The 287,602-nt window shown below is 45.9% G+C and overlaps 1 protein-coding gene and 1 long non-coding RNA gene across 2 annotated transcripts in view; one reads left to right on the top strand and one right to left on the bottom strand.

Annotated features, from left to right (window-relative positions):
• Positions 1–51,499: 51,499 nt before the first annotated feature.
• kremen1 (kringle containing transmembrane protein 1) lies at positions 51,500–255,851 on the top strand. Its single transcript, XM_078421279.1, has 9 exons — positions 51,500–51,701; positions 110,692–110,854; positions 167,687–167,778; positions 186,732–186,856; positions 189,773–189,926; positions 199,021–199,353; positions 202,881–203,045; positions 203,128–203,212; positions 253,008–255,851. The coding sequence occupies exons 1-9, from the start codon at positions 51,620–51,622 to the stop codon at positions 253,162–253,164; spliced, it is 1,356 nt and encodes a 451-aa protein (XP_078277405.1). The 5' UTR covers positions 51,500–51,619; the 3' UTR covers positions 253,165–255,851.
• Positions 255,852–281,333: 25,482 nt separating this feature from the next.
• LOC144606023 (uncharacterized) overlaps positions 281,334–287,602 on the bottom strand; it is a 14,137-nt gene continuing 7,868 nt past the window's right edge. The window contains exons 2-3 of the long non-coding RNA XR_013548909.1: positions 282,429–282,703; positions 281,334–281,472 (exon numbers count right to left, since the gene is read on the bottom strand). This is a non-coding gene — a long non-coding RNA (uncharacterized LOC144606023). The remainder of the gene's footprint in view (positions 281,473–282,428; positions 282,704–287,602) is intronic.

Genomic DNA, 287,602 nt, shown 5'->3' with positions numbered 1-287,602 from the left:
CACCAACAGAGTCCACGGGGGAGCTCCGAGATGGACATAATGTTGGAGCTCCGAGGCGGAGACCACATGGCCTTAAAGAATTGCTTACATTAGTGCAAATTTACGTAAAGCGCCTGTCCCAGTTACACGATTTTTAAGGCGGCTGCCGGCGACTGTCGTAGCAGATCGCTGAAAGTTTCTTTTACCCTATGACAATGACCACGGCAATGCCGAGTCAGGTCGATACAACTTACCTTTTTCGTGAAACTCGCACCTGGCTAAGAGATTACACCGTCTTCGGAAACATCGCAAAATTCCCACGCTTACCTGACCGTCAAACTGTCGCCTCCAATCTACCTGTCAAATGTCCTGACGGTAAATAAATTGGTTAAGCAAAACTATCTTCTGGTATCTTCAAATGCCTTTTCTTAATTTAATATTACGTGCTACTAAACGCATCTGCGGCAAGGGTTTATCTGTGAACCTCCAGCAGAACCAATGCGTTCCAGTGGGAGACTTGGAATCTGGTTTTAGCGTGATGTTCGGGACTTTTCCGAAAGACAGCGAGAACCCGACTGCCAATACTGTTGTCCCCACTGTCTTTGTATCAGCCTCCCCGGTATCAACATCTTTTACTTATCCAGTCCCGCTGAAAATCCCACGGGCACTCTGCCTCCCACTGTTGGGAGATCCGATTCTTTGTAACCTGCTGCACTCAGGTCAAAGAAAATAGAGACTAAAAAGCTGGAGTATCTCAGCGGGACAGGCAACATCTCTGGAGAGAAATGGGTGACGTTTGGGGTCAAGGGAGAGGGCAAACAAGAGATCCCTGGATGTTGGTAATGGTCTGGCCGGACCTTGCTGTCCTTATGGTCAGGTGTCCAGACCCCTTTAACAGCATTGCAGTAACCCCGTTTGTCTTTGTGTTAGTAGTGTCTGTCTTTGTGTGAGCGTTTGCCTTTAAACGTAGTGAAATGTTTGTGTATGTGTTTGCTTCATTGATCAAAATAAATGAATGAAACGAGTTCTCATAGCGCAGTGCCTGTGTCTGCGTTTTATTTCATTGGTCAAAATGAATGAGACTAGAATCTTTGAATGAGATGCCATGATAAAGTACTTAGAAACACAATAAATTCAGACTAATTTTTTTTTAAATCACCAAAAAAAATTACTTTATTACAACAAACTATATTCCTATGAAAGATGTATAAGTTCATGCCAAAATCTTTTTTTTAAACGGACACTTCAAACGGTTACAAAATATGCCTAAATATTTCACTGGCCGGACCCTGCTGTCGGTTTGTTCAAGTGTCCACCCACCTTTGACAACATCGCAGTCTCTGCCCCCATTCTCCACCTGGCTGTTACAGCTGCACTTCTGTCAGCTGTCAAAACGGGTTTTGACAATTCCTGTCGAGACCCTTCTTCAGACTGAGGGTCAAGGGAGAGGGAAGCCAGAGATATGGTGCTGGCTCGAAGGGCTGAATGGCCTACTCCTGCACCTATTGTCTATTGTCTATTGTCTATTGTAAGGTGTAAAAACAACAGATCAAAGCAGATGCTGATAAGGAAATGTAGAATGTGTAGGAAAATAACTGCAGATGCTGGTACAAATCAAAGGTATCACAAAATGCTGGAGTAACTCAATGGGTCAGGCAGCATCTCTGGAGAGAAGGAATCCCACTCCTCTCCAGAGATGCTGCCTGATCCGCTGAGTTACTCCAGCATTTTGTGACACCTAGGAAATGTAGAATGGTTCATTGTTAGCTGAGGGGAAGGTGACAACGCAGCATACAATCAGTGATATTTAATTAGGGGGAGAGTAGAACTAGTCAGAGAACTAGGGTGGGGGAGGGACGGAGAAAAAGCAAGGAAGTTAGATAAATCGATACTGATACTGCCAGTAAGCTGCCCAAGCGAAATATGAGGAGCTGTTCCTCCAATTTGTGTTCAGCTTCACTCTGACAGTTCAGGAGGCCCAGGACAGAAAAGTCAGTATGGGAATGGGAGGGGGAGTTAAAGTGTTTAGTAACCAGGAGATCACGTAGGCAAAGGCGGACTGAGCGGAGGTATTCAGTGAAACAATTGGGAGACGTTGGGCAGCCTAGGACTTTATTCGTTGGAGCGCAGGAGGATGAAGGGTGATCTCATAGAGGTGTATAGGATCATGAGGGGAATAGATAGGGTGAATGCACAGTCTTTTATTAAGAGTAGGGTAATCCAGTAATTTTATATACTTATCAAGTGGACCCATTGGGCCCAAACCTCTCCTGTATTGGTGAGGAACCCTCTCCTCCCCCCCTCCCTCTTCTCCCCTTCCCCCCTCCTTTCCCCCTCCCTCCCCTGCCTCTCCCCCGCCCCACCACCTTCCTCCCCCACTCCATCCCCCTCAACCCCACTTATTTCATTAACACCAAAGGGACGACAGTGAGTAAGGTGGGCCTAAATTTATCGTGCTATCGTGTGCCATTTTGACTGTAGTTCAGGAACAAACAAACAAACAAACAAACAAGAGTTTTAGTATATAGATATCAAATATCCCCTTAATCTCCAACGTTCCAGAGAAAACTGTCTGATAGAAACATAGAAACATAGAAAATAGGTGCACGAGGAGGCCTTTTGGCCTTTAGAGCCAGCACCACCATTCATTATGACTATGGCTGATCATCCACAATCAGTAACCTGCGCCTGCCTTCTCCCCATATCCCTTGATTCCACTAGCCCCTCGAGCTCTATCTAACTCTCTTTTAAATTCATCAAGTGAATTGGCCTCCACTGCCTTCTGTGGCAGAGAATTCCACACATTCACAATTCTCTGGGTGAAAAAGTTTCTTCTCACCTCAGTTTTAAATGGCCTCTCCTTTATTCTTAGACTGTGTCCCCTGGTTCTGGACTCCCCCAACATTGGGGCCATTTTTCCTGCATCTAGCTTGTCCAGTCCTTTTATTATTTTATACGTCTCTATAAGATCCCCTCTCATCCTTCTAAACTCCAGTGAATACAAACCTAGTCTTTTCAATCTTTCCACATATGACAGTCCCGCCATCCCGGGGATTAACCTTGTGAACCTACGCTGCACTGCCTCAATAGCAATGATGTCCTTCCTCAAATTAGGAGACCAAAACTGCACACAGTACTCCAGATGTGGTCTTGCCAGGGCCCTGTACAACTGCAGAAGGACCTCCTTGCTCCTATACTCAAATCAAGCAGAAGGGCCTCTTTCCTGCTATACTCATGGTTAAAGAAGATCAAGGGAATGCTGGATGGATGATGTCCAGAGTGATTGTTACAGAAGAGTTTCAGATGATTCAAGCAGCCGGAGCCAATAAAACAAAGTGAACTTATTGTTGCTGATCAGCTGCCACTTTGGAATTCATCATCGCTTCAAGTTTAAAAAGAGCTCCAGTTCAAAGTGATTGAAGGAAACTAGAGCTCCTGTAACAAAGCATATTCTCCATTTGGAGTAGAGCTCTGCTCATTCCTTGGTCCTATTGTTTGGCACTGTAATACTTTATTTATGAAAACGTCTCAGTGGAAAAGAGCTAAAAGCATCAGCTGTTCAGTTTGTATTTCATTAAAGGACATGGGATAATTGGACAATTGAGACAATTACTTCTAAATTTGTTGTGTTGATGCTTATTATGCCAGGTGCCCTCCGCATGGAGATCAGGCTGTAAAGTGAAGATCCAAATAATTGAATTTGCTAATCTTAATTGGGATAATCCCTTTATTTAATATAGGCACAAAGAAGGGAAGATTGCTGGTTTACAAAGAATGACACAAAGTGCTGGAGTAACCAGGCGAGTCAGGCAGCATCTCAGAAGAAAGTAGATGGGCAACATTTCGGATCGGAACCCTTCTTCAGACTGACTGTAGTCAGGGAGAGACAGCTGGAATACAGGTGGAGGCAGGACAAATCCTGGCAAGCGATAGGCGGATATCTCCGTTCCCGCTGCGGCCTACCACCGGCCATGCACCTGGAGCTGGCAGCCTCCAGCTGGGACCACCTGGGCTCTGGTTCGCAGAGCCCGCGGCCCGGACTCACCACCTGCGGCGCTGGCTGCCTTCGGATGTTGCGGGAGCGGCTGCGACTTGTCTCCGGAGGCTTCGGCGCGGGCCGCCTGGACGTCGGAAGCCCGCAGGCCCCTGGGTGGGGGCCGACATCGGGAGCTCCGGCAGCGGCAGCGGCAGCGTCTTCGCCCGCCCCGAATCGCGAGGCTTGGGTCGGCCTGCCGCGGACCTGTTACCGTCCGGCGCGGCGCCCCAATGTCGGGAGCCCCGACCGCCCCGATGTGGCAACTCCAACAGCCTGATCGCGGGGGAAGACGGCAGGGGAAGAGATAAAGACATTCTGGCCTTCCATCATAGTGAGGAGGTGACTGGAGGAGACTCACTGTGATGGATGTTTCTTTTGTTTGGTATTGGTTTATGATTGTGTGTGTTATTGCATATTTTTATTGCTTATTTTTATTGGTCTTATTGTTGAACTGCGGGTAACCTTTCATTTCACTGCACATGTGACAAATAAATTGACTATTGACTATTGATGCAGGTAAGCAGGGTTGTGGTTGGCAGTTAGTTGGACAGAGGTGAAAAGACAAAAGGTAGTGAGGTAAGGCAATAGGAGAGAGGCGGCATGAAATGTGAAACCAGAGGAAGGAGGATAGTTGGAAGGAAAAAGGAGAAATGGGTGTGAATTCCAGATAGGGCACAGGGAAGAGAGGGAGGGGGGGATGGGGGGGGGGGGGGGAAGGGAGGGTGTTATTAGGTTAGTTGCTGAAAATTGGATAATACAATGCTGTGGCTAGTTTAGTTTTTTAGTTTAGTTTAGACATGTGGCGTGAAAACAGGCACTTCGGCCCACCAAATCTGTACTAACCAGCGATCACCTGTACACGAGTGCTATCTTATACACAAGGGACAATTTACAGAGGCCAATTAACCTACAAACCTGTACATCTTTGAAGTGTGGGAGGAAACTGGAGCACCAGAGAAAACCCACACGGTCACAGGGAGATCATACAAACTCTGTACAGACAGCACCCTTAGTCAGGATTGAACCTGGATCTCTACCGCTGTCAGGCAGCAACTCTACCACTGCACAACTGTGCCCGCCCCGTTGTGGAACTTGATACTTGAGTCTGGAAGTTTGCAACATGCCAAGACGTAACATAGAAATTCATTTCAGGTACCGACTTCCTTCTGTGTGAAAAAGTTGCCCCCAAGATCCCGCATAAAACTCTCCCCTCTAGTCTTACAGTTGGTGTCTGTCTGCCCTCCAGTTTTAGAATTGTCTACCCTGGGAAAATGACTCTGAGTGTTCACTTTATCCATGCCCTCATGATCCTGAAGACAGTAAGATTTCCCCTCGGCCTTCTTGGCTTCAATTAATAAAGTCAAGCCTACTCTAGCCGGTAACAGGCATCAAGTCTTTGCCGATCAATGCCAGCGACATGCACAACTCGAGACCAAATGTTTTATAATGAAAGTAAGCAAAAAAGCTACAGGTCAAGATGCACCAAATTGGCAACAAATGCAGGTCTGCAGAGGGGTGTGTGAAATAGAGTCATAGATAGCGTCATAGAGTCATACAGCACAGAAAAAGGTCCCTCGGCCCAACTTACCCATGCCAACCAAAATGCCCCATCTATGGAAGACCCACTTGCCCGCATTTGGCCATATCCCTTCAAACCCTTCCAATCCATGTACCTATCCAAGTGTCCTTCAAATGTTGGTTATAGAGTGAAACAGTGTGGAAACAGGCCCTTCGGCCCAACTTGCCCACACCGGCCAACAATGTCCCAGCTACACTAGTCCCACCTGCCTGCACTTGATCCATATCCCTCCAAACCTGTCCTATCAAGTACCTGTCTAACTGTTTCTTAAGCGATGGGATAGTCCCAGCCTCAACTACCTCCTCTGGCAGCTTGTTCCATACACCTACTACCCTTTGTGTGAAAAGGTTACCCTTCGGATTTCTTTTAAATCTTTTCCCCTTCACCTTCAACCTATGTCCACGATTCCCCTACCCTGGGCAAAAGACTCTGTGCATCTACCCAATCTATTCCTCTCATAATTTTTATCTCTATAAGATCACCTCTCATCCTCCTGCACTCCATGGAATAGAGACCCAGCCTACTCAACTTCTCTCTGTAGCTCACACCCTCTAATCCTGGCAACATCCTCGTAAATCCTTTCTGAATCCTGTCAAACTTGACAATATCTTTCCTACAACATTGTGCCCAGAACTGAACACTACATTCTAGATGCGGTCTCATCAATGTCTTATACAACTGCAACATGACCTCCCAACTTCTATACTCAATACTCTGACTGATGAAAGCTTTGTTGACCACCTTATCTACCTGTGACTCGACCTTCAAGGAACTATGCACCTGTACTCCTAAATCCCTCGGCTCTCCAACATTACCAAGAGGCCTACCATTTAATGTGTAGGTTCTGCCCTTGTCCGACTTCCCAAAATGCAATACCTCACACTTCTCTGTATTAAGTTCCATCAACTATTCTTCCACCCACCTGGCCAATCGATCCAGATCCTGCTGCAGTCTTTCAGAACCATCTTCACTATCTTCAAAACCACTCACTTTTGTTTCATCAGCAAACTTGCTAATCTTGCCTTGTATGCCTTGTGCCTGGAAGGTCATGTTTGACTAACCTTCTTGAATTTTTTGAAGAGGTTACCAGGGAAATTGATAAGGGCAAGGCTGTGGATGTTGTCTATATGGACTTCAGTAAGGCATTTGACAAGGTTCCACATGGAAGGTTGATTAAGAAGGTTAAATCGTTGGGTATTAATAGTGAGGTTGCAAGATGGATTCAACAATGGCTGAATGGGAGATACCAGAGGGTAACGGTTGACAATTGTATGTCAGGTTGGAGGCCAGTGTTTAGTGGAGTGCCCCAAGGATCTGTGTTGGGTCCACTGTTGTTTGTCATTTACATTAATGATCTGGATGATGGTGTGGCAAATTGGATTAGTAAATATGCAGATGATACTAAGATAGGTGGAGTAGTTGATAGTGAGGTAGATTTTCAAAGTCTACAGAGAGACTTGGGCCTTTTGGAAGGGTGGGCTGAAAGATGGCAGATGGAGTTTAATGCTGATAAGTGTGAGGTGCTGCATTTTGGTAGGACAAATCAAAATAGGACGTACAGGGTAAATGGTAGGGAATTGAGGAATGCAGTGGAACAGAGGGATCTGGGAATAACTGTGCATTGTTCCCTGAAGGTGGAATCTCATGTGGATAGGGTGGTGAAGAAGGCGTTTGGTATGCTTGCCTTTATAAATCAGAGCATCGAGTATAGAAGTTGGGATGTAATGTTGAAATTGTACAGGGCATTGGTGAGGCCGAATCTGGAGTATGGTGTGCAGTTCTGGTCGCCAAATTATAGGAAGGATGTCGACAAAATGGAGAGGGTACAGAGGAGATTTACTAGAATGTTGCCTGGGTTTCAGCACTTAGGCTACAGAGAGAGGTTGAACAGGTTGGGTCTTTATTCTTTGGAGCGTAGAAGGTTGAGGGGGGACTTGATAGAGGTTTTTAAAATTTTGAGAGGGACGGACAGAGTTGACGTGGGTAGGCTTTTCCCTTTGAGAGTGGGGAAGATTCCAACAAGGGGACATAGCTTCAGAATTGAGGGACAAAGGTTTAGGGGTAACATGAGGGGGAACTTCTTTACTCAGAGGGTTGTGGCTGTATGGAATGGTCTTCCGGTGGAAGTGGTGGAGGCTGGCTCGATTTTATTATTTAAGAGTAAATTGGATAGGTATATGGATAGGAGGGGATTGGAGGGTTATGGTCTGAGTGCAGGTAGATGAGACTAGGTCAGGGAGAATGGTCGGCGTGGACTGGTAGGGCCGGACAGGCCTGTTTCCATGCTGTAGTTGTTATATGTATATGTTATATGTTATATCATAGAGTCACATAACATTGAAACTGGCCACTCAGACCAATTTTCCCACCCCGACCAACATGCCCCGTCTACACTAGTCCCACCTGCCTGCATTTTGCCCATATCCTTCTAAAGATATCCTATCCATGTACCTGTATAAATGTTTCTTCAATGTTGCAATAGTCCCTGCCCCAATTACCTCCTCAGGCAGCTCGATCCATACATACGCCACTCTTTGTGTAAAAAGGTTGCCCCTCAATTCCTGTTAAATCTTTCCCCCCCTCACCTTAAACCCACATCCCCTGGTTCTCGATTTCCCTACTCTACCCGATTTATTCATCTCATGATTTTGTACACCTCTCCCCTCCTCCAACTGTGCTCCAAGGAATAAAGTCCTCGCCTGCACAACCTTTCCCTATAGCTCAAGCCTTTGCCCAGCCAACATACTTGTAAATCTTTTCTGCATCCTTTCCAGCTTGGCAACATCTTTCCAATGATATGGCAACCAAAACTGAACACAATACTCTAAATGTGGCCTCAGTAACATCTTTCAAAGTTTGTCTTTTCCACCAGACCCATTTCTTGTTCCTTTGATCCTGGTCCAACCAAAAGGTTGATCACCAAACTTATTTTCCTGAGCTTGGTGCTCTTTGATATTGTAAATATTTTCCTCTCCTCATGTATTGTCACACCACACCAACTCCCAAGTTGCCTTCAAAACACTTATTTAAAAAAAACATCTTATATAACTGCAACATGACCTCCCAACTTCTACACTCAATACAGACACAAAATGCTGGAGTAAGTCAGGCAGCATATCTGCAGAGAAGGAATGGGTCACATTTCAGGTTGATTTTTAGATGTAGATTTAGAGATACAGTGCAGAAACAGGCCCTTCGGCCCACCGGGTCTGTACTGCCCAGCGATCCCCGCACATTAACAGGCCCTTCGGCCCACCGGGTCTGCACTGCCCAGCGATCTCCGCACATTAACAGGCCCTTCGGCCCACCGGGTCTGCACTGCCCAGCGATCCCCGCACATTAACAGGCCCTTCGGCCCACCGGGTCTGTACTGCCCAGCGATCCCCGCACATTAACAGGCCCTTCGGCCCACCGGGTCTGTACTGCCCAGCGATCCCCGCACATTAACACTATCCTACACCCACTAGGGACAATTTTTACATTTTGCCCAGCCAATTAACCTACAAACCTGTACATCTTTGGAGTGTGGGAGGAAACCGAAGATCTCGGAGAAAACCCACGCAGGTCACGGATTACTCAATATTCTGACTGATGAAGGCCAATGTGCCAAAAGCCTTCTTGATCCCCCTATCTACCTGTGACACCATTTCCAAGGAACTATATTCCTGCACTCCTAGATCCCTCTGCTCTACAACATTCCCCATTGCCCAGGCATTCACTGTGTAGGTCCTGCCCATGTGACACTTCCTAAAATGTAACACCTCACATTCCTCTGTATTTTATTCCATCAACATTTCTCGGCCCACCTGCCCAAACGTTCAAGACCCTGCTGCATTTTTTGACAATGATCTTCACTATCTACAATACCACCCACTATTGTGCCATCTGCAAACTTGCTTATCATGCCATGTACATTCTCATCCAAATCATTGCTATAGATGACAAACAGCAATGACCCTAGCACCAAATACTGAGACACACCACTCATCACAGGCCTCCAGTCCGAGAAGCAATCTTCCACCACCCGATGCTTCCTTTTCTATCCATTGGCTAGTTCTCCTTGGATCCCATGTGGTCTTCTAACCCAGTGCTTCTTAAACTATTTCAGAGTCATTCACCCTTTAGTCCTTATCACAAAATTTCATTCACCTTCGACTACATTTTTTAATGCTTTTTGGTCATTTTCGTCTTATTCTCCCTTGCGAATAATTTTATATATAATTTATTTTGTCACATGAACAAAAAACATAAATCAACTCATTTCTTATGTGTTTATTTTATTCAACTTTTTGAACATCCTAAAATATGTAAAAAAAAGAAGTTTAATTACCACTGGAGTTGGAAAATCATTCTATTAGAATGATAAAAAAAACATTCCAATGTCTAAACACAGGGCTTCAGCCCCATCCGAACCTTTCGTGCTTTGATTGCTTGGAAAAGTAATCTTTTCTTGGAAAACTAGATCAAAAAACCATGGAGTATGTGATTTAATATATTAGTATCCAACTATTATACCTTTCTGTAACTTTCCCCGACGAAAGCCAACTTGCCATATTTGGTATACTAGTGGAGGGAAAAAACTGCAGAAGCCGGTTTAAATTGAAGGTCGACACAAAATGCTGGAGTAACTCAGTGGGTCAGGCAGCATCTCAGGAGAGAAGGAATGGGTGATGTTTCGGATCGAGAACCTTCTTCAGACTGATGTCAAGGGAGGGGGCGGGACAAAGAGAGGACGTAGTCGGAGACAGGAAGACTAGTGGGAGAACTGGGAAGGGGGAAGGGATAGAGAGGGGAAGCAGGGACTACCTGAAGTGGGGGAGAAGTCAATGTTCATACCGCTGGGGTATAAACTGCCCAAGCGAAATATGAGGTGCAGTTCCTCCAATTTGTGCTGGGCCTCACTTCTCTCCAGAAGCTGGCTCTTCCAAATCCAGATATATTTTTAAAGTGTACCGACATGTATATGCATGCTCAAAATATCATCACAACATTGTCTGTTGCTCAGTTCTGAATACTTGGGCAACAGGTATGCCCTTCCTCCCAACTAGGAGTGACAAAAAAATTAAGAACAGAAAACTAGAATTTTTCTAGTTTACATAAAGTAAAGTTAGAACTTAGAATTAGATTCTTCGAAACAATGTTTTCTTATTGTGTATGTTTACCACAAACAAATGGCAAGCAGTATACTTCTACACTTATCATCAATGACTAGGATGTTCCTGTACTCCTGTGACAAGCTTCTCAAACCGAGGTTCAATTTCCTTCTCCAAAGCAACCCACATTACCGAATCAACATACTGAAGTGAATTGCGTTTTTTGGATTTCAATTCTATCAAGGTCGAAAATCCTTGTTCAGACAGCAAAGTTGTTGTCATCATTCCTAGTGGTTGAAGGGCCTTCAAGGCAATTAATTTGTATTCAGGGAAAGCAAGTAATCCAATCCAATAGTCTCCATTGTAGGAGTACATCTCAAAAGATGACTTTTGAGTGAAGTCATAACGAAGCTCCGTCAACACTTCTGACATTTCCCCAAAATCTGCTTGCTTGATGTGACTGGTGATAAAAGGATTAACTTTCCACATCAGATTTTCCATGTCCTGCAGGAAAACATGTTTCAAAATTTTTAGACAGCAACTGCAGATGGTCGGAAATGATGTCCTTCAGTGTTTTCTCCAGATCAGGTTGCTTTTCTTCCCACTCACACTCTTTGAGGAAGCTTTCCAAATGTGGGAAATTGGAGAAATTGCCTTTACGAATGTTAATATGCCACATGGTGATCTTTATTTTCATGGCTTCTATTTTCCCAAGGACGTCGAAGATGTTACCTCCTTTACATTGACAAGTGACAAGTTGGGCCGATTCAAATGTTAAAAAATAGAAGTCATGTAACACATTTTGGCCAGCCAAAAATCAGGGTTGAAATGCAATGCTTTCACGCCACCTTGCTCAGTAAAAAATACAGACAGTTCATTCTTCAGGGACAGTACTCTTTCAAGGAATCTTCCACCTGACAACCATCGAACCTCAGAATGCAGGAGGGGAATCATGTGATCTGCAGACATATCCTTGTATCGCTCTGAAAACAGCCAACACTGTTTTGCTTGTGGGAGAATAGCATTGACAATTTTCACCACATCTTACAACAATTCTTCCAGCTCATTTTTCTGGTCATTGCAACAAGTGTTCAGTTTCTTGGCAGCCAGTGCTTCCCAATGTAAACAACAATGTAAAAAGGTGCAATTATGGGATTTTTCTTTGATGCGATCGGTGGCTCCTTTATGTTTCCCCATCATGGCTGCAGCACTGTCTGTAGTCACAGCAACACATTTGCTCCAAGATAAATTTTCATTTTCCATGAATTCGTCAAGGTTGGAGAAAATAAATTCACCTGTAGTTTGCTCTCCGACTGGCAAGCAAAAGAGATAATGCTCGACAATTTTCCCAAGCTTTGCTCCGGGAAACGACAATACACAATGAGTTGTGCATCATTTTTAATGTTCGTACTTTCATCAAACTGTAGAGCAAAAAATGGTGCTTCCAACAGTTTCGCCATCAGCTGATGCTTCAGATCTTTAACAATCATAGTAGATCGAAGTTCCCTTGTGTCATTGGACAAAGGAATTTGCACTACTTTATCCACTGCTTGCTTTCCACCATGTAATAGATTGGCAACGATTTTCAAACACGGTTTGACAACTTTCTCAGCCTCGGTGTATGGCTTTTTTTCTTTCATTTGAAGAGAGGTAAGAAGAAGAGTTTTTTAGTCGCAGTGTCATTCTTTACCATCATCGACTGGAAGAAATTCTGCTGCTTCCACAAATACTCACGAGTGTTTTTGAAAAACTGTATGGACTTGTTTTGATGATTACTATGCTTTGTTCTTAAAGGAGTCTGTAATCCTGAAGGAGCCAGGCACTGGTTGCTATATTTTACACTGCAAAACATGCACTGAGTTGAGGGAGTAGGGCTTGTTAGTTCATCTTGGGGAAGGAAAAAGTCATACTTAATATATTCTTCATTCCACTTTCTTTTCTTGAGTTTTGAGGAGAGGGTACTTTGGTCCTTTATTCACAAAATGCTGGAGTAACTCAGCAGGTCAGGCAGCATCTCAGGAGAGAAGGAATGGGTGACGTTTCGGGTCGAGACCCTTCTTCAGTCTGAAAAAGGGTCTCGACCCGAAACGTCACCCATTTCTTCTCTCCTGAGATGCTGCCTGACCTGCTGAATTACTCCAGCATTTTGTGAATAAATACCTTGGATTTGTACCAGCATCTGCAGTTATTGTCTTGTACTTTGGTCCTGGTATTTTCTCTTGAGATGAAGTTTTTCCTTGCCCATATCATTAACAGAGTCATCATCTGTAACATACATGCATTTTTACGTTTGTTATCCTCAGTTTCCTTGTGACTTGTCTCCTGAACATACCTCCTCTTGAGTCCTGTTCGTTTCAGTTTCTTTCAGAAATGAACTACTTCCTCCTGCACACTCTTTCTTGAGAGCTGGTTTCTTTAGGTATTACAACAAAGACTTAATCTGCAAATCAAACTCACAAAATACTGAAGATGCTAAAATAGAAAATGCAGAATATTACTACAAGAAAATGGCACAATCTAACTTTAGATTGCCTAAAAACGGGGCTCAAATCTCCTTAATATAGCTAGAATTCATGTTGCTTGATGCAAATAAGTGCTGGTAGATTTAACTGCAGTAAATATATATGGAATTCTAGTTCTTGCAGAAAAGTAGCTAAATTGGCAACACAAAGTAAAGTTACAGTTCAACAGTTGCCTACGGTGATCCTCCAGTGTTGCCATTTATAAATTTATGATCCCACTAGCTCGTCTGGTCTTCCCTAAAAGGTTATATTACAGTAAATTTGGGAAATATCCCGCTACTTTGAAATTAGAAAACCATAGGTAGAGAGAAAAAACATCAAATTTCCAGCTCCACTGCCATTACAACCAATAAGAGCTTACTAACCACTTTAATGGCAATGGCACTTTAATGGCAATGGCACTTTAATAGTAAGATTAAATGAGAACTTACCAGTTCGAAGTTTGATCTGTATTTTATGAGGAGTTACGATGAGGGATTACGTGAAGACCCCGTCCAGCACGCATGCGCGACATTCTTCAAAGCAGCGGTGTGGATTCACAGAAAAAACACAACGATTGAAATAAATATAGTAAAGAAAGAATAAGAACTTAATTACCAGTTGATCTGTATAATAGAGGGTGGGAGCGGAGGGCACGTAATCCCTCATCGTAACTCCTCATAAAATACAGATCAAACTTCAAACTGGTAAGTTCTCATTTAATCTTACTATTTTATTTCGGAGTCACGTGAGTGACTACGTGAAGACTTCAAAGCTCTGTGATTCCGAACCGTGTACCAGCTCATGCTTCACTCACTGTCTGAAGACCTTAGAGGGAGGAAGTATGTTATCGCAATCAAGAAACCTGTTTGTGAGCAAAAAAGGTTTATTAATGACAACAAAAAACAGAGAGCTCCCCAGGGCTCAAATTAAATATTATCTGCAGACTCTAAAATTCTGTCTGCAAATGTAGCAGGTTGCGCCAGCGGTTTATTATAAAACCTTTGGAAAGTTCTTTCCGAGGACCATCCTGCTCTGGCCAGAATATGGTCCATAGGCACGTCCATTCGACTAGCCACCGACGTAGATGCAGCCCCGGTGGAGTGAGATTTGTAAATATTAGTATTGACTCCCGCGGACTTAAGCACCTGCTTGAGCCACCTTGAAATGGTTTGGCTCGTCACCTGACCATGAGGCTTCTTGTGGCTTATCCATAAGGCTTTTTCTCCCCCTCTTAAGTTATATGTTGTGTCTATGTAATTGGCGAGATGGGTCTTGGCACACAGCCGTGGGTCAGATGAATATGCCCAGAACTCCATGGCTGGAGGCGTGGTACCTGGTCTAGTTTGTTTGACCAGTCCCTGAATATGGAATGTGAAGCAGTCCAATGACTCTGTCATGCTGTCCAGCCTCAGAAGGTGGAGGGACTGTACCCTTTGAGCTGACACTAGTGCCATGAGCATGACTGATTTCAGTGTAAGTTGTTCCAGCGTGAGTGCCCTGGGCGGTGGCCATCCCCTAAGGTACGTCAGCACAATGCTGACATCCCAGATCTGAGTGTACCTTGGTCTGGGGGAGTTAGTGTTAAAAATGCCCCTCATGATTTTGATTACTAGTGGATGGGACCCCAAAGCCAGTTGTCCTGCTGCTGGAACCAAATAAGCTGACAACGCACTCCTGGCTGTATTTATGGCGCTGTAGCTGAGTCCTTCTCGATGTAATCCAACCAGGAACTCCACAACACTGGTGGGTGTCGCTGTAGTGTAGGTAGTTCCTGTTTTGGAGCAATACCGTTCCCATTTCCTTATGTTGGTCAGGTATTGTCTCCTGGTGGACTCCCGGTGGGATGCGGTCATCATGTTGATGGCGTCCTCAGACAGTCCCAGGCCCAGTAGAGGTCTTTTTAGAATCTGCAAGCCAGGAGATTGACTCTGTCATGGCACGGGTGACTAATGCCTGACACTGGGTGGATTAATAATTCCGGACTGCTGGGGAATTCCAACGGTGTTTCGACAGCCATGTCGAGGGCCACTGGGTACCATGGCTGTGTAGGCCAGTCGGGTGTTATCAAGATTCCTGAAGCGGAATCCAATTGAATCTTGCGTAATACCCGACTGATGAGGCAGAAGGGAGGAAAAGCATAAAAGAACATTTTCCCCCAATACAGCGTGAATGCATCAACTGCTGCTGCCTCAGGGTCTGGTTCCCAAGCGACATACGTTGGTACCTGGTGATTCAGCCTGGATGCAAATAGATCGATATCTGGTGTGCCATATTGCTTTGTAATTTCGGCAAATACTTTGGGATTTAACATCCATTCGATGTTATCGTTAAATTTGCGTGACCTGGTGTCTGCCACTATATTTTGCTTACCTGGTAGGTAAGTTGCTGATAACCAAGTATGTCTTTCGACACACCATTGCCAGATTAGGTTGACCAATTTGTCACACGATATTGACTTTATACCACCCATGTGGTTGATATAAGCTACCACCGTGGTATTATCTAATTGCAACCGGACATGTGCATGATGCGTATTAGATGAATATGCTTTTAAACCATAAAACGCACCCAACATTTCTAAATAGTTGATACCCCGTGTCTGTAGGCAAGATGATTCAGAATTAGTCCATCTGCCCCCTGTGCTGGATTGCATGTTAGTTGCTCCCCAGCCCAAAGCACTGGCATCCGTTTGAATGGTTAATACTGGGTTGGTGATTATTATGGGACTGGAACTGAGCCTAATGTTCCTTGTCCACCATTGTAACTCTGTAATGGATTCAGCAGTTAAATACATAGCTCGGTCAAAGTGACCTGAGTTTTGCTTTAGTGCGTGCACTTTTGCTCTTTGTAAATTTTGGTAGTGCAAAGGCCCAAATTGTACAGCTGGAAAAGCTGCTACCATTTTACCAATAACTCTAGCTACCTGCTGTATGGTTGGCTGACGTTTATGCATTAGTTCGTGGCATGATAGTGCCAATTGTGATGCTTTTCCCTTTGGCAGAGTTACAACCATGCGAACAGTATCAATCGTAAATCCAAGATAGTCCATGGTAGTGGACGGTGTAAAATTGGATTTATCTGGATGTATGACAAACCCCAAAGTTTCAAACAAACGTTTGGTGGCTGCTACTGCCAAAATAGCTGTCTCCAAGGTTTTCCCTACTATTAAAATGTCGTCTAAGTACGCCATGACTATATGCTTTTGTTTTCTCAATAATGCCAAGGCGGGTTTTAAGATTTTAGTGAACAACCTTGGAGCGGAGGTTAGTCCATTTGGTAAGGCTTTAAATTGCCATAGCTATTTCATCCAGATAAATTTTAAGTATTTACGGTGCTCCTTGTGTATGGGTACTGAGTAGTAGGCATCTTTTAAATCAATGCCTGCTAGAAAGTACCCTGTAGAAATCAAAAGTCTGGCGGTTTCAAAAGTTTCCATCTTAAAATGTGTATACTTAACTGACTCGTTTAACGTAGTTAAGTCAATGATGATGCGACATCCACCATCTTTTTTAGTTTTAGTGAAAATATTAGACACAAATTCCAAAGGTTCATGTTTTGTTCTTTCAATGACACCTTTTGCTAGTAGCCTCACAAGTTCAGCTTGACCCTCTTGTTTCTCTTTGACTGAGAGGGTGAATACCCTTTGGGGTATATGCTGAACTGGCGGAATGTTTTCATGAACAAAGTCAATTTTATAGCCATGAATGCAGCTTAGTATGTATTTGTCATTAGTGATGGTTTCCCATGCATCCAAAAACAAGTGCAATCTCCCCCCTGATAGTATAGAGTCCCTACTGCTCATATGCCGAGAGGTACCAGACCCACCTACCTCCATGGTTACTGGTGTTAATTTTTCTTCTGCCTCTTCGCTGGATGATGAGGTGTCTGCTGGGCTGTAGAGGGCTGCTGTTGACGTTGATGTTGTTGGGGGTGGCGCATTTTCCATGGGGTCCGCTCTGGGCCCTGGCCTAAAAGAGGCTTACGGGGAATGGTTGCGGACCCCGAGCTTTCACCAGTCCCATATGGTGGTCTATGACTGGTGGACGCCGTGAGGTACTGCCGCCTGGGTTTGTTAGGTCTGCTCGGTCCCAAACCTGCCCTCACGAGACCAAAGGTCTTGGATTCTTCCTCTAGGTCTTTCACCTTTTTTGGAAGATCCTTTCCAAAAAGCAGAATTGGAGGTTCTGAACCCGGTGTTTTGCAGAGTCCCGCAAACTTAGGGTTGAGGGCAGGCTTGATGATTTCCTTCCGTAAAATATTTATCTGGTATTGAGTGGTGCACAGCAGAGCTAATGTATCTTGCTGATTTGTGGAGATGTCCACACCATCAATGGACCGAGCATATGATGTTATCCCTGCAGTCAGGAGATTAAGGATTTTCTGGAGCTTCAACTCCAGGTTCCTGATGTTCTGCCCCAAATGTCCCCAAATTTGGCTGTTTACAGCTGGTACATTTAATGATGTACAATTTTCTGGGGCTGTATATAGCTCAAGAGCCTCATTGACCACCCGTTCTTGTAGGGGTTTTGAGGACAGGTGGTCAATGCTGGCTGCAAGTTTCGGCTCTAAAGGCCGACCCCCTCGTGGAATGACCACGTAGCGGTTGACCACACCCAGCAGCTCTTCCTGATCCTGTACACTCTGCGTACTCCGGACATCTTCAGCCAACAACCCCTCTTCTTGACCAGCCCAGATCTGGTCGCCAATGCTGCCTTCAAAAGAAGGTGAGGCAATGGCCAGTGCCGTAAAGGGCACTGCGGGAGTACCTGGGCTCCCTTGGCGAGTCTGCTGCTGCTCTCTCAGCAGATCTCGCTGGAGCATTTGCTCCATAAGCCGTTCCATTCGGCTTAGGCGGCTGCCAGTGCCGCTCTGGAGCGGTGTGGCATCTTCATCCGAATCGTCGGATACTACCGCCCGGTTCTGGCTGCAGGTACCTCCAGCTCGCTGCTCAGGCTGCACTAGCGGTGCTGGGCTCGGCTCGGTAGTTGCTGCCGCCTCTTGCCCCCCCTCCAAAGAACGTTCCTCAACGGAAGACGAACGGGGGCGAGCTGCAAATTTCTTTCCTCTGGTCTTGCTCATCTTGGGACCTAAAGCAGACCACAGAGAAAATACTCACGGCCACGGTAGAACTTACCTGTCGGCCCGACTTTTTAAATTGTAGCGGGAGCACCTTGAACTCCCGTTCGTCGCGGGTGCACTGCATGAACGCTAATGTCGCGCATGCGTGCTGGACGGGGTCTTCACGTAGTCACTCACGTGACTTTAATGGCAATGGCACTTTAATGGCAATGGCACTTTAATGGCAATGCCTTTTTTAAGTATAGAAAAAATATATATAAAAATCAGAATAAATTAAGTCATTCACCCTTCATTCATCCCTTTAGTTTCATTCACCCCAAAAGTAATTTCACTCACCCTCGGGTGAACCATTCACCAGTTTAAGAAGCACTAGTCTAACCTTCCAGAACAGCCTAATATGCCTTACCTTGTTGAATGCCTTGTTGGAATCGATATATACAATATCTACAGCTCTGCCCTCATCAATATTTTTGGCCACATCTTCAAAAACAATCAGATTTGTGAGACACGACCACCCACGTATAAAACCATATTGACTATCCCTAATCAGCCCTTGGCCATCTAAATGCACGTATATCCTATCCCTCAGAATACTCTCTGGTAACTTTCCGACCACAGACATTAAGCTCACTAGCTAGTTGTTCCCAGCATTTTCCCTTCTTGAATAGAGGCACAAAATTTGTCACCCTCCAGTTGCCGGTACCTCGTTAACTCATAAATCTCCACCAGGGCTTCCGCAATTTCCTCTCTGGTTCCCCACAATGTCCTCGGATATATCTGATCAGGCCCTGGACATTTGTTATTCTTGGAATGCGTGGTGTTCATATATGGGTACATAAAATCATGAGGGGAATAGATAAGGTGAACGTACAGAGTCTTTTATCCAGAGCAGGGAAATTAACAAACCAGAGGACACTGGTTTAAGGTGAGAGGGGAATGATTTAACAGGAACCTGAGGGGAAATGTGTTCAGAGGGTGGTGGGTATATGGACGAGCTGCCAGAGGAGGTAGTTGAGGCAGGTACTATAACAACATTTACAAGACATTTGCACAAATACATTGTCAGGAAAGGTCTAGGTGGAAGATAGACACAAAAAGGTGGAGTAATTCAGCGAGTCAGAGAGCATCTCTAGAGCAAAAGCAATAGGTGACGTTTCGGGTCGAGACCCTTTCTTCAGACTGAGAGTCAGAGGAATGGGAAATGAGAGATATAGAGAGATATAGAACAAATGAATGAAAGATATGCAAAAAAAGTAGTGGTGATAAAGGAAACATGCCATTGTTAGTTCGTCTGTTTGTTTTTATGTCATGACTGTTTTTGTAAAGCATATTTGAGCACTTGGAAAATCGCTATATAAAATAAATGTTTATTATTATTATTATTATTATTATTATTATTATTATTATTATTATTATTATTATTATTATTATTATTATTATTATTATTATTATTATTATTATTATTATTATTATTATTATTATTATTATTATTATTATTATTATTATTATTATTATTATTATTATTATTATTATTATTATTATTATTATTATTATCTGTGGACTAACAATGTTAGTTGTGTAGCTAACAATGGCCTGGTTTCATCATCATTACATTTTTGCATATCTTTCATTCATTTGGTCTAAATTTCTCTAAAACAGTTTCCTCGTTTCCCTTTTACTTGACTCTCAGTTTGACGAAGGGTCTCGACCCGAAACGTCACCCATTCCTTTTCTCCAGAGATGTCTGACCCACTGAGTCACTCCAGCTTTTTATGCCTATCTTTGGTTTAAACCAGCATCTGCAGTTCCTTCCTACACAAAGGTTTCGAGGGATATGGGGCATCTGTGGGCAGATAGGGCAGAGAGCATGTTGGTTGGCATGGGCAAGTTGGGTCAAGACCTGCTACTGTGCTTTATGATGCTGTGACTTTATGTCCACTTTTATTTACTAAACATGGTTTCCTCTCTGCTGTCATAGATGGATCACTCCACCACATCTCCTCTGTGTCCTGCAGTTCAGCTCTCACTTCCCCTTCCCGCAGATGAAACAAGAATAGAGCTTTCCTGATCCTTACTTTCACCCCACCAGCCTCCACATCCAACACATTATTCTCCATTCCCACCACCTTCAGTCACTACCACCAGTCACATCTTCCCATCCTATCTTTTTCTGCTTTCCGCAGAGACCTCTGCCTCCACAACTCCTTGGTTAACCCGTCCTTTCCCACCCAAACCACCCCCTCCCCACGTGAGTTCCCCTGTAACCGCAATAGATGTAACGACTGTAATTAGACCTCCTCCCTCACATCCATCGAGTCCGTACAGGATGATGGAGATTTACATGCACCTCCTCTCACCACAACTGCTGCATTTAATGCTCTCAATATGGCTTCCTTTACATCAAATAAGACCAACCTTAGACCAGGCGACTGTTTCGCTAACCACTTTAACTTCCCTTCCCATTCCCACACTGACCATTCTGTCCTGGGCCTCTTTGTCAGAGTGAGATCAAACGCAAACTGGAGAAGCAGCACCTCATATTTCGATTGGGAAGCTTACAAGCCAGCCACACGGGAGAGGACAATGCTTGATTTACTGTAGTCTTAGGAAATTGGCAAGTGGACAAAGTGTTTGTGGATGAGCCTTTGGGACCAACGACCACTGTTCTATTAAGTATAAGATAGTTATGGAAAGAGAAATGGTGGGCCCATGAGTTCAAATTCTAAATTGGGGCAAGGCCAACTTTGAAGGTATAAGGCAGGAACTTGCTCAAGTTGATTAGAGTAGGTTGTTTGAAGGAATAGGAACGTGTGTAAAGTGGGATGTTTTTAAAAGTGTGCTGGCTGGAGTTCAGGGCATGCAGCATGCATATTCCTGTTGAAGTGAAGGGCAAGGCAGGTGGGCATAAGGAAGCTTGGATGATGAGAGAAATTGAGGCTCTGGTCAAGAGTAAGAAGACATGGGACAGGTATAGGCAACTGCGATCAAGTTTATCTTGGGAACTAAGGTGTAAGCTGATAAAGGAAATCAGAAGGGCAGAAAGGGGACAGGAGATAGCTCTGGCAGATAGCATTAAGGAAAATCCCAAGAGACTTTATTTACATAAAGGGAAAAATCGTAACCAGAGAGAGAATTGGCTCGTCATGAATCAACTCTGTGTGAAGCCACAGGAGATGGGCAAGGTCCTCAATGAGTATTTGTCCTGGTTTTACCATGGAGAAAGACATAAGGACTGGAGAACTTGAGACAGACAGACTTCAGGTAGATGCACAGAGTCTCTTGCCCAGAGTTGGGGAATCGAGAACCAGAGGACACAGGTTTTATGTGAGAGGGGAAAGATTTAATGGGAACCCGAGGGGTAACTTTTTCAAACAAAGGTTGGTGGGTGTATGGAATCAACTTCCGGAGGAGGTAGTTCTGGCTGCGACTATCTCAATGTTTAAGAAACATTTAGGCAGGTACATGGATAGGACAGGTTTAGAGGGATATGGGCAGGTGGGACAAGTGTAGATGGGGCATGTTGGCGGGTGTGGGCAAGTTGGGCTGAAGGGCCTGTTTCCACGCTGAAAGATTGTGTGACTCTATGATTATGTCCTCCATGGATGCTGCCTGACCCAATGAGTTACTTCAGCACTTTGTGTCTTCATCTGTAAACCAGCATCTGCATTCCCTTATTTCTTGACATAAAGGCCTGTCCCACTTAGGCGATTTTAAGACGCCTGCCAGCGACTAGGCTGTCGCCGAACATTGGCCGGGGTGTCACGGGCATGATCGTGAGGAGTCTTCAATGAATCGTAGCTGACCTCGGCGATTCGCGGAAAAAATTTCCAGATAGAAATGTCTCGGCGACAGCTGGCTTGTCGCCAGGTATCGTTGCTTATTGCGGGCGCTGTCGCATGCTGTCCCCAAGTTTGATAGGTTGTCGTAGATGCATTTAGAAGCAGGTAATATTAAATTTAAAAAAGACATTTAAAGATACCAGAAGATAGTTTTGTTTAACCAATTTATTTACCACCAGGACATTTGACAGGTAGATTGGAGGCGACAGTTTGACGGTCAGGTAAGCGTGGGAATTTCGCGATGTTTCCGAAGACGCTGTAATCTCTTAGCCAGGTGCTAGTTTCACAAAAAAAAGTAACTTGTATCGACCTGACTCGGCATTGCCGTGGTCATTGTCGTTGGGTAAAAGAAATTGTTGGCGATCTGCTACGACTTTGACAGTTGCCGGCAGTCGCCTTAAAAATCATGTAACTGGGACAGGCACTTTAGAGTTATAGACTCATAGAGTGATACAGTGTGGAAATAGGCCCTTAGCCCAACATGTCCACACTGGCCAATGTATCCCAGCTACACTAGTCCCATCTGCCTGCGCTTGGTCCATATCCCTCCAAACCCATCTTATTTATGTACCTGTCTAACTGTTTCTTAAACTCTGGGATAATCCCAGCCTCAACTACGTCCTCTGGCAGCTTGTTCCATACACTCATCACCCTCTGTGTGAAAGAGTTACCCCTCAGATTCCTATTAAATTTTTTCCCCTTCATCTTGAACCTTTGTTCTCTGGTCCTCGATTCCCCTAGTCTGGGCAAGAGTTTGTGTGCATCTGCCTGATCTATTCCTCTCATGATTCCTCTTACCTTTGTTCCTCCATAAGATCACCCCTCATCCTCCTGCGCTCCAAGGAATAGATAATAATAATAATAATAATAATAATAATATTCATTTATTGTCATTGCAACGAGTACAACGAAATTAAAAAATAGCCAATCCTGACGGTGCGTACAAACATATATGCAATAAATGCAAAAACAAATAAATACATAAATACAATTAAATACAATTATATTAAGTACAAGATTTTTTAACGGTGTTGCCTAGTGCAAAGGTAGTGTTCAGTTCTCGTATGGCCCTGGGGTAAAAACTGTTCTTAAGTCTGTTTGTTCGGGATTTGATCGACCTGAAACGTCGACCAGAGGGCAGATGAACAAACAGACGGTGGCCGGGGTGGGATGGATCTTTTATTATTTTGCCTGCTCTACTGAGGCAGCGTAGGCTGAACAGGTGCTCCAGGGAGGGCAGTGAGCAGCCGATGATCTTCTGGGCCGTCGTGATGACCCTCTGAAGGGCCTTCCTGTCCTTTTCTGAGCAGCTGGCATACCATGTGGTTATACAGTATGCCAGCACACTCTCGATGGAGCAGCGATAGAAGGACAACATGAGCTTCTCCTGCAGGTTGGTTTTCCTGAGGATCCTCAGGAAGTGGAGTCTCTGCTGTGCCTTCTTTACTGTGGTGATGGTGTTGGTAGACCAGGTAAGATCCTCTGCGATGTGCGTACCCAGGAACCTGAAAGCTGGTACCCTTTCCACACAGACCCCATTGATGTAGAGTGGGTCGTAGTCTACACTGGTTTTTCTAAAGTCAATTATAAGTTCCTTTGTTTTGGAGGAGTTCAGGACCAGATTGTTCACTGAACACCATGCTGCCAGCCTTTGGATTTCATCCCTATAGGCTGTCTCATCTCCTTCTGAGATGAGTCCAACCACAGTCGTGTCATCCGCGAACTTGATGATGGTGTTGGTGGGATGGGTGGGGGCGCAGTCGTGAGTGTAGAGGGAGTAAAGGATGGGGCTCAACACACAGCCCTGTGGTGAGCCGGTGCTCAGTGTAATGGTGGAGGAGAGGTGAGGGCCTATTTTGACGGTCTGGGGGCGGTTGGTCAGGAAGTCCTTGATCCATTGGCAGATGGTTTGGGAAAATCCAAGGTCGGAAAGTTTGGTGACCAGTCTGCTCGAGATGACCGTGTTAAAGGCAGAGCTGAAGTCGAGGAAGAGCATCCTCACATAGCTCCCCTGGTGTTCAAGGTGGGTCAGTGCAGTGTGAAGAGCAGTGTCGATGGCATCCCCTGTAGACCTATTTGCTCTGTAGGCAAACTGGTGTGGGTCGAAGGTGGGTGGGAGGCTGGCTTTGATGTGCTGCAGGACCAGTCTCTCGAAGCACTTTGTGATGACCGGTGTGAGTGCTACCGGACGGTAGTCGTTAAGACCGCTGATGACAGACTTTTTCGGCAGTGGGATGATTGTGGTGGACTTCAGGCAGGGAGGGATGGTGGATTTTAAAAGGGACAGGTTGAAGATTTTTGTGAAGACCTCAGATAATTGGTCTGCACATTCCCTCAGCACTCTGCCCGTCACACCATCGGGGCCTGCAGCTTTCCTGGGATTCACTGCTCTGAGCACGCGCTTAACATCATACTCCTGCACAGTGAAGGTGTTGCTGTCAGGTGCTGGAGAGGGTGTTATGTCTGCCACTGTAGCTTTCACCTCGAAACGAGCAAAGAAACAGTTAAGTTCCTCTGCCAGCGAGGCGTCGCCGTCGGCAGTCGTGCGGTATAGGAGAGACCCAGCCTGCTCAACCTCTCCTATACCTCATACCATCTAGTCCTGGCAACATCCTCATAACTTCTTTGACAAGGTGACGAAGGTGTTTGACATGGGTAGGATGGGGGATGTTGTCTGCGTGGATTTGTCTGTTGCCTGCAAGGAGTTTGATGAAGTCCCCCACGCTAGGATGATCCTGAAGATTAAGATGCACGGGATTAACAGTGACTTGGTTGATTGGATTCAGAACTGGCTTGCTGATAAAAGATAGAGAATTGTGGTGTAAGGACAATATTCAGGCTGGAGTCTGTGAGCAGTGGAGTTCCACTGGATCTGAGCTCACACCTCTGCTACTGGTGATATATATAAATGACTTGGACGTAAACATAGACGGCTTGGTTGGTAGTTAGTGAGGGTTTTTTGCATTTCCCCGTGCTCCCATTTGCAGACATTTGCATTTCCAATGCAGTTCAGTCAGTACCTTGTGCCCATATACCCACATCACAACAGTTTCTGAGCCCGTCATGATATTGTGCTCTTCTTCCATCCCCTTCAGCTCTGGGACGTTTTCTCTGGCAAGGAATCCTCGCCTCCCAATGATGACCCCCTTCACCCTCCAAAATCCCTCCTCCTTATGGACTCCTCCTGCCATCATTCTAGCCTCTCTGGATCTTTTTATTTCCAATTGCTGATGCGACGTCAACCATCCTCACCTTTTAACCACTGCACCTTTACAGACACTGAACGCGCTGCCCTTTACTCACTCAGTTACATTCCCAATATTGTTATCAAAGCTGTTGACAAAGCCGTTATCAGAACCAGTAGGAGTGCAGTACATAGTTTGCTGAAAGTAGCATCAGGTAGATTGGGTGGTCAAGAAGGCTTTTGGCACATTGCCCTTCATCAGTCAGAGTATTGATATAGAAGTTTGGAGGTTATGTTGCAGTTGTATAAGACGTTGGTGAGGCCGCATTTAAGAGTATTGGGTTCAGTTCTGTTCACCATGTTATACGAAAGATGTCATGCTGAAAATGGTGCAGAGATGATTTACAATGATGTTACCAGAACTAGAGGGTCTGAGCTATAGGGAGAGGTTAGACAGACTAGGACTTTATTCTGTGAGCATAGGATGCTATGGGATCTTATAGAGGTGTATAAAAACATGAGGGGAATAGATACTGTGAATATACAGTCTTCGAGGGGAATCAAGAACTCGAGGAAATCAGTTTATGTGAGAGGGGAAAGATGTAGGAACCTCTGGGGAAACTTTTTCACAGAGTGGTGGGTATATGGAATACACTGTCAGGGGAGGCAGTTATAGTATAACAACATTTAAAAGACTCTTGGACAAGTACGTGGGTTGAAGGAGGTGAGACTAACTTGTCTTGGCTGACATAGACAAGTTGGGTCCAATGGCCACATTCTGAGCTGTATGCCTCTATGACTATGACAGAGCTACCATTGTAGACTAGCAACTGACCTCAACCATGCTGAGGCCAGGCGTCACCCAGTCATGTTCACCAGAAATGCTGCTTAACCTGCTGAGTTACTCTTGCACTCTGTCTTTTTTTGTCAAACAGCATCTGCTGTTCCTTACTCTCTCTTGATTAATAAGTTTGCAGATGGCACCAAGATCGCTAGGGGCACAGACTGTATGAAAAGCTGTCAAAGAATGCAGGAGGATAAAGATTAGCTAGAGAAATGGACAGAGGAATGGCAGATGGAATTTAATCTGAGCAAGTGTGATGTTTAGTTTAGTTTAGATTAGAAAAAAAGCATGGAAGCAGACCCTTCAGCTTACTAAATTCATGCCAACCATTGATCCCCCATACACTAGTTCTATGTTATCCCACGGGCGGCACAGTGGCACAGCAGTAGAGCTGATGCCTCACAGTGCCAGAGACCTGGGCTCAATCCTAACTACGAGTGGTGCCTGTGCAAATTTGTACCTTCTCCCTGTGACCATAAGAGTTTTCTCTGGGTTTCTATGTCCTTTCTATGTCCTCTGGTCCTCGATTTCCCTACTCTGGGCAAAAGACTGTGCATCTACCTGATCTATTCCTCTCATGAGAGATACAATGTGGAAACAGGCCCTTCGGCCCACCGAGTCCACGACGACCAGCGATCACCCATACACTAGTTTTATTCTACACACTAGTGACGATTTACAATTTTTACAGAAGCCAATTAACTGACAAACCTATATTTGTTTGGAGTGTGGGAGAATACTGGAGGTCCCAGAGGAAACTCACGCAAGTCACGAGGAGAATGTGCACACTCCAAACAGACAGCTCCCGTAGTCAAGATTGAACCCGAGTCTCTGGCATTGTAAGGCAGCAACTATACTGCTATGCTACCATGTCGATGCGCAGTGGGATCATGAGGTCCAAGGAAATATCTCCCTGACAGTGGCAACACGTCATAGAGTCATATAGCACAGAACGGGCTCATCGGCCTAACTTGCCCATGCACCATCTACACGAGACTCACCTGCCCACATTTGGACATATCCCCCTAAACCTTTCCTATCTATGGACCTGGACCAGTAGATAAGAATGCTAATGAAAGCATATGGTATGCTTGCTTTCATAGGCTGAGGCATTGATTATAAGAGTCAGGAGACATGATACAGCTTTATTGGACAGGCAGCATTTGGAGTATTGATTGTTGTCCTGATCACCCCCATTACAGGAAGGACATAAAGGCTTTGAAAAGGTGCTGAGGTGCTTTACCAGAATTATGGCTGGATGACAGGGTAGTAGCTACAGGGAGACATTGGCCAGACTTGGATTGTTTTCTGTAGAACGCTGGAGGTTGCACGTGAGCTGTACTTCAGTAGTTAAGAGGCCGGTGAGCTGTACTTCAGTGGTTAAGAGGCAGGTGAGCTGTACTTCAGTGGTTAAGAGGCTGGTGAGCTGTACTTCAGTAGTTAAGAGGCAGGTGAGCTGTACTTCAGTAGTTAAGAGGCCGGTGAGCTGTACTTCAGTGGTTAAGATTCTAGAGTCCATTATTGAGGGTGAGGTTTCCAAGTACTTAGAAGCACATGATAAAACAGGCCAAAATCAGCATGGTTTTGTGAAGGGGAGATCCTTCCTGACAAATCTGTTGGAATTCTTTGAAGAAGTAAATAGCAAGACAGACGGAGGAGAGTCTGTGGATGTTGTTTACCTGAATTTTCAGAAGGCTTTTGATCAGGTGGTGTATGTGAGGCTGCTAAACAGGATGAGGCTTTACCATCTAAACAAGATGTTATTGGAGGAAAGATAGAAGATTGGCTGAATGGCAGAAGACAATGAGAATACAAGGGGCTTTTTCTGGATGGCTGCAGGTAACTAGTGGTGTTCCGCAGGGATCGGTGTTGGAGTCGCTACTTTTCACATTGTATATTAATGGTTTGGATGATGGAATTGAAGGCTTTGAGTCCAAGTTTGCTGATGAATATGAAGATTGGTGGAGGAACAGGTCGTGTAGAGGAAGCAGGGAGTCTTGGACAGGTTGGCAAAGAAGTGGCAGATTGAATATAGCATAGCAAAATGTGTGCGTCAAGTACTTTGGTAGTAGGAATAAAGGCGTAGACTATTTTCTAAAAGGGGAGGGAGAGAGTCAGAAATCGGAGGTATAAAGGGTATTAGAAGTGCTGGTGTAGGATTCCCAAAAGGTTCATTTTCACGTTAGTCGGTGGAAAGGAAGGCAAATGCAATGCTAGCTTTACTTTCGAAAGGGCTAGAATATAAAATCAGGAATGTACTGCCTAAGGCTTTATCGGGCACTGCTCAGACCACATTTGGAGCCTTGTGAGCAGTTTTGGTCCCTATGTCTGAGGAGGGATGTGTTAGTATTGGAGAGGGTCCAGAGGAGGTTTACGAGAATGATCCTGAGGATGATTGTGTTAACCGTTGAACCTGTACTCACTGGAGTTTACAAGGATGAGGGGGATCTAATTGAAACTTACCGAATAATGAAAGACCTGTATAGAGTGGATGCAGATGGATACATGTTTCCACTAGTAGGAACGTCTAGGACCAGAGGGCACATAATAAAAATATGTACCTTTAGAAGGAGATGGAATGTCTTTAATCAGAGGGTGGTGAATCTGTGGAATTCATTGCCACAGAGGGATGTGGAGGCCAAGCTTTGGGAATTTAAAGCAAAGATTGATAGGATCTTAATTAGTAAGTGTAACAAAGATTACGAGGAGAAGGCAGAAGAATTGGGTTAAGGGGTAAAGATGGATCAGCTATGATTGGGCTCACAGGGCCGAATAGACTAATATTGCTCGTATGTCTCATGAACTTGTGTTGTATGTTCCAGTACTCCTAATGACATTCCAAATGCAGTGGGAGCACATATAGAAACAATGGATGCAATGTCACGTTAATTAAAATGCAACTAAATGGGACCACAGCTTCTATTTGCATGAACAGCTTGAGTGATCGAGTGATAGAGTGATAGAGTGATAGAGTGATAGAGTGATAGAGTGATAGAGTGATAGAGCGATAGTCATAGTCATAGAGTCAAAGAGTGATACAGCGTGGAAACAGGCCCTTCGGCCCAACTTGCCCACACCGGCCAAGATGTCCCAGCTACACTAGTCCCACCTGCCAGAATCGGGGTGATGTGGTCCCTTTTACGGGTACCCGTCAGGAGTCTCGCTGCGGCGTTTTGGACCAATTGCAGGCGGGACAGGGATGATTGGCTGATCCCAGTGTATAGGGAGTTGCAGTAGTCTAGGCAGGAGGAAATGAATGCGTGAATGATTTTTTCAATGTCGTCATTCTGGGTAAGAGACTATGTGTATCTACCCGATCTATTCCTCTCATGATTTTATACAACTCTGTAAGATAACCCCTCATCCTGTGCTTCAAGGAATAGAGTCCCAGCCTACTCAACCTCTCACTAGTCCTCAGACCGTCTGGTCCTGGCAATATCCTCGTAAATCCTCTCTGAGCCTTTTCACCTTGACATCTTTCCTATAATATGGTGCCAAGAATTGAACACAATACAACACTCCCCAGAGCCCTACCATTTGCTGTGTAGTTCCTGCCCATGTTAGACTTCCCAAAAATACAACACCCTTTCTTTATATTAAATTCCATCAACCGTTCCTCAGCCCACCTGGCCAATTGATCAAGATGCTGCTGCAATTTTTCACAACCATCTTCACTATCTGCAAATCCACCCACTTTTGTATCATCAGTAAACTTGCTAATCTTGTTATGTTCTCATCCAAATCATCGATGTAGATGACAAACAGTAACCGGGCCCAGCAGTAGTCACAAGCCTCCAGTCTGAGAAGCAGCCTTCCAATATCACCCTCTGCTTCCTTCCATGAAGCCAATTTTGTTTTGATTCATCTATCTCTCCTTGGATCCCATATGATCTAACCTTCCATATCTAGATTCAATATCTTCACAATCTTCTTGTTTGCAAAGAGAAAGCTGGCAGTAAGTCAATGCCCAGCCTGCTAAGAAGCAATAATAAGATTCATGGGCAGGCATAGACATGTTATCTCATTATGTACCAATATCAAATTCTTGGTAGACACAAAATGCTGGAGTAGGCAGCATCTCTGGAGAGACGGAACAGGTGATGTTTCGGGTTGAGACCCTTCTTCGGACTGATGTCAGGGGAGTGGGCGGGACAGAGATAGAATGTAGTCGGAGACAGTAAGACTGGTGGGAGAACTGGGAAGGGGGAGGGGATAGAGAGTGAGGGAGAGTGAGGGAAAGCAAGGGCTATTTGAAGTTAGAGAAGTCAATGTTCATACCGCTGGGGTAAGCTACTCAAGTGAAATATGAGGTGCTGTTCCTCCAATTTGCACTGGGCCTCACTCTGAGAATGGAGGAGGTCCAGGACAGAAAGGTCAGATTGGGAATGGGAGGAGGAGTTAAAGTGCTGAGCAACCGGGAGATCAGGTAAGTTTGGGTGGACTGAGCGGAGGTGTTCAGCGAAGCGATCGCTGAGCCTGCGCTTGGTCTCGCCGATGTGCATGAATTGACACCTGGAACAGCGGAAGATGAGGTTGGAGGAGGTGCAAATGAACCTATGCCTCACCTGGAAAGACTGTTGGGGTCCTTGGATGGAGTCGAGGGGGGAGCTAATGAGACAGGTGTTGCATCTCCTGTGGATGCAGAGAAAAGTACATGGAGAGGGGGTGGTTTGGGTGGGAAGGGACAAGTTGACCAGGGAGTTGCGGAGGAAATGGTCTCTGCGGAGGAAATGGTCTCTGCGGAAAGCAGAAAGGGGTGGAGATGGGAAGATGTGGACAGTAGTGGGATCCCGTTGGAGGTGGTAGAAATGTTGGAGGATTAATCCAGGCAGCATTCAGATAACCATCCTCTGTACTTCCTCCAAAGCCTCCACACCATTCCTGTAATGGGGAGAATTGCACACAAAACTCCAAATGCAGTCTAACCAAAGTCGTAAAGACCTGCATCTTGACTTCCTGAGGCTTACATTAATTGCACCTAACAATGAAGGCAGCATACATGTGTCTTTTTACCACGCTATCTACTTGTGCTCCACCTTCAGACCTATGAACAGACTCCTCGGCACATTAATGCTGTTCAGACTCATAGAAACATAGAAACAGAGAAAAGAGGTGCAAGAGGAGGCCATTTGGACCTTTGAGCCAGCACTGCCTTTTATTGTGATCATGGCTGATCATCCACAATCAGTAACCTGTGCCTACATTTCTTCCCCATATCCCCTGATTCTACTAGCCCCTAGAGCTCTATCTAACTCTTTTAAATTCATCCAGTGAATTGGCCTCCACTGCCTTCTGTGGCAGAGAATTCCACAAATTCACAACTCTCTGGGTGAAAAAGTTTTTTCTCACCTCAGTTTTAAATGGCCTGCCCTTTATTCTTACACTGTGGCGCTTGGTTCTGAACTCCCCCAACATTTAGAACATTTTTCCTGCATCTAGCTTGTCTAGTCCTTTCATAATTTTATACATCTCAATAAGATCCCCTCTCATCATTCTAATCTCCAATGAATACAAGTCCAGTCTTTCCAATCTTTCGTCATATGACAGTCCTGCCATCCCGGGATTAACTTCCTGAACCTACACTGCACTGCCTCAATAGCAAGAACGTCCTTCCTCAAATTAGGAGACCAAAACTGCACACAATACTCCAGATATGGTCTCTCCAGGGCCCTATAGAACTGCAGAAGGACCTCTTTACTCCTATACTCAATTCCGCTTGTTATGAAGGCCAACATGCCATTAGCTTCCTTCACTGCCTGCTATACCTGCACGCTTACTTTCAGTGACTGGTGTACAAGGACACCCAGGTCTCATTGCACTTCCCCTTTACTTAATCTGACACCATTGAGATAATAATCTGCCTCCTTGTTTTTGTCGCCAAAATGGATAACCTCACATTTATCTACATTATACTTCATTTGCCATGCATCTGCCCACTCACTCAACCTTTCCAAGTCACCCTGCAACCTCCTAACATCCTCTTTGCAGTTCACACTGCCACGCAGCTTTGTGTCATCTGCAAACTTGCTAGTGTTACTTCTAATTCCATCATCGAAATCATTAATATATATTGTAAATAGTTGCAGCCCCAACACCGAGCCTTGCGGCACTCCACTCGCCACTGTCTGCCATTCTGAAAAGGACCCGTTTATTGCTACTCTTTGCTTCCTGTCTGCCAACCAATTCTCTATCCATGTCAATATCCTACCCCCAATACCATGTGCTCTAATTTTGCTCACCAACCTCCCATGTGGTACCTTATCAAAGGCTTTCTGAAAGTCCAGATACACTACATCCACTGGCTCTCCCTCATCCATTTTACTTGTTACATACCAAAAAAATTCCAGAAGATTAGTCAAGCAGGATTTCCCCTTTATAAATCCATGCTGACTTGGACCAATCCACTTACTACTATCCAAATGCACCATTATTACCTCTTTAATAATTGACTCCAACATCTTCCCCACCTCTGATGTCAGGCTAACTGGTCTATAATTTCCTGTTTTCTCTCTCGCTCCTTTCTTGAAAAGTAGGATAACATTAACTACCCTCCAATCCACAGGAACTGATATTGAATCTGTTGGTCTTGCCATTAATTGTATACTTTGCCCGTACCTTCAACCTTCCAAAGTGCAACACCTCACACTTGCTTGGGTTAAACTTCATCTGCCATTTCTCTGCACATTTCTGCAGCTGATCTCTGTATTATCCACTGTATTATCTGCCTACTTTCATAACTGTCTGCACCTCCTCCAATTTTGGTGCTGTCCGCAAATTAAATTAAGTTAATAAGATAAGACTTGCCATATTGCCAAGAGGAGTCTGCTTCTTGACCAATAATAACTGGTGTAATCCTGGAAATATTAAGATGCTTTCTCGTTCCTGCTCGCCGGACCTGGAACATCTAACTATCTCATGCCGACCATTCTACCTACCCCGGGAGTTCAGCTCGGTGATCATCACAGCCGTCTATATCCCACCGCATGCGGACACCGACATGGCACTGTCGACCCTACACGATGTGTTGTGTCAACACCAAAACAAGAACCCTGATGCGGCTGTGCTGGTGGCTGGAGACTTCAATAGGGGAAATCTCAAAAAGGTCATGCCCAACTTCTACCAACACATCACGTGTGTCACCAGGGGGGAAATAACTTTGGACCACTGCTACACGCCGTTCAGGAAAGGCTACAAGGCCGTTTCTCTCCCTCCTTTTGGAAAATCTGACCACGCTGCCATTTTCCTGCTGCCGGAGTACAAACAACTGATAGTACGGGAAGCGACAGTGACGAGGGACGTAAAGCGGTGGGATGACCATTCAGAGGCCATGCTGCAGGATGCACTGAGCGAAGTAGACTGGAACATGTTCCAAGCAAGTTCCAGAGACGTAAATGAGTTTGCAGAAGCGGTTACGGACTTCATTGTCACAATAGCCGATACCATAATCCCCACGGTAAGGGTCAGTATCTTCCCTAACCAAAAACCCTGGGTGGACAGGTCTATTCACGTGGCCTTGAATGCTCGCACCACTGCTTACAACTCCGGTCTGGCATCCGGCAACATGGACGACTACAAGGGAGAGTCCTACCGACTGCGAAGGGCAGTGAAGGATGCAAAAAGGAGGTACCGGGACAAGATGGAGTCACAGATGGAGCAGCAGGACACCAGGCGCCTTTGGCAGGGGTTACGGACTATAACTAGCTACAGGTCCAGCACCCCCTCAACCGGAAGTGCCGGCTCCTCCTTAGCTGATGACCTGAACTCTTTTTATGCACGGTTTGAGACGGGTAACACCACCAGCTCACCGTCTAAAAACAGCACCGAAGGGGCGCTGGCTAGCGAGGCTGTAGGGGGATCCACCGCCGGGGATGTGCACACATTCTCGGTGTCCGAGCATGAGGTGAGGTGGGCTCTGACGTGTTTGAACACGAGGAAAGCTGGAGGCCCAGATGGTATATCTGGGCAAGTACTAAAGTCTTGTGCTACTCAGCTTGCTCCAGTGCTCACCACAATATTCAACCTCTCCTTGGCAAAGTCCGTGGTCCCTGCATGCTTCAAAAGATCCATCATTGTACCAGTGCCAAAGAATGCCTCTCCAGCGTGTTTAAATGACTACCGACCGGTGGCCCTCACCTCGGTTGTCATGAAATGCTTTGAGAGGCTAGTCAAGAAGCACATCTGTGCCCTCCTTCCTCGCAACATGGACCCACTACAGTTCGCATACCGTCCGAACAGGTCCACGGATGATGCGGTCTCCCAGGTTCTACACACCGCTCTCTCTCATCTGGACAGCCAGGGGGGCTATGTGAGGATGCTGTTCATTGACTTTAGTTCAGCATTCAACACAATAGTCCCCAGCAGACTGGTTGAGAAGCTGCTGGAACTGGGGCTTAGCACCCCTCTGTGTGCCTGGGTCCTGGACTTTCTCACTGCCAGGCCCCAAGTGGTCAGGATGGGGGAACACACATGTAGCTCCCTCACCCTGAACATAGGATCCCCCCAGGGCTGTGTCCTCAGCCCCCTACTGTACTCCCTGTACACACATGACTGTGGGGCCAGGTTCAGCTCAAACTCCATCATCAAGTTTGCTGATGACACTGTGGTGGTGGGCCGGATCTCCAACAACGATGAGAAGGCTGATCTGGCACTCTGGTGTCAGGACAATAGCCTCCTCTTGAATGTCACTAAAACAAAGGAGCTGATTGTGGACTTCAGAAGGGCTAAACATCCAAGGACGTACACGCCACTGGAGATAAATGGGTCTATTGTGGATAGGGTGAGCAGTTTTAAATACTTGGGAGTCCGCATCACAGAGGATCTGACATGGGCAACGCACATTGCCGCACTGGTGGGTAAGGCTAAGCAGCGACTTTACCACCTTAGACAACTGAGGAAATTCAGAGTGTCTCTGAGGATCCTTCATTGCTTCTACTCTGGGGCTGTAGAGAGCATCCTGTCCGGCAACATTACAGTCTGGTTTGGGAACAGCTCTGCCCAGGACAGGATGGCCCTGCAGAGAGTAGTGCGTTCGGCAGAACGCACCATGGGAACTACACTCGTCCCCCTGCAGGACCTATACATCAGGAGGTGCAGATCCAGAGCAAGCAAGATCATGAGGGACCCCTGCCACCCCAGTAACGGACTGTTCCAGATGCTACGATCAGGCAAACGCCTCCGCTGTCACGCTGTGAAAATGGAGAGGATGAGACGGAGCTTCTTCCCACAGGCCATCAGGACTGTCAACTTTTATAACCCCAGAGACTACATTTTTGTCGACACTAATAGTAACTTATTAACTTTATTTATATGCTGTAACTGTAATTCTTTTCTGTGCACAACCCGCAGGCATTGCCCCTTTCATTTCACTGCACATCGTGTATGTGTATGTGACAAATAAATTTGACTTGACTTGACTTGACTTGATATACTAAGTCATGCGAACTGTCCGTAATTAGCCCATTCTCTTCCAAATGGGAGTAAATCCTGTCCCAAAGAATTGTTGCCAATAGCTTCCCAACCAATGAGGCTCACCAGCCTATAATTCTCTGAATTATTTCCCTTTTTTAAACAAAGGAGCGACATTGCTTACTCTCCAGTCTTCCTGGATCTCACCTGTGGCTGGAGTACTTGCAAAGGTTTTTGTCAAGGCCCCGCAATCTTGCTTCTCTTAATAGCCTGGGCAGTCACGGTGGCGCAGCGTTAGAGTTGCTGCCTTACAACGAATGCAGCGCCGGAGACCCGTCTTCGATTCCAATTACGGGCGCTGTCTGTACGGAGTGTGTACGTTCTCCCCGTGACCTGCGTGGGGTTTCTCCGAGATCTTCGGATTCCACCCACACTTCAAAAGATGTACAGGTTTGTTGGTTAATTGGCTTGGTAAATGTAAAAATTGTCCCTAGTGGGTGTAGGAAAGTGTTAATGTGTGGGGATCGCTGGTCGGCGCGGACCTGGTGGGCTGAAGGGCACGTTTCCACGCTCTATCTCTAAACTAAACTAAATTAAACCTGGGAGAGATTCTATCAGGCCTTGGGGATTTAAAAACTTAATGCTCTTCAAGAGCCTCAACACCACGACCCTCTTGATCTCAAAGTGTCCTTGCTTATTAGTCATCTATCTCACTGTCCTCCATGACCTTCTCCTTTGTGAACACAGATAAAAGTACTCAGTTAGTCTCTGCCTATAGCCTCTGACTCCAATCACAAATGCCATCCTTTATTCTTGAGCGATCCAACGTCCTCCCTGGTTACCCTCGGCACAGAAATGGCCTTTTGAGCCACCATGTCCATGGGGAACATTTTGGCCTCTTCCCCCTTTTCTTAAATAGACAATCCTGAGTTTTATGTTCATTCTCAATGCGACTATCGTATCTCTGTCCGCACTTTGGCCTAACATCAAGGAGTTGGTGGCCTTTGCTGGGGAGCGACTTCGGTTGCTCCAACCGCTGGGGCTTCGATCAGCCCGACACAGGAGCGTCGATCGCCCTGACACAAGGGCATCGATCGCCCCGACGCGGGGGCTTCGATCGTCCTGACGTGGGAGCTTTGATCGTCCTGACGCGGGGGCTTCGATCATCCTGACGCGGGAGCTTCGATCGTCCTGACGTGGGAGCGTCGATCGTCCTGACGTGGGAGCTTCGATCGTCCTGACGCGGGGGCGTCGATCGCCCTAACGTGGGGGCTTCGATCGTCCTGACGCGGGGGCTTCGATCGTCCTGACGTGGGAGCTTCGATCGCCCTGACGTGGGAGCTTCGATCGCCCTAACGTGGGAGCTTCGATCGTCCTGACGCAGGGGCTTCGATCGCCCTGACGTGGGAGCTTCGATCGCCCTGACACAGGAGCGTCAATCACCCTGACACAGGAGCGTCGATCGCCCTGACGTGGGAGCTCAATCACCCTGACCCGGGGGCTTCGATCACCCTGACGTGGGGGCTCAATCACCCTGACGCGGGGGCTTCGATCACCCTGACGTGGGGGCTTCGATCGCCCTGATGTGGGAGCTCGATCACCCCAATGCCGTGGCTTCGATTGCCCCGACTGCGGATGGTCCGGCTGACCCGAGCACGGGAGAATAAAGAGGAAGAAGTTTAGACTTTGTTGCCTTCCATCACAGTGAGGAATGTGGGGAATCTGCTGCGGTGAATGTTTATGTTAACTTTTATATAGTTGTGTGTCTTGTTGCTTTTTTTTTTAGTATGGCTGTATGGTAAATCGAATTTCACTGTCCCTTGATTGGTACATGTGACAATAAACTGACCTGGAAACCTTGAAACCTTGAGACTTTAATGGGTCCCTCCTTGAACGGCACCCCACCATCTGCATCTATACAAACATTCTACGCCATGGTTCATTTTCTTCACCACCCAAATGCAGAACTGGCATCTTGCCCTTGACAGATCCTTCCTTGTGCAGACCACAGGAACAGCACAGTCTGTGTTCAGGATAGACGAGCAGAACAAGATGCACACATGGATAGTACCAGGTCGATGCCGATATCTAAGTTCGTAAGGCAGAACCACTTCTTCCAATGTCCCGTGAACAAGGGTGCATTAACGAATGGAAGTAGAAGGATAAAAAACACTCAGAGTCCCAAACTCCAGATGCTATCAAACTGCTAACCATCTGATTTGAGAAGTACAAATCAACAGATTATGCAAATACTAGACTGAAAGCTTTTTGATTTGCATTTATAGAAAGAAAAACATTACACTGAATGCAACCGGAGGGAGATATTTGTGATGCAAGGGAAATTAAGTAAACATTTCCAAATGTCACATCTGCAGGCTGAGAAATGGCTGGATTTGTTGGAGACAAGGGAATGGTATTGTTTGATTATTTGGGAATCGTGTCATTGCAAACTTGCTGCAGCTATTGGAAGACATCAGGGAACGACGCTGTGTGGAAGATATTACGGCTCCTGACAAATTTGATGCAGAAGAGGAAATCCCTGGCACACATGGTCACATTGACCTGGGTTTACTGAATGAAGCTGGTGACAGTGCCAGCAGTTGGCAGAGTCTGCACACGTACATTTAGATGGGCAAGTTAGGATGTTGCTGATATAGACGGGTTTCTTGACTACCATTGGCATTGCACTGTGGATGAACAGAAGTTTTCTCTAACTACATTCCAGAAGCACCATAGTCTTGGATACTGTTTGTACAGAGTTTGTACATTCTCCCTGTGACCCTGTAGGTATTCGTCACATTCTCCGGTTTCCTCCCATGCTCCAAAGAAGTACAGGTTCGCAGGTTAATTGGCTTGGGTAAAAAAATATTGTAAATGTTGTTCCTGGTGTGTAGGATAGTGTTAGTGTACAGGGTGATCGCAGTCAGCGCGAACTCGGTAGGCCAAAGGCCTACTCGGTAGGCCAAAGGGGATGTTTCAATGCTCTATTTCTGAAGTCCAAAAAAATGTAAACTAAAGATTGGACCAGTGCTTTGCCTGTGTTGGAGGATTGGTGGTTTGGTGATCCACTGTGACTGGGGTTCAAACCACAGTGGAAGCAAAGTGGAGCGGCACGGTGGCGCAGCGATAGAGTTGCTGCCTTACAGCGAATGCAGCACTGGAGACCCGGGTTCGATCACAACTATGGGTGCCGTCTGTACGGAGTTTGTACGTTCTCCCCATGATCTGCGTGGGTTTTCTCCGAGACCTTCGGTTTCCTCCCACACTCCAAAGACGTACTGGTATGTAGGTTAATTGGCTTGGTAAATGTAAACATTGTCCCTAGTGGGTATAAGATAGTGTTAATGTGCAGGGATCGCTGGTCGGCGCGGACCCGGTGAGCCGAAAAGGCCTGTTTCCGCGCTGTATCTCTAAACTAAACAGAGCTGCAGTCTGAAAAGCAACCTTGTATCATCAAGTAACCTTCTACCATCAGTCAGAGCATGTCTGACAGCAGGTTAGTGTTTTACACTCCACAGCCATGGACCTGTCGAAGGTGTCACAAAATGCTGGAGTAACTCAGCAGGTCAAGCAGCATCTCAGGAGAGAAGGAATGGGTGATGTTTCGGCTCGAGACCCTTCTTCAGACTGAACATGATCAATTGTACAGAAGTGGGCCATATCCACACCTGCTTCTGTGTGACAGGCCCCCTCTGATGAACAGTCACCAGATACCCACTGGAAATTTGTAGTGCAATGACTTCAAAACATGAGATAATACCCCTGTCTGGGTCCAATGGCTGCCATGCAAATGCACAAACAAGGTACAGAAGAGCAGAAACAAACTAATAATAATATATATTTTTTAATTTGTCATATGTAGGTTGACACAGGGTCAATGGTACAATGAAATGTATTTGACAAGACAACGGGTCACCTCAGCAGTAATATTCCAAGGATAAATAAGATAAAAAGTGACATTAGTAAGATAAAAAGACAATATTAAAAATAGTTAAAAAACAATATTGAAAATAGTCAACATATATGATGTGAAATGTGTTTATGAGTTCAGAAGCCTGATGGTAGAAACTGTTCTTAAGTCTGGTGGTACGTGCAGCCATATTCCTGTATCGTCTGCCTGACGGTAACAAGGAGAACAGCCTGCGTGCTGGGTGGCTGTGGTCCTTGATGATGCTGCGTGCCTTCCGCAGGGACTGCCGGTAGAAAATGTCCTGAATGGCCGGGAGACAGTTGCCAGTGATGTGCTGTGCCGTCTTCACCACTCTCTGTAGTGATTTGTGGCTGTGGGCAGAATAGTTCCCGTACCAGACTGTAATGCAGTCCGTCAGCAGGCTCTCGATGGTGCATCTGTAGAAGTTTGTGAGGATGCTGGCGTTCATGCCAAACTTCCTCAGTCTTATCAGGAAAAAGAGCCGTTGGTGGGCCTTCTTTGTAGTTGTGTCCGTGTGCAGTGTCCAGGAAAGGTCCTCAGTGATGTGCACACCGAGGAACTTAAAGCTGCCTACCCTTTCAACCTCAGCATCACCGATGTGGATGGGGAGGTGTCCACTCCCCCACTGTCTCCTGTTGTCCACCATCATCTCTTTAGTTTTGCTGACATTGAGAGAGAGGTTATTTTCCTGGCACCAGCTGTTTAGTGCCTTTACCTCCTCTCTGCTTGGGGACGAGTTTTGAGGGAATAATAGCGTTGAATGCCGAGCTGTAGTCAATAAAGAGCATTCTCACATATGTATTTCCTTTGTCCAGGTGGGTGAGCGCAGTATGTATTGCCATGGCGATGGCATCGTTCGTGGCCCTGTTTGGTCTATATGCAAACTGAAGAGGGTCCAAGGTGTCAGGGAGAGAGGAGCAGATGTGAGTTTTGACTAGTCGCTCGAAGCACTTCATGATGACTGATGTCAGTGCGACAGGACGGTAGTAATTTAAACAGGAGGTTGCTGGTTTGGAACAGGAATGCTGATGGATGCTTTGAAGGAGGTGGGAACCACAGACTGACTCAGAGAGAGGTTGAAGATGTTGGTGAACACCTCTGCCAGTTGATCAGCACACGCTCTGTGGGCCCGCCCTGGAATACCATCCGGCCCTGGAGCTTTGCGGTCGTTGACTTTTTTGAAGGACCGCCTCACGTCTGCCATTTGTAAAGACAGTAAGGAGGAGCCAGCGCTTCCCTCGCAGCTGCAGCTTGCCTACAGTCCGTTATCTTTTGTGTTTTTTGTTGTTTTTGTCTTAATTGTAGTTTAAATATGATGTAGTGTTTGCAGTTGTGTGTTATGTGGGGGGGGGGGGGGGGGGGTGGGAACTGTAACATTGTCTCTCCCGAACGGAGACCCGACCTTTGTTTCTGTGTCATGTCTCCATTCCCGCTGCGGCCTACCACCGGCCATGCACCTGGAGCTGGCGGGCTCCGGCTGGGACCACCTGGGCTCTGGTTCGCAGAGCCCGCGGCCCGGACTCACCACCTGCGGTGCTGGCTGCCTTCAGATGTTGCGGAAGTGGCTGCGAGTCGTCTCCGGAGGCTCCGGTGCGGGCCGCCTGGACGTCGGAAGCCCGCAGGCCCCTGGGTGGGGGCCGACATCGGGAGCTCCGGCAGCGGCAGCGTCTTCGCCTGCCCCGAATCGTGGGGCATGGGTCGGCCCGCCGCGGACCTCTCACCGTCTGGCGTGGCCTGAAATAGGCCGCGGGATTTTCTCCGCCCGGCGGGGGCTTCAATGTCAGGAGCCCCGACCGCCCCGACGTGGCAACTCCAACAGCCTGACCGCGGGAGAAGACGGCAGGGGAAGAGAAAAATACATTCTGGCCTTCCATCACAGTGAGGAGGTGACTGGAGGAGACTCACTGTGATGGATGTTTCTTTTGGTTGTTGTTGGTTATGATTGTATGTGTTATTGCATTTTTATTGATTATTCTTATTGGTCTTATTGTTGAACTGCGGGTAATTTTTCATTTTATGTGTATGTGACAAATAAATTGACTATTGACTATTGAGTGTGGTAGTCCCCCAGCACACCTGTGGACTCATGGTGGGCGCTGTGCTGTCTGCATCGAACCGGGCGTAAAAGGTGTTAAGCTGGTCCGAGAGCGAGGCGGTCGGCTGAACAGTGCTCCTGTTTTTCCCTTTGTAGTCTGTGACGCAGCGTAGTCCACTCCACATGCATCTGGAGTCCGAGCTGTAGTAGTTAGATTCCACTTTGTTTCTGTAGTCTCTCTTGGCTTTCCTGATGGACTTCCAGATGTCATATCTGGCTACCTTGTAGGCGTTGAGGTCGCCTGAGTTGAAGGCAGTAGTCCGTGCTTTAAGTTTAGCGCAGATTTCCCGTCCGACCCAGGGTTTCTGATTTGGGTAAGTGCAGATGGTGGCTTTTGGAACCACATCATCGATGCACTTACTTATGTAGCCTAAGGCAGAGTCTGTGTATCGTTGATATTGCCTTCTGCTGCATCTTCAAACATCTGCCAGTCAGTTGTGTCAAAGCAGTCCTGTAAGACCTCATCAACCTCATTGTTCCATTTATATATGACCCTGGAAACCGGATTTTCCTGTTTTAGTTTCTGCCTGTATGCAGGCAGTAGTAGAATGGAACTGCCTTACCAAAAGCAGGGCGAGGGTGGATCTTATAACAGTCTCTGAATGGGGTGTAACAATGGTCCAGGGTCTGCTCTCCCCTAGTGGGAAAAGTGATGTGTTGGAAGTATTTTGGGAGAACCTTCTTCATATTGGCTCTGTTGAAGTCTCCCAGAACAATGGACGCAGCCTCAGGATGGGAGTTCTCCAGCTCATTTACAATCCCATACAGTTCGTCCAGGGCTAGAGATTTATCAGCCTGTGGGAGGAATGTAAGCAGCAGTAAGGAGGACTGAACTGAACTCTCTGGGGAGGTAGAAAGGTCTAGCTTTAATGGTCAACAGCTCCAGAACCGGGGAGCAGTGTATAGTTAAAACGCAGACATCCATGGCCCACGAAGAGTTAACCATAAATCACACTCCCCCTCCTCTCGACTTGCCTGAGTCCTTCGTTCTGTCTTGTTGGTAGACGAAAAGCTCTCCGGAGTGACGGCAGTCGGGTACGCTGATCTCCAGCCACGTCTCCATGAACGCCAGAACACAGCAGTTCTTAATGTTCCGATGGTGTTCGATCCGTGCGCGCAACTCATCTCACTTATTGTCCAGGGATTGCACATTAGCTAACAGAATGCTGGGCAGAGAGGGTTTGTTACTTCTTCGCCGGCTTCTGCACAGAGTGCCAGCACGCTTCCCTCTCTTTGCTTTCCTCCTCCGCCGTGCAGGTGGACAAAACACCCAGGGGAGGCCATCGTCTGTGTTATCAATAGCTGGCTTAAAGTCTGTGTTGGCTGACGTTCCTATCTCCAAGTGTCTGTCGATCATACTGAACATGTGATAGTACAGTATGTGCAAACAGAGCAAGCAGTAAAAAGTAAATCCACACACGTTTGCTGAGTTGCCTCGGAGCTCTCGTCAGTACGGCCATCTGCACGGCGTGCCGGAAGTATATTCTGCACGGCGCGCCGGACATATATACCGGATCTAAGCAAACTGCATAATCTTTAAACATTGTACGCTAGATTCTTGACTGAATTGCTTCTCACAGTTATCATGCTAATTGAAAAATGTGAAATTCCTGTATTAAAGGTTGATTTAAATGGTCGTAGTGGTGTGCTGTCTTAATTACATCCAAATTACTCTCTGGTACTGTCATTTCTATTTTCCAATTGTGAAACTATAACCATGTGGGTTTCTTCCACATGCTCAGGTTTCCTCTCACATCCCAAAAGCTTGATCGATGTTGATCGGCAACTGGACACCTTAATGTATGCAGGTGACAGGAGAATCAGGGGGTGGGCATGTTGATGGGCGCCTGAGAAGATGTGGGACAGGAAAACAAATGGGAGAACATGAGCACACACCTTGTGTGCAAATCATGCTACTTGGCAAATTGGATGGCATGCCAGCGTATATTCTCGAGGTGTGAATGCTAACAATGCCAGCCCTTGCATTAGTGGGCTGCAAAAATCGATCCAGGGGCATTTGTTAGACTTGTTGGGGCACGTTGCATTTTACAGCACGATGCCCCATTAACCTATACAAATGAAGGAACAGCCTCAATCACTTGTGGGTTTGTTGGAAATGGTCCAGAGCTTAGTGCATTGGAAAATGTTGGTGTACAGAAGTGAAATCCTCAAAACTCAACGGGGAAACTTCCAGAACTACCTGGATCATGCAACTGGGTCTCTGCACATCCCTCTGCAACTGGATCCTCGACTTCCTTGTCAACTGAACACAATAAGTACAAATTGTCAGCAACACCTTCTTCCACAATAACCATCAGCATAGGGCCACCTCAGGGCTGTGTGCTCAGCCCCTGCTCCATGCACTCTATACCCACGAATGTGTAACCCGACACATTTCCAGCTCCATCTTCACGAAATTCACGATTGATACCAACATTGCTGGATGAATTACAGATGATCGAGGGGAGATTGATCAGTTAACTAAATGGTGCCAGCACAACACTACTCTCAACGTCAGTAAAATCAAGATTGTTGACTTCAGGAGAGGAAGGCTGAGGATCCACAAACCTATCTTCCTCAATGGGATGGTGGTGGAGAGTGTCAGAAACTTCAAAGTCCTAGGCGTGCATATCTCTGAAAATCTGTCCTGGAACCAGCACATTGATGCAATCATGAAGCTAGCACATAAGGTCATAAGTGATAGGCCATTAGGCCCATCAAGTCTACTTCATGGCTGATCTATCTAACCCCATTCTCCTGCCATCTCACCATAACCTTGACACCCATACTAATCAAGAATCTATCTCTGCCTTAAAAATATCTACTGATAGCCAAACCAACCCTCTGTGGCAAATAATTCCACAGATTCACCACCTTTGGACTAAATAAATTTCCCCTCATCTCCTTCCTAAATTCTGAAGCAATGACCTCTAGTCTTAGACTCTCCCACCAGTGCAAACATCCTCTCCACATTAACTCTATCCAGGGCTTTCACTATTCAGTTTCAATGAGGCCCCCCCCTCATTCTTCTAAACTCCAGCGAGTACAGGCCCAGTGCTGTCAAATGCTCATCATATGTTAACCCACTTATTCCTGGGATCATTCTTGTAAACCTCCTCTGGACCCTCTCCAGAGCCAGCACATCCTTCCTAAGACATGGTGCCCAAAATTGCTCACAGTACTCTAAATGCGGCCTGACCAGTGCCTTATGGAGCCCCAGCATTACATCCCTGTTTTTGTATTTTATCCCTCGTGAAAGAAATGCTAGCATTGCGTTTGCCTTCTTTACTACCGATTTGACGATCGCTAACTTTTTGGAATTCTGCACCAGCACTCCCAAGTCTCTTTACACCTCCGATTCTCTCCCCTTTTAGAAAATAATCTACGCCTTTATTCTTACTACCAAAATGCATGACTCCACACTTTACTACACTATATTCCATCTGCCACTTCTCTGCCCTCTCCCAACCTGTCCATCTGCGGAGTCCCTGCTCTCTCTACACTACCTGCCCCTCCACCTAATTTCTCCATATCAATGCCTCTACTTCCTTAGAAGGCTGATGAGATTCGGTATGTTCTCTGAATGTTCTCTTGACATAGGTACAGTCGAGAGCATATTGACTGGTTGCATCATGGCCTAGTTCGGCAACTCGAATATCCAGGAACAAAGAAGGCTGCAAAAAGTTGTGAACACTGCCTGGTCCATCACAGGTTCTGACCTTCCCCCATTGAAGTCATCTACAGGAGTCACTGCCTCAAAAAGGCAGCCAGCATCATCAGAGACCCACACCACCCTGGCCACACACTCATCTCACCCCTGCCATCGGGAGGCAAGTACAGGAGCCTGAAAACTGTAACGTCCAGGTTCAGGAACAGCTTCTTCTCAACAACCATCAGGCCATTAAACACAATCTGCAAATAAGTTCTGAACTACATAGACTTCAGGGGCATTGTTTTTATCTTTTTATATATATACAGCATTTTTGTTGTTTATTATGGTGTTTATAGAGTACGATGTTTACATATCTGTTATGCTGCTGCAAGTAAGAATATTATTGTTCTATTTCGGGATATATGACAATGAAATGCTCTTGGCTCTCTTGACCCTAGGAAAACTATGGCTGGGGGCGAGGTCATAATGGCAGATTATATTTTTAGATGGCTTTTCCTTCTCTGGGTCAATGCAGGCCATCGTTCCTACACCTGTAATGTGATACTCACACTGGGCTGGTGAAGTGAAAGAAGCTACCTCTTCAAGGGGAGGTGAGTTCATCTCCTTCTCCTTTGGTAGAAAACATTCAGCAGCATTTGTGTGAAGCAGATTAGCTGCATTAGCATTGGCTCAAAACCTGAAACAGTACTTTGACAGCATGGTTCTCACCAATAGAAATCACTCAGAATCACAACTTTATAGAAACTGCAAGAGTTTTCACTCATAGAATTCAACAGCTTTGTGAGAAAATACAGACACATGCCAAATACCCAGACTGCTCATAACCTGCCGCTGTCTTCTATCAGTTGTGTCCAGTTTGCTGTTTGGGAACAAGGACTGATTGGTCCCTAAGCACAGGTTGCTGATTCTTCTGGGGGGTTCCATATTCAATATTAGCATTGTCTTATACAGACAAACCTGCAATATTGTTGAGTTGCAATAACAATTCTGCAACCTGGTCCCACCAGTACTCCAGTACACTAACCAGAAGGATGTGGGCAGCAAGCACAGTGAACATCATGGCTTTTAATTCATGCACTACTCTGTACATCTCAACCCTCCCATCATCACTCGGTCAAATTCCAGACAAATTTAGTTAATGAAGTTTAGTTCAGAAGTTAATGAACTTAAGGGCACAGTCACTTTCACACAAGTTACAGGATCAATTTCTGTGACCAATCCGACTGGTTGAAGGAACATATTACTGCTTGACAACTTTGCATAAATACCAAGTCTTCTGTAGAGGGCGCTGTACTGAAATGGCAACTATGTTCATGCACACTTGTTACGGTCTCGAAAATCCAGAGTTATAAACCAAACTCTAAAAAAGGAGACAAGGGTGAATGCAGCAAATAGAAAAGATTCAGCGCACTGGGTAAATATAGGAACGAACTAAGGAACAGGATGGAAACAGAAACCCCAGAGGGAGGAACCTTGAACAAAACACAAAGTGTTGGAAGAAAGCAGCAGACCGGGCAGCATCTGTGGAGGGAATGGACAGGCAACATTTCAGTTTGACATTTCAATAAAGGGTCATTGCCTGTCTATTCTGTGTTCTGCAGCTGCGGCTCACCGGCAGTCTCTCCGTTTTTTTGTTGTTGTTTTTTTTGTCATTGTCGTTGTTAAATGTACGTTTTGTTTTATTTTTAATTCTGTGTATGTAGGGGGGTGGTGGGGGGGTTGGGGGAAACCTTTTTTTTCAAATCTCCTCCTCAACGGAGATGCGACCTTTACCGTGTCGTATCTCCGTTCGCGCTACGGCCTAACATCGTGGAGTCGGCGGCCTCCAGCTGGGATCGACCTCAAAGACTCCGGTCGCAGGGCCTGGACTTACCATCTCGGAGGCTTCGGCCGTGGGCCCTGCAGACCGCAACATCGGGAGTTCGCAGGTCCCTGGCTGGCGACCGGCTTTTGGGAGCTCCAGCCGTAGCAGCTTCGACCGCCCCGAAGCGCGAGGTATGATCAACCCGCCCGCAGGCCCTTCATCGCCCTGCGTGGCTCGGCTGCAGCACTTTCCATCGCCCGGTGGGGGCTCAGGACTTTCATCGGCCTGCTCGGCTCGGCTCAGCCCTGGGACTTTCCATCGCCCGGTGGGGGCTCAGGACTTTCATCGGCCTGCTCGGTTTGGCCCTGGGACTTTACATCGCCCGGTGGGGGCTCAGGACCTTCATCGGCCTGCTCGGCTCGGCCCTGGGACTTTCCATCGCCCGGTGGGGGCTTCAAAAAGTTGGGAGCCTCGATCACCTCGTGGCACCACGGGAGAAGAATGAGGAGGAGATAAGACTTTGCCTTCCATCACAGTGAGGGTATGCCTAGAGCAATCACTGTGATGGCTGTTTTGTGTAAAAAAATTATATCTGTGTGTCTTGTGCTTTTTAATGTCTACTGCCGGACCCTGACGTGAGAGGACGCTGGCGTTGTGTATTCGCCGCTTTTCCGTCAGGATAGTTTTTTCTGTTTGTTTCTATGTTAATTGTTTTTGTAAAGCGCTTTGAGCATGTGATAAGGCGCTATATAAAATAAATGGATTATTATTATTATTATTATTCCCTCCCCAGATGTTGCCTGACCTGCTGAATGCCTCCAGCAGCTTGTGTTTTGCTTGAGAATAAAAACAGATATGGAAATAATGCTGCATGAAGAATTAGCCAGTTTTAAACGTGGAACGCCCAATCAATTAAATCAACTGGATGGCATAATGGCATAGCTGGTAGATTTGGTGCCTTACAGCTCCACAGACCCGGGTTCAATTGCGCCCTCAGGAAATGTGTGTGTGGAGTTTGCACATTCTCTCTGTGAGGCCATTGTGGACGTAGCCCAGACCATCACACAAACCAACCTCCCTTCCATTGACTCCATTTACACCACACTACCTCGACAAGGCCAGCAGAGTAATCAAGGACCAGTCTCACCCCGGTCACTCCCCTCTCCCATCAGGCAAGAGATACAGAAGTCTGAAAACGCAGATCTCTAAACTAAATCAAACCTCCAGAATGAGGGACAGTTTCTTCCCAGCTGTATCAGTCAACTGAACAGACCTCTCATCAGTTAGATGTGATCCTGACCTCATTGGAGTCTTTTGAACTTTAATTGGACTTCAATATTAAATCCTGCAATAGATGTTGAACCCTTTATCCTTCATCTGTACGTTGTACTCAGCTTGTAGTGTCATGTGTAGTCTTTTCACACAAACAAAAGCTTTTAACTGTACCTCGGTACATGTGACAAGAATAAGCTAAATTAATCTAATTGGCCTCTATAATTGCAGCTAGGGGAATGGATGAGAAAGTGGGATAATATAGAACAAGTGTGAACAGGTGATCAATGGATGGTGTGAAGGGTGGCCAAAGGCCCTGCTGCCGTGCTAGATCTCTGAACAATTGCTTGTGATGAGGTAGATTTCAGAGAAATCGATGCCATGGAGCATCTGCTGTTACAACAGTATCATGTGTTTTCGGCAGATCTGTCACAGTCTATGGTGTGAAAAGACAGGACTTGTCTCGAGGATGTAAAGTATGCTTGCCAAAATGCTAGACTAATAGGAAACCTCCATAGCAAGTCTCTCAGCACCATTAAAGTGGGAATTAATCTGATGGATTTGGCTGATCTATCTCTCCCTCTCAATCCTATTCTCCTGCCATCTCACCATAACATTGACACCTGTACTAATCAAGAATCTATCTATCTCTGCCTTAAAATAATGGGACTAGACAAGGGTTGTGTTGAGATGATGTTGATTTGATGATGTTGATTTGATGATGATATTGAGATGATGACTGCACTAAATTATGATGTTTGAGGAGGTCATTTGTGTCAAGCGTTTAAACATTCTCAGATCTGCTGAGGAGATGTTATCTTTTGCAATAGATTTTCAGAGGCTAACTTTGTGGAAAATTACAGATTGAGAAGAGGAATGAGCTGTCACGGTGCACGTGTTGGAGAGGATACAGTTAAATAGGTGGAACGGTTTGTGTAGCTGTGAGTATTGGTGTTAGAGAAGGGGTAATGAGGACATTGGTAAAGAATTGATTTGCGGTAATTTGAAGTGAGAGCAGGATATTTTTGGAAAAAAAGTGAAGGCATGACTTTATGGTGGAACGTTATCTCCATGTAGGATACTCCTGATCTGAGTAAGGACAAGCACTGGAATTTAAATGCGACCACATTTGGAGATCTTTAAATGGGTACACGCTATATGCACATACATATACATGCATGTTCTTAATGTGCTTCACTGTTAAGGTTCGGAAGAGGGTGCCATACCTCTGCATTTGAGGGAACAGATAAAGGTAAAATATACTACTTGCAGTGGTAAGTTGGCTGAGAGGAATATCAAGAAAATGTAGGATACAAAATAATAAGGCAGGCACGGGTTATTGATTGTGGATGATCAGCCATGATCACAATGAATGGCGGTGCTGGCTCAAAGGGCCAAATAGCCTCCTTCTGCACCTATTTTCTATGTTTCTATGTTTTTATGTTTCTAATAATGTTGGATAATTGGTCCAGAAGATCCAAGAGAAATGGCCATGCAGGTTTGGCCAGAATTAAAGAAAGTTGGAAGAACTGTCATAGCTCATACACATGGCTCATTCACATCGCTCATAAACATCGCTCTATACACATGGCTCTATACACACGGCTCATACACATGGCACATACACATGGCTCTATGCACATGGCTCATACACATGGCTCTATACACATGGCTTACACGTGGCACATACACACGGCTCTATACACATGGCTCTATACACAGGGCTCTATACACATGGCTCTATACACATGGCTCTATACACATGGCACATACACATGGCTCTATACACATGGCTCTATGCACATGGCTCATACACATGGCTCTATGCACATGGCTCGTACACGTGGCACATACACACGGCTCTATACACATGGCTCTATACACATGGCACATACACATGGCTCATACACATGGCTCATACACATGGCTCATACACATGGCTCTATACACATGGCACATACACATGGCTCATACACACGGCTCTATACACATGGCACATACACATGGCTCTATACACACGGCTCTATACACATGGCACATACACATGGCACATACACATGGCTCTATACACATGGCTCTATACACATGGCACATACACATGGCACATACACATGGCTCTATACACATGGCTCTATACACATGGCACATACACATGGCTCTATACACATGGCACATACACATGGCACATACACATGGCTCTATACACATGGCACATACACATGGCTCTATACACATGGCTCTATACACATGGCTCTATACACATGGCACATACACACGGCTCTATACACATGGCTCTATACACATGGCTCTATACACATGGCTCTATACACATGGCACATACACACGGCTCTATACACATGGCTCTATACACATGGCTCTATACACGTGGCTCTATACACATGGCACATACACACGGCTCTATACACATGGCTCTATACACATGGCTCAATATTCTCCAGAAAAATGAGCCTGGTTTCATTGCTACACCTCGGCCCTGGCCTCGGCTCCATTGCAGCATTTCCACTTCCGCGTTTGAATTCCACGCAAAGATAACGAGCAGAAGATCTCGTCCGATCCCATGGGTTTCTGCCAGACGTTTAACTGGGGTCCAGACTTGGATACACAATAACCCTGCCAGGCAACACCGGGAGATTTCTGCCCATCTCCCGGACAATTCTGACTGCAATTCTCATTGAGATGCTTTGTGCGATCTTGTCTTGCATTTTCTGAGTTGCTCTTCATCGGACGGCAATCCTCACACACACACACTCCTCAAGAAGGGTCTCCACCCAAAACGTCACCCATTCCTTCTCTCCAGAGACGCTGCCTGTCCCGCTGAGTTACTCCAGCACTCTGTGTCTATCCTTGCACACATGTTCTTTTCTTGCAAAGCGGCGCTAAATATTGATACTTTATTGAGGGAGTGGGGGGCGTGGAGAGTGATTTGGGCTTCATTTCCTGGGTGGGCGGTGAGAGAGTGACCGGAGTGGGGACCCTCGCTGCCAGGTGCGGACAGAGCGCAGCGCAACGCTGCTGTCGGCTCAGTCTCTCAAGCAGGTTTAAAGCCACGCTTCCTGTCACATGCTGCTAGTAATAGGATCCCTCCCTCCCTCTCTCCCTCCCTCTCTCCCCCTCCCTCTCCCCCTCCCTCTCCCCGGGCCCTCCCTCCCTCCCTCCCTCTCCCCGGGCTCTCCCTAGGTACCGCTGGAGTTAGGGATCAGAGGTGTGAGAGGTGACACCAGGCACCAACCTGCCTCGCCTGCGCCGCTACATCCACCTGCCCCCCAGTCTCCGCCTGAGCGATGCCGTCCTGGGCACAAGCGCTCGCCCTTTACATGCGACTCGGATACATAGTCACCATCGGATGGGCAGAGTTCAACACCGGTGAGTCCAGTCCATTCGCTGCCGTCAAAGCGCGATTTTCTTTTAAAATTCCACACTGGTGCAATCCTTCTTTTCCAGGAATGTTTCAGTGGCTGCTCTGGCCCCGTGGGTCAGGGGATAGGGTCCCAATTCGCTCACTGAGGGGGGGGGGGGGAGGAGAGAGAGAGGGGGGGGGGAGAGAGAGAGCGAGAGAGAGGGGGGGAGGGAGAGAGAGAGAGAGAGAGAGAGAGAGAGAGAGAGAGAGAGAGAGAGAGAGAGAGAGAGAGAGAGAGAGAGAGAGGAGGGGGGGAGAGAGAGGGGGGAGAGAGAGAGAGAGAGGGGGGAGAGAGAGAGTGGGGAGAGAGAGGGGGAGAGGGAGAGAAAGAGAGAGAGGGGGAGAGAGAGAGAGAGAGAGGGGGGGGGGGAGAGAGAGAGAGGGAGAGAGAGGAGAGAGAGAGAGAGAGAGAGGGTGGGGGAGAAAGAGAGGAGGGGGAGAGGGAGAGAGAGAGAGAGAGAGGGTACATCAACAATCCGGAGGGGGAGAGTTCGGGCTGGGTATTGACCGGTCTCAGAGTTTCAGTAGAGTTTGCTCCATCATTTGCAACTTTGATAAAGACGGTGATGTTTGTTGTAGCGATAGATAAACGTTGTCGTACACAGGTAGATACAATTTCAATGATAAAATGAGCAGTTAGATACGTCGATGAATGTACGTGTGTAAATAGTCATGTACGTGTGTAAATATGTCCCTTAATGTATAGATAAACAAGTAAGTAAATAAATATGTATAAAATGTATTAAACAGAAAAGCATATTTGACTGGGTAAATGTAAAAAAATTGTCCCTAGTGGGATAATGTTAATGTGCGAGGATCGCTGGGCGGCGCGGACTTGGTGGGCCGAAAGGGCCTGTTTCCGCGCTGTATATATATGATATGATATGATATGATATGATATGATATAGATAGGATGTGTAAGACGGAACTGCAGATGCTGGTTTAAACCGAAGATTGACCACAAAATGCTGGAGTAACTCAGCGGGACAGGCAGCATCTCCGGAGAGAAGGAATAGGTGATGTTTCGGGTCGAGAAGTGGGGTCTGAAGAAGGGTCTCGATCCGAAACGTCACCCATTCCTTCTCTCCTGAGATGCTGCCTGTCCCGCTGAGTTACTCCAGCATTTTGTGTCTATCTTAAGCATATAGATAGACAGATAACTATATGTGAAGTTAAACATGTCGGTTGGATAAGGGTTACCGAGAGATGCGGAAGACAGATAAGTGGATAGTGGGGATAGATAGTTAAATGCACGGTGGTTCCAGCAGACAGACTCTGCGTGATCCGTTTAATCTCCTGTCTGTACAGTCGGCCAGTACACCGGGAGATTAAATGTACACATGCCCGGGCACAGACAGGTCCACACATCAGGCAAAAGCTGGCAACACGCAGCTAGCCGAGGCAAGCGGTTAATGTGGACCATGCAGCTATCCGAGGCAAGCTGTTAATGTGGACCATGCAGCTATCCGAGGTTAATGTGGACCATGCAGCTATCTGAGGTTAATGTGGACCATGCAGCTATCCGAGGTTAATGTGGACCATGCAGCTATCCGAGGCAAGCTGTTAATGTGGTTCGGGTCTGGTCCATAACATGTCAGCGTTTCGCTGCCATAAAGCAATGACTGTTGCTGCCAACGCGCTCGGCGAACATGATAGCTTCCAATGTGTGGCCACAGTTGTGTTTACAGCAAGATCACGGATCAATATGTAATTGATGCGTGTATTTGACAGCGTGTGTCTGAGCTGACCACCCGAATGTGATTTCGCCCTCTCCCCTGTAAAGGAGACGTTGATAACTGGCGGTGGGCGCCCTGGAAACTCAGTTGAACATCTTGAAGTTCTTTATTGCTTTTTATGGTGAAAGGAAAGCGTGCAAATACTCAGTGCTGAAACGCTGCGTGTGTTTAACGTGGCCCAGGAAATGCAGTGCGTTTCTTGTCCTAATTAAAGACCCTCGCACTCGACAAAAGTAAAAAAAAACCTGGAGTAGTCAGACTTGGTCTCATCAAAGAAGAAAGAAAAGTTTATTTTGCTGTTAATTGTGGCGGTGGCGCTTGATTGAGAAAGCCCGCTTCCCATTGTTGTTCAGGGGGGTCTGACAGCCACTGAATGCCACATCTGCGGCTAACAGATGCAGGGTCTCCCGTGTTGCAACGTTAAAGCTGCTCTCTACACCCCCTACAAAGCCCGCTACACCCCCTGACCATGACAGCCAGCAACTGCCGCTCTCAGTGCAAAGCGAAGCGAAGCGAAGCGTGGGTGTCTGCAAATCCTTTACAATCCCCAGACCAACTCGCAGCCAGTCCCGCTCCAGGAGACAGCCTGACATGGGGACAAGTAAACTAAACTGCTGATGCTGCAAAGTCTGGTCGTCCTCGCTCATTCTGAAGAGGGGTCCAGCCCCTAGACGTAGCTTGTCCATTCTCTAACCCGCCGGCTTCCCCAAGGAAGGCCAATTCACTGGACGTTTTCAAGAGGGAGTGAGGTTTAGCTCTTAGGGCCAACGGAATCAAGGGATATGGGGGGAAAGCAGGGACGGGGTACTGATTTTGGACGATCAGCCATGATCATATTGATCATAAAATGCTGGAGGGTCTCGACCTGAAACGTCACCCATTCCTTCTCTCCTGAGATGCTGCCTGACCTGCTGAGTTACTCCAGCATTTTGTGAATAAATAACTTCGATTTGTACCAGCATCTGCAGTTATTTTCTTACACATCATATTGATCATGGTTGGTCGGGCGGTGCTTGGCTCGAAGGGCCGAGTGGCCTACTCCTGCACCTATTTTCTATGTTTCTGTTTCCAGTGCCCTGTGTCTGGGTCATTGTAGATCATCTTCGAGTCTTGGGTGGGGATAACGGGAGGTTAGTCTGAAACACGGTTTGGCGACCCTGGCCGCCCAATGTAGGTTGTGACACGGACACGGACACGGGGATTCGGCCGGTGCTGACTCCAGGTCAGAGGCACAGAGACGATGCTGGAACAAGGAAGTGGGGTCGCGCTGCAAATCTTCTCGCTATGTTATTGTTACTTCAGAGTATAGGAAGGAATTGCTGGTTTAAACCGAAGATAGACACAAAATGCTGGAGTAACTCAGCGGGACAGGCAGCATGGAGAGAAGGAATGGGTGACGTTTAGGTTCAGAAGAAGCATCTCTCCAGAGACGCTGCCTGTTCGCTGAGTTACTCCAGCTTTCTATGTCTATTGTTACTTCAGATGTGATCACACAAGAAGAACGTCCATATAAAGAACTCGGGGTAGAAGGTGACAATTTAAAAAACAAATTCCTTAACAAACTGAAAACCACGCTGGTGTAATTTTGAATGATCCACACAGTAATACTTAAAGATTTGATTCTGTTTATTAACTGCACATGTTGTCGGACGGCAATTATTTATTGAAGTGGCTACGTAACACTTGTTCATCCAGACCCAGGGTCCTTTGCTCATGTTGTACCAGTGCAGTAAACCCAGAGACTGGATTAAAAATAGAGGAAATGTTGGGTTTAAACCTTGCCTTGAGATGAGTTTTAACATAATCTCCATTGAAAGGTGATGTCAGTGAGGGGAAACTTGAATCGGGCGGAACGCAGAGCCGTTCCTGGGAAGCAGATTCTCTGTATATGGTACATAATATGTTTTACAACTGGATATCCAGCCAAACGACTTGTCACTTGATTCCCACGTTCAAGGAGGTCCCCCAGTAACATTTCGAAGGAAATAGAATTGAACAGTAAATGCTGGTGTCAAATATTTTTTGATGTGAACAATGTATTTCTGTGATTCAACGTGCTTTCATTGCATTAGCCGCTGGCTGGCACTAGATACAACTATTGTTGAGTGGAAACAACGACAAACTAAGGGGGGGGGGGGGGGGGGGGGGGGAGAAGAGAGAGAGAGGGAGAGGGAGAAAAAACGCCATCACCTGCAGTGATTTCAAAGCAGGAATGTAATCTTGTGGCTTCAGACCAGATTATAAACTATTCAAGTTTTGCTCAGGAAATCTGTCATGTTAGCACCCTTCAATTAGACCAGAGCCTTGTAATTGTTGCCAGATAGCCATTATTGACTACACACCACACACATAAATAAGAAAAAAACAGTCTCTTTTTATTTAACCCTCTGTTGCCAGTGACCCGATGAAAACTCTGGGTCAATGGCATAATAACATTCGATATCTTTACTTATATCGCAAACAATTTGGATCCAGGAAGGGGAATGCTGGGATATTAGCCAAGCACGGATGCCAGTTGCAATCAAAGCAATTGTATGTCTGTGGTAATATTATTTATTTAATGTTTCCATTCTGTTAAAACAGTGGATCCAAACCAATTGTTCGTACTGGGTGATCATTCCTTCTCAACAGAGCCCACATCATTGTTGGCTGGGGGGGGGGTGGGGGGGGGGGATATCCAAGGAACCAGTAAAATGCCATGAGATCTTCAGTGTTCTCTTGAGTAGGCAGTGTTGAACAGAGTTGAGCAGTTCCTTCATCTGCACCACCTCTCACTGTGGAGGCTTCCTGTTATCGTAGATTGGGTGTGGAGTTCACACCCCAAGTGTATGAACACAATTGAGATTACTAGCAACAGAATTAGGTCTACAGTGATAAGCATATTCAAGCATATAACACACACTCCACATGTAGACAGCATTAATAGAGTCATAGAGTGATACAGTGTGGAAACAGGCCCTTCGGCACAACTTGCCCAATCCGGCTAACATGTCGCAGTCCCACCTGCTGCGCTTGGTCCATATCCCTCCAAACCTGTCCTATCCATGTACCCGTCCAACTGTTTGTTAAATGTTGGGATAGTCCCAGTCTCAACTACCTCCTCTGGCAGCTTGTTCCATACACCCACCACTACCGGGCGGCACGGTGGCGCCGTCTGTATGGAGTTTGTACGTTCTCCCCGTGACCTGCGTGGGTTTTCTCCGAGATCTTCGGTTTCCTCCCACACTCCAAAGACGTAGAGGTATGTAGGTTAATTGACTGGGCAATATGTAAAAATTGTCCCTAGTGTGTGTAGGATAGTGTTAATGTGCGGGGATCGCTGGGCGGCACGGCCTCGGTGGGCAGAAGGGCCTGTTTCTGCACTGTATCTCTAAATCTAAAAAAGAAAATCTACCGTTAAGAAAACCCCAGCCATCTATTGTTCCATATTTAATACATATTTAGTTGCCACATAACATGATAAAACAGAAGTTGTTTAAAACATGATGTAACTAATGTATGATTCATAAAGTTATCTGAAATACGGCACTTAGGCCCAACACATCCATGCTGACCATGAAGCCCCCATCAATCTAGTCCCATTTGCCCACACACTGCCCATATCCCTCTCAACCTTTAGCATCCATATACTTGTCCAGATATATTCTGCCCTTCGAGCCAGCACCACCATGGCTGATCATCAAAAATCAGTACGCCATTCCTGTTTTTCCCCCATATCCCTTGATTTCTTTAGTCCTAAGAGCTAAATCTAACTCTCTTGAAAACATCCAGTGAATTGGCCTCCACTGCCTTCTGTGACAGAGAATTCCACACATTCACGGTGAAACGTTTCTCCTCATCTCAGCCCTAAATGGCCTACCCCTTATTCTTAAACTCTGACCCCTGGTTCTGGACTCCCCCATCATCGGGAACAGTTTTTTTAATATGTTTCCATAAGATCTTCTCTCTTCCTTCTAAATTCCAGTGAAGCAAAGCCCAGTCGACCCATTCTTTCATCATATGTCAGTCCCACCATCCCGGGAATTAACCTGGTGAACCTACGCTGCACTCCCTCAATAGCAATAATGTCCTTCCTCAAGTCAGGAGACTAAAATTGCACACAATACTCCAGGTGCGGTCTCACCAGAGCCCTGTACAACTGCAATAGGACCTCCTTACTCCTAAACTCAAATCCTCTCGCAATGAAGGTCAACATGCCATTAGCTTTCTTCACTGCCTGCTGTACCTGTATGCTTACTTTCAGTGACTGGTGTACAAGGACACCCATGTCTCGTTGCACCACCCTTTTCCTAACCTGACACCATTCAGATAATAATCTGCCTTCCAGTTCTTGACACCAAAGTGGTTAACCTCACATTTATACGCCATGCATCTGCCCACTCACCCAACCTGTCCAAGTCACTCTGCAGCCTCATAGGCAATAGGCAATAGACAATAGACAATAGGTGCAGGAGTAGGCCATTCGGCCCTTCGAGCCAGCACCGCCATTCAATGTGATCATGGCTGATCATTCACAATCAGTACCCCATTCCTGCCTTCTCCCCATACCCCCTGACTCCGCTATCTTTAAGAGCTCTATCCAGCTCTCTCTTGAAAGCATCCAGAGAATTGGCCTCCACTGCCTTCTGAGGCAGAGAATTCCACAGATTTACAAATCTGAGTGAAAAAGATTTTCTTCATCCCCGTTCTAAATGGCCCACCCCATATTCTTAAACTGTGAACACTGGTTCGGAATCCCCCAACATTGGGAACATGTTTCCTGCCTCTAACATGTCCAATCCCTTAATAATCTTATATGTTTCGATAAGATCCCCTCTCATCCTTCTAAATTCCAGTGTATACAAGCCCAGTCGCTCCAGTCTTTCAACATATAACAGTCCCGCCATTACGGGAATTAACCTAGTGAACCTACACTGCACGCCCTCAATAGCAAAACAAAATTAGAAACAGTTTTAAAACAGTATAAAGTTCAAGTAGGTCTGTGCCGGTTCACTGTGCGATGTGGCCATCCAGCTCAGCAGGACTGGTTCATAGCAGCTATGGCCCTGGGGATGAAGCTGTTCCTGAGTCTGGAGGTGCGGGCGTAGAAGGCCTTGTTGCGTCTGCCCGATGGTAGAATTTCGAACAGACTATTGCAGGGGTGTGAGGAGTCTTTGTGAATTCTGGTGGCTTTTCTGAGGCATTGTGTGTTGTAGATGCCCTCCAATGCTGGTAGCTATGTTCACGATAGTCTTCTGAGCTCTATGAGCTCTAACCTTTTTTACACAAAGGGCAGTAGGTGTATGGAAAGTACTGCTGGAGGGGGTAGTTGAGGCAGGTACTAGCACAACATTTAGGAAACATTTAGACAGGTACATGAATTGAATAGGTTTGGTGGGATATGGGTCAAATGCAGGCAGGTGGGATTAGTGTAGTTGGGGCATGTTGGTCGGCATGGGCAAGTTGGGCCATTAGGCCTGTTGTATGACACCATGACTCTTCTACCTAATAGCAAATTATGGAACATTTGCAAATTCAGACTGCACAGGACTTGGAGAGTTCAAATTAAATTGAGAAATTATGAGAAATTATTATCTCTAAACATGCTTGAGAAGGTGGTGGTGAAGCTCCTTGAACTGTCTCTCTTGTAAAGGTCCTATTGGGGAAGGTTTGCCCTTGGATTAGAAGCTGAAATAATGAAGAAACAGCAACTTATTTCCAAGCAGAATCATTTGGCAGAGCACCTGCAGGTAGTGGTAGAACATAGAATAGTAAAGCACAAGAACAGGCCCTTCGGCCCACAATGTCAATGCTGAACATGATGCCAAGACTAGCACTGACCTCCCTGCACATACCCCACATCCCTGCATTCCCCGAGTATCCATATGCCTACTTCTTAAATGCCCTGAACGTATCTGTTTCAACCACCCTTTGAAGCACATCCCTCTGGAAGGCAACTCCGGACTGTCAAAGCCGCCACAGACAGACATAAAAACATCTTTTTTCCACGAGCAGTAGCTCTACTCAATAACCAAAAGTCTGTAGCCTCTTTTTGCTCTGGTATTTTATTTCATTCTTCACATGTTTAAATTCTAATGTTTTATTTTTAATTGTCTACTGTGTATCATGTTGTTACTTGCGAGCAAAGCACCAAGGCAAATTCCTTGTATGTATACATACTTGGCTAATAAAATCTATTCAATTCAATTCAATTCACCCCTGACTTTGCATTCCAGGCACTCACCGCCCTCCGTTAACTTTGCCCTTCTCACCTTTAAGCTATGCCCTCTAGGCGTTGATTTTTCCCTGAGGAAAAAACATTCTGACTGTCTCACCTCTCTGTGCCACTCATAATTTTATATACTTCTATCAGGTCTCCCCACAACCGCAGGCATTCCAGACAAAACAATCCAAATCTGCCCAAACTCTCCCTATCGCTAGTACCCCCTAATCCAGGTATAATTCTGGTAAACCTCCTCTGCACCCTTTCCAAACCTCCTTATCCTTCCTTTATTGAGGCAACCACAACGGAAGACCATACTCCAAACGCAGTCCTATATAGCTGCATCATGACTTCCTGACTCTTATATGGTAGTATGGTGGTAGAGCCACTGCCTGACAACGTCAGAGACCCGGGTTCGATCCTGACTACAGGTGCTGCGTGGCCTGCGTGAGTTTTCTCCGAGATCTTTGGTTTCCTCCCACACTCTAAAGATGTACAGGTTTGTAGGTTAATTGGCTTGGCATACCTGTAAAAATTGTCCCTGGTGTGTGTAGGATGGCGTTAGTGTGCAGGGATCGCTGGTCGGTGCGGACTCGGTGGGCCGAAGGGCCTGTTTCCGTGTTGGATCTCTAAAACTAAAACATCTCCTCATATGAAAGCAGGCATACCACACACCTCCTTTATCACTCAATCTACTTGTGTTGCCACTTGCAGGGAGTTTTGGATTTAGTCCCCAGGATCTCTCTGTACATCAATGCTGCTGAGGAACCTGCCATTATCTGTACATTTTCCCCTTACCTGACCTCTCAAAGTGCAACACCTCACAATTGCTCAGTTTTAAAATCCATCTGCCATATTTCCGCCCATTTCTGTTGCTGATCTAGATACCGCTGTATGCTTTGACAGCCTTCCTCATAATCTGCACCCCAGCAATCTTGGTGTCACCTGCAAACTTACTAACCAACCCATCTCGGTTTACGTCCAAATCATTTATATTTATCGCAAACAAATGCAGGTCCAGCACAGATCCCTGGATTACAGACCACCAGCCCAAATATTGTCCTTCCATCACAGCATTTGGCAGAGTACCTGCAGGTAGTGGTAGAACATAGAACATGCCCAACTAGCCCATGCCAACCAACTTGAACTTATGCTGCCTGACCCACTGAGTTACTCCAGCATTTTGTGTCTATCATGGGATACATAACCTCTAATAGCATTCAGATGTCATCAGGATATCCAATGGGAATACTCTTCACTTACTGGATGGGTGCAGCATAGTATTGGTTTTGACATTGGCACTGGTTCATTATCACACGTACCAAGATATAGTGAAAAAAATTGTTTGGCATTCTATCCAGATAAAAACATCCAGACATGATTACAATCAGAAAACATACAAAAGTGGTTCAAAGAGAAAGGATACATAGTGCAAAATATAGTGTTAAAGTTACAGAGAAAGTGCAGATTTAAAAATGGTGCAAGGTTCGAGAAGAGCAACAACTATGGAAATGCTTGACACAATCATGGGTAAAGCAGTCAGTTTGACTGGTACTCTAACAAATATCCTAAAGACTTATTCCACTTCACTGCTGAGCAAGGGTCGAGAGGGCTATGGGCCAAATTGAGGCATATGGGCTGAGCCCAGTGTTCCGTCTTGGATGGGACATGTTTCTGTGCGATATGGCTCTATGACTGACAGTGGCTGCTTAGTGCAGCAGACATAAAGCCCACTGTGGGAATTTGCCGACACTGGTCCAACAGCACTTCTCATAAACTCTACCACCACGAGAGACAAAGACAGTAGAATCATAGGAACTCCACCAGGTGACAGATATGGAAGACAGTGAGATCAAGTGTGGAGAATACTAATATCCAGAGTCAGTTTGAGATTAAAGAGGAGGAGGTGGGGTTCTTGAAGAGCATTAAGGTGGATAACTTTCCCAGGACCTGATGGAATTTAAGCCAGGTTATTGAGAGAGGCAAGAGAGATTGCCTTCATGGCGATCTTTGCGTCTTCTCTAGCCACAAGCAAAGTTCTGGAGAACTGGAGAGTAGCTAGTGTTGTTCCTTTATGTAAGAAGAGAAGTAGAGAGTATCAGGTGAGTTATAGGCCAGTGAGCCTCATGATACTGATAGGGACACCATTGGAGAGGATTCTTCAGGATAGGATTTACTCCCATTTGCGAGAATGGATTAATTAGGGACAATCAGCATGGGTTTGTAAACAGCTGGCCATGTTTTAATAACTCAATCGAGTTTGTTGAGGAGGTGACGAGGGTGATCAACGAGGAGCAGAATTAGGCCATTTGGCCCATGAAGTCCAATCCGCCATTCAATCATGACTGATCAATCTTTCCCTCTCAACCCCATTCTCCTGCCTTCTCCCCATAACCTCTGACATCCGCACTAATGAAGGATCTATCTATCTCTGCCTTAAAAATATCCATTGACGGCCTCCACAGCCGTCTGTGGCAAGGAATTCCGCACATTCACCACCCTCTAACTAAAGACATTCCTCCTAATCTCCTTCCTGAAGGAACGTCCCTTAATTCTGAGGCTATAGCCTCTGGTCCTACACTCTCCCACTAGTGGAAACATCCTCTCCACATTCATTCCATCCAAGCCCTTCACTATTTGACAAATAGTGAATCTCTTGAGAAAAGGAATAGGTGACCTTTAATGAAGGGTCTCAACCCAAATTGTCACCTATTCCTTTTCTCCAGAGATCCTGCCTGATCCACTGTGTTAATCTAGCATTCTGTGTCTGTCTTTGGTGTAAAGCAGCGTCACCAGTTCCTTCTTACATGTTATGTATCCAATGTTATCCATTGTAAATTTCCCCGGTGTGGGACGAATAAAGGAATATATTATGATTATTATTATTATTATTATGTTGTAGGCATCAGATTCTCGATTGGTATTGAGATACCCCATGTTAAATGAGATTCTACTGTCTGTTACTGCATTCAAAATGGACAGTTAAACTGTCATCCAGTGCACTCTGCATTAAATGGATGCCCAAATCCTCATTGCCATTACTCATTTAGTATCATCACATTACCATCATACATCCTTGTGAACCTCAAAAAACAAGTGAGGTTTTTTTGTTGTAGATAACTTTCCCTTAGCCAGGGACAGAACTTAAATTGTGCTCACAGATTTTAGAATCGGGCTTTTACCCTCACTTTCTGACTTCAAAGGAAGAGTGCAGCTATTTGAGTTAAGCCAATGACAGAGCATTAAGAATGGCTATTATTCCTCATTATCACAAACAGGCTCATACTTTGCAAAGCACACCTTTCACTGTTTTATATCAGATGCTAGTTTTATAGCTGTTGAAAACCTGAAAATGACAGAAATGCACCGTAGATCTGGCACATTTTATGAAGCTGAACAAAGTGGCCATTTCACAACTCTGGCCTATCATTGGAGCAGAACATATCTCTGCTTTACTAATTGTTTGAAAGTGAAAAGGGAACATAAGTGTAAGGCTGGATCAATGTTCCAGGACAATGATTGACCTCTGACATGTATCAGAACTTAAGACAGACTACAAAATGCTGGAGTAACTCAGCGGGACGGGCAGCATCTCTGGAGAGGAGGAACGGGCGAGATCCTCCTTCAGACTCTTGAGTAACTGCTGAGTTACTCCAGCACTTTGTGTCTATCTTTGGTTTAAACTAGCATCTGCAGTTCCTTCCTACACATGTATCAGAACTTGTTAATTTCTGAAATAATTCAATCAAGTGACGATGGCAAAATATCTAAATGTATGATTTATTTCCAAAATGCAGTTATATTAATCCACAGGCCTATTTCATTAGGGCAAGCTTGTCAGGGCAATTACTGTATTCAATTGTTCCGTTTTGTTTCTCTGTATGTATATTAACCACATGAAAAACAATAACCACAATCACTGCACATACCAGGAACTTGTGCTAAACCCTTTAAGTTTCCTTTTTGGCGACTGGCACTGGAAATTTGTTCCATATGTTGCTCACCCTTCCTCAGACCTGTATATTTATGTCAGATTCCATTATTTACAATGTATGCTGCTGTTCTACAAAGCTTCAGAAGAACTGAGCTGCAAGCATGCTGAATCAGTTCATAACTATGAATGAATCTAATCAATTCATGCCTTCCACTTCTCAACAAGGCGGGTGCAATGAAACAAATTGAAGCGTGCCTAAAATCCAGCATGACTTATTACCATTCATTTGCTAATTACAGTCAAATAGATTACCACGTTGGTGGATGTGGAAATGAGAGCTGTGGAATTCTCTGCCACAGAAGGCAGTAGAGTCCAATTCACTGGATGAATTTTAAAGAGAGTTAGATAGAGCTCTGGGGCCTAGTGGAATCATGGGATATGGGGAGAAGGCAGGCACGGGTTACTGATTGTGGATGATCAGCCATGATCACAATGAATGGCGGTGCTGGCTTGAAGGGCCAAATGGCCTCCTCCTGCACCTATTTTCTATAAAAAAAGAATGTGAAAAGTTTCAGGATCAAAGTTTGTTGTAAGGATGGCATTTGTTGGACATAGGGCAGGTTGCCTTTACATGAAACCTCTCCCAAGACTGACTAAGGAATGGATGAGAGATATGAGTGAATGAGAGATATCCAACCCACGTTAATTTCTTTCAAGTAATGGCCACTGAAACTTGGCGATTGTATAGGATATTGACATTGGTGATGAGCCCAACAGGTATTGCCCTTCCCTTACTTCCCTTCAATAGATGGTGTGGAACTGATCTCCCTGTTGCAGTCCATGTGGTCTGTAACATAAAAGGACAAAATGATTCCAGAGCCACCACCAGAGTTTGCGGTTTAGATGAAATATATAAAGTGCATAATCATTGCTCTCGTTGTTAATGATGCCATTTGTAAGATTGCAGCCTTGGAATTGATCCCAGCGATCCATTACACTCAATGAACTGAAATACTTCACCAGTAGATTAGGCAATATTGTAATGAAGGAAGATTTAATGAGCCAAATGCTTCAAAAGGCAACCATGCCACAAGTTGGCCTCTCTTAGCTTTCATGATAACGTCCATTGATTAGCACAGTATCTACTATTGATTGCAGTTGTTGAGTATTGCTATCTGTACAGAGGGATCTTGGGCTCCAAGTCCATAACTCCCTGAAAGTGGCAACACAAACACATAGAGTGATAAAGAATGCATGTGGTACGCTTGCCTTCATTGGTTGAGTCATTGAGCACAAGAGTCAGAAAGTCATAATTCAGCTTTGTAAGATTTTGGTTTGACCGCATTTGGAGTATTGTGAGCTGTTCTGTTCACCCAATTACAGGTGGCTTGGATTGGAGGGTAATAGCTACAAGGAGAGGTTAGACAGACTTGGATTGGTTTCTCTGGAACGCTGGAGATTGAAGGGAGACCTGATAGAAGTTTATAAATTGAGAGATACAGACATGGGAGGCAGCAGAACCCTTATCCCAGGATGAAAATATCAAATATTGGAGGGCCTAGCTTTAAGGTAAGAGGGGCAAAGTTTAACAGAGATGTGTGGACCAAGCCTTTGTACCCAGAGGGGATGGGTGCGTGTAACACACTGCTCGTGGTGGTAGTGGAGATAGATACAATAGTGGTGTTGAAGAGGAGTATGGATATGCAGGGAATGGAGGGATATGGATTATGTGCAGGCAGAAAGGAGTTTGTCTTGGCATCATGTAGTATAAGAAAATAACTGCAGATGCTGGTACAAATCGATTTATTCACAAAATGCTGGAGTAACTCAGCAGGTCAGGCAGCATCTCGGGAGAGAAGGAATGGGTGACGTTTCGGTCCCAAGGAAGCAGATGTCTTGGCATCATGTTTGGCACAGACTTTATGCATCAAAGGACCGGTTCCTGAGTTGGACTGTTCTCTGTTCTATGAACAGCGAACATTAATTGTGGAAAGTAAAATGAGATTAGCGTAGGATTAGTGTAAAATGGAGGCTTGATGGTTGGCCCAGCCTTTGTGGGGCAAGGGGCTATTTCTACACTGTATGACTCTGCTGTATTCCTCCAATCACTTTGTGAGCACGTGCAGTGGGCGAAGGGTGCGTGTTTTCTGTTGCTCCTGGAGATTCCTGCTCATCAGAAGTCCCTGACCTGCAGCATCCCTGAGTAGCTGCAGAACACTGATGGTTCTGCACTGCACTCTCGTCTGCACCAGCTTCCTCTGCTCAACTCTCTGTCTTCCTGGATCCAGTCATGGTTGATTATCCAAGCTGCTGTAATATAGGCCTGGATCCACTGCTTTGCAAATGTTTATTTTTCTAGACATCTGAAGACCCTGTGAGACAAATAGCTTGAATTGGAGCTGCCAAGGTAAGGATGCTTCAAGGTGGCATGATGCACATGATCATTAATCATTTGGTGTTGAGTTGGTTTGTGTGCTTAAACATTGTATTCAGCATATCTGAATGGCACTGGGTCCATCACCAGGTAACAGTGAGGTCGTGACTACATTTCTCATGAGCATGTACTTATTGCCACAGCCTGTAAGTACGTGAGGTGATATATATGGATGAACATCTCTGATTCGCTCTCATCATGAGTCAAGAGCCAAATGTTTTATTGTAATGTCCCAGATAGAACAATGAAATTCTTACTTGTTGCAGCACAACAGAATATGTAAACACAGTACACTGTAAATAATATGATAAACGAGAGAGAAAAAAAGATCAGTGTGTGTATATATATGCATACTCACAAGTACACACACACACACATATATATATATCCATATACATATATGTACATATATATATGCACACACACACACACACACACACACACACACACACACATATATATATGTTATATGTATATACACACACATACTCGAAAAATAAACAATAGTAGGGATATTGTCTATTTCTATTGTCTATTGTCTAATAATAATAATAATAATAATAATAATAATAATAATAATAATAATAATAATAATAATAATAATAATAATAATAATAATAATAATATAATGATAATAACAATAATAATAGTCTATTGTAGTTCAGAGCTTATTTGAGGTTGTGGTGTTTAATAGCCTGATGGCTGTAGGGAAGAAGCTGTTCCTGAACCTGGACGTTACAGTTTTCAGGCTCCTGTACCTTCTTCCTGATGGCAGGGGTGAAATGAGTGCGTGGCCAGGGTGGTGTGGGTCTCTGATGATGCAGGCTGCCTTTTTGAGGCAGCGACTCCGATAAATCCCTTCGATGGTGGGGAGGTCAGAGCTGATGATGGACTGGGCAGTGTTCACAACCTTTTGCAGTCTTTTCCGCTCCTGGGCATTCAAGTTGCTGAACCAGGCCATGATGCAACCAGTCAATATGCACTCTACCCTACATATCATTCTTTTATCTGCAAATAACAAAGAACTGCAGATGCTGATTGATACACAAAACAACACAAAGTGCAGCAGTAACTGAGCAGGTCATGCCGCTGCATGTTCTCCAGAGATGCAGCCTGACCTGCTGAGTTACTCCAGCACTTTGTGTCCTAACTTGGCATCATGTTTGGCACAAGTATTGTGGGCCGAAGGTCCCATTCCTGTGCTGTACTGTTCTGTGTTCTCTGTTCTATGTTCTATGTAATGAAAATGTAATAAGAAGAAAATAAGAGCAGACACAGGCTCATGACCTCTCAATCCTGTGCCCGCTTCAATATGTGGTCTCAGTGGCGCAACGGTAGAGTTGCTGCCTTACAGCAAATGCAGCGCCAGAGATTCGAGTTCGATCCCGACTACGGGTGCTGTCTGCATGGAGTTTGTACATTCTCCCCATGACCTGCATGGGTTTTCTCCGAGATCTTTAGTTTCCTCCCACACTCGAAAGAAGTACAAGTTTGTAGGTTAATTGGCTTGGTAGATGTAAAAATTGTCTCTGGTGAGTGCAGGATAGTGTTGGCACTGACGCTGTTGGCACTAGTGTTGGGCTGAAGGGCCTGTTTCTGCGCTGTATCTCTAAACTAAACTAAAAATACGATCATGGCCTCAACTCCTCCTCTCTGCTGTTTCTCCATGGCCTTCAATGTCCAGGTCTTTCAATATCATCCACTCTTTAAATACCCCCAATGATCTAAATCCACAATTCTGGAGATTCACCACCCCCTGTGAAAGGGCGTTCCTATGCACTGTTCCCCTGCCCCTCAATCTTATAACCACGTGGTCTCATTTGAGACTGTTCCACTCTTGAAAACGTCTAAACATTTGCCATCCCATTCAGACTATTAGATGTTTCATTAAATAATTTTTCCAGTCATCAAAGATCTAATTTTCTTTGGTGCTCATGTAGAACGCCCCTCTCATGCTTGATATTCACCTTGTGAATCTGCCTCCAAGGCCCATATATACTTTCTCAAAGTTGTGTACATTGTTCCAGGCGTGGCCTCCTTTATCTGCTCTTTTAAAACATCTCCAGTACACCACTCCTCACGTCTCCAGTACACCAGGTCCATCTCCAGTACACCAGGTCCATCTCCAGTACACCAGGTCCATCTCCAGTACACCACTCCTCACGTCTCCAGTACACCAGGTCCATCTCCAGTACACCAGGTCCATCTCCAGTACACCAGGTCCATCTCCAGTACACCAGGTCCATCTCCAGTACACCAGGTCCATCTCCAGTACACCAGGTCCATCTCCAGTACACCAGGTCCATCTCCAGTACACCAGGTCCATCTCCAGTACACCAGGTCCATCTCCAGTACACCAGGTCCATCTCCAGTACACCAGGTCAATCTCCAATACACCAGGTCAATCTCCAATACACCAGGTCCATCTCCAGTACACCAGGTCCATCTCCAGTACACCAGGTCCATCTCCAGTACACCAGGTCCATCTCCAGTACACCAGGTCCATCTCCAATACACCAGGTCCATCTCCAGTACACCAGGTCCATCTCCAGTACACCAGGTCCATCTCCAGTACACCAGGTCCATCTCCAGTACACCACTCCTCACGGATGACTGCAGGTCCATACATCTCACAATCACTTTCTCTTCGCCCTGTAAAATTGTAACAACTCTAATCTATTAATAAGTTCCAACTGCTTGTAATAAAGGCCAATATATCCTTTATCTTCCTCGCCTGCCTGTTAAATGTTTAGCAATTTGTGCAGAAGGGTGGCCCGATCCACCTTGTATTTTGCTAAGCTGCAACTGTTCTCCATTCGTAATATTCTGCATTTAGCTTGCACTTACCAAAGTGCATGACTGCACACCTTCACAAATATTGTGTTAAAAGTGTTTCCAGTGCGGAATGCAAACCCTGCCGACCGTGCTGCCACCCCTTCACCATTCTGGCCTCCTGTCAGCAAGGAAGATGATGTCCCTGTGGCCCTTGCCGATGCCAAAGGTGGTCAAAAGTGGAATCAATAACCAGGAGGCTTTGTGCACTGTCATTGATCTCTGGCTGCTCTGTAACCAGTTTTAATATCCACCCAATGTTACAGTCGCAGTAAATCATGAGGCTGATATTGAGCCAACCCATTCTCATCAATCATCATCAAAAAACTGGTCAGAAAGCCAAGCAGTAATATGAAAAACACTATAACAGTTTTGAAAAGCCAGTATCAAGTGCTCACCAGAGACCTGCAGGTTCCCCGCAACGCTAACCTCACCCTCCATTGTTGCACCTCCCCCTCAATGACCTCATCCTCCACTGTTGTAGGTTCCCCTCAATGACCTCACCCTCCACTGTTGTACCTCCCCCTCAATGACCTCACCCTCCACTGTTGCACCTCCCCCTCAACACTGACCTCACCCTCACCTGTTGCACCTCCCCTCAATGACCTCACCCTCCACTGTATCACAAAATGCTGGAGTAACTCAGCAGGTCAGGCAGCATCTTGGAGAGAAGGAATTGGTGAAGTTTCGGGTCGAGACCCTTCTTCATTCTCACCCTCCACTGTTGCAGGTTGGAACATTAAAATTCAGCCCTCAGAATGACAACCAGCTGTGATCTGTTTTTCAGTGTTAATAGCATTTTATCTATGTTATCATTAAGATATTGTCACAGAAATCAACAAAACAAGTATTATGAAAATTAATGCTATATTTTCCTCTCTTGACTTAGAATACAACTCTAATTAATATAACGTGGGTGTACTAATGTTCTAGTCTTGTGGGTAGTTAATGGAGCAGTGCAAATTGTAGCATTAGTGGAATGAAGTGGTTAAGGTCTCTCAAGGGAATTTTGAGTTCTAACAGTCAGTATTTTAATGATAACAAACTGATTCTGTGGACCTATGAGAACAAGGTGGATCATCAGTGTTAGGGGATCGCTGGTCAGTGCAGACTCGGTCGGCTGAAGGGTCTGTTTCCGCACTGTATCTCTAAAGTAAACTAAACTAAAATAAATCAGGCCTCGGCCTATCTTTTTCTTGCCCCAGGCATTAGTCCTGTGTGATGACCTGCTCATTCCCTCCACACTGACTCTGTCCCTCAGTCTCTGTCTCATTGACACACGGTCACAGATTCATTCAAAGATTCAGCCCACTGAGTTTGCTCTGAACAAAAACATACATTTTTACAATTATCTTAACCTAACCCACTTTATTCTCCCCTCAAATCCATCAACTAAATTCCACCACTCAACTACACACTGATTAATCCACCAATCTGTACGTTTTGGAGATGTGGGAGGAATCTGGAGCATCTGGAGGAAACCCTTGCAGCCAAAGGAAAACACATGCAAACTCCACACAGGCAGGAGATCAGTAATCAACCTGGGTTTCCTGAGCTTTGAAGTAGCAGCTCTATTAGTTGTGTCACATTGATACCCGGTCCAGAGAGAAGAAAGAAAGAGCGAAGCAATTGCTGCAGGTAGCTCAGGATCAGTGACCATCAGAGAGTGGCTCAGTGTCAATGACGGTCACAGAGTGGCTCAGGGTCAGTTTAACCTGAGCAAGTGTGAGTGGTTGCACTTTGTGAGGTTGAATGTATGGGGAACGTAAACAGTTAATGGCAAGACCCTTAACAGCAGGACCCTTAACAACATAACACCCTTATGCAGAGAGACCTTGGAATCTAAGTCCATCGCTCACTAAATGTGGCAGAACAAGTAGTTTTGGGCAGTTTAGTTTAGTTTAGTATAGAGATAGTCATAGAGTCATAGAGTGATATAACATAGAAATAGGCCCTTCGGCCATCGAGTCCATGCTGACCAGTAATCACCCGTATACTAATTCTACCCTACACACTAGGGACAATTTACAGAAGCCAAATAACCTACAAACTTGCGCTTCTTTGGAATGTGGGGAAAACAGAACTCCCAGAGAAAACCCACTTGGTCACAGGGAGATTACAAACTGTACAGACAGCCCCCATAATCAGGATCAAACCTGGGTCTCTGGCACTAAAAGTAGCAACTCTACTGCTGTACCACTCTACCACCCTAAGATAAGGTAATAACGTAGGTGTATGGTATGCTTTCCTTAATTGCTAAGAGTCAGTAAGTCATGATGCACCTCCGCAGGACTTTGGTTAGGCTGCAGTTGGTGCATTGTGTGTAGTTCTGGTCATCCCATTCCAGGAAAGATGTACAGGAGGCGTAGGACTGGGTGCAGAGGAGTTTATCAGAATGCTGCCTGGATTGGAGGGTTTCAGCTACAGGGAAAGGTTATATAGACCAGTGTTCTTTGGAGCCTCAGAGGTTGCGGTGAGATTTGATAGAAGCACATAAAATGACGAGAGACATAGATAGGGTACACCGTCAGAACCTTTTTCCAAAGGGGAAATGTCCATCACTAGAGATCATGTCTACAAGGTGAGAGGGGGAATGTTTAGTGTAGGTGTGTGGGGAGCGAGTGGTGGGGGTCTGGAACACATTGCCTGGGGTGGTGGTGGAGGCAGATACGATAGTGGAGTTTAGGAGACTTTTAGATAGGCATATGGAAGTCCAGGGGATGGAGGTATGTGGATCATGTATGTGGATCATGTATGTGGATCATGTATGTGGATCATGTATGTGGATCATGTATGTGGATCATGTATGTGGATCATGTATGTGGATCATGTATGTGGATCATGTATGTGGATCATGTATGTGGATCATGTATGTGGATCATGTATGTGGATCATGTATGTGGATCATGTATGTGGATCATGTATGTGGATCATGTATGTGGATCATGTATGTGGATCATGTATGTGGATCATGTATGTGGATCATGTATGTGGATCATGTATGTGGATCATGTATGTGGATCATGTATGTGGATCATGTATGTGGATCATGTATGTGGATCATGTATGTGGATCATGCATGTGGATCATGTATGTGGATCATGTATGTGGATCATGTGAATGAGATCAGTTTAACTTGCCATCACGTTTGGCACAAAGATTGTGTGTTGAAGGGCCCATACCAGTGCTGTACTGTTCTATGTTCTATGTTCTTAAAACAATAAACATTTGAGAAGACAGCATTACCTGTAATGGGCTCAGTGGGTTGCAGTAGATAAAAGGGTGAGGCTAGTCTGTGTGTGAGAGGGCGTGAACCAGCCTCACCCTCTGGATTTCCTCTACTGGCCTCTGCACCCTAATCCTCACCTCAGAATGGGTGGCTGATGACTGAAGAACAGCATGAAAACAGGCCCTTCAGTCCACCGTGTCCACGTCGACCAACCTGTACACTAGTTGTATGCTATCCCATCCTACACACTAGGGGGAGTTTACAGAAGCCAATTTACCTACAAACCTGCACGTCTTTGGAGTGTGGGAGGAAACCAGAGAAAACCTACGCAGTCACAGGGGAACATACAAACTCTGCACAGAGTCAGGCTCTAGCGCTGTGCCACCGTGCCACCCAATGAATCTCAACAATGGCCATAAGACAGCACCATTACGGTCATGCCTAAAATGCTTTTTTGAATCAGATATTTTCTTATAGTTTAAGAAACAAATCCGCCTGCTGACTTTTCCAATTACCACAATGAATAGAAAGTCAATATTATTTTTCCATAATTTTATCTCTTTTGTTTGCAACTGAGCCACAATTATTTGAAGTTTATATTGCAATCTGACGGGCTCTCTGTTTAATTACAATTGAGTGCATTGTACCAGGTACTCTTACTGATTGATGTGTTCACGAGCTGTACTTGGAAAATTGCTGTTATGCGGGTGGTATGATCTCACGAAAACCTTTCAAAGGGAGAACTGGTTAGAAGATGGTTAAATGTCATGTTGTTTAGTTTTAGTTTTCAGTTTTAGAGATACAGCGCGGAAACAGGCCCTTCGGCCCCCCAGACAGCACCTGTAGTCGGGATCGAACCCCTGTCTCTGGTGCTGCAAGCAATGTAAGGCAGCAACTCTACTACTGTGCTACCGTGCCACCCCTGCTTGCCAATGCTACACAAATCACTTCTCTTTCTAACTGTGTAGGAAGGAACAGCAGATGCTGGTTTAAACTATTTCTAACTGTTTCACTTCCCAATTGCAACATGACAAATGTAGTTGTTATTACAGCTCTGAAATAAAAAAAATATTCAACAAATATTTTTAGTCAATAATGTTCAGTGTGTTAGATAAGATTTGCAAATTGATTGTTTTTCTTATTTATCTATTTACAGTGATCCTGATTTGTTCATAAGAGCAATATGATTTTAAACAGTAATATTGTCAAATACAATTATTAAATGCTGGAAATATTTAGAAGGTCAAGCAGCATCCGTAAAAGCAAAACAGAATGAATGTTTCCAGGTAGAGCAGTGTGCTCAGTGAGCTGTGCAAGCACCATGGTAACCCTGGGCACATCCTCTGGGGATGTTAGGAGCAGGGAGGTTCTGCTGCAGTTGTACAGGGCCTTGGTGAGACCGCACCTGGAGTATTGTGTGCAGTTTTGGTCTCCTAACCTGAGGAAAGACGTTCTTGCCTTAGAGGGAGTACAGAGAAGGTTCACCAGATTGATCCCTGGGATGGCAGGACTTTCATATGAGGAAAGACTGGATAGACTGGGCTTGTACTCGCTGGAATTTAGAAGACTGAGGGGGGATCTTATAGAAACATATAAAATTCTTAAGGGGTTGGAGAGGCTAGATGCGGGAAGATTGTTCCCGATGTTGGGGGAGTCCAGAACCAGGGGTCACAGCTTAAGGGTAAGGGGGAAGTCTTTTAGGACCGAGATGAGAAAACATTTCTTCACACAGAGAGTGGTGAGTCTGTGGAATTCTCTGTCACAGAAGGTAGTTGAGGCCAGCCAGTTCATTGGCTATATTTAAGAGGGAGTTAGATGTGGCCCTTTTTGCTAAAGGGATCAGGGGGTATGGAGAGAAGGCAGGTACAGGCTACTGAGCTGGATGATCAGCCATGATCATATTGAATGGCTGTGCAGGCTCGAAGGGCCGAATGGCCTACTCCTGCACCTATTTTCTATGTTTCTATGTTTCTATGAATATTCCCTTTGCCCGTTCTCTCATTGCACAGTTGGCACAGATGTCTTTCAGCGACTCCTGGTGCACAACCAATTGACCAGCGTTATTCTGCTTCAGAATGGGAATTTGCATTTGTATTTTTGGACAGTCTTATCCACGTAGGAATGGGTTGTGCACCACAAACGAAACACGAACCTTTAACACAAACGATTTGCTCCATCAGGTAGAGCAATGAATCCCATTCACTTTTTTAATCTATGGGCCCCGATACACTGTGTGCCTCAATACTGTGGGCCCGATTCTGTGGGCCCGATACACTGTGGGCCCCTGATACACTGTGGGCCCTGATACACTGTGGGCCCTGATATTGTGGGCCCGACACAATGTGGGCCCCTGATACACTGTGGGCCCCTGATACGCTCTGGGCCCTGATACACTGGGCCCCTGATACACTGTGGGCTCTGATACACTATGGGCCCCTGATACACTGTGGGCCCCTGATACACTGTGGGCCCCTGATACACTGTGGGCCCTGATATTGTGGGCCCGACACAATGTGGGCCCCTGATACACTGTGGGCCCCTGATACGCTCTGGGCCCTGATACACTGTGGGCCCCTGATACACTGTGGGCTCTGATACACTATGGGCCCCTGATACACTGTGGGCCCCTGATACACTGTGGGCCCCTGATACACTGTGGGCCCTGATATTGTGGGCCCCGACACAATGTGGGCCCCTGATACACTGTGGGCCCCTGATACACTGTGGGCCCCTGATACGCTCTGGGCCATGATACACTGTGGGCCCCTGATACACTGTGGGCCCCTGATACACTGTGGGCCCCTGATACACTGTGGGCCCCTGATACACTGTGCACCCCTGATACACTGTGGGCCCCTGATACACTGTGCACCCCTGATACACTGTGGGCCCCTGATACGCTCTGGGCCATGATACACTGTGGGCCCCTGATACACTGTGGGCCCCTGATACACTGTGCACCCCTGATACACTGTGGGCCCCTGATACACTGTGGGCCCCTGATACACTGTGGGCCCCTGATATGCTCTGGGCCCCTGATACACTGTGGGCCCCTGATAAACTCTGGACCCTGATACACTGTGGGCCCTGATACACTGTGGGCCCCTGATACACTATGGGCCCTGATATTGTGGGCCCTGACACAATGTGGGCCCCTGATACACTGTGGGCCCCTGATACACTGTGGGCCCCTGATACACTGTGGGCCCCTGATACACTGTGGGCCCCTGATACACTGTGGGCCCCTGATACACTGTGGGCCCCTGATACACTGTGGGGCCCTGATATGCTCTGGGCCCCTGATACACTGTGGGCCCCTGATAAACTCTGGACCCTGATACACTGTGGGCCCTGATACACTGTGGACCCCTGATACAGTCTTGGCCCCGATACTGTGGACCCTGATACACTCTGGGCCCCAATACACTGTGGGCCCCAATACACTCTGGGCCTCAATACACTCTGGGCCCCGATACACTGTGGCCCCCAATATACTCTGAGCCCCGATACACTGTGGGCCCCGATACTGTGGGCCCCGAGACACTGTGGGCCCTGATACATTGTGGGCCTCGATACACTCTGGGCCCTGATACATTGTGGGCCCCTGATACACTGTGGGCCCTGATACACTGTGGGCCCCAATACACCATGGGCCCCGATACACTGTGGGCCCCGATACTGTGGCCCCCAATACACTCTGGGCCCCGATACACTCTGAGGCCTGATACACTGTGGGCCCTGATGCACCATGGGCCCTGAGACCACGAGTCCTGATAAATTATGGGCTCTGACACTCACAGGCCTTGAGACTCTGTGGGCTCTGATACATCACCAGTACTGATGGGCCTTGACACAGCATGGGTTCTGGTACAACAGGTTAAGTGAAAAAACATCAGAGTTTCTTACTGATTTGGGTTACTCCAGATTTGATACGAGGATGTTGCCAGGATTTAAGGGCCTGTGAGAGATTGGACAGGCTAGGACTTTATTCCTTGGAGCACAGGAGGCTGAGGCGTGGTCTTACAGAGGTGTATAAGGTTATGAGGGGAATAGATAGAGTAAATGCACAATCTTTTACACATAGTTGGAGAATCAAGAACCAGAGGACACAGGTTTAAGGCAAGAGAAAAATTTGAATCTGAGGGGCAACCTTTTTACACTGAGGGTCTTGGGTCTTGGGATGGAATGAGCTGCCAGAGGAGGTAGTTAAAGCAAGTATTATAACAACATTCAAAAGATAGTTAGATAGGAACATGGACAGGAAAGGTTGAGAGGGATATGGGTCAAACGCAGGCAGGTGGGACTAATGTAGATTGGGCATCTTGGTCAGCATGGGCAAGTTGGGCCGAAAGTCCTATTTCTATGTTGTTCACCACACTGCTTACATTCGAACACATCAGCATTATTTTCAACATTAATTTCTATCCGTCTCTAGCTCTGAACCATCAGTTTTTAGCAGTTTTATTTGAAGTTTTTGAGTTTTTTGAAGTATTAGAGTTTTATTGATTACGTTTCACTCTTGTAAAGCTCTTTAGCTATCTGCTACCCTATTGGTTACAAGCCTGTAACAATTATATATTCAGATATACTATGTCATCTTTCATATTTAGTCAAGCAAGATAGGGTTATGATTCTGTTAAATGCTGTCATTCCATCATCTGTTTCAGGTGATGCTTGTACAGCACTGAAATGGCTGGTGAGTGATGAGGTGTGGCTGGTGAGGTGATGCTTGAACAGCACTGAAATGGCTGGAAATCACTAACATTGACTCTGGCTTTCCATTATTCCAGGAGTAATTTACAAAAAGTTTCCAAGGAGAGGAGTTAAATGGTGTAACCTTATCGAAGGATGGTCTATGAGGCTCTGCCACATTGGCCTCACAGTGACATCTTTCAAGATTGTGTTACATCTTTGTAGGTGCCCCTCAGCAATCTGTCATCCTATACGTTACAAAATAAGACAGAGTACGCAGTTTGTGTTTGATAACCTTTTGATGTCGTTGTTTGATCTACTTGTTTCATTGACTGCCTTTGATCCAGAAATATGAATTTGAACCTGATCATAGACATCTTGGGTCTGCCAGAGGAAGAAAACAGAGCAGGCATGGAACAGGAGATACTTTAGGGCTTCACTCTCTGTAACCAGTAGTCAGTTCTGAGCACTGATGAGGGAGTTGCCTGCCTTGGGCAATATAGTTGGAACCAAGTCCGTGGCACCACCAATGGCTCAGCTGTACTGGGAGAGAGGAGGAACGATGTGAAAGGCAGGAGATTCCAACACTGGGAAAGGCAGGAATCTGACCTCCCTGCTGCCTAGGTCAAGGGTCTCCTTGAGTGACTGCAAGTACTTCCTGTAGGGGGAATGAGCACCCAGAAGCCATGGCACATATGAGTGCCAATGACACAGACAGAGAACGAAATAAAGCTCTACTGGCAGATATTAATGAGAAAAAGAAAGTGATGTAGATACAGGATGAGCTGCCTGTGGGATCTGCTGCAGCTCCTGACTGCCTGCCTGCCTGCATGACGGACTTGGAGTTAAACGATGTCAGGACTGTTTGGGAGTATGATCGCATCACAGGTTAACGTGAAAAACCAGACAATCATAATCATAATCATAATCATACTTTATTAGCCGTATGTATTGCAACATACGAGGAATTTGATTTGCCATACAGTCATACCAATAAAAAGCAACAAAACACACAAAATACATTTTAACATAAACATCCACCACAGTGACTCCTCCACATTCCTCACTGTGATGGAAGGCGAAAAAAAAGTTCAATCTCTTCCCTTCTTTGTCCTCCTCTGTCTGGGGCCTCCAGCCTTCCGTTGACGGGATGACCTTGGATCCCATAGTCGGCGGTCGGGGCGATCAAGCTCCCGTATCGGTGGGATCTCAGCTCCCCCGCGCTGGGACAGGGCTGGTCGAACCTTCTGTGACTTGGAGCTTCCCGACATCGGTCTTTACCCGAGACTGCAAGCTCCTCGATGGTGAAAGTGCTGAAGAGTGCTGAAGTAACTCAACCGGTTAGGAAATGTCTTCGGAGAATATGGAGAGGTGAGGTTTCGGGTCGGGGCCCTTCTTCAGACCGAGCCATGATCGAATGGTGGAGCATACTCGATGGGCCGAATAACCTAATTCTGCTCCTATGTCTTATAATATTATGATCTTAAAGGAAATGAAGGTAGATGAATCCCAAAGGTCCCCACCCACATTGGTTTCTGTGATCCTCTCCTACTTGCTGTTTTTGCTCATTTCCCACTTATGAACAGTTTGGTTTAAGAACAATTCTCAGGAACAGAACCCTTTAAACATGATGGCCAAAACTGAACACAATACTCTAAATGTGGCCTCACCAACATCTTATCTAACTGCAGCATGACCTCCCAGCTTCTATACTCAATGTGCTGACTGATTAAGGTCAAAATGGTCCAAAGCCTTTTTGACCACCCCATCTACCTGTGACGATGGTTTGGTAAGAAGGATAGAAAAATACCAAATAGAACAATATTCAGATACGTATAAGGTAATATATCTTGGGAAGTACTACAAGGCAAGGAAATATAGTAGGAATTCTATAACAGAATGGAAGGACATTGATGTGGAGAGCCACAGATTCCTAAAGGGATCCATGCACATCATTTTAGCTAAGACATTGAATACAAAAACAGGGAGGTTTCACAAGAACCATTTGCAGTTCTAGTGGATAACTTCCCAAGTACTTGTACAGCTCCAGCCACCACAATACAAGGGGACTGTGGTTGCACTGAAGCGGAAGCAGAGGGGATGCATTAAGATTTGATGGGACTGAAAAAACGTAATTATGAGGAGAGATCAGGTCAGGTGAGATTGATTTGGAACTGGGGAAATTGGATGAACCAGATTCATGCAACAGTCAAGAAGTGACACCAACATTTCTCTCCAACATCTCCATGTCCTTACGAGACTAAAGAAAATTGGCAATTCTCCAATAACTCAAATAAACGTCTGTAGATGCACATAGCAATCATACTGTTGAGTTCCTTTACAACTTGGTCTGAGAACAGCTCTGCCCTGAAAAGAAAGAAAATAAATTAATGGCAGAGTGAGAGACATAGCTCAGTCCATCAGATAGACCAGACTCCCTACAATTAGATGCATCTACACTTCATGCTACCACAGAAAAGCAGACAGCATAACAGGATACTATTCCCACCTTGATCATTCATTCTTCTTCCTGCTCCTGCCAGATAAAATGTACGCAAGTTTGAAAGTGTACACTGTCAAACTCAGGAGCAGCCTCATCCCCTCTGTTATCAGGCTTCTGAACAGTCCTCCACAATCTAGAGTACTGTCCAATTCACCTTTGCCCCATTGCAAACATTGGGCTTTGTCTCTGGAACTGATGCGCTACACTGCTGAGAACTTGACTACACTTCATCCCACCCTGTCTCCTGTAAAAAGTCTATCTCCTACTCCCAATTCCTCCGTCTACGCCGCATCTGCTCCCAGGATGAGGTGTTTCACACTAAGGCATCAGAGATGTCCTCATTCTTTAGGAAACGGGGCTTCCCCTCTTCCATTATAGATGAGGCTCTCACTAGGGGGCCCATGACAGAAAGGTCAGACTGGGAGTGGGAGGGGGGGTTGAAGTGCTGAGCCACCGGGAGATCAGGCAGCTCTGCTCTTGCTCCACCTCTCCCCATTTGTAACAAGGATAGAGTCACCCTTGTCCTCACCTTCCACTCCAATAGCCAGCGCATACAACATATTATCCTCCAACATTTCCGTCACCTCCAACAGAATCCCACTACTGGCCACATCTTCCCACCTCCTCCCCTTTCTGCTTTCCGCAGAGACCGTTCCCTCCTTAACGCCCTGGTCCACTCGTCCCTTCCCACCCAAACCACCCCTCCTCAGGTACTTTCCCCTGCAACACCTATCCCTTTACATCCCCCCTCGACTCCATCCAAAGACCCAAACAGTCTTTCCAGGTGAGGCAGAGGTTCACCTGCACCTCTGCCAACTTCATCTATTGCATCCGCTGTTCCAGATGTCAACTTCTCTACATCGGCGAGACCAAACGCAGGCTCGACGATCGTTTCGCTCAACACCTTCGCTCAATCTGCCTTAACCAACCTGATCTCCCGGTGGCTCAGCACTTCAACTCCCCCTCCCACTCCCAGTCTGACCTTTCTGTCATGGGCCTCCTCCATTGTCATAGTGAGACCCACCGCAAATTGGAGGAACAGCACCTCATATTTAGTTTGGGCAGCTTGCAGCCCAACGGTATTAACATTGACTTCTCTAACTTTAGATAGTTCCTCTGTCCCTCTCTTTCCCCTCCCCCTTCCCAGTTCTCCCACTGTCTTCCTGTCTCCAACTACATCCTTTCTTTGTCCCGCCCCCCCTGACATCAGTCTGAAGAAGGGTCTCAACCCGAAACGTCACCCATTCCTTCTCTCCTGAGATGCTGCCTGACCCGCTGAGTTACTCCAGCATTTTGTGATCTATTCTTCACTCTGTATCTTCCTCTTTACCCTACCTATTGTACTTGAGTTTAACTTGATTGTATTTATGTGTAGTATTAGGTAAACAAAGCTTTTCACTGTACCTCGTTATGCATGGCAATAGTAAACCCAAGCCTAAATGCCCTTGTAGAGCTGGGATAAAGTTGGGCTATTGATTAATTGCTGGAAGGAGGGATTAGAATGGGGAAGAATCTGTGTTTGATCTGTGTTTTCACACCTTACCCTTCCATATCTCTGTCTCCCTCTCCTGTGACTGTCAGTCTGAAGAAGGGTTTCGACCCAAAATGTCAACCATTCTTTCTCTCCAGAGATGCTGCCTGTCCTGCTGAGTTACTCCAGCATTTTGTGTTTATCTTAGAATGGGTAGCCCTGTTTGATTGGCAATGAGTTGAACAGCCTCCTTAGTATCATAAACCTTCTATGATTCTATACCTTGTGATGTAGGATAGTAAAGTGGCTATGTATGCGGGACATTGAGTTTAAGGGCAGGGGAGGTGTGAAGAAGGGTCTTGACCCGAAATGTCATGCATTCATTCTCTCCAGAGATGCTGCCTAAGTTTCTCCAGCATTTTGTGTCTATCTAGGGGAGGTGTGAAATATCTCTGCAAAGCAGGTGGAAGAATCACATTGGATTCTCCTTCTCAGGTTCCATGTACAATATGTAGGTTCAATTTACAAACAGGTTGGATGCCATTTGGGTGGGAAGAGTTTCCTTTTGGACTTCACTGTTTCGTCTTTAAAAAAAAGGGTAAAGATAAAGTGTTTAATAAAGAATTGTGATCTTAGTCCTTAGCAGCTGGCTAAGAGGCAGATACAAAGGAAATGCACTGGAATCAGTGGGAATTGGCACTGGTTTGTTAAATCACTAGAGTAAAACGATGTAACACAGAGCAGTGTTGGAGCCTGGAGCCTCATGGTCCCTTATAAAACCCCGCAATAGTTCATTGTAATATTAACTGCATCATGATTGGCCTTGTTACAAATAATTTGGGCAGCATCTTGTACATGATGCAATTCTGTTCCAATTTTCACATCGTTTTATGAAATGAAAACTGCGTTTTGACTGGATGAGCAGGTACTTAAAAATCAAAGCTCTTCCCTCACCTGCTGTTGGGCCTGGCATAAAGGAAAAGATGGAATAGCTTCAAAGATCAAATATGTCTCCGCATCAAGTCCAAGAACAATGTTAGGGTCCTCCAGAGAGCAATGTTACAGTCCTCCAGAGAGCAATGTTAGGGTCCTCCAGAGAGCAATGTTACGGTCCTCCAGAGAACAATGTTACAGTCCTCCAGAGAGCAATGTTACAGTCCTCCAGAGAACAATGTTACAGTCCTCCAGAGAACAATGTTACAGTCCTCCAGAGAGCAATGTTAGGGTCCTCCAGAGAGCAATGTTAGGGTCCTCCAGAGAGCAATGTTAGGGTCCTCCAGAGAGCAATGTTAGGTTCCTCCAGAGAGCAATGTTAGGGTCTTCCAGAGAACAATGTTAGGGTCCTCCAGAGAGCAATGTTAGGGTCCTCCAGAGAGCAATGTTAGGGTCCTCCAGAGAACAATGTTAGGGTCCTCCAGAGAGCAATGTTAGGGTCCTCCATAGAGCAATGTTAGGGTCCTCCTGAGAACAATTTAACAGTCCTCCAGAGAGCAATGTTAGGGTCCTCCAGAGAGCCTTTCACCGGCATTGGAGCCAAGAGTTTAGCAGCAGCTGTTTTGAAGTAAATATATTGCCACTGCTTTGGTGCTCTGCTGTAATCTGATGGAGCTTCAGAACACTGAGACCATGCTGCGCAGTTTTCAAAGAGTCTGTTGAATGCCTAACTCTGGTGGACTGATTGCTATCTGAGCAATTACATGCCGGCAGTCATAACAAGAAGGAATGGAAGGGTGACCGGGCTGAGTCCTACAGACCTCTATTCATGTCCTACATAAAACATTAGACTGGACTCAATACCTTCTTATCTGCTGTTAGAGTACTATTATCCTTCTCGAACTGAATGCTTGATCTAACCCAAGCATATTTTATCTTGTGGATTACACCGTTGTTTGCTTATGATGTGATGATACCAGAGGGGTAAGAACCTTAAGCCATTTGTTACAGCAACTTAAACAAGCTCTTGCAGATAAAGCTACGTGAACGAATTATCATTGCATGCAGCGTGGTATTTGTTAGTCTTGATGTTCGGCAAAAATGATCAAATTCTTATTTTCCGAGGATCAATTTACTTTCTATAAATGCTACATGCGAAGATAGAACTCATCAGCAACACTTACCACAGGAGAGAAGCCTTCTCTCATTCACCTTTGCCTCTAATTATGTGACTGCGTACAGCATATATAATTACGTCTTTCTCATAAATTCCTAACTTAACCATTTATAAGGCATGATTATCTAGGAGAGCCAACATTCCCTGCTCTCATAGAACAGAAGAGCACAAGAACAGGCACTTTGGCCCACAATGTCTCCGCCAAACATAATGCCAAGACCATCACTTATCCAACTGCACATCACCCATACCCCTCCATGTGACTATCCAAAGTCTTTTAAATGCCACTGACATAATCTGCTTCAAGCACCACCTCCAACAGTGCGTTCCAGACACTAACCACTCTCTGTGTAATAATAAAAGTTGTTGGTCAACTCTTCAGTGGCTTGCAGTTGCTCCAGTGAGCACCACTGCTGTTTGATACTGGCCTCCAGTGAGTTCTGGAGCAGTTCCTCCATTGTGTGTGTGTCGTCATGCTCATATTCTGCACCAGTGTGGTGTCAGGGATGATGCCAGGTACACACTGACACTCGTGGTGGGGTGATAGACAATAGACAATAGGTGCAGGAGGAGGCCATTCGGACCTTTGAGCCAGCACTGCCATTAACCGTGATCATGCACAATCAGTACCCTGTTCCTGCCTCCTCCCCATTCCCCTGACTCCGCTATCATTAAGAGTGCTATCTAACTCTCATGAAAGCATCCAGAGAATTGGCCTCCACTGCCTTCTGAGGCAGAGAATTCCACAGCTTCACAACTCTCTGAGTCAAAAAGTTCTTCCTCATCTCCATTCTAAATGGCCTACCCCTTATTCTTAAACTGTGGCCCCTGGTTCTGGACTCCCCCAACATCGGGCATATGTTTCCTGCCTCGAGCGTATCCAATCCCTTAATAATCTTATATGTTTCAATAAGATCCCCTCTCATCCTTCTAAATTCCAGAGTATACAAGCCTAGTCGTTCCAGTCTTTCAACGTACGACAGTCCCGCCATTCCGGGAATTAACCTCGTGAACCTACGCTGCACTCCTTCAATAGCAAGAATGTCCTTCCTCAAGTTTGGAGACCAAAACTGCACACAATACTCTAGGTGTGGTCTCACTAGGGCCCTGTACAACTGCAGAAGGACCTCTTTGCTCCTATACTCAACTCCCCTTGTTATGAACGCCAACATTCTATTGGCTTTCTTCACTGCCTGCTGTACCTGCATGCTTCCTTTCAGTGACTGATGCACTAGGACACCCAGATCTCGTTGTACGTTCCCTTTTCCTAACTTGACACCATTCAGATAATAATCTGCCTTCCTGTTCTTACCACCAAAGTGGATAACCTCACATTTATCCACATTAAACTGCATCTGCCATGCATCCGCCCACTCACACAACCTGTCCAAGTCACCCTGCAACTTAATAGCATCTTCCTCACAGTTCACACTGCCACCCAGCTTTGTGTCATCTGCAAATTTGCTAATGTTACTTTTAATCCCTTCATCCAAGTCATTAATGTATATTGTAAATAGCTGCGGTCCCAGCACAGAGCCTTGCGGTACCCCACTAGTCACTGCCTGCCATTCTGAAAGGGACCCATTTATCCCTACTCTTTGCTTTCTGTCTGCCAACCAATTTTCTATCCATGTCAGTACCCTACCCCCAATACCATGTGCTCTAATTTTGCCCACTAATCTCCTATGAGTGATTGTCGAAGGCTTTCTGAAAGTCAAAGTACACCACATCCATTTTCCTAGTTACATCCTCAAAAAATTCCAGAAGATTAGTCAAGCATGATTTCCCCTTCGTAAATTTTTTTTTTTTTTTTTATCAAAAAATACTTTATTCAAGTAATAAATATCATTTACAAAACATCTTTTTTAAACAAACCCATCCGACATTTCCGGAGGTTACATATTCAATACAGGCATTTACTTAGACATTTACATACATTTACATACATATCCCTTATTTGGAGGGGCGTCTCTCTCCACCACACCCTGCCCCCCATGTCCAGCAGCGGAAAGACCCTAGACTGTGGTCCTCCCCCACAGGGCCTTGGCGTTGGCTGCACCGAGCTTCAGAGCGTCCCTCAGCACGTACTCCTGCAGTCTGCAGTGGGCCAGTCGGCAACATTCCTTGACGGACAGCTCGCTCCGCTGGGAGGTCAACAAGGATCGGGCAGACCAAAGAGCGTCTTTCACCGAGTTGATGACCTTCCAGCAGCACTCGATGTCAGTCTCGGAATGCGTCCCTGGGAACAGTCCGTAGAGCACAGAGTCCTCTGTGACGGAGCTGCTCGGAATGAATCGTGACAGGGACCCCTGCAGACCTCTCCAGACTCTCCTGGCAAATCCACACTCTTTGAAGAGGTGGGCCACCGTTTCCTCTCCGTAGCAGCCGTCCCGAGGGCAGCGTGCACTGGTAGTGAGGTTCCGGCGGTGCAGGAAGGATCTGACTGGGAGGGCTCCCCTCACCGCCAGCCAAGCCAGGTCTTGGTGCTTGTTGGTGAGTTCTGGCGATCAGGCATTTTGCCAGACAAGCTGGGCAGTCTGCTCTGGGAACCACGCCACAGGATCCATGGAGTCATTCCCCTGCAGTGCCTGCAGGACATTCCGTGCTGACCACTGCCCGATGGACTTGTGGTCAAAGGTGTTGGTCCGGAAGAACCTTTCCACGAGCGACAGATGGTTCGGCAATGTCCAGCTGGCTGGCACATTGCGTGGCATCTGCGCCAGGCCCATCCTTCGCAACACCGGGGACAGGTAGAACCTCAGCAGGTAGTGGCACTTGGTGCCCACGTGCCTTGGCTCTACGCTCCGCCTGATGCAGCCACACACGAAAGTGGCCATCAGAATGAGGGCGACGTTGGGCACGTCTTTACCCACGTTGTCTGCCGACTTGTGCATTGTGGCTCATCGCACCCGGTCCATCGCCGACCCCCAGATGAAACGGAAAACGGCCCGGGTGATCCCCGTGGCGTAGGAGGGAGGGACGGGCCACACTTGCACCAAGTACAGCAGCCCCGAGAGCACCTCACACCTGATGACCAGGTTTTTCCCCGTGATGGAGAGGGAGCGCTGCTTCCACAGCTCCAGCTTCTTCCCCACCCTGGCTATCCACTCCAGCCAATTTTTGTTACATGCCTCAGCCTTCCCGAACCAGATCCCCAGCACCTTCAGGAAGTCAGGCTTGATGGTGAAGGGGATGGAAGATCGGTCGGGCCAGTTGCCAAAGAGCATGGCCTCGCTCTTCCTGCGGTTTACCCTGGCCCCCGTGGCCAACTCAAACTGGTCGCAGACGCTGATCAGTCTGCGGACCGACCCTGGATCCGAGCAGAAGACGGCGACATCGTCCATGTACAGGGAGGCCTTGACCTGAGTGCCCCCACTGCCTGGCAGTGTCACTCCTCTTATGCTCGCATCCTTCCTGATGGATTCGGCAAAGGGTTCAATGCAACAGACGAACAAGACAGGGGAAAGAGGGCAACCCTGCCTGACTCCAGACCTGACGGGGAAGCTGTCTGATTCCCACCCATTAATTTGGACTGCACTACAGATATCGGAGTAGAGCAGTTGTATCCACTTCCTGATTCCCTCCCCAAAGCCCATTTTGGAGAGCACGTCCCTCATGTACGTGTGCGATATCCTGTCGAAGGCCTTCTCCTGGTCCAAGCTGACCAGGCAGGCATCCACCCGTCTGTCCTGCACGTAGGCAATGGTATCTCTCAGCAGCACCAGGCTGTCTGAGATTTTCCTGCCAGGTACAGCACAGGTTTGGTCCGGGTGGATCACCTGTCCCAGAGCAGACTTGACCCGGTTGGCGATGGCCTTAGACAGGATCTTGTAGTCTACATTCAACAATGTGATGGGTCTCCAATTCCTTAAGTCATTCATCTCCCCCTTCTGCTTGTAGATCAGGGTGATGTTGCCCTTCCTCATAGAGTCTGACATGCTGCCGGCTAGAAGTATATCGTTGTACACTTCCAGCAGGTCCGGGCCCACCCAGTCCCACAGAGCCGAGTACAACTCTGCCGGTAAGCCATCGCCTCCGGGAGTTTTACTCGAGTCAAAGGAACAGATGGAGCCAGTCAGCTCCTCCAGGGTCAGTGGTTGGTCCAGACTCTCCCGCTTGCTGTCGTCCAAGACTTCCGTGATGGAGGACAGGAAGTTTTGGGAGGCGGTGCTGTCTGTGGTCTTTACATCGTACAGATCCTTATAAAAGGATCTGCAGATCTTGAGCATGTCTGTCTGCGAGGATGTTACCGAGCCGTCCTCCTCCCTAAGGCTTTTGATCACAGAGCTCCCCCTGTGAACCTTATGGAAGAAGTAACGTGAGCACGTCTCATCCTGCTCAACATGGCGGACCCTGGACCGGAAGATGATTTTGGAGGATTCAGAGGTAAAGAGCCGAGCTTGCCGGCCCTTCAACTCTCTCAGTTCCTCCCTCACATCCACCCCTCTCCTCTGCAGAAGGAGTAGCTGCTGCAAATCTGTCTGGAGTTGACACAGTTCCCTCTTACCCTGTCTTGCTCTCTGAACACCTTTGGAGACGAAGAACTTCTTGATGTTCTCCTTTGTTGCCTCCCACCAGAGTGTCTGGGAGTCAAAGAGGGGCCTCACAGTTCTCCAACATGCGTAGTCCCTCTTTAGCTCCTTAACGTTCTCCGGGGTCAACAGCTCCACGTTTAGCTTCCACGTCCCTCTGCCCGCCTTCCGGTCCTCCTGTAGGTGACAGGTGGCCTGAAGGAGGCAGTGGTCAGAGAAGAACACCGGCGCGAGGTCGGTGTGTCTGACCGTGACGGCCCTCGATGTGAAGAGGAAGTCTATCCGGGACTGGGCTGAACCGTTCGGTCCTGACCAGGTGAACCGTGGCTGGACTCCGCCTGCAGGGTCACTGAAGGCGTCGCGCAGCTTTGCATCTTTGACCGTTTCCACCAGGAGTTTGGAGGTGCCGTCCAGTCTGTGGTTGGCACTGCCGGATCGTCCAGCTGCATCGATGATGCAGTTGAAGTCACCGGCCAGAACGAGCGGTCTAGACGTGGCCAGCAGCGGTGGGAGCTGCTGGAGGACGGCCACCCGCTCGCTCCACCTGGGTGAGGCATACACATTAATCAGCCGGAGCGGAGAACCACGGTACATTACATCCACCACCAAGAGACGACCCCCCACCACCTCCCTTACCTCAGTGATGGTGAAGCCCCCTCCCCGCAGCAAGATCCCCAGACCGGACGCACGACAATCATTTCCCCCCGACCATACCGACAGTCCGTGGGGCCACCATCGCGACCACCTCCGATAGCAGCGAAGGTGTGGCAGCCCGCACTCCTGTAAAAAAGTCACATCCGCCTTTACCTTGGCCAGGTACTGCAAGGCGGATACACATCGCACAGTGCTCTTCACACTGCGCACGTTTAAGGATGCCAGTTTCAGCTCCATTGTCCTTTAGTGTCCCAGGCGATCCTCCCGCATGCCAATCATCTGGCTGAGTTCCTGTACGTTTTTGTCGCACAGGTAGTGGTACAGGTTGGTGGCTTCCTCAGCACAGGGTGTATTTTCTGGCGAGGCCCCTGCGCTGCTCCCAGTGTCCTGGAGCTGGGGCCCATTTGCCACTGCACTGCTCCCGGTCTCCCGGAGCTGAGGCCCATTGGCCACTGCACTGCTCCCGGTCTCCCGGAGCTGGGGCCCATTGGCCATTGTGCCGCTCCCGGTATCCCGGAGCAGGGGCCCATTGGCCGTTGTGCCGCTCACGGTCTCCCGGAGCAGGGGCCCATTGGCCGTTGTGCCGCTCACGGTCTCCTGGGGCTGGGGCCCATTGGCACTGCTCCCAGTCTCCTGGGGCTGGGGCCCATTGGCACTGCTCCCAGTCTCCTGGGGCTGGGGGGCAACAGACACGTTCTTTCTCTTACCTTCCTCCTCCCCCGTTTTCTTCCTCTGCCTCTGCCTCCGTTGTCGGCTCTTCCTGGTCGTCTCATCCTCCGATGCGGAGAGGCTGCTGGCCTCGTCCTGGGAGAGGACTCTTTTTTGGGACTTGCTTACCCCCTCCGCCTTTTTCTCCGTGCGCACAGCCTTCAATGTTTTCCTCGACTGTACCACCTTCCATTCCTCCTCTTCCTGTTCCCCCTCTTCCATCGACTCACCCTCGTGGGGAGGGGCCTGGGGGGCTCTGTCCTGCGGTTGGGGGCTCCTGGTGGTCGCGTTGTCCTCGCCCCTGCTCTCCTTTCCTTTTTGGACTTTTTCCGTGGTAGGAGGCGTCTCGTCCACCCTGGGTAAATCCATGCTGACTCGGAACGATCCTGTTACTGCTATCCAAATACTCCGCAATTTTGTCTTTTATAGTTGACTCCAGCATCTTCCCCACCACCGATGTCAGACTAACTGGTCTATAATTTCCTGTTTTCTCTCTCCCTCCTTTCTAAAAAAGTGGGATAACATTAGCTACCCTCCAATCCACAGGAACTGATCCTGAATCTATGGAACATTGGAAAATGATCACCAATGCGTCCACGATTTCTAGAGCCGCCTCCTTAAGTACCCTGGGATGCAGACCATCAGGCCCTGGGGATTTATCAGCCTTCAGTCCCATCAGTCTACCCAACACCATTTCCTGCCTAATGTGAATTTCCTTCAGTTCCTCCATCACCCAAGGATCTCTGGCCACTAGAACATCTGGGAGATTATTTGTATCTTCCTTAGTGAAGACAGATCCAAAGTACTGGTTCAACTCGTCTGCCATTTCCTTGTTCCCCATAATAAATTCACCTGCTTCTGTCTTCAAGGGACCCACATTTGCCTTAACTATTTTTTTCCTCTTCACGTACCTAAAGAAGCTTTTACTATCCTCCTTTATATTATTGGCTAGTTTACCCTCGTACCTCATCTTTTCTCACCGTATTGCCTTTTTAGTTATCTTCTGTTTGTCTTTAAAAGAGTCCCAATCCTCTGGCTTCCCACTCTTCTTTGCTATGTTATACTTCTTCTCTTTTATTTTTATGCTGTCCTTGACTTCCCTTGTCAGCCACGGGTGCCTCTTACTCCCCTTAGAATCTTTCCTCCTCTTTAGGATGAATTGATCCTGCACCTTCTGTATTATTCCCAGGAATACCTGCCATTGCTGTTCCACCGTCTTCTCTGCTAGGGTTTCCTTCCAGTCAAATCTGGCCAGCTCCTGCCTCATGCCTCTGCAATCCCCTTTGCTATACTGTAATACCGACACTTCCGATTTTCCCTTCTCCCTCTCAAATTGTAGATTAAAACTTATCATATTACATTAGTACCATAGTGCATTATATACCATAGTGATCTTACATTATGTGGTTGACTTCCAACAATGGACAGAGGTGTCTGGGTCTGTGTGGGGCCACTCTCCCTCTTCCTCAGGCACGAGGCTCTGGCTACCTTGCGTTGTCCCACAGCTCACGCTGGCCTCAGGTGGAGGTGCTGGTGATCTCAGGCTTCTTCCCAGCCTGTTACAGTTAATAAGGGGTCTTTCACTCTCTCTCCCTTTCTTCCTGCCCCGCTTCCTCTTCTTCCATGGCTGAAATTCCCTGGGTTTATAAGGAGTAGGGGTGATGAGGCCCTGCTGAGTTGAACCACTTCCAACTAATTAGACACGCTGTTTCTCCTTCCCCTGTGGTCTCAGCTGAGTCCAGAGTGCTGCTCGCTGGCTTCCTCTGGCCAGTGATGGAGAGCAGAGGGGGAACATACCATCACAATAGGTAAATAAAGCTTAGGGGTGTTCTTTAATCTGACTCACCAAAGCAATTATTTTCAAGAGGACTAGAATACAAAAACAGGGATTTAATGCTGAGGCTCTTTAAGGCGCTGGTCAGGCCTCATTTGGAATATTGTAAACAATTATGGGCCCCATATCTGAGGAAAGATGTGCTGGCTCTGGAGAGGGTCCAGAGAAGATTTACAAGAATGATCCCAGGAATGAGTGGGTTAACGTATGATGAGCGCTTGACGGCACTGGGCCTGTATTCGCTGGAGTTTAGAAGGATGAGGGGGGGGCCTCATTGAAACTTATCGAATAGTGAAAATCTTGGATAGAGTGGATGTGGAGAGGATGCTTCCACTTGTGGGAGAGTCTAGGACTAGAGGTTATAGCCTCAGAATTAAAGGACGTTCCTTTCGGAAGGAGTTGAGGAGGAATTTCTTTCGTTAGAGGGTGGTGAATTTGTGGAATTCTTTGCCACAGAAGGCTGTGGAGGCCATAAATTGATATTTTTAAGGCAGAGGTAGATAGATTCTTAATTAGTACGGATGTCAGGGGTTATGGGGAGAAGGCAGGAGAATGGGGATAGGAGGGAGAGGTAGATCAGCCATGATTGGATGGTGCAGTAGACTTGATGGGCCGAATGGCCTAATTCTGCTCCTATCACATGATTTTGTAGCTCCTTTTGGACCTTCTAATTGCCTGATTGAGTCCTTTCCAACTTTCTTTATATTCCTCAAAGTGCCTGTCTAATTCCAAACACTTAAAACTTGAATGCCCCTCTTTTTTTTTGACCAAAGTTGTAACCTCTTTGTAGCCTCTTAGGTCATCCATGGTTCTTAGGTCATGACCTCTTAGGTCATCCACGGTTCCCTTACTTTGCCATCCTATCTCTCCTCTTTACTGGAACGTGCCGGTTCTAAACATCGATCAACTTTTAAACAACTCCCACATGTCAGATGTGGGCCTACCCAATAACGATTGCTCCCAAGCTCCTGGCCTAATAACATTGTGGTTTTCCTTACTCCAACTCCCACAAGGTTCAGTTTTCTCCCTATTCAAAACAATCTTAAACCTTATTGAGGTGTGGTCACTATTCTTCAAGTTTGCTGGTGTAGTCCCGGCAAGTAGGGCCGGCTCACCCCACTTACAGAGATCCCGGGGAGGGATCCGTGAGTAAGCTGCACCCCGCGAGCGATGTGAACCACCGAGAACAATGGGGGGACCCAGTGGGGGGGGGTGGGGGGAGGGGAAGGGTAGATAGGAATGCCCCTAGTACCAAGGTGAGGTCTGCTGCATGATTTTACCGGGTTAGAAACATAGAAAATAGATGCAGGCGTAGGTTATTTGGCCCTTTGAGCCAGCCCCACCATCCAATATGATCATGGCTGATAGCAAGGGTGCATGTAAGGATGCTCAATCAGTACCCCATTCCTGCTTTCTCCCCAAATGCCAAACAAATGCAAAACAAGACTTTACACTGTAAAGCATTTGGGGAGAAAGCTTTTTGGGGATATCAATGATGATACTTTAAAAGCTCTTCCACTGACACACCAGTCACCTGACTAGGCTCATTTCCCAACACAAGGTTCAGTATGTTGCCCTGGAGATCAGTGGTTGGACTATACAAATAATCCTTCAAGAAACTTTTCTGGATGCTCCTCACAAATTCTGCCCCTTTGGCCCTGAACGTGTCCCCGTCAATATTGAGAAGGTTCAAATCACCCACGAAGACAACCCTGTTGCTTTGTAGTGAACTTGCCATGAACTGGAACTGAGAAACATGGCTGGGAAAAATCTAGAAAACCTGCAGGAATGACCGCACCTGGAGTACTGTGTGCAGTTGTACAGGGCCCTAGTGAGACCGCACCTGGAGTACTGTGTGCAGTTGTACAGGGCCCTAGTGAGACCACACCTGGAGTACTGTGTGCAGTTGTACAGGGCCCTAGTGAGACCGCACCTGGAGTACTGTGTGCAGTTGTACAGGGCCCTAGTGAGACCGCACCTGGAGTACTGTGTGTACAGGGTCCTGGTGAGACCGCACCTGGAGTACTGTGTGCAGTTGTACAGGGCCCTAGTGAGACCGCACCTGGAGTACTGTGTGCAGTTGTACAGGGTCCTAGTGAGACCACACCTAGAGTACTGTGTGCAGTTTTGGTCTCCAAATTTGAGGAAGGACATTCTTGCTATTGAGGGGGTGCAACGCAGGTTCACTAGGTTAATTGCCGGAATGGCGGGACTGTCATATGTTGAAAGACTGGAGCGACTAGGCTTGTATACACTGGAATTTAGAAGGATGAGAAGGGATCTTATTGAAACATATAAGATTATTAAGGGATTGGACACGCTAGAGGCAGGAAACATGATCCCAATTTTGGGAGAGTCCAGAACCAGGGGCCACAGTTTAAGAATAAGGGGTAGGGCATTTAGAACGGAGATGAGGAAAAACCTTTTCAGTCAGAGAGTTGTAAATCTATGGAATTCTCTGCCTCAGAAGGCAGTGGAGGCCAATTCTCTGGATGCTTTCAAGAGAGAGCTAGATAGAGCTCTTAATGATAGCGGAGTCAGGGGGTATGGGGAGAGGGCAGGAACGGGGTACTGATTGTGAATGATCAGCCATGATTACATTGATTGGCGGTGCTGGCTCGAAGGGCCGAATGGCCTATTCCTGCACCTATTGTCTATTGTCTGTTGTCTATTGAAACGTGAACTAGCCGGAAATGCTGAGCAGGTCAGACCATATCAGTGGAGAGTGAAATAGAGCTCATGGTACAGTTCTAAAGACCCTTACTTAGGAGAACATCAGAGTTCTGAAAAAGGATCTTCAACGTAAAACATTAACTTTGTCTTCTCTTCAGAGATGCTGCCTGTCTTGCTGAATGTTTCCAGAATTTCATGTTTCAGATTTACACCATCTGCAGGTTTTTATTTCAATTTTGAAACGTGAGCAATATTATTTTTAAAGAAAGTCTCTATTTTAAATATGTTTGTAGGTTTTATTTTGCAGATCCCCTGTTTATAACGTTGTACCAGGCGATGATTTGAATGCAGGGCAGGGTGGGAGACATGACAAACAGTCCCTTGGGCAACTTACATCTGCAATTTACCTGGAAATGTGGCCGGGAGCAACACTTTAAACTTGCTGAGTTTAAGAGAGGAACAATTATGTGTCCGTAATGCTCAGGATCACGTGTGCACAGATTGATAGTTATGTCCTTTAGATGGTTATTTGGGGGGGACCTTGTTAACATTCTCTCCAGTATTTTCCCACAGTTTGGTTCCCATCTCAAATACCCTTGCAGGCACCATCCTTGCATACACAGGCACCATCCTTGTTCTACGTTCCTTTATGCACACCCCTATTTACACCTCCTGCCCATACATGCACCCTTGCTATCACCCCTCTTGCATGCAGGCCTCCTAGATGCACACCCTTGTAGTTGTCTAGGAAGGAACTGCAGATGCTGATTTAAACTGATAGACACAAAATGGTGGAGTAACTCAGCGGGACAGGCAGCATCTCTGGAGAGAAGGAATGGGTGACATTTTGGGTCGAGACCTGAAGAAGGGTCACCTATTCCTTCTCTCCAGAGATGCTGCCTGTCCCACTGAGTTACTCCAGCATTTGGTGTCAATCCCTTGTAGCTGTCCATGGTTACAGCCCTTATATATACCCTTACCATCATCAAGCATGCAAGGGCTCATGTTGTCGACCTCCCCATGGTGAGCCCTGTCAACTGACCTCAGTCAGGCGAACGACAACAAACAGAGACAGCAGAAGCAGAAGCAGATTCATAACTTCTGTTGCCTCAAACGCAAGAAGATCAAGCATGCACATCACCTTCTTACTACCTCCTTAGTTTAGTTTAGCTTAATTTAGTTTAGTTTAGTTTAGAGATACAGCACAGAAACAGGGCCTTTCAGCCCACCGAGTTCACACCAGCCAGTGATTCCCCGTACACAAACACTATCTTGCACACTTGGGACAATATACAATTCTTACCAAAGCCAATTAATCTCCAAACATGTATGTCTTTTGAGTGTGGGAGCACCCGGAGAAATACCTAGCTGTCATGCAGAGAACGTATCAACTCCGTACAGACAGCAACCCAGGTCTCTGTCGCTATAAGTCAGGAAATCTACTGCTGCGCCACCATGCCACTCTTACAAAAGCTCTGTATGCAACCGCTATTCCCAGTAATCACCCCACTTACAGAGACCCCTATTGCCCAGTCTTTGCCCATTCCCCTGCTAACTCCCTTCTCCAGCATCCCTGCTACCATCCCATTATACACACTCCTGCTAATACCCCTTTACATATAACCCTGCAGGAGATGTGGTGTTGGCACCATCATCCCCATCCCCACCTATGCCCTCCCTGAACCATCTCCACTTACCACACTCCTCAACCCCGCCAAGAGAGGAAGAAACTGAAGTTTGAAACAGAACTTCTCCCAGTCTCGGCAGCAGTGGAGGGTGATTACGCGTGGCCTCTGTGTTTCATTTTCATCTTGGTCACTTACCAAGTTGTGACTAACTTTGGAATGAGCAAGTCACACATGTGCTTGCAAAAGCACTGCCATAATATGTCGTCTTTATTTTAATGAACATAAAACTATTGAAAAGTTGATAAAAGACTCTTTGTCCAGATGGCGTAGTGGGAGGAAGTGGGCCTTGTGAAGAAACCTCCAGGAATGCGTGCAAAGATAATTGGCAGAGATCCATTGGGAAAGCTTGGCAGAGGCTCAGGGTGGTCACAATGTTGGCCATGACAACATCTGAAAATGTCACAGCAAAGGTGAAATATGTCAGTAAGTAGTTGATGCACATTTGTCACGTAAAAACTTTACATTGTTGGCATGAGAGGATAGTGGAAGTGCAGAGTTTCACAGCCTTGCGATCCGCAAAGTTAAAACGAAGAGAGGGAGTAGGCAGGCTGGCACCTTTAGAGACAGGGAGAAACAAACCAAGATTGGTGCAAAAATGTGGAGAATTAGTTAGCAACCAAAATAATTCCAAATGCTGCAAACTGTGTGTGTGTGGCACTCAAGGAGTTAATAAATGCCAGTGCAAACTCTGAATGTTGATGCACATGGAAGGGATGAAATAAAACTGAAAATGCGAGAAATGTTGAACAGGTCAGGCAGCACCTGCAGGCAGCGAAACAGTTAATGTTTCAGGTCACAGACCCGTTGTTAATGAGCAGGGTCTTTAGTTTGAAACAAGAACTGCAGCCGAACCTGTGATGTGTTTGCAGCGTTTTCTGTTCCTAGCTTGGATTCCCAGCATCTGCATTGATGATGACTTGACTTTCAAAGGAGTGTTCATGAAAACATTGCTGGTGTTCAGATCCCATTAGAATGACGCAGAGTACCTTCACAGAATTATCAATGATAGACAGCAGATAATGAAAGGCAAGTTGAATATTTGTCTGACAATTGTGCGTTCTGATGTTGGTCCAGACGACAAATGCTTGACTGCTTTTAAATCCTGCCATTACAAAGAGTGAAGAAATGTTTCAGGACGGCTTTCAGAGCTTCATTGATGGTATTCCAGGCCTTCCAATCTTGAAAGCACATTGCAGGAAGAACTGCCGGCCTTGATGAGCACATTGCAGCAAGAACTGCCGGCCTTGATGTGAGCTGTGCTCTCCGTGGGAACCGACCCATTCAAACCAAACTGCAGTGATCACTGTAACTGTCTTCCGTGTGTGAATGGAGAGGGAATCACTGTCTGTGATAGTCACCAGAACCCACCAGAATGGCAGGCGGTACTGGTGGCAATTATGCTGATTTTCATGGTCATTATCAAGGGTGACCAAGGGGAGGATGGTTTAAAAAAAATATTCAATTAGCATCACATCCAGGGAGGGTTTGCTAGTTTGTGGTTATTATTCTGCTGCTTCATTCCTTCGATAACAATGTACAGTTTGTCTGAATGGATGTGAGTTTCTCCCCCTTGGCTAAATGAACTTTCAGTTGTCTATTCTGCTGCTTTCCTCCTCCAGCTGTGAGCCCACGCACTCTCTGGCCTGGACCCCCCTACTGCTATTTACACAATGCTGCAGGTTGGCAGGGGGTATGTGCACCCATGCAGCAAGGTGGGCAGCATGCCACCATCCACAAACAAAACAAAACAAAACGTCGAGCTCATTACGCAGATGATTCAAATGTGGGCAGCGAAGGCTTTGTGGCCTGTTGCTCAGCAACTGTGTTCCTACATAGATCCCCACTACCACTACCCCACCACCACACTCCATCCCCACTACCCCACCCCCACACCATCCCCACACTCCATCCCCACACTCCATCCCCACACTCCACCCCCACACCATCCCCACTACCACTACCCCAACCCCACTCCATCCCCACACTCCATCCCCACACTCCACCCCCACACTCCATCCCCACACTCCATCCCCACACCATCCCCACACTCCATCCCCACACCATCCCCACACTCCATCCCCACACTCCATCCCCACACTCCACCCCCACACCATCCCCACACTCCATCCCCACACCACCCCCACACTCCATCCCCACTCCATCCCCACACTCCATCCCCACACCACCCCCACACTCCATCCCCACACTCCATCCCCACTCCATCCCCACACTCCATCCCCACACTCCACCCCCACACTCCACCCCCACACTCCATCCCCACACTCCATCCCCACTCCATCCCCACACTCCATCCCCACTCCATCCCCACACTCCATCCCCACACTCCACCCCCACACTCCATCCCCACACTCCATCCCCACTCCATCCCCACACTCCATCCCCACACTCCATCCCCACACCATCCCCACACTCCATCCCCACACTCCACCCCCACACTCCATCCCCACACTCCATCCCCACTCCATCCCCACACTCCATCCCCACACTCCACCCCCACACTCCATCCCCACACTCCATCCCCACACCATCCCCACACTCCATCCCCACACTCCATCCCCACACTCCATCCCCACACTCCACCCCCACACTCCATCCCCACACTCCATCCCCACTCCATCCCCACACTCCATCCCCACACTCCATCCCCACACCATCCCCACACTCCATCCCCACACTCCATCCCCACACTCCATCCCCACACTCCATCCCCACTCCATCCCCACACTCCATCCCCACACTCCATCCCCACACTCCATCCCCACACCATCCCCACACTCCATCCCCACACTCCACCCCCACACTCCATCCCCACTCCATCCCCACACTCCATCCCCACTCCATCCCCACACTCCACCCCCACACTCCATCCCCACACTCCATCCCCACTCCATCCCCACACTCCATCCCCACACTCCATCCCCACTCCATCCCCACACTCCATCCCCACACTCCATCCCCACACCATCCCCACACTCCATCCCCACACTCCATCCCCACACCACCCCCACACTCCAACCCCACACTCCATCCCCACACCATCCCCACACTCCATCCCCACACTCCATCCCCACACCACCCCCACACTCCAACCCCACACTCCATCCCCACACCATCCCCACACTCCATCCCCACACTCCATCCCCACACCATCCCCACACTCCATCCCCACACTCCATCCCCACACTCCATCCCCACACTCCATCCCCACACTCCATCCCCACACTCCATCCCCACACTCCATCCCCACTCCATCCCCACACTCCACCCCCACACTCCATCCCCACACTCCATCCCCACTCCATCCCCACACTCCATCCCCACACTCCATCCCCACTCCATCCCCACACTCCATCCCCACACTCCATCCCCACACTCCATCCCCACACCACCCCCACACTCCAACCCCACACTCCATCCCCACACCATCCCCACACTCCATCCCCACACTCCATCCCCACACTCCATCCCCACACCACCCCCACACTCCATCCCCACACTCCATCCCCACACCACCCCCACACCATCCCCACACTCCATCCCCACACTCCACCCCCACACCACCCCCACACCATCCCCACACTCCATCCCCACACTCCATCCCCACACTCCATCCCCACACCACCCCCACACTCCATCCCCACACTCCATCCCCACACCACCCCCACACCATCCCCACACTCCATCCCCACACTCCATCCCCACACTCCATCCCCACACTCCATCCCCACACTCCATCCCCACACTCCATCCCCACACTCCATCCCCACACTCCATCCCCACACCACCCCCACACTCCATCCCCACACTCCACCCCCACACTCCATCCCCACACTCCATCCCCACACTCCACCCCCACACTCCATCCCCACACTCCATCCCCACACTCCACCCCCACACCACCCCCACACCATCCCCACACTCCATCCCCACACTCCATCCCCACACTCCATCCCCACACCACCCCCACACTCCATCCCCACACTCCACCCCCACACTCCATCCCCACACTCCACCCCCACACTCCATCCCCACACTCCACCCCCACACTCCATCCCCACACTCCATCCCCACACTCCATCCCCACACTCCACCCCCACACCACCCCCACACTCCATCCCCACACTCCATCCCCACACCACCCCCACACTCCACCCCCACACTCCACCCCCACACCACCCCCACACCCACTCCATCCCCACACTCCATCCCCACACTCCATCCCCACACTCCACCCCCACACTCCATCCCCACACTCCATCCCCACACTCCACCCCCACACCACCCCCACACCATCCCCACACTCCATCCCCACACCATCCCCACACTCCATCCCCACACTCCATCCCCACACTCCATCCCCACACCACCCCCACACTCCACCCCCACACTCCACCCCCACACCACCCCCACACCCACTCCATCCCCACACTCCATCCCCACACTCCATCCCCACACTCCATCCCCACACTCCATCCCCACACTCCATCCCCACACTCCATCCCCACACTCCACCCCCACACTCCATCCCCACACTCCATCCCCACACTCCACCCCCACACTCCATCCCCACACTCCATCCCCACACTCCACCCCCACACCACCCCCACACCATCCCCACACTCCATCCCCACACTCCATCCCCACACTCCATCCCCACACCACCCCCACACTCCATCCCCACACTCCACCCCCACACTCCACCCCCACACTCCATCCCCACACTCCACCCCCACACCACCCCCACACCCACTCCACCCCCACACTCCACCCCCACACTCCACCCCCACACCACCCCCACACCCACTCCATCCCCACACTCCATCCCCACACTCCATCCCCACACTCCATCCCCACACTCCATCCCCACACTCCATCCCCACACTCCACCCCCACACTCCATCCCCACACTCCATCCCCACACTCCACCCCCACACTCCATCCCCACACTCCACCCCCACACCACCCCCACACCCACTCCATCCCCACACTCCATCCCCACACTCCATCCCCACTACCCCACACCCACTCCAACCCCACACCATCCCCACACTCCACCCCCACACTCCACCCCCACACTCCATCCCCACACTCCATCCCCACTCCATCCCCACACTCCATCCCCACACTCCACCCCCACACTCCATCCCCACACTCCATCCCCACTCCATCCCCACACTCCATCCCCACACTCCATCCCCACACCATCCCCACACTCCATCCCCACACTCCACCCCCACACTCCATCCCCACACTCCATCCCCACTCCATCCCCACACTCCATCCCCACACTCCACCCCCACACTCCATCCCCACACTCCATCCCCACTCCATCCCCACACTCCATCCCCACACTCCATCCCCACACCATCCCCACACTCCATCCCCACACTCCATCCCCACTCCATCCCCACACTCCATCCCCACACTCCACCCCCACACTCCATCCCCACACTCCATCCCCACTCCATCCCCACACTCCATCCCCACACTCCATCCCCACACCATCCCCACACTCCATCCCCACACTCCATCCCCACTCCATCCCCACACTCCATCCCCACACTCCATCCCCACACCATCCCCACACTCCATCCCCACACTCCATCCCCACACTCCATCCCCACACTCCATCCCCACACCATCCCCACACTCCATCCCCACACTCCATCCCCACACCACCCCCACACTCCAACCCCACACTCCATCCCCACACCATCCCCACACTCCATCCCCACACTCCATCCCCACACCACCCCCACACTCCAACCCCACACTCCATCCCCACACCATCCCCACACTCCATCCCCACACTCCATCCCCACACCACCCCCACACTCCATCCCCACACTCCATCCCCACACTCCATCCCCACACTCCATCCCCACACCACCCCCACACTCCATCCCCACACTCCATCCCCACACCACCCCCACACCATCCCCACACTCCATCCCCACACTCCACCCCCACACTCCATCCCCACACTCCACCCCCACACTCCATCCCCACACTCCATCCCCACACTCCACCCCCACACTCCATCCCCACACTCCATCCCCACACTCCACCCCCACACTCCACCCCCACACTCCATCCCCACACTCCATCCCCACACTCCACCCCCACACTCCACCCCCACACTCCATCCCCACACTCCATCCCCACACTCCACCCCCACACTCCATCCCCACACTCCATCCCCACACTCCATCCCCACACTCCACCCCTACACTCCACCCCCACACCACCCCCACACCCACTCCACCCCCACACTCCACCCCCACACTCCACCCCCACACCACCCCCACACCCACTCCATCCCCACACTCCATCCCCACACTCCACCCCCACACTCCACCCCCACACCACCCCCACACCCACTCCATCCCCACACTCCATCCCCACACTCCATCCCCACACTCCATCCCCACACTCCATCCCCACACTCCATCCCCACACTCCATCCCCACACTCCATCCCCACACTCCATCCCCACACTCCACCCCCACACCACCCCCACACCCACTCCATCCCCACACTCCATCCCCACACTCCATCCCCACTACCCCACACCCACTCCATCCCCACACTCCATCCCCACACTCCATCCCCACACTCCACCCCCACCACCCCACACCCACTCCATCCCCACTCCATCCCCACACTCCATCCCCACACTCCATCCCCACACTCCACCCCCACCACCCCACACCCACACCACCCCCACACCCACACTCCCCCCCCACACTCCACCCCCACCACCCCACACCCACTCCATCCCCACCCCCACCCCCACCCCACACCCACTACCCCACCCCCACACTCCACTTCCACCCCACTAACCCAACGCTACACCCACACCAACTACCCCACCCCCACTACCCCACCCCCAGTACCCCACCCCCTCAATCCACCCCACTACCCCACCCCCAGTACCCCACCCCCCTCAATCCACCCCACTACCCCACCCTCATACACACACCCACCCCCACTACCCCACCCCCACCCCCACCCACTACCCCACACCCACTACCCCACCCCCACACCCACCCCCAAACCCACTACCCTACACCCACTACCCCACACCCACTACCCCACACCTACTACCCCACCCCCACACCCACTACCCCACACCACCCCCACACTCCACCCCCACACCCACACCCACTACCCCACCCCCACACCCACTACCCCACCATCACCCCACACCCCCACACCCACTACCCCACCCCCACCCCTACCCCCACCCCCACGCTCCACCCCCACACCCCCACACCCACTACCCCACCCCCACACCCACACTCCACCCCCACACCCCACCCCCCCACCCCCACCCCCACATACAGTTTACGTTTGATGCTGTGGCAATGTTGACAGTTGCTCTTCACAACCCAGATGTGAAGTTTTCAACTCAACTCCCATATATTTCATAATAAGTACGCAGAAGGTCCTTTGTGTATAAACGTGGAAAATTGCCTGCGATATCATTGTGACTGACTCGTGTCCGATCGACTGGACTCTGACAACTATTCATTTTCCAGCCACTCTTTATTTCCTGGTGCACACTGACAGCAGTACGGTCCCAGTTACTGTCCTACTCTCAAATTCCAATCAGAACGCTCACCAATTTATACAGATATACACCCTTGGAACTGTGTGCACTTTCTAATTTCTTATTATCAATGTCAATACATTCTCAAAACATTAATATACAAAAGCAAATCTAAATGCTATTTAATCCTTGATTTAATTTTCAATATCAAGAATCTTGTAGTGTGCGTCAAGCAATACCCATCCCATAACATTGTGGTGTGTGTCAATGAATACCTATCAGGAACATTGATGTGCGTCAATGAAATGCCTAAAGGTTGTTGTGCTGTACAGCTATCTTAACCTTTGTCACACTGCAGCTTCCACAGCTCTTTAATTAAATCCATACCAATGTTATCCTCCTGGTGAGATTAGTGTTCAGTGTTCTCGGAGGACTGGCAATGCAGGGAATATTTTAACACTCATTCCAGTGTACTTCTGCTTTCAGCACCAATAAGAACACTTCTTAATGCTCTGGTGTGATGTTTCCGTCGCCAGACATCCTCCGACCCTCAAGAGTGAGACAATCGCTTTAAAACTAATTAGTGTTGCACTGCAAGCAGTTCGTAGCTTCGTAGCCAGCAGAGAGAGGAGACGGTACTCTGAGCCATCTGGGCTAGATTTGTACTGGTAGCACTCGAACCCCTCTTATGTGTCACATGATGCAGAAAAGTATGATAACTTGTAAAATGCATTCTTGAAAACTTTGGATCTGTTCTGCATCCAAGCAGCCCACCAAGGCAGTGCTAACCACCAAATACTTATTCTCATCAATCTCAATATAGTCTCCCCTTGTTTCCATGAAGTATTCCCAGATTTCACCACTTCTCCACTTACTGGTGGCATGCTGATGGTGATGATAATGATGATGATGCTGATGATGATGCTGATGATGCTGCTGATGATGATGGTGATGATGATGATGATGATGCTGATGAAGATGCTTCATTGTCACTTGCGCCTAGCTAGGTGCAGTGAAATACTTTGTTTATTCTGTACAAAGAACACAAAAGAGTTGCCACAAAGTTACAAAAAGTGCTCTTTGTGCCTTCCACCCTTGGTTCTCGGCGGTTCCCCCACGCTGGGTCTGTCGTTGTTCTCGGTGTCGCAGCCCGTCCACCTTACCCGGACCTGGTGACCCCGTCCTCAGCCTGACCTCTAGGCTCTGACCCAACCACCTCACCTCCACCACTCGCCCCGTGCCGGCCTCTCTGTAGCCGGGGCGTCCATGGGGCGAGTTCTCCAACCGAGACGGGCGGGTCAGGCCAGCTCACTGGGCGTATCCTTGCCCACCGGGAGTGTCCCTGCCCACCGGGAGTGTCCCTGCTAACCGGGAGTGTCCCTGCTCACCGGGAGTGTCCCTGCCCACCGTGAATGTCCCTGGTCACCGGGAGTGTCCCTGCTCACCGGGAGTGTCCCTGCTCACCGGGAGTGTCCCTGCCCACCGGGAGTGTCCCTGCCCACCGGGAGTGTCCCTGCCCACCGGGAATGTCCCTGGTCACCGGGAGTGTCCCTGCTCACCGGGAGTGTCCCTGCCCACCGGGAGTGTCCCTGCCCACTGGGAGTGTCCCTGCCCACCGGGAATGCCCCTGGTCACCGGGAGTGTCCCTGCCCACCGGGAGTGTCCCTGGTCACCAGGAGTGTCCCTGCTCACCGGGAGTGTCCCTGCCCACCGGGAGTGTCCCTGCCCACCGGGAGTGTCCCTGCCCACCGGGAATGTCCCTGGTCACCGGGAGTGTCCCTGCTCACCGGGAGTGTCCCTACCCACCGGGAGTGTCCCTGGTCACCGGGAGTGTCCCTGCTCACCGGGAGTGTCCCTGCCCACCGGGAGTGTCCCTGCCCACCGGGAGTGTCCCTACCCACCGGGAGTGTCCCTGCTCACCGGGAGTGTCCCTGCTCACCGGGAGTGTCCCTGCCCACCGTGAATGTCCCTGGTCACCGGGAGTGTCCCTGCCCACCGGGAGTGTCCCTACCCACCGGGAGTGTCCCTGCCCACCGGGAGTGTCCCTGCCCACCGGGAGTGTCCCTGCCCACCGGGAGTGTCCCTACCCACCGGGAGTGTCCCTGCCCACCGGGAGTGTCCCTACCCACCGGGAGTGTCCCTACCCACCGGGAGTGTCCCTACCCACCGGGAGTGTCCCTGCCCACCGGGAGTGTCCCTACCCACCGGGAATGTCCCTGGTCACCGGGAGTGTCCCTGCTCACCGGGAGTGTCCCTGCCCACCGGGAGTGTCCCTGGTCACCGGGAGTGTCCCTGCCCACCGGGAGTGTCCCTACCCACCGGGAGTGTCCCTGCCCACCGGGAGTGTCCCTACCCACCGGGAGTGTCCCTGCCCACCGGGAGTGTCCCTGCCCACCGAGAGTGTCCCTGCCCACCGGGAGTGTCCCTGCCCACCGGGAATGTCCCTGGTCACCGGGAGTGTCCCTGCCCACCGGGGTGTCCCTGGTCACCGGGAGTGTCCCTGCCCACCGGGAGTGTCCCTGCCCACCAGGAGTGTCCCTGCTCACCTGGACTGTCCTGGCCCTCTGCTCACCGGGAATGTCTCTGCTCACCGGGAATGTCCCTGGTCACCGGGAGTGTCCTGGCCCGCTGCTCACCGGGAATGTCTGCTCACCGGGAATGTCCCTGCTCACCGGGAATGTCCCTGCTCACCGGGAATGTCCCTGCTCACCGGGAATGTTCCTGCCTGCAGCTCACTGGGCGTGTCTCTGCTCACCGGGAGTGTCGTTGCTCACCAGGACTGTCCTGGCCCACTGCCCACCGGGACTGTCCCTGCTCACCGGGAGTATCTCTGGTCACCGGGAGTGTCTCTGGTCACCGGGAGTATCTCTGGTCACCGGGAGTGTCTCTGGTCACCGGGAGTGTCCCTGCTCACCGGGAGTATCTCTGGTCACTGGGAGTGTCTCTGGTCACCGGGAGTGTCCCTGCTCACCGGGAGTATCTCTGGTCACCGGGAGTGTCTCTGCTCACCGGGACTGTCCTGGCCCACTGCCCACCGGGACTGTCCCTGCTCACCGGGAGTATCTCTGGTCACCGGGACTGTCCCTGCTCACCGGGAGTATCTCTGGTCACTGGGAGTGTCTCTGGTCACCGGGACTGTCCCTGCTCACCGGGAGTGTCTCTGGTCACCGGATAGTGTCTCTGGTCACCAGTAGTGTCTCTGGTCACTGGGAGTGTCTCTGGTCACCGGGACTGTCCATGCTCACCGGGAGTATCTCTGGTCACCGGGAGTGTCTCTGCTCACCGGGAGTGTCCCTGCTCACCGGGAGTATCTCTGGTCACCGGGAGTGTCCCTGCTCACGGACTGTCTCTGCTCACCGGGACTGTCCTGGCCCACTGCCCACCGGGACTGTTCCTGCTCACCGGGACTGTTCTGGTCACCGGGACTGTCCCTGCTCACCGGGACTGTCTATGCTCACCGGGACTGTCCTGGCCCACTGCCCACCGGGACTGTCCCTGCTCACTGGGACTGTCTCTGGTCACCGGGACTGTCCCTGCTCACCGGGACTGTCCTGGCCCGCTGCTCACCGGGACTGCATTTGACAGTGACCAATTAAGCAAACAACCTACATGTCTTTGGGATCTGAGAGGAAGCTGCAGCACCCAGGAGAAGCTCACACAGCTGCAGGGAGTATGTGTGAACTCCACACACAGCAGCAGTGGCCAGGATTGAACCCTGGTCAATGGAATTGTTCTGAAGCAGCTCGACTAACTGTGCCGCTGTGCTGTCCCAGAATTAATGCTGTAAGTTAATTACAAACTCTCCTGTTTTTGGTGCCTTCAAATATTAAGCTTTGTAGATTTTTGTTTGGTAAAGTTATCTTCGGATACTGAACCAGGAAGGGTAAATTGAGTTGTGGTCCACATCTGTGCTGGTCGAGAAATAAACTGTGATTTAACAAGATGGGGAAATCGGATGAAGGTGTGAATGGTCTCCATCTGTTTCTGTTCTATTGACTCTCTGTGAAGTTGTTCAGAGATCTGATTCACCATTGCAACTGAGAGATAACAGTGCGGGTTGTATTGTGCAAATACAGCAAATTAGAAGGTGATTTAATAAGGTCAAAGTAATAGAAATGATGAGATTGGCCAATGGTGTCGATGAATAGAGCCATCATTTGCTCTGAGGAAGTAACCAGGAAGAAAGACGACGCAGCGTTACTATTGGACTCAACGCATTTAGGAATAACATTATAGAGCACCTTTTCATCTGTGGATATTACAGGATTCTTCCCTTCAAATATCATGGCCATTGGGTCAATTTAAGACCAAGGTTCTTTGGTTGCTCGGGCAGTTTACAGATTAGGATTTGTTATTCTGAAGTATTCCGTGTTTGTATTTTGAGAGATGAGACCATTGGCCATTGGCCACCATTTGAACTTTGTACAATTGTCTTCTGTCTTCTTGCAGTCCTACTTGGTGAAGGATGACTTGCTTTCATTCCAGTTTTGTAGAGTCTGAGGTAGCTCATGAAGCCAGCATGGGAACCATAAACCCTTTCACAGACGGGGCAGGTAAAGGGTGTGCATAGCATGTGAGTGGGGTCTCACATCTTCTGCTGCTGATCAGGCTGCTGTGAATTCCTGATGCATGGATGTGAGGCTTTTAATGGCATCCCAAATGCCCCGTGATTCCGCGATTCCCATAAATCAGTGGGGATCTGCATCCTTTCAAGGGGGTTTGGAATGTGGGTCAGGTCAGTGTGGAAGGTTATGATGTAGGCTCGGCATCTGGCCAGAATCAAGGAATGGAAAAGAGCCAGTTTCTAGCCAGGTTCAGGACAATGGTGACGAGATAGCCTCCTTTGTGCCCTCTCTAAAGCCTCCCCATCTTTCCTGTAATGGGTCGACCAGAACTGTACGCAATGCTCAAAATGCAGCCTAAGCAAAGTCCTACAGAGCTGCATCATGACTTCCTGGTTCTTATATTCAATGCCCCTAGAAATGAAGGCATGCATACCATACGCCTTCTAAACCACCCCATCTACTAGTGCTGACACCATCAGTGAGCTATGAACTAGGATTCCAAAATCCCTCTGCACTGCTGTCAAGGGTCTTGCCATTAACTCCCCTTACTTTCAATCTCCAAAGTGCATCACCTCACCCTTGCTCGAATTAAACTCCATCTGCCATTTCTCTTCCCATTTCTGCAGGTGGTCTGTATCCTGCTGTATCTTCTGTACCACTGTCTGCAATTCCTCCAATTTTGGTGTCGTCAGCAAACTCACTCAACCACCCATCTACATTTACATCTCGGGCATTCATATATATATATTTAAAACAGACTTGAGGTCCGTGCTATAATATTCCAACAATGGTCCATGAGGAAATGATAATCACTGCATGGATATAAGAAAATAACTGCAGATGCTGGTACAAATCGAAGGTATTTATTCACAAAATGCTGGAGTAACTCAGCAGGTCAGGAGCATCTCGGGAGAGAAGTCTGAAGAAGGGTCTTGACCCGAAACGTCACCCATTCGTTCTCTCCCGAGATGCTGCCTGACCTGCTGAGTTACTCCAGCATTTTGTGAATAATCACTGCATGGATTATTGACTCTGCTATAGAAACACAGAAACCAGATAAATGTTATGGAATTATAAATTCCAAAGAGAAAAAATGCAGGACATTTTCAAATTAAAAAAAGTACAGAGACTGGGTATCTGCAATAAAAACAGAAAATGTTGGAAAAATACAGTAAGTTAGGCTGTTTCTATGGAAAGAGACTCTGTCTGAGACGCCACTGAAAAAAAGAGGGAAGACAAGTTAATGTTGATATCAGTGAAGGTGGGGGATGGCAATGAGTGGAAATATTTAGCTGGCCAAGCAGAATCTGTGCAGAGAGAAACAGGTTCAATTCAATGATCCTTCATGATAGCGGAGTAGGGAATGATGTGACTAATACTAGACCATGATTAACTTGGTGTGTGGTTGACGTCTGTATTTCTTAATGCACTTGTTATCTCCAAACATGCTATTGGCTGTGCAAAAATAGCAGGCAGGAGTCAATATAATGTGTGTTAATCACAAGCTAACAACTGTGTTAAAGCAACGCAGATAAAAATTTAACAAAAAAGTGTTAACTGACATGATAAAAATAGCATATGGAGCAAATTATGTCCCTCTGGATGGTTATTTAGAGAGGCAAACATAACTGCTCTAAGACGTTCTATTTAGTTTGATGGAATTGGCTACATTTGAATCTCACACCTATGAAAATAAAATTTGCATCATAACTATCAATGATTCCTGCCACGTCATTTCCTTTTCTCCAGAGATTCAACTCTGCAGCTGTTGCAAATCTGAAAGAGTACAACTGCTTAGTGGGTCAGGCAGCATCGACTGAGAGAGCAACAGAGTTCATGTTTCAGGTCAATCATTGACCTGATCTATGGTGTTTTATATATATACTTCAGATTTCTAGCATTTGTGGCATTTAGATTTTAAAAACTCTGGCAGACATCAATTCCTCGCTGGAGTTTAATGCCAGGAGGTAAGATTCACATTGGTATCTTGTCTGGGTGGGACAGATGAGAGATTTGCTTGAACATTATTTGATCAAGAGCCATCATTGCTGAGTCCAGTCTTGTATTGGGCCAATGTCCAAGTCCACTTCTAGCTGTGATCATTGGAGAGTGATTGGAAATGGGAAATTTGAACAATTCTCCATTTTCATTGCTTGAAACCAAGCAATATCATTCATTGCTTGTCCATACGAGCTCCATGCTTGTTCATAACATGTATCTATTAATATGTCTTTTAATCCCATAATTTATAGTGGAAACTAATGCTCATATGAGCATTTATTTGCTGTTGGTTACAATGTAGTCCCATTAGGTAGCTCGGAATGAAATGGCAAGGCAAGTGACCACAATTACTTCATTCATGTGGATTGCTGCTTGAAAAGTGGTAAAGTATTCATCTTGGAAAGCATCTGAATTGTGGAGTTTGCTAATGACTTGACTAGGCCATCCAGTTACAAAAACACCTGTATAATTGACAACGACTGCAGGACCAGAGGGGAAAAGCAGGGGAATGAGCAAGTAGGACATATCTCTCGAGGTGCTACAGATATGCTAGACGATCTGGCCTCTGTATGAAGTGTGAGACAAGCAGCAGAGTGGAAGTGGGGCTCCATGCAGATGCTGGTTTAAATCAAAGGTAGACACAAAAATACTGAGCAACTCAGCGGAACAGGCAACATCTCTGGAGCGAAGGAATGGGTGACGTTTCGGGTCGAGACCCTTCAGTCTGAAGAAGTTTCTCGACCCGAAACGTCACCCATTCCTTCTCTCCAGAGATGCTGCCTGGCCCGTTGAGTTACTCCAGCATTTTGTGTCTACCTTCCATGCTGAGGCTGCCTCCTATCAGCGTAGGCAAGGAGTGTGCCTTTCTGATTTCAGTTCCCTCTTTGATAACATGTCTCCATCTATTGCATGGGTCTTTCTCTACCAGTTGCTACTTGTTCTTTGCATGTTTATCAGCAAAAGGTTCAGGGGCAAGATAAAGGAAGGGAAAATTCCTAATTCCTTCCGGGTTGTTAGTTTAAACATTACATTGGAATAGTGTTACATCAAAAACTCCAGCGTGGACTTCATTTAACAGGTTACAGAGAAGGCAAGAAAATATTTTGTACCATCTGACATAAATCATGCTCTTAAGAATAATTCGGTCTGCTGAAATACAGCTGTTTAACAAAAATTAGAAAAGTTAATTGGATTTCACCATCTTAGTTTTAGTTTTAATTGTAGTTTTAGAAATACAGCGCAGAAACAGGCTCTTCGGCCCACCGAGTCCGCACCACCCAGTGAACACCTCACGTACTAACCCTATCCTACACACGAGGGATAATTTGCAATTTTTACCAAAGCCAACTAACGTACAAACCTGCACGTCTTTGGAGTGTGGGAGGAAACCGGAGCATCCGGAGAAAACCGACGCAGATCACGGGAGAATGTGCAAACTCCATACAGACAGCATTCACAATCAGGATTAAAGCTGGGTCTCTGGCGCTGTGAGGCAGCAACTTTACCGCTACAATATTTCTTCAAACTGTACTGAAACAGATGTCCTGCAGATGGATTGTCAAGATTCTTTCTGTGTCATTTATAGAGTGCTACACAGCCAATGGTGCCGACTATCGAGGCTGCCAAAACCGAACCTCGGACCAAGGCGGAAAACCCTGCTTGTTTTGGAATGAAACCTTCCAACACCCGTACAACACCCTCAAGTACACGAATGGGGAAGGAGGCCTTGGCAACCATAACTATTGCAGGTAACTACTCCGTGGTGAAACAGTTTTGTATTCTCTGAATGTGATGATCTTTTGTGTTTGGTTTCCTCGCAAAATTAGCAAACAGGATCAGGCCATTCCACACCTCACTCATTCCTTTGGATCATTGCTTATTTACATCATAACTCCATTTATCCATCTGTGTTTAGAACTGACTGGCTTGTTCTTGGAAGTAAGTTCCATATTTAAAGTCATACAGCACGGAAACAGGCCATTCAGCCCCTCTTGTCCATACTGTGCAAGATGCCCATCCACATAAACTCCCTTTGCCTGCATTTGGCGTATATCCCTCTAAACCATTTTGATCCATGTATCTGTGCAAATGTTTTAGTAATGTTGTTATAGTACCAACCTCAATGACTTCCTTTGGCAGCTCGTTGCATATGTCCACTGCCCTCTTAGTTGAAAGTTACCCCATGAGGTCCCATTGAATCCTTCCCTCTCACCAAGCTCCTATGCCCTCTAGTTCTTGATACCACAATCCTGGGGAAATGGTTGCGTGCATTCACCCTATCAATGCCCTCTTATTATTTTACACCTCCATATCTTGGCCGCTCAGTCCCCTACACTCCAAGAAATAAAACTGCTTCTTAAATGCTGTGCCAACTACCTCCTCTGACAGCTTGTTCCATACACCCACCACACTTTGTGTGAAAACGCAGTGTTCAGGTTCAGTCAACATCCTCATAAATAATTTCTACACTTTCAGCTTAATGGCATCTTTCATCTGGCAGGGTGACCAAAATGTAACACAATATTCCAAGTCCGTCAATGTCCCATACATCCCTATTGTAATGTCCCAATGTCTATACTCAATGCCCACGCTGATGAAGACCAGCATGCCATATGCCTTCTTCACCACCTGTGATGCACTTTCAGAGAATTATGTCCCCTGGGTTCCTCTGTTCTACAGCACCTCCAAGGCTCTTCTGTTCAATGTGAAGATCCAACACTGGTTTGGCGTCCTGAAATGCAACACCTCGCACTTATCTGAATTAAACTCCATTTGCCATTCCTCGGCCCACTTCTCCAGGTGACCAAGATCCCGCTGCAATTCGTTTGTGCAATGAAGTATCTTCTGGCATCACCCAGGATGCAATATTTAACTTCAGCTTGGTGCAAGTTAAATAAAGCACCAAAGTACTGGCATATGTTTGAAATTAAGAAGAAACTGAATGTTGCAGCAGATGTTGGAAAAACCTCTGCTTCTCCTTCCTGTGCACAGATCCAGGATCATGCTGAATCACTTCCATGATCAGAACAATACACACTTGAACCTGCAGCTTTCCTCCCACGTGTGATCATGCATGGGGATTTACTTTGGCCTGGAGTGAGTTTGTGTGCTTCATTGGTGGGTATGAATGCAATGCAGGAAAGTGGAGAAATGGACATTGTGGTGCAGGGGCTTCTGGGCCCACCTAACCCAGGTTGAATGGGCTGTGCAGAGTTTCTCAGGACCTGGATTTGATGGGACAAAAGACTGCTGTGTGAAGCCAGTTTTCAAAGGGCCATTCAATTGCGATGGAGTTTGTACTTGATGAGGAGTGACACTTGCAAAATATGCTGCACTCCATTTATCGAATAAGTCAAACTTTTTATCGAAGCATAGAACAACCAATGTTGTTCAGGTGCCTGATGTGTTTTAAAACACACAATCTCTATTTACAAAACAAATCTATACCATCATTTATACCGGGCAAATGAAGTTTGGGTTCTTTATCTAAATATTGACTTGGGGATTCTCAATGCTGATAATGGAAGCCTGAAAACAGCAAATTCTATTTATCTGGAATAATGCTCCTCGGCACAATTTCTTTAAAGATTGGTTTAAGAATACCAAACAGTGCATGCTGTTCCAGTTATTAATATCAATAGATCCTCTTCTTAAAATTGAGTTAATTCCTTTTCTTTGCTGATAAGCAGGCAGTTGCTTTATGTCTTCTGATTGTGGCAGGAGCTTATGAATATTAACAAGCCAATAAATTATGCACATAGACCTGAAATACTGCAATTCTGAGCTGGGTTCGCTAGAAAAGGAAAACATCAAGACAGAGAAGCAATAAGCATTTCTAACACTGTTATCTTGGGTAACTGTTCACTATGTGGAGATCAATTAGTCAATAATGCTGACTAATATAAAGTGGGCTGAACAAAAAGTTTATTAGCCAAGTGCAAATTTCAATTCCTGCTGCAATTTTAATGGAATACACCAGTTATTGTGTCTAATTTTGCTGCAGAAATTACTATTGAATCTACACTGATAGCGCTCAGTGAATTAACATAGTAAACAAAGAATCTGAATTAGCTACTTCAAAGTGATCCAATGTAGTGCCCAGCTATCAAATTACTTTTTGATTGCAGTAATCAGTATTATGCAGGCAATCAAAGAGCAAACATCCACAGACCAAGAGTCATAGTGTCAGAGAAAGTGGAAACAAGCTCTTTGACCTAACTTGCCCACGCTAACCAATTTGCCCCATCTACACTTTTCCCACCTACCTACATTGGGCCAGTATCCTTCTAATCCCTATCCTATCCATGCACCAGTCCAAATGTTTTTTAAATGTGATAGTACTTGCCTCAGCTACCACTTTTTATTTTAGTGTAGTTTAAACAGTGTGGAAACAGGCTCTGCGGCCCACTGAGTCCACGCCGACCAGCGATCGACGCACATTGACACTATCCTACATACACTAGGGACAATTTACATTTTTATTCCAAGCCAATTAGTGCGTCATTGGAGCGTGGGAGGAAACCGAATAATATCTCAAAGAAAACCCACGTAGTCATGGGGAGAACTTACAAACTCTGTACAGACAGCACCCGTAGTTGGGATCAAACCTGGGTCTCTGGATGAAAGCGCTATAAAGCTGCAACATGCGCTACCGTGCCACACAGAAGTTGCTGCTTCTAACAACTCGTTCCATATATCTTTGTGCAACAAAGTTGCCCCTCAGATTTGTATTAAATCTTTCCCTCCCATGTTAAACCTGTGTCCTCTGGTTCTTGATTCCCCTACTCTGGGTCAAAGAGTACACATTTACCCTATCTATTCCTTGCATGACCTCTATAAGATCATCCCCTCATCCTCCTGTGCTCCAAGGAATAAAGTCCTAGCCTGCTCACCCTCTCACCATAATTCAGCTCTCTAATCCTGGCAACATCCTTGTAATTCTTCTCTGCACCCTTTCCAGCTTAACAACATCTTTCCTGTGACTAAAACTGAACACTATTCTAAATACTCAAAGTATACACAATACTGTAAATGCCAAAACTGAGCACAATACTCTTTCAGTCTGAAATAACTGCAGAAAACAATGGAGGTACTCAGCAGGTCAGGCAAAATCTTTGAGAGAAGAAACAGAGCTCACGTTTCAGTTTGACCACCTTGCTGCAGAACAAGGAAATGTTATTCGTCAATGCTGTTTTAAATTACAGAGGAGGAAGGGTGTAGAAATATTTGTGGTGGCATGCTGACCGACCGATGAGACTGAATGGCACAGATGACATGTTGCTGGCTGAGGAAGTTGTTAATCAAAGCTGCTCCATATGGCTTCATAGGAGATGAATGAGATTGAGAAAGGCATGTGGTAAATGAGGTGAACAATGAGTTCCAAAGAAGGGTCTTGACTCGAAACGTTACCTATTCATTTTCTCCAGAGATGCTGTCTGACATGGATAGGACAGGTTTGGAGGGATATGGACTAAATGCGGGCAGGTGGGACTAGTGTAACTGGGACATGTTGGCTGGTTTGGGCAAGTTGGGCCGAAGGGCCTGTTTCCACATTGTATTGCACTATGACTGTATGACTCTATGACCTGCTAAGTTACTCTAGCTTTTTATGTCTATCTTTGGTTTAAACCATCACCTGCAGTTCCTTCCCACACAATGAGTTCACTGCGTTTTGGTAAAGAAGGATTAATGCTGATAGAAAAAGACCAAAGAGACTTTTCTTGCTGGTCTGAATAGGCAAATGGAAGTCTTCAGCTGATATCAGAATAATTTTAGAAATGATGAGGAGAATACTACAAATGGATCTTTTTTTCGTGCACATCTTATTTTAATTATTGAGAGGTGAGCATCTCATTACAAACACCAGAATCAGGAGAATTGCTTAAATTCAGGTTCTTCCCAAGTAATAACGTCTTAGAGTCATTTTACTCAGCTTGGTATCTTATTCAAATGAAGCAACGATCACATTACAGTGGAAAGCACGAAGAGAGGGAGGTGATTGTGCAAGAGCCAGTTTCTCTGGGTAATTCGACAGTCACACCAGCACCACACAACCCATGGAGCTGGAGTGGACGCAAGACATCTTTGACCCTCAGAGGCCGACTATGAAAGAAGAAACTGAGACCAGTTCAACACGAAGAGCAACTCAAGAGTGTCTAATTTTCATATGCACTGGGACCGGAGCAATTAAATTCTTACGTGCCTATAAAACTGCAGTAGGAAATAATTCCATTTTTACGATCCTGGTGCATTTGACAATTAAATGCTCCAGACTCTTCAATTGCTCTTCATGTTGGACTGGTCTGTTTCTTCTTTCTTCGTCTTGTTTCCACTTCTGTTGAATGGGTTCTGAGGTAACTGGTGAGGAGGCTGAGGGGTTGTCAGATGTTGCCAGATATGGAGCAGGGGGTGCTTGATGGCTGGCGGATAGTTGTGAGATCGCACGTTCTTTCTGCTCTTTATGCCGGGCGTCTGTGAGCTCATGATACATGGACTTGATGCAACTTCCTAAATGCCCCTTCTTCATTTTAAGTTGTCATGGGTCAGGGATTGGTGGGGATCATGCATTCTCAAGGAGTTTTTGAGACATCCTTGAATATTTCCACCTGATAGCCTCTTTCTGTATCAGAGCTCATGACAGTGTTTGTTTTGCGAGTCTGGTGTCAGGCATGTAAGTGAGTGGCCTAACCAATGGTGTAACTGCGGATGGGAGAGGATAGTGATATGGGTTTGTTGTTTCTCCCGGTGTATTTGGAGGATTTTGTGACATCTTTCTTGTGCCTTGAGGTGTCTGCTGCAGGTATCCATGTGTTGGAAGCATTGAGAGGAGTGGGAAGCATGATGTGGGTTTGAGGTCCTGATCCCAATCCCAAGTTTGGGTCACTGGAGATGATTATGAATTTCATCTCAGATTCACTGCTGCAATGTCGAAAGATGAACTTGTTGCCATAATTTAGAATAATCTTGATGGAATATTCTTGATGCAATGATGTGAGTTGCAGACTCAATTGAAATAAGTCTCTTTATATCAGTTGAGTTCAGTAAAGGGATTGGGAAACCTAAATGCCAGTTTTGAAATGGTTTAGGTTTAGGGACTTTTTCATTTCATCTTTTCTCTGACTCCCAGAGACAAAGTAAATTAGAAAGGGAATATTGTAGCTTTGTGGTTCAGGAACCTTATGGTTGTGCCCTATTTTACAGTTCTGACTCATGGAATGGTCTGAAGAAGGGTATGGAACCGAAAGGCCACCCATTCCTTCTCTCCAGAGAATCCTTCCCAATTTCCCTCATCAGCCAAGCTTCCTTACGTTTGCCTGCTTTGCCCTTCACTCTAACGGGGATGTACACATCCTGAGCTCTCTTCGGTACAATTTTATAAACATCCCACTTGGCCGATGTTCCTTTCCCCTCAAATAAGCTGCTCCAGTCAACTTGAGCGAGACCTTCTCTCATACCCTCACAGTTGGCCTTACCCCAGTTGAGCATTTTAACACTTGGACCCTCTCTGTCCCGATCCATAACTATCTTAAACCTAATCGAACTATGGTCACTTGTCCCAAAAGGCTCCTCCACACACAGTTCATTAACTTGCCCGTCCCAATTTCCCAATACCAGCCCTCTCACGTGTGGGAGCCTCCACATACGGTTTAAGAAAACTCTCCTGAACACTTTTGAGGAATTGCACCCCATCTAAACCCTTCACATTATGATTTTCCCAGTCTATATTGGAAGGTTGAAATCCCCTACTACAACAACCTTACTTGACCTGCAGCTGTCTGCAATCTCCCGGCGCATTTGCTCTTTTAGTTCTCGATACCTATTTGGGGGTGTGTAGTACACCCCCAACAAGGTGATCATCCCTTTCTTGTTCCTCAGCTCCACCTATATAGCCTCACTAGACGAGCTGTCTGTAATGTCACCTCTGAACATAGCTGTGACATCCTCCTTAATTGGTTGAGTAAACTACCACCACATCAGCTTTCACTGCAACACCATAAACTAGACAGTTTATATAGTGTGTACACATAGAAAACCAAAAGGGAATTCATTAATTCATGAAAAATCAAGATCTTTGTGTCAAAATGGGATTGATTGTTAATATGTGATTTATCAGTAACTTATCAGACCTAAAGATTTGACCCTGTTAATCCCTTAACCATATCACCTTTTATCCCCACAATACTGCTCCAACTCAGATATATTTCCAAAGCCAAAATTAACAATGTGTAGGAAGGAACTGCAGATGCTGGTTTAAACCGAAGATAGACACAAACACCTGGAGTAACTCAGCGGGACAGGCAACATCTCTGCAGAGAAGGAATGGGTGACGTTTAGGGTTGAGACCCTTCTTCAGACTGGAGAAGGGTCTCGACCTACAAAGTCACCCATTCCTTCTCTCCAGAGATGTTGCCTGTTCCACTGAGTAACTCCAGCCCAAATGAACAAAATTGATAAAACAAAAGACTCAACATCCACTCAGTCTACTACACCTCGTCCTTCAACATCCACTCAGTCTACTACACCGCTTGCTTTTTATGGGATATATATGTCCAATCGATGCATGTAAATGTGCAAAACATCATTCATGTTGTACTAGACTATGTAGGCACCGTTTATGTCCGAACACTGTGTTTCATGTTCTTCGTGTCTGATAGATGTCTTTCTGAACTCTCTGCAATGGGCTTTGTTTGAACCTCAGAATTCGCTGAGCACACATAGTTTACACTGAGAACATGTAATAGCAGAGAATCACAGACTTGGAAGTGACAAGTCAGAGTGTTTTACTGTGTTGAATAACAGACCTGGTAAAGCTTACAATTGATCATAGCAAGTCGAAAGTGCAGATTCAAGCACCAGGGAGAAAGGTAGAGCCTGCAAATGTTTTTTTATGAATAAAAAGACAAATCTAGCAGCTGTGGAAGTGGAAGAGAGTACAAAATGACAGTGCCATCCCAGAGCACCTGCTCTGGATTTATGTATTGGACCCATGTATTTTGGATTGGCTAACTTGCTCAGGATATAAGACAGGGGTGAAATGAGGCCACTCTCAAATGAAAGAAATCGATCCTGTCAACAGAAATCAAGATTCAAGATAACTTTATTTGTCATCCAAATTGGACGAAATTCGGTCACCCACAGTCCAACAATAAAAGCATTAAAATAGGCATTAAAATTACACAACCCCAAAAACACACAAAAAAAGAAACATCCATCAAAGAAACATCCATCACAGTGAGTCTCCTCCAGTCCTCTCCTCACTGTGATGGAAGGCCACAATGTATTTTCCCTTCTCCTGCCGTCTTCTCCCGGGGTCAGGTTGTTGTGGTTGCAGGCCGCGCCGGACGGTCCGCATAAAATGAGATATATGTGCAATATTGGCAAACCAATGTGCAAATCCAACAATTTACCAAATTTGCAATGGCTCAATAACACTTTAGAAAGACTTTGCAACTGCTAATTTAGTTTAGTTTAGTCTACAAATACAGTGCAGAAACAGTCGCTACAATCCACCGAGTCCACCCGACCAGCAATCCCGTACACCAGCACTACCCTACACACTAGGAACAACTGATCATTTTTAACCGAAGCAAATTAACGTATGTCCTTCGGTACGTCGGCTACGTCCTTGGAGTGTGGGAGGAAACCAGAGCACCCAGAGAAAACCTACGTGGTCGCGGGGAGAACGTACAAACTCTGCACAGACAGCACCCATAGTCAGGATCGGACCCATCTCTGGCGCTGTTAGGCAGTTGCTCTACTCCTGCGTTACTACGCCATCCCTAATCATCTTCCCTGACCTGTGATTGCAAGGTTCCAAAATTTATAATTTCCCACAACAAACCTAAGAAACAAAATGTATGCTCCAGATGCTATAGAAGATGTTCATCTTTGTCACAGCACAACAATGAAGTGAGCTGGAGACATGCAGCATGGAACCAGGTCCTACTGCCAAACCTATCCAGGTCGACCTTGCTAATCCTATTTGCCCACTAGAGTTTGTAAACAGATCCGATTTTCAGGTGCATGCACAAACACATTAAGTGGACTGGTTGATTCAGGCTCGGAACTGAATAAAGACATAAAACCCTTTCCTTACAGATGGTAGTAAATGACTATCAACCAAGGCTGCTTAAATGGAGTCACAGGAAAGTGGAGGTGAAGGAAGCACAAACACCATGCAGTACAGTAGGGTATAGTCAACAAGTAGGTGAAGATTAGGTTGTTGGTGTCACATGTCAAAACTGTAAAATATATAGTCAGTAGATATTGAGTATGTCAGGTCTCCAGAACACAACCTGAAGTAATATTCTGCAGTGAGCAAACTGTAAACAATCTTTCAATGATAATTGAAAACCATATCAAGTGGTGAGATATAAAATATGTGGGATTGAAAGCCAGCAGTGAACTTACAATAGGGAATTAAAATCTATCTTTACCATACAATCTTGTGGAAAAGTTGTATCAGAAAGTAGTCTAGAGTTTAAGAAAATAACTGCAGATGCTGGTACAAATCGAAGGTATTTATTCACAAAATGCTGGAGTAACTCAGCAGGTCAGGCAGCATCTCAGGAGAGAAGGAATGGGCAACGTTTCGGGTCGAGACCCTTCTTCAGAGTTTAGATTGTTTCAGTTTATACAGCCTTTAAAAAAAATTGGATAAAGAATGGTTTCAGTTCTCCTTCCCATCGAGTTTCAATTGGGAAAGGATTAATGTCAGTTTGCGTTGTCCAGGCACATTAAAGCAACTTGTAAAATGAAAAGACTAGTCAGACATCACCATGCCACCTAGTCCTGCAACATTTTTCTAGGCCAGGGAAATATACCATGCTCGACAACTCAATGCTGATATGCAGGAAACTCAACACATGGCCCACCCTTGTTCCATCAAATTTGGAGAGACAGGTTGAGGAAAGGCAATTTGGACAGATTAAGGAGTACACCAACATTCACAAGGAGAAGCAGTTTGGTCTTTATGGTAGAGTCTATGTGCTGAGACCTCCTGCAGTTAGACATGGGGAGATGGGAAATCATGAAAGTAATGGAGATATGCTTTTCTAATAAGATTTGGAAAAGTTCTCACAGACCATTTGATCCTAACTAGGTGAAAAGTGAAAAAGATTATGTGATCAAAGATGCTTTGAAAATAAATTGCAGAGTTTTCACGAAGAACCAGTATATATTTATGATAGTCAAGATGGAGCAACATCACTGAATCATGGGATGAATAACACTTCAACAACATCAAGTGGTTTATTGAAATGAATTGAAGTAGCATCAAGTGCTGTGAAGATTACAGAGTGCGTAGACTCGTGGTTCAGTTCCATTCTTTTGAAGCATGTTAAATCAGTTTATGTTTTGAAATAAAAAGGAAGCAATGTAATTAATGCAAATATGTGCAAAGGAATTTGTGTCTACTGTTTGGGTATTAATGTGTGCAAGGAGACAGTCTGAATTGTGCGTTTGCATAAATGACATGTCATGTGAACTCATCATATCCAATCTGTATCAATACTATACCTATACTCTGCTATGAACCTCATCATTGAAGTTAAACATTTACAATGTACATACTTTAAAATTATTGATTTAGACTTAAATGTATGGACGGCAGTTAAGAATTTTTCTGATGATATCAAAACTTACAGTGTTTATTTGGTAGTAGGTTAGAGCATCCTTGCTACGAGAATATAATGACAGTTAGATTAGTCTGTACAACGGTGCCAAACAAGACAGTGGAACATACGATAAATGGTAGGAAACTAAGAGATGCCGAGAAACAGAGGAATATGTTTCGTACCCAGAAAATGAATAAAAACAGTTAGATATAATGATTAATAATGCATATAGAATACTTGCTTTATTGGCTAAAACATAGAAGGGCAGTCATCAGGGTAATGCTAGTATAGAGGCATGCAGGGCAGCACATGGTCATATGGAATCATGAGGCAGGCTTGAAGCTGGTGACCAGCTCCTATTTTCTTGCATTCATGAGCATTAAACACGAGGACACAGCCAGAATACTCTGTATAATTCTGGTCAACACACTGCAGGAAACATGTAACAACAGTCAAAAGTGCAGAAAAGATCGACAAGGATGTTATCAGGGCCACAGAGTTATAATTGTAAAAAGTGACTGAGAAAGGGTGAAACACTAAGGATCAATGTTCAGCGGGTAGAGCTGGTGCCTCAGAGTGCCAGAGGCTCGGGTTCGATCCTGACAAGGGGTGCTGACAGTGTGAGAATTGTACGTTCTCTCTGTGACCGTGTCGGTTTCCTCTGAGTGCTACAGTTTCCTTCCACATCCCAAAGACGTGCGGGTTTGCAGGTTAATTGGCTGCTGTAAAATCACCTCTAGTGTGTTGGGAGGAGGTGAGAATGTGGGGTTACACACTGTAGAACCTGTGAATGGGTGATTGATAGCATGCATGGACTCAAATGGGCCAAAGGGGTTGTTTACATGCTGGATCTCTAAATTCTCAAAGAAAAATGTACTATATTAAATAGGACTGCGATTTGGAACTAGAAATTTAGATTAATTGATCGGGAGATTTTCAGGGAGTTTAAAAAATGCTATTTTATTCAACGTGTTGGGGATCTAGATCTAACTGCCTAAATGTGATGAAGGAGGGAAAAACCCTTCCTAAAGTTGGGCATCTGAAGAGCCGTTACCAGCAGGATTATGGACCAAGAACTGGAAAGTGGGATGAAGTAGGAAGTGGTGGTGAATCTGTGGAATTCTTTGCCACAGAAGGCTGTGGAATCCGTCAGTGGATATTTTTAAGGCAGAGATAGATGGATTCTTGATTAGTGCGGGTGTCAGAGGTTATGGGAGAAGGCAGGAGAATGGGGTTAGGAGGGAGAGATAGATCGGCCATGATTGAACGGCAGAGTAGACTTGCATAAAAACATAGAAACATCGAAAATAGGTGCAGGAGGAGGCTATTTGGCCCATCAAGACAGCACCACCATTCATTGTGATCATGGCTGATCATCCACAATCAGTAACCTGGCAGGCACGGGGTATTGATTGGGGACGATCAGCCATCATCACAATGCATGGCGGTGGGTACAGGCTCGAAGGGCCTAATGGCCTCCTCCTGCACCTATTTTCTGTGTTTCTATGTTTCTATGTTTCACTCCACTCGCCACTGCCTGCCATTCTGAAAAGGACCTATTTATTCCTACTCTTTGCTTCCTGTCTGCCAACCAATTCTCTATTCATGTCAATACCCTACCCTCAATACCATGTGCACTAATTTTGCTCACCAACCTTCCGTGTGGGATCTTATCAAAGGCTTTCTGAAAGTCTAGATACACTACATCCACTGACTCTCCTTCATCCATTTAACTTGCCACATCTTCAAAATATTCCAGAAGATTAGTCAAGCATGATTTCCCCATCATAAATCCATGCTGACGTGGACCAATCCTTTTATTGCAACCAAATGCACCATTATTACTTCTTTAATAATTGACTCCAGCATCTTCCCCACCACCGATGTCAGGCTAATTGGTCTACAGTTCCCCGTTTTCTCTCTCGCTCCTTTCTTGAAAAGTGGGATAACATTAGCTACCCTCCAATCCACAGGAACTGATCCTGAATCTATTGAACATTGTAAAATGATCCCAATGCGTCCACTATTTCTAGAGCCACCTCCCTGAGGACCCTGGGATGCAGACTATCAGGCCCTGGGGATTTATCAGCCTTCAGTCCCATCAGTCTACCCAATACTATTTCTCGTCTAATGCAAATTTCTTTCAGTTCATCTGTCTCCCTAGATCCTCTGTCCTCTAGTACATCTGGGAGATGTACTAGAGACTTGATGGGCCGAATGGTCTAATTCTACTCCTATCACTTATGACTTTAAGGCGTTGACACATTGCATAATGCTCTTTACACTGCACACGTTATGCGATGCCCATTTCAAGGTTCAAGGTTTCAAGGTGAGTTTATTGTCACATGTGCCAATGAAGGTACATTTTACCTCCAGTCCTGGAGTTCACTGTTCTTGGTGATGAGCCCTCATGCCCACAGCATTGGTGAACTGCAGCACCGTTTCTGGGCTCAGGTGCTGGGGGTATTCTTCCTCCAGGAGTGGGGACTGGTGATCTTGCCGAGGCGAGATCCCTCCTTGATCCCCTCTCCTCCAAAAGCTCTGTCCCCTTCGTTGCCCAGACCTGGTGTTGATGCTGTTATGTTGCACCCTGCAGTGAGCACCAATGTTTGTAGTGTAACTGGAGATCCAGCAGCACTGTGTCACACCAATATCAGCATTCTCCAGCATCTGGTGATGATTTATTTTGTAATATTCAGCACAGCCATGTTTAGACTCGGCAAGGTTTGATCCTTTTGAGTTAAAGTGCTATATAGTGACATATATCAGGCAGCAACAGTGCTCTAATTAATATTCATAAGTTTGTGTTTAATTAATAAGATGCAGCTTTTCCTTTGCAAGCCAAATAGTTTTTATATTCTCTCATACACAATGATTATAACAGGACATGACAGCATATGGTCTTTGAAAAGTATTCAACCATCTTTGAGATAGTTTATTAAATTATTTCATTTGATCTTCTCAAATAGAACAACAGCGGATTGATAGTTGCTGAGTAATCATGGGACCGTTTTATATCAGCTTTTTCTGGGGTGTTTTGCTTATAACCCCACAAGGTATATTTCTGAGATCACTGGCAGGATAATCACAAACAAAATGATGGATAAAAGTCTGCATCGCGTTGCTCCTGTCTGATCATATGGCACTCTGCCTGAATGGTGATAGGAGTGGGATCAATGTTGATGGTAAAGGTTAATTGACCAATAGTTGAATTGCATAAATGTGCAGGGCTTTGGAAATAGATCTTGACCAGGAAGTAACGGGATAGTTCGTTCAAACAACAACAGAAATAAAAATCTTCCGAAGCTGAAAAACTGAAACAAAACTAGAAAATGCAGGAGAAACTCAACAGAGCGGGCAGCTTCAGTGGGGAAAGAATCTCAGCTAATGTTGTGGCATGATGACCAACCTAGACAACTAGCGACTGTGAGAAAATAGGCTTGCTTTAATTACAAAGAAGAGGACTGAGGGGAACAAAGAGGCAACGTCTGAAGTGAAATGAAAATGGATAACAAGATTAGTGAAATCTTGTTAGTGGATGCTAATCTGCTTGGAGAAATACAAAGAGGGAGAATATAGGAGAAAGGAACACACACAGCATCAGACAGCAACTGGAGAGATGGGAATGGTACAGGTGAGTGCAGTATGAGCGATATGAATCATGGAGGAGGATAGAGTGATGGGATGGACCAGTAGACTGGGAAAGTTATTTTATCATGGCATATTGCAGAGGATACACAAAGCACTGCAGATGCTGTACTCTGGAGAGAAATACAAACAGCTGGAGAAGCTCCGTGGGCAATACAGCCTCTGTGGTACGGAAGGATGATCTATGTTTCTGGTTAGGAACCTGCATCAGGACTGGACCTGGCAGGATCTTGATAAATGGACTCCTCTTTATTCTTAGACTGTGGCCCCTAGTTCTGGACTCCCCCAACATTGGGAACATTTTTCCTGCATCTAGATTGTTCAGTCATTTTATAATTTTATACGACTCTATAAGATCTCGTCTCATCCTTCTAAACTCCAGTGAATACAAGCTCAGTCTTTCCAATCTTTCCTCATACGACAGTCCCTCCATCCCAGGGATTAACCTTGCGAACCTTTGCTGCATTGCTTCAATAACAAGGATGTCCTTCCTCAAATTAGGAGACCAAAACTGCACACAATACTCCAGATGTGGTCTCACCAGGGCCCTATACAACTGCAGAAGGACCTCCTTGCTCCTATATTCAAATCCTCTCGTTATGAAGGCCAACATGCCATCAGCTTTCTTCACTACCTGCTGTACCTGGATGCTTACTTTCAGTGAATGGTGTACAAGGACACCAATGTCTCGTTGCACTTCCCCTTTACCTAATCTGACACCATTGAGATAATAATCTGCCTCCTTGATTTTGCCGCCAAAGTGGATAACCTCACATTTATCTACATTATACTGCATCTGCCATGCATCTGTCCACTCACTCAACCTGTCCAAGTCACCCTGTAACCTCCTAACACCCTCTTCGCAGTTCACACTGCCACTTGCTAGTGTTACTTCTAATTCCATCATCCAAATCATTAATATATGTGGTAAATAGTTGCGGCCCCAACACCGAGCCTTAGGGCACTCCACTCGCCACTGCCTGCCATTCTGAAAAAGACCCGTTTATTCCTACTCTTTGCTTCCTGTCTGCCAACCAATTCTCGATCCATGTCAATACCTTACCTCCAATACCATGTGCTCTAATTTTGCTTACCAATCTCCCATGTGGGTCCTTATCAAAGGCTTTCTGAAAGTCTAGATACACTACATCCACTGGCTCTCCTTCATCCATTTTATTTGTCACATTGAATTGAGTAGGCTCTATTCTTGAATAGAGTAGGCTCTATTCTAGGAATCATCCTTGATCAAACCCTCTCCTTCGACAAACACATCAAACACATCACAAAGACAGCCTTCTTCCACCTCAAAAACATTGCCCGTCTCCGTCCATCACTCTCCTCCACAGCTGCAGAAACCCTCATCCACGCCTTCATCACCTCCCGTCTGGACTACTGCAACAGCCTCCTCTATGGCGCACCCTCAAAAATCATCAATAAACTTCAATACATTCAAAACTCCGCTGCCCGTCTACTCACACACACCTCGATCCGTGACCATATCACCCCCGTCCTTTATAAACTCCACTGGCTCCCCATCCCCCAGAGAATCCAGTACAAAATCCTCCTCATAACCTACAAAGCCCTCCATAACCTGGCCCCATCCTACCTGACCGACCTCCTCCACAGGCACACTCCCACCTGCACCCTCCGCTCTGCCGCTGCCAATCTCCTATCCCCCCACATCCAGACTAAACTCAGATCCTGGGGGGACAGGGCTTTCTCCATCGCTGCTCCCACCCTATGGAACTCACTACCCCAAACCGTTAGAGACTCCCCCACACTCACCACATTCAAAACATCGCTGAAGTCTCACCTGTTCAGTACTGCCTTCAACCACTGAAGGTCACCTCACCTTCTGTCTCCTTTCTCTGTTCATTTATTTATTTACTTATTTATTCATTTCCCTATGTTCTCAAAATCTCTGTAAAGCGTCTTTGAGTATATGAAAAGCACTATACAAATAAAATGTATTATTATTATTATTCCTTGGAGCACAGGAGGATGAGGGGTGATCTAATAAAGGTGTATAGATTCATGAGAGGAATAGATCGGGTAGATGCACAGTCTTTTGCCCAGCGTAGGTGAATTGAGGACCAGAAGACATGGATGTAAGGTGAAAGGTGTAAGGTGAAGGAATCTGAGGGGTAGCTTTTTCACACAAAAGGTGAATGGAATGACCTGCCAGGGGAGGTAGGTGAGGTTGGGACTATCTCAGTGTTTAAGATCTATTCCCCTCATGATTTTATATACCTCTATAAGATCACCCCTCATCCTCCTGCAATCCAAGGAATAGAGTGCCAGCCTACACAACCTCTCCCTGTAGCTCACACCCTCTAGCCCAGGCAATCTTCTCTGTACCCTTTCCAGCTTTAATCTTCTCTGTGCCCTTTCCAGCTTTAATCTTCTCTGTGTCCTTTCCAGCTGCCAGGGTATTGAGTATCAGAGTCAGGAAGTCATGATGCAGCTATGTCGGGCTTTGATTGGACTGCATGTGGAGTGTGGTGTGCAGTTGTGGTTGTCCCAATATAGGAAGGATGTGGAGGCTTTGGAAAAGGTGCAGAGGATGTTTACTAAAATGATGGTTGGCTTATAGGGTTTAAGTTACAAGGATAGATTGGACAGACTTGAATTGTGTGTTCTGCTTGCGGGGTGACTTAAAAATATAAAATTATGAAAGGCATGAATAGAATAGAATAGACAATTTGGTCAGGATTGAAAAATCAGACATAGCTTTAAAATGACAGGGGGAAAGTTTAAAGGAAATGTTTGGGGCAAGTTTTTCACGCAGAGTGGTGGGTGACTGGAACGTGCTGCCAGAACGTGGTGGAGGCCAATACAATAGTGGCATTTAAGAGATTTTTAGATTGGCACAGGGATATGCAGGGAATGGAGGGATATGGATCATGTGCAGGCAGATGAGATTAATTTTTCTTGGCATCATGTTCCGCACAGATGTTGTGGCTCAGAGGGCCTATTTTTATGCTGTCTTGTTCTATGACCTATGTTTCAGAAACAGACTTTCAATGCATGTACAAAGAAAGTAAGAATAGAGAGTACTGGAAGTTACGCTACTACTACATAAAGCACTTTAAGACTGCACTTTGAGTAAGGGGTTCAGATTTGGGATGGATGCATTAAGCTCAGCATTAATGCACACAGAGTAATGCTAACACTATCAAAGTTAGTTCAGATCGAATAGAGTAGCTTCATATTCCCAGAGTGTGGAAGACCACAGGGTGATCTGGTTGAAATACTTGGGATGATTAAAGGCATTGATTAGGCTGAATAGAAAGAAACTTCTCTGATGCAAATTACAGGGCTTAATCTGAAAATTAGGGTTTGAGTTTCCATGGGGGATGTCTGGAAACTCTTCACCACACAGGTCCTTTGAAAGTCAAGAACTCTCTCCACAAAGCAACTGAAAATGTTACTCCATGTGTGAAATTGCATTGCTGCTCAATAAATAAGGGTGGTGAATATTTGTTAATAAATGGCAGTCAAAAGTAGAGGGCATGTATTTCAGGTGAGCTGGACAATAAATAGCAAGGAAACACTGGTCCACTCTGTCCACACCAACCATCAAGCATTCATTTCCACAAATCCCATTTTATATTCCCCATGGCACGGTGGCGCAGCGGTAGAGTTGCTGCCTTACAGCGAGTGCAGCGCCGGAGACCCGGGTTCCATCCCGACTATGATGTCTGTATGGAGTTTGTATGTTCTCCCCGTGACCTGCGTGGGTTTTCTCTGAGATCTTCGGTTTCCTCCCACACTCCAAAGACGTACAGGTTTGCAGGTTAATTGGCTTGGTAAATGTTTAAAAAAATTGTCCCTAGTTGGTGTAGTATAATGTTAATGTGCAGGGATCGCTGGTCGGTGTGGACTCGGTAAGCCGAAGGGCCTGTTTCCGCGCTGTATCTCTAAACTAAATTCCCATCAATTTCCCCCAGATTCCACCTACACACCAGTGGCGATTTACAGTCACCAATTAACCTACTAACCCACACATCTTTGGGCCATGAGAGAAAACTGGATACCTAAAGGAAAACCACGCATTGTAGGGGAGGAGGCGCAAACTACAAACTAACACAATAGATCAGCCAGTTGTGCTGTTGGTAGCCTTACACCCTATTGATCCTGGCACATGGAATAGAAGTGGAGCAAGAATCTATCAGCTTCAAAGTAAGGAACTTCAAACCAAATTGGATAAAGTGGAGTTGAGATGAAGACTGCCCATTGTCCAATTGAATGTGGGTCAGGCTCAATGAAAGGAATGCAGACTCCTGTTTCTATTTACTAAACACCCCAAGTGGAGGAATGAGTTTTTTTGTAAACTAATCCATTCTGCCCTTCTTCTGAAGGAATTTATGGAATTCCGGTATAAATAGATCCTCTCTATGATTATTGTGATGGCCAACTTGAAATACACATTTGTGGGATTAGTCACTGTTGGAACATAAAGGGTTAAATGTTAATGCTCACAGGATCTGAATCTAAGTTTCAGACAACTAATGAAAAGAATCTGACATCTGTCTTTAAAATTCTGCTTTAGGCCATTTAGTTGTAGACAAAGCTAATGCTTGAATATTAATTCCAGTCGTGAACCCTTTGGCTTCGAAGTTTAAAGTGTCCTGCTCTTTGTACCCACCATGTGGGCATTTCATTGTAGTCACTCTGCTGGTGCTCGATGTACCCCACCTGTGTGCACTCAATGTATCCAGCCTAAAGGGACTGATGTACCCATCCTGCGGGCACTCAATGTACCCACCCTTTGGGCATGTGCCCAGCAGGCTGGTACTTGATATACCCAGCCTGGGTTGCTCAGTGTCCCCAGCCTAGAGGAACATGTACACATCCCGTGGGCATGATGTACCCACTCTTTAAGCACTTGATGCACCCAGCCTGTGAGTTTATGATGCAAGCATGAAAATGTTCCAGTTGCAAACCCTGGTATTCAATGAGGTTTCACCTCCAAACCCCAAATCCAGCAAAGACACCTTTTGCTATCTTCAATATTAATTTGACCAATGAAGAGAAAAATGTTAAAGAAAACATAGAAGGCACATCGTTTCTTTGAAGTTTTGTACAAAGAAACCATGGCATTTCACACCAGTGACCAGCAGATTCATTATTAGTTTTTGTGGGCTTCAGAACAAGGTTGATAAGCTGATTCTATTTGTTAATAGTATATTGTGGGTAAAGCTTACATTTTCAATGACACCACTAAATTCTGAGAGTATATTTTCTAACATTAATCATGCTCCAAGTGTGTGAAAGTTTGGAAACACAGTGAGTGTAGACTATTGACCATTGTATTTCTGCATACAAGACGGGCGGCACGGTAGCGCAGCGGTAGAGTTGCTGCTTTACAGCGAATGCAGCGCTGGAGACTCAGGTTCGATCCTGACTACGGGTGCTGCACTGTAAGGAGTTTGTACGTTCTCCCCGTGACCTGCGTGGGTTTTCTCCGAGATCTTCGGTTTCCTCCCACACTCCAAAGACGTACAGGTATGTAGGTTAATTGGCTGGGTAAATGTAAAAATTGTCCCTAGTGGGTGTAGGATAGTGTTAATGTACGGGGATCGCTGGGCGGCACGGACTTGGTGGGCCGAAAAGGCCTGTTTCCGGCTGTATATATATGATATGATATGAAGACTAATGAAGCAAAAATCCTCTCTGGATAAATAAAAAGGAAAAGATGATCAAAAGTTAACGTGGGTTCTATACAGCCTGATAGAGAGGAATTACATTGGGGAGCAAGGAACAACCGAGAAACAATGCAAACATTTCGTGCCTGGAGATAATGAAAACAGTTCTGGAGGTAAAAGAGGACCTGGAAGAAATTAATAAGAGCAACAGAACACTACTGGAAAAAATAATGGGAGTGAAAGCTGATACATTTTAATATCATCTGATAAATTGCATCAAAAAGGAGATGGTTATTGAAATTAAAAAAAGGCACTTTTGGACATCTTTCCATAGATTTTAATGTAGCTCATATAGAATGGAAGTTTTCAGGTGTAACCAAGCTCTTTAAGAATGAGGGGCAGAGAAAGCAAGGAATTAAGACCACTTATCCTGACCTCAGTAGAGTCATAGAGTCAGAGAGTGATACAGTGTGGAAACAGCCCCCTTGGCCCAACTTGCCCACACCAGCCAACAATATCCCAGCTACACAGTCCCACCTGCCACTGTATGTTGTTTCTTTTTTTTTTTTCCTAATCAGATGTGCAGCACTTTGGTCAACGTGGGTTGTTTTTAAATGTGCTATACAAATAAAATTGACTTGACTTGACTTGACTTACCTGCGCTTGGTCCATATCCCTCCAAACCTGTCCTATCCATGTACCTGTCTAACTGTTTCTTAAACGATGGGATAGTCTCAACCTCAACTACCTCCTCTGGCAGCTTGTTCCATACACCCACCGCCCTTTGTGTGAAAAAGTACCTCTCGGATTCCTATTAAATCTTTTCCCCTTTACTTTGAACCTATGTCCGCTGGTCCTCGATGTTCCTACTCTGGGCAAAAGACTGAGCATCTACCCGATCTATTCCTCTCATGTAATAGGGGACAAAGCTAGAGCTTAGTTGGATCAGAGCAGTGAGAAACTAATGATCAGGTTGGGCAGAGGCAACATGGATTTATGATAGGAAATCATGTTTGACATAGTTGATGAGTTTGTGGGTTGTAGCAGCGGAATAGACAAAGTGAACTTTGGCATATGAGTCAGGTGTGGGTCCTCAATCCAAAATGTTGTGTCCATTTTGTTTTCACAGATGCTTCCTGCAGTGTATTTTTTACTCAAGATTTGAGCGAATGCATTGGATGGGCCAAGGCCCATGCATTAGTTTCTATGAAATGCATTGCAAAAATGAAATAAAAGCCAAATGCAGCCAACAAATGCTGGTAGAACTCAGTGGGTCAGGCAGCATCTGGCTATTTGAGGACCTGTCCCACTTAGGTGATTTTAAGGCGATTGCCGGTGACTGTCAAAGTCGTAGCAGATTGCCAAAATTTTCTTTTACCCTACGACAATGACCACGACAATGCCGAGTCAGGTCGAGATTACACCATCTTCGGAAACATCGCGAAATTCCCACGCTGTCACTGCTTCTCCGGCGTCCTAATTTTCGCTGAAATCACTGACAAGTCGGTAATTACTTGAGAGTTTTGAAATATAACATCTTGCTCGGGTTACTTGAAAACCAAGCTTCATGGTAATAAGGCATAAACTGGATTGACTTCCAGTTTACTAATAGCAGTATTAAGAAATTTAATTTTAAAAGTGGTTAAATGGATTTTTGTGCGGAATGTGGGCATTCTTTGAAAATGTACGGGAGATGCATACCTGTTTTCTGGGTTGCATATCTGAGTTGGGAGCCTACTTTAAATGTAATCGCTGATGGCCATGAACATCGTGAAAATTCCCACGCTTCAAACTGTCGCCTCCAATCCACCTGTGAAATGTCCTGATGGTAAATAAATTGGTTAAATACAAGTATTTTATGGTATCTTCAAATGACTTTACTTAATTTAATATTACCTGCATCTAAATGCATCTAAGAGAACCTAGCAAACCTGGGGACAGCATGCGACAACGCCCGCAATAAGCTGCGATATCTGGCGACAAGCCAGCTGTCGCCGAGAAATTTCATACCGGATGATTTCTCATCGACATGTGGAAATCCACTACGATTCTTTGAAGACTCCTCACGATCATGCCCACGACACCCCGGCAAACTGTTGGCGACAGCCCAGTCGCCGGCAGTCGCCTTAAAATTGCCTAAGTGGGACAGGCCCTTAAGTTTAGTTTTGTTTATTATTGTCACGTGTACCGAGGTACAGTGAAAAACTTTTGTTGCATGCTAACCAGTCAAAACAAAGACTGTACATGATTATAATCAAGCTGTCCATAGTGTACAGATAAAGGATAAAGAGTACAACATTTAGTGCAAGATAAAGTCCAATAAAGTCCAATTAAAGATAATTCAATGGCCTCCAATGAGGTAGATGGAAGGTCTGGACCGCTCCCTAACTGGTGAGAGGACGGTTCAGTTGCCTGATAGCAGCTGGGAAGAAACTGTCACTGAATCTGGAGATGTGCATTTTTAAACTTTTGTACCACTTGCCTGACGGGAGAGGGGAGATGAGGGATGATCGAGGTTAGGACTGATCCTTGATTATGCTGCTGGCCTTGCTGAAGCAGCGTGAAGTATAGATGGAATCAATGGAAGGGAGGTTGGTTTGTGTGTTTGATGGACTGGGCTACATTCATAACTGTCTGCAATTTCTTGTGGTCTGGGATGAAGCTGTTCCCAAACCATGCTGTGATGTATCCTGATAAAATGCTTTCTACGGCGCATCTGCAGAAGTTGGTGAGGGTTGTTGGAGACATGCCAAACCTCCTAAGCCTTTTAAGAAAGTAGAAGTGTTGGTGTGCTCTCTTGACAATAGCTTCGATCTAGCTGGTCCAGGAAAAATGGCTGGTTATATTTATTCCTAAGAACTTGATGCTTTTGGCCATCTCTACTTCGGTGCCATCAATGTAACTGTTGATGTGTATACTGCCTTGTTTCCTGAAGTCAGTCACAATCTTGTTTGTCTTGCTACCATTGAGAGAGAGGTTGTTGTCTTGCACAGGTTATGAGGTTCACAATCTCCTTCCTGCACTCCGTCATCTACCCTCGATGATCGTGCTCTGTTGGTCAGGAAGTCGAGGATCTAGATAAAGAGAGGAGCGTTCAGTCCTAGTTCCACGAGTTTGGAGATGAGCTAGGATGGGATCATGGGATTGAGAGCAGAGCTGTAGTCTATGAATAGGAGTCTGGCATCAGTGTGTTCCAGGATTGAGTGTAGAGCAAGGCGGGTGGTATCACCCATGGAACGGTCGTGGTGGTGGGTGAACTGCAGTGGGTCAAGGCTGCTGGGTAGACTGGATTCAATATATCCCATAACCAGCCTCTCAAGATGGTGCATGACAAGGCCACTGCATGGTAGTCATTTCGGCATGAGGTCCTACTTTTTTATGGCACTGGGATAACAGCGGTCTTCTTGCAGCAGGTAGGTATCTCAGAACGGAGTAGGGAGAGATTGTAGATGTCCATGAACACATCTGCTAGTTGGTTCATGCAGGACCAGAGACTCAGCCAGGTGCTCCGTCCAGGCCAGTTGCTTGCCGTGGGATCGCCCTCAGGAAAACGGTCTAACCTCTGCAACTGGGAAGAGACACTCGAGCCTTGACGGGCCGGATGTCATCACCCCATTGGCCTTCTGCTCAAAGTGAGCAGAGAAAGCATAAGGTTCATCAGGGGAGGCCGCACTATCACCAGCAATGCTGCCTAACTTCACTTTGCAGCTAGTTATAGTATTCAGGCCTTACCATAGTCTGAGGGTGCCTGTGTAACTATACAGGACTCAAGTTATCCCAGTATTGCCTCTTAACATTCCTGATGTTGTTTCAGGCCAGGACCCCTCTTCAGACCATTGGAGTGGAGGGGGGTTAACGGGCTGCAAGAGGCACCAGGACAGAGTGAGGGGAGAGCTCATGAGGAGAGGTTCATTGGCAGATCCATCACCGTCCAATTTCTTCCAAAGATGCTGCCTGCAATTTGTTTTGGGCTCTAAATTCCAACGTCTGTTTTTCCAAATGGTTATATGGGTGTGATTTAAAAGAGATGCTTTATATATTATATCAGTTATGAGAGTTATATACAGTGGGACTGGGGTGAACACATCTCACTGGAATTATTTGTGTCCTGATGAGACCACTATGTGCTTTCTCTACTTAAAAAGCTGCTGCAAAGGGAATATGGTTGAGGTGGGGGAGCATGGGTCGTGATCATAAGGACTGGAATAGGCAGCCTGCTCTTCTGTTGTGAGGAGTTTAATAGAATTAAATGTGACCTTATTGTGCCTGAAATCCTTACAGGGCTTGCCAGGGTAAATGCAGGGATGATATGGTCACACTTTCCAACTAAGGGATTGACTATTCAGCATGGAGATGACTCATAGAGTCATAGAGTCATAGAGTGATACAGCGTGGAAACACCCTTTGGAACAACTTTGCCCACACCGGCCAACATGTCACAACTACACTAGTCCCACCTGCTTGCATTTGGTCCATATCCCTCTAAACCTGTCCTATCTATTTTTTTCTTGAATGCTGCAATATTGCCTGCCTCAACTACCTCCTCGGGCAGCTTGTTCCATATGCCCACCACCCTTTGTGTGACAAAGTTACCCTTCAGGTTCCTATTAAATCTTTTCCCCTTCACCTTAAACCTATGTCCTTTGGTCCTCAAAGAACTTTCTGAGAAGAACTATCTTCAGTCAGAAGGCAATGAATCTTTGGAAGTCTCCACCAAGAGACCTGTGGAGGTTAAATCATGGTATAAAGTTAAATGGAACAAGCTGCCGGAGGAGGTAGTTGATTCAGGTACCATCACAACATTTAAAAAACATTTGGACAGACACATGGATAGGATAGGTTGAGAGGGATATCGGCCAAACGCACTGAGGTGGGACTAGTGTAGAGGGTCATGTTGGGCGGTATAGGCAAGTTGGGCTGAAGGGTCAGTTTCCACACTGTATGACTCCATGACTCTATGGCTCTATGAACAGCTGTGTCACTCCAGTACTTTGTGTTCTCTGCTAGATTTCAGCACCTACAATTCCTTGTGTCTCCAACTGAAAAATCATCCTTAATTCAAGAAAATGAAAGCTGAAAAATTAATGTCCCAGATATAGAAAGATATTATTTCCTGTGCTGCAATGACAGTTTCTGAAGGAAACTTGCTTCATATCATCTCCACTGCTGACCAGTGTTTCCATCAAGAACATTGTTCTGTAACACCATTCATTTGCATTGGGTCAGTATCCTGAATAAACAATAATGGAGTAAATCGTTCATTTATTCTCCTTTACTTTTTACTGAATTCCTGGGGGATTTTAATTACCTTCCATATTTCTTATTTTTAAAATAGTTATTTGATTATTAGAGACATTAAAAATTGGTTCATAGACACAAAATGCTGAAGTAACTCAGCAGTACTACAGGCAGTATCTCTGGAGAGAAGGAATGGGTCGAGACCCTTCTTCATTATCCTTTGATAGTGGAGACCTCTCAAAGACATCAAGGGATCAGGATCTGAGTCCTGAGGCAGTCCTTGAAACCTCGAGGGAAAGCTCCTAGACATGTGGGGTCATATGTGTTGGCCTTCATATCTAGTTGAATGCAGGAGAGTGAGATCAGTGGAGGATGGGTCAGGCAGCAGGTTTAATCCAGCCCTTTGTTTCCCTCTGTGAATGAGGCCTTCCTTGCAATCCTGCCATAAATGCCCCCCTCAACATAACAGGTGACTTCCCCAAAGTCATGAAAGTGTCCTGTTTAGCTGCAGACAGGGAGGTTGGGATTCTCTAATGTGCATCTTCTGAAGCTCTGTCCAAAAGGGATGATTTCTCTGTTGTTCTCACTCTCTGACAATGAACTTTCTCTTCAAATGGACATACTTTCACTGCCTGACTCTGCTCTTTAACGGAAGATTTTTGTTTTGCCAGTTCAGGAATGTGTGTGTTCAAAAGGAGCATAACATTAACGTGTCGCATTTTTCAGTGGATATGAGTCTTTATCAATGTACATCAGTCACGCACAGTACCCAGATCGTGGAATGTTCAACTCAAAAAAAGTATTTTATTGTTTGCCGGTGGAGATCCCTCTTACCTAGGCCCACATCGAGGATTAATATACTTGTAGAATGTAAACAATATCAGTAGCGCTGCATCCTGACTGTCTTTTTAAGGCAGCACTCCAATCATTTAAATCTAAAATGAATTTGACATAGTCCCTTGCCGTGAGGTTGCAGATGATTCATGCACTGTGGTGGCAGTCTATCAGTTTTCAAATCAGCCTGCAGTTGTGAGTGTGTGGAACAGGGACACATTTGGCAGCAGTTGTGGTCCATACCACGGACTATTCTAACTGCCCTGGGTGACCAGTTCTCCCACAGTTAGTTCAGCATTAGCACAGGGTAGCTCAGATGTGACATGGGATAGAGTCCCGCAACAAATGTAAGGAATATGTCAGTATGATAGCAATCTCCACCCAGTGCTCTTGCTAGAATGTGGGTCAGCCTGTCCTACAAAACAAAAAAGCACAGTAGCCCTTTTGTTCAGCTTACTGTGTACCATGTCAATGGAGCCCCTTCGGGGATAGCAGTGGTATCTATGAACCATGAGGAAAAGTAATCCCAGAATAGATTGTGCTTACTTAAAGATGAAATAAGTAAGGGGTAAACAAAGCAGCAGCTAAAACTATCAGTGGCGGTTTCAGAAATAGTGTGGGTTTGCCAAAGGGGACACATATTCAAGATCTCTGGTGCCAAATGGTCTCGCACCTGTAACTTGAAGTGAAGCTGTGATTTTTTTTTCACGCTGAAGTGGGTGGAAACCACAGCCCTGCTGATGTGCAGCTGACTGTGATGTTCAGTGCCTTGCTCGGCTGCTGCCACAAACCCATGTTTCTGAACTCTCTCCAGACCTCTTTACTTCTAACTGCCTACATGACATCAACCGTCTCAACTTTTCCACTCCCCTCACCTACTCCAACCTCACCCCCACCTGAACGTACAGCCCTCCACTCACTCTGCAGCAAACCCGACGTTTCATCAAACCCGCCGACAAGGAAGGTGCCGTGGCAGTCTGGCGCGCTGACCTCTACTGGGCTGAGGCCAGGCGACAACTCTCAGACACATCCTCCTACCTATACCTGGACCATGACCCCACAGATGAGCACCAGGCCTTAATCGCACTGACCATTTCTGGTTTCATCACTTCTGGCTGTCTGTCCTCCACAGCCTCCAACCTTATCGTTCCCCAGCCCCGCACAGCCCGGTTTCACCTTCTCCCCAAAATCCACAAACACAACTGCCCTGGCAGACCCAGTGTTTCTGCCTGCTCCTGTCCTACTGAAATAATTTCCACGCACCTCCACTCCATCCTATCCCCCCGGTCCAATCCCTCTCTACCTTTGTCCAAGACACCTCACATGCCCTTCATCTCTTTAATGACTCTGCTTTCCGAGTCCCCGCTCCCTCATCTTTAGTATAGGCGTTCAGACGTTCAGCCCTCCGTTTCTTCCTCGACCGCAGAACCATCCAATTTCCCTCCACTAACATTCTCCTCCACCTAGCAGAGCTGTTCCCCACCCTCACCAACTTCTCCTTCGATTCCTCCCACTCCCTCCAAGTCTACGGCGTAGCTATGGGCACCGCGTAGGCCCCGGCTATGCCTGCCTCTTCGTAGGGTGCGTTGAACAATCTCTGTTCCAGGCATACACTGGCCATATCCCCGAACTCTACCTCCGTTACATTGACGACTACATCGGTGCCACCTTCTGCACCTATGCAAAACTCATGGACTTCATCAACTTCACCACCAATTACCAACTTGCACTCAAATTCACTTGGACCGTCTCCGACACCTCCCTCCCCTTTCTTGATCTCATAATGTCCATCACAAGAAATAGACTATTGACTGATGACTACTACAAACCCACTTCTATCAAAGATAAGGCCCTCCCTCGTGTCTCCTCAGTACCCCGCAGCCCCGCCCTTACACCCCATCCCCCTAGTCGCAACAGAGTCCTTACCTTTCACCCCATCAGCCATCGCATACAATACATAATCCACCAACAATTTCGCCACCTCCAATGGGATCCCACTACTAGCCACATCCTTCCCATCTCCAACCTTTTCCGTCTTCCGCAGAGACCGTTCCCTCCGCAACTCCCTGGTTAACTCATCCCTTCCCACCCAAACCACCCCCTCCCCAAGAACCTTCCCCTGCAACCGCAGAAGATGCAACACCTGTCCCTATACCTCCTTCCTCAACTCTTTCAGGGTAGGCAGAGGTTCACTTGCACCTCCTTCAACCTCATCTACTGTATGTGAGTGAACCTCTGCCTACCCTGAAAGAGGTTCAAGATGTAGACTCTTATACATCAGCGAGACCAAATATAGACTGGTCGATCATTTTGCTGAACACATTCGCTCAGTCCGCCTTGACCTACCTGATGTCCTGGTTGCTAAACACTTTAATTCCCCTAACTGGCCTTTCTGACCTATGTCTCCTCCATTATCAGAGTGAAGCTAAATGCAAATTGGAGGAACAGCATCTCATATTTTGCTTGGGCAGCATTCAGCCCAGTTGTATAAATATTGATTTCTCTAACTTCAGGTGACCCCGGCATTGTCTCTCTCTCCATCCCTCCCCCTCCCCTAAGTCACACCAGCTTCTCATTCTCACCTAGCAAATAGCTAACAATGGCCTGTTTTTGTTTAATCATCATTACGTTTGTGTATATCTTTCATTCGTTTGTTCAATATCTCTCTACATCACGATCTGTATCTCTCGTTTCCCTTTGCCCTGACTTTAATCTGCTTTAATCCAGCCGACACAGTGAGAGTGCACTTGAACCCCCCCAGAATCCCCCTGACATATGGCACCTAGGCTGAGTAAGGCGGTTGATCTCGACCTCATCTGGATTTTCGTGGCTGATCGGCGGGTTGAAATTGCCCCTGGTGGCGGGGATGTGGAACTCCAGCCTGACTGGAGTGGGCAGATCCGTTCCCATAGTTGATTTGCGAGGCTGATATTGCAGACCCCTTCGTGGCCCTTCAATGGCCTGGGCGGACCGTTCCAGAACCTATCGACTCCTCTCGGAGGCTCTGACCTCTGTTGGTCTGGCAACATAGATAAGGGTGCCGGTAAAATCCTTTTATAGGGATCCATTTGTCATTTTCTTCAGGTTGGGTCTTGCCAAATTAAGAGTGATCTCTGTTGAAAGCGTTTAGTACCGATGCTGAAATGCAGGCTACTTTCATCCTCCCAGAGCCACTAACCTGGGTTGCCTTTCACCTATTTCAGGCCATGACTGCAGCCTCACCTGCAGTGGAATGGATTTTGGAGACATTTCACCTGAGCTACGACACAGCACATTTTAACATCACCAACACGGAATGTGTTTCTCCTCGGAATATCTTGGTCCAAATTAGTTCTTTTCTCATCAGGTTAGGCTGTGACTATTGGGCATGAAGATTTGGATTACAGAAGGGAAATCCTGTATTCACTTCAGGAAATGCACAGTCTGAGAGTGCTATTAATTTGATGATAGTTCAGCTTGGCAATTTTGACACCCGTAACTGATCCTTCCTTCAAGATTTTAAGTCATGTCCCTATTTTTGACAGATTGACAGATTGTTTCACTTTGATGATCGGCAGTATTTCAATACCGGTGAATCCTTGCACAGTTAGCTTTGAATATCATATTGCTCATGTTTTCTTATGACATGGAAGGAGGCCATTTGGCCCATCATGTCTATGCCACTGTCAAAGCAACCCCTTCAATAACATTCCCCCACCTATATCCCTACAAACCGCTCTCTCGTCTACCCCCACACCAATACTCTGACCACCCATCCATACAGAGCAATTACAGTCAATTAACAACCCAATTAGCACATCTTTAGGATAGAGTCATACAGTGATACAGGGCCTTAGGCCCAACTTGCCCACACTGGCCAACATGTCCAACTAGTCCCACCTGCCTGTCCATATCCCTCCAAACCTGTTCTATCCATGTACCTGTCTGACTGCTTCTTAAATGTTGCAATAGTCCCAGACTCAATTACCTCCTCTGGCAGCTTGTTCCATACATCCACCATCCTTTGTGTGAAATATTTACCCCTCAGATACCCAATAAATCTTTTCCCCTTCACCTTAAACCGATGAATTCTGGGGGACGTGGAAGGAAACTGGAGCATTCAGGGAAAACCCACACGATCGTGGGAAGCAAGTACAAGCTCCACGCAGACACTCCAGTGGTCAGGATGAAACCCGAGCAGCTGGCACTGAGGTATCAGCGGTTTGTGGGATCATTGTGCCTTCCTTGGTTAGTGGCTCTGGATATGACTGACTCTGCTGCAAGGTAGCTCAAAAGCAAAATACTTGTATGCTATGTGAAATAAAAATGGAAATTGTTTTATACACTCAGTGGGTCAGGAATAAAATGTGGGGAGAGAAACAGAGTATATCTTTCAGATCTGATGAAAGTTTCCTGATGAAAGTTCATTGAACCGAATTGTCAACTCTGTTCCTACTCTGTTCCATTACAGGATAATGTTTGCTTTAACTATATACACCTATTTCATCCTCACAGAAACACAGGTTGCTGTACCTACCTGAAATATGCACCTCTCATGCTGTTCAACCCAACAGCAACTACACATGAGATTGCCAGAGCCATGCCCATTTATCAAGCAGATTCAACCCTTTAGAAACTGAATGAATGCAGATCAAGTTGATTGACAAAACTGGAGTTTGTTCTGCCTGTGTTTTGGCTGCAATTTGTATGTGAGATATGCCATTGTAGCAAGAGTATATCCTGCAGCTAGTCTACAACACTAAACCTGCTGACTGTACTTGAAGTGTTCCAAGTAGTTGGCTAGAACTGTCATGTTTATCTAATGCAGCGTACAAGAATTTATAACTAAATTAGTTATCTTCAAATTCTTCACTGATTGTCATTGAAACCTCAGTGGAGCAAGGAAGAGCAGAATCTTTCTCTGAATGCTATCTTCTTGGTGACTGGCACTTCTGGATCTAATACACCAAACCTCATCCACCATTTACCTGAGGGTTAATGCCACTAGCTGCCATTTATACTTTCTGGCAAACGATTCTGCCCGCTGCTGGATGCTCACTGAGACAAAATTGGATGATGCGCAAGGTTCAATTATATCTCCATTGATACATTATTCCCAGCCAATCACTTCACTTCTTGCATGTTCATATTCAATAAGCATTGAATCTGGCATTGTGTTAGCAGTCATGAGAAGTGCTTATTGTACCTTTAGTTTAGTTTAGTTTAGCTTAGTGATACAGCGCGGAAACATGCCCTTCGACCCACTGAGTTCGCCCCGACCAGCGATCCCCGCACATTGACCATCCTACACGCTAGGGACAATTTACATTGTCACCAAGCCAATTAACTTATGTACCTGTGTGTCTTTGGAGTGTGGGAGGAAACCGAAGATCTCAGAGAAAACTCACGTGGTCACGAGGAGAACGTACAAACTCCGTACAGACAGCACCCGTAGTCAGGACCAAACCCGGGTCTCTGGCGCTGCAAGCGCTGTAAGGCAGCAATGCTACCGCTGTCCAACCCTGGCCGCCCTTTACAGAAGGGGAATGCCTTCACTTTATTTCAGCTGAACATACGGTGTGAAATTGTTCTTAGTTTCCTCAATAAGGCCGGGATGGAATGGACGCTGTGGAATTGTTTCCAGGAATTAGTGTGCAATGCGTGATCCCTTCTGGTAAACGTGCAGCACAACGTGTGGAATTTAAATGTTTTGTAGAATGCAGACCTTTAAATTGTATAGAAAAATGACTGCAGATGCTCGTACAAATCGAAGGTATCGCAAAATGCTGGAGTAACTCAGCAGGTCAGGCAGCATCTAGGAGAGAAGGAATGGGTGATGTTTTGGGTCAAGACCCTTCCTCAGTCTGAAGAACGGTCTCGACCCGAAACGTCACCTAATTCCTACTCTCCTGGATGCTGCCTGACCTGCTCAGGCCTTTAAATGGTCACCTGGTTCATAGTTTGAAAATCATCAATATTCTATCTTCACACAACGAGACCTAACCTTAACACTGCAAACAGCTAACTGGTTATAAAATAACCACAGTGTACATTCTCAACAGGCTATCAAGGAGTCTCAAGTAAGCTGAGAAAAGGGAACGTGAGTTCCTTGACTATTATTTTGTTTCTTCAAAAATCATCTCTTGTCCAGAATTCTGTAATTTGAAATAGTTTCAAATGAAGAAAGTGATTAATTCACAAGAGATATCCTAAAAGGCTTTACATTGAATTATGAGAGCTCAAAGATGGTTAAAGTACTTGTCTGACCTTTTGAGTAAATATTATATTAAAAAATTGGAGCACTGATGCAAGCCATTCTGATCACAGGTCCAAACTTGACTTTACACAGTAGGGCTCTGGGAGTGTTGTGGAGCAGAGAGATCTAGGAGTACAGGTGCATGGTTCCTTGAAGGTCGAGTCGCAGGTAGATAGGGTAGTCAAAAAAGGCTTTTGGCACATTGGCCTTCATCAGTCAGAGTATTGAGTATAGAAGTTGGGAGTCATGCTGCAGTTATATAAGATGTTGGTGAGGCCACATTTAGAGTATTGTGTTCAGTTCTGGGCACCATGTTATAGGAAAGATGTTGTCAATCTGGAAAGGGTACAGAGATGTTACGAGGATGTTGCCAGGAAGAGAGGGTCTGAGCTATAGGGAGAGGTTGAGTAGGCTGGGATTCTATTCCTTGGAATGGAGGAGGATGAGGAGGTGAATTTATAGATGCACAGAGTCTCTTGCCCAGAGTAGGGGAATTGAGGACCAGATGACATAGGTTCAAAGTGAAAGGGAAAAGATTTAATAAGAATCTGAGGGGTAACTTTCTTGCACAAGGTTGGGTGGGTGTAAGGAACAAGCTGTCAGAGGAGGTAGTTGAGGCTGGGACTATCTCAACGTCTAAGAAACAATTAGACAGGCACATGGATAGGACAGGGTTGGAAGGATGTGGACCTTCTACTAGCAAGTTGGACTAGTGTAACTGGCACATTGTTGGCCGGTGTGGGCAAGTTGGGCTGAAGGGCCTGTTTCCACGCTGTATCATTCTATGACTCTATGACTCTACACTCCACTCAAGCCTGGTGCCATCTTTACAATTCTAACACTCTCAGCATAATCGTCTATTCTCTTCTCTCATGTATACACCTCTTACCTCCCCTCATATAGACCTATATTGTACACCTTAATTACTTTTTGCAATTCCTATCACTCACTGGATCGAGGCTTCCTCTGATCTCACTGATTTTATATCTGAGCATGTGTGCTCATGTTTTGCTCATATTGTTTTGTTCTTCCTCTCTGTCTACCTTCAAGCTTTCCATTATATTGACGACTGTTATCAGGTTGGCCCCTTAGCCTCTTCTTTTTGAGGGAACACGGACCCAACTTATAACTTGACATCTTTGTGAATCTTTCTGGAAGCTGTCCAGTGTTTTGTTTATCCTATTATACTAAGATCTTATTTATTAGAAGGTAAAGTGAACTGCCCACATTACTCCAGTGGAGACAATCGAAGATTCCATATCATGTTACCCTTACTTCTTTTCCATCTCTCAGGTAATAAACTGCAGTATTTAGTTTAATTTGTGAACCTGTTATCTTTCATCATCACTTTAATGATGCTACACGTGGACTCTGAGATTCCTTTCTTATTTCATTCTACTAATATGGAGACATTTGTGACGATTTGTGACATTCTTAATTTTCTTGTCTAGCTTCAGTCTTGGAGCCTGGTAGACTCCATCCTCCAACCTCATCTACTGTACCCACTGTTTCAGGTGTCAACTTCTCGACATCGATGAGACCAAGAGCAGACTTGGCGATTGTTTCGTTGAACACCTCCGCTCAGTCCGTCTTAACCTACTTGATCTCCCGGTTGCTCAGCACTTCAACTCCCCCTCCCATTCCCAATCTGACCTTTCTGTCCTGGACCCCCACCATTGTCAGAGTGAGGCCCAGCACAAATTGGAGGAACAGCCCCTCATATTTCGCTTGGGTAGTTTACACACCAGCGGTATGAACATTGACTTCTCTAACTTCAGATAGTCCCTGCTTTCCCTCTCTATCCCTTCCTCCTTCCCAGTTATCCCACTAGTCTTCCTGTCTCCGACTACATTCTATCTTTGTCCCACCCCCTCCCCTAACATCAGTCTGAAGAAGGATCTCGACCCGAAACATCACCCATTCCTTCTCTCCCGAGATGCTGCCTGACCTGCTGAGTTACTCCAGCATTTTGTGTCGACCCTCCATTCTGATCCTTGTCCAATCACTGCACATATTGTAACTTGAGTCAGTCATCCATTATCATGGATTGCCGCATTCTAAAATCCAGGTATATTGTATCTGTCACATCACCCTCTTCTATCCAATCTGTTACCTCTTGAAACAGTACAGTAAGGGTCGGGAGAGCAGGAGCAGCAGCAGCAAGGAAGACTGTTGGCTGAATGTAAGTAAGTGTGAATTGCAGGTAAAAGTCCGTTTAAAAAAGAGCGCCAAAGGGACACTTGCAGGCATTCAGTGAAACGCACACCTCCCAGGTAGTCAGAGGAAGGCAGGATAGGAGTGAGTGCGGGGATTGGCTGAGCAATTAAATTAGAAGTCTGGTAAATTGGTCAATTGCACAAGGGGTTTGGCCCTGTCGAGGGAAGTGCCCTGTGAGAAAAGTGCGAGTCTTCGGCGAGGAGGCTGAGGTGAGGAGGATACACTTGTTTTTGGGCCTGATTTGTTTTTGACACTAAAGTAATGGCAGACAAGTTGGTGCAGTGTGTTTCCTGCAGGATGTGGGAAGATAGGGACTCAGCTGGAGCTTCTGGGAGCTACACCTGCAAGAACTGTGTCCAGGTGTGGCTCCTGAATGGACGTGTGGTGGAGATGGAAAAGCAGCTGGATGACCTCAGGGCCATCCGGGAATGCCAGAGTTTCCTGGACAGGACCTACTGTGAGGCTGTCACGCCAAGGGTCCAGGTCGAGCGAAGGTGGGAGACCGTTTCAAAGGGGAGCGAACGTGGACTACAGGAGACCCAAACAGGGTCACCCTCTTGGGAGCAGTTGGGGCAGAAGACGCTTCCAGTCTGAGCGGCGGATAGGTTGGTGGCTCTAATCCAGGCAAGGAGACTCGACCAGGGAGACCGAAGACAGGAAGAACTAAAGTAGTGGGTGACTCCATTGTCCGAGGTATGGACAGTAGATTCTGTGGCGTCAGGCAGAACTCGAGGTTGGTCTGTTGCTTCCATGGTGCCAAGGTTCAAGACATCACGGACCGGCTTCAGAACATCCTAGCGAGGGAAGGCGATCAACCAGAAGTAGTTGTGCATGTGGGCACGAACGATGTCGGGAGGAAGAGGAAGGAGATACTGCAACGTGAGTTTAGAGAGTTAGGAAGAAGACTGAGAAGTAGGACGTCGAAGGTGGTTATCTCTAGACTGCAACCTGTACCTCGTGCTGGTGAGGGCAGGAACAGAGAGATCGGGGATATGAATGTATGGCTGAGGGGCTGGTGCAGGGAGCAGGGATTTAGATTTCTAGACCACTGGGATCTCTTCTGGGGTAGGGGTGACCTGTACAAAAGGGACGGGTTACACCTTAACAGCAGGGGGACCAACATTCTGGCAGGCAGGTTTGCTAGTGCTACACGTGTGGCTTTAAACTAAGTAGAGGGGGGAGGGGTTGACAAATTGGGAATATGAAGATGGAGTTAAAGGGGAAGCAAACACAGGAGAAATTGCAAAGGACTCTCGAATAAATGGGGAGGAAAGTTCTAGATGGGATAAGAGAGTAAGGTCTGGGCCAATGGTGTGAGAGGGGAGGTGAATATGGAAATTAAAGTGTTGTATTTAAATGCGCCAAGTATAAAAAATAAAGTGGATGAGCTTGAGGCTCAGTTAGACATTGGCAAGTACGATGTTGTGGGAATCACAGAGACATGGCTACAAGAGGAGTTGTGCATGTGGGCACGAACGACGTCGGGAGGAAGAGGAAGGAGATACTGCAACGTGAGTTTAGAGAGTTAGGAAGAAGACTGAGAACTGAATATTCAGGGGTACACAACGTATAGAAAAGACAGACAGGTGGGCAGAGGGGGTGGGGTTGCTCTGTTGGTAAGGAATGATATTCACTCCCTTGCAAGGGGTGACATAGAATCAGGAGATGTAGAATCAGTATGGATAGAAATGAGGAATTTAAGGGTAAAAAGACCCTAATGGGAGTTATCTCCAGGCCCCCAAACAGTAGCCTCGACATAGGGTGCAAGTTGAATCAAGAGCTAAAATTGGCGTGTCGCAAATGTAATGCTACGGTGGTTATGGGAGATTTCAACATGCAGGTAGACTGGGAAAATCAGGTTGGTAATGGACCCCAGGAAAGGGAGTTTGTGGAGTGCCTCTGAGATGGATTCTTAGAACAGCTTGTACTGGAGCCTACTAGGGAGAAAGCAATTCTGGGTTTAGTGTTGTGTAATGAACCTGATTTGATAAGGGAACTCAAGGTAAAAGAGCCATTAGGAGGCAGTGATCATAATATGATGTTTTACTCTACAAATTGAGAGGGACAAGCGAAAATCAGAAGTGTCAGTATTACAGTATAGCAAAGGGGATTACAGAGGCATGAGGCACGAGCTGGCCAGATTTGACTGGAAGGAGGCCCTAGCAGGGAAGACGGTGGAACAGCAATGGCAGGTATTCCTGGAAATAATGCAGAAGTTGCAGGATCAATTTATCCCAAAGAGGAGGAAAGATTCCCGTGGCACCCGTGGCTGACAAGGGAAGTCAAGGAGACCATAAAAATAAAAGAGAAGTGGTATAACATAGCAAAGAAGAGTGGGAAGTTAGATGATTGGGATTCTTTTAAAGACAAACAGAAGATAACTAAAAAGGCAATACGGGGAGAAAAGATGAGGTACGAGGGTAAACTAGCCAATAATATAAAGGAGGATAGTAAAAGCTTTTTTAGGTATGTGAAGAGGAAAAAAATAGTCAAGGCAAATGTGGGTCCCATGAAGACAGAAGCGGGGGAATTTATTATGGGGAACAAGGAAATGGCGGACGAGTTGAACCGGTACTTTGGATCTGTCTTCACTAAGGAAGATACAAACAATCTCCCAGATGTTCTAATTGCCAGAGATCCTAGGTTGACGGAAGAACTGAAGGAAATTCACATTAGGCAGGAAATGGGGTTGGGTAGACTGATGGGACTGAAGGCTGATAAATCCCCAGGGCCTGATGGTCTGCATCCCAGGGTACTTAAGGAGGTGGCTCTAGAAATCGTGGATGCATTGGTGATTATTTTCCAAAGTTCTATAGATTCAGGAACCATTCCTATGGATTGGAGGGTAGTTAATGTTATCCCATTTTTTAAGAAAGGAGGGAGAGAAAAAACGGGAAATTATAGACCAGTTAGTCTGACATCAGTGGTGGGGAAGATGCTGGAGTCAATTATAAAAGACGAAATTGCAGAGCATTGGGATAGCAGTAATGGGATCGTTCTGAGTCAGCATGGATTTACGAAGGGGAAATCATGCTTGACTAATCTTCTGGAATTGTTTGAGGATGTAGCTAGGAAAATTGACAAGGGAGAGCCAGTGGATGCGGTGTACCTCGACTTTCAGAAAGCCTTCGCTAAGGTCCCACATAGGAGATCAGTGGGCAAAATTAGAGCACATGGTATTGGGGGTAGGGTACTGACATGGATAGAAAATTGGTTGGCAAACAGAAAGCAAAGAGTGGGGATAAATGGGTCCCTTTCAGAATGTCAGGCAGTAACTAGTGGGGAACCGCAAGGCTCGGTGCTGGGACCGCAGCTATTTACAATATACATTAATTACTTGGATGAAGGGATTAAAAGTACCATTAGCAAATTTGCAGATGATACAAAGCTGGGTGGCAGTGTGAACTGTGAGGAAGATGCTATGAGGTTGCAGGGTGACTTGGACAGGTTGTGTGAGTGGGCGGATGCATGGCAGATGCAGTTTAATGTGGATAAGTGTGAGGTTATCCACTTTGGTGGTAAGAATAGGAAGGCAGATTATTATCTGAATGGTGTCAAGTTAGGAAAAGGGGACGTACAACGTGATCTGGGTGTCCTAGTGGATCAGTCACTGAAAGGAAGTATGCAGGTACAGCAGGCAGTGAAGAAAGCCAATGGAATGTTGGCCTTCATAACAAGAGGAGTTGAGTATAGGAGCAAAGAAGTCCTTCTGCAGTTGTACAGGACCCTAGTGAGACCGCACCTGGAGTACTGTGTGCAGTTTTGGTCTCCAAATTTGAGGAAGGATATTCTTGCTATTGAGGGCGTGCAGCGTAGGTTTACTAGGATAATTCCCGGAATGGCGGGACTGTCATATGTTGAAAGATTGGAGCGGCTAGGCTCATATACACTGGAATTTAGAAGAATGAGGGGATCTTATCGAAACATATAAGATTATTAAGGGGTTGGACACATTAGAGGCAGGAAACATGTTCCCAATGTTGGGGGAGTCTAGAACCAGGGGCCACAGTTTAAGAATAAGGGGTAGGCCATTTAGAACAGAGATGAGGAAAAACTTTTTCAGTCAGGGAGTTGTAAATCTGTGGAATTCTCTACCTCAGAAGGCAGTGGAGGCTAATTCTCTGAATGCATTCAAAAGAGAGCTAGATAGAGCTCTTAAGGATAGCGGAGTCAGGGGGTATGGGGAGAAGGCAGGAACGAGGTACTGATTGAGAATGATGAGCCATGGTCACATTGCATGGTGGTGCTGGCTCAAAGGGCCGAATGGCTTACTCCTGCACCTATTGTCTATTGTCTACAGTGAGGATGATCAAGTCAGACTTACTCTTTTGATCCACCTGCAGGCTATTCATTCTGGTACATGGATTATTTTCTGATGTACCTTCATGTTAAACAGATTGTATCATTTTCCCTGGACATTCTCCATCTCCTTTCATTAAATATGTTATTCTGTGGTTAGATACTTCCTGTCTGCCTATTGCTATTTTTAGGCAAAACTATCTTCTGCTCAAAATAACTTGATTAGGTAAATTTGAGTTGATAGTCTGCTTCGGCTTTCTTGTTTCCCAGCAGCTTGTTCCCTACAATCTAATTGTTTCCCAGCAGCTCGTTCCCTACAATCTAATTGTTTCCCAGCAGCTCGTTCCCTACAATCTAATTGAGTTCAGCTGTGCCTTGCAAACCTTGTCTACATTTTTTTCGTCTTAGTTTGATTTGACAAGTCTTGGTTCACTTCTGTCCTCTGCTCAGTCAAAAACATGTTATCAACAGGAGCTTCAAAACCACTGGGCAAATCCATGTTGATAAGTTGTGCAAGCCTCAGAGAGAACCTACAAATGAAGCAATAATGCAAAATTTGGTTCACAGGTTTAAAACTGATGCTCACTTTACAAATTATATTTTGGACCTGTAAGCTGGTTACTCAGAATTGCTGAGAAAGAGAGTGCAGTTCAAGAAACATTAATGTTAGGATAGCTGTATTTCATATTCTGTTCAATCATTTCCTTATTCATTTTCTCCTACAGCCATTGTACTGGCTATTCCAGCTTTTCTCCACCTTCCTTGACCCAGAGAGTTGTGAATTCGTGGAATTCTCTGCCTCAGAAGGCAGTGGAGGCCGATTCATTGGATGCATTTAAAAGAGAGTTAGATTGAGCTCTTAGGGCTAGCTGAATCAAGGGATATGGGGAGAAGGCAGGAACGGGGTATTGATTGTGGATGATCAGCCATGATCACATTAATAATAATAATAATAATAATGTATTTTATTTATATAGCGCTTTTCATATACTCAAAGACGCTTTACAGAGATTTAGAGAACATAGGGAAATGAATAAATAGATAAATAAGTAAATAAATAAACGAACAGAGAAAGGAGACAGAGGGTGAGGTGACCTTCAGTGGTTGTCATGTGGAATAGTCATGTGAAGTCAAGTGGTTGAAGGCAGTACTGAACAGGTGAGACTTCAGCGATGTTTTGAATGTGGTGAGTGTGGAGGAGTCTCTAACGGTTTGGGGTAGTGAGTTCCATAAGGTGGGAGCAGCGATGGAGAAAGCCCTGTCCCCCCAGGATCTGAGTTTGGTCCGGATGTGGGGGGATAGGAGATTGGCAGCAGCAGAGCGGAGGGTGCAGGTGGGAGTGTGCCTGTGGAGGAGGTCGGTCAGGTAGGATGGGGCCAGGTTATGGAGGGCTTTGTATGTTATGAGGAGGATTTTGTACTGGATTCTCTGGGGGATGGGGAGCCAGTGGAGTTTGTAAAGGACGGGGGTGATATGGTCACGGATCGGGGTGTGGGTGAGTAGACGGGCAGCGGAGTTTTGAATGTATTGAAGTTTACTGATGATTTTTGAGGGTGCGCCATAGAGGAGGCTGTTGCAGTAGTCCAGACGGGAGGTGATGAAGGCGTGGATGAGGGTTTCTGCAGCTGTGGAGGAGAGGGATGGACGGAGACGGGCAATGTTTTTGAGGTGGAAGAAGGCTGTCTTTGTGATGTGTTTGATGTGTTTGTCGAAGGAGAGGGTTTGATCAAAGATGATTCCAAGATTCCGGATGTGAGGGGAGGTGGATACTGGGAGACCATCAATGTTGAGGATGAAGTTTTGGGTGGATTTGGTGAGCGTTTTTGGACCAATGATGATGATTTCAGATTTGTTGCAATTGAGTTTGAGGAAATTTGATTGAAGCCAAGATTTTATTTCAGTGATGCAGTTTGTCAGTGTAGAGTGTGTGGTGGGGGAGATTGACTTGGTGGAGATGAGGAGCTGGATATCATCGGCGAAGCAGTGGAAGTTGAGACCATGACGGCGGATTAATTGACCAAGGGGGAACAGGTAGAGGATGAAGAGGAGGAGGCCAAGGACTGAGCCTTGGGGGACACCTTGGGGGAGGGGAGCGGTGGGGGATTTACAGTTGTTAATGGAGATGAACTGGTGTCTGTCAGAGAGGTAAGATTTGAACCAGGATAGGGCTGTGCCGGTGATGTTAAGGGAGGTTTCACATTGAAGCAATAATGCTCGAAGGGCTGAATGGCCTCGTCCTGTACCTATTGTCTTTGTTTCTATGTATCATTACCCTCATGATAATGGAAGTTTTCAAAGTAGGGATTTCACCCGGGTGTACACTCAAATATAACCCTGGCCCTTCTGCCCTCCGGAGGAACAAGTCAATCCCTGACTTTCTGATGTACAGACAAATGTTCTTTTGGGAGATCACCATACATTAGTGAGTCTATGACTCTTGGACTCTAACTAGTAAAGACAGAGACACTTGCTCCCATAATGAAATTGTGACACTAATTGTGGCAACTTTAAAAGTTATAAATGCAACAATGGATACAGTTTAGTTTATTATAAGAAAATAACTGCAGATGCTGGTACAAATCGATTTATTCACAAAATGCTGGAGTAACTCAGCAGGTCAGGCAGCATTTATTCACAAAATGCTGGAGTAACTCAGCAGGTCAGGCAGCATCTCGGGTTACAGTTTAGTTTATTGTCACGTGTACCGAGGTGCAGTGAAAAGCTTTTGTTGAATGCTAACCAGTCAGCAGAAAAACAATACATGATTACAATCGATCCATTTATAGTGTATAGATACATGGCAAGGAATAACGCTTAGTGCACATACTGTATCTACTACATCTCCTGCTGATTGATTGTGGAATGATCTTGGTATTTCAATTTGTCAAGAGAGAGAAGAGAACTGGGCACCTTCAGTACGTTGTGATTTTGTGTGAGACGTTTTGAGTTATTGAGACAAGAATGGCTTTCAAGTCACTCATCTTATCTGCAGTCTCCTCTCAGGCAGCAAATGGGATGTTTTGCTTATTTCTGATTGAGTTATCACTCTCTTTCCTCTGATGTAGCTCTGTACATCACTGAGTGGGAGGATGTACATCAACAGCTCTTCAAAGACTACACTGGATTCGTTCCCAGGCTGTGGTGACTATTTGGCATCAATGTCCAAAGTTGCATTCAATCATCATTGGCCATTCTTAAACCAGTTTTTAAGGTTACGTGCAAGCTAACCTACAAACTCAAAGCTTTTATCCTTTTGTCCCTTTATTTCCCCATAGGTATTCTGGAGCATTTGTCACATTTAACACAGTGGTTCATGAATAGAATTCGGGTGATTCTGGAGACTGCAGCATGACATTGTATCTGGCAGTCAGAGGAGGTACAGATGAAAGGAACATCATTTTTGTTGAGCCTTTAAACTCAGGCTCCATAGTTGGCAGGGGGGGGGGAAGCTGGAAGAGAGCTGCAAGATAAAGCCTGGCGAGTGATAGGTGGATGGAGGTGTTTTTGACTGGCAGATGGTTGGACAAAGGCCAGCGATGAAAAGATAAAAAGTGTGATATTGGGATAGAAGGCATGAGGAGGGAATGAGGAAGGAATATTGGTGGAAGGGGATGGGGGGATGGAGAAGTCAGTTATGGGTGTCAATCCAGGAAAGGCACTGGGTAGGGGGGGCTGCAGGGAGGTGGGGAAGAAGGGCAGGGTTGGTGGGGTGTCTTGTAGTTATCTAAAATTGGATTTGGAATATTGTATTCCGTTTTGGTCACCCTGCTATATTGTTAAGCTGAAAAGAGTGCAGAGAAGATTTGTGAGGATTTTAGGCAGGTCTTGTGGTCCTGAGTTACAGGGAGAGGTTGAGCAGGCTGGAACTTTATTCCGTGGAGCGCAGGTGGATGAGGGTAATCTTATAGAGGTGTATAAGATCATGAGGGGAATAGATAGGATAGTTGTACAGTTTCTTTAAGTAAGAGGGTTCAAGAACCAGGGGACATAGGTTTAAGGTGGGAAGAGAAAGATTTAATAAGAACCTGAGGGGTGACTTTTGTACACAGCTGATGGTGAGCATATGGACTGAGCTGCCAGTGGAGGTAGTTGATGCAGGTACTATAATAACATTTAAACATGGGTGGATGTGATAGAGAAATGCGTGTACTGCATCTGCTTCTCTGGCTGATTGATTGTGGAACAATCTTGGTAGTTCAATTTATCAAGAGAGATAAGAGCATTTTAAAAAACCTTTGGACTGGAAAGGTTCAGAGGGATATGGGCTAACTGCAGGCAGGTGATGACTAATGTAGATGGGGCATCTTGATTGGCATAGGCAAGTTGGGTTGAAGGGTCTGTTTCTGTGCTGTGTGACTCGATGACTTTGCGTGTGGCCTCACTCTGGCAATGGGGGCGGCCCAGGACAGGTCAGTATGGGAATGGGAAGGGGAGTTCAAATGGTTATCAACCGGGAGATCCAGCAGGCCTTGGCAGACTGTTTCAGTCTGCCTAGTGCTCAGTGAAACAGTTGCCTAGTCTACTCCAGAATAGGTCTACGCAAATGCAAACACCACCTTATTGATGCATTGGAGCTCAATGTGTTCAGGCCTATCAGCCATCTGAGTTCAGCCCAGCACCACGCAAGAACAACTCAGCTAATCTATTCCCCTACCCCCTGAGAATTCTTTCTTTTCAGTTACTAATCCATTTCCCATTAGAATGTTACAACTGTATCTACTCCCACCACCTCCGAGGTAGCGCTCCGAGGCGGTGCCCCGAGGCAGTGCTCCAAGGTAGCGCTCCGAGGCGGTGCTCCAAGGTGGCGCCCGAAGGCGGTGCCCCGAGGCGGTGCTCCAAGGTGGTGCCCGAAGGCAGTGCCCCGAAGGCGGTGCCCCGAAGGCGGTGCCCCGAGGCGGCGCTCCGAGGCGGCGCTCCAAGGCAGTGGTCTGGGGTGGTGCTCCAAGGCAGTGATCCAAGGCGGTGCCCCGAGGCGGCGCTCCGAGGTGGCGCTCCAAGGCAGTGGTCTGGGGCGGTGCTCCAAGGCAGTGATCCAAGGTGGTGCTCCGAGGCGGTGCTCCAAGGCGGTGCTCCAAGGCGGTGCTCCAAGGCGGTGCTCGAAGGCAGTGGTCTGCTGCTCAGCACCACTCCCTGCATACAAAGGTTCACCTTGTGTTACTCTTGATTATTTTGACATTCATCCTCATGTTACTTATTCCCCTTCCATTCTCACTGGCAAAACCACCAGTTATCTCGCATTCCTAATTGACCTTGAATTGTGTGGTTATTTTAGGGGGCATTGAGAATCAGCCACTGATTGGTTTGATGTTAGAAGTAGACCAGTCTTGGCAGCAATGGTGGATTTACTCTCCGAAAACACATTTTGAATCAAATATGTTTTTGCAACAATCTGTGTAGGAAAATAACTGCAGATGCTGGTACAAATCGAAGGTATCACAAAATGCTGGAGTAACTCAGCAGGTCAGGCAGCATCTAGGAGAGAGGGAATGGGTGGCGTTTCGGGTTGAGGCCCTTCTTCAGACTATGTGCGGTTGTGCGGTACTGTTCGATGTTACGCCAGGTTATAGACTATATTTTAAATATTACTGGATCACCATGCCCCAGTTTTCTTGGGTTCTTGACTCTTTCAATTTAGAACAGATTTATCTCTCGAGAGAACAGCCTCGGTTTCTCTATTCAACTGAAGCCCTTCTGCCCAGGAGTTATTCTGCTAAATCTCTTCTGCACTAAAGGGGGGTCATCATTTCCAAACATGGTGCCCAGAACTGGACACAATATTCCAATAGACAATAGACAATAGGTGCAGGAATAGGCCATTCGGCCCTTCGAGCCAGCACCGCCATTCAATGTGATCATGGCTGATCATTCTCAATCAGTACCCCGTTCCTGCTTTCTCCCCATACCCCCTGACTCCGCTATCCTTAAGAGCTCTATCTAGCTCTCTCTTGAATGTATTCAGAGAATTGGCCTCCACTGCCCGCTGAGGCAAAGAATTCCACAGATTCACAACTCTCTGACTAAAAAAGTTTTTCCTCATCTCTGTTCTAAATGGCCTACCCCTTATTCTTAAACTGTGGCCCCTGGTTCTGGACTCCCCCAACATTGGGAACATGTTTCCTGCCTCTAACATGTCCAACCCCTTAATAATCTTATACGTTTCGATAAGATCCCCTCTGATCCTTCTAAATTCCAGTGTATACAAACCTAGTCGCTCCAGTCTTTCAACATAGGACAGTCCCGCCATTCCGGGACTTAACCTAGTAAACCTACGCTGCACGCCCTCAATAGCAAGAATATCCTTCCTCAAATTTGGAGACCAAAACTGCACACAGTACTCCAGGTGCGGTCTCACTAGGACCCTGTACAACTGCAGAAGGACCTCTTTGCTCCTATACTCAACTCCTCTTGTTATGAATGCCAACATTCCATTGGCTTTCTTCACTGCCTGCTGCACCTGCATGCTTCCTTTCAGTGACTGATGCACTAAGGCACCCAGATCACGCTGTACGTCCCCTTTTCCTAACTTGACACCATTCAAATAATAATCTGCCTTCCGATTCTTACCACCAAAGTGGATAACCTCACACTTATCCACATTAAACTGCATCTGCCATGCATCCGCCCACTCACACAACCTGTCCAAGTCACCCTGCAACCTCATAGCATCTTCCTCACAGTTCACACTGCCACCTAGCTTTGTATCATCGGCAAATTTGCTAATGGTACTTTTAATCCCTTCATCCAAGTCATTGATATATATTGTAAATAGCTGCGGTCCCAACACCGAGCCTTGCGGTACCCCACTAGTCACTGCCTGCCATTCTGAAAGGGACCCATTTATCCCCACTCTTTGCTTTCTGTCTGTCAACCAGTTGTGACAAAACCAGTTTTTGAAACGATTTATCGAAACGCATTTGCTCTAATAATGTATTTGAAACATTCCACAATCCCATATCCCTTTTAACCTCTTTTACAATCTACATTGCAATTTTCACAGAATTGTGAAAATATAGCCCTAAATTCCTAAATGCACGCTTTACATTGCCCACTTAAGGAAGTGTGACATTTTGTGTTTTCCTGTTTCAGATGTCATTTGGAAAACGTGTCTACATTCTGTTGAAGCCTGTTACTGTCTTTCTCACAGGTCACTATCTCTCCAAGCTTTGTGCTCCCTGCAGATCTGCAAATTGTTGTTCTATGCTCATGTCCATTTTAAGAATTTGCACATTAAGAAAAGCAATGTTTTCATTACACAATAACACAAGAATTTAGGAAGACGAGTAGTGTCTCCAGCTTGCTACACCATTCAATACAGAGAACAATGTTCTACGCATTGAATGGAGGTACAACATGCAGCTGATAGACCTGCTGCCTCACGGCACCAGAGACCCGGCGACCATCCTGACCTCGGGTGCTGTCCGTGTGGATTTTGCACGTTCTCCCTGTAGCTGCATGGGTTTCCTACGTGTGCTTCAGTGTCCCCCCACATGCCAAGATGTGCAGGTTTGTATGTTAAATGGCCTCTGTTTAGTTTAGAGATACATCATGGAAACAGACCCTTCAGCCCACTGAGTCCACACCGACCAGCGATCACTAGTCTATTGTACATACTAAGGACAACTTACAGAAACCACAAATCTGCACATATTTGGAATGTAGAAGGAAATCAGAACACCCGGAGCAAACGCACACATCACAGGGAGAACATGCAAACTCCATACAGAGAGTACCGTCATCAGGATCGAACCCGGGTCTCTAGTGCTGTAGGGCAGCAACTCTACAACTGTGCCACCCTAATGTGGCAAGTTGCCCCTAATGTGTAAGGAGTGGATGAGAAAATGGGATAACATAGTATGGATGTTTGATGATCGGCACGGACTTGGTGGGCCAAAGGGCCATTTCCATGTTGTATCTCTAAACTCTAAATACAGCACAGGAACAGGCCCACATTGTTTATGTGGAACATAAAGCCACATGAAACTAATCCCTTATGCAGCATCCTTATCCCTCCATTCCTTGCATTTTCAGGAGGCTAAATGCTTCTTGAATGCCCCCGTCACATCTACTTTTATCACCTCCCTTTGTGGCATGTTCCAGGTATCCAACACTTTGTGTGTAAAAAAACACTAGTCCGGCATATTTTCTTTGAATTTCTCCCCTCTCATAACTGGGTCTCATCTATGTTAGTTACTGGGTAACTTCAGCACACCATACCCACATGTCCAATAAGTAGTTGTGCACCATTACTAAGTTGTTGTTGTTACCGTCAATTTTCTATCCACACAACTACAGATCTTTTTAATTGCATGGGCTTCAGCCTTGATGAAAAGCTGTTATGTCGTACTTTATCTTTTGTAATTGCATATTCATCTACAGACTGTCTATTATTTCATTAGGAAATTTTTCATTAGTTGGACAATGATTTGCCTTTAACAAAGTCAATGTTTAATTTCCCCAGCCAATCCACATTTTTCCAAACGGCTTCTACCTCTTGGCATAATTAATCATTTCTCAAAGTGCTAACAACTGCTAACACATCCATACAATATCTTTGGTTTCCTTGCCACCAATCTTTCCTCGTGCTCTCTTTTCCTGCTGCATGTTTTGCTTCTATTCTGAGCTTTCTCTAATGGGCCCGGTTCTCACTTCTATTATCAACCTGAAACCAATCGCATGCCCATTTCATTCTGCTTTCTTTTACTCTCTCTCTCTCTTTGGTCATTTGGGAATCTCTGTGTTTAATCGGAAAACTGGTATTTTGGACAATAGAGTGGCATGGCTGATGGGGCTTCTATCTCACAGCTCCAATGAAACGGGTTTAATCCACATGTATGACGATAGATTCTTGATACAGTGATTGAACTAACCCTTCTCACACTGGCACCTATATTTTAATTATCTCTTGCCTGCTGTCTCTGATCCTACTCATACCTATTCTCATTACATTGAGATTGGCTCTGTACAATTGACTATTTCTACCATCGAATGGCCATTTTTTTCTCACCTAACGATTCTCAAGCCGGGACACAGTAATCACTCTGAGTCTGAAGTAGGGTTTTGACGCAAAACGTCTGTCACCCATTCCTTCTCTCCAGACATGCTGCCTGTCCTGAGTTACTCCAGCTGAGTTACTCCAGCATCTTGTGTCAATCACTCTTTTGGGTGTCAGTTCTATGTTATCCCACTTTCTCCTTCACTCCCTACACAATAGGCACAATTTTACAGAGGCCAATAAGCATACTAGTCTGCATGTCTTTGGGATGTAGCAGGAAATTGGAGCACCCAGAGGAAACGCAAGCAGTCATAACAACACTGGAGATCAGGATTGAACCTAGATCTCTAGCACTGTGAGGCAGTGGCTCTACCAGCTGCATCTCCGTGTTGCCCTGTGTGAGGACATTATTGTGTTGCCCTGTGTGAGGACAGCTCTGCAATATTAATTGTGCCAGAAGAAACTGCAGATGCTGGTTTAAACCGAAGATAGACACAAAAAGCTGGAGTAACTCAGCGGGACAGGCAGCATCTCTGGAGAGAAGGAATGGGTGACGTTTCGGGTCGAGACCCTTCTTCAGAAGGTCTGGTCTGAAGAAGGGTCTCGACCCAAAATGGGATACACACTCAGTAATACAAAGTTTTGAATCCCTAATGGGTTTAGAGTGGGATTTTCCAGGATAATTTCTGCCCTAATGAAGCTAAACTATTGTCTGAAGCAGGGTCTCTCGACCCATAGAAACATAGAGAATAGGTGCAGGAGGAGGCCATTCGGCCCTTCGAGCCAGCACTGCCATTCATTGTGATCATGAATGTGGGCTGGCAATTACTTAAAGACCTATAAGTAATCATCAGGAATTGGGGCAAGTTACTGTGGATAAAATGTATTTTTGCATATATGTTTGCCTGATCGCTGATGAGATCGTTCGATGACATAGTGTCGTGTGCAGTTGTCACTGCTACAGAGAGTAACAGTGAAAGGTTCAAACAGTCCTCATTCTTACTTACAGTAAAAGAAGGAACAAACACTGCAACCCATTGGACATCACTGCTGCTTGGCCCACATCTCTGCATTTTGATCACTGGCATAACTGATGGTGATTTCTGCATCTGTGGGTTATGTTCCTTACTCAGTGTAAGACGCTGCTGTCACTGGTCTTTGTATCCCATACCTTCCAAACACATGCCACAGAAGGCTGAGGAGGCCAAGGATATTTTTAAAGCAGAGATAGATAGATTCATGATTAGCACGGGTGTCAGGGGTTACGGGGAGAAGGCAGGAGAATGGGGTTGAGAGGGAGAGGTAGATAAGCCATGATTGAATGGCGGAGTGGACTTGATGGGCCGAATGGCCTATTTCTGCTCCTAGAACCTATGAACAAGGGCCACCTTTGGCATGTCCATTGCCCAACAGCTTACCCAAACACTTTGAAAAGCAGCACTTTGAAATGTTCCTCCATTTTCTCTCAGTTCTATGGCAGCCTTTTCTGACGCTGTGCGGTAGACTCTTGGGTCTGACTCGCTTCCCAGCAGCCACCAGGCTAAGAGATGGTAAGCATTGCAGGCATCTACTGTTGGGAAGCATAGAGATAAAGTACTTGCCCGTGATTGAGCCTGAAAACCACCTTAATTATCTTTTTAACCAAACGCTTTGCAATTTTCCAGGGTTTTCCAGGGTTTATGTGTCAGTCACCCAGCTGGGCATGAGCACCACACAGAGCCTCCGTTAGATCACCATGGAAGGGTGAATGTACCCATCACAAATACTAACCCACCAGTGAATCTATTGCAGACCTACCGATTCCCAGAGTTATCTGTTCCATGCTTCCTCCCATCCTGCCCCTTTGTAAAGATGCTCTTCCCTCGTCTCCACCACATCTGCCCCCTAGAAGAGGCTTCCATTCTAGGACATCCAACATGTCCTCTCTCTTTAGTAAGCGTGGTTTGCCCCCGGCTGTCACAGATGAATCTCTCACCTGCATCCCCTCTGGGTCCCATAGTTCTGCTCTCACACCCCCTCCCTCCCCAGATGGAGCAAGGATAGAATTCCCCTGGTCCTCCACATCCAACACATAATCCTCTGACATTTCCGTCACTTCCAACTCGATCCCACCACCAGTTGCATCTTCCCATCTCTGTCCCTTTTCCACCTTCTGCAGAGACCACTCTGTCCGTAACTTCATCCCTTTCCACCCAAACCACCCCCTCCCCAGGTACTTTCCCATGCAATGGCAGGATTTGCAACACCTGTCCCTACACTTCCTCCCTCACCTCCATCTGTGGACCTCAGCAATCTTTCCAGGTGAGACCGAGGTTCACATGCACCTCCTCTAACCTCATCTGCTGCATCCGGTGTTCTCAATGTGGCCTGCTGTACATCAGCGAGACCAAGCATAGACTTGGCGAACATTTCACTGAACATTTGAGCTTATTAGGCCAAGGCCTGCTAGATCTCCTGGTTGATAACCATTTTAACTTCCCTTCCCACACTGAACTTTCTGTCCTGGGCCTTCGTCATTGACAAAATGAGGCCACACGCAAACTGGAGTCAGGGGAGAGAGGTGATTTGCCGGCTTTGATTTGTTCTTTTTCATATCTTTCATTCATTTGGTCTTTGTACCTTTTCATATCTCTTGTTACCCACTCCCATGACTCTGAGTCTGAAGAAGGATCTCGATCTGAAACGTCACCCATTCCGTCTCTCCAGAGATGCTGCCTGACCCGCTGAGTTACCCCAGCGTTTTGTGTCTATCTGTGTCTCTATGACACTATAATTAAAGTCGCGGATCTGATGTTTGGCAGACTTAAATGTTCATGTTTTATCAATCTGGTATATGTCACTTTTCTCCCTGTTCTTTGTCTCTGATATCGCTTGTTAGAAGGAAGTTTCTAATTTCATTTTTGTTAATCTCTTTTGTGCAACCTTATCAAAGGCTTTTTGGAAATGTATTTATCTTCTGGAAACTCATACCTGCCCCTTATCCATCCTGCTGATGACTTCCACATAAAACGTCAACTAAATTCGTCAGGCACAACATCTCCTTTACAAAACAGCTCAGATGTGTCCAAGTCCCAACACACAATAGTAGGCTTCTTCACGTCTGATGTCAGACTGACAGATCAACCCGCGGCACCTGTGCAACCTTATCCCTCAGAGTCTCTACTCAGGAAAGGAGAAGCACTGAAAGAAAAATAAAACAGCCATGAACTACAGACTACCTTGTAAACTGAATGATTTCCTGCCTCTGTATGGACCCAATAAAGAAAATGATAGGTATAAAATATTAATGATCATTTCTCTGTGCCGAGCAAAAGAAGACTGCTCTGTTTTTCACCACAGGAATTGTTCACATTGCTGGTGTCTCATTACGTTTCTCAATGTTGCCCCCATTTTAATGCAACCATTCATCGCGTGATGTGTTGCACTTAATTCTGATCCAGACTTAACTCGTTGTCACAGCTGGAGGTGGAGATTGTGATTGGAAAAGCATCCTACAGCATTTTATTGTCGACAATTGTGTCTTTAAATATGTAGAGATTGACGATTATGCTGAAAAGCTTAATAGCAAGCCTGCTGTTGGAACTGGTGGGGAGTGGGTTGCCCGATCATACATGCACTGCAAATGTTACATCTGGGGGCAGGGAGGAACATATTGCCCACTCCTTTGTGCATGAAACAACTAGAACAAAACAGTTCCAGGATTCTGCAGTCAGTGAGGTAGTCTCTTCATCGATGGGAATGTGGAATCATCCTTCATTTGGATCAGATCCATCTCTAACAAAGGAAGTTGTAGAAAATGGAGTGGGTGTGGACATTGAAAAGACATGCATGCCGTTTCTGAAGTTTCTGCCCTGTTTTTGTGACAGTGCTCCCACAAGTACCTGCATCTGATCGTGTCTCAGCAAATGTCCCAATGTGGGGCTAGTACTGCTGTCAATTACATTTCTTCATCACTTTGTCCATCGATCAAATCTCTGGAGGGAAACTTTAACCTACTAAGTGGGCAAAAAAATTCTCAAATCTACAATACGATAGAACTTTATTTAACCCAGGAGGGAAATCTCAAATCTCAACTCATCTTCCTTCTGACAAGGTGCCACTAGAATGTTTTCTCCAGCTCCCGGTGATAAAAGGACGCCTCTATCATGAGATCATAAGATCATAAGGGATAGGAGAAGAATTAGGCCATTCGGCCCATGTAGTCCATTCCGTCATTCAATCATGGCTGATCTATCTCTCCCTTCTAATCCAATTCTCCTGCCTTCTCCCCATAACTTCTGGGGAAGCTATGGGAAAGTGCCCAGCCCAACCTGTAAATGACCCTCAACCACAACCATGTTGCACTACCATACTGCCAACGTTCTTCTCTTAAGTCAGGGCCACTATGATCACTGAATCACTCCTAACATGAATAAAAACTATTGCCACCATCAACTGCTCTGACCACAATTACACTTTAACCCTATTAGTCATTCTGTGTGTCCAACACACCAACCTTCCTCCACCATCATCACCACCCTTTCAACATGAGTTCTTCTTTACAAGGGCTGCCATCTCTATTAGCATATTCTACCAGGCAACTGGTAGGCAATTTTGTCAATCAGCCTGTCTTCTGAAAGGAAAGACACAAAATGCTGGAGTAACTCAATGGGTCAGGCAGCATCTCTGGAGAACATTGACTTTCGGGTCAGGATCTTTCTTTAGACAGATTGTGGTGAGCCGATGGGTTTGGGGGGGTGAGGGAAGAAATCTGGAAAAGAGGAAAAACGTTTCCACACAAAGGGTGGTGGGTGTATGAAACAAGCTGCCAGAGGAGGTAGTTGAGGCAGGGTCTATCCCAACATTTAAGAAACCGTTGGACAGGTATATGGATAGGGCAGGTTTGGAGGGATATGGACCAAATGCAGGCAAACAATTTGGCCGGTGTGGGCAAGTTGGGACAAAGGGCCTGTTTCCACACTATATCACTCTATGGCTTTATGGCTATGAGCACTGCTCTGGAAGAGATATGGTTAAAGCAGATTACCATTGGCCAGTGCCATTTCTCCCTACTCTGTGATAAATTGATTTTTTGTGAAATATATGCAAGCTGTCTCTTGCCAATGTTAATATTAATTAAAACTTGAAGTATATTTTATTTGAAGGGACATTAGACAGCCATTTAATCCAATTATCGCAAAAGACATTTTGGACTTTGCAGGAGTTGCCAGTGTTAATTGGAGCGTACTTCCTGCTGTCATCAGTCCTGATATCTCGGCCACTGTTCCACTGTTCTCTCTGCCGCATTTTCTTAAGTCTGATTGTAACATTTTTATGATATACTAGACCAAGTGGACCCATTGGGCCCAAACCTCTCCTGCATTGGTGCAGCACCCTGTCCACCCCCCTTCCCCTCTCTCCTCAACCCTCCCCTCTCCCTTCTCCCCACTTCCCCCTTCCCACCCTCCTCCCCTCCCACTCCCCTCCTTTTAAACTTAAAAATGTGAATAACTTTAAAAATATAACACCGATTTCAATAAAACTACTTGCATTATCACTAAAGTGACAATGGTGAGTAAGGTGGGCCTAAAATTGTCGCGCTATCGTTTTGGCTGAAGTTCAGTCACAAACAAGATAACAAACAAGAGTTTTAGTATATAGATATGGTTTGTTTTTAAACTCTTTTTATGATTTGTCCTTTCTTTGCTTCCTTTTACCTTTCAGATATTTTCTGACTTTCTTATTTCTTTAAATTGAAAGCATTTGATGTTGCACCGATAAAAACATCAAAAGCCAATTAACCTACAAACCTGTACGTCTTTGGAGTGTGGGAGGAAACCAAAGATCCTGGTGAAAACCCCCACAGGTCACGGGGAGAACGTACAAACTCCGTACAGACAGCACCCGTAGTCAGGATCGAACCCGGATCTCTGGCGCTGCAAGGGCTGTAAGGCAGCAACTCTACCGCTGCGTCACCGGGCCTTGCTTAATGACTGAATATTTATGTGTTGGCTGAGCGACCATTTACTTAAAGAGGTCCACTGCAAATGTAGTTTTCAGAAAGTAATCTCATAGGCATTTGATGTGCCAATTTATCTACACTATTTGAGCGTGCTTTGAGCTTATCTTGTTTTTGCACTGGGCTTACATTGGCAGGCAATATTCTTAGGCTGTGATGCAGAAGACGTTTCATAGCTTCACAGTGCTAGCTAGCCCCTTTGTCAGTGAAGTCTCCAGACTTGCTGCTGATTTTCTCTCCTTGGCGTAACCTTCCAGCTGCAGTAACTTTCCCAAAAGCTGCTCTCACACAATCCTTTATTTTCCCTCTTCCACTAGCAATTTATTTTCCTTCATCATGGCTACAAAATTTTTAAAGAGTTTTTTGTTCCTTCCTGGTGCAAGATGTAATATCTATTAAACAGATACAATGTTAAGAATTATATTCTTATAGCGTCCTTAACAATATTAGGATGTTTAAAACAATTTACACTGAAGTAAATGCTTTATGAAGCCCATAGAAGCCAAACAACCTTGAAATGCCAACAGAAATTAGGGATTCGCAGCAGATCGAGGATCATCTGTGGGGAGAGAAATCTAGTTAATAATTCAGGTCTGAGTTTAGAGTTCAGCATGGAAACAAGCCCTTTAGCATACTGAAGAAGGAAATCAGAAGGGCAAAAAGGGGGCCAGAGATAGCTCTAGCAGATAATATTAAGGGAAATCTAAAGAGATTTTATGTACATTTAGGGAAAGAGGGTGATTAGGGAGAGAATAGGGTATTTCTCCTCTGTGTCTACTGTGGAGAAAGATGTGAAGATTGAGGAATTTGGGCCAGTTAACAGAAGTGTCTTGAGGACAGCCAGAATAAGTCAAGGAGGTGCTGAACGCCTTAAGGCGTTTGAAGGGGAAATCTCCTGGGCCAGATCAGATATATTCATGGACACTGTGGGAAACTTGAGAAGAAATTGCAGGCGGCCTGGCTGAGATATATAAATCATCATTAGATATGGATGAGGTACTGGAAGGCAGGAGGGTCCCTAATGTTGCAACTCTATTGAAGGTATTTATTCACAAAATGCTGGAGTAACTCAGCAGGTCAGGCAGCATCTCAGGAGAGAAGGAATGGGCGATGTTTCGGGTCGAGGCCCTTCTTCAGACTAAAGAAACTCTATTGAAGAAGGGCTGCAAGGAAAAGTCCGGGAACTGTAGACCAGCAAGAGTAATGTCTGTGGTAGGAAGATTACTGGAGAGTAATCTCGACTTACGATGCGGTTACGTTCCGATAATACTCAAAGACTTGGCCTCCACAGCTGTCTTATCAAAGGCCTTCTTTCACCCCCAGTTGCTATTGCTATCCCTGATAATCAATCCTGTCCACAACAATCTATCCTACCCTCTCACCACATGCCCTCCAACTAACAATATCTCACCCAATTATCAATCGTAGCCCTCGCTCGGGCATTCATTCTGACCTTTCCAACTTGCCAGTTGACCCTTGCCCCAACCTCCTGCCTTTTGATTAATTGCAGTGCTCCTCTGATTCCTGAGCCACCTCCTCACAGCCCAAACCACTCAGGCCTCTTCCCACTCTGGACCCAGAGTGATGGGGTGGCACAGTGGTGCAGCAGGTAGAGTTGCTGCCTCACAGCGCCAGAGACCAGGTTCCATCCTGACTACGGGTGCTGTCTGTGTGGAGTTTGTACGTTCGCCATGTGACCACATGGGTTTTTTCCAGGTACTCCGGTTTCCTCCCACATTCCAAAGACATGCAGGTTTGTAGGTTAATTGGGTTTGTAAATATCCTCTAGTGTGTAGGATGCAAAACTGGGTTAACATAGAACTAGTGCTCGATGGTCAGCCTGGCCTCGGTGGGCCAAAGGACGTGTTTTCACATTTTATCTGTAAACTAAACTTACCATCCTGGAATCTCTTGAATGTTTCTGTGCATCTGTGCTGGCAGAACCTGTGGGGGAATGGCCTTGATTTGCAAAGTGTGTCAGCTTGGACATTCCAGGATTGGGATTCAGATGCAGTCATGTTTGTACGTTCTCCCTGTGACCTGCGTGGGTTTTCTCCAAGATCTTCGGTTTCCTCCCACACTCCAAAGACATATAGGTTTGTAAGTTAATTGGCTTGGGTTTGTATACTTGGTCTAAGTGTAAATTGCCCCTACTGTGTGTCGGCTTGTGTTAATGTGCGGGGATTGCTGGTCAGTGTAGACTCGGTGGGCAGAAGGGCCTTTTTGCCACGTTGTATCTTAAAAAAAGACAAACATGTATAACACTGAGCTTGTGCATCAGCTGCCATCAATGGAAACTTGATTAACTTTAACTTAGGTTGATTTCAATAGTGCCAAAACTAGAACTTTGATGTGTTGTCAGGAGAAGATCACATCCAGTGAAGTGGAGCTGGCAATTATTGTCATGTTCATGGCCAATGTCAGCAACATTTCATTCATCACATCGTGGGTCTGCTGCAAGGTGGCTGCCGGTTTTAGTGGCACGCCATTTGAAGATAAGGAATTAAACAGTGGGAAGGAATGGCGAGGGGAGAGCAGTGTGGACACACGGGATTAGAACTACCACCTTTTGGAGAGGACAAGCAATGGATCGGTTGAAATGTGCAGCCTGTTGCTATTCTGTGTGCTCGGCGAAAGGGCCTATGTATCTTCAGTACTTTTTCCCACTTTCCGATTCCATTGTTAAATATTATTAAAAACATACAGAAAATCACAATCAGTAAAATGGGAATGATCACAACCATATGTCCTGGGGGAAAGTTGCAGTTGCAAAAGTCACTGCCATCATGAAAAAACATTTGAATAAACAGGTTTAATGTTGTCAACAAAAGGTGGAAACTTGTCAAAGAGATTAGACACAAAATGCTGAAATCAGGGGTCAGGCAGCATCTCTGGAGAGAAGGAATGGGGGACGTTTCGGGTCGAGACCCTTCTTCAGACGGAAAGTCACAGGAAAGGGAAACGAGAGATATAGACAGTGATGTGGAAAGATATAGAACAAATGAATGAAAGATGTGCAAAAAAGTAACAATGATCAAGGAAACAGGGCCAGCTGTTTGCTAGGTGAGAACATTTGTGTGTTTATTGAGACTAAATGTGTGAAGATTAAAATAGTTGTTATTTTTGCTTGTGCCTTGGGGAGAGTGATGATAGCAGTCTCAATGGGGGGATGCATCTTGCTGAGTTAACTCTGGGCTGTGTATGGCAGTGGCAGAGGTGTATCGAAGAATATTGAAGAATGGGTCGCCTGGGCTTATATTCACTGGAATGTAGAAGGATCAGAGGGAATCTTATAGAAACATATACAATTATTAAGGGATTGGACAGGATAAATGCAGGAAAAAATGTTCCCCATGTTGGGGGGTTCCAGAACCAGGGGTCACAGATTAAGAATAAGAGGTAGGCCATTTAGGACTGAGATGAGGAAAAACTTTTTCAGCCAGAGAGTTGTGAATCTGTGGAATTCTCTGCCACAGAAGGCAGTGGAGGCCAATTCACTGGATGTATTCAAGAGAGAGTTAAGTAGAGCTCTTAGGGCTAACGGAATCAAGGGATATGGGGAGAAAGCAGGAACAGGGTACTGATTCTGGATGGTCAGCCATGATCATATTGAATGGCAGTGCTGGCTCGAAGGGCCGAGTGGCCTACTCCTGCACCTATTTTCTATGTTTCTATGTCTCCATTGCATGGGGATCAGGCAAACATTCTCCACGCTGGTACTTCCCAGTATCTTGTTAAAGGAAATTGCTCAACAAAAGGGTAGTCCACCAAACTGTTTGATGTAAAGTGGTCACAGATTTGATAACTGTATGTGAAAGTCAAGGCCTGATTGATGATGAGTTTTCTCCCTCTCTAGGAACCCAGACAATGACGTGAGGCCCTGGTGCTACATTGCTGAGCATGAAGATGGCGTGTACTGGAAATACTGCGACATATCGACATGTCACAGTGAGTAGCAGACGTGTTTGTGAGCGGGCATCGGGACATGTGCCGACTTGATGTGTGTGAACACATACCAGTCATTCTGTCACCCATTAGGGGAGCCCCATCCACTGGATAGCCACACAGATGTGTTATTGTGCTGCCAGGGGTGGTATTGGAGGCAGATACAATACCGGCATTTATTGGGCGATTGGAGTAGAGTCTAAATGGCATTTCTTTCACATGGAAGCACTTTTATTTGGTGGGATTCTTGATGTGACCCAACATTGAATATTGCCATAGGATTTAATATTACTTTGATATACCTATACTTAGTCATACAATCATAGAGCGATACAGCGTGGAAACAGGCCCTTCAGCCCATCTTGCCCACACCAACTTGTCCCAGCTACACAGTTGCGCCTGCCCACGTTTGGCCCATATCCTTCCAAACCTGTCCTATCCATGTACCTGTCTAACTGTTTCTTAAATGTTGGGATAGTCCCAGCCTCAACTACCTCCTCTGGCAGTTTGGTCCATACACCCACCACCCTTTGTGTGAAAAAGTTACCCCTCAGATTCCTATTAAATCTTTTCCCCTTCACCTTAAACCTATGTCCCCTGGTCCACGATTCCCCTACTCTGGGTAAGAGACTGTGCATCTACCTGATCTATTCCTCTCATGAGGAATATTAAGATAGGTACATGGATAAGTGGGGGATGGAGGGATGTGGATCATATGCAGAGGATATTAGTAATTTGGCATCATATCATATCATATCATATCATATATATATACAGCCGGAAACAGGCCTTTTCGGCCCTCCAAGTCCGTGCCGCCCAGCGATCCCCGCACATTAACACTATCCTACACCCACTAGGGACAATTTTTACATTTACCCAGCCAATTAACCTACATACCTGTACGTCTTTGGAGTGTGGGAGGAAACCGAAGATCTCGGAGAAAACCCACGCAGGTCACGGGGAGAACGTACAAACTCCTTACAGTGCAGCACCCATAGTCAGGATCGAACCTGAGTCTCCGGCGCTGCATTCGCTGTAAAGCAGCAACTCTACCGCTGCGCCACCGTGCCGCCATCTTCAGTGTGGACATTGTAAGCCAAAGGGCCTGTTCTTTGTTGGACGGTTTAATACTCCATGTACTGCCTTATCTCTTACTCGTCTTACTGTGAGATTAACTTCCCTGTGGCCTGAAATAACAGCTCTGACTGAACTACACCATTTATTTTCATGTACACATGGGGTTTGGCAGATGCTGGTAACTCTGACATTTATTGCCCATGAGAAGTACTTTTTAATGGCCTGGAGAAGGTGGTGTGAGCTTCCTTCCTGAACACTTGCAGTCCATGTGGGGAGGGTGCAGCTGCAGGGCAGATGTTCAGAGTTCCAGGATTTTGGATCAACGACCAGTGTAGGAATGAAGATATATTCCCAAACCAGGATGGTGTGTGTTATTCTGCATCTACCACCATGCAGAGTTTCCCCCAGTTTGGTGGATTCCCAGTGTGGGCCTGGTGACCACTGAAAAGAGGGGCAGGGAGTGGGGGCGAGACAAACTGGGCCCAACACAGATTCCTCCTCTTGTTCAGCAATGATGCAGCATAGTTCAGAAATTAAACATTGCCAGAACTCCTAAACCACAGAATTAGAAATAAAAGTGTTTTGGGTTTTGTTTTCTGACACTGGAGTGGGAATTAATCTGCAGGACCATCCTGTGAAATAGTGAATGATTTTGTGAAAATGCTCTTCCTTTCATGTTATTACTTAGACCTTGCTTTTAATGCAGCTTTTAAAAGAGTTTGGTTCCTTTAGAAGTAAAGACGAAGGAACAAGTCTCCATGGATGAGACTGCAGGACCATCCTGCTGTGTTTGTGTGTTGTGTACCGGGACATGATTCACACTAGCTAGTTTGTAGACGATCACTACATGTACATGGAGTTATAATCCATGGCCCCACAAGGCGGGAGCATCCCTTAGGACCCTTGTGGCACAAAGTGGTGTGCCCTGCTGCCTAACACAGCAAAACTCAGCCGGTATTTTAGCTGTTGAATCATTTCCACAATGGTATATAATTGTGGGACAAAGAGTGCCGTGAACTAGCCAGTAATGCTGAGTGCACATTGTGAAGTTTAGTACTCATCATTCATCCCGAACACTCACAGTTAAACATGTATCCACAAGCATTAAGACATCTTTTCATGGTTTTTCAGAGCTGTCATTAGTAAGAATACATTTCTTGGAGCAAGACTGCGATGGGTGAGCAATGCTCCCAAATTAATTCCTGGTGAATTAATTTTAAACCACTTTGATCAGAATCACTGTTGGTGCTTTTATTAGTTTAGTCTAGTTTAGTTTAGGAAGGAACTGCAGATGCTGGTTTAAACCGAAAATAGACACAAAATGCTGGAGTAACTCAGCGGGACAGGCAGCATCTTTGCGAGGAAACCCACGCTGTCACAGGGGGAGAATGCAAACTGCACACAGACAGCACTGAAGGTCAGGATAGAACCCGTGTCCCTGGCATAGTGAGGCAGCAGCTCTTCCCATCCTAGTGAAGGCGACAAATAGACAAATTGAATTGTTTTAAAGTTTAGGCACGTCTTGAAGTGTTAGACGGCTCCTGGCAGGCCGTGGCAGCTGACACCTCCCAGCAGGCCGCGGAGAAGCTAGGGCCGGAGCCTCGCGGGTTGGAGCCCTGCGGCCAACGGCCGTTGGGTTGATGGAGACCGCGGCTGGGGCCTGGGACGGCGCCGCTGAGGCGTCCGGAAAGGATCCGGCAGCGTTAACCGTGCCGCCGATGACCGGAACATGCCCCGGTTGGACCGACTCATCAACGGCCATCAGCAGGATCACTCTCAAAGTATCGAGAAGATACCCAGCTTATTCATTCTAACAGAAATGAATAACAAAAAGATGTCGGAAGAAATATGGAGGAGCAAGTGCTTATAAGGCAGAAGGTTGCAGGGAGTGCTTGCAGGGCATGTCAGCTCTTCTGTCAGCCCCACCTTGCAAACATTGTATCTAACTAAAATTTAAGGTTCCCCATTTTGCCAAGATTTTCTTGACTCCTTCCAAGCACAGTGGAATATCTGGGCAGAGAGAGGATCCTGCAGCAAGGGCGAGCGTGATCAGTATTTGAACCTGCACTTGGACTTGCCGATATATAAGAGTCCACACCTGGAACAGCAGATGCAGTGGATGAGGCTGGAGGAGGTGCAAGTGAACCTCTGCCTCACCTGAAAGGACTGTCAGGGTTCCCGGACAGAGTCGAGGGAGGATATATAGGGACAGGTGCTGCATCTCCTGCGGTGGCAGGGGAAGGTGCCTGGGGTGGGGATGGTTTGAGTGGGAAGGAACGATTTAGCCTGGGATTTCCGCAGGGAACGGTCTCGGCGGAAATCGGAAAGGGGTGGAGATGGAAAGATGTGGCTTGAGTCTACACAGATACCTCCTTGGCAGCCTCCTGTCACCGTCATTTGCAGGAGGAAGTGTTTCCTGAGCAGCCTGTACATGTTTCTCTGTCCCCACAGACTGAGGGAACTTTGTGCAACCCCTGACCAATCATTGTCACATGCACATGTACTTTGCAGCCCTGATCAGCAGCTGGAGTGACACGTTAAAGAACGACTTCCTGAGGCCAGAGCTGTGTGCAAAGTTGCTACATCCAGGACAAATGTGATCTGTATTTCACCATTCCTGAAACAGCTTGGTGTTTATGAGGGAGCCCACAGCTCACTGATGAAGTTCAGCATTTTCTTTTATGCATTTGGAAACTGTATTAAGGAGTGTTCAGAAACATTTTAGTGTTTGAAAGTCCCCATCAATGAACTCCTGCTAAACCTGTACGTTTTTGGAGTGTGGGATGAAACCAAAGATCTTGGAGAAAACCAACTTGGTGAAAGGGAGAACGTACAAACTCCGTACAGACAGCACTCGAGGGTGGGATCGAACCCGGGTCTCAGGCGCTGTAAGGCAGCAACTCTATCGCTGCGTCACTGTGCTGCCCTCGATATACCCATGTTATTCCAAATGCCAGTGAATACTCAAGCCATGGTGAGTATTTCACTGCTTGTTGGGGGCATTCACATAATGTAGAATCACACCTAGCACACTGAGGTGTGCATTAAGAAGCCAAGAAACTACAGATGTTGGAATCTTGGTAAAAACACAAAGTGCTGGAAGGAATTGTGGAGGGAATAGAGAAGGGTCCCAACACAAAACATCATCCTCCACAGATACTGACCCACTGAATTATGTAGACACCTGGTGAAGAATCCCTTTCAGTGACAAAGTTGGATTTCCCATTTTAATTTCAAAAGCAAACTTTACTCATAAAAATATATATCTAAGAAATACAAAAACAATAAATGTCTTTCTTTTCAATACAGTGTATTTGGTCTGAACATTCATTGTAATATTTGTTGGTAGTGTTTCTGTGTAAAGGGCACCAATACCACTCATGTATGACCTCCTGGCATGACACAAATTCAAGTGTTTGAGATGTTTTTCTACAGGGTTTAGCTCCTGAATCTCTAGAAGACAGGACCTTGGGCTGCAGTCCTTCCCACATGGCCTTTGCCTTGGCTGTACCAGTGGCAACGTTCACTTTGTACTGAAGACCAACAAGTTTCCAGCAATGTGTCCTTTCAGTGAGTTGATGATCTTCCAGTAGCACTCGATCATCGGCATCCCTGGGAACAGCCCCTAGGACTGAGAACATAGAACATAGAAAAGTGCAGAACAGCAACGAGCCCTTCACCCCCAATCTCTGCACCAACTAGGGTGCCATCTATGGCACATGGTCTGCATTCCTCTCTTCTCTGATCACAGACCTCCAGTCACAAGAACGCACCTCTATGACTACCTTCTGAGTTCTAACACCAAGCAACCATGGATTCACAGAAACATAGAAAATGAGCTCAGGTGGACGCCATTTGGCCCTTCAAGCCAACACCGCCACTCATTGTGATAATGGCTGATCATCCATAATCAGTAACCTGTGCCTGTCTTCTCCCCATATCCTTTAATTTCGCTAGCCCCTAGAGCTCTATCTAACTCTTTTTAAAATTCATCCAGTGAATTGGCCTCCACTGCCTTCTGTGGCAGAGAATTCCACAAATTCGCAACTCTCTGGGTGAAAAAGTTTTTTCTCACCTCAGTTTTAAATGGCCTCCCCTTTATTCTTAGACTGTGGCCCCTGGTTCTGGACTCCACCAACATTGGGAACATTTTTCCTGCATCTAGCTTGTCCAGTCCTTTAATAATTTTATACGTTTCTATAAGATACCCTCTCATCCTTCTAATTTCCAGTGAATACAAGCCCAGCCTTTCCAATCTTTCCTCATATGACAGCTTTGCATTGTAACTCGGTACACGTGACAGTAAACTAAACAATAAACAACAACAATAAACACTTTCTCCAGAAACTCAATTGAATTTGTGAGAAAGCACTTCCCATGTACAAAGCCAAGCTGCATTTCATTAATATGTCCTTGCATTTCCAAATACAAATGAATCCTGGCCCTTGGAATCATTTATTTCCTAACCACTGATGTAAGGCTCACTGGCCTATAATTTCCTGTTATGTCCCTGTTGCCTTCCTTAAATAAAGAAGGATCCTCAGAGAATCCTCAGTTATGCAGCTGCTTGGGATGAACTCAACAGGAACCCTTGCATCCTTTCCCAGATCTTCTTTGCGACTCTAAACTCCATAGGACAGAGGTGGCTAATCATCTCACCCTCATCGCAGCCTAAGGGCAGTCTGGCTTTGATGGTGTAGGCAGGAGACCAGGTGCATATTTTGCAAGGTCAGGTCCAGTTGGAACCTCAGCACTTATTGAAACCTGATGTTTGTGTACTTTGGTTCCATGTGCACCTTGACACAGCCTCACATCAACATGTCCATCAGTACAAGGGCAATGTTCAATATGCTTTTACATTTGTTGTTTCGGGACTTATGCTCCATGAACTGTTGGGTGTAAAACGACATAATCCCCACATGAAGCAGATAATGGCTGGGGTGATGGCCACTGCAGAGTAATGGGGTACGGGTCACACCTACACCATGAACAGCAATGCGAGAGCCCCTCGTAACTGATGACCAGGCTCTTGCCCGTCACCAAGAGAGATGCACCGCTCTGACAGTCACAGTTTTCATTTATCCAAGGTGGTGGCTGGTCCAGATTCTCCCGCTTGCTATCATTTAAGAGAGGCCAAGCAGTTCTGAGGGGCTGTGTTGTCTTGGCTTTCTGTCAGACAGATCGGCATGGGTAGATGTGTATGAAGGTACTGCAGATGCTGCTTTAAACTGAAGATAGACACAAAAGGCTGGAGTAACTCAGCGGGACAGGCAGCATCTCTAGAGTTACTCCAGCTTTTTGTGTCTATCTTTGGTATGGAACGATGAGTGGATTCTCAACCTGTCCCTGTGTGAGGATGTTACTCTTCCTAAAGGCTGTTACGTGAGGATGTTACTGAGTTGTACTCTTCCTAAACACTGTGGGTTACAAAGCTCCCGCTGTGAACATTTTGGAAGATATTGTAATATCAGGATTTAGTGACCTTTTATTCCTTAATAACATGGCCTTTTCTGTACTTCGTTCACTGTGTAACATTCGAGTGAATTTCACAGACGTGAGGTTTATGGTCCATTTGCAGCCATAACATAATTTCCAAGGCTGGTTGCAGCAAGCTTTGTGATTTAATGCTGTTATAAATATATATATATACTTTTTCTAATGACGAAAATTCAAATATTAAAATATGGTCGGTAATTATGCTGTTTAACAAAAGCTGTGTAACCTTCCATGCTGTATTTCCATCTAGTTTCTTCAGCTACAATTAGCAGCTGCAAGGTTGCTTGCAGGGTTATTGTGTTGAGTTAATAACCCAGTAGACATCATGATTTTATGTACATGATTCCTAATGGCAACAGTCCTTATTCTTCCTTTCCACCACCCGTACATTTGTCCCCTATTTTCCAAAAGTGCCATGGAATAGGTGAGAGACTATGTGCAAATTGCCATGTTATAGATACTTGGGCAGAAGTAAACGTTTCTAATAGTTCCATAATTCCTGCCTCCCAGTCAGAAAATTTAGGGTTTAGGGTTCAAACTCCACCCCAGCCAATGCAGAAAGATTTGTCTGTCCATAACACTGGTTCGGCTTCCAGTGGGCCACATTCCCCAGAGCATTTAGCTGGCCTTTCAGTGGGTTTGGGTAGCTTTTCCATCTCCCTTCACTGTATAGATTCTGGGAGCCTACACTCTTTAATAAACACAATGCAGGAAGGTGGACACAAAAAGCTGGAGTAACTCAGCAGGTCAGACAACATCTCTGGGAAAAAGCAACAGGTGGCGTTTCAGGTCGAGACCCTTCTTCAGACTCCTATTCCTTTTCTCCGGAGATGGTGTCTCACCCGCTGAGTTACTCCAGCTTTTTATTCGTATCTTTGGTTCAAACCAGCATCTGCAGTTCCTTCCTACACATGTAGAAAGGAGGCTTTGACCAGGCACACTGTTAACAGTAAAGTACTTTTACTATTAGTACTGTTACTGAAGGAATGTGACAAATGTTATTTCCCAGTCCCCCTCACCCCCACATCCCTGCCTCCCCCAAATGGTCTGGCAACACTTTCATGCATAATGCTGCATCCTATTAATTTCTGCCAGTTACTTTAAACCACTGTTTCTGTTTAACTTTTAATAGGATGTCCTGCAAATGTGCAACTTGAGATGACTCACCACATATTACAGTAAATGAAACTGATTGTGATTTAGTCTTTGATCATTATTATTATAGTTAGAGTGCTTGATTCGTAATCTAGACTAGCACGCATAAACTGGTAACTCAGCTTTTTTGCTCTGTCACTATTTCTTCTATATCAACACTGAATGCAATTCCAGAGTAATTCATTTCATATGTAACTTTTAAAAATACATGTCCCACATGTTCACTTTTCTCATTATTTTTTCCCTATAGTTTTTATCACTTGATAGCTTTCTCATTCTGCACTTCAAGCTATCCCATTTCTGTTCAGTTTACTTTATTTTATTTCAAACATACAGCACAGAAACAGGCCCTTCAGCCCACCAAGTCTGCACCAAACAGCAACACTAACACTATCCTACACACTGGGGACAATTTTTTAAACAATTTTATCGAAGCCAATGAACCTCCAAACCTGTACGTTTTTGGACTGTGAGAGGAAACCTGAGCACCCAGAGAAAACCCACGCGGTTACAGGGAGAACATACAAACTCTGTACAGACAGCACCCATAGTCAGGATTGAATCCTAGTCTCTGGTGCTGTGAGGCAGCAACTATACTGTGCCACTGTGCTGCCCTATATAAACTCACGATGACCTGAGTTTGAATTTAAATAAAAATTAACTAATTGGCTTATGTAACACTGAGCTGTTGGTTTTGTAACATCATTTTTGATTTTCATCTTTGAGGTATTAGATTAAAACGGCTTGTGTTAACAACAGTTTACACGTGAATGAGAATGGGCAGACTCTCAGTCCACCACGTTTTGCATTCCTACAGTAAAGTTTACGTGAGAACCTATTCCCACCTGTTTGCTGTCCTCTTGTCCCGGTATTGCTTCATGTCGTGTGCTGCAGTCTTTGGTTGAAGCATGCGTTAAAAAATTGTTGCATATGGTAGACATTGATGTCATAGACTGTAATCAATACTGGAGCTAGGTGCTGCGTGATTAACCCTGTAAGTGCCAATGGCTTCAATGCATTTTACTCAAACCTCTCTCTGGCCTATCTCCATCCATACCTGTCCCCGCCATAGAAAGATGATGGAATATACACGTGACCTGAGATTGGTGGCCCGTTTCCCTTATATGCCCATGCCATCTATTTGACCCAGCAATCAGTTCCTTGCACTTTATTGATAGCCTTTTAATGTTTTTTTTAAACCATTTAACCAGTTCACATTTAAATGTTGCTGTTGAATCTGCCTCTACTGCCCATTTAGGCAGTGCATTGCCATGCAGCAGGATTTGTTGTGTAAAGACAACAGCCTAGAAACAAGTGTCTATAAACTTAAATCTGTGTCCTACTGTCACAGGAATCGATATCTACTTATTTATTCTACCAAAAGGAAAAAGGGTCCCGACCTGAAACGTCACCCATTCCTTCTCTCCAGAGATGCTGCCTGTCCTGCTGAGTTACTCCAGCATTTTGTGTCTATCGACCAAAAGGATTCATTGTTTTGAACTTCAGTCCAAGGTTCCTTCAGGCATTCTCTGACTGGGGCCGCCTCAGCTACAGGCTCCCTCATCATGCAGTCATTCCAGTTAATAAGTGCTGCACTCTCTCTAATGCTTCAGGGGTGAAAAAGCAGCATTTTCAGTGGAATCCGTGTGTGATTGAGTTTCAGGTGACATTTGCCGTTGGATTTGCTAGGCTTCAGATGTCAGTGCATTGCCTGATATCTCCAGACTTTATTGTAAACTCTGACAGTAGCTGTGAAAGCAGAATCATCTACTCTACAATCGGTCTCTTGTTTTATTACTGGTCTTGCAGTAAAGACTCCTGTCGGGGGTATATGTACTTATTGATTTTGTGTTGTGCTGGCAGCATGTATTTCATCAGACACTGAGGGAAACCATTTTAAGATGTTGTGAAGAATTTAATCAAAGTCAGAAGTGATAAGGTTCTGGAGTGAAGTTGAGTTTAGTTTCGTGCCAAGTACAAATCCAGTAATCCACAACTTGATTTATGGGACATCATGATATTTAGGCATGTGGCACACCAGGTGAAGTGTGATACACTGCCCTCCAGCACACCGGTGGCACACCAGGTGAAATGTGATACACCCCTCCAGCACATCGGTTCCTGCACTCCCTTTAAACTCATGAAACTTTGGTTCTCTCGCACGTATATATAATCTATATACTACCACTATCATTTGTTTGTTTGTTTGTTCCTGAACTACAGCCAAAATGGTACATGATAGCACAACAATGTTAGGCCCACCTTACTCACCGTCGTCCCTTTGGTGCTAATGGAGGAAGATTAATTGAAATCGGTGTTATATTTTTAGTTATTCACATTTTTAAATCTACCTCCTAGGCAGGGAGGGAGGAAGGGAGGGGGGGGGGGGAGGGAGGACAAGGGGGGTTAAGGGGGATGGTGGGGGGGGGGAGGGGGGGAGGGGATGGGGATGGGGGTTGGAGGGAGGGGGTGGGGGGAGGGGGTAGAGGCCTTCCGCATTCAGCTGCAGCAGGGTGATGCCATCCGGTCATAGATCAGAGATAATAGAACACAGAAGAGTACAGTACAAGAACAGGCCCTTCGGCCCACAATGCCTGTGCCAAACATGATGCCAAGACCATCTCTTATCTATCTGGGCATAATCCATATCCCTCCATTTCCTGCATATCCACATGCCTATCCAAAAGTCTCCTAAATGCCATTATCGTATCTGGCTCAACCAGCAACCAGCTTCGTGTTCTGGCCACTTAATAAAAGTTGGCCCGCACATCTCCTTTAAGCTTTGCTCCTCACACCTTAAAGCTTTGCCCTCTGGTATTTGACTTTGTATCCTAGGAACAAGTTTCTGACTACCCACCCTCTCTATGCTTTTCATAATTTTATATACTTCTATCAGGTCTCCCCGCAACCTCAAGACCGAACAGCACAAGTCTGTCCAACCTCTCCTACAAAAGCCTACAAAAGTGGGTGGTTTTGCAGAGAGTGAAGATGGTTGTGAAAAATTGCAGCAGGATCTTGATCGATTGGCCAGGTGGGCTGAGGAATGGTTGATGGAATTTAATACAGAGAAATGTGAGGTGTAGCATTTTAGGAAGTCTAACATGGGCAGGACCTACACAGTGAATGATGGGGTTCTGGGGAGATCATCCCGCCTCCTCCATCGAGACCAGGATGAGTGACTAGTACAAGCTAAGACCAGCTGCATTTCCTCGTCCAGGCCCAGACTGAGCTGCCGGGCCATGCCTGCGATCACCAGCACCTCCTCACTATGCACACTGACATCAAGGGACTGTGCTCCCCACGTGGACCCTGACCTTCTCATCATTATTGCCATTCACTGTAAATAAACCATATCACACGAGTTCACACGGCTGAGAGTGTCAATGTGGTCAATGGCGTTAGTGTGATGCCACACTGGGCAGTTCAGGAAGCTATTCAATCACTGCGCGCTCAGCTGTTTGTGTTCTCCTGATGCATGGCCTCAAGGTCCTCAGTGCCACGCAGCAGTGTGGACATTGAGCTGGGGTGGTACTGCATGGGAGATAATGTAATAGTGTGCTGGATGCCCAAGATCCTCGTCTTACATTTCCTTTTATTTCAGCGGCTAGGCTTGTGTTCCCTTGAGTATTAGAATTACAATGTGGTGGAAGTAAGCGATGTGCGTTAAACAATAAATGAAAGGATTGGTGGAGGTGATTTCCTCCTTTACTATGACTTCTTCTCTTCTTCTTGCGTTTGAGGCAGCAGAAGTTATGTAACGCCCTCCAGGCACTGTGGACAAAAGTGGCGATCCCGTGTGTGTTGCTCTCAGTGTAGGTGGCCAGGGTATAACCAGGAATCTTCAGGTGGGAGCTGTCACTTTTGTGAGTCTCTTGGAGCAGGATTGCAGTGACTTTGTGGGTCTGCTGCAGATGTTCAATGATGGTGGTCTTTGCCTTGGTGAGGCCTTCCGCATTCAGCTGCAGCAGGGTGATGCCATCCGGTTCCACATCCGTAGGTGCCCGCCCTAAGAAGGGCGCATGCTCCGGGTTGGCGCCAAGCTGTAGCAACTGAGGTTACATTTGGGCTGCATGCTGTTGTTGTTTGTTCGTTGTTATTTCTGCTATTTCTGCTTCTGCTTCTGCTGTCTCCATTTGTTGTCGTTCGTCTGACCGAGCGAGGTCAGTTGACAGAGCTCACCACGGGGAGGTCGGCAACATGAGCCCACTATGACTTCAAAACAAGGGTGTGACTGTAAAATCTGAGCTGGGATTTTCAGAGGTGGTATTGAGAAAGAGTTCTTCATACGAAGAGTTGTGCAATTCTGGAATTCTCCTTAAAAAGCATAAATTGGACCAAGTTAAAATGTCTACACTGAGATAGATTTTGGTTAAGTAAAGATACAAGTGTGACATATCCACAGCTTATCAAATAAAGGTGCAGATCATTCATGATCTAGTTGAATGGTGGAGGAGGAATGACTTGCTCCAGGTCCCATCATAATAATCATAATCATAATCATAATTTATTAGCCAAGTATGTTTTGCAACATAAGAGGAATTTAGTTTGCCATGCAGTCATACCAAAAAACCAACAAGACACACAACTACATAAAACCCAACATGAATACCCACCACAGCGGCTCCTCCACATTCCCCACTGGGATGGAAGCAATGAAGTCTTATCTTCTTTCCTCCTTTCCTCCCGTGGTCGGGGGAGTTGAACCATCCACAGTCAGTTTGAAGCTCCTGCGTCAGGGCGATCGATGCTCCCACTTCGGGGCGGTCGAAGCTCCCGCTGCTTGGAGCTCCCGAAGTCGGTCTCTAAACAGGGACCGCAAGCTCCACGTTGTTAAAGTCCGCAGCCTCCCACAGTTGGAGCTCCGAGGTCCCAGCAAGAGGCCGCCAGCTCCACGATGTTAGACCGCAGTGCGGACGGAGATATGACACGGAAAAAGTCACATCTCCGTTGAGGAAAAAGATTTTAAAAAGTTTTCCCCACCCACCCCCCCCCACCCCCAATAATACATAACTAAACATAAACTACAACATATATTTTACAACAAACTAAAAACACAGAGAAGGAAAAAGACAAGGTAGACCATTGGCGAGGCAGCCATCAGATGGCGCCCCCTGGTGGATATTATCCCTTGGATAATAGTCTGCCAGCTCACCATCACGTGGTGCACAATGTTGGAAAGTTAAATATTCACCAGGATTATGTAGTGACAGCAATAGCAACAGCAATAGTTTGAAGTCCCATGGCCACCATTTTCCCATAGACCTTTTCTTGAATTTCTGCAGTCGTGTGCTGGCAGTAATTCCATGGTACATTGGACCTGAACTCTACCAGTCCGATAACACCTCTTATTCCACAACTCTGTCACTCGCCATTGGAATAGGTTCCAAGTTGGATTCATAGATCTACGCAGGAAGGAATAGGCCCTTTAGCTCAAGTCATCCATGCAGACCAAGATGCCCCATCTGAATTAGTCCCACTTCCCCGCGTTTGGCCCATATCCCTTGAAACCTATATTATTGGGGGCGGCACAGTGGTGCAGAGGTAGAATTGATAACTTACAGCGCCAAGGACCCAACTTCAATCCTGACTACGGGTGCTGTCTGTACAGAGTATGTACGTTCTCCGCATGGTCGCATGGGTTTTCCCCGGGTGCTCCAGTTTCCTCCCACACTCCAAAGACGCACAGTTTTGTATGTTAATTGGCTTCGGTAAAGATTTTGAATTGTCCCTATTGTGTAGGATAGTGCTAGTGTACGTCGATCACTGATCGGCACGGACCTGGTGAGCTGAGCCCTCTGTTTCCGCACTGTATCTCTAAACTAAACCAAACTAAAACTAAACTTGGATGTAAATGCCGATGGATTGATAAGTATATTTGCAGACAACAGCAAAATTGGTGGGACATTAAATGAGAAAGTGTTTCCTGATCTCCTTCCTGAATGAGGCCTCTGATTTAAAAATTGGGCCTCCCCGATATCATCCTGAGGGGAAATAGGTTCTCTCAATATGGGCAGTACAGTGGCACAGTATATAGTGCCACTGCCTCACAGCTGCAGTGACCTTGGTCCAATCCTGACCTCTGTCACTGTCTGTTTGCAGTTTGCAAAATCTCCCTGTGACTTTGTGGGTTTCCTCCAGGTGCTCCAGTTTCCTCGCACATTTTGAAGGCATGCTGGTCGGTAGGATAATTTGTTCATTTAAATTACCCCTCCAGTAAGTGACTGACAAGATGATCAAAGGTAAATTGTTGGGCATGAGATGAAAGACATGTTACAGAGAAATCAGTGGGAGAATAGGATTGCTTTGGGAGCGAGAGTAGACTTGATGGGCCAAACAACTGCCTTCGGCATTACAGAAAATATATATTAACCGGCTTAATTATATTCTTCGTATTGTAGATTTATAGAAATTTATGGTTGAGAGGGAGGTCATTGGGTCTATCCTGCCATTGGGTCTATCCTGCCTCTGCTGTCAGAGAAAGCCTAGTCCAATTCTTGGTCAAGAGTGTTGGAAACATTGGCACAAAATTGGGGGTGTCCATGATAACCTGCCCCATCGACCACATGTTCACGAGATCATGATGCACATTGTGGATAATTGTCTGCTCACCACTTTCAGAGCCAGGGTCATTTTGCTACATATGTAGTATCCAGCGGATTCTGACATGGGTCTCAACCTGAAACGTCAGGAGGAAGGGTCTCACCCCAAAACGTCACCCATTCCTTCTCTCCAGAGATGTTGCCTGTCCCGCTGAGTTACTGCAGCATTTTGGGTCTATCAAAGTTGATCATCCACATCAATGTCATTTTCTAGCACTATCCCTCAATACTTGATTCCTTAATGTCTAGACATCCCTTGATTGCTGTTTTGAATGAACCAGGGACTGAGCACCTACAATATTCCAATTTAGAGAATGCTAATTATTCACCACCCTCTGAACAAATTTCTCCTCACCCAAATCCTAAATGACCTTTCCCTTATACTGAGGTTGTGACCCTTGGTTTTAGACTGCCAGTGGAAACACTCTCCCTGCATCCACCCTGTTGAGCCCCGTTGCAATGACCATTCTTTCTTCATTCTTCTAACCTTTAGCAACTACAGGCTTAACCTGCTCAATTTAGTGAGTAGGATCTGAAGAAATAAACTATGAGGATTGGGGGTTGGAAATAACTCCGTGAGCTGAATTTATGTTTGAAGTTTCTGTGTTCCGTGAATGCCTGGAGTCTTTAATTGAAGTTCAAAGTATAGAGCTAGCCTGTGCAGGCAGGTAAACTCAGCTCCCCTCCTCCTCTGTGCACTGCACCAGCTGAGGTTACCCTCAGGCTAAAGAGGGGAACCTTGCCCTGTAGTTCCTCCACTCATCGCTCTACAGTGAGACAGCTGCAAGATCTTGTTACACATGTATGAACAGAAGGTGCTGAAGATTTGGCTCCCGGAGTAAATTAGCTCGCCTTCTGCAAGACCGAAAGAAAAATGTGTTTTTATTGTGTTTAAAGTCATCCCAATACTGCAGGCAAACCTTTTGAAGTTCACACACTGTTGCAACTTGTGCAAAGCTAGCTCTTGCACACAGCAATCTTCTAAAGACAAATAATTAGTAAGTGATATTGACTGCAGGAGAAACATTATCCAGAGCAGGGGAGAATTTCTCAAGACAGACATGGGCTCCATTGTGCGATGACAGGGAGGTCCTCAATAGGCAATAGGTGCAGGAGTAGGCCATTCGGCCCTTCGAGCCCTCTTCATCCCTTGTTCCCGGGGGGGGGGGGCTCCTACAGCCAACCTTGAGGGTGAGGAATGTAAGACCCCCCCCATCCCCTTCTTCTTACTGGGTCCTTTGTCCAGCAACCGCCGCCATCTCCCTCCATCCTCCTCTCCACGGCCTCCCTCCCCAGCGGGTTCCCAGTCCCGTGACGGGTGAGGCATGTCAGACCTGCCATTGGTTACCTGAGCCCATGGTGGGTGAGCCGGGCATCCCGCTAGTATGGGCAATGGGCCATGGTCACTGGTCCTCATTCTCCAGGTGGTTACCTGAGCCCACACTGGGTGAGCCGGGTGTCCCGCTGGGATGGGCAATGGGCCATGGTCACCAGGCTTCACTCTCCGGGTGGTTACCTGAGCCCACGCCGGGTGAGCCGGGCCTCCCGCTGGGATGGGCCGTGGCTCACCGGGCTTCACTCTCCGGGTGGGTACCTGAGCCCACGGTGGGTGAGCCGGGCCTCCCGCTGGGATGGGCAATGGGCCATGGTCACCAGGCTTCACTCTCCGGGTGGTTACCTGAGCCGGGCCTCCCACTGGGATGGGCCGTGGCTCACCGGGCTTCACTCTCCGGATGGTTACCTGAGCCCACGGTGGGTGAACCGGGTGTCCCGCTGGGATGAGCAATGGGCCATGGTCACCAGGCTTCACTCTCCGGGTGGGTACCTGAGCCTACGCCGGGTAAGCCGGGCCTCCCGCTGGGATGGGCCATGGCTCACCGGGATACCTTTCTCCGCACACCGGCTCTCCAAGGTCTGAGGTGAGGAGACATGTCTTCACTGGGAGGGTGGTGTTTGTTTGAGAATCTCTAGCCTGTAGCGCTGTGCAAGCTCAGCTATGCGAGGTCAGTCAGAACAAAGATGGAGAGATTTCTGGACGTGAGGAGACATGGGGACAGTGGAGGGAGAGGGAGCTGAGGTGGGAGATCATGGAGACACAAGGAACTGCAGATACTGGAATCTTGAGCAAAACGCAAAGTGCTGGAGTTTCTTGATCTCACAGTCTCCATCACAGGAGATAAACTATTGACTGACGTCTATTACAAACCAACTGACTTCCACAACTATCTTGACTACACTTCTTCCCACCCTGCTTCCTGCAAAGACGCTATCCACTACTCCCAATTCCTCCGTCTACACCGCATCTGTGCCCAAGATAAGGTGTTCCATACTAGAACATCTGAGATGTCCTCTTTCTTTGGGGAACAGGAGTTCCCCTCTCCCATCATAGATGAGGCCCTCACTCGTGTCTCCTCAATACCCCACAGCTCCGCCCTTGCTCCCCCACCCCTCAGTCGCAACAGGGTCGGAGTCCCCCCAGTCCTCATCTTTCACCTCACCAGCCATCGCTTACAGCAGATAATCCATCGTCATTTTCACCACCTCTAACTGGATCCCACCGCTAGTCACATCTTCCCATCTCCACCCATTTCTGCTTTCCGCAGAGACCGTTCCCCTCACAACTCACTGGTTAACTCATCTGTTCCCACCCAAACCACCCCCTCCCCAGGTACCTTCCCTGCAACCACAGAAGATGCAACACCTGTCCCTATACCTCCTCCCTTGACTGTCCAGTGACCCCAACGGTCTTTTCAGGTGAAGCAGAGGTTAACTTGTACCTCCTCCAACCTCCTCTACTGTATCCGCTGTTCCAGGTGTGGACTCCTATATATCAGCGAGTCCAAGTGCAGACTGGGCGATCATTTTGCTGAACACCTCCGCTCAGTCTGCCTGGACACAAAGTGGAGTAACTCAGCGGGTCAGGCAACATCTCTGGAGAACTTGGATAGGTGCTATTTCAGGTCGGGACTTCTTCAAACTGGGTCTGAGGAAGATTGGTTGGATACAGGTTATTGGGGTTGGATTGGCAGATCTGTGCAGTAGGTGACAAAGGCTAGAGAAGAGGAGATAATAGGGTCTCAGACGGATGCCAGTCTGGGGAAAGATTCCGACCCGAAACATCTCCGGCTCAGTTACTCCAGCTTTCCCCCAATTCCCCATTTACCGGTGCCCTCCCCTAATTCCCCATTTACTGGTGCCCTCCCATAATTCCCCATTTACCGGTGAATGGGTCAGTGTGGACACAATGGGCTGAAGGGCCTGCTTCCATGCTACAACTCTAAAGGATATACTATTAGGCAGCTAAAACCACATCAGGCTCAGCCAGAAATGATTGTCCTTTATTTTTGAATCCTTCAATCTCAATTTCCATCACTCTACCACCAATTTCCCCATTTCCAAGCATGGTCATTCTTCTTTACATGGGAAATGTTACATCCACAAAATGGTCCCACAAACTATGCTGAGATATCATTGTCATTAAGCATCAAAATAGTTGCAAAGATGTTGCCCGGACCTGCGGGCCTGAGCTATGGGGAGAGGTAGTGCGGGCTCGGACTGCATTCCTCGGAGTGCAGGAAGCTGAGGGGTGATCTTACAGAGGTGTGAAGATTCATGAGGGGAATAGATAAGGTGAATGCACAAAATCTTTTACCCAGGGAAGGGGTGTCAAGAACCAGAGGACATAGGTTTAAGTTAAGAGGGGAAAGATTTCTCTGCCACAGAAGGCATTGGAGGCCAATTCACTGGATGTTTTCCTGAGAGAGTTAGATTTAGCTCAGGGCTAACAGAATCAAGGGAACAGGGTACATGATTTTGGTTGATCAGCCATGATCATATTGAATGGCGGTGCTGTCTCGAAGGGCCAAATGCCTTACTCCTGCACCTATTTTCTATGTTTCTATGTTTCTACCTGATCTCCTAGTTCCCAAACACTTTAACTCCCCCTCCCATTCCCACACTAACCTTTCTGTCCTGGACCTCCTCCATTGTCAGAGTGAGGCTAGATGCAAATTGGAACAGCATTTCATATTTCATTTGTGCAGCTTGCAGCCCAGCGGTATGAATATTGATTTGTCTAACTTCAAGTAACACCAGCATTCCCTCTCTCTCTGTCCCTCCCCATCCTGGTCTTCCTGCTAGTTTTACTGTTCGTATCCCTTCGTTACCACCTCCTCCACGGCCAACAATGGATCCCTGTTGGCTCTTTGGCTATCGGTGCTGCCTCTTCTTTGTTCTGTACCTTTTCATGCTTCTATTTTCTCGCAGTCTGAGGAAGGATCGCGACCCAAAATGTCACCCTTTCCTTTTCTCCAGAGATGTTGCCTGACCCGCTGAGTTACTCCAGCTTTTTTGTGTCTATCTTCTGAATAAATAGATAATGATGTATGGTCATGTTCAAGCATTGGAAGCAGATGTAGACCATTCAATCCCTTGAGCCCACTCCCCACTTCAGGTGGTCTTCAGCTCAGCAAGTCTATTGCAGCCTCAATCTCTTTCCCAAATGCTGATTTATCTGCACCAGTCTCAAGTGACGTGAAGGTCAGTGTTGAGCATTGAAGTGTAATGGTGATCTTCCACTGTAGCATTTAGGAAATACATGTGGACCTTATGTATTGTGTTTGTTCGCAGTGCCGGGATACCTCGGATGCTTTAAAGACAATGGTGACCCCCCACCATTATCAGGGAGCAGTGAGACATCGAACAAGCTGACCATCCAGACCTGCATTAAATTCTGCAGGAATAAGAGGTTTAAGGTAATGAGTTACAGATTACTCTTGCATGTGATTCTGAATAGATTGCTGATGAGAGGTGGTAAATGTTTGAAACTGCAAGAAAAGGCAGGAAGGTTTGGACATTGAGGCCTCAGCTATGCCACACCACTGGCATGGTGGGTAAATACAGCTGGAATACTCACCACACCAGGGTTGGAAAGGAAGGTTTTGGAGTGTTGTGTGTGGGAGGGGTGTGTGGGGGGTGTGGGAGGGGGGGAGTGTGTGGGAGGGGGGTTAGTGTGTGGGACGGGTGGAGTATGTGGGAGGGGGGAGAGTGGGTGGGAGATTGTGTGGGAGGGGGGAGAGTGGGTGGGAGATTGTGTGGGAGGGGGGAGAGTGGGTGGGAGATTGTGTGGGAGGGGGGAGAGTGAGAGAGCGTGTGAGGGAAGGGCGGGAGAGCTTGCGGGGGGGGAGGGATCAGAGAAAGAGAGAGAGAGTGGTGAGGGAGGGGTCAGAGGGAGAGGTGGGTGGGGGATGTGAATGAGTGGTGGGACAGGGTAGTGGGTGAGGTGGGGTGAGAGAGGGAGGCGGGGATGAGAGGGGATGTGGGGATGTGGGAGGATGGAGGGAATGTGCTGAGGGTTAGGTTGAGGATTGGAGAGTGGTGGTCAGGGTGCAGGAGGGTATAAAGATGCTGGGGAAAGGAAGAGGCGGGGTGAAGAATCAGATGGATAAAGCTGGGCTGTGAGGACATTTATTTCCATGCTTTATTTCTGCTTTGGACATTCTGTGCTGAGATTTTACGGCCCAATTTATCGCCAGCCTCTAGTTCTTGCCCAATACAATCTGGGGATTAACTCTACACTGCGTCTTTGGATCAAAGGTCCTACACTTCGAATAGTGTCTGCCTGTAGTGTCTTTAAATTATGGTAGAATTAATCATTTGGATTATTGGTTCATAATTTAAGAAGGTTGAAAATTGCTGCTTTAAAGTAATTCATGGAATTAACAAGCTTTCCGTTATGAGACCAGGGCCACTTCATAATGAGCACATGTGTACTTCTCTTAATAGCAGCATTAGTGATATCATATCATATCATATCATATATAAACAGCCGGAAACAGGCCTTTTCGGCCCTCCAAGTCCGTGCCGCCCAGCGATCCCCGTACATTAACACTATCCTACACCCACTAGGGACAATTTTTACATTTACCCAGCCAATTAACCTACATACCTGTACGTCTTTGGAGTGTGGGAGGAAACCGCAGATCTCGGAGAAAACCCACGCAGGTCACGGGGAGAACGTACAAACTCCTTACAGTGCAGCACCCGTAGTCAGGATCGAACCTGAGTCTCTGGCGCTGCATTCGCTGTAAAGCAGCAACTCTACCGCTGCGCTACCGTGCCGCCCTGATAAACCTTTGGATTGCTATCATCCCTCAAGCAACATGGGGAGAAGGCAGGAACGGGGTACTGATTGAGAATGTTCAGCCATGATCACATTGAATGGTGATGCTGGCTCGAAGGGCCGAATGGCCTCCTCCTGCACCTATCGTCTATTGTCTATTAACAATGGAGGAGCCGGGGTGGGGGGAGCGCAGTGGGGGGGGAGGGGGTGGGGAGAAAAGTGGGACCCAGCATGGGGGGACCGCCATAAGGGGGGGGGGGGGAACAATCGGGGGGGGGGGGGGCGCTGTGGGGGGGCGACAAAGGAGGACCTGGCGCGGGGTACTTTGGAACTTTGTAAGCGCCCTTTATGTGGCGACTATTTGCATACCTTGGGTATGCAAGCGAAGAATTTCACTGTGACAATGTCACTTGTCACAATAAAGTATTCAATCAAATTTCAGCCCGGTCCAGTGCCTTTGAGATGACACCTGCACCTTTGTGTAGAGGTGGCAAAAACATCTGATGTAATGTGAATGTTTGTAACCAAAACCCCTTTAATTCCAACTGGTTTACTTTTGCCAGTTTGTGTCACGGGGAGACATTAGACGGATGAGAGGGGATCTTATAGAAACATAAAATTATTAAGGGATTGGACACGCTAGATACAGGAAAAATGTTCCCCGTGTTGGGGGAGTCCAGAACCAGGGGTCCCAGTTTAAGAATAAGCGGTAGGCCATTTAGGACTGAGGTGAGGAAAAACTTTTTCACCCATAGAGTTGTGAATCTGTGGAATTCTCTGCCATAGAAGGCAGTGGAGGCAAATTCACTGGATGTATTCAAGAGAGAGTTAAATAGAGCTCTTGGGGCTAATGGAATCAAGGGATATGGGAAGAAAGCAGGTATAGGGTACTGATTTAGGATGATCAGCCATGCTCATATTGCATGGCTCGAAGGGCCGAATGGCCTACTCCTGCACCTATTTTCTATGTTTCTATTCTATCAATTCAGTGCCAGCTAGGTCACGTGTCCCTTTCAAGAACTTCTCCAGGCCTCTAACTCTGACCATTGACATTGCAGAGACAGGGAATAGACAACAGACAACAGACAACAGACAATAGACAACAGACAATAGACAACAGACAATAGACAATAGGTGCAGGAGGAGGCCATTCGGCCCTTCGAACCAGCACCACCATTCAATGTGATCATGGCTGATCATTCTCAATCAGTACCCCGTTCCTGCCATCTCCCCATACCCCCTGACTCCGCTATCCTTAAGAGCTCTATCTAGCTCTCTCTTGAATGCATTCAGAGAATTGGCCACTGCCTTCTGAGGCAGAGAATTCCACAGATTTACAACTCTCTGACTGAAAAAGAGAGAGACAGCAACAGAGTAAATGCACATGAAGTAAGCAACGCTGAACAATGTTTGTGTTGAGAATGATGAGCTGCATAACATCTGGATGTGTCACTGTATTGTATAAAACAGTCTCTCTCTTCTGCGCAAATTGATTACAGCTGTTTTACTTTGTTTCTGCTTTATTATCATTTTTAATTTGTTGTTGCAGCTCGCTGGCATGGAGTCAGGCTATGCATGTTTCTGTGGGAACGATGCTGATTACTGGAGACATGGGGAGGCGAACAGCACAGACTGTAACCACGTATGCTTTGGTGATCACACCCAGCCTTGTGGAGGAGATGGCAGGATAAACATCTTTGACGGTGAGTAATGCAGACCAGAAGTCATTCCTTCATTCCTGGCCATGTGCAGGGAGCTTGAGGCTGCTGTTGTGCTGCCTTGTCCATTCTCAACTCCACCTTCTTTGTCCCACTGCAGGCAACTGTGTCTTTAATTTGTTTGAAGAAGGGTCTTGACCCAAAACGTCACCCATTCCTTCTCTCCAGAGATGCTGCCTGCCCCGCTGAGTTACTCCAGCATTTTGTGTCTATCTGATGTCTTTAATTGCCCGGGACTGTCAGTTGAGGTATTCTGCCTCACCCATTTCTCTGCATCTCTTCCCTTGCCCTCCCCCTTTAAGATTGGCTAAAATCTACCCGTTTGACACGACTTTCTGGTCACCTGCTCAATTATTTCTATATCTGGCTCAATGCAAAATATTTATATTTTGATAATGGTCCATGACAAGTTGGGATATTGTACTATTTAAATGTGTTTTATAGATGCATTGCAATTGTTGCTGCTGAACCCTCAATGGTCATCTTTTCCAGCACATGCTCGCTGCCAGCTTTGTTCCCTAATGACAGAGTTGGCACTACCTCCCAGTGTCTTGGAATAGACAAGCATGACTAGTAGTGCCAAAATCAACCATGTTCCTTCAGTCCGAGAGAAATCGAGCCATAGATCAAGATCAGAAGACATGGGAGCAGAATTAGTTCATTCGGCCCATCGAGTCTGTTCCATCGTTTGATCATGGCTGATCTATTTTTCCCTCAACCTCAGCCATAGAAGGAAATGTGGTCCTGCTGTCAAAGAGATATTCAGTTTCCTTCATCGCCGCTGAGTCCTGCTGATAGGAGGTCTTTTGGCCAATTCCATAGCCATTGTTCATTTACTGCTGAAGAGAGACACAAAATACTGGAGCAGCATCTCTGGAGAGAAGGAATGGATGACGTTCCGAGTCGAGACCCTTCTTCAGACAGAGAGTCAGGGGAGAGGAAGACACAGAGATATGGAAGGATAAGGTGTGGAAATGAGAGATCAAAGGTGACCAAGTTCAAGGAAATTGCCGAATGGATCATTGTTGGCTGAGGGGAAGGTAACAACGAGGCAAACAATCAGTAAAATGTAATCAGGAGGACAGTGAAAATAGTTGGAGAACTAGGATGGGGGAGGATGGAGAGAGAGGGAAAGCAAGGGGTACTTGAAGTTAGAGAAGTCAATATTGATACTGGAGATAGACACAAATTGCTGGAGTAACGCAGCAGGACATTCCCAAATCCTAACCTCAGCGTGTATTCATACCGCAGGGAGTAAGCTTCCCAAGCCAAATATGAGGTGCTGTTCCTCATAACATTATTGCCACCTTCCTTTGGCTTCACGTGCTCATGAACATTTGTGGTTTGAGTTTTAACTACAGCCACAGGCAAGTTGTTACACTGTCAAAAACATTATAACTTGGCCTTGTCCTCAGCCAGTGGCCAATCCACCTATTTCCCTGAGGGTTTTCTGGACAGCAAGGTTACTTTTACTACTTATTTTTACCAGTAGAACAGTTTTGTTAATAGTGGTGCAGTTATTTCTCACAGCATTGCTTCATGGTCAAGAATTGAGAAGCCTTTTTAAGTAATTGTATGAATAACTTGGAATTACTGCAACATAGTTCCATTGGTGTTGGTACAGCTAACCATTAGGCAGTATTAATAGCTCTGAAATCAAAGCAAATTTGGATAGAACAGAAAAAAATATGGTTAAAATCTGAAGTGAGGTGCAAGAGGTGAAATACATGCAAGGCTGGAGAAGCCTTTAGCTCTGGCAGCTAAGATTCAGGAGGAAAGGTATGTTATAAGTACATTAAAGGAAAGAGAATAGGTCATCAAAGTGGTCATCTATGTGAGAAACCACAGGAGATGAGCAAGCTCATCATAGAAACATAGAAAATAGGTGCAGGAGTAGGCCACTCAGCTCTTCGAGCCAGCACCATCATTCAATGTGATCATGGCTGATCATCCAGAATCAGTACCCCATTCCTGCTTTCTCCACATATCAATTCTGAGGGATAAGATATTTATGCAAATGGACAGACAAAGGCTGCTTAGGGATAGTCAACATGATTTTGTACGTGGCAGATCGTGTCTCAGGAATTTGATAGAATTTTTTGAAGAAGTAACCAAGAAGGTTGATGAGGGCAAGGCTTCAGTCTGGCCTTTGAGAAGGTTCTACACAATAGGATGCTCTGCGAGGTTAGTTCACATAGCATCCAGCTGCCTGGATACAGAATCGGCATCATGGAAGGAAGCAGAGGGTGATGGTGGAAGGTTGCTATTCGGACTGGAGGCCTGTGATGACTGGTTTGCCTTGTGCAGGGCCCGTTACAGCCTGTGGTTCATATTAACAATTTAAATGAGAATGTGCAAGGCATGATTAGTAAGTTTGCAGAACACTCTATAGTAGGTGGTATCATAGACAGTGAAGATAGTTATCAAAATTAGAGCACGATCTTGATCAGCTGAGAGCGTGGGCTGTGAATGGCATATGGGGTTCAATGCAGATATTTGTGAGGTGAAGTCACATCAGGGACAGTGAATGGCAGGGTCCTAGGGAACTTTATTGTGCAGAGGGACCTAACAGTACAGGTGCACAGTTCCCTGGAAGTGGCTTCACAGGTAAATAGGGTGGTAAAGAGGGTTTTGGTACATTGGCCTTCATCAGTCAGGGTACTGAGTGTAAAAGTTGGGATGTTCTGTAACAGACGTACAAGACTTTGGTGGGGCTGCATTTGGAGTATTGTGTTAGTTTCCATCACCCTGCTATAGAAAGGATGTCAGTAAGCTGGAAAGAGTGCAGAGAAGACTTACGAGAATGTTGCCAGGACTCGAGGGCCTGAGTTATAGGGAGAGCTTGGGCAAGCTAGGTCGTTATTCCTTGGAACGGAGTGGGCTAAGTGCTGATGTTATAGAGGTGTTTAAAATGATGAGGGAAATTCATAGTGTGAGTGCGTGGTCTCTTCCACAGGGTAGGGGAATTTTTAGGGGAAAGCCAGAGTACATAGTTTTAAGGTATCACAAAATGCTTGCGTAACTCAGCAGGTCAGGCAGCATCTCTGGAGAGAAGGAATGGGTGACATTTCGGGTCGAGACCCTTCTTCAGACTGATGTCAGGGGGGCGGGACAAAGGAAGGATATAGGTGGAGACAGGAAGACAGTGGGACATCTGGGAAGGGGAAGAGAGGGACAGAGGAACTATCTAAAGTTGGAGCAGTCAATGTTCATACCACTGGGCTGCAAGCTGCCCAAGCGAAATATGAGGAGCTGTTCCTCCAATTTGCGGTGGGCCTCACTATGACACTGGAGGAGTCCCATGACAGAAAGGTCAGACTGGGAATGGGAGGGGGAGTTGAAGTGCTCAGCCACCGGGAGATCAGGTTAGTTAAGGCGGACTGAGCGAAAGTGTTGAGCAAAACGTAGCGGAGGTAGAGTTCGGGGATGGGGCCAGTGTACGTCCGGAACAGGGATTGTTCGACGTACCCGACAAAGAGGCAGGCGTAGGTAGGGCCCATGTGAGTGCCCATAGCTATGCGTCTGGTTTGGAGGAAGTGAGAGGAGTCAAAGGAGAAGTTGTTAAGGGTTTAGCGGAGGTAGAGTTCGGGGATGGGCAGTGTACGTTGGAGGAACAGCAACTCATATTTCGCCTGGGCAGTTTGCAGCCCAGCGGTCTGAACATTGACTTCTCCAACTTTAGATAGTTCCTCTGTCCCTCTCTTCCCCTCCCCCTTCCCAGTTCTCCCTCTAACTTCCTGTCTCCCCCTATATCCTTTCTTTGTCCCGCCCCCTGACATCAGTCTGAAGAAGGGTCTCGACCCGAAACGTCGCCCATTCCATCACTCCTGAGGTGCTGCCTGGCCTGTCGAGTTACTCCAGCATTTTTTTCTATTTGTACCAGCATCTGCAGTTATTTTCCTACACTACATAGTTTTAAGGTGAGAGAGGAGAGATTTGTTAACCCTAACCTGAGGGGCAACTTTTTCAGACAGAGGGTGGAGGGTATATGGATCCAGATGGCAGGGGAGGTAGATGAGGCAGGTAGAATCACACATCTTAAAAGACACTTGGACAGGTACATGGTTAGAAAATGTTTAGAAGGATACTAGACCAAGTGGACCCTTTGGGCTCAAACCTCTCCTGCATTGGTGCAGCACCCTCTCCTCCCCCACCTCCCCCTCCCCAGTCCCCCCCTCCCCCCTCCCCTCCCCGTTCCCCCCCTCCCCTTGGAGGCCTGTTTCTGTGCAGTGTGACTCTATGACTTGAATGAAAGAACTGGTGATCATTGTCTGGCCCAAAGTATTTTCTGTGTTGTGATGCGGACTGCCCTGCCCTGTGCTGTCTGGGCCGGCCTTTGGAACTTCTGTCCATTTATGTTCGGCTTGCAGAGGCTGTCGCCTCTCCATATGAAACAATGAAAGAGATGTTCCAGTTCTCCCTGCTTTCAATTACCTCCCTTTGCCACACCAAAACAGAGAGCTGAGCACGGCAAGAGACAAGCCTGTGCATGAAGGAGCTCCAATACCAAGTTAAATGGAGCAAGAATACCTGGGAACAATTACCAGCCATTTTCCAGTTACGACTTTTAGATGATGTCATGCACCACAAAGAAAAATCAAAAAATTGTTGCCTGTAAATCATGCCAGAATATCTGCTTTAAAATAGCATCAGCTGGAGACTTTTGGACTCATTTTATCCAGGTTTGAGTCTGTTTTCTATTGCAAGTTGCACAAGTAACGCGTTAATATGAGCCGTCAGCACTGATGTACAATAACGTGGTACCAACTGAAGGCCCACTTTATTGACAACATTTAGCTGAAGGTTTACCAGTGTTTTGACTATAATTCCACTATAAGGAGCCCTGAGTGCAAGATGATTGCTTTTGTTATCAGCTCATTGCTGAAAAAGTGCTTACATTATGATATGGAAATGACCCCATGGAAAGAGCCTTGCATTAACATCACTTTTTCCAAGATTAGCTATTGGGTTGTTACACACAAAATGAAGCCTCCTCTGATCTGTCCTAACAAAATGACTGAGATTCAAATTCAGTGTCTACTCTCTCTGGTTCATAGTCATAGAGTCATAGAGTAATATAGCGTGGAAACAGGCCCTTTAGCCCAACCTTTTTGCTCACATTGGCCAACATGTCCCACCTGCCTGAGTTTGGTCCATATTCCTCCAAACCTGTCCTATCTATGTATTGTCTAACTGTTTCTTAAATGTTGGCAGAGTCCCTGCCTCAACTACCTCCTCTGCCTGCTTGTTCCATACACCCACCACTCTTTGTATACAAAAGGTATTCCTCAGATTCCTATTAAATCTTTTCCCCTTCTTCTTAAAACTATGTCCTTTTATCCTCGATTCGCCTACTCTGGGGAAGAGACTCTGTGCATACCTCTCATGATTCTATACATGGTTCTTCCAAGAACAGTACTCGGAAGAGTTTCTTGTTGATCCTCTGCAATCTGCCTTGTAAAAGCATTGGTATCGTTTTATTGGTTTATTGAGATAGATATAGCTCTTAGGGCTAATTAAATGGATATGCCTGAACAGGTCAGGCAGCATCTATCCAACAACTTCTCTGTTGGCCTGGGCATCTTAGTAGCCTGTTGCACTCCAAGAATCTTCAGTTATTTGAAGTAATGTGGGGAACCTGCTCTTTGCTTATGACATTGTTTTGACTAATAACTGAGGTAAAAAAGAAAGACCTTTAATCATAATGCAGGAACGGGGTACTGGTTATGGATGATCAGCCATGATCATATTGAATGTTGGCTCAAAGGGCCGAGTGGCCTCCTCCTGCACCTATTTTCCATGTCTATGTTTCTGTTATTGGCACATGTACCAAGGTACAGTGGAAAACCTTGCCTTGCGAGCTGTTCATGCAAATCATACCTTCCATCTGAGCCTTGTACAGTACTTGTGGGCAGGAAGTCTTACAATAACAAAGACATAGTGATGTATGTCAAGGTCAGGATGGTGGTGAGCTCGTTACAGCTGTTGTTTCCATTCACCAGGGTTGGGAAGATACTATCGGAAATGGCCAGGTAAATTGTGTTGTTCATATTGCTCTGGTTATTTTCCATTGTAGCTCGGTTGCAAAGGATTCAGCTCATGAGTCAGAAATGTGTAGGTTTAAACAATGGTCCACCAGACCTGAGCATCGAATATAACATGTGATAAGGTCCTGCCTTTTAACACTGCTGATAAACTGAGGCCGGTGGTGAGTCTGTGGAATTCTCTGCCACAGAAGGTAGTTGAGGCCAGTTCATTGGCTATATTTAAGAGGGAGTTAGATGTGGCCCTTATGGCTAAAGGGATTAGGGGGTATGGAGAGAAGGCAGGTACAGGTTACTGAGCTGGATGATCAGCCATGATCATATTGAATGGCGGTGCAGGCTCGAAGGGCCGAATGGCCTACTCCTGCACCTATTTTCTATGTTTCTATGTTTCTATGTACCTAACCCAGTGGCATTATTTTGCTGAAGATGGGCGGCATGGTGGCGCAGCGGTAGAGTTGCTGCCTTACAGCGCTTACAGCGCCAGAGACCCGGGTTCGATCCCGACTATGGGTGCTGTCTGTATGGAGTTCGTACGTTCTCCCTGTGACCGCGTGGGTTTTCTCCGAGATCTTTGGTCTCCTCCCACTCTCCAAAGGCGAACAGGTTTATAGGTTAATTGGCTTGGCATAAATGTAAAATTGTTCCTAGTGTGTGTTAATGTGCGGGGTCACTGGTCGGTGCGGACTCGGTGGGCCGAAGGGCCTGTTTCCGCGCTGTATCTCTAAACTAAAAAAACTAAACTAAACTAAAATGAAGGAGTTGTATTTCATGGAAAAACAACAAATTTCTTCTTCAAAGATGGATTTGCGACTGAGCCACAATAAAAATTACCCAGAGCAACATTAAATTAACACGGGTATTTGGATGATACTTTGCAAACCCTGGTGAAGGAAACATCATCAGTACATGGTCCTGACCCGGACATACATCACTATGTGTTCAGATTAGCTGACACTTTATCCACATTGCAACCGTGACTGCTCTACCAAAATACAACAATATTTCACCGGGTATAAGGTTCTTTGGGATGCTTGTAGGTTGGGAAAGGCAGTATGTAAATGTATAGGAAAGAAAACTGCAGATGCTGGTTTAAATCGAAGGTAGACACAAAATGCTGGAGTAACTCAGCGGGTCAGGCAGCATCTCTGGAGAGAAGGAATGGGTGACGTTTCGAGTGGAGACCCTTCTTCAGGTAGACCTGTATGTAAGTGTAAGTCTTTCTTCAATACTTTTACTTATAAAGCCATCAAGTGAGTTGAATGGGAATTAACTTATTTTATCTTCCACTTTGTAATATTTTGAAAATCACTTTGCAACCAATTGCCCCATCAGCTGTGACTGCAGCATAGCCAGCCCCTGGAGGACTCTGTCCTTGCAAACATCCAGCCTTTGCTTGAGTTTCCCCATCTGCATTCAGTTTCATGGCAGTGCTGGGGTCTTGCCAACTAGGAAACTCTGAAGACAAATAAATATCTTCATGATCGATGCATTGCACTGTCACCTTATAGTACTACTACAGTTTATTTAGTTTGTCTTGTATTACAATATGCTGGCAGGTTGTCAGACTGAAGGAGCTGGACTTGATCAGAGACGGAGCTTGATTCCATCTAAGTTAGGGCACACTGACTGTGGGCGAATTATACCCACAAGGTTGTACAGTAAAACTCCAATAATCCACGGCCTGACTATTCAGAAATACCTATGAACCTCGCAAGGTGAGTTTTGCCATTCTGTGCTTCCTATCACCAGCGTCCCGGTTCCCCCACTCCCTCACTCCCCCACTCCCTCTTCACTCACCAGGGTCACAGTCTGCACCCCTCTGTCCACTTGCCGTGCCCCAGTTCCCGTGCATCCCTGTCCACTCACCAGACCCCAACTCCTGTGCTCCACACCCACCCACCCACCCACCACCCAACCCACCCACCCACTCACCCAACCACCCACCCAACCCACCCACCCACCCACCCAATCTATTCACCTCATGATCTTGTATATCTCTATAAGATCATCCCCCACCCTCCTGCGCTCCAAGAAACAAAGTCCTAGCCTGCTCAACCTCTCCCTATAGCTCAGGCACTCAAGTCCTGGCAATATCCTCATAAAACTTCTCTGCACTCTTTCCACCTTAAGAACATCCTTCCTGTTTACCTGTGAAGCCACTTTCAAAGAACGATGTACCCGCATTCTCTACTCTACTCTGCTGTACGAAACTCCCCAGGGTCCTGTCACTCCCTGTGGCAGTCCGGCCTGGTTTGACTTCCCAATAGGCCAACTATTGCAGGTATCTGCATTAAACTCCAGTCATCATTTCTCAGTCCACTTGCCGAGCTGATCAAGATCCATGTGTAATTTGTGATAGCTCTCTTTGCTATCTACGATACCACCCACTTTAGTGACAACTGCAAACTTATTAAACATGCCTTCTACATTCTCATTCAAATCATTCCTACAAGCAGCAATGGGCCCAGCAGCAACCCCTGAGACACACCACTGATCACAGTTCTCCAGTACGATAAACAACATTCCACCATCACCCTCTGCTTTCTCGGTAAAGCCAGCATTCGTCAGCGAGCTCTCCCTGGATCCCATGAAATCGCACCTTCTAGTGAAGTCCACCATGCAGAACCTTATCAAATGCTTTGATGAAGACCACATTGACACCATTTATGGGTTTGCCCTAATCAATATCTTAGTCTACGAGTCTAGATAATCTGCTCGTCCGGCACCATCAAAGTCGTAAGCATGCCAGATTAATGGAGTTTTTTCACTGTGGTGCCTTCAGAAAACAATGGGTAATGCCAAGCACATTCACCTGATGGTATCAAGAAACATGGTGAACTAAAATTATACTGTTACATGGAGATATTGTAAGTGTATATTCCCTGTTTATGTTGAATGAATCCCTCCACAGTTTTGTTTAAAAATGTTTGCTATTTTCAAGGGAGAGTTTCTCTTAACATAAATCGGCAACAAATAACTTCCTAGCTTTCAGTTTAGGTCCTCATTGACTAATTATCCCCCCTCTCTTGCAGCAATGATCGGGGCCTGCGGTGGGAATTACTCGATGGACGCTGGGATAATTTACTCTCCTGATTTCCCTGACAACTATGCTAGTGGCAGAGTGTGTTACTGGACCATTCAGGTGCCAGGTGCTTCTCTCATTCGATTTGACTTCGCCTTGTTTGACATCAGGGACTCGAGTGACATGGTGGAGTTTCTGGATGGTGGCAGCAACAATGTTCTCGCCAGGTTCGATGGGAGAAATCGGCCTCATGACAGCCTGAATGTGTCGGCCAGCTTTGTGATCCTGTACTTTTATTCTGACCGGGTTAACCAGGCTGAAGGCTTTGCTGTCCTGTACAAAGGTAAGCAGGAACCTGTTTGTTGCCTTCATGCTCGGCTGGATATATGGAAATAAACATCAGCATTCTGCGGTAATGCGGGTGAGAAATCAATGATGTAAGAAAATAAATATCTACAATATTAATTGCAGGAGCTTTGAATCTGGAGTCCTACATTTACCAATGCTATCTCTGTAAAGCATGTAAAATGTCCTGAGGGATTTCAAGAATAGTTACATGGATTGTCTGAAGAAAGGTCTCGACCCGAAATGTCATGCATTCCTTCTCTCCAGAGATGCTGCTTGTCCCGCTGAGTTACTCCAGCTTTTTGTGTCCATATTTGGTTTAAACCAACATCTACAGTTCCTTCTTACACATACGTGGGTTGTTTCTTCTCCCTTTAAGGGGCAATAGTTTCAGAACAAAAATAACCAACAAACCTTGTCTTGCTTTTTTAAACTGCACACATGCACGCAAACACATACACACACACATGCATACGTGCACACACTCACACACACATACACTCACAAATGCACAAGCACACACATGCACGCACACACACGCAGTCTCGCACAGACACACTCACACATGTACACACACACTCATGCACATGCACACACTCACACATGCACACATACACCCACACATACACACACCCCATCACATGCACAATCATTTGCACGTCACTCATTCCCCCATGGCACTTAAATTCCCACACATGCACATGCCGCACACTGTCACACACACAACTCACGCTCAACATCTGCATGGAACCACAGCTCTCTGCTCACAACCCATTCTCACTCCTGCAATGACGACTTGAACAATGACCGGACCTGGAAACTGAGGTGCTCTTTGTCTTCATTCTCCTGCCATTGAGGTGGTGTCAGTTGGGTTAGGCAAGGTGCTGTTGTTCGGACTGATAGTTGTTAAATATTTCAAATAACTGTTACCATGTCAAGGAGCCCAGAGTCACTTTCTATCTTTTCTTTACTTCATGCACTTTTTTATTTTCCTTTTGTTTTTTTATGCAGAGAAATATTCAGTAACTTGCTAAGTTGTTCCTTTAAATGAGTAATCCATGGAGTCATGGAGCTATGCAGCACAAAAACAGGACCTTCGGCCCAGCTTGCCCATGCCAACCACGATGTCCCATCTACACTTGTCCCACCGGTCTCCGTTTGGCCCAAATCCCTTCAATCCTTTCCTATCCATGTACCTGTCCAAAGTATCTCCCTCTCCCCTGACATCAGTCTGAAAAAGGGTCTCAACCTGAAAGGTCACCCATTCCTTCACTCCAGAGATGCTGCCTGTCCCGCTGAGTTACTCCAGCATTTTGTGTCTATCTTCAGTTTAAACCAGCATCTGCAGTTCCTTCCTATACAAGTGTCTTTTTAATATTGTTATAGTTTCTGACTCAACTCCCTCCTCTGCCCTCAAGACACTTCCATCGACTGCCCCAAGTTTCCTGGTCTTCATAGCTTTCGCCACTGTAAAAACAGAAGATGCATGCTCACTGAGGACCTAGTTCATCTCCTGTGGCTCCACACAAACATGCCCACTTTTGTTTCTAAGTGGCGCTATTCTCTCTCTGGTTACCCTTTTTCCCTTAATGTACATAAAATCTCTTTGGGTTTTCCTAATGCTACCTGCTCGAGCTAATCTCCTGCCCCCTGTTTGCCCCTCCAGATTTCCTTCATTAGCATGCTCCTCAATTCCCAAAACTCCTCCAGAGAGACATTTGATCCCAGCTGCCAATACCAGTCCCATGCTGTATCCAAGCTGGGGAGTCACCTGTCCTAAGGTGCTCCTCTTCTAACTGAACCGACACACAGTTAGAGCAGCTATTGAGGGCATACGTTCACTTCTTCACTGAGCTTTCTACTGCTTTCCACATCATGCATGAGCACAAAAAGGACATAAAGTGCAGGAGTAACTCCACGGGTCAGGCAGCATCTCTGGGGAACATGGCTAGGCGACGTTTCGGGTCAGTACTGATGGTAATAGTAGAGGAGAGAGATGGAAGAGAGGTGGGGTCAGAACAAAGTTTGACAAGTGATAGGTGGATACAGGAGGGGGGAGTTATTAGTTTAGTTTAGTTCATAGATACACTGTGGAAACAGGCCACTGAGTCCATGCTGACCAGCAAGTGCCCACACACTGGTTCTATGCAACACACTAGGAACAATTTACAGAAAGCAATTAACCTACAAACCTGCATTTCTTTAGAATGGGGGATGAATCTAGAGCACCCGAGAAAACCCACGTGGTCACAGGGAAAACATACAAACTTCACACAGGCAGCACCCGTGGTCAGGATCGATCCTAGGTCTCTGGCGCTTTACCACTGCGCCACCGTGCCACACCAAGATGGCAGATGGCTGGACAGAGATGAAAATACATAAAGTGTGAGATAAGGAGATGAGTGAGAACAGACGCAGGAGGAAGGAATATAAGTAGAAGAGTATGGGAGATGGTGAAAGAGAGAAGTGTGTGCAGATGGAAAGATAGTAACATAGAAAATAGTTGTAGGAGTAGGCCAATCGGCCCAGCAATATGATCATGTGAGCCATTCCTGTACATTCCCAGCATAGACCTGAGCCCTGGAGTAAAGGACGATGAGCCGTCACCTGATTGAAGTAAATACGATTATTAGAGACATAGTATAGGTAGTCAAATCTGTCCGGGCGCACGGTGGTGCAGCGGTAGAGTTGCTGCCTTACAGTGCTTGCAGCGCCGGAGACCTGGGTTCCATCCCGACTACGGGTGCTGTCTGTACGGAGTTTGTATATTCTCCCCGTGACCTGCGTGGGTTTTCTCCAAGATCTTCCGTTTCCTCCCACCCTCCAAAGATGTATAGGGTTGTAGGTAAATTGGCTTGGTAAAATTAAAAATGTTCCCTAGTGTGTGTAGGGTAGTATTAATGTGCTGAGACCGCTAATCGGCGCGGACCCAGTGGGCCGAAGGGCCTGTTTCCGCGCTGTGTCTCTAAACTAAAAAAAACGAAACTAAATGTTTTCCATGGTAGGAGTATCATAAAACAAGAGGGCACAGGTTTAATGTGGGATGTAGGAGTTGTAAAGGGAATTTGTTACATAGAGAGTGGTTGGTATAATGTCAGAGATGATAGTGGACTCAGATACAATCTCCATGTTTAAGAGGTATTTAGACAGACACTTTAATAGGCAAGGCATAGAATATGCATTTTTTGCAGTGGTTAGGATTTTTGCTTTTTGGTTTCAGACTATTCAGGTGAAGTCTTGACCCTTTGGCACTGGACCCCTTAACATTCCGCTCAGCCCTTCTTAAATTGCTTCAGAATAATGAAGAATGACTGAAGGCTAGTGCCCGAGGTAATTGAAAGGGTTGTTAGGAAAATGGATTAGCTTTAAATTCCAACCGACTGACAAATTAGACCTCAAGATGGAAGGAGGGAAGACTTTGAAGTGGTTTACTATATGCAGTCGTTGAAGGAAATATTTAAGAAGAATGTTTATTGCGCTTGAATGTTGTGCAATTTGCCTTCTGCTAACTTGCCATTTCCGCAGCCATTAAAGACGAGCCCCAAACGCAGCCTCCAGCGAACAAGAATGATCGAAATACATCTGACGTGTTAGTCGAGAAGGTGGACTCTGGGACCAATGTGGCACGGTCTTCAAAGATTCTCTACTTCATCACAGCGAGTCCCAACCAACCAAACCAGAACATGCCAGGTCAGTACTGCTCTGCTGCTGAACAAATCTGTCTTGTTCAATGTCACCGATCTCCATTAATCATCACTGTGCTTATTTACAGTGTGGACTATCTATGCCTTGGCAGCTCTGTTGACATTGACTGTGATAGCAATGGTTTCAAAGATTCTCCTCCACCTAACAATAAAGTAAGTCTCCACCTTTCCCCTCAGAGCAAACCATTTTCAATTAACGTAAATGGAAAGAAGTACATTGATTCGGACATGTGACAGTGAATTCTATATGTAGGAAAGTTACAGGCTCAGTGGGAAGGGATGAGTGAACCATGGAGTTGCAGAGGGAGCAGTCTCTGTCAAAGAGGGGAGGGGTAGGGATGGGAAGATGAGACTGATGGTGGGATCACATTGAAGTAGCAGGAATGTTGGAGAATGGTGTGTTGGATGAAGAGGCTAGTGTGGTGAAAGTTAAGGACCAGGGGAACTCTATCTTTGTTCTGTCTGGGTGGAAGAGGAGTGAGTTGGATTTAGCTCTTAGGGCAATGGAATCAAGGGATATAGGGAGAGAGCAGGAACTGATTTTGGATGATCAGCCATGATCATATTGAATGGTGGTGCTGGCTCGAAGGGCTGAATGGCCTACTCCTGCACCTATTTTCTATGTTTCTGTGTTTCCATGAGTGCAGGGGAGATGCAGGTAAGGGATCCATCTACGACGACCGGGGGAAATCACGCTTACAAAAGAAAGTGGATATGTTGGATGTCCGTGTATTGAAAGCCTTGCAAGTCAGCTACGACAGAGATGGAGACATTGAGAGAGGTGGGAGGAGATGTAATTCAGATCACTGTGGGAGTCGATGGTTTGTCGAAGGCATCTGTTGATAGTCTGTTCTGTCTAGCTGAAGGATTAGTACAGTCTTGAATGGAAGTAAACCTGTCCTAATGCTACCTGGGCCACAAACTGTTGCAGGAAATGTGTTTGCTTCTTAAATCCCCTCAGAAATGGGCTGACAAATATTCAGTTCAGGGGTGGTTAGGGAAGGAAAGAGTCTCGCTAATCAGCAGGATGAACATCAAACTATGACCTCTCATTGCGTGACATGCAGATAAATTGCTTTGTCTTTCATTATGTTCCGTTAACCCTTGAATGAGTCATATTTTATGCAAGTTGGAATCACCTTAAAACTAGGTAGAAACAAAGAAGTGCAGATGCTGGTTAGTACACAAAATGCCACAAAGTACTGGAGTAACTCAGCAGGTCAGGCAACATCTCTGGAGAACTTGGATACGTGACGTTTCAGGTCAGGACCCTTCTTCAGACTGATTCAGTCCGCTGAGTTACTCCAGCAGTTAGTGTCCTGAAACAAATTTTCACCTTCAAACTAGGTGCCAATGGGGTGGTCTGCACCAGCGAGCCCATCTTCACCAGATGCCCTGTGGTCCGGTTGCCACTGCTGTTCTTGTGGCTCACGTTGTAGCTCCTGGCCCAAAGTGCATTCTGCAGGCTGCAGCCACTGACAGGATGCACACGGTCACTGTGGGGGTCCCTCCCCTCACCAGCTGCCTCCTCCTCCTTCTCCCATCGCCCCCACAGTGGCAGAAACTGGTAGAGCAGCGAGCCTGGGCAATGGGTTATGTCTCTGACACTGGTAGAGCAGTGAGCCCGGGCAAGGGGTTATATCTCTGACACTGGTAGAGCAGCGAGCCCGGGCAAGGGGTTATATCTCTGACGCTGGTAGAGCAGCGAGCCCGGGCAAGGGGTTATATCTCTGACGCTGGTAGAGCAGTGAGCCCGGGCAAGGGGTTATATCTCTGACACTGGTAGAGCAGCGAGCCTGGGCAAGGGGTTCTATCTCTGACGCTGGTAGAGCAGCGAGCCTGGGCAAGGGGTTATATCTCTGACGCTGGTAGAGCAGCGAGCCTGGGCAAGGGGTTATATCTCTGACGCTGGTAGAGCAGCGAGCCAGGGCAAGGGGTTCTATCTCTGACGCTGGTAGAGCAGCGAGCCTGGGCAAGGGGTTCTATCTCTGACGCTGGTAGAGCAGCGAGCCTGGGCAAGGGGTTATATCTCTGACGCTGGTAGAGCAGCGAGCCCGGGCAAGGGGTTCTATCTCTGACGCTGGTAGAGCAGCGAGCCCGGGCAAGGGGTTCTATCTCTGATGCTGGTAGAGCAGCGAGCCCGGGCAAGGGGTTCTATCTCTGATGCTGGTAGAGCAGCGAGCCCGGGCAAGGTGTTCTATCTTTGACACTGATGGGAAGCCCTCACCATCCTCCCATTGCAACAACAGGTCATGCAGGAAGGGGAACCTCCCGCTGTGAATGATTTATCTGAGTGCACGTTTACATCACCTGTTACGTAAGTCGGGGAGTGCCTACACACAGTTCCCACGGTCATATATCTGGTCTGGCAATTGGAAAGGAACAATAAGTGTTGGCCTTTGTGCAGCAAACTCACAATTTATTACTAACTGTAGTAGCAACCATTATAAATAGCGATATTAAGTAAATTATATTCTACTTCATACTCATATTTATAACACTATTCATCCAAAAAAGTTAAGGATAGTTAATTCTCAGTTTTAGCTTACAGAATCATTAACAGAAAATCATCTTTATCAAATAATACATTATTTTTGTACAACTCAAGTTCACTATTCACTGCTTGTTTTCAAAAGAGAGTTAGATATACTGTAGATCTTGGGGCTAACCGAATCAAGGGATATGGGGGGATGCAGGAACAGGGTACTGATTCTGGATAACCATGACCTGCCATGTACAAACTTATGCCGATCGTCCTACAGAATCCTCTCCAGTAGTTTCCCTTCCACTGGCGTATAATTCCCTGGATTCCCTCTACTTCCCCTTAAATAAAGGAACAACATTAGCTACTCTCCTGTCCGGGACCTTGCCTGCAGGGAAGATGCAAAGATCATTGTCAAGGCTCCCACAATCTCCTCTCTCGCTCTCTCTGCATGGCGGTGTAGCGGTAGAGTTGCGGATTAACAGCACCAGAGACCGGGTTCAGTCCTGATTACGGGTGCTGTCTGGATGGAGTTTGTACGTTCTCCCTGTGACCGTGTGTTTTTTCTCCTGGAGCTCGTGTTTCTTCCCATACTGCAAAGACATACATGTTTGTAAGTCACTTGGCATCTGTAAAAATTGTAAATTGTCCCTAGTATGCAGGATAGTGCTAGTGTTGGTCAGCATGGACTCGGTGGGCCGAAGGGCCTGTTTCCACTCTGTATCTCCAAACTAAACTATACTAAACCTCAGATATATGCCATCTGGGAATATATCCACCTTAATGCTCTTCAGCTGCCCCAACACCTCCCTCTTTTCAAACTCAAACTGCCCTCGCATGTTAGTATTCTCCACACTGATCTCATTTTCAAGAGAGAGTTCGACATAACTCTTAAGACTAATAGAATCAAGGGATATGGGGAGAAAGCTGGAACAGGGCTCTGAATGTGGATAGTCAGTCATGCAGGCTCGAAGGGCCAAATTGCCTACTCCTGCACCTATTTTCTATGTTTCTATCTCATTGTGCTCCATGTCCTTCTCCTTGGTGACAACAAACACTGACTTTGTACCTCAGCCACAACCCCAGACTGCAAGTGCAAGTTTCCTTCTTTATCCTAGAGCTGTCCTACCTTTACTCTCTTGTTTCCCATTTAGGTATGAAAAGCTTTGGGACTTTACTTAATCTGACTCACCATAGCCATTTTGTGGCCCCTCTAGGCCCTTCTAATCACCCGCTTGAGTTATTTTCTGGCTCCTTTATCTTCCTCAAAAGCCCTGTCTGACCCCATCCTCTTAAACCCTCCTTGCACTTCCTTTCTCCGTCTGACCAAATTTCCATCCCCATATCTCCATCTCTGGACTCCCAGCACAAATTCCCTTTTCCATCCTGCTGGTCCCCCTCACGCTTTTAATAAAGGTGTAAGAAGATTTGGGAATTTCTTTCATCTGACTTGCCAAAGCCATTTCGCAGTGCCTTTTGGCCTTTCTAATTGCCTGCTTGAGTTCTTTCCTCCTTTCTTTACATTCCTCAATGGCCAGTCTGACTCCATCCTCTTAAATCTCCGTTTTTCTTTGTGACCAAATTTACAAGCTCTTTGGTCATCCAAAGTTCCCTTAATTTGTCATCCTTGTACCTTTTCTTTACATGCAGATGCTCCCACATGTCAGATGTGGACTTATTTAGTTTAGTTTAGTTTAGAGATACACCGCGGAAACAGGCCCTTTGGCCCACTAAGTCCGTACCGACCAACAATCACCACACATTAACACAAGCCTACACATACTAGGGACAATTTACACATAACAAGTATACATACCCAAGCCAATGAACCTGTCTGAAGAAGGGTCTCGACCCGAAACGTCACCCATTCCTTGTCTCCAGAGATGCTGCCTGTCCCGCTGAGTTACTCCAAGTTTTTGTGTCTATCTCCAATTTACCTACAAACCTGTATGTCTTTGGACTGTGGGAGGAAACTGAAGACCTTGGAGAAAACCCATGTGGTCATGGGGAGAACGTACAAACTCTTTACAGACAGCACCCATAGTCGGGATGGAACGCGGGTCTCCGGCGCTGCAAGTGCTGTAAGGCAGCAACTCTACCGCTGCGCCACTGAGCCACTAATCCAATAACAATTGCTCCCAGTCTACCTTCCCGGGCTCCTGCCCAATACCATTCTAGTTTGTCTTGCTCCAATTTAGCAGATTCCCACAAGGTCCAGCCTTCCCCCTATTCAAAACAATCTTACAGCTCATGTTGTGATTATTATCCCCAAAAAGCGTTTCCACTGAATCTCCAGGCACCTAGCCAGGCTAGTTTCCCAACACAAGTCCAGTATGTTCCCTTCTCGGGTTGGACTACCCACATACTGTTTCCAAGGAAACCCTCTTGGATACACATCACAAATTCTGCCCTGTCTAAACCTTTTGTACTGAGCAAGTCCCAGTCTATATTGGGGAAGTTAAACCCTGTTGCTATGGCATGTTTCAATGATATGTCTACAGAGTTCCCTTGTCCCCCACTTGCTATTGGGGGCAATAGTTTGATCCCATTTGAGTGCCTGCACCTTTCTTATTTCACGATCCCGTCTGAAACATCGAAAACCCAGAACATTGAGCTGCCAGTTGTGTCCCTCTCACAACCACTTTTCCACAATGGTAACCCCATCATCATCCCAAGCAATGGGCACAACAGCAGACCAGGAGCAGGTTGGTAGAGGATCTTTGCTTTGTGGATGGTGAGTATAAGGGGCATTCTCCTTGTGCTTCAATAAACACGCTGGGCTTGATCTCCAAATGCGTGCATGTGCAAGCAGAGGCTGCAAACTGCACTTTGACACCCAAGAATACGTGAGTGGAAAACATCTAAAATAACAGTGGGAAATGCCGGAAATGCTTGACAGATCAGGCAACATCTGTGGAAAGAGCAGCAGTTTATAGTGAAATTTAAAAACTGGAAAGAGAGAAACAAAATGCTGGAGCGACTCAGCGGGACAGGCAGCATCTCTGGAGAGAAGGAATAGGTGACGTTTCGGGTCATTAAGGTTACACTTCCTTATCTCTATATCTCCCCCTCCCCTGGCTCTCAGTCTGAAGAAGGGTCTCGACCTGAAACATCACCCATTCCTTCTCGCCAGAGATGCTGCCTGTCCCACTGAGTTACCCTCCAGCATTTAGGGTCTATCTTCGGTTTAAACCAGCATCTGCAGTTCCTTCCTATTCATTTGGAAAGTGAGAAAACCAATTTATTCAACGGTACAAGTGAGTGGACAAGGGAAGGAAAGGGCAAAGCAAATATATATGATAGGTTGAATTCAGGGCTTCCATGAGGATAGTATCCTCACTGACAGATGAGGTAGAGAAATAACACCAAGAAGTTTAAAACCTGTGGGATGAGGCCGGTGGAGGGAGGAAGCACAAACAAAGCAGTGTAAAAGCTGCAAAGCTAGAACAGTGGGGAATGCGAAGAGGGCAAGCCATGCTCATGGTGAGAGAAAGTGGGGCCAAAATTACAGATCATTGTCAGAACTGGTCCGAGGGGCTTTGTTTCTGGCGCGGAGGCAATGTGGGTTGAACAATTCCCTGTTTATCCTGTGGCTTGGCTTCACTCCAGCAGCAAAGTTCTTACAGATGAGGGACAGTGTTGCAGGAAAAAGGTTGAAAATAAGGGTTGAGGTGACAATTCCTCCTCGATTGATACCAGTCTACAGTGAGATCGGATCTGATTATAATGACTGCATGTCATCAAGCAGCAGATGTGGGATTGAGGTAAATCTTAGCATTGAAACAAGAACAGACTTTAAAAAGGTTTAAATCACTTTGATTGTGGCTGCTGTGCACAGAATGCTTATTTTACTTCACACGACAACAATGGACAGTGCTGCCCATCTGGGATTTACCCACCTCACACCTTAAAGCCGTACTTCCTCCACCACCACCTCCCCTGGAGAGAGAGTATTCATGATTTTAACAACGCTTCGTGAACATGCTTCATAATTCCCTCCCACATCATCTCACTTTGATTTTGAGGAAGGTCTCAGCTCACGATTTTCCTTAAGTAGGGACCTATTGAGGCCCAATGCAAATTGGAGGAACAACACCTCATGTTTTGCTTGGACAGCTTACAGCCCAGTGGTATGAAATTGATTTCTCTAACATCAAGTACCCTTTGCATTCCCTCTCTCTCCGCCCCTCCCCCACCTAGTTCTCCGTCGAGTTTCACTGTCCTTCTGATTTATTTTACTGATTGTATGCCTTCCCCTCAGCTAGCAATGAACCATTCTACATTTCCTCGACCAGCATCTGCTTTGATCTGTTGTTTTCGCGCCTTACCCTTCCATATCTCTATGTTTCCCAATCCCCTGACTCCCAGTCTGGAGTCTCGACCCGAAACATCACCCATTCCTCTCCAGAGATGCTGCCTGTCTCGCTGAATTACTCTAGCATTTTGTGTCTATCTTCTCTGTAAACCAGCATCTGCAGTTCCTTCCCACAAATTGTGTCTTTCTTACCGATGTTCCAAATCCATTTTGCATTTTAAATCCCTTTTGTAGATCACCCTTCAGTTTTATGTAGGGAAGGCAAGCCAAATTTATCCTATCTGCTCTCAGATGTTTTCCCTCAAAGTCACCTGTACTACGAGCAGTCAGAAGGTGCAGTGTCTACAAGTACACCCTGCACGACAGATAAGTCTTACCAAGGATCCGCACAGCTAAAGCACAACTTTGTCCCACTTGCATTCTTGTAACATAAGCTGTTTCCACATCTGATTTCTGGATCTGCGTGGCATAATAGGGGCCTCCCTGGCTTTGAACACAGTCCCATTAAAATAACCCATTATATTTGAAGGACACCTTTCTTATGCAGGCTATACTTCAAAAGTGGCAGAGATATGAACTCCAGGCCACAGAACAACATTAAAAGTGAATCAGGCCAACTAATGTGAAACAGTAACTGGAACTATATAAAAAGGCATGCACAAAATGCTGGAGTAACTCAGCGGGACAGGCAGCATCTCTGGGGAGAAGGAATGGGTGACGTTTCGGGTCGAGACCCTTCTTCAAAAGGCTTTTGTAAGACGTCTTCAAAGATCAAATGTTGGTAAGGATAAAAGTGAACAAGCTCTGAGAACTACTGAGGCATAGCTTGGAGCATTGGGTTGAACAAAAATATAACAAAAACACAATGTCAAATCTTCATGAAAAATATTAAACAAAACCATTCAATATGGTTGCCAAATCAGGAACCGATGCACCTTATGGTATATGATAGGAAGTGAGTTTGACATCATTTTTTGCAAGTAACACGAGTACCAGATTCAAACAGACATTAAAATCATCTGAATCATTATGCCAACTCTCAATGTTCTCTCGTATAAGAAAATAACTGCAGATGCTGGTACAAATCGATTTATTCACAAAATGCTGGAGTAACTCAGCAGCTCAATGTTCTCTCAATGTATTATTAGCATTAATAGCTTAAACATAATTATACTTTTGTTTACAGTTCATAATCACATGGAATTTATAATTCTCCTCCCTGTGACCAAACCTTTCATTTGCTTGATCTCTGTAACTTCCTTGGTCCCAGTAACTTTGCAATCCCCTCCATCTGATTTCTTCAGGATCTTTTCCTCATCAATGTATCTTCAATTATCCTGCCCCAAGCTCTGAAGTCATTTTTGGAAGTCACTTTTATTTTGGTCTGACCATGCATCCTGTTGGATATAGTAGGGATTGGCAAGATGCACCAGTCACCAGGCTTATTCCTGGATGAGGAGGCTGTCCTAACCAAAGATACTAGAGGAACAAGTTGGACCACACCGCTGAAGTGTAGTACGGAAAGGAGCGTAACGTCCGCCATTTTAGTAGGCAAAACCCGCCGTCCGTTATGCCTCTCGCAGTGTAATCAGTGTTTTGGGGGAACAGTATGTGTGATGATACCATTAAAATGCAGAATATATCTCATCTATCAATTCACAGATTTTTGTTATTTTTCTTTTAAAATGTTGCTGCAAGTTTCTGCCCACTAAAATGGCGCCATGACGTACTAGGGTTTTTAGGGTCGAGTGGTCTATCTTGTTCCTCTAGTATCTTTGGTCCTAACGCACAGTCAGTCAGAGAGTTGTGAATCTGTGGAATTCTCTGCCTCAGAAGGCAGTGGAGCTCTTAAGGATAGCGGAGTCAGGGGGTATGGGGAGAAGGCAGGAACGGGGTACTGATTGAGAATGATCAACTATGATCACATTGAATGGCGGTGCTGGCTCGAAGGGCCGAATGGCCTCCTCCTGCACCTTTTGTCTATTGTCTATGCTCAGAGGGCTTAACAGGGTAGATGTTGAAATGTTTCCACTGATGAGGGTCTCAAATAAGGGGATATTGTAACAAGATAAAAGGGAGGCCATTAAAACAAGGGTCAGGGGAATGTCTTGTTGCAGAACTCTAGAATTCTCCACACCAGGGTTTTGTGGAGCGACATCACAGAAGGTACATCTTCTTCTTGCGTTTGAGGCAGCAGAAGTTATGAAGCTGCTTCTGCTTCTGCTGTCTCCGTTTGTTGTCATTCGCCTGACTGGGGTCAGTTGACTGGGCTCACCACGGGGAGGTCGACAACGTGAGCCCCACAGAAGGTACATCTTCTTCTTGCGTTTGAGGCAGCAGAAGTTATGAAGCTGCTTCTGCTTCTGCTGTCTCTGTTTGTTGTCATTCGCCTGACTGGGGTCAGTTGTCTGGGCTCACCACGGGGAGGTCGACAACGTGAGCCCCACAGAAGGTACATAAAGAGGAGGTAAATCAATTAATTGCAGATCGTGGAATTGAAGGTTGTGAGGATCTGGCACAGCAAAGTTGAGGCCTGGGGAAGGGCAGCCATGGTCACATCAGTGGAGCATGTCGCATGTTGTGACACCAGCTACCATACTCCTGCTCTCAGACCCCTATGTTTGTGCGGCCCTGGCCATGTACAGTGGGACACTTTACTGTTTTAAATGCTACATAAATACTACAGTTTGTTTGATTTGTTCACCAATTGTAGACATCGATGGCCTACATTGCCCATTTATAATTGTGCCAGAATTAAGGAGTCATTTCAAATGGGATTTGGAGTCATGAATTGGCCAGGCCAAAGAAGAATCATAGACCTTATTTCCTGAAGGGCATTAATGAATCAAGCAATTCACTACTGGCTTTGTGGCACCATTATTAAAGGTGTCTTGCCATTGCAGTGTTATTTAAGTACTTGGATGCAACCTTATGGGATTTGAACTCAGTACCTGGTGCAGTGGCTTCACTTCTGTGCTGCGCTAACTGCCAAATTAAAATGAATATCTGAAAGGAACGCTCAACCAAAAGCTGTTAAGTCTGATTGTTATAGTTTCTAAGTTTCAGTTCAACTTAGTTGTTTCATTCAGAAGGTAATGATTGTAATAAATGGACCAGTATTTCATTTGTAGGCGACAACTTATTCTTGCTAGCCTGTGTGTTTAGCAGAGTGACCAATGATCTTCAACCCTGAAACCTTTCAAATGGGCATTAGAGGGCCTGGATATTAGATTGCAACTTAAAAGGCAGGAGTGAGGATCACACAAATTGGTCTACTGGCTTCTTTAGTTTGTTCCTCTTGGGATGGGATAATTAGAAAAGTAACTCCTTGCCAAATGGTAGATTGATCAGTTGATCTAGTTGCTAGCGGGGATGCTCAGAGAGGCTGGGATACCAACAGAGTTTGCAGCAGATAGGATACTCTACGGCAGAAGTGGCTGCCTCAAGAGAATCTACCTGAGATGATTGAACTCAGTATTGAGCGTACAAGGGTACGACAAGCCCACACGTGAGAAGAACTGTTCCTCAGTTTGCTGGGCGTCATTAGAATGAATTGAGAGGATTTTTTTCAAGAAGGCAGGAGAAGAAGTGTGTGTTGAGGCTAAGTGCAGAACGGAGGCTTTGGCTGAAGAGGCCTCAGTGAACAGGACTGAGGACAGGGTCATGGCAGTTCCATGGTCTGTGTAATTCTTCATAGGTTTGGATTTCATTGGGATGGCAGATGGGATATTGGAATGCTCCTCCTGCAGGATGTGAGAAGTCAGGGGGATTCCCAGTGCCTCTGGGGACTGCACCTGCAGTAAGTGCGTTCAGCTGCAGCGGCTTAACGACCGCATTAAGGAACTGCAGCTGGATGAGCTCAGGATTATGTGAGAGATCATAGACATAGAAACACAGAAGGCCAGAAACATAGAAACATAGAAAATAGGTGCAGGAGTAGACCATTTGGCCCTTCGAGCCAGCATCCCCATTCAATATGATCATGGCTGATCATCCAAAATCCATACCCCGTTCCTGCTTTCTCCCCACATCCCTTGATTCTTATAAATCTAAGAGCTAACTCTCTCTTGAAAACATCCAGTGAATTGGCCTCCACTACCTTCTGTGGCAGAAATCCACAGATTCACGTCTCTGTGTGAAAAAAAAAATCCTCATCTCAGTCCTAAATGGCCTACCCCTTATTCTTAAACTGTGGCCCCTGGTTCTGGACTCCCCCAATATCGGGAACATTTTGCCTGCATCTAGCCTGTCCAATCCTTTAAGAATTTTATATATTTCTATAAGATCCCCTCTCATTCTTCTAAATTCCAGTAAATCCAAGCCCAGTCGACCCATTATTTCATCATATGTCAGTCCCACCATCCCGGGAATTAACCTGGTGAACCTACGTTGCACTCCCTCAATAGCAATAATGTCCTTCCTCACATTAGGAGACCAAAACTGCACACAATACTCCACGTGCAGTCTCACCAGGGCCCTGTACAACTGCAGTGGGACTTCTTTACTCCTAAACTAAAAATGCCCTTGCAATGAAGGCCAACATGCCATTAGCTTTCTTGACTGCCTGCTGTACCTACATGCTTACTTTCAGTGACTGATAGACAGGAGTTACAGTGAGGTCCAGGCAGTAAGTAAATGGGTGAGCACTAGGAAAGGGAGTCAGCAGAGAGTGCAGGTCTCCCCTGGGTCGTTCCCCTCCACAACAGGTCCACTCCCCTGACTGCTGTTGTGGGGGAGGATCCGCCAGGGGAGATAGCAGCAGTGGTCCTGCTGATGGAGTCAGGCCTGGCTCTGATGCACAGCTGGGAAGGGAACAATCAGATCAAGCCATCATGATAGGAGACTCATTAGTTTGGGGGACAGGCAGAAGATTCAGTGGCAGCACCAGGACTCAAGGACGGTGTGCTGCGTTCACAGACAGATGCCAAAGCAACATGGTTGCTTTAGTGGGTGAAGTGAGCGAATCTCGGATGACAAAAGAGCTTGTAATTTTTATCAAAATGCAAAATGGAGCACATGCAAGATTTAAGAAGATAGAATCAGACAGGGGTTTTGAGGAATATAAAGGAAGAATGAAAGAACTCAAGCGTGCAATTAGAAGGGCCCAAAAGCACAACAAAATGGCTTTGGCAAGTTGGATTAAATAAAACCCCAAATCTTTTTATACCTTTGTTGAAAGACAAAGGTTAACCAGGGAGAAAGTAGGACCACTAAAGGATCAAGAGGGAATTTGTACTTGGAGTCTGGGTAGGGTTGCCAACTATTCCGTATTAGCCGGGACATCCCGTATTTTGCGCTAAATTAGTTTGTCCCTTGTCCCGTATTAGTACGGTTGCCATCTTCCACACTCCCAAATAAGGGACAAAGGGTGACGTCACCACCCTGCACCCCACGTGCCCTCACCCAGCCAGCGGCCACGTGCTCCCGTTCCACTAATGGCGACCGCCCGGGCCAGGAGGCGGGTTGCTACGCAACCTCCATTAGGCGGTGCCCGGGCGGCCGCCATTGGTGGAGTGGGAGCACGTGGCCATTGGCTGGGTGAGGTTACGTGGGGCGCGGGGTGGTGACGTCACTTTGTCCTGTATTTGGGAGTGAGGAAGTTGGCAACCCTAAGTCTGGGTATGTAGGAGAGGTGCTAACTGAATACTCATCAAATGTTTTCATGAAGGAGATGGAAATGGACAACAGTGTTTGAGATTATCAGAGGAGGCTTTAAGTGTCTTGAAGGGCATTAGGTCGTCAATCCCCAGGACCTAATGGGATTTAGACAATAGACAATAGACAATAGGTGCAGGGGTAGGCCATTCGGCCCTTTGAGCCAGCATCGCCATTCAATGTGATCATGGTTGATCATTCACAATCAGTACCCCATTCCTGCCTTCTCCCCATTTATGCCAGGTTATTGAGCGAGGCAAGAAAGCAGAGAGCATGAGACGATGAAGATCTTTGCATCTTTGCTAACCACAGGCGAGGTCCCAGAGGACTGGAGAGGAGCAAATGATGTTCCTTTATTTAAGCGGGGAAGCAGATGGAATCCAGGGATTTATGGGCCAGTCAGCCTCATGTGTATTCGATAACTATTAGAGAGGATATTTCGGGATTAGATTTACTCCCATTTGGATGAGAAGATGTCATTACGGACAGTCAGCACAGGAGGTCATGTCTTTCTAACATGATTGAGTTTTTTGTGGAGGTTATGAAGGTGATTGATAAGGGTAGGGTGGTGAATGTTGCCTATTTGGATTTTGGCAAGGCATTAGATAAAGTCCTCATGGTCGGTTTATCCAGCAGATTAAGATGCATGGGATTAACAGTGATTTGATTGTATGGATTCAGAACTGGCTTATTCATTGAAGATTGAGGGTTGTGGTAGAAGTACAATATTCAGGCTGCAGGTCTGGGTCCAATGGAGCTCCGCAGAATCTGCACTGGGACATTATCTATATACTAAAACTCTTGTTTGTTTGTTTGTTTGTTCCTGAACTATAGCGCGATAGCACGCCAATTTTAGGCCCACCTTACTCATTGTCATTCCTTTGGTGCTAATGGAAGTAGTTTCATTGAAATTGGTGTTATATTTTTAAAGTTATTCACATTTTAAAGTTTAAATCTATCTCCTAGGGAGGGAGGGGGAGGGAGGGAGGCGGTGGAGGGAGGGGGGGAGGAGAGGGTGCTGCACCAATGCAGGAGAGGTTTGGGCCCAACGGGTCTACTTGGTCTAGCATATAAATAAATTACTTGGACATAAACATAGATGGTTCAGTTAGTATGTCTGAGTATAAGAGTCACAATGTCATGATACAGCTTAATAGGAAATTGGTTATTTGGAATATTGCGTGTAGTTTTGGTTGCCCCATTACAGAAAGGATATGGAGGCTATGGAAAAGATGCAGAGAAGTTTGACCAAAATGTTGCCTGGATTATGGGATATTATCTACACGGAGAAATTGGACAGGACTTGGATTGTTTTCACTGGAACGCGGAGGTTACACGGAGAGACTGATAGAAGTATATAAACTAATGAGAGACATAAGTGGGTGAGATAGTCAAAAAGTTTTTCCAAGGATGTAAAAATCAAATACTAGAGGGCATACCTTTCAGGTGAGGGCGACAAAGGTTACAGGAGATGTGCAGGGTAACTTTTTTCCACGTGGGTCCTGGGTGCCTGGAACACGCTGCCAGTGTTGGTGGTTGAAGCAGATACAACAGTGGCATTTAAAATGCCTTTTGATGGGCATGTGGATATGCAGGGAATGGAGGGATATGGATTATGCACAGGTAGGTAAGAGATGGGCTTGGCATCATGTTCGTCACAGGTATTTGAGGTCCAAGGGGCTGTCCTTGTGATGTACTGTTCTATGTTCTACCTTCTATGGAGTGTGGGTGGAAACCGGAGCTCCCAGAGTAAACCCATGCAGGTCACGGGGAGAACGTACAAACTAACGGGGAGAACGTACAGACAGCACCCATAGTCGAACCCGGGTCTCTGGTGTTGTAAGGCAGCAACCCTACCTTGCCACGTATTATCTGATCTGACTGGATAGCTTGCAAAACAAATCTTTTCACTGTACCTCAGTACATGTGACAATACACTTTATAGAGAATTGGTTGGCAGACAGGAAGCAAAAAGTGGGAATGAACAGGTCCTTTTCAGAATGGCAGGCGAGTGGAGTGCTGCAAGGCTCGGTGCTGGGGCCGCAACTATTTACAATATATATTAATGATTTAGATGATGGAATTAGAAGTAACACTAGCAAGTTTGCAGATGACACAAAGTTGGGTGGCAGTGTGAACTGTGAAGAGGATGTTAGGAGGTCGCAGGGTGACCTGGACAGGTTGAGTGAGTGGGCAGATGCGTGGCAGATACTGTATAATGCAGATAAATGTGAGGTTATCCACTTTGGCGGCTAACACAAGGAGGCGGATTATTATCTCAATGGTGTCAGATTTGGTAAAGGGGAAGTGCAATGAGACCTGGGTGTCCTTGTACTCCAGACACTGAAAGTAAGCGTGCAGGTTCAGCAGGCAGTGAAGAAAGCTAATGGCATGTTGGCCTTCATAACGAGAGGATTTGAGTATAGGAGTAAAGAGGTCCTTCTGCAGTTGTGTAGAGCCCTGGCGAGACCACATCTGGAGTACTGTGTGCAGTTTTGTTCTCCTAATTTGAGGAAGGACATCCTTGCTATTGAGGCAGTGCAGCGTAGGTTCACGAGGTTAATTCCCGGAATGGTGGGACTGTAATATGAGGAAAGACTGGGCTTGCATTCACTGGAGTTTAGAAGGATGAGAGGGGGTCTTTTAGAGATGTATACAATTATAAAAGGACTGGACAAGCTAGATGCAGGAAAATTGTTCCCAATGTTGGGGGAGTCTAGAACCAGGGGCCACAGTCTAAGAATAAAGGGGAGGCCATTTAAAACTGAGGTGAGAAAAAACTTTTTCACCCAGAGTTGTGAATTTGTGGAATTCTCTGCCACAGAAGGCAGAGGAAGCCAATTCACTGGATGAATTTAAAAGTGAGTTAGATAGAGCTCTAGGGGCTAGTGGAATCAAGGGATATGGGGAGAAGGCAGGCTACTGATTGTGGATGATCAGCCATGATTACAATAATGGGTGGTGCTGGCTCGAAATGGCCTCCTCCTGCACCTACTTTCTATGTTTCTATGTTTCTATACACAACTAATGTTAGCACTCTGCCCATTCCCAAGTGTTTTAATTCAATGTATATTCATGGAATAAAACTATTTTTGCATTGAAAACACAAAATGTCATACCTCTTTATCTTGAGAGCACAGACCTAACCTCAGCCTCCAATTACTTCTCATCTTAATTCTCCATCCCATTCCAATCTATCTGCATGTGCCATAGAACGTAGGACAAACAGCAGTACATCACAAGAACAGGCCCTTGGACCGACAATTTGTAGGTTAATTGGCTTGGTAAAATTGTAAATTGTCCCTAGTGTGTGTAGGATAGTATTAGTTTGCAGGGATTGCTGGTCGGCTCTGACCTGTTGGGCCGAAGGGCCTGTTTCCGCGCTGTATCTCGAAACTAAACTAAACTAAACTAAACTAAACTATACATCAATGCAGTCAAGTCAAACTCACGTACAATAGGTGACCTAACATTTGAACATTACATTAAATTCTGCTCCAAAGCACAAGCTCCAACAGAATCACAGTACAAAAAGAGACCGTTTAGCCCACTGAACCTCTAATGGCCCTTACAGAGCCATCCATTGCAATGCATGGCGGGACTTACATATGAGGAAAGACTGGATAGACTGGGCTTATACTCGCTGGAATTTAGAAGACTGAGGGGGGATTTTATAGAAACATATAAAATTCTTAAGGGGTTGGAGAGGCTAGATGCGGGAAGATTGTTCCCGATGTTGGGGGAGTCCAGAACCAGGGGTCACAGCTTAAGGATAAGGGGGAAGTCTTTTAGGACCGAGATGAGAAAACATTTCTTCACACAGAGAGTGGTGAGTCTGTGGAATTCTCTGCCGCAGAAGGTAGTTGAGGCCTACTCCTGCACCTATTTTCTATGTTTCTATGTTTCTACTCTTTCACTGCAGACCTGTGAATTTTCCCATTGCAGTGCACAGCAAGAACATACAGGAGCAATCTTATGATGGTTGTTTGATGACAGCGGTACATTGTCTCAATAAGTAACAAATCTGACTCATGCTTTGAAAATCTTTGCTTGACTTGAAAGAAGCTCACTCAACAATGTGGGGCTTGTTATTTATCTGTGCTCAAAGTGATCACCTCAAGCAAGCTTCACATGCAGATCAGGACTTGATTCTTCAATCCCCTTTGAGCTATGATTTAGACAGTGCCTTCGGGTCTGTAAGCTTCTCTCTTACACTATGAAAAAAAGAATATCAGAGCCTCATCTGTCTGTTTATTACTTAACAACATGTATTCCCGATAGGGTTGCCAACTGTCCCGTATTAGTCGGGACATCCCGTATTTTGGGCTAAATTAGTTTGTCCCGTACGGGACCGCCCTTGTCCCGTATTAGTAGGGTCGCCAACTTCCTCACTCCCAAATAAGGGACAAAGGGTGACGTCACCGCCCCGCGCCCCACTTGACCTCACCCAGCCAGTGGCCACTTGCACCGCCCGGCCCGGGCGGCCACCATTGGTGGAGTGGGAGCACGTGGCAACTGGCTGGGTGAGGTCACGTGGGGCGCGGGGCGGTCACCCTTTGTCCCTTATTTGGGTGTGAGGAAGTCGGCAACCCTAATTCCCGAGCACATTTTGCGAAGGCAGCTTGCCGGGGACATGCAGTAACTGCCTTCACTGTAGGATTGTTGGCAGAGATTCATCTGGCTGCATTAATGATGTAGGCATCTCAACGTTTACCATCTAAGCTACAGTTGGAAGGAAGAGGAACTTAAAGGGTTAAATTTACAATCAATTAAAACGCCGCGCTGTAGATAAAAAAGCTGTTTAACATTCAAAATGGACAGTGGAACATAGGAGGCACTTAAAAAACCCCATTTAAAGTACAACTAAAGGGGTCAGGCTAAGTAGAGCAGAGCAAACAGACTGTCAGGTCGGTACTTACTGGGACTTTGCTTTCTCGAGAATGGCCACATTATGTGCAAACATTGACAGTCTCTGCAGATTAAAATCACGCAATGCACATGAAGTGTTCCTTTAGGATGTTTATAGTTATAGAAATGAGATTGGACATAACTTTTGCTGGAATTGGTTTTTTTTGGTATATAATCCCGCCTCATTTTTCTTTGTTAAAGATACTACAGGTCCTTGCCCAGTCACGACAGGGTTCTATTCCCGAGAGCAGATAAGCAGGTCAGAAATGCAAATGCCCTTTAAATAAAAACAAAGGCATCCCGAAACATCACCTATTCTTTTTCTCCAGAGATGCTGCCTGACCCGCTGAGTTACTCCAGCATTTTGTGTCTATCTTCGGTGTAAACCAGCATCTGCAGTTCCTTTCTACACAACATGTAGTTTCATTCAGCTATTGAGATATTGCCGCAAACCAAATTGGCACATGGCAGAAGATGCCCTCAATGCCACAGCAGCTGGCAAACCCATTCTGCCAGTCTCCCAAAGGCCCGTATATATGTACAGGCCATACATAAGGCAGACATTCATAATGTGGGGAGGAGTTGCGTATTAATAGAAATTGATGTTGGATAGGTTTCTTCATTAGGTCACGTGACAGGAGCAGAATTAGGCCATTTGGCCCATCAAGTCTACTCTGCCATTCAATCATGGCTGATCTATCTCTCCCTCCTGACTCCATTCTCCTGCCTTCTCCCCCGAACCACTACCACCCGTACTAATCAAGAATCTGTCTATCTCTGCCTTAAAAATGGCCAATGACTTGGCCTCCACAGCCTTCTGTGGCAAAGAATTCTACAGATTCATCACCGTCTGCCTAAAGAAATCCTCCTCATCTCCTTCCTAAACGAACGTCCTTTAATTCTGAGTTTGGCCTCTGGTTCTAGATTCTCCCACTGGTGGAAACCTCTCCACATCCATTCTATCCATGTTGATGTATATACAAGGGGTGTTGGATGGCAATGGATGTCCCCTTGAGAAAAAACTGAAAAGAATGAAAGAAAATCAAGAAGGAGATGGAAGGTCAGCTGTCTGGTCAGTTAGTGGGTTTGCTGCTAAACTCGTCATCAATAGATTGGGAAATAGTTGATGAGACATAAAACACAATTCGCACAGAGGGGGTTTCCACATTCAGTTAAGTATAGAATTAAAAGGAAATGTGTCGCTCGTACCTGTTCTGACTGGCATGTGCTGTTCACCTCCTTCAACACACTCCGTCACCTGGTTGTTTTATCTCCCTGCTAGAGGCTATTATAAAACTGACAGATTATCTGGCATGGTATCAGGCAGCAGATACAAAAAGTCTTCCTTACCAAAGCATGGATATATGTCAGAACTCGGACAACAATCTCATAGATATACATATCTGTCATGGTAGCACAGCGGTAGAGTTGCTGCCTTACAGTTCTTGCAGCGCCGGAGACCGTGGTTCGATCCTGACTACGTACGTGCTGTCCGTACGGAGTTTTACGTTCTCCCCGTGAATGCTTGGGTTTTCCCCAAGATCTTCGGTTTCCTCCCACACTCCAAAGACCTACAGGGATGTAAGTTAATTGGCTTGGTATAAATGTAAATTCTCCCTAGTGTGTGTGGAATAGCTTTAATGTGCAGGGATCAATGGTCAGCACTGACTCTCGGTAGGCCGATGGGTCTGTTTCCGCACTGTATCTCTAAATTAAACTAAAAGATCATTGTCTTTGAGAAGTGTCATAAATAGGGTCTTCTGGTGCCAGTGAGGTATTAAATATGAACCACACTTCTGTCTGTCTGGATGATGATACTGCCTCCAAGTAAGTCAAGCTCAATGTATTGCCAATGTTTGGTGAATGGGGACGTTGGGGCTCCCATGGTTTTCTCCATCTCATAGATGATTAGACTTTAGAGATACAGTGTGGAAATATGTCTTATGGCCCACCAAGTCCGCACTGACCGGCGAGCACCCGTACACTAATTCTATCGTACACACTAGGGACAATTTTTACAGAAGACAATTTTTACAGACCTGCACATCTTGGGATGTGAGAGGAAACCAGGGAAAACCCACATGGTCACAGGGAAAACGTATAAACTGCATAAAGACAGCACCCGTAGTAAGGATTGAATCCGGGTCTCTGGCGCTCTAGGGTGTAAGCAGCAACTCTACCGCTGCACCACCTTGCTGCCCCAAATGGTACGTAGGGCTCAATGGGCCAGCCTTGGTATCCACTGCACTGGGATGGACATTGTGGTCCCTATAATAGTCGGCATGGTAGCGTCCAGTTACACATCTAGAGTGTTTGCATTGAGGATGCAGGACCGTGAGGCAGGGCATTACTCTGCAGCAGAGTAAACCAATCATATCACTGTGATGTAAAACACTGACCTCCAGCAAGTTTACAGAGCAGGTTGACAATTGTTTTTACCTTTTGGCCAGTTTTAGTTTGATGAGATGGTGTGTGGGAGTCCCGTCTGAGACAACAGCCAGGATGAGCCAGGATAAGCTGCCTTCCATTCTTTCCTGATATTCAGGTGGAGTGTTGACACTGCCATTTAACTGTGTTAGCCCAGAGACATCAACTCCAGAGATGGCTTTACAGTGCAAGCCGGTCATTGATGAGTGTCCTACTCCAGCCACAATAATGTCTGCTGTACGTTATCACAAACACAAATAGAACTGTGGGGTTCAGTGCCAGGCACATCTGTTATGCTGGTGTTGACAACACAAGCACAGAAAATAGGAGCTGGACCAAGCGTATCCACCATTCAGTATGATCAAGATCGCGCACCTAAATTCAGTACCTGCTTCTGCATTCCACTCTGTCCTTTGATCACTTTAGCCTTGTGAAATATATTGATCTCCTTCTTGAATATATTCATTGTATTGGCCTTCATTGTGGTAGAGAATGCAACAGATTCATTGCTCTTTGAGTGAAGAAATTCCTCCTCCTGGGCTCAGAGAGCACAGAAATAGGTCCTCTAACCCATCACACCCACGCCGTCTTGACAACCATTTACACTAATCCCATGTTCCCACATACATTAGGACTGTATCCTTCAACGCCCTGCTTACTTAAATGTCTGTCCGAATGCCCCAGACCCTGACGTGAGAGGACGCTGGCGCTATTTGTTCGCCGCTTCTCCGTCAGGACAAATCTTTTGTTTGTTTATTTGTTTTTATGCCTTGTTTGCTTTGTAAAGCGTCTTTGAGTATCTTGAAAAGCGCTATATAAAATAAATGTATTATTATTATTATTATTATTATATGTAGTAGTTTATTCCACCAGCTCTTCTGCCAACGTGTTCCAGATATCAACCGCTCGGTGTAAAAAAACTTCCTTCCAAGATCCCCTTCAAGTCTCCTACCTCTCAACTTAAAACTATGCCCTTGTTTTTGATCATCTCAGCCCTAATTGCCTTCCCCAATATCCTGAGCCTGTGAACCCTAGTCCTGCCCTTCCTCATCGTTGGTCACACCTCTCCTGCTTTGATTCTCACAATACAGAATACAGAATAGCTTTATTTGTCATTCGTTTTACCGAACGAGATTAATTTGGCAGCAGTACAATCCCAATCCCAATCCCAATCCCAATCCCAATCCCAATCCCAATCCCAATCTGACAATCACAATTTGTGGCAATTATGGGCCCCATATCTGAGGAAGGCAGTGCTGGCTCTGGAGACGGTTCTAAGGTTTACAAGAATGATCCCAGGAATGAGTAGGTTAACCTATGATGAGTGTTTGTCGGCACTGGGTCTGTACTCGCTGGGGTTTAGAAGAATGAGAGGGGACCTCATTGAAATGTACAGAATAGTGAAAGGCTTGGATTGAGTGGATGTGGAGAGGATGTTTCCACTAGTGGAAGATTCGAGGACTAGAGGTCATAGCCTCAGAATTAAAGGACGTTCTTTTAGGAAGGAGATGACGAGGAATTTCTTTAGTAAGATGGTGGTGAATCTGTGGAATTCTTTGCCACAGAAGGCTGTGGAGGCCAAGTCAGTGAATATATTTAAGGCAGAGATAGATAGATTTTTGATTAGTACGGGTGTCAGAGGTTATGGGGAGAAGGCAGGAGAATGGGGTTAGGAGAGAAAGATAGATCAGCCATGATTGAATGGCGGAGTAGACTTGATGGGCCGAATGGCCTAATTCTGTCCATATCACATGATCATGATCTTATGATCCAAGTTAATAAGTTTCAACGAGCTCCCCCCTCATTCATCTAAAGTCACGTGAGTACAAGCCAATTGTCTCAATCTCTCTTCATTTTGTAAATTCCACCAGTGTGGGAACCAACTTGACAAATTTTCAAATCAAGTCAAGAGTCAAGTATGTTTTATTGTCATATGGCCAGAAACATAACAATGAAAGTCTTACTTGATGCAACAAGAGATATGTAAACATAGTACTCTGTAAATACCATAAATAAACAAGAACAAAGTTCAGTATATATATATATATATATATATATATATATACACACACACACACACACACACACACACACACACACACACACACATATATATGTGTACACAACAATAATCAATCAAACAAGAATATTGCAAAGACAAATACAATGCCCCCATGGCCATGCAGTTCAGAGTTTATTTGGAGGTTGCAGTGTTGAATAGCCTGATGACTGTAGGGAAGAAGCTGTTCCTGAACCTGGATGTCACGGTATTCAGACACCTGTACCTTCTTCCCATTGCAAGGAGTAAAGTGAGTGTGTGGCCAGGGTGTTGTGGGTCTCTGATGATGCTGGCTGCCTCTTTGGGCCAGCGATTCCTGAAGATCCCTTTGTAGCAGGGGAGATCAGTACCCGAGGTTAGTTCCCATCAAAGCCTGTTCCTCCTGTCCTTATCCTTCTTATTCATATTTAATTTTCTCTCGCTCATTACCTGATTTTTCAGTCATATTGGTTGAGGAGATGGCCAAATGCATCCCCTCTCCACATAGATAGCAGTTAACCTTAGAAGATGGTGTACTAAAATGGATTCTTGTTAATTGCAAGTTGCAGTGTAAAGTTCATAGAATATCTATGCATTTTTAAGATGTGGTAAGTGGCTGATGCCCTTCATAAGCAATCTCGGCCTTATTGATGCTACTACTGTTGCCACACATCTGAAAGCATGGGACGCAATTTTCCCTTTCTTGTGGCTTTCAGAAGGTGAGATTCCTTCTTCCGGTATCCTTCTCCAAAAACCATTTACAGCACAGCCATACAGCTGGTAGAGCTGCTGCCTCACAGCACCAGAGACCCGGTTTTGATCCAGACTTCGGGTACTGTCTGTGTGGAGTTTGCACGTTCACCCTGCATGTATTTCCCACAATGCTCCGGTTTCCTCCCTTATCTCAAAGATGTATAGGTTTGTAGGTTAATTGGCCTCTTTAAATTGCCCCGAATATGTAGGGAATGGATGGGACAATGGGACAACATAGATCAGATATATCTGAGGACAGAGTGGGAAGCTAGAGAAGAAATTGCCAGCACCCTGGGTGGGATATGTGAATTATCATTCGACACAGATGAGGTGCCGGAAGACTAGAGGGTGACTAATGTGGTGTCTCTATTTAAGAAGGGCTGCAAGGAATAGCCTGGGAACTTTAGGCCAGTGAGCCAAACCTCTGTTTTAAGCAAGTTACTGGAGAAGATCCTGAGGGATCCTGAGCCAATGAAAAGAAGACGAGGTGTAGCATTGGGAGCGGCCATGTTGGGAGAGAGGCTTGTGTAGAGTTAGTGGAGGGGAGGTGCTGTGTGAGGCTTTGGCTCAAGTGTGAGAATTCGACTCAAGAGGCTTTGGTGAGGAAGTTGAGTTCTTTTTTTTCCCTCTTGGTTTTCGTGCAGCAGTGTTGACAGGTGGAACGGTGCAATGTTCCCCCTGCAGGATGTGGGAAGTCAGGATGTGCTGGTGTCCCTGATGCCCACAGCAGTGGGGCTTGTGTGCAGGTGCAACTATGTGCAGGCTGTGTGGGGGAGCTGGAGCTGCAGACAAACCATCTCAGCATCATCACCCAGACTGAGAGGCTCATAGTTGGGATGGTAGTGAGGTGGTCACACCTAAAACACAGGAAGAGAATAGCTGGGTGCCCAGGAGGAACAGGGGCAGACAGAGAGGGCAGGGACACCCGTGGCCATTCCACTTCACAACCGGTAAGTCCTTTAGGATACTGTTGGGGGGAGGGGGGGAGGGATGGGCAGTCAGGAATGAGCAGCAGTAGCGGTCAAGTCTGCGGCTCTGAAGCACAGTCAGGAAGATTAATGTCAGGCAGAACCATAGTGGTAGTTTAGTTTAGAGATACAGCGCTCAAACAGGCCCTTCGGCCCACCAAGTCCGTGCTGACCAGCAATCCCTGTACATTAACACTAAACAATAGGGACAATTTTTTAAAGCATTTATGCCAAGCCAATTAACCTACAAACCTGTACATCTTTGGAGTGTGGGACAAAGTTTTCAGAAAATACCCACGCAGGTCATGGGGAGAACGTGCAAACTCCGTACAGACAGCACCCGTAGTCAGGATTGAACCTGGGTTTCTTGGCCCTGTGAGTGCTGCAAGGCAGCAACTCTACCGCTGCGCCACCGTGCCACAGTGGTAGGAGCCTCATTAGCAAGGGAAGCAGACAGGAGATTCTGTGGCAGCATTTGAGACTATAGGATGGTGTGTTGCCTCCCGGGTGCCAACGCCCAGGATGTCTCGGAGCGGCTGCTTGACATTGTCAAGGGGGAGGGTGGGCAGCCAGTTTGCTGAACGCATGGACATTATTAAGAAGCCAGTCATGCATTATTAACAATTCAGTTTAGAATTTTGACCAGCTACAGAAAGGAAACAATGCTACTTCTCTGATTTGATTCTGTCAAAGCAACTACACTTAAAAGGTGGACGATAATCATTTTTGTCACAAGCTTCCCAATGGAAAAGCTGCAGAAAACTCTGATCATTTTTACGGATCGCCAAATATTCCAGTCACCTACAAACACCTGGCAGCAAACAATGAATTACATTTATTCGCAAACAAAATTAAATGGACATGAAAATAATAAGCATTGTAGATTTGTCACTAGCTTATATTACATATGGAAGGCAATATGGGTGTCATTTGAGTGTAACATAGACATTGTCTCTTGTAAAATATGTGGTTAATGCATTTAGACAGCTCGCTGTGGCACTTCAAACAATTTTATAGCCTGGTTGAACTTGTTTTACATGCGAAAGGCAGTGGAAAGGTCATTTAAATGAGAGTAAGATAAAAACAGAAGTTAGAAATGAATAGATCCTGACACAGGTGCATTGTTCTGATTCCAGTGGTGCCAAAGGACGCATCTGAAATAGCTTGTAAGGGCCTAAAGAACCTGGTTATTAAATGTGAGCTAGAGATACAGATTACCTCCAGAGTGTGCTTAGCTCTACTGCCCCATTTGTTGTCACCGCAACTTCCCTCCCCTCCCCTCAGTCACATCGGCTTACTTTAATTATTTAACCTGGTGGACTCATTAGAGACTTTATTATGGGGTAGTTGTAAACAGTTAGGGACCCTTTGATCAACATTATCAGCAACATGATCTGCAATACCTGACAGGAATTTGGGTTTACCTCTTTTAGAAGGAGCCAGCTGGACAAAGATGCTGCTTTTGAAGTGAAATTGGCACTGAATAATTAAGATTTATTTTCTGTACTGATCAGAAACTCCTATAATGACCAGCTGTAACGACCAAACACAAGCGACCAAAATATCAGCAGGTTACATTCAACCATTTCAAACAAAAAAGATTTCTAGCTTGCCACATTTTGAAATGATGACATTTGTTAAGCAAATGCTATATTTATTGGATTTGTGTACGATTCACAAATTTGACATTTGATTTGTGTGTGATTTGAATGTTAGCATTTTAAAAGCTTAGGGACATGGAGATGGTTCAGGTAAATGATATGCAAAATGACCTTTTAAATTTTAAACCCCGTCGTTCTGAGGAGGAGATGGAACTAAATGAACATTCACATTTTCTGTTGTTGCCACAAAGACAAATGAATGGTTCAGCTTCCCCTGACTTGCTAATGGGAGTATATAACCTGTGCAATGGTGCTGTTAGTAAAGCTATCATCTTCCAACTCCAACAACGTGATCCAACCCTGACTCTGGTGCTGACTGTGTGGAGTTTGCATGCTCTCTATGTGATTACGTGGATTTCTTCCTGGTACTTGCTTTTCATCCTACATCCCAAAATCGTGTGGGTCGTGTGGGTAAACTGTCCCTATTGTATAGATGGCTGGTAGAATCTGGGTGAATTAATATAAATGCATGGAAAATGGGATTAGTGTAGAACTGGTATAAATGGTCATCGCAGACAGTGGATTAACAGAGGTGTTTCTGTATTGTATGATTGTATGAATCACTCACAGCTTTCTCCTGGGAATTGTACCCAATTTAAATCTGCCATGCCGTAAGGCTTCAAAAAGCAGGAGTGGTACTGTGCACTGTGATATTAGTAACTGTAGATTCCAGTTTGGTTGGAGCATCTAAAACTAAGCCTTGTGTAGGAAAGAACTCCAGATGCTGGTTTATAATAAAGATAGACACAAAATGCTGGAGTAACTCAGCAGGACAGGCAGCATCTCTGGAGAGAAGGATTGGGTGACGTTTCAGGTTGAGACCCTCCTTCAACTGAGCCTTAATGATTTTGTTGGGTTAGAAAAGGAAACCATAACATGGAGGATCAGCCTGGAAGTGACCAGTCTTCAGGACTGAATGGTCTGCTTCTGCTTTTATGCTCAATAAGGAGTACAATAGTATAGTGTTTGCATCAGTGAACAACGGCAGATATCGGGCTGCCAGAGTGAGTTTGAATGTTGCTGCAGTAACTGAAGAGCATACATCTGGATATTAAAAAGCTGGTCTCAGTAACACTCATCATGAAAAGATCATGAACCAATATCCTTCTGGAAAGGAGAACTGACACCCTTAATTGGTCTGGCCAACATGTGACTTTTAACCATTGATGTGATGGACTCTTTAGTTCAGCACTAGGTGCTGGCATTGCCTGGAACGTTGAACACAAATTGATGGTGCATCCTTACTGATTGTTGTGGTTTAATGTGAAACTAGGTAACAGTTTCTACCAGTAATTGAAGGTTGAGGGAAGAGATGATAGAAGTATATAACATTACGAGAGGCAGAGACAGTCAGAACCTGTCTCCCAGGGTGGAGATGTCCAACACTAGAGGGCATAGCTATAAGGTGAGAGGGGTAAAGGTTAATGAAGATGTGCGGGGCAAGTTTGTTACACAGAGTGGTGGGGGCCTGGAGAGCTGCCAGGGGTGGTGGTGGAGGCAGATACGATCGTGGCGTTTAAGAGACCTTTAGATCGGCACATGGAAGCGCAGAGAATAGAGGGATATGGATCATGCACAGACAGATGAGATTAGTTCATGTTCAGCACAAACATTGTGGGGTGAAGTGGCCATTCCTGTGCTCTACTGTTCTATGTTCTATGCTTGGTTCCCTTCTAAAAAACAATGTTATTGTTACATTCACGGGAATCAGCAGATAACAGCGATTCACATTGTAAACAACCACTGTACCACTCTGACAGGAACCTGTGACCCACTATTAACAGCTTAGGCACAGAGCCAGGCTCACACTGAGGAACGGCATCTTTTGGACCAAGATTAGAACTTACTTTTTCTATTAAATGTGTTAAGCACATGGAATGGTTTCTGGGAAGCACAGAGCAAGAGACTTGAGTAATTTATAAATAGATGGGCTTCGCACTTGGCAAACCGAAGTGTCAACCTTGATCGTGGGTGATAAGTTCAAGTGTACAGAACTATTTATTCCAAGCTGGAGTGTGTATTACCTCTTCCATGTGACGTACATGTACATGAATGTAAAGCAAGAGTAGAGGCATGTGCTGCCATTCAGTAAATTCAAGTTTGATTTGATTGTATCCTCATCTGTGCACTTGCACTTACCTCAAAGACCTTCCACCCAATTTTTAATCAATACTCTATCTACCTCTGCGCTAAAATATTCAAAGACTCTGCTGCCACTCTAGGGAGAGGTTGAGCAGACGAGGACTATTCATTGGAGTGCACAAGGATGAAGGGTGATCTTATAGAGGTGTACAAAATCATGAGAGGAATAGATTGGATAAACGCACAATACTCTTGCCCAGAGTAGGAGAATCGAGAACCGGAGGACATAGGTTTAAGGTGAGGGGGGAAAGATTTAATAGGAACCTGAGTGGTAACGTTTTTACACAAAGGGTGGTGGGTGTATGGAACGAGCTGCCAGAGGAGGTAATGGAGACAGGTACAAGTTTAGTTTAGAGATACAGCGCGGAAACAGGCCCTTTCAGCCCACCAGGTCCGCGCCGACCAGCGATCCCCGCACATTAACACTATCCTATACCCACTAGGAACAATTTTTTTAAATACATTTACTAAGCCAATTAACCTACAAACCTGTACGTCTTTGGAGTGTGGGAGGAAACCAAAGATCTCGGAGAAAACCCACGCAGGTCACGGGGAGAATGTACAAACTCCGTACAGACAGCACCCGTAGTCGGGATCGAACCCAGGACTCCGGCGCTGCATTCGCTGTAAGGCAGCAACTCTACCACTGCGCCATGACAGATAAATGACAGATACATGGATAGGATGGGATTAGAGAGCTAAAAGCAGGCAGGTGGGACTAGTGTAGATGGGATATGTTGGTCGGTGTGGGCAGGTTGGGCTGAAGGGCCTGTTTCCACACTGTAATACTCCGCGACTCTGTGATGGCGATACCTGTACCCTTTTGTCACAGGTAACCAAAGACAAACTTTTCCCGCAGGAATTCTGTGCAGAGCTAAATTTTCAGATCGAACAAAGTTTTTCTTTTATCAATGCGGCATGAATAAGTATATTTAAAGAAGTATTTCCTTCGTATTGGTCATCTGTGAAATCTTGTCATTGTCCTGGGCCTGGTGAATTGGGGGCAAAGGTAGAATCTCTGAACTCATTCTGGCTGAAATCCATTCTCCCCTTCCTGTGTGGCCAAGTTACTTGTTGCATCAACAAGCTGATCACTTCCCCACCTTCTCTGGTGAGCCACGAGGCATTCATTATTGAGCCCCTTAATGGTTCCAGTTATTTTAAAATCATATCAAAAGCAAACCTGTGAATGCAAGTTGGAATCGACAACCACAAAGTGCCTCACCCTTCCTCTCTCTCCCTGTCCTATCGTGCTCTTCTACAGGGCCTGACAAACAATGGCATTCTGCCTAAGACTGAGCTGAGAGATGCCTGTTTTGTTAATCCTGCAGTTGAAGTGGTTTCTGGGAGACTTGCCAAGGCAGCTGAGACACAGATCATGTGCCTGCCTGTCACTTTATGAGTCTTATTTTCTTAAATTTCCCTTTTGTTTTGACTTTGTCTCTTCCTCTTTGATGTAATTACTTGCTGGCAGGTAGGTTTCCACCTTTTGTTTTCCCCAGCAAACACCTAATTACCTGACATTAGAGTCTGCAGATGCAGGAGCCTAGAGCAAGCAAATTAACTGTTGTATGAACTCAATGGTGAAGCAGCATCTGTGGAGGCAAAAGGAATGTGTCAGAATGTCATTGTTCTATCTGGGACATATGGCAATAAAACACTCTTGACTCTCTTGTGTTCAATTCCTTTTGGGCCAAGATTCAGCATCTGGGTTGATAGTGTGGATTAGGGTTGTCAACTGTCCCGTATTAGCCGGGACATCCTGTATTTTAGGCTAAATTAGTTTGTCCTGTATTAGTAGGGTTGCCAACTTCCTCACTCCTAAATAAGGAACAAAGGGTGACGTCACCACCCCACGCCCCACGTGACCTCACCCAGCCAGCGGCCACTTGCTCCCGCTCCACCAATGGCGGCTGCCCGGGCGGGGAGCATGTGGCCGCTGGCTGGGTGAGGTCACCTGGCGCCCTTGTCCCGTATCTGGGATGTCACCCTTTGTCCCATATCTGGGAGTGAGGAAGTTGGCAACCCTAGTGTGGAGGGAAGATAAGCAGAATGTGAGAGGGAGGGGTTAGAGAGGTTGATAGCCAGAGGGAGGAACAATATGGGGGTGAGGGCTCTGGTGGGATGGGGTCATGTGGGAGAAGGAGAGGGGAGAGTGGACGGTTGTAGGTGATGGGTAGACCAGGATGGAGGGGATGAGGGTCAGATGTCCCATCTAAGCTAGTCCCATTTGCCCGTGTTTGGCTTGTATCCCTCCAAACCTTTCCTATCCATGTACCTGTCCAAGGATCTTTTAAATGCTGTTATAGTGCCCACCAACTATCTCCTCTGGCAGCTCATTCCATATACCCACCACCCTCTAGGTGAAAAAGGTTGCTCTCGGTTCCTGTTAAATCTGGCCCCATGCACCGTAATTCTGTCCTCTGTTTTTAAATTCCCCTACCCTGGGTCAAAGCCTCTTCTCTGTCAACTCCTCCCAAGGTACTCGCATGGTCCCAGCTACACATGTCCTTTTGTTAGCTATGTGGAATCCCTTATCCAATACTATCTATCACCTTGCTCTCTGCCTTACCCCTTGCTCTCACTTCCATCTACTGACTATCCCCCTTCCTGTTGACCCAAACATCGACTATCCCTTTGCCTCCATAGATGCTGCCTGACCTTCTGAGTTCTTCCAGAAGTTTATTTTTTGTTCCAAAACCAAATTAAATAACTTCTGGTATCTCTAAAGCTATATTCCTGTTGGCTCCTGTTTTTTAGGCTATTTACCCAGGATTTTTATGAATTTCCTTCTTTAGTTAGAGTAGGAAAAGAGGGCAAGCTGTACAATTTCCAGGGTGCTGGGAGTAAATGTGGAAATCGAAATTTTGTTAAAATAGACTTCTTCTGTCTGTCCCTAGTATTTGCTTGAACAAGCAAAAGGATTTTTTGAGTTAGCTATTTTTGTTACTATTGAATACAGACATAAAGGGTTGAATGGCCTATCATGTTTCCGTTTCTTAAGTTAATGTGTACCACTTAGAAATATACTTGTGATGACAATTTTTGTATTTATTTTATTCCATTGCAAATTCTCTTCTTCCTCATCATGTTTAGTTAGTCAATTTGGATTCCAGATCTTCAATTATTCTAGTTTCATATCCACATGAAGCTTTACAAACTCTCCTTGTTCCTAATTTCACACTGCCATTTCATGTATGTTCGCTTTGATGAAGATATTTTCCAGATGGGAGAGGTGGGTGGACATTACCTGGTGAATTAGAATTCTTGTGTAGGAAGGAACTGCAGTTGCTGGTTTAAACTGAAGATCACCACAAAAGGCTGGAGTAACTCAGCGGGACAGGCAGCATCTCTGGAGAGAAAGAATGGGTGACGTTTCGAGTCTGAGAGCCTTCTCCAGACAAGTCAGGGGAAAGGGAAACGATAGACATAGACAATGATGTAGAGAGATATAGAACAATTGAATGAAAGAGATGCAAAAAAATAACGATGATAAAGGAAACAGGCTGTGTTTTAGGTGAAAACGAGAAGCTGGTGTGACTGGGGTGGGGGAGGGATGGAGAGAGAGGGAATGCTGGGGTTACTTGAAGTTAGATAAATCAATATTCATACCACTGGGCTGTAAGCTGCCAAAGTGAAATATGAGATGCTGTTCCTCCAATTTGTGTTTAGCCTCACTCTGATAATGGAGGAGACCTAGGACAGAAAGGTCTGTGGAGAATGGGAAGGAGAATTAAAGTGTTTAGCAACCGGGAGATCAGGTAGGTCCAGGCAGACTGATTCAGTGAATTGATCGCCCAGTCTGCGTTTGGTCTCGCCGATGTATAAGAGTCCACATCTTGAACAACGATACAGTAGATGAGGTTGAAGGAGGTGCAAGTGAACCTCTGACTAACTTAAAAGGATTATCGGGGTCCCTGGACAGAATCGAGGGAGGAGGTATAAGGACAGGTGTTGCATCTCCTGCGGTTGCAGTAGAAAGTACCTGGGGAAGGGGTGGTTTGGGTGGGAAGGGATGAGTTAACCAGGGAGTTACGGAGCGAATTCTCTACGAAAGGTGGAAAGGGGTGGAGATGGGAGGATGTGGCAAGAGGTGGGATCCCATTGGAGGTGGCGAAAGTGTTGGAGGATTATGCATTGTATGCGACGGCTGATGGGGTGGATGGTAAGGGCTACGGGGACTGCTGCGACTCGGGGAGGGGGGGAAAGGGCGGAGCTGCGGGGTAACGAGGAGACACGAGTGAGGCATCTACGATGGGAGAGGAGAACCCCTGTTCCCTAAAGAATGAGGACATCTCGGATGTTCTAGTATGGAACACCTCACCTTGGGCGCAGATGCGGCGTAGACGGAAGAATTGGGAGTAGGGGATAGATTCTTCGCAGAAAGCAGGGTGGGAAGAAGTGTGGTCGAGATAGTTGTGGGAGTCAGTGGGTTTGTTGAACGGGCCAATCTGACCACAAACTGGTTCAGCGGTGAATTTTATTTTTGAGGCAGGCTCTTGGCATTCCAGGCTGCTGGTGGAGATGGCCTACATAGAACATACAACAGGACAGCAGAGGAACGGGCCATTCGGCCCACAATGTTTGTGCTGAACAAGATGCCTAGCTGAATTGGTCTCATCTGCCATATTCACGTGATCCATATTCCTCTATTTCCTGCACTTCCATGTGGCTATCCAAAAGCCTCTTCAATGTCACTATTGTATCTGCCTCCACATCACCTCTGGCAACGAGTTCTAGGCCCCAACCACCTTTTGTGTAAACAATGTGCCCCACACATCTGCATTGAACTTTCCCCTCTCACTTTACAGCTTTCATACTGGACCTTTCCATCTTGGGAAAAAGGTTCTGGATGTCTACCCAGTCTTTGCCTCATAATTTTATATACTTTTATATACACCCCTCAATCTCTGATGCTCAAGAGAAAACAATCCAAGTCTATCCAGCCCCTCCTTGCAGCTGATACCTTCTAATCCAAGCAGCATTCTGGTAAAGTTCCGAACCCTGAGGCACACCACTAGTCACAGGCCTCCTGTCTGAACAACAACCTTCCACCATCACCCTCTGCTTCCTTCCATTAAGCCAATTTTCCATCCATTCAACCATCTCTCTTTGGATCCCATGCGATCTAACCTTCCAGAGCAGCCCACCATGTGGAACCTTGTCAAATGCCTTACTGAAGTCTCTATATACAACATGGACAGGTCTGCCCTCATCAACCTTGTTGGTCACATCTTTAAAGAACTCGTTCAGATTCATGAGATAGGCTCTCCCATGTACAAAACCATGATGACTATCCCTAATCAGCTCTTGCCCATCTAAGAGCATGCATCCTATCCCTCAGAATACTCTCCAGTAACTTTCCGACCACAGATGTTTGACTCTCTGGCCTACAGTTCCCACCATTTTTCCTGCATCCTTTCTTGAATAGAGGCACAACATTTGCAATCTTCCAGTCTTCCGATATCGCACCCGTATTTAATGATGACTCACAAATCTCAGCCAGGGCACCTGCAATTTCCTCTCAACCTTCACCCAGTGTCCTCAAATATATTTGATGAGGATCGGGAGATTTGTCTACTTCATGTTCAAGACATTCAGCACCTCATCATGTGTAATACTGACTGCCCTCAAGACACTTCCATCGACTGCCCCATGTTCCCCGTCCCTCTTGTCATTCTCCACAGTACAAACAGAGGAGAAAGACTCATTGAGGACCTTGTCCAGCTCCACACAGACTTAGTATCGTAAGGGGCTCTATTTTCTCGCTGGTTACCCTTTTTCACTTAATGTACTTAAAATCTCTTGGGGTTATCCCTAATATTATATGCCAGAGCTATCTCCTATCCCATTATGGCCTTCCTGATTTCCATTTTTAGCATGCTCCTCAGTTCCCAAAACTCCTCCAGGGATGCACTTCATCCCAGCTGCCTCTACCTGCCACATACCATATCTTTCATGTCATGGGGCGACCGGAACTGCATGTGATAAACCGCAAATCCTTTCATGTTATGTGGAAGAGAGTAGTCACTACATTTCCTAAAGATGAGTCACATAGAGTCATGGAGACGTACACCACGAGAGTAGGCTGTTTGTCCCACAGAGTCTATGCCGACCATCAACCACCCATTTACACTCATTCTACCAAATGCTCATCAACTCCTCCCAGATTTAATCATTAACAAAATGTGGAAGGAAATGAAGCAATCACAGGGAGAACATGCAAACTCAACGCAGACAGCAGCAGAGATCAGAGTTGAACCCAGGTGCACAGGCTCTACCATTACATCACCTCAACAATAGACAATAGGTGCAGGAGTAGGCCATTCGGCCCTTCGAGCCAGCACCGCCATTCAATGTGATCATGGCTGATTATTCTCAATCAGTAGCACTCAACAGTGGCACTCTGTCACCACGTGACCCAGGGTTAAGATCCCATCATTCTAATTCCCTCAGTAAAGATTGACAATATTACTGCTAGTAGAATCACTGCCTCACAGCATCAGTGACCCGGGTTTAATCCTGAAATCTGAAGAAGTCTCAACCCGAAACATCACCCATTCCTTCTCTCCAGAGATGCTGTCTGTCCCGCTGAGTTACTCCAGCATTTTGCATCTATCTTCGGCATCTGGAGTTCCTTCCTACACATTTAATCCTGAACTTATATTTTGTCTCTGTGCTTGCATGTTCTCCCTGCATGGTTTCCCGACACTCTGGTTTCCTCCCACATCCCAAAGACGTTAACATTTGTAGATTGATTGGCCTGAGTAAACAGTCTGTAAATTGGTGGTAAAATCTGGCAGTTGAGGGTTTGATGGAAATGAATAGGTTAAAGGAAAAATGAATTGAGGAACAGGATTGTTCTGTCAGCTGGTATAGAAATGATGTGGCTTAAAATCATGGAGTCATAGAGCTATACAGAAGGGACACAGGCCCTTCAGCACAACTTGTCCACATTGCCTAACACGTTATACTTGTCTGTACCTGGTCCATATTCCACCAATATTTCCTGCCCATGTACTTGTTCAGATGCCTTTTAAATATTGTAATTGTACCCATCTCTAGTACTCTTTACATGTACGCACAACCTACTGTGTGATAGTTGCTCCTCAGGTCCCTTTTAAATCTTTCCCCTCTCACCTTAAACCTGTGCCCTCTAGTTTTAGACTCCTGCACCCTGGGGAAGAGATTGTGGGTACTCACCCTGTCTATGCCCTTCATGATTTAATATACCCCCAGCCTCAGCCTCAGCCTCCTGCCCTCCAAGGAAAAGGTTTCTAACCTACCCAGCCTCAGCTATATCGTAAATCATGTTTGCACATAGTCCAGTTTAATGACATTCTTTCTATCATGGGGTTACCATAACTGTGCACAATACTCCAAATGTGGCCCTACCAACCTTTGCACAGCTAAAACATGACATCCCGGAAGCTGTACTCAGGGATAAACCATCCTTGCCAGCCATATCTTTCGTGTTATGGGGCGACCAGAACTGCATGTGATAAACATCAAATCCTTTCATGTTATGTGGAAGAGAGTAGTCACTACATTTCCTAAAGATGAGTCATATAGAGTCATGGAGACGTACACCACGAGAAAAGGCTGTTTGTCCCACAGAGTCAAAACTGATTGTTTACATCCATTTACACACATTCTAGCATATTCTTGGTGGTGAATCTGTGGAATTCTTTGCCACAGAAGGCTGTGGAAGCTAATTCAGTGGATATATTTAAGGCAGAGATAGATAGATTCTTGATTAGTACGGATGTCTGAGGTTATGGGGAGAAATCAGGAGAATGGGGTTTGGAGGGAGAGATAGATCAGCCATGATTGAATGGCGGAGTAGACTTGATGGGCTGATTGGCCTAATTCTACTATTCTTTATGACCTTATGATAACCGATGAGAGCAAGCTTTTTCATATTGTATGTTTTGTATGCCTCTGTGACTTCCTTGTAAGTGTTAAAGAAATATAGAATATGAATATTCCTCTGTTCATAGACCATGCAAACCAATATCTCACAAGCTACCCAAAATACTTGAGGTAATTATTGTGGCACATTCATTTTATTATTTATCATGAATAGACACAAAAGGCTGGAGTAACTCAGTGGGACAGGCAGCATATCTGGAGAGAAGGAATGGGTGACGTTTTGAGTCGAGACCCTTCTTCAGACTGAAGAAATAACAGGGCTCAACCCGAAACGTCACCCATTCCTTCTCTCCAGAGATGCTGCCTGTCCCGCTGAGTTACTCCAGCTTTTTGTGTCTATTGTGGTGGATCAGGCCAGGCCACTACACTATCTTTGGTTTAAACCAGCATCTGCAGTTCCTTCTACACAGTTTATTTATTGTAATGCTTTTGAGGCCTGCCTTTCCAGAGGGATATGATACAAGTCTGCCACTACAGATTACAGGATTTATAATTTAACTGCAAATAAAAAAGCCAACAGAAGTTAGCACATATGGGTTTGTGAAAACAGAATTCTTTACCCAAGTGTTGCTCGAGTTGGCTATGATGAGAAGATAAAATACTTCTGTGAACAAAATGCAAAATAAATCACAATGGCGAATTAGTCATAGGGTGGTCACGGTGGCGCAGCGGTAGAGTTGCTGCCTTACAGCGAATGCAGCGCCGGAGACCCGGGTTCCATCCTGACTACGGGTGCTGTCTGTACGGAGTTTGTACGTTCTCCCCGTGACCTGCGTGGGTTTTCTCTAATATCTTCAGTTTCCTCCCACACTCAAAAGACATACAGGTTTGTAGATGAATTGGCTTAGTAAATGTAAAATTTGTCACTGGTGTGTGTAGGATAGTGTTAATGTGCGAGGATCGCTGGTCGGCACGGACCCGGTGGGCCGAAGGGCCTGTTTCCGTGCTGTATCTCTAAACTAAACTAAAACTAAAACTAGTGGGATGTGTGGTTTCAACGTGTGGAAGAGTGAGAGAGCACACGGCAGTGAGAGAATGCTGTTGCCCGACATCCACTGCTGAAGCCCTTATTCACAAGTGAGAGAGCACACGGCAGTGAGAGAATGCTGTTGCCTGACATCCACTGCTGAAGCCCTTATTCACAAGTGAGTGTACTTACCTCAGTTACACAGCAGCAAAGTTCCCATCGTGTACACTGGGATAGTTGAAATTCCAGCCTGTCAAGAAAGAATCTTACCAAATAGGTGACCAGAACTTTGTTAATAATTGCAGGCAGGCACTGCTGAAGAGCAGGAGTTTTCACTTAAAGCAAATATGCATCCTTGGTGTCACTCTTGAGTGAACAGTAAACTCGGGTTTTACACAGTCCGCAGGTGCACTCATTTGGAAAGACAGATATCTCGCCTGGACATGTCACCAACAGATGGCTGACAGTGTAAGTGTTTTGCCTAATGACAGGGCAACATTTACATGACCAGCAGAAGACAGCTGAATGCAGGTGGAGCAGTCTTTAATAACAACATTTTATTCCCACTTGTGGGAACATTTTATTCCCACCTTTGACCTCGAAACGCCCATTTTCTTTGGATAAGCAGAGGAACATAGGTTATGGATTGGTTTATTCAGTCTTAAGAAGGGCCTCGACACGAAACGTCACCTATTCTTTTTTCCCAGAGATGCTGTCTGACCCGCTAAGTTACTCCAGCTTTTAGTGCCTATCCTTATGCATTGGCAATCTGCCTTTTGAATTTCTACCACAATTTCAATGAATTTTCCCCTCAACTATATCTCCCCACCTATGATCCATGTCATCCGTGTTAGATAGAGCTCTAGGGGCTTGTGGAATCAAGGGATATGGGGAGAAGGCAGGCACAGGGTACTGATTGGGGACGGTCAGCCATGATCACAATGAATGGCGGTGCTGGCTCGAAGGGCCGAATGGCCTCCTCCTGCACCTATTTTCTATGTTTCTATGTTTCTATAAAAGCATAAGAAAATAGGAGTAGGACAAACCGCAGCATGGTAGAGTTATGCCTTATAGCACAAGAGACCCGGGTTCGATCCTGACTACGGGTGCTGCCTGTTCGTTCTCCCTGTGACCACATGGGTTTTCTCCAGGTGCTCCAGTTTCTTCCCACACTCCAAAGACGTTTGTAGGTTAATTGGCTTCTGTAAATTGTGAATTTGTGTAGGATAGTGGGGGTTTACGGGGTGATCGCTGATCGGCACGGACTCATTGGGCCAAAGGCCTGTTTCTGCGCTGTATCTTAAAACACTAAACTCTGAAGCCTGTCTCACTGTTTCATATCATCATGGCTGATCTGCTCAGCCATCATCTCCTGTTCTGCCCCATTTCCCCATCACCCTCAATTACCTGACTTTTCAAAAAAATGTGTATTCCCTTTTCAAATACTGTCATTCATCTTGCCCCAACCACCCTCCACGAGAGAGAATTCCATAGACTTGGTGAGAGGTTCCTGTGCACCTCTGTTTTAAATGATTGTCCCCATGTCTTTTGATTCTATCCCCTTATTTGATATTCTCTCACTAGTGGAAGCATTTTGACACATACCTGGCAAAACAAAAGAGATGGAGAGGAATTCAGCGGGTCAGACAACTCCTGTGTAGGGAATGGGAAGACGGCGTGTCAGGTTGGGATCCTTCTACAGACAGATGCAGGTGGGGAGAGAGCTGAAAAAGACATGCGGAAGTAGGGCAAAGCCTGGTAGGGGATGGGTAGATGATACAAGTGAGGAGGAGGTGTTGGCAGATGAGTTTGCTCAGTGACAAAGGCTAGGGGTAAGAAGGAGACAGAAAGGTGTCGGGTAAGGAAATGAGTGATTTGTAATGCCAGAGGGAGGGGATGTGTGGAAGGGGATAAGTGGGAGGGGAAATGAGGGGGGGGGAAGGGAAATGTGGGAGTAGGGCATGAGGAGGGGAAAGGTGCAACAGGGTGGAGGGGCTGAGTAGCCTATTCCTGCCACCCATGTACCTTCTTCCATAATTCATGTTGTCATTTTGCTGGTTTCTCAAGATACAGCAGATACAGTTTCTTGTGTCTCTACTCCCCCTTGGGATATTTTAATAAGGTCACCTCTCAGTCTTTGGAACTTTATAAAATATAGATCTAATCTTTTGTCATATAACACGACAATGGCCATGATATCATGGCCAACCTTACCTAACAAGGATCTATCAGTTCACCTACAGATAGATAAGTACACACACAGATAAAAACGCACACACAGCCATGAAGTTGCTTGAAGCCACTCCTGAGGTGTGTTCTCTGTGGGTTCCTATCATGTACTAAAGTCCAGAGGAGAAACAAGAAGCTGCAACTGGTAGAATTGAGTGAAATTCAAAGTACTGGAGGATCTCAGCAGGTCAGGCAGCATCTGAGGAGAGAATGGGCAGGTGATGGATGTGAAGGATGTGAGAATGGGAAGGATGTGCTGGCTCTGGAGAGGGTCCAGAGGAGGTTTACAAGAATGATCCCAGGAATGAGCAGGTTAGCATATGATGAGCGTTCGGCAGCACTGGGCCTGTACTCGCTGGAGTTTAGAAGGTTGAGGGGAGACCTCATTGAAACTTACTGAATAGTGAAAGGCATAGATAGAGTGGATGTGGAGAGGATGTTTCCACTGGTGGGAGAGTCTAGGACCAGAGGTCACAGCCTCAGAATTAAATGGCGCTTTTTTAGAAAGGAGGTGAGGAGGAACTTCTTTATTCAGATGATGGTTAATCTGTGGAACCCATTGCCAGAGAGAGCTGTGGAAGCCAAGTTAGTGGATATTTTTAAGGCAGAGATAAACAAATTCTTAATTAGAATGGGCATCAAAGTTTATAGGGAGAAGGCAGGAAAATGAGATTTGGTTCGATGGGCCGAATGACCTCATTCTACTCCTAATACTTGTAGACGTGTTTGAAGGACCAGGAACTGTTCCCCCACATTTGATCATCCACACATCCCCAATCCATTTCTCCACCTTATCACCTGACAACACTGCCACCTGACCTCTACACCTCTATGGGCGCCCACAGGCCACTATTGCATGTGTGAGTCCAGACATTGAGTGATGGTAGACCTGAGGGCTCCTCTTCCAACCTTGCATATTAGATGTATTTCAAGCTGCTTGTTTCTAATCTTGACTAACTTGCCTCTTCAAAATCGAAGCCATTCTTCATGCCCTGAAGTTTTATAACTTGAAGGGATATCGTTTATGTTTTCCCTCTGCACATCATAAAGACTTTAAACACAAGCCCATTCACTTTGCACAGAATGAAATTTCAGAGAAGTGCCGTTATTGTTGCTCTGTGGGTGCATTGCTTATAGTGTAAGAAATACACTCTCATTTAGTCAGGTTCACATCTTAAAATGCAAAGATGTTACATTAATAACATTTTCTCAGACGTTCATCTTCAGACCAAAATTCACCGCAGTTATTCAGTGGATTGTGTTTTTGAGTAAAGCTCAGTACACTAATGTGATCAACAGTTTGTGTCGTATAGAACACTTGCTCTGGTGATGCACTTCTGAGAACATTTTATTGTCTAATGTCTTTGCATTAATGTGACGCCTTTGCACGAATAATAAAATATCCGAAGCTATGCTTGAACTGGGGATGAGGTTGTCACCAAGGATAACACTGGCGCCAATTTTAAATGCAAAAATAATTCAACCCACATACATCAAAAGGCTTCCATTGGCAACGTGGTCCAAGCTCGTCACAATGTGTAGAAAGGAACTGCTTTAAACCAAAGGTAGACATAAAAAGCTGGAGTAACTCAGCGGGACAGGCAGCATCGCTGGAGAGCAGGAATGGGTGATGTTCCGGGTCGAGCCCCTTCCTCAGACTGGAGAAGTGTCTCGACCCGAAATGTCACCCTTTCCTTCTCTCCAGCGATGCTGCCTGTCCCATTGAGTTACTCCAGCTTTTTGTGTCTACCTTCATGCTAGTCACAATCTTTACAATGGTGAACCAGTTATAGAGGCAAATCTATCTTTCACAAATATATGGCATAGGAGGAGAATGGGATGAGTGAAACAATAAAGAGACATGGATTCTTCCAGATAATTGCTGGGATGATTTCCTTAGCCCTAGGATGTACACCTTTACGCAGTTATGACCCAATGGAATGGAACACTTTATTTCCTCCGTTTTTCCGCACAGTTCAACAATCACATTTCTGCATAAGACATTGTTGTCACTCGAGAGTTGCCCCACTTTGCTGCTCACGTGAGCTGCTTTATATGAACTGAAGGTGCAAAATAATGACATTTAATCAGAAACCCTCAGCAGGTCAGGCAGTATCTGTGGAAAGGGAAATAAAATCAACGTTTCAGTTCAATGTTCTTTCATCTGATCCAGATAACGAATGTTAAACGTAGACTTTCATTTAAAATTATTGTTTATAGTAATCGTTTAATAATGTTTATTTCAATTTGTTGTAAATGGGTGGCACAGGAAACTTTAAAACACACACACAGCTATTAAGTCATTTGAAGCCACCCCTGAGGTGTGGTCTCTGTAGGTTCCGATCATGTACTAAAGTCCAGAGAAGAAACAAGAAGCTGCAGATCGTGGAAATGTTAAGTGCTGGAGGATCTCAGCAGGTCAGGCAGCATCTGGGGAGAGAAAGGGCAGGCGACATTGCAGGTCCACTTCCAGAAGAAGCAGTGAATGTACACCAGACACAAGAAGTTTAAAGACCAGGTGCATCTTCTCTATTCAAGGTTGCTGATGGAATGCCTCTCTAAAACTTCATCCAAAGATTGTCAGCCAGAGAGCAGTTACTCACATGACACAAATACTTAAGGAAGTAGATACAAGGAACTCCAGATGCTGGTTTAAAAAAAAAAGACACAAACAGTTGGAGTAACTCAGCCGGAGAATATGGATAGGTGATGTTTCGGGTCAGGACCCTTCTTCAGCCAAACTTTATTTGCGGAGAGAAAGCGGGAAGAGAGGTGGGGTGTGACAATGAAAGCTGGAGGAGAGGTGGGGGTGGGACAATGAAAGCTGGAGGAGAGGTGGGGGTGTGACAATGAAAGCTGGAAGAGAGGTGGGGGTGGGACAATGAAAGCTGGAGGAGAGGTGGGGGTGGGACAAAGCCTGGCAAGATGAGGGGGGGTCCTTAATTAGCACATGACACAGCCCAGAGATGAAAAGACAAAAAATGTGAGATAAGAAGATACGGATAGAAGAGGCCTGAAATGTGAGACCAGAGGGTGGAATAGTGGTGGACAGGATCAGGAGGAAGGTGAAAAATGTTCCCTTCTCCTTCCACCTATATCTCTTTATCTCACACTTTTTGTCTTTTATCTCTGGACTTTGTATAACCTTCTACCATTGAAAAACCCTCTTCACGTGTATCCACCTATCACGTTAGTTCAGTTTAATTTAGAGATTCAACCTTGCAACAGTCCCTTTGACCCACAGAGTCCACACCAACCAGCAATCGCCCATACCCACTGCGCCACTGTGCCACCCTGCTGCACCACTGTGCCACCCTGCTGCACCACTGTGCCACCCTGCTGCACCACTGTGCCACCCTGCTGCACCACTGTGCCACCCTGCTGCACCACTGTGCCACCCTGCTGTGCCACTGTGCCACCCTGCTGCACCACTGTGCCACCCTGCTGCACCACAGTGCCACCCTGCTGCACCACTGTGCCACCCTGCTGCACCACTGTGCCACCCTGCTGCACCACTGTGCCACCCTGCTGCACCACTGTGCCACTGCTGCACCACTGTGCCACCCTGCTGCACCACTGTGCCACCCTGCTGCACCACTGTGCCACCCTGCTGCATCACCGTGCTGCCCTGCTGCCCCAAATGCCACCCTGCTGCACCACTGTGCCACCCTGCTGCACCACTGTGCCACCCTGCTGCACCACTGTGCCACCCTGCTGCACCACCGTGCCACCCTGCTGCACCACTGTGCCACCCTGCTGCACCATCGTGCTGACCTTTGCCACTTGCCAGGCTTTGCCCACCTCCCAACTCTTCTGAAGAAGGGTCCCAATTCGAAATGTTGCCGATCAATGTTCTCGAGATGCCACAGCCCGCTGAGTAGTCCAGAATTTGATGCCTTTACTTAAAGAAGTAACTGCCTAACACCAATAATTCTTATTCACAACCAAAACTGCATTTACTACAATAATATTCAACGTGTAAGCCCGGTCGGTCGGTGTGTGTTGCTGTAAATCGTCCATGTTAATCAGTTGATTCGACATTCCCTCCATAGGCTCTGCCTGTGAATTTGTACGCCAATTACAATGAATTTTCACTTTAACTATATCTCCCCAGCTATGATCCGTATCATAAAAGCTGAAGAAACCAGGAGTAGGACAACGGCAGCCTGGTTAGGAATGAACCAGTGTGACATTGCAGAGAATGGGAAGGTGGCAGGAAAGCAAAGGGAATGTCTGAAGAGACCCAGAGAGACCCTCATATCATATCATATATATACAGCCGGAAACAGGCCTTTTCGGCCCACCAAGTCCGCGCCGCCCAGCGATCCCCGCACACCAACACTATCCTACACCCACTAGGGACAATTTTTACATTTACCCAGCCAATTAACCTACATACCTGTACGTCTTTGGAGTGTGGGAGGAAACCGAAGATCTCGGAGAAAACCCACGCAGGTCACGGGAGAACGTACAAACTCCTTACAGTGCAGCACCCGTAGTCAGGATCGAACCTGAGTCTCCGGCGCTGCATTCGCTGTAAAGCAGCAACTCTACCGCTGCGCTACCGTGCTACCCTGGTGCAAGGTTCTTCCCCCACCTGGCTCTGATGCAATGTGGTTCCCCCACCTGGCCCTGTGGCAATGTGGTTCCCCCACCTGGCCCTGTGGCAATGTGGTTCCCCCACCTGGTCCTGTGGCAATGTGGTTCCCCCACCTCGCCCTGGTGCAATGTGGTTAGCCCAGTTGAGGAGGGGTGGTGATGCCTTGTTAATTGCAGCTGATCTATCTGTATTGCAAGATGAGCAAAATAGTGAGGGAAAGAAATGCTAGAAATCTGTGCTGTAGAATACCAAAACTGCCGAAAATATGAAATAAGAAAGAATGTTCGGGTGGTGCAGTGGTGTACGGTAGATCTACTGCCTGTCTTATACGGAGTTTGTATGTTCTCCCCTTGACCTGCATGGGTTTTCTCCGAGATCTTTGGTTTCCTCCTACATTCCTAAGACATACAGCTTGTAGGTTAATTGGCTTGGTATAAATGTAAAATTGTTCCTCGTGTGTGTAGGATAATGTTAATGTGTGGGGATCACTGGTTGGCGAGGACTCGGTGGGCCGAAGGGCCTGTTTCTGCGCAGCATCTCTCAACTAAGCAAAGCTACAAATATCCAACAGTTCTGGACGTTTCTCGGGCAGCAGAAGTAAAGGGATAGTGGTACTGGCTGATGATCTTTCACCTGTATTTGATGAAGGGATAAATGTTCACCAGGACTTTATAGCCTTTACCCTAGTGCTACGTTTCTGTGGCACCACAGGATGTTTTTACATTGACCTCACAAAGGAGAACACCTCATCCACTGTCTGGGCAATGCAAATTCCCCTCAGTTTAGTTTAGTTCAGTTTAGAGATACAGCGCAGAAACAGGCCCTTCGGCCCACTGGGTCCGCGCCGACCAGCGATCAGTCGCTGCATCAGGCTGAAATGTAGTGCTGACCCCTCTGGAGGTAACCTGGAGAAGGAGACACATTATTCACTTGCTACCAAACCAGTCATTCTGCAGTGTCACCCAGACCACCCTCACCAAAACCATGCCACACACTACCACCTCACGCACATAGAACATAGAAACGTACAGCACAGAAACAGGGTCTTCAGCCCACAGTCTAAGCTGAACATGATGCCAAGCTAATGACATCTGCCTGCACCTCCATTCCCTCACATCCATGTGCCCATCCAATGTATCTGTATCTGCCTCCACCCTCCCCTGCCCCTCTTCCCATGGCAGTTACAGGCACTGACCACCCTTTGTAGATAGTTGACCCTGCATCTCACATCTCCACCACACTTTGCCTCTTTCATATGGAGTGCAGCCTGCCAAGAACAAAATATGCTTGTGTAAAATTAAAACAAAAACAGCCCATTTAAAAAGGAAATGGTTCATACGTTTGTTAATCCTGGGATGTTTGTCGGAATGACTGGGATAGTATTCCTCACGGAGACTCCCAGAAAATCCCAGAGTGCTGACAGTCCTGATTCTCCCCAATTTCTGACAAGACCATTCAACCAGTTTGCAAATACCCCTAGACAATAACTTACGCCTTTAAGACCCTGAGTGAATTTGGATTTCTGATTTAGAACTTTCTTGGTGTTAAGAGGGACTCCTGCTGTTTTATAAGCACATCAAATCATTAGTAGATATTTAGTGCAATGTGTACAGTGGCATGACCAGAAACTTGGCTGAAACAAATTTCATTGAAAATGTTGATTTGACAAAAGCTAATATAATGGAGAAAAATAACCACAATCTCGCAAATCTGTAAAAGAATATTGGTCTCAAGACTTAGGCATGGATTCCATTTGAAAATGAGATTAAAGGAACAGCAAACCGCGGTGAATACTTGGAATGTAAATTAATTACTCCAAGATATGTTCCATGTGTTCAGTCTTTATTTATCTCATCCACTTGTTTTGAAAATAACAGAATGCAGAAGGCGCCTGTCCCCTTTGTAGTAAGTTCAAGAGAATAATATTTGGTAATGTCAGCCAAGTGGATCCAAGCCAATGAAGTCCATGACACAAGAGAAACACAAGAGAAACAGAGCCTATGTTTTCTTTTTTTTTGAGTTAAAGAGAGAAAGCTACGAATGGACCATTATAGATTCCCAGCTCTGGCTCGTTTTTGGCTTTGGATCAGGTAGCAAGGCATTCGAGTCTCCAGAGGCTTGGCCACTCCAGGACGTGAATCAGGATTGTTGATTTGCTGTAGCACTGACAGAGTGCTGCACTGTCATCCTATGGGTGCAACAGGAAGCCACCAAGCTGCTTAGAAAGTAGACAATCCTACAGCACCATGTTGGAGAGACTAGCGAGCTCTGACTGCATGAATAATCGGAATATCTGGGCAATAATATATCACTGCCTCTGAGATCTTGCTGTGCACACAAACTGACTCCTCCAATGGCCACACTTCATACTTCAGAGGGTAATTGGCTGCAATGTTATGGCATTGTGCATTGTGTTATGGCATTGTGCAAGGCATAGCATATGCCTTTCTCTGCCATGAAGCAAACTAAAACTCAATACTCCGAAGGAATTGCAATTTTTTTATTCCAGGCACTTCACACCTTGTTTACTGATGCCAACATTTGTGCTGGAAAACAAAGCATTTTCCACCAGAGATGGGAGATGAATATAGATAGAGACTACTTAATTCTGTACATGAGAAGAGGAGACAGCTTCGAGAGGACTTATTCACAAAATGCTGGAGTAACTCAGCAGGTCAGGCAGCATCTCGGGACTGAAGGAATGGGTGACGTTTCGGGTCGAGACCCTTCTTGTTAGTTTGCATTTGTTTTACTTGTGGCATGTTGAACTACTAAGTAGTTATCCTTGCAAGTGGTGGAATGTTGGGAAAGACATCAGTTGCTCAGTGAAATGAGGCAAGTTGCAACAGCACAGTGCAATTGAAGATGCAGGTACTGCCGCAAGGAGAGTTTGATCATTTTTTATTTGCAATTTTGACATCTTTAACTGCAATTGGCAAACTTTCTGTCTTATGCAAATTAAATGTAAACTTGTATGTTCAGTGCGAAGACCAGAGCTCAACTTGGCCTTTGGTGGTTCCACTGTTTCCATGGCAATACCTCTCCTTTAGTTTCCTCTTTGTGGATTATTAAACGACGGAGCTGTCAGCTTATAATTATACCTGATAATGGGGTTGAATGCCTCTGGAGTTCCTTCAGTTCCTTTCTGTTTGCAAATGCCTTCAAACCAGCCATTGATTGCGGCAACCACAGATGAGCCTCTGGCATTTGAACAGATATAATCATCAAAGAACGCAGTGGCCTCAACAAACCATTGATCCTTTTAAAGTTTAGAATCAGAAAAGCCGGCTTTCCAAGTTTGTGGTTCAATGTGTTTCAGAGAGATTTTCAGTTATGGGGCCTAAGGCCCAGTTCTGATGAGTGCTGAGTGATGTTAATGTTCAAGCTGCTTTGATTATTATCCCAGGTGTGAAGCAAGCCACAAAAAATAATGCCAATAAATGCAACTTGTACATGGCGTCTCGCAATAGGTGGAAAATTAACTCTTGAATGGATCAGGGTTAGGTTTGATTCATTGTGTCTGATATTTCAGGCCTAGTAGTTCAATAGGCCAGAGTTCATGCACACCCAAGGCTTCTGAGGTCAAGTCCAAATGCTGCTTGTGTAGCATAGACAGCTACAGAAAGAAGTAGGTGGTTTCCTCACCATGAGGCCCCTGTGCACCAGTAGGGCCATGTGGGACACAGTGTAGTCCAGAACAAGATCCACGCACACATCCGCGTAGCTTTGACAGCACACTCAGCCACTCTGGGTAGCCATCCAAAACTTCAAACATTCAAAAATACATTAAAGATTTGTTAAAACATCACCACTTTAAAACATTCTGTAAATGATTGTGTGTTATGTATTAAATACCTCACTACCATCTCCTGTCACCTCCATTGACTGCACTTGCTGCACTGGGATCCAAACATAGGTTGTCCATGTCATACCCGGGATAAGTGACGGGAAACCACTGTGACTTCCTGCTCCCTCGTGGGTTTCCGTAATATGTAGCGAGTGCTTCCATGAGCAATCCTGCACCAGAGAGCAGCTTGGCAAACAGTGGCAAACAGGTTCAAGAATTCTTGTCTCAGTCCGCCTAGGCCTACAGGATTTCCCGGTTGCCAAACACTTTAACTCCCCCTCCCATTCCACACACTGACCTTACTGTCCTGGGCCTCCTCCACTGTCAGAATGAGACCCAACGCAAATTGGAGGAACAGCTCCTCATATTTCACTTGGGGAGCTTACCACGCAGCGGTATGAATATTGATTTCTCTGACTTCAAATAACCCTTGCTTTCCCTCTTTCTCCATCCTTCCCCCACCCAAATGCTCTGACGAGTTTCAATATCCTTCTGATGAATTTTACTGATACTATACTAATCGTTTGCTTCGTCACCTTCCCCTCAGCTAATAATGAACTATCCTACATTTTGTTGATCATCAACTGCTTGATCTGTCTCTCTTTCCCCAGACTCTCAGTGTGAAGAAGGGTCTCAACCCAAAACGTCACCCATTCCTTCTCTTTAGAGATGCTGCCTGTCCCGCTGCGTTACTCCAGCATTTTGTGTCTATCTTCAAAATAGGCATATCTTGAGGAGATTTTGCAGTGGAGCAGATAAAAAAGTGCGGGAAAGAACTGCAGATGCTGGTTAACACCAAAGATAGACACTAAATGCTGGAGTAATGCAGCGGGGCTATTCTAACACCCAGTGAGTTGATGTTTCCTGTAATATCTGCCATCACCATTCTCCCACCCAATAACACGCAACAAAATTAGCTTATGTGGCTTCTCTCGTGCAATGTAAAGTTCCACAATTTTAACAGTTATATTATCTAAGATAAATTGGCACCATACCATAGAGGACCCAAAGATTGAGGACAGAGATTTAGAGAGAAGTTACAGAGGGGGAGAGTATCTTAAGAATTATTTCTTTGCGTGACTGTGAGTGGACATCCTGAAGTTTCTTAGTGAATTATCAGCAGTTCACTGACATTTCCTGCACAATCTGGGCCATCATTTAACTAGTTATTGAAGTGGTGTTTCTTGTTCAGACACAACTCATTGAAGCACTCTTGCTACTCTTTGACACATTGAGTTTGCATGATGCGGAATCGCCCTGGTGAGTTTGGTTCAGTAGAGCATGTCAAGGGACTATCTGAGCATTCTGATACTCAGTTCTTGGCCTTATATGCCAACTGTGATTGAGTTGCAAATGATCATCTATGGAAGATATTGAAAAATTAGGTGGTGATTTGGAGGAAAATACAGTTCTTGTTGGATCTCTTCATCTGATGTTCACTGGGATTGTTTGATGATTTACCCAGTTCAAAAACAAAAGACATTTAACAAAGTGACAATAACATGAATTATGTGTTCTTCATGAGGGCAACACAGTTAGTGGAGTTTCCGTCTCACAAATCTAGCAATCTGGGCTTGACTCTGACCTTGGGTGCTGTAGGTAAGGAATTTGGACCTTCTCCCAATGATCATGTTGATTTTTTTTGGGCCCTCCAATTTCTTCCAATATTCTAAGATATGTGGGTTGGCTGGTTCATTGACAAATGTAAGCTGCCCTTTATATGCAGGTGCGTGGCGAAACCTGTAACAAGGGTTTGTGTAATTTGGGGACATTGGTTTTGGAGGGAGGGGAAACATTAAGAAGTGGGATGGTTCTGTGAGAGGCCATTGATTCAAAAGGTCAAATGGCCTGCATTTATGTTGTATATGTGCACAGAGAGATTTGCTCAAAGGGCATGGCACAACTCACCATTATAGCAATTGCGGTAAGGACCCAAACAGTCTTTCCAGGTGAGACAGAGGTTCACCTGCACCTCCTCCAACCTCATCTATTGTATCTGCTGCTCTAGATGTCAACTTCTTTACATCGGCGAAACCAGACGCAGGCTCGGCGATCGTTTCGCTCAAAACCTTCGCTCAGTCCGCCTTAACCAACCTGATCTCCCGGTGGCTGAGCACTTCAACTCCTCCTCCCACTCCCAGTCTGGCCTTTCTGCCATGGGCCTCCTCCAGTGCCATAGTGAGGCCCACCGAAAATTGGAGGAACAGCACCTCATTTTTCGCTTGGGCAGCTTGCAGCCCAGCAGTATGGACATTGACCTCCAACTTTAGATAGTTCCTCTGTCCCTCTCATTCCCCCCCTCCCCCTTCCCATTCTCCCTCTAACTTCCTGTCTCCACCTATATCCTTCCTTTGTCCTGCCCCCCTGACATCAGTCTGAAGAAGGGTCTCGACCCGAAACGTCACCCATTCCTTCTCTCCTGAGATGCTGCCTGACCTGCTGAGTTACTCCAGCATTTTGTGAATAAATACCTTCGATTTGTACCAGCATCTGCAGTTATTTTCTTACATTACAGCAATTGCTGTCATTCTTTATATTAAGGCACTGCGAATGTATGAAGCTATTCCCAAATGCCTAGATAAAGGAATGAACACCCGGGATGATACATGCATTCTAAAGAGAGTGGTACCATGGCAAAGTCCCTTATTCCTCCGCCTTAATTAATGGCAGACTTGTAATTTAGTTTAGTTTAGTTTAGTGATGCAACTTGGAAATAGCGCTTTACTCCACCCGTACACAAGTGCACAATAGGGACAATTTACAGAAGCCAATTAACCTACAAACCTGCAGGTCTTTGCAGTGTGGGAGGAAACCGGAGCACCCGGAGCAAACCCACTCTGTCACTGGAAGAACGTACAAACTCCATACAGGCAGAACTGAACCCAGGTCTCTGGTCACTGCAACTCTACCACCACTACAAAGTGATGACTACATAACATTGTTAAAAATGAATGTAATGAGATGCTTAAAAATGAATATAAATGCAGATTAATAAATAAAATGTAATTTATTTTTTTCCTTCAGGTCGCGTCGAATTCCTGCACAAAACAGTTCAGAGAACTGCACCCAGCAATCCCCTCCTGAACCCTGGGTCATTACCTACAAACCTTCAACTATTCTGTTTTTTAAGAAAAAACTGAAGGATCAGCATGGAGATCGAAGTCCACTGGTAGGTGACTAAACTACTGCAGCCACAGAGACCAAGCACCGCAAGATCTATCGGCACTCGTCCTCGATATGAAAGCTCCTTTAAATTATCTTTCAGTTGCAACATACAGCACTTTGATACCTCAGTGTGAAGGTGACTTTAAGATCACTGTATTGAGCACTTCACAATGGACGCAGGCATTCTAGCATGTCATTCGAGACACCATCAGACCAGTTGGAAAGAGTCTGCAAAGCACATGTCCAATAAAAATCCACGAGATTGGCAACTTTAGTACAAGGATGTTCTTACAGTTCAACAAGCTGCCAATCAGTACAGCATCAGCCATTATTGCCCGAAACTCTACTGGGCTCCAAAAATGGAGAATAACTTCATGTGACTCTTAGAATCCTAGAACCTGGTAGAAATGAGTATCACGCCAATTTTCCAGTAAGGCCACTTGTGCAGATGAATTCTCCGTCAAATCGATGTGAGGAGTGTTCAGCCCTTCCAACCATGCTTGGCTGCTCTGTTTACTGCTCAACTCTACGGGTGATTTCTTAAAAGTTGCAGCAGATTAAAATGCTTTCACACCAAACCTGCTCTTAAATTCCCGAATTAACCTACAATCAAGTTGTGTGGAAAGACAGTAAGTTTTCTGACTGAGGGCAAACCATAGTAAAAGCCGGAGAAATTGGCCATCCCATTTTAGCCTGCGAAGCCTTTTTATGTATCATGGGACTGAGTTGATGAGTAGAGATCACAGGAAGGATCCAGGAATGCATTTTACTCTGTCAATCCACAACAGCAATTCACGGAAAATAAAGAACCTTAGGGAAGGGCTTTGTACAAAAAATAGTTTGCTGGTTTACGAAAGATGGCAGTTTACGAAAGATTGGCTGTGAGCTGATAATGGATCAGTTTTGTTGGGAGTCCCACCATACCACCAAGCTGAAAGCCTGCACAGGTCTCTCCTGCCTTTTCACAAAACCTTAAATCCAAAATATGATGTGCTGTGTATATGCATAATTCTATTTGTATTTATTTAGATTACCTCTGCTCTCCACCAACTCCTCATCTTTCATCTTTGCCCAGTGTGCCTGGCGCCCAGTTCACTTGTGCGTGAATGGACCCGCTCAGGGCACTGGGTTGACTTCCCCTTGGTACATATCCAAAGCATCTATCGGTTGTTTACCACCTGTTCCATTCATTCGCTCACTACTGGATGAAATTGGGAACTCCTTCTATGAATATTTATGGAAAATCTGCACCTTTACCTCCATGTCAAAGCACTTGTGTAACCAAACCACTGAGACAGAAAAGGACTTAGCATTGAGTTTTGTTGATTGAAAACATTAGTAAATTAGGCAGTTGATCTATTGCTCAGGGAGGCGTGAATAGACCATAATCCTAAAAGGATCTGTACAATCGGCAGTTCTTGGATAGCCCAGACAGAAGATAGAGGTTCCCACATCTAAACCCCTCCAGAAGCTCATATCACAAGAAAGTAACCTTTCTTTCTTCTGATTATGAAGACAGGTCCATCATACTCAATTGCACTTGTTTCATGCTTGTCAAGGGAATCATAGGGTCCATATTGCAGGCCAGCAACTGACTAACTTAACTGGGGGTTCCAAGGTTCAGATACATTTATACCCCTAATGACATCTTGAATAGAACTCGGTGGGAGCTTGGTGAAAGTCAGGGTGTGTACATGTGTTTGTTGGTGAAGATCACTGCTCACTGTGGAGAAGGGGGGGGGGTTGTCAGTACAACACACCACACCAGAATAGCACCTGAACAGAGAACAGAATTGTGTCTCCTCACATCTGAGGTAAATGAGAGTATTTGGAGCTCATGACCAGTCATGCATGAAATTACAGCCTGCTACACCTTACAGACAGACCAAAGCTAATGAACCTCAGGCTAAATAACTCAGATATCTGCTACAAACAGTGAGCCTTTTCAACACATCAAAGGCCTAAGCAAATGTTGCTCATTGCTAAAAGTCTCTCTCTTTTGTTGTATATATATTGTGACAGGATTAAGAAAAATATTGTTTTTACCCTGAAGTTACATTAATCATAATACAATGAAATTGGGCAATGATGTAATCAATGATTTTATGAGAAAGGTCTGAACATATTTGCAGGCCGTGGCTTTGAGCCATTGTCTAATCTGATTCCATGAGGGATGAGAATTCAGCATGTGCCAGAGCTGAGCACAAAGTGCCAGAATCTTCTGCTGTCACCTTGTGGCTTTGCAGACGTTTATTTAGGAGCCCTGATGCAGCAAGATGAAACACAGTGGGGAAATGAAACAATATCTGCCTCGAATGCTCAATGTGAATTATATTCAACAAAAGGTGTGAAAAGCATATCAACAATGTAAACAAGAACAGTGCATCCTTGATAACCCAATGCACAGGCGTGTCTGTCACTGTGTAAGACCACACAAATTGTTGGTCCAAAACAAGGAGGTATATAAAATGTATGTCACTGTATGTCAATACAGATTGCTAGTCCAAAATGAGAAGTGATATTTAATGTTCAGGAAACCCCCCCCCCCCCACTAAAAGAGGCTAGTCGTTGTAAAAATCAACAGGGTGAAAGTGCGGAGCCACTCAGAAACATGGTTTGGATCATTTGACATTCCTTTATTATCTGCTTCCTGTAAGTGACTTTTCATTTCCAAGTTGAATAATATCTAGCAATAAATGGGAATGCTCATCGTGTCGGCTTTAGTTTTGCTCTTTGGAGGGATGTGCTTTCTCTGGCCAAGCTGTAGTGCAAGTACAAGACGCACCCCCATTATCAAAAATGCTTCCTGAATACTCTTTTAGAGGGTCATGTGAACAATATAAGGTGTCCCATATTGCAACACGGGTCTTAGAGTGCTGTTGCCGGTTCCCGTTTGAAGTTACACATCAATAAGACATTTTAATGGTTGTATTTCTGGAAGGGTGTTTAATTATTTTTAGTAGTTAAGTGGGTTTATGAATTTTCAAGCTTCTTATAATGAATGAGTTTGCAGACAAGACATGTTCTTATATGCAGTGCTTGCTCTTTCTTTTGCCAAAGCAGGCTTTAATTAAGGTAATTGAGCAGGGATAATGAAAGTAGAACAAGGTCTTATCTCTTACCTTGGGTGAGTTGTCTGTTTTCGTCACATTAATGTAGGGAAGTAGTGGATTTGTTGGAGCAGATTCATTATTTTTATCAAGAACATGGTGACCATTTCCTATTCATTGCATTGCGGTTAGGACTCGTGATTGGTCATTTCATTTTTTATTTGAGATGCATTTCCTACATTGCCTGTTCGTCAAGTTGTCTCCTTCTCGGTAAGTTGTCATTGCCTGTGTAAAACCAGACCTCCACTTTAGCTGTCATTCTGTGAACATTGTGGCATTGATGTGGTCAAGTGGACTAAATTCCAACTAAATGATATATCCTGTTGTCAGGATGCATCCCAGATTGAAGTTTGATTAACTGGCTGCAGAATATTCTGGACAATCACATGGCATTTCTAACCTAAAGGCACCACTGGGGTGTTGAGCTCCTAACCTGTCCATTTTTAAGCCAAGGGATTATAAGTCAAGCCACAGCACCACAAGTGATCATTGACTGCTTTATATCAAATCAATGCGGGTTGCAATTTCTCCAATACGCACATGCATCGGCTTGTTACTGGTCTGACACTTGGGCAACGACACGGCACTCTTCCATGAGATTTGAAACCTTCACACTTGTAAGAACCTTGGAGGGATTTGTCTGGCACAGTGACATAGCGAGCAGGCCCACTGCCTGCAAACTCCAGTAACCTGTGCTCAATCCTGACCTCTGGTGCTGCCGGCTTGTAGTTTGTTTGTTCTCCCTGTGACCAAGTGGGTTTCTCCTGGGCACTCTGATTTCCTCCCACATCCCAAAGGTGTGTAGGTTGGTGGGTTAATTGGCCAGTGTAAATCGCTCCTGCGGATGGTGGTGATAGGATCTAGGATGGAGAGGAGATATTGAGGGGTATGTGGGAGAATAGTTGCAGGGTAAATTAGTGGGTGGAATGGGAATGCTCTGTAACCTGGCACAGAGTCGATGGCTGAATGTTCCCTGCCTATGTCATGAAAAAATATGAATATTAAATTAAATAGAAATGTTCTGCAGTTATACAGACCTGTATGGAAGAGAAAAACAGAATTAATATTCGATTAGATAGACAGTCCTAGAGTCATACAGAGTGAATACAGGCCCTTGAAGCCCAACATGCCCATGCTAACCAACATGTCCCATCTATACTAGTCTCACTTGCCTGAATCTGGCCTATATCCCTCAAAACCTATCCTATCCATGTACCTATCCAAATCTGCCTCAACTGGACAAGATCACATCCATGTACCTATCCAAATCACACCTGCCTCAACTGGAGAAGAATTCCTGTATCAACAGTAAAAATTCCAGTAATCCGCCATTTTTTTTGTATTGCTGGCCGAGCAGATTTTCCAGACTATTGGATGTTACTCCTACCTTATACAATGTTACATTCTTACATTACACTTTTTTTTACACTGGTTACAAAGCAGAACAATAAATGTCCCAGTGGATCTGGTGAACTTAATGCAGGAAGAAATATCCAAGCCGTCCATAAATCCACTCATGTTGCTGGCCAAAGCTGCACTGTGGAGATAACACTGAGTCTGCATACTCTCTCTTGATGTGGGCCTACTTTCCAGACTAGTGAGAGCCAGATGCTGAACAATCAGGATCCCCGAACAATCATGGCAGATTAAGGGGTAGGCCATTTAGAATTGAGATGAGGAAAAACATTTTCAGTCAGGGAGTTGTGAATCTGTGGAATTCTCTGCCTCAGAAGGCAGTGGCCAATTCTCTGAATGCATTCAAGAGAGAGCTAGATAGAGCTCTTAAGGATAGCGGAGTCAGGGGGTATGGGGAGAAGGCAGGAACGGGGTACTGATTGAGAATGATCAGCCATGATCACATTGAATGGTGGTGCTGGCTCGAAGGGCTGAATGGCCTCCTCCTGCACCTATTGTCTATTGTCTATCAGAGTTATTGCACTTTGTGTATGAACTGCTATGGGGAAATCTGGAGTTGTTCTCGTAAGTGCAAAGAAGGTTGAGAGGAGATATCATTATGACTGGCTGAGATAGGCTAACTGGAAGGAAGTTGTCCCCATTCAAATGCATGAACTGGACACAAACCTTTAGGCAGATGGATGAGAGGAAAATCTTGTCTTCATATTGTTAATAGCTGAAACTCATCGCTTTAAGGATGCAAAACAGAATTAATGGGAGCTATTAAGACGGACTTGAATGGGCATTTGCAGGAGTACAATTTGCAATGCTTTGCTCAAGAAAGTGGGGGAATGGGGCTTGCATGACTAGGACATGGCATGGATTCAAAAGGCAATGGACGTCTTCCATGCCACAATAATCCAATGTGATCGATACCATACAATCTAATGAATAATACACACTTTTATAGACATCGTATAGATCATATTGGTGTTTTGAAATACATTGCATTGTAAAAGCCAGTTTTGTAAAATTGGTATCCAATAGCAATTTGTCTACTGGATTTGAATATAGCCTTTGCAAAATGCAGAGTAGAAGCATTATTTGCATTGGTTGCAGTTCGTTGCTATCATGCCTGCTTTAATTTTCCAAGGACTGTTCCTTCAGAGCTGCCTTAAGCTTTGTTTTCTGAAATTGAAAGGGTGATTCATGAGCTACATTGCATTTTATGAACATCAAGGGTGAAGTTGAGAGTGTTTATTTGTTATATGCACTGGATATAAAAACATTTGGGCAGGTACATGGATAGGATAGGTTTAGAGAGATATGGGCCACACGCAGGCAGGTGGGACTAGTGTAGATGGGGCATGTTGGTTGGTGTGGGCAAGATGGGCCGAAGGGCCTGATTCCACACTGTATGACTCTATGAGTCTATATGAACTGGAACAATGAAATCCTTACTGGCTGAAGCTTTGCAGGCACACTCGATGCAAGAGCAATAACAATAAACATAAATAGATTATCAGTTATTCTCAGTAAACTAGACCTTGATGATGCAAATACCAAAGTATGTAGACCAACTCTAGTCATGCAATGTCCACAGTTATGCAGTAGTATTAAGGTGGTCGAGATAGGAATGTGGTTAAGATTATGTAGTGTGGTTCAGGAACCTGATGGCAGATGGAAAGATTTTGGGTGTAATAGTTCAAAGCCTCCTGTGCCTTCTTCCTAATAGTACCACACTCCCACACTCCAAAGACGTACAGGTATGTAGGTTAATTGGCTGGGTAAATGTAAAAATTGTCCCTAGTGGGTGTAGGATAGTGTTAATGTACGGGGATCGTTGGGCGGCACGGACTTGGTGGGCCAAAAAGGCCTGTTTCCGGCTGTATATATATGATATGATGATATGATAAAAGAGCACGGCTAGGTTACTGTAGGTATTTGGTGATATTAGCTTCCTTCTTGAAGCAGTGCTTCTTGTATATCCACAGAAGGCAGTGGAGGCCAATTCACTGGATGAATTTAAAAGCGTTAGATAGAGCTCTAGGGGCTAGTGGAATCAAGGGATATGGGGAGAAGACAGGCACGGGTTACTGATTGTGGATGATTAGCCATGATCACAATGAATGGTGGTGCTGGCTCGAAAGGCCAAATGGCCTCCTCCTGCACCTATTTTCTATGTTCCTATGTTTCTATACCCTTTGATGATGGAATATCATCCTATGATGGACTGGGCAATGTCCACCACTTTCTGCAGCCTCTTTCATTCTTGAGTGCTCACAGTTTTGAACCAGGCCATGATACAGCCAATCATTCTGCTCTCCCCCGTACATTTGTAGAAATTCAACAGAGTATTCAGCAACATGCTGAATCTCCTCAAACCTCTAAGGACATTGAGACATGCGTGAGTTTCCTTTAGGATTGCACCAATGTGTTGAGCTCAGTAGAGTACACCCAGGAACTTGAATGCTGTTGACCCTTTCCATCACAAATCATCTGTGTGCTTTGCGGACTTTGCAATCAAACTCAGATTATCCTTTAACTTCTGTTTGGGATTAGGTCATCTGTGTGTTAAAACACTGTTAAGTACAGATTAGTGTTGTCAGATTGATGACCAGATGGCCCTGTTTTCTGTGTACATTTTTTGGAGCCTTTAATCCAATTAATGCACTAGCTCACTTTTCAGTGAGTGCCCTTGGCCATCGTGGGGAAGGCAAACAACAATGCCTGTCAAAATTACCATGAATCCTGGATTAATCTCTGCTTTACAGTGCCGGAGACCTGGATATAATCCTGACTAGGGGTGTGGGCAACGCAGGGTTTGTACGTTCTCCCCTTGACAGCGTGGGTCTTTTCTGGTTGCTCCGACTTCCTCCCACAGTCCAAAGACATGCAGGTTTGTAGGTTAATTAGCTTGCGTAAATTGCCCCTAGTGTATAGGATGTGAAAGTGGGACAACATAGTGCACTGGGTGATCGATGGTCGGTGTAGATTCAGCAAGGCCAAAGAGCCTGTTTCCACTATATCTCTAAACAAAACAGAACAGAAGGTACCTTTTATGCTGGCATTTTAAAACTCAACGTTTTAAAGATGTCGGATGGTTAGGGTCATTTAGAAACAATGTTGAATTCAGGGCTGGATTGCATTCTCTGTTGTGCTAAGAACCTTTGCCAGGAATACTGACCTTTCAGTGGTATCATTGGCATAGCCTTTGCAATAAGCAAAAAGAGTTTGTGGGGAAAGAAATTCCTTTCAAAGTATATCGGAAAATGGAGTTAAGCTTTTTCCTTGATGGGCATTTCCAGATATAATGTTAATTAAATCCTCCACAGCATTGCCAGACTCTAATTCCTGGCAGAGCATGGTCAATATTAGACACTCGCGATGAAATATGAAGAGAATATAATGAGATTGTGAGATAAATCTTTTCTGGAAAGAGGTTACAAAATGTGGAATTTATTTTATTGAGAAATGTGTTTTTGGATACATAAATATTTCTAAAGCATTTAGAAACGGAACTTATTTTCATTTATACTTGGTCTGGCTTTGGAAGAAGAGACAAAACAATCTGGTGTAAAGCTTTGTTCTGTAGGGAGACTTCTTACGCTACCTTTGTGTCCCCCATTCTCCATTAAGATAGTGGAATTATATGAAGATGTTATAAGCAATAATTTGTACAGTAAATTATTCTGTTTTTCTATATGGATAGGATGTCAATATTTACAACCTAAATTATGAAGAATACTGTAGTTTATTAAATGTGTTTTAATAAATTTGCATGTCTTAAATTGTAATGTTTTACAGTTTCTACAGCACCCAATTTTCCTTTATTGTACAATTGGAGTAAACAGAACTACACCTTACTCAGTCTTTCATTTAAGCATTAACATTCTGACATGAAAGAAAGTTATTTTGCACAGTGGATCGTTAGGAATTGCCTGTAGCAGTAAAGGTAGATTCATCTGTGTTGTTTCACAGGGAGCTGATTACATATCTGGAAGCAAAGATGGTGCGGTTCGGTAGGGAGAGGGCGGAGAATGACACTGGCTGGATTACTCTTTGATAAATTGACTTAATGAGCCAAATGCTTCCTTCAATGCAGTGGATATTCTCTGATTCCCCTGAATCCTATTAGAGCAGGAATCCGGATACAAAGCAAACAGTTGCATGCAATGCCACATGTAGTTGTGTGCATTTTCTGTGGTAATTCTTCCAGTTACTCCCCAGAAAAAAAAGTCTCTTTTTTTCTGTGCAAGTCCCATTTGTTTTTGCTTTTGCATTTTTACTGTCACTTTTTGCCAATTAATACAGTAAGGAACATGTTGGGAAAACTCAGAGAAATCATTAAAACAAATGATGGAGGCAAATACTCCTGGACAACGTGTGACACCTTCGATTTGTACCAGCATCTGCAGTTATTTTCCTACTTTTTTAATTCCCAAATCAGTTTCGAAAGGAAATGTCAAAAATGATAACGTTTGCAGTTACAGCTTTAATGTTGAACTGGCAATTATTACTGCAGGCAGTTCAAAGCCATCATGTTATATGTGAAAAAAAGAACAAAGTGCTAGAGTAACTCAGCAGATCAGGCAGCATCTCTGGAGAACATGGATATGTTGTCCCGACCTGAAGCATAACCTATAGATGTTTCCTGACCCACTGAGATACTCCAGCACTTTGTGTCCTTTTTTTGGTAACCAACATCGGCAGTTCCTTGCTTCTCCATGCTATCATTTGTAGCCTTTTAAATGATTGGGCAGAGGCAGGAAGGTAGTCACTCCCATGAACATGCAGTGCAAATATTTCGGTAACATGCTTTGATCCTGAACTGAAGAAGTAAGGATCTTCCCTTTGAGGATATATATGGATTCCAAACATCTTAAACAAACACCCGATGAAATTCTCAAAGTGTTGTTTCAGATAAAGGTTACATTTGAAACAATGTTAAGTTTGAAATCATTGAAACTTAGGCATCTATTTTCAGTGATTAACTGTACATTTGATTCATTTGGTTCTTTGCAAGGTTGTAGATTAAGAGACTATAACCACGTGCTTCATGACACACTGATGGCTGCAGTAACGTGCACAGGTAAGTAGAGATTGGCCTCTAATATCTCAATCCCACTTTGGACACACTAGTCTTGGGAAAATTCTGATCCTGGCCAGTGGATAGGAAAGAATAGGCAGAGAGAGACATGTGTACGTCCTGGCAGTACACCAAGTCTGCTGATTCTCCCATCTTCCTTCTGATATGTTTGGATGGTGAACATGTAGCATTCTAACCAGACCACCTATCTTCGGTTGCAAGAAAGCTTAATAGAATCTGCTTTTCACTAAATAATACATTGACTTATGCACTTTGAAACTGTTTCAAAGCAATGTCCTGAAAGTGTAATATTGATTTTTGAGAGTTAGCCATGCATCAGTAAATAAAAGCTTACTGAACCATGGTAAGGTTCTGCAGTGAGACTGGTAGGAAAACTCCATGCTTGGTTCTCCCACACAATTTAAGTACGTCTCTGTCCTTTGTCCCAACTTAAACTTACGTGACAAAAGAAGTTCAAAATGCCTCCTACACCACTGATCAGTACTTTTAATGCAAGTCGGTTCCAAGTCATGAGATGAAAATTGTTTGTTGAGTGCAGGTGTGTGTGGAATCTGTGGGGAGTGGTGGAGAGTTGATGGGAATGTAGGGACAACAAAATTGTATTTAAAGTAGGATTAGTGGAAATAGTTACTTGATGTGCAGCCTTGGTAGAAGGGCCTTTCTCTGAGCTACATACATCTCTGATTACAGAGTCTCCCAAGGAGCAGGGCCCAACTAACGTGCCTCAATGGAGCTGCAAATATAACCGGCTGTTATAGGGAGAAAGTGACCAGGTGATCACTAGTGAATATTTCTAATACCTGGTTGAGCTTCTCATTTGTCACTTATTTGGCTGCCCAGTACAACGCTGCTGTTGGAATGGTGACTACAAACTCGAGTCATAGTCATAGAGTCGCAGAGTGATACAGTGTGGAAACAGGCCCTTCAGCCCAACTCACCCACACCGGCCAACATGTCCCAGCTACACTAGTCCCACCTGCCAGCATTTGGTCCATGTCCCTCCAAACTTGTCCTATCCATGCACCTGTCTAACTGTTTCTTAAACGTTGGGATAATCCCTGCCTCAACTACCTCCTCTGGCAGCTTGTTCCATACACCCACCACCCTCTGTGTGAAAAAGTTACCCCTCGGATTCCGATTAAATCTTTTCTTCACCTTAAACCTGTGTCCTCTGGTCCTCGATTCCCCGAGTCTGGGCAGGAGACAGTGCATCTACCCGATCTATTCCTCATGATTTTATACACTATATACCAGCGGGTGATGGTCATAGAACAACCGACTTAAGTTACAAGATCCCTAATTAAATGCAAGCGTAGAATCTTAGTAATTAATCGTGTCAATGGGATACAATCACGTTCTCAAGCCTAAAACAACTGGAAGCAAATTATTATTGATTGATGTTTCACATGTTCATTCACAAAACTCTTGTTCCTACAGTGAAGATTCTGCAGAAACATACTCCTGTCAATGAGCCTCACTAGCAAAGGGTGTAGAATCCATCTAGGACTATAACACTAACAGCCTAATTCCATGATCTGGTTTCTTATTTAATAATGTTACATGCCAAGACCAAGAGTATCCCTTGTGTTTCGAATAAATGTTAATGGTTCTCTATAAATTCTCCAACAACGGTAAGCCTGCTGAGTTATGTGCATGGCTGGTGTACTTTAACTCATTTTCCTCTGTGTAGAATGCTGGCAGTATGGTTTTCAATGAGAGGCAGTTCAGGATTGGATCCTAGACGATCCTGAGCTATTGACATGAGTGAGACCATGTGTCTCAATTCACCAAGTAGCTGCGTGCCACTGAAGGCCTGGGGAGAGGGGAACAAAACGGGCAGCTTTTCACTGAAATGGGGGATTCCAAGCTCTGTTTCCTGATCAAAAAGATGAGAAAAGTGACAGTAAAACATTTGCAAACAAGTTATCTTGACACGGAATGAACAGACTAAATGTCTGGTGAGAGCAGATGCTACAGTAACTTTCAGAGAAGTTAGATAAAAACTTGTAAAGGAAAATTTATGGAGAAGGCGGAGGGAATACAACTATATGGGCAGCTCCTTCAAAGAGCTGGCAGAGCACAACGGGCCAAGTGGCCACATTCTGTGCTGTAAAATTCTATGCTTCTATAAAATGGTATGAAATTGTCTACACTTTACATGTTGCACTTTAGCCAACTGGCTTTGTTACATATATCTTTTTACATCAGCGCTAAGTAAAAAAAAACGATTTACAGCCGTGCTATTTATTACCTTGGAGAGAGGACAGGAATTTTCCTAAATAATTACTCTCTAGTTAAGCGTGGCATATACAGAAGGGCTATGGGTCTCCAATTATTGAGAGGATGCTTCCATGTACAAAATATTCCTGATGTCTCAAAGGAATATTGTTTCCATTCAGCAGCTGAACATCACACACCTTACAACAAATTGCAATGCAAATATCTTCATCCAAGTATGATTTCTTGCTACATAGGATCATGGAAATGTATAAATGCAGAAGGAGGTCATTCAGTCCAATAAGCCCATGTTGACCATAATAGGACCCATCCCCTCAGAGAAAACCCACATGGTCACGGGGAGAACATACAAACTCCATACAGACAGCACCCGTAGTCGGGATCGAACCCGGGTCTCCGGCGCTGCAAGGCAGCAACTCTACCGCTGCGCCACCGTATGTTTTATATTGTTATCAGAACACTTGGGATGAGTTATTTTATGCATGGGCTTACTGGACTAAATGGCCTCTTTCTGTGCTTTATATTTTTGTGATCCTATGAGGCAAGAGTCTAGAGCCTGGTAAAGGCAAATTGGACATTGACAGTAAAAAACAATCATTATCTCCCCACAATCTCGCTTTAGGCATCTAATTGCTTCAAAGAGGCCCTTAATTTAGCAAGTGGTCTTAATAAGGGACTGGTCCTACTTGTAACTTTGTATCTTAAACTTGCCTTACAAATGAAACATTTGTGCTCATATACATATATATATATAGCAAATATAATATTTTATATAAATACATGTACTTATATATATAAATTCAGAACCAGCACTGAATTTACACTGTGCTATTGACTCTTTTTTTTAAAATGGAGCATAAATGTTTCATTGATGAGGCTGGTTGAAGATTTGGTTCGCCTTGATTTCCCAACACAGTTCAAGCTGACTAAAATGATATGCAGCAGCTCTGCAAGTAGCCAACCCACCTGCTGCAACCTGCTCCTACCCATAACTGGGTTGATTACAAGGCAATTCATTTACAATTGACAGGTTTGCAGCGAATATTTAGCATTTTAATAAAAGGATTAATGTTCTGTGAAGTGATTTCCTAGTGAAATTACTTGGATGACTGGTCTCTATATTTTTGTAGATGAAAAATCATCATGACTGATATTTCCATCAGAGCATCTTATCACCCACGCATATGTTCATGTTTATTAGTAGTTTTACTTAAAAATCACAAGGAAGCCACATGCAACAGGAAAGATGAAAGAAAGTGTAGAATCTGCATTGGAATATTCATCAGTTGTACCTGGAGAGGATTAAGCTTTGTTTACATGGTAGGGCTGTTATTTTTGAGATGAAGCTCTTGGGTTAAGGTTCTCATCAGTGGCTGGGGCAGTTAATCCAGATTGACACTTAAATGCACTACATCACTATTGTGCATGCAGTGGCAAAAATGCAATTTTAATCCGAGTCTTCAGCAAGCTGCTCATTAGAGGGTGTAATTTAGCCAGTAAAAAGGAGGAAGAGTCAGAGTGCAAAATGATACCTAGGAAGCCTAGAATACCTATTGAGGGTGTGCAGCGTAGGTTTACTAGGTTAATTCCCGGAATGGCGGGACTGTCATATGTTGAAAGACTGGAGCGACTAGGCTTGTATAGACTGGAATTTAGAAGGATGAGAAGAGATCTTATCGAAACGTATAAGATTATTAAGGGGTTGGACACGTTAGAGGCAGGAAACATGTTCCCAATGTTGGGGAAGTTCAGAACAAGGGGCCACAGTTTAACAATAAGGGGTAGGCCATTTGGACTGAGATGAGGAAAAACTTTTTCAGTCAGAGAGTTGTGAATCTGTGGAATTCTCTACCTCAGAAGGCAGTGGAGGCCAATTCTCTGAATACATTCAAGAGAGAGCTAGATAGAGCTCTTAAGGATAGCGGAGTCAGGGGGTATGGGGAAAAGGCAGGAACGGGGCACTGATGGAGAATGATCAGCTATGATCACATTGAATGGCGGTGCTGGCTCGAAGGGCCGAATGGCCTCCTCCTGCACCTATTGTCTATTGTCTATTGATGGTCCATATACCTTATGGAAGTGGACTGCAGGTGTGCTGTTAATAACCTGTGAGCACGTGGCATGGTGGGACAGCTGTTGTAGGGATCTATTGCCGATCTAGTTGTCAGATGTTGTTTTGAAATCATAGTCATACAAATCAGAAACTGGCCCTTTGGCCCACCATGTCCATGCCGACCATTGTATTTATCTGAATTTATCCAGAAGATAGACACAAAAAGCTGGAATCACTCAGCGGGTCAGGCAGCATCTCTGGAGAAAAGGAATAGGTAACGTTTTGGGAGAGATCCTTCTTCAGACTGAGAGTCAGGGGGGAGGGAAACGAGAGATATAGATGGAGATGTAGAGAGAATCTATCCAGTTACGCACATTTGGTAACCATCCATAACCATCTTTGTCTTACAATAGCATGGAAATACAAATGAAGTTGCATGCTTTCCCTGTGACCACATGAATGACCTGCCAAACTCCAAAGTCACACAGTGGCTTACTTTGACATTTATAATTTTTCCTGTAGTGTAGGCAAGGGGCAAACAAATCAAAAGGGAACTGTTGGACACGTGAAAGAGAAAATAAGTTACAGGTTTACAGGAAAGTCAGGAGAGGGGATTAGAGATTCAACTGGAGTGCTCTGCAATGAGCTAGTATAAACATAATGGATTGAATGGCCATCTATGTTGTAATAAGCAAGTACGGTTACCCTCTCATTGACATGAAGCCATAAGGACATCAGGGTCATAAGGTTATAAGTGAAAGGAATTAGAATTAGGCCATTCAGCCCATCAAGTCTACTCTGCCATTCAATCATGGCTGATCTATCTCTCCCTCCTAACCCCATTCTCCACATAACCTCTCATACCTGTACTGATCAAGAATCTATCCATCTCTGCCTTAAAATTATCCACTGACGGCCTCCCTAGCTGTACGTGGCAATTAATTCCACAGATTCACCACCCTCTGACTAAAGACATTTCTCCTCCATAGGAGGAAAGCCATAGGAAGTATGGAAGTATAACTGGGAAGTACCTGCCTGATAATTAAATACCTTTGTCTCACTCTGAATCTTCCCCTGCACAGTCTGATCTGGAGTAGCATTCAGTTCAATCCCATTTGCTGCAGTACCTCTGGATTCAGGAGGAAAAAGATCAGCTGCTGTTGCCTTCACAGGCTGCCGGCTTGCTAAATGCATCCATGTACCGCGGCTGGGTTTCAGCTCGCCATTGTGAACCCCCAGGTCAGCTCATGTCTGCTGTTCAGGCTCACACGTCTCCATGTGGCAGCAATTGCCCACAGGAAGCTGACTCTCGAGTGCTAGATTTCCCACAGACCGAGAGTGAATGAATAGGAGAAGATCACAACTTGGAACGTCTCCACTGCTGGTATTTCTGATGGTCATGCAGGTAAATAATGACCTAATCAATGCACATATCCACACACAGCAAACAGGCTATCTGGCTCATGCATTTTCCATATTTCTTTGATCGACCTCTCTCGATATCACCGTCCATATCTCTAATTTCCCTTTCCCTTGACTCTAAGTCTGAGAAGGGTCTCAACCTGAAACGTCACCCATTCCTTCTCTCCAGAGATGCTGCCTGACCCGCTGAGTTACTCCAGCATTTTGTGTCTACCTTTGGTGTAAACCAGCAGCTGCCGTTCCTTCCTACACATCGTGCATTTCTGTGGTTAGATAAATGCAGGGGCCTGTTTGAAAACTTAATAAAAGCTTTTCTCTGTTCAAAATAACTAGGCTTCAAGAGTCAAGAATGTTTGATTGTCACATGCACCAGGACCAGAACAATGAAATTCTTACTTGCTACAGCTTTAGAGGCAGATTAACACAACAAATATACAATAACAGATATTCTTGGTGAACCAAACTAACAAATAATTATACTATATTAAAAGACACTAACGTGGGTGATATTGTAGTTATCAAAAATTACAGCAGGATCTTGATCAGCTGGAGAAGTGACCTGAGGAATGGTGAATGGAGTTTAATGCAGGTAAGTATGAGGTGTTACATTTTGGGAAGCCAAACCAAGGCAGGGCTTTAACAGAGAGCGGCAGGTGCCCTGGTACCATAGGGAACTTGGAACGCAGGTGCATGCTTCCCTGAAAGTGCCATCATAGTTGGATAAGGTGGTCAAGAAGGCTTTCATCAATCAGGGTATTGAGTACAGAATGTGTAGGAAAGAACTGCAGATGCTGGTTTAAATCAAAGATAGACAGAAAATGCTTCTCTCTAGAGATGCTGCCTGTCCCGTTGAGTTACTCCAGCATTTTGTGACTATATTGAGTACAGACATTATGTTACAGTTGTACAAGATGTTGGTGAGGCCACATTTGGAGTATTGTGTTCAGTTTTGGTCATCCTGCTGGAGGATGTTGTTAAACTGAATGAATGAATGAATGAATGAATGAATGAATGAATGAATGAATGAATGAATGAGGAAAGAGTATAGAGAAGATTTACAAGGATGCTGGCAGGACTTGCGGCCTGAGCTATAGGGAAAGGTTGGGCAGGCTAAGACTTCACTCCTTGGAGCATGGGAGGCTAAGTGTGACCGTACAGAGGTGCATAAAATCATGAGGGGAATGGGTAGGATGAATGCACATTGTTCTGTACCCAGGATAGGGGAATAAAAAATCTGCAAAGGCTTCAGGTAAAAGAGGTCAGTAGTCGAGGTAAATATTATAACAACATTCAAAAGATATTTGGACATGGTAAGGAAAGGTTTAGAGGGATTATGCATCAAAAGTGGGCAGATGGGACAAGTGTTGATGGGCCATCTTAGCTGGCATTGGCAGGTTGGGATGAATGTCTGAGATATTTTGGGTATCAAGGCCATGGATAGTCTATAGTAGTTTGGTGTTGAGGTAGGATGGTGCAGAGTGGTTCGTGACACCGATGATTGTTGGGAAGAAGCAGTTCTTGAACCCAGTAGTAAAAGGTTCTCAGGCTCCTGTACCTTCTTGCCAATGGTAGCAGTGAGAAGAGTGGATGGCGACAGTGGTGTGGGCCATTGGTGAAATTAGCCGCTTTCATGAGTCAATGCTTCCTGTCGATCCAAAGCTAGACACAAAAAACTGGAGTAAATCAGTGGATCAAACAGCATCTCTGGACAAATGGGTTGAGACCCTTCTGGAAACGTCATCTATTACTTTTTTCCAGAGATGCTGCCTGTCCCGCTGAGGTACTCCTACTTTTTGTGTCTATCGTCGGCTTAAACCCACATCTGCAGTTCCTTCCAACACTTCTTGTAGCTACCAAACCAGGCTGTGCTGCAACCAGTCAGTGTGCTCTCCACCCCACGCTGTCCTGTGGTAGTTTGATAGAGTATTCGATGACATGCCGAATCTCCTCCAACTTCTGTTGGTGCACTGTCTTTGTAATTGCATTCACATGCTGAACAGTTCACCAGAAATGTGTATACCCAAGAACTTGATGCCGTTGACTCTCTCCACCGCCCTCCCGCCATTGAAGGCAGGTGCATGATCCCTCCGCTTCCCCTCCTGAAGTCAACAATCAGTTCCTCATTCGTGCTCTCTCCTCTACAGATGTCAGCCGAACTGCTGATCAATACCTTCTGCTTTTTGTCTTGCCTCATGTTATTTCCAACTGTGTGGCTGTAATGGTATCCTATATAATGCTTATTCACCTAGCCAGGCACACAGAACCTTGGTGGCACGGTGGTGCAGCAGTGGAGTTGCTACCTTACACAACACCAACTACGGGTTCGATTCCAACTACGGGTGCTGCCTGTATGTTCCCCCTGTGACCGCATGGGTTTTCTCCGAGGTCCTCGGTTTCCTCCACACTCCAAAGATGTACAGGAGAGGTGCCGGAAGACTGGAGGGTGGCAAATGTTGTGCCTCTTTTCAAGAAGGGCTGCGGGGAAAATGCTGGGAACTATAGGCCGGTGAGCTTAACATCTGTAGTTGGTAAGTTACTGGAGAGTATTCTGAGAGATGGGATATACAGGCATTTAGATGGGCAAGGGGTGATTAGGGATAGTCAGCATGGTTTTGTGCGTGGGAGGTCGTGTCTCACAAATCTGATTGATTTTTTGAAGATGTGACCAAAAAGGTCGATGAGGGCAGAGCTGTAGATGTTGTGTCCATGGACGTCAGTAAGGCATTCGACAAGATTCCGCATGGTAGGCTGCTCTGGAAGGTTAGATCGCATGGGATCCAAGGAGAGATAGCTGAATGGATAGAAAATTGGCTCCATGAAAGGAAGCAGAGGGTGATGGTGGAAGGTTGCTTCTTGGACTGTAGGCCTGTGACTAGTGGTGTGCCTCAGGGTTCAGTGCTGGGCCAGTTACTGTTTGTCATCTACATTAATGATTTGGATGAGAACATACGGGGCAAAATTAACAAGTTTGCTGATGATACAAAAGTGAGTGGTTTTGCAGATAGTGAAGATGGTTGTGAAAGATTGCAGCAGGATCTGGATCAATTGGCCAGGTGGGCTGAGGAATAGAAACATAGAAACATAGAAAATAGGTGCAGGAGTAGGCCATTCGGCCCTTCGAGCCTGCACCGCCATTCAATATGATCATGGCTGATCATCCAGCTCAGTAGCCTGTACCTGCCTTCTCTCCATACCCCCTGATCCCTTTAGCAAAAAGGGCCACATCTAACTCCCTCTTAAATATAGCCAATGAACTGACCTCAACTACCTTCTGTGGCAGAGAATTCCACAGACTCACCACTCTCTGTGTGAAGAAATGTTTTCTCATCTCGGTCCTAAAAGACTTCCCGCTTATCCTTAAGCTGTGACCCCTGGTTCTGGACTCTCCCAACATTGGGAACAATCTTCCCGCATCTAGCCTCTCCAACCCCTTAAGAATTTTATATGTTTCTATAAGATCCCCCCTCAGTCTTCTAAATTCCAGCGAGTACAAGCCCAGTCTATCCAGTCTTTCCTCATATGAAAGTCCCGCCATCCCAGGGATCAATCTGGTGAACCTTCTCTGTACTCCCTCTAAGGCAAGAATGTCTTTCCTCAGGTTAGGAGACCAAAACTGCACACAATACTCCAGGTGCGGTCTCACCAAGGCCCTGTACAACTGCAGCAGAACCTCCCTGCTCCTAAACTCAAATCCTCTTGCTATGAATGCCAACATACCATTCGCTTTCTTCACTGCCTGCTGCACCTGCATGCTTGCTTTCAATGACTGGTGCACCATGACACCCAGGTCACATTGCATCTCCCCTTCTCCCAATCGGTCACCATTCAGGTAATACTCTGCTTTCCTGTTCTTGCCGCCAAAGTGGATAACCTCACATTTATCCACATTATATTGCATCTGCCATGCATTTGCCCACTCGCCTAATCTATCCAAGTCACTTTGCAGCCTCCTAGCATCCTCCTCGCAGCTAACACTGCCACCCAGCTTCGTGTCATCCGCAAACTTAGAGATGTTGCATTCAATTCCCTCGTCCAAATCATTAATATACACTGTAAATAACTGGGGTCCCAGCACAGCCTTGCGGTACCCCACTAGTCACTGCCTGCCATTCCGAAAAGGACCCGTTTATTCCTACTCTTTGCTTCCTGTCCGCCAACCAATTTTCTATCCACCTCAACACTGAACCCTCAATACCGTGTGCTTTAAGTTTGTACACCAATCTCCTATGTGGGACCTTGTCGAAGGCCTTCTGAAAGTCCAGATATAACACATCGACTGGTTCTCCCTTATTCACTCTACTAGTTACATCCTCGAAAAATTCTATAAGATTCGTCAGACATGATTTGCCTTTGGTAAATCCATGCTGACTTTGTCCGATGATTTCACCACTTTCCAAATGTGATGCTATCACATCTTTAATAACTGACTCTAGCATTTTCCCCACTACCGATGTTAGGCTAACTGGTCTATAATTCCCCGTTTTCTCTCTCCCTCCCTTTTTAAAAAGTGGGGTTACATTAGCTACCCTCCAGTCCTCAGGAACTACTCCAGAATCTAAAGAGTTTTGAAAAATTATCACTAATGCATCCACTATTTCTGAGGCTACTTCCTTAAGCACTCTGGGATGCAGCCAATCTGGTCCTGGGGATTTATCTCCCTTTAATCCATTTAATTTACCTAACACCACTTCCCGACTAACCTGGATTTCCTTCAGTTCCTCCATCTCATTAGACCCCCGGTCCCCCGCTATTTCCGGCAGATGGTTTATGTCTTCCTTAGTGAAGACAGAACCAAAGTATTTGTTCAATTGGTCTGCCATCTCCTTGTTCCCTATGATCAATTCACCTGTTTCCGACTGCAAGGGACCTACATTTGTCTTAACTAATCTTTTTCTCTTGACATATCTATAAAAGCTTTTGCAGTCAGTTTTTATGTTCCTTGCCAGTTTTCCCTCATAATCTATTTTCTCTTTCCTAATTAAGCCCTTTGTCCTCCTCTGCTGGACTCTGAATTTCTCCCAGTCCTCTGGTATGCTACTTTTTCTGGCTAATCTATATGCTTCATCTTTTGTTTTAATACTATCCTTGATTTCCCTTGTTAGCCACGGATGCACTACCTGTCCTGGTTTGTTCTTTTGCCAAACTGGGATGAACACTTGTTGTAGTTCATCCATGCGACCTTTAAATGCCTTCCATTGCATGTCCACCTATCTTGGACAATTCACGCCTCATACCCTCAAAGTTACCTTTCTTTAAGTTCAGAACACTTGTTTCTGTATTGACTTTGTCACTCTCCATCCTAATGAAGAATACCATATTATGATCACTCTTGCCCAAGGGGCCTCGCACAACAAGACTGCTAACTAACCCTTCCTCATTACTCAATACCCAGTCTAGAATGGCCTGTTCTCTCGTTGGTTCCTCGACATGTTGGTTTAGAAAACCATCTCTCAAACATTCCAAGAAATCCTCTTCCTCAGCTCCCCTGCCAGTTTGGTTCACCCAATCTATATGTAGATTGAAGTCACCCATTATAACTGCTGCACCTTTAGTGCACGCATTTCTAATTTCCTGCTTGATGCCATCCCCAACCTCACTACTGCTGTTAGGTGGCCTGTACACAACTCCCACTAGCATTTTCTGCCCCTTAGTGTTTCGTAGCTCTACCCATATCGATTCCACTTCCTCCAAGTTAATGTCCTTCCTTTCCACTGCTTTAATCTCCTCTCTAACCAGTAACGCTACCCCACCTCCTTTTCCTTTCTGTCTATCCCGCCTGAATATAGAATATCCCTGGATGTTGAGCTCCCAGCCTTGGTCACCCTGGAGCCATGTCTCCGTAATCCCAACTATATCATAATCATTAATAACTATCCCCACATTTAATTCATCCACCTTATTACGTATACTCCTTGCATTGAGGCATAAAGCCTTCAGGCTTGCTTTTACAACTCTCTTACCCCTTATACAATTATGTTGAAAAGTGGCCCTTTTTGATTTTTGCCCTGGATTTGTCTGCCTGCCACTTTTACTTTTCACCTTGCTACCTGTTGCTTCTACCCTCATTTTACACCCCTCTGTCTCTCTGCTCCTACTCCCATCCCCCTGCCACATTAGTTTAAATGGTTGATGGAATTTAATACAGAGAAATGTGAGGTGTTGCATTTTGGGGCGTCTAACAAGGGCAGGACCTACACAGTAAATGGTCGGCCTCTGGGGAGTATTGTAGAGCAAAGGAGTACAGGTGCATTGTTCTTTGGTCGAGTCGCAGGTAGATAAGGTGGTCAAAGAGCTGTTCTTCATCAGTCAGAGTATTGAGTATAGAAGTTGGGTCATGTTTTAGTTGTATAAGATGTTGGTGAGACCGCATTTAGAGTATTGTGTTTCGTTCTGGGCACAATGTTATAGGGCAGATATTGTCAAGCTTGAAAGGTTTCAGAAAGATTTATGAGGATGTTGCCAGGATTAGAGGGTGTGAGCGAGATGGAGAGGTTGAGTATCTGGATCTCTATTCCATGGAGCGCAGGGGGATGAGGGGTGATCTTATAGAGGTGTATAAAATCATGAGAGGAATAGATTGGGTAAATGCACAGAGTCTCTTTCCCAGAGTAGGGGAATCGAGGACCAGAGGACGTAGGTTCAAGGTGAAGGGGAAAAGATTTAATAGGAATCCGAGGGGTAATTTTTTCAAACAAAGGGCGGTGGGTGTATGGAACAAGCTGCCAGAGCAGGTAGTTGAGGCTGGGACTATCCCATCATTTAAGGAATAGTTAGACAGGTACATGTATAGGACAGGTTTGGAGGGATATGGACCAAACGCAGACAGGTGGGACTAGTGTAGCTGGGACATGTTGACTGGTGTGGGCAAGTTGGGTCAAAGGGCCTGATTCCAAATTGTATCATTCTATGACTCTATGAGGTGTGTAAGGTAATTGGCTTGGTATAAATTGTAACTTGTCCCTAGTGTGTGTAGGGTAGTGTTAATGTGCAGGGATCATCAGTCTGAAGAAGGGTTTCGACCCAAAACGTCACCCATTCCTTCTCTCCTGAGATGCTGCCTGACCTGCTGAGTTACTCCAGCATTTTGTGATACCAGGGATCATTGGTCGGTGCAGACTCGGTGGACCAAAGGGCCCGTCTCTACGCTGTATCTTAAAACTAAACTAAACTAAACTACTGGCTCACCACAAATAAGCTGCCTCCAGCAGTGCAAGATTCTCTCAGCACTGCTTGGAATGTCTGTCTCTGATTATGCGTTCAAGGCTCCAGAGAGGCCTTAAAGGCATATGTCTCCAAGCAGGAAGAGAGAGGCCAGGCTTGTGTGTGGCTAAGGCAGTGTGATAATTGATTATCAAGTGCAAATTTGATTACGTTGGACCAGCAAAGAAAGAACTTAAGGGTCACGTGGACTATGTTTAAGAAAAGAAAATATGCATTGTTTCTCCTCTTGTTCTCGCCAGTTGCATGCTCTGAACCATAGCACATGGAAAGAGATTATACACACTTCCCTGTAAGATAAATCTCAGTCTGGAGGAAGGCTGTTGTTGCAGTGTCTGTAGGTTGCAACTCAACTAAGTTATGCTAACTGAGAATGTTATGCAAAATCTATATAGAGCCATAGAGTCATAGAAACAGGCCTTTTGGCCCAACTTGCCCAGATACATTAGTCCAACCTGCCCGTGTTCGGTCCATATCCCTCCAAACCTGTCCTATCCATGTACCTGTCTAACTGTTTCTTAAATATTGGGATAGTCCCAGCCTCAACTAACTTCTCAGGTAGCTTGTTCCTTACACCCACCACCCTTTGTGTGGAATAAATTACCCCTCTGATTCCTATTAAATCTTTTCCCCTTCACCTTAAATATATGTCCTCTGGTCCTCAATTCACCTACTCTGGGCAAGAGACTCCATGCATCTACCTGATCTATTCCTCTCATGATTTTATACACAAATATGATGAGAAGTTTCTGATTTACTGTCAACTCTAACAAGTATTGACAGATTGTCTACTCAAACAAATGTGTGGCAGAATGAATGGACACCATGGTCTACATTGTCCATCTTCTATATTCTGGTGGTCATATGAAACAAAATTAATGGAAGTTAAGAATCAGAGCAATCAATCAATAGCTTCGAATGACCCAGAAATTACACATCATAACTCAGATTAATCCTACTACACTTCACAATGTTACTTTCCAAAATAAATCTATTTATTTACATTTGTATGAATCTAAGTAAGTGCTTCCAACATCTCCTTCTGGAACCTGTTCGAAAGTTTCCACTCACCTTCACCTAAACACTGACAATAGACAATAGACAATAGACAATAGGTGCAGGAGTAGGCCATTCGGCCCTTCGAGCCAGCACCACCATTCAATGTGATCATGGCTGATCATTCTCAATCAGTACACCGTTCCTGTTTTCTCCCCATACCCCCATTCCACTGGGTGGAATTAGTTCAAATTATCCATATCACACAGATTGATTTTGCATTTGCTCCACACTTTTAAAACAGAAGCTGCATACATTTTCTCGGGTGTGTTAATTTGTTTTATGGATCACAAATAGTGATGCACTTGTTGGCTGTGTAAGTGACACATATTTCTTGAATAATGGATGTATTTTGAAAAATAGGTCGATATCTGTGATATGTATTAACACACAGTTATCAAATATCTGAGGCCATTATATAATGAAACCTCATCTAAATTAAATGAATTGATACTTTGGCCAAATGAAAGAACCTCTCAGACTTTTAAAAGGAATAACCATTGATGTGGTATCATGCAATTCGTTGAGCGGCTAATTTTGTGTGAATTAATCTGAGGATTAACAAGCAGCAAGTTCAGGGTGGTGTGTGATGCAATTTGATAATAGATTGTGTTTGTGATGGAACTATTCAAATTGACCTTTCTAATGAAAATCGGGTCAAGCCATACATTGGAGGACAGATGAAGGCCGAAGACATGAACGGTTAATCAGTGAAGATAAAGGTCCCATTGAGTGGGTCGCGAGTGGAGCTTTTATTACAATGACCCTTTGGTTTGTGGCGGCTTACTTCTGTGGCATTGTGAAGCCAGTGCCAGTTTCTGATCAGAGTAAATAAGATCCGGCAACACCAGTCTCAGTCCAGATTGAAACACACAGTGGTGTGTTTGCAGCCTCTTGTCATGTGGTACGGCTCAAAGCACGCAGCTAAGGGAACGAGCGTGGCAGCAGTTCGTACTTTTCCTTCTTGTACATGCAAGGATCCCCGACTTCTTTCCCTCACTGATCCAACTCAGCAGAGCTCCTGCTTGCTAATCAATTAACACATTGCATCTGTTCAAGAACTAAGATTCTTCAGAAGTATTCCCAGAGCCCTGTGCGTCAACTGTTTCACATTACTGCTATGGCTGAATAAAATAGTTTGTTCATCTTCCAGGAATTCCACCTATTTGCTTTGCCAATAAAGGAAAATCTTACTCATGCAGCAAGTGGAAAGTGATGAGGGAGGCCATAGTTATTTTTAATGCTGGGCTTGGATATATATTCTTCACACCTTGTACTAATTAGATCCAGGGTCCCAAATCAGCTTATGTCAACAAATCTGTACAAACTGACATGCAATCTTTGGAAATGGGATAAAATTTAGCAGGCAAACTTTATAATCAAGCAGATCCTGCTAAACTAATAATGAACTTGCAGTTGGCTTCATATTGCACTGGAAATAGAGCAGCTAACTTGTCAAAATGAACAATTCTCAAGCAAGGTTACAGGAAAACTCTGATAATCCAACATTCGATTATTTGGAAATCCCGATAATGAGCATTAGACCCAACAGGTGATATTGCCATGACGTCTTTCCCTTCCAGCAATCTTATTTCATGAAATCCCAGTCCACCCATCAGGATCCAGCTCCATGCTCCTTTTCCACTCACCATGGCCACATTCCTTTTTCAGCTGAACTGATTTATTGGAAAATCCATTAGCATCCCGTGTAGCATCTAAAATAAATCATTGTGGAAGTACTAATAGAAATAACATCCAATAGACCAGAAAACCTTCCATCCCGACCCCAATGAACCTCTGAGTATGTTAGATTATTTGAGTTTTACTGTGTAGATGCGGAGAATCTTGCATTTCCCATAGGATTGGTATTGGGATTGGCTTATTATTGCCCTGTGTACCTATATACAGTGATTTTGTTGTTTGTGTCAAATCATACTACGCATAAGATACAATCAAGTCATACATAAAAGTACAATAGGTAGAGTGAAGAGAAATATTCCGGTGTACATTAGTTTAATTTAGTTTAATTTTGAGATACAGCACGGAAACAGGCCCTTCGACACAACAAGTCCACACCGACCAGTGATCCCCACACATTAACACTATCTTACACACGAGGGACAAGTTACACATTTACCAAGCCAATTAACCCACAAACCTGTACGTTTTTGGAGTGTGGGAGGAAATCGAAGATCTCGGAGAAAACCCATGCAGGTCATGGGGAGAACATACAAACTCCATGCAGACAGCACCCGTAGTCGGGATCGAACCCTGGTCTCTGGCGCTGCATTCGCTGTAAGGCAACAACTCTACCGCTGCGCCTATGGTGTTAAAAGTGTTACAGGGTAACGGGTGCAGAGCATTCCCATTGAAGTCGGTTAATGGTGTAACTTTAACCTATTACTGGTGAAATGAGGGCAAATTCATCGGTTTTCTTCCTCTGTCAGGTTTATTTATGAATTGAACCAGGGGTCTGCCAGGCATCTGATATGAGCTAACAAGTAGGACTGGAATGATTAATAACTGACTTTGCAGAAATAATCTCCCAGTTTCCTTTGGTTTCTTTATTGCCAAGAAGCTGATGATTTGACTTGCTAGAGACCTATGTGAGAAAGTCAGATACAAAAGCTGGGACAACTCAGCGGGTCAGACAGCATCTCTGGAGAAAATGAACAGGTGATGTTTCTGGTCGAGACCCTTCTTCAAACGTTGGGAGCTCGGAGATTTGCAACTGCATTTGGTTCAGATTTCAGACATCCCTCAGGCTTATCTCAGACAAGGTTTATAAACAGCCCCAGTGGCATGGGCCACAGGCAATGAAAATATCCCAGGGTACTATGGCTGGGTGGGTGAGCTTTTACTCAATTGGAGATTGCGATTAGCAGAAAAACGCTGAAAAATCACGTCTAGATGGTAGCTCAAGTTCCTTCTCGTGAGAGAAGATAGACACATAAGGCTGGAGTAACTCTGGAGAAAAGGAATAGGTGACCTTTCAGGTCGAGATCCTTCTTCAGACTGGCCTTCTTGTGAGAGGCTTTGTACAGGTAACAGGCAAAATAATTTAAAGACGGGCTTATTGTTGCCGAGGCCTGAGGACCTGAGCTATCGGGAAAGGTTGGGCAGGCTAGGACTTGGCTAACATTCCAATCAATCAGCCATCTTTTCCATCAACAGGCATGTGAGTGCAGTAAAAAAGAGGAAAAGAGCTGAGCACTTGCGCGAGGAGGCGTACAACGGGGAGTCAAAAAATTGGAAAATTTACGCACAAAATTACCAGTTTCAAGCCTCTTTTAATGCATTTCAAAGTAAAAACAGACATCATGAATATGTCACTGTACACTAATAAAATTTTGAAGTAAATTCGCACATTAATTGATAATCAGCCCATAAAGGTGGTAATTGGCTTTTCTACTGTGTTTTATATTTTAACCCTGTCATAATTAATTTAGTTATATAATCTGGCACTTAAATTCAATATTTATTCATTACAGTTCCATCACTGACTTTCAGGTACTCTTGGTTCCAGAGCTTTGCTGGTTTATCCAGCCGGCCATGGAAGTCGCTCGGCGATGGGGATAGATGTGCTGGCTCCAGCTGGGCTGGAGTTCCAGAGCCCCGGCCGCAGGTTGCAAATGCAACCCACTGATCGGCCGTGGAAGTCCCGATGAGGTCGAGATTGGCTGCCTTGACCAGTCTAGGTGCTACATTTTCGCAGAGACTTCCAGGGCGCGGGGGGAATTTCCCGCGGAACCCCTAGCGACCGCTAGTGGAACCCTAGTGTTCGTTACAAGTCTATACATCGTTTATATTTTTTTCTTTCTTTTTTTTCGATCTGTTTTCTCCTTTTATTTGGCAAAGTGAAAAACGCGGAAACCATGCAAAAAGCGCGGAAAATTGATTTTTTAAATGCGGAATTCCACAGTAACGCGGAAAATTCACATGCCTGCATCAAACACCATCTTATCCACCTCTGGTAAAGTCCACAAATGACCCTTCATCTGCAAGCGAACATATAGAACAAGGACAGAGGCAATGAAAAGGGTCTCGATCCGAAACGTCACCCATTCTACTGCACAGATGGACAAAGGCAGCAAGTACCTGAGAATGTCGCCATCTTAAGGAACACACCCAACACTGCTCCTTCATCATTGCTGGTCTAAACCCTCCCCAACAGCACCCAACAGCACCATGGGAGTACCTTCACCAGTTGGATTGCAGCAGTTCAACATCACAGTTCACTGTTACAATTCAAAGTGCAATCAGATATGGGTGATCAATGCTGATCTTGCTTGTGGCACCAACAACCTATAAAGCAAAAAAAGAAATTAGATCTTTTTCAAGAGGATATTCTGGTGAAGTTCCAATCCTCCACTTTCAAAGGCATATCCATGGGCAGCAATAAAGACTTCTTTGTCTAACATGCGATGATCAAAGTACTTGAGTAAAAAACAATTCCATTTTTCTGCACTCAAGGTGAATGCAAGAATGGTTTCCACATTCACAGTGTATTTGGATACAGCTTAAACTAACAGAGTGTAAATTTAAAATAAAAATTGCTGGCAAGCATTCCACTTTCCTGGTATGAGACTCGAGTCCACAGCTTTATGACCGAGAGGCGGGGATGCATCTAAGGCTAATGCTTTTCAAGCTGAGACCCAGTCTCGGGGAAGTACCTCAGGTCTGCTCCTTCAACTTTCTGAATCCTGATGACAATACTTAATGCTGCAGGGAAATAAAATGTTTTCCTTCTTATTTTGAAAAGCAAACCGTAATACAGTATTCACCAATTTTAAAACTTATGTTAGTGGCCAGCACCTGGGAATCCAGGGGCAAGGATAGTCTAGCCTTTGACGCAAATCTCTAACCTGGTTCTTACACGAACACACTATGATGATCACAATTACTGTTCAAACTGGAAATATAAAACCTTTAAATATAAAATCTTTAATTGTGTAGAAACCTGAAGGAAGCCTATAAAAGGCATAGATACAACACAGTGTGGGCACTGTGTGTTGGTGGAAGTAACCACAGCCTTGGGTGGTCGATAAGATGCCATTCAAGTGGGGTGCTTGTTCTGGATAGTGTTTAGGTTGTGGAGAGTTGTTAGAGCTGCAGTCATTAAGGCGAATGGAGGGTTTTCCATCTCACTCATGATTTGTGCCTAGTACCTTAGTTTAGAGATACAACGTGGAAACAGGTCCTTCGCCCACTGAGTCCACACCAACCATTGATTAAACATGCAAAAGGTCTATGTGCTCACACTTTTAATTAACCTACAAACCTGCACGTCTTTGGAGTGTGGGAGGAAACCCGAGCTCCTGGAGAAAACCCACAGTCACAGGGAGAACGTACAAACTTCATCCAGACAGCACCCATTGTCAGCATCTAACCCGAGTCTCTGACGCTGTGAGGCAGCAGCTCTATCATTGTGCTGCCTGATGTAGGCGGCAAACGTTTTTGTGGTGTCAGGAGGTGAATCACACAGGGGGAGACCCAGCCCCTGACTTAGTTGTTTCATCATGTTCTTAGTCTGGTCCAGCTGAGGTTCTTGTTCTTGGTGTCCACAGGATAGAGGGACTCACCAATGGGAAAATCAAACGGAGGTGCTTACAGTATGTCTTATTGGACTTGGTCACTGCCTGCCTCTTCAGTAAAGACAACATACAATGTAAACTTACATTTGAGTCGGCACGGATTTTAACCGCACTAAAACCAAAGCCGCCAAACACGAAGGGTCTCGACCCGAAACGTCACTCATTCCTTCTCTCCAGAGATGCTGCCCATCCCTGAGTTACTCCAGCTTTTTGTGTCTATCTTCGGTTTAAACCAGCATCTGCAGATCCTTCTTACACCAAGACTCCTGGGCTCCCAGCAGAATTTATTTTCCCAGTCATCCTGTACTGCCATCAGTTGTCAATATTCAGTGGACTCAAGGAACAGCAGATGCTTATTTCTAATAAAAGGCACAAAAATGCTACAGATATTTAGCAGGTCAGGCAGCATGATGAACAATACATTTTATGCCCGCTTTGAGCAGAAGGCCAAGGGGATGATGCCATCCGTCCCACCAGACTCGAGTGTGCCTTTTCCTTGGGTCACTGTTGCAAATGTTAAGTTTGCCTTACTGAGTCCCAGGCCGCATCCATAGGAACTGCATGGACCAACCTGTGGGAGTGTTGATGGACATCTTTAATCTATCCCTACCCCGTTCTGAGATACCCACCTGCTTCAAGAAGACCGGCGGCACGGTAGCGCAGCGGTAGAGTTGCTGCTTTACAGCGAATGCAGCACCGGAGACTCAGGTTCGATCCTGACTATGGTTGCTGCACTGTAAGGAGTTTGTATATAACAGTATAACAGAGCTTTATTTGTCATTCGGTACCGAGGTACCGAACGAAACTACATAGCAGTCATACAAAAAAAGAACACGAGACACATAACCCCAACACAAACGTCCATCACAGTGACTCCACACACCCCCTCACTGTGATGGAGGCAACAAAACTTCCACTCTCTTCCCCACGCCCACGGACAGACAGCTCGTCCCCGACCGACCCGCACAGTCCCCGCAAGGGGGTGGAAGTCCCAGCGGCCGAATTGCACCGGGTGCTGAAACGTCTCGCGGCCGAGCCGGGCGATGAAAGGCCCCGCGACCAAGCCTTGCGCAGCAAAGTCCCGTGGCCGAGCCGCACCGGGCGATGTTAAGTCCCGCGGCCGAGCCGCACCAGCGATGAAAAGTCCCGCGGCCGAGCTGCACCGGGCGATGTAAAGTCCCGCGGCCGAGCCGCATCGGGCGATGTTAGGCCCCGCAGCCGAGCTGCACCGGGCACTGTTAAGTCCAGCGGCCGAGCCGCACCAGCGATGTAAAGTCCTGCGGCCAAGCCGCACCGGGCGATGAAAAGTCCCGCGGCCGAGCCGCACCGGGCACTGTTAAGTCCAGCGGCCAAGCCGCACCGGGCGATGTAAAGTCCAGCGGCCAAGCCGCACCGGGCGATGTAAAGTCCAGCGGCCGAGCCGCACCGGGCGATGTTAGGCTCCGCAGCCGAGCCGCACCCCGCGCCGTGAGGAAGAGAAAAGTTTCCCCCACCCCCCCCCACCACCCCCCCACCCACACCACCACCCCCCACACATACACAACCAAAAAAAAAAAAAAACCATCCCAACACCGACACACAACAAAAAAAAAGGAAAAAAGACGAACAGACTGCTAGCGAGCCGCAGCCATTAGGCGCCGCCACGTTCTCCCCGTGACCTGCGTGGGTTTTCTCCGAGATCTTCGGTTTCCTCCCATACTCCAAAGACGTACAGGTATGTAGGTTAATTGGCTGGGTAAATGTAAAAATTGTCCCTAGTGGGTGTAGGATAGTGTTAATGTACGGGGATCGCTGGGCGGCACGGACTTGGAGGGCCAAAAAGGCCTGTTTCCGGCTGTATATATATGATATGATGATATGATATGATGATATGATATGATGAAGTGAAGGCCGGTGTTGCAGTCAAGTGCATGACTGAAGCTTTGGCTCAAGGGGCTTTGGTGAGAAGGGCTGAGGAAAGCAGTGTCTAGCACGCGAGTCCGTTTCAAGCTCGGAGATGGAGCAGCAGCGGGAAGCCCAGGGAAGAGCAGCCGGGAATAAATAAATAAAGTAAGATGCAGGGTGATGTGAGATGCTGTAGCTACATGATGTGGGAGCTGGTGGACCCCACAGTGCCTACTCATCACCACCTCTGCAGCACAGGTTAGTTTCTGGAGGAATTCAGGCTCACAATTGATGAGCTGGAATCTCAGCTTCAAACACCGTGTTATATCAGGGACATTGGCATGAGAACTTTGTAATTACAGAGTTAAACTCATGGCTCCAAGGTTGGTGTTAGAGGTGGGTTTGAATTGGTGGGACATAGGCATCAGTACTGGGGAAGGAGGGAGCTGTTCATATGGGATGGACTCCACCTTATCCCTGCTGGGACCAGGGTCCTGGTGAATCACATAACTAGGGCTGTAGATAGGGCTTTAAACTAAATAGGGGGGGAGCCATCCTCCCTTTTCTTGACTCACGGTCTCCATCACGGGAGATGGACTATCAACTGACTATTGACCAAACAGTGACAGAGTCCCCCTAGTCCTCACCTTTCACCCCATCAGCCGTCGCATACAACACATAATCCTCCAACATTTTAGCCACCTCCAACGGGATCCCACCACTAGTCACATCTTCTCATTTCCACCCCTTTCCGCAGAGCCCATTCCATCCGCAACTCCCTGGTTAACTCGTCCCTTCCCACCCAAACCACCCCCTCCCCAGGTACATTCCCCCACAACTGCAGGAGATGCAGCACCTGTCCCTATACCTCCCCCCTCGACTCTGCTCATAGACATTGACATTCCTTTCAGATGAGGCAGAAGTTCACTTGCACCTCCTCCAACCTCATCTACTGTATCTGCTGTTCCAGGTGTGGACTCCTAAATATCGGCAATGGTTTCACTGAACACCTCCCCTCAGTCCACCTGGGCCTATGCGATTTCCTGGTTGCCAAACATTTTAGCTCCCCCTCCCATTCCCTCACTGAGCTTTCTGTCCTGGGCCTCCTCCACTGTCAGAGTGAGGCCACACACAAATTGGAGGAACAGCACCTCATATTTCACTTGAGCAGCTTACAACCCAGCGGTATGAATATTGATTTCTTTAACTTCAAGCAACCCTTGCCTTCCCTCTCTCTCCAGCCCTCCCCACCCCAGTCTTCCTGCTAGTTTTATTGTCCCCTCATTATCACTTCCTCCACAGCCAACAATGGACCATTGTGGGCACTTTGACTATCGGCGCCGACTCCGATTTGTTCTGTACCTTTTCATATCTCTAGTTTCCCTCTGCCCTGACTCTCAGTTTGAAGAAGGGTCTCGACCCGAAACGTCACCTATTCCTTTCTCCAGAGATGCTGCCTGACTCGCTGAATTGCTCCAGCATTTTGTGTCTACCTTCAGTGCAAACCAACATCTGCAGTTCCTTCCTACACATTTTAAAACCCGGCCTGCTTTGAACAAGCTGCCAATGTAATCTGTGCTTATGAGAAGCCTGCTATCTTTCAGTTTACAAACTTTAATCTGTTGTGTATATCCAATCATATGCTATGTTCAAACATCACACTCCTACTAATTTATTTACATCGGCGTCAGATTTAATACATGTAGAGTGCAGAAGTTGGGAGGTCATGTTGCAGTTGCGTAAGACGTTGATGAGTATTGTGTTTAGTTCTGGGCACCATGTCATAGGAAAGATGTTGTCAAGCTGGAAGGGGTACAGAGAAGATGTTGTCAGGACTAGAGGGTCTGATTTACAGGGAGAGGTTGTGCAGGCTGGGACTCTATTCCTTGGGATGTAGGAGGATGAGGGATGATCTTAGAGAGGTGTATAAAATTATAAAATCATGAGAGGAATAGATCGGGTAGATGTACTGTCTCTTGCCCATAGTAGGGGAATCGAGGACCAGAGGATATAGGTTTAAGGTGAAGGGGAAAAGATTTCATAGGAATCTGAAGGGTAACTTTGTTACACAAAGGATAGTGAGTGTATGGAACAAGCTGCCAGAGGAGGTAGTTGAGGCTGGGACTATCCCAACATTTAAGAAACAGGTTTGGAGGCATATGGACCAAACGCAGGCAGGTGGGACTAGTGTAGCTGGGACATTGTTGGCTGGTGTGGGCAAGTTAGGCCAAAGGCCTGTTTCCACACTGCATTACTCGATGACATAAAGGGGCGTGGCTGTGTTCTGCAGCTGCGGCTCACCGGCAGTTTCTCTGTCTTTTTTTTTGTTTTTTGTCTATTGTCATCGTTTAATGTACGTTTTGTTCTATTTTTAACTCTGTGTATGTGGGGGGGGTGGTGGGGGGGTTGGGGGAAACCTTTTTTTCTAATCTCTTCCTCAACGGAGATACGACCTTTACCGTGTCGTATCTCCGTTCGCGCTACGGCCTAACATCGTGGAGTCGGCGGCCTCCAGCTGGGATCGACCTTGAAGACTCCGGTCGCAGGGCCTGGACTTACCATCTCGGAGGCTTCGGCCGTGGGCCCTGCAGACCGCAACATCGGGAGTTCGCAGGTCCCTGGCTGGCGACCGGTTTTTGGGAGCTCCAGCCGTAGCAGCTTCGACCGCCCCGAAGCGCAAGGTACGATCGACCCGCCCGCAGGCCCTTCATCGCCCTGCGTGGCTCGGCCGCAGCACTTTCCATCGCCCGGTGGGGGCTCGGGACTTTCGTCGGCCTGCTCGGCTCGGCCCTGGGACTTTCCATCGCCCGGTGGGGGCTCAGGACTTTCATCGGCCTGCTCGGCTCGGCCCTGGGACTTTCCATCGCCCGGTGGGGGCTTCAAAAAGTTGGGAGCCTCGATCACCTCGTGGCACCACGGGAGAAGAATGAGGAGGAGATAAGACTTTGCCTTCCATCACAGTGAGGGTGTGCCTAGAGCAATCACTGTGATGGCTGTTTGTGTAAAAATTGTATCTGCGTGTCCTGTGCTTTTTGTTGTCTACTGCCGGACCCTGACGTGAGAGGACGCTGGCGTTGTTTATTCGCCGCTTTTCCATTAGGATAGTTTGTCTGTTTGTTTTTATGTTGATTGTTTTTGTAAAGCGCTTTGAGCACCCGATAAGGCGCTATATAAAATAAATGAATTATTATTAATTATTATTATTATGTTCAGGTTATACCATCTGAGCACTCCACTTTACTGCTGAACACCATCTAGTTTCCACACTCTGAGTGGTATCCTGTGTTGCTCCACCTTTAGCCCGTGACGAGTGAAATGTATTGAGACACTCGAGTCCTCATTTTTCAAATGCCCTTGTTGATGTTCTCATTCGT

This window comes from Rhinoraja longicauda, chromosome 25 (assembly GCF_053455715.1).
Source record: "Rhinoraja longicauda isolate Sanriku21f chromosome 25, sRhiLon1.1, whole genome shotgun sequence".
NCBI lineage: Eukaryota > Metazoa > Chordata > Chondrichthyes > Rajiformes > Arhynchobatidae > Rhinoraja > Rhinoraja longicauda.
The sequence above is the reverse complement of the archived record's forward strand: the minus strand, read 5'-3'. Positions and strand labels throughout refer to the sequence as shown.

Excerpts from the sequence above, each read along its gene's own strand:
- kremen1 (XM_078421279.1), top strand. The coding sequence starts at position 51,620 with ATGCCGTCCTGGGCACAAGCGCTCGCCCTTTACATGCGACTCGGATAC. Across the intron at positions 189,927-199,020 it reads CAGGATAAACATCTTTGACG|CAATGATCGGGGCCTGCGGT; the intron begins GTGAGTAATGCA and ends CCTCTCTTGCAG. Across the intron at positions 203,213-253,007 it reads CTCCTCCACCTAACAATAAA|GTCGCGTCGAATTCCTGCAC; the intron begins GTAAGTCTCCAC and ends TTTTTCCTTCAG.